General features: G+C 34.8%; 2 protein-coding genes across 5 annotated transcripts in view; both read left to right on the plus strand.

Annotated features, from left to right (window-relative positions):
- Positions 1-68,944, plus strand: part of TFPI (tissue factor pathway inhibitor) — a 124,045-nt gene extending 55,101 nt beyond the window's left edge. The window contains exons 2-8 of one of the 3 annotated variants that reach the window (XM_027865930.1): positions 12,117-12,239; positions 21,291-21,488; positions 44,295-44,333; positions 51,035-51,211; positions 53,914-54,009; positions 67,417-67,596; positions 68,302-68,944. In XM_027865930.1, the coding sequence (XP_027721731.1) occupies positions 12,119-12,239; positions 21,291-21,488; positions 44,295-44,333; positions 51,035-51,211; positions 53,914-54,009; positions 67,417-67,596; positions 68,302-68,405 (915 nt within the window). In that variant the 5' untranslated portion in view covers positions 12,117-12,118 and the 3' untranslated portion in view covers positions 68,406-68,944. Of the gene's footprint in view, positions 1-12,116; positions 12,240-21,290; positions 21,489-44,294; positions 44,334-51,034; positions 51,212-53,913; positions 54,010-56,868; positions 57,085-63,813; positions 63,839-66,248; positions 66,982-67,416; positions 67,597-68,301 lie in introns of those variants that run through there. The other 2 variants (XM_027865933.1, XM_027865931.1) reach the window with 2 other exon arrangements.
- A 24,060-nt stretch (positions 68,945-93,004) lies between these two features.
- CALCRL (calcitonin receptor like receptor) lies at positions 93,005-219,404 on the plus strand. 2 transcript variants are annotated; one of them, XM_027865882.1, is made up of 15 exons: positions 93,005-93,248; positions 167,172-167,256; positions 167,431-167,552; positions 170,770-170,862; positions 172,807-172,948; positions 177,023-177,133; positions 177,316-177,428; positions 178,992-179,083; positions 199,141-199,267; positions 201,072-201,225; positions 204,094-204,154; positions 204,241-204,307; positions 209,341-209,559; positions 211,664-211,705; positions 217,225-219,404. In XM_027865882.1, exons 4-15 carry the CDS (start codon positions 170,809-170,811, stop codon positions 217,438-217,440), a joined length of 1,398 nt encoding a protein of 465 aa, XP_027721683.1. In that variant the 5' UTR covers positions 93,005-93,248; positions 167,172-167,256; positions 167,431-167,552; positions 170,770-170,808; the 3' UTR covers positions 217,441-219,404. The 2 variants fall into 2 exon arrangements, with proteins under 2 accessions (XP_027721683.1, XP_027721684.1); XM_027865883.1 differs by having other exon boundaries at positions 167,431-167,548.
- Positions 219,405-246,948: the final 27,544 nt, after the last annotated feature.

A 246,948-nucleotide genomic window follows, 5' to 3' on the forward strand; every position in this document is an offset into this window, starting at 1 on the left:
ATTTTTAATATTCTTTTAAAAATTGAGCTACAATTTTCCCCCTTCTTTCTATTCCTCCCCACCTACTGAGAAAGCAAGCAATATATGTTATGCAAGTGAAATTATGCAATACATAGATCCATATAAGCTATTAAACAAAAAAGCAAGAAAAATAAAGTTTAAAAAAACTATACTTCAATTTACACTCAGAGCTCATCAATTCTTTCTCTTGAGGTGGACAGTATTTTTCATCATGAGTCCTTAGGACTTTTCTTGGATCACACAATATTGCCATTACTGTATATAATAAACTTCTGGTTCTACTCCCTTTACTTTGCATTAATTCATATAGGTCTTTCAATGTTTTTTTTTTCCCTAAAGCCATCACCCTTGTCATTTCCCATAGCTCAATAGTAATCCATCATAATCATATGCCACAACTTCTTCAGCCATTCCCCGTTGTAAGGGAAACTGAGGAGATCCTCCCCAGCCCCTCGCATGACTGCCTCCTGACCTGACATAAGGAATGTAATTTAAAGTTAGTATGTGTGACAGGGAGCACAAAGGGAATGGAACATCAAAGAATAAACAAATTATGTTACTTGGGCAGAACAACTCTTATCTCAAGAAATACATGTGTGTCCAAGGATCTGGCCTATGCTTGGACACATACATAAAATATAGGCATCTGGAGCTCTAGCCAAGCTCCCTCTTTGTTCTAAGGCTTTTTCCCCATGGTTTACATAGATATAAAAAGGGCCACTTGAGAAAGGGACCTTTGGAGGTCTTCGTTTCAGAGATGGGGATGCCCACCTCTGTAGGTTTTCTCAATCAGGACCTTGGTAGTGGTTTCTCTTCAAGTCTCCCCATTAGGGATGGAACTCACCTGATTTAGTGACTTATCTTCTTTCTTTGTCTATTTATATCCTTTCTTTGTTCTATGTTGATTGATTAAATCGTATGCATATGTACATTATTTTAGTTCCTACTTCTCTATTGCCTTAAGCATTATCAAATAAACTCAATTACTTGTTAAATTAGTATCCAGCTTGTCTTTGTACCTTAAGATCTAAACCTAAAGTAAGAGTACTGCGCAGTCCATAATCCCCTTTCCATTACACCCATCCTCTTAATTTCCTCTTCTTTGCCACCACAAAAAAGAGTTGCTATGAACATTTGTGTACATATAGGTCCTTTTCCTTTTTTTTCTTCAAAAATGTCTTTGTGATACATACTACTAGTTGTATTGCTAGGTGAAAGGGAATAAGCTAAATACACACACACACACACACACACACACACACATTCTTCCCTCTTTGAACCTATTCTGATGAGAGTGAGGATCAAGCATTGCCTACCACCCCTCCATCTTTCCCTCCACTATTAAAGCTCTTCCTTGTGCACTTCTTTTATGTGAGATCATTTACCCCATTCTGCCTCTCCCTTTCTCCTTCTCCTGCTGTATCCCTCTTTCTCACCTTCATTTTTTTTTGAGATCTTCTCTACATAATTGACTCACACCTGTACATTTTGTCTATGTAGGCTGCTTCTAACTGTCCTAATAATGATAAAGTTCTTAGGAACTATATGTATTATCTTTTCATATAGGAATGCAAATGGTTTAATTTTATTAATTCTCTTATGATTTCTCTTTTATGTTTACCTTTTTATGCTTCTCTTGAATCTTCTGTTTGAATGCCAAATTTTCTGTTCATCTAGGCTCTTTCCATTACAAATGCTTGAAAGTCCTTTATTTCATTAAGCTTCCTTGTTCCCCCTAAAGGATTATACTGAGTTTTCCTGGGGAGGTTATTCTTGGTGGTAATACTATCTACCTTGACTTTCAGAATATCATACCCAAAGCCCTCTGCTCCTTTACTGTGGAAACTACTAAATATTTTGTGTTCCTGAATGACTGCATGATATTTGAATTGTTTCTTTCTGCTTGCTTGCAATATTTTCTCCTTGACCTGGGAGCTCTGGAATTGGGCTATAATATTATTGGGAGTTTTCATTTTAGGATACTTTTCAGGAGGTGATCAGTGGATTCTTTCAATTTTTATTTTACCTACTAAATCAAAGATATTGAACCAGTTTTCCTTTATACATCCCCCCTTTTTTTTGTTTTAGACATTTGGGGTTAAGTGACTTGCCCAGGGACACACAGCCAGTAAGTGTCAAGTGTTTGGTCTGAGGTCAGATTTGAACTCAGGTCCTCCTGACTTCAGGGCCAGTGCTCTATTCACTGCGCCACCTAGCTGCCCCTATACATCCTTGAAATGTGATGTTTAGGCTCTTCTTTTTATCATGACTTTCAAATAGTCCAATAATTCTTTAATTATCTGTCCTTGATTTATTTCCTAGGTCAGTTTTTTTTCTGATAAGATATTTCAAATTTTCTTTTTTTATTTCTTTAGACTTTATTTTATTGTTTCTTTTGTTATATATGTCAAAATTTTTATTAATCCATTCTTTTGAATATTTTTAACATGTGTTTTTAAAACTTTGGGTTACAAATTTTCTCCCTTCTTCCCTCCCCACCCACCCTCATTGAAAATGTAAGCAACTCAATACAGGTTATAAATGTGTAGTCATGCAAAACACTTCCATAGTAGTCATGTTGTGAAAAACTAAGTATATTTCCCTTCATCTTATCCTACCCCCCATTTATTCTATTCTCTCTTTTGACCCTGTCCCTCCTCAGAAGTGCTTGCTTCTGATTATCCTCTCCCCCAATCTGCCCTCCCCTCTATCATCCCCCCTGCTCTCTTGTCCCCTTCCCCCCTTATTTTCCTGTAGGGTAAGATAGATTTCCATACTCAATTGTGTATGTTATTCCCTCCTTAAGCCAAATCCTATGAGAATAAGATTCACTCATTCCCTCTCACCTTCCCCCATTTCCCCTCCAGAAAGAAACCTTTTCTTGTCTGTTTCATGTGAGATAATTTACCCCATTCTACCCCTCCCTTTCTCCTTCTCCCAGTATAATCCTGTCTTACCCTTTAATTTTATTTTCCAGATATCACCTCTTCATCTTCAACTCACCCTGTGCCCTCTATCTATCTACATACATATAATTTTTTCCCTCCCATTACCCTAATACTAACAAAGGACTCATGAGTTACAAATATCATCTTTCCATGCAGGAATGTAAATAGTTCAACCTTAATAAGTTTCTTATGATTTCTCTTTCCTGTTTACCTCTTCACTTGAGTCTTGTATTTGAAAGCCAAATTTTCTATTCAACTCTGGTCTTTTCATCAAGAATGCTTGAAAGTCCTCTATTTCACTGAATGACCATTTTTTTATCCTGAAGGATTATACTTGGTTTTGCTGGGTAAAGATTCTTGGTTGTAATCCTATCTTCTTTACCCTCCTGAATATTATATTCCATGCCCTGCAGTCCCTTAATGTACAAGCTGCTAAATCTTGTGTTATCCTGATTGTGTTTCCACAATACTTGAATTGTTTCTTTCTGGCTGCTTGCAATATTTTCTCCTTGACCTGGAAACTCTGGAATTTGGGTACAATATTCCTAGGAGTTTTCCTTTGGGAATCTCTTTCAGGAAGTGATTGGTGGATTCTTTCCATTTCTATTTTGCCCTCTGATTCTAAAATAATAGGGCAGTTTTCCTTGATAATTTCTTGAAAGATGATGTCTAGGCTCTTTTTTTTTGATCATGGCTTTCAGATAGTCCAATAATTTTTAAATTCTCTCTCCTGGATCTATTTTCCAGGTCAGTTGTTTTTCCAATGAGATATTTCACATTCTCTTCTATTTCTGAATGTAGGAGCTTTGACTTTGTTGTCTTCTTCTTGTTGTATGTTTTGATCTTCTTTGTAACCAAAGTAAGATAATATAGGCTGACTTTTTTTTTGTGCTGCTTGCTCATGATCCCAGCCAACTACTTGAGTTATAAACTCTTTGTCAAGCCAGGGGTCTATTTCCAATATGGAGAATGTACTGTCCCAAGCTTCAGGGGTTTTGTGCAGCTCTTTTCAGAGATACTTCTAGGGACCTGTAAATTGTCAGTTCTTCCAAGGTGGTATGATAAGGGGCGAGGTGTTTACTTCTTTCCTGTCCTGTGCTCTGGTCTATGAGTAACCATAAGCACTTTCTTCTGTCTTGGAACTATGAGGAGGATTTCCTCTCTACCACCACTACAAGCTCTACCATGCCAGCACTCCACCTCACCCTGGAACCGCCATCCAGATCTGTGACCCAGATCCAAGCATGAGCAAAGCAAGAGAATCCTGCACCAGCAGAGAGATCCCTGCAATCCCCCTCTGTTCAGCCACTCAATTCCCCCTCAGTTTGTGGAGAAAGCTCAGGAGGTAGCCACCACCCTAGGGCAGTGCTCAGGGAATGGAGCTGGGACCCATGCTTCTTTCTCACCACAGACAGACTTTTCCCACTGACCTTCTAAGTTGTCTTTGGTGTTTGTGGGATGAGAAGTCTGGAAACTGCCACAGCTGCCCATGATCCAGTCCTCTGAGACCTGCTCCAGGTTTGCTGCAGCCTGTGAGCCCATGCCAAACTGGGCTCCTCTCCCAACCTTTCCAATCAACCATCCAGGTTGTCTTAGGCTGGAAATTTGTTTCACTTTGTCTTTTGTGGGCTGCTTCAGAATTTGTTTAGAGTCATTTTTTATAGGTATTTGGAGGGGTTTGAGGGAGAGCTCAAGCAGGTCACTGCTTTTATTCCACCATCTTGACTCAGCTATTTTATTGTTTCTTGATGTCCCATGCAGTCATTAGCTTCACTTACCCAGTTCTAATTTTTAAGGAATTATTTTCTTCAGTGAGCTTTTGTACTTATCTTTTCAATTTGGCCAATTCTACTTTTTAAAGAATTTTTTTCTTCAGGAAATTTTTGTGCTTCTTTTACCAGTAGATCAATTCTGTTTTCTTTTTTAATTGTTATTTTCTCCAGTATTTTTATGCCTCTTTTACCAAGTTTTTCATAATTTTCTTGTATGACTAATTATTTTCCCAATTTTTATTCTGCCACTCTTGTCTCTTTAACTCTTCCAAAAATTCTTATTTACCTTGTGTCCAATTAGCATTTACTTTGAAGGGTTTTTTTTTTCAGCCAAAGACAAGGTTTATTAGAACACTCGTCATATTGGGCAGACTCTTAAGGAGTATGAATGTTAGTGAACTATTGGCTAGATTTTAAGAATCTAAGCATCTTAATGGAGATAGGGTGGACCTTATATATAGGAAGACTGTGGGAGGGACTAGGAATGGCCAAGTAGTTTGGGACTGGAGGAGGAGTCTAAGGAGGATCTGGATGGGAGTGGCCAGTAAGCTGGGGTGAACAGAACTCTTAGGACCTGGACCATGTGGCCAAGGAAGAATGGAGCCTAGCTAGGATTAAAGGTGGGAAATGACTGGGGGCCATAGGGAGGTGTAACAGAATTAGGAGATTGGGTGTAGCCACAATGAAAGGCCAATTGATAGCCTCAGGAGAAAGTTAGAGATTTGGCCATGTGGGCAAGTCCAGGGTTTTTCCTTTTTGGGGTCTAGATCCCATCCTCATCATTCCCCCTCAAACAAATGGGACCCAAATTCTTTTAGTGTAAGGGGTGAAGGTCTCAGCTTCTGAAACTGCTTCCTGCTTGCAAGGAGCATAGAGCTGTCCCTGCCTTGAGGGGGTCCCAAAGAGGAGGTTGACTGGAACCAAGCACAGGCTTTATCCAGAGAACAATGGGGGGAAATTGACTGGTACCCGTGGTTTGCTACCAACTGTAGGTGAATGAGCTGTAGTCTGGAAGACATAAATCTGAGAGAAAAGACTACAGGGCCCAAATGACAGAATAAAACATCCTTAACTGATTGAATTCAGATAATTCAGTTTTCTAACCATGCTGTATGAAATTCAGCTCATAGCCAGACTTAGGAATAGCCAGGTGGGTAATGTTCTCTTTCAAAGGAACATAATGGAGAAACTGAGCCAGGAGGATCCCATCTTAGACTGAGGCTAAAATTGTCCTCTCAGCTTTTCCCAATGCTGACTTCCCACCAGTATCACATTCTGAGTAGCTTGTGGCATGTCTCAGATGCTGAATTATTGATTTATTGATGGATTATTATGACCCATTAGACAACTCAAAATAAAATCATGAGCTTTTTTTTTTACCTCAAACAGCAAATTTCACTAATCACAGTTTAGGAAAAACTTTCCCAGGATTTACATCTCAAATTTAAATTTGTCCTGGTGTAAAAAGTCAATCATTAGAGAGTATTCCTACATACTTGCAAATTCTCAGCAAGACAAAACCCAAACAAGCTTTTTGGCTAGTTTACACATTAAAATAATAACTAACAGTAGCCAAATTATTTTAGTGGTAACCAAATTATGAAAAATTGCTTGAGATAACTGATAGAAAAAGTTCACCAATTTGAAACTTGAAACAAATCTATTACCAATCAGGTGACTTCAGTTTTGTTAAATTCATTTCCAAATTACACAGAGAATCAACATCTCATTATTAACAGTTAAAACTACAACTTTAAAAACATGTACTTACTCAAGTTCAGAGGCTAGCTTTTTTACCTTGAGCAGGATGTGCTGAACCTGGGTGATGCTTCCAGGCAAAGGTTGCCCTAGCACCCAGGGACATTGCCAGAGGGGCCCACACTGTAGCTGCTGCCCCTCCCCTTTCCTTCCTTTCCCAGGTGGGGGAGGGTGAAATCAAAGGTGAGGGGTAAAGAGTGAAACTCTCTTCCCCTATGACAGGGATTAACAGATACCCTCTTGACTCAAGGGAAGGGAGTGGGAGAAAGGAGTGACCATGGTTGCAAGGAGGAGTTTCAAAACTCTTAAATGATCAATAACAAAACCTCCAGAATCTGCCAAGATATTTTTAGCTGTTCTGACTTTCCCCTGTAACTTCCATGAAGGAGGATTTGGGGATATAGAGGGTAGTAAGTAAGCCTCAAAGAACCAAAAAGCAACTTCAGTTTTCCCCAATTCCCTAGTGCCAAGGGTATTAAGAGAATTGGGCATACACTTCCCCATAGGGTGTCTGTCCTTGTCCTCTATGCTGCGGAATATATACCCAGGTCCATGGCCTCAAACCTACCCAGTGGACCACAAGCCTGAAAGTGTCAGGCCAAGTGCGAGACAGCCTCATAACTGTCTCCCAGAAAAGCACCTCCAAGCCTTGGTGCTTGGAGAGTGACCCCAACTGCAGAGCGAGAAAGGAGGTACAGGGGGAGGAAGGCTTACATACCTTCCAGTCTTGGCTGGAGAAGAACTTGAGGTTAGGCAGTTTCCCCATACAGGCCACCAAAATGAGGGGTTTAGGGGTGCTGGGACCCCAAAATCACAACACACTTGTCCTGCCCAAAATAATTCAATCCAAGCCTTCTTTCAGCCAAAGACAAGATTTATTAGAACATCTGTCATATTGGGCTGACTCTTAAGGGGTCTGAATGTTAGTAAGCTATTGGCTAGATTATAAGAATCTAAGCCCTTTGAAGGTTTTTTGGTAGATGTTTTCACACTGTTGTCTTCTAAGTTTGTGTCTTGGTCTTCCCTGCCATTGTAGTAGCTTTTTATGGTTAATTTTTTTCTTGTTGTTTGCTCATTTTTCCAGCCTATTTCTTAATTTTGACCTTTATGTTAAAGTTGGGTTCTGCTCACCTGGGGTTGGTCAGGTACTGTCCCAAGCTTTAGGTCTTTTTGTGTTACTGTTTTCAAAGCTAGTTCTGGAGTTTAAAAGTTTTAGATGTTTCCATGGTGGTTTGATCCAGGGAGAGATGTGGTCTCCTGTTCTCCTGGTCTATGCTCTGGTCTTTACCCAGAAAGGTCCCCTGATCTCCTATAGCTACAAGTGCTAATATTCCTCTCTGCCTTTGAACTGTGACAAGGCCCCCTGCTCCCTTGTGCTGCCAAACTTAAGCCATGCCTCATAAATGCTTATGGTCAATAAAGTTGCCAATCAGTGTCAGCTGCCGGCAAAGTGTCCCCTATTATCATTTTTGGTTTTTGTTTTTTTTGATTGGGGAATGGGGGTTAAGTGACTTGCCCAGGGTCACACAGCTAGTAAGTGTTACATGTCTGAGACTAGATTTGAACTGAGGTCCTCCTGAATCTATGGCCGGTGCTCTATCTGCTGTACCACCTAGCTGCCCCTCCTATTATAATTTTTTCAAGAAGCATATTTTTTCTGAACCCCCTTACCATCTCTGGGCTGAGAGCTCCTAAAGCTGCTGCTACAACTGCCTTAGCTACCTCTAAGGCCTGCCTCTTGTGCTGCTACCACATGTTCTTTGGGCCAGCCCACATCCTGGTGTCACAGATCTCTCTTGCTGACCTTTTAAGTTGTCTAAGGTGAGAAAAACATCTCACCGTGATCTTTTCTTGGCTCTGCCACTCCAAAACTCAATTTGAGGCATTATTTTAAAGTGTTTTGAACACAAGCATTGAGAGAGACTGATGGGGTTCCTGCCTCTAATCTACCATTTAGGATCTAATGTGGGAATTCTTTTCAAGTGAAGAAGCTGTAGCTATCTATAGCCACATGAGAAAAGAAAAAAAAGTTCCAAATCAGTATAAATTAGAGAAATGCAAATTAAAGCAATTCAAAAGATTCTACCTCATTCTCATAAGATTGGTAAAGATGACAAAAAAAAAGGAAAATGAAAATTTTAAAAGAGCTATGGGAAAATAAGCATATTTATATATTGTTAGTAAATCTATGAATTGGTACAACCATTCTGGAAAGCAATTAGATTTAAAATACAAAAAAGTTACTAAATAGTGCATCTTCTATCACCCAGCTATACCATGATTAGGTCTGTTTTCAAAAGAGAAAGAAGTAGTAAAAGGTTCTATTATATAAAAAAAATTCATGGCAACTTTGTGGTAATAGGAAAAAAAATGGGAAACTAAGAGGTGCCCATCAATTGAAAAATATCTGAGTAAATTGTGGTATATGAATGTGATTAAATAGTTACTGTGCCATAAGAAATGAGAAAATTGATGATTCCAAAGAACCATGAAAGGACTTATATGAACTGATGCAGATTTAAGAAAGCAGTACAAGAAACAGCATTTTGTATCAATATAATAAAAATTAACAATTTCAAAGATTTCAATAAACTGATAAAGAAAGAATGAAATGAGAATTAGAACAATTTATATAAATCAACAAGAGTGTAAAAATAACTTTGAAAGCTGTAAGAACTATGATCAATGGCATGATCATCCATAATTCTAGAGCAGTGATAGTGAAGCATGCCACTTACTTCCTGAGAGGTGATAGATTTCATCTGGGTAAAAGAAATCTATTTGTGTATAAAGTCAGTGAGAGAATTTTTTTTTTTGTTTTACTATGCATATTAGTTACAAGGGATTTGTTTATTTCTTTTCTGTTTTTTTCCTCCCTCCAGTACAGTGGAAGGAACTCTGACATGCCAAAAGAGATTTTTCTTCTTTAAAAAACAATAAAATACAGAGTTTTGGGGAGGAACGCTACAAGCATGGAATATTACATGCACTTTCATATAAGGTCATTGTATACTGTGAGTTTTACTTAATTGTTTATCTTTGTAAACAAGTAAAACTAATATTACAAGAAACTTCTCACAGAGTGGGGATAATCTGTAAATATGCATAAAAACAAAATATGGCAACAAAAAAATTTAAAGAGAGTTTAAGAGAAGACAAGAGAGGAAATGAGAGATTAAGCAAATGGATTCAGTTTTTTTATTTTTTTGGTGAAGTAAGAGATAAGTTTTTCAGCTGAGAGGGTGAGGAAGAGTACTCCCTGAAAACCTGAAAGAGGAGGAATGAAAATTTTTGGAAGAATTAGTGTGGTGAGTGGCATAGTGAATTAATTACGGAGGTGCAAAACGATTACCTTGCTGAGGTGAGGACCCAGCTGAGAAAGTGATATACTTTGCATTTTCTTATTTGCATAGGGGTTGAATCCCTATAACCTTCTCCAGTTAAAAAGTAAGCTTTTCAAAGTCAAGGAATGTTATTATTATTTTTTTTAATCTTTCTATCCCTAGTGTCTGGTTGACCAGCACTGAGGGAACAAGGTCCTTACCTAATGCCTATACAGTGAAATCATATGACCAATCTCTATCCCAATCCCTAGAATCTATTGAAGTGTTGTGCACATAGTAGTATTTTTTAAATGTTGGATTTAAATAAAAGCCAGAGCTTTACTCTGTCTCTTGACTCCATGTTTCCCACTGTATCAGACTGACTTCCATTGATCCTAAACTAAAATACATAGAATCCCCCTCTCTTCGTATGGTATCTAAAATAGAAAAAGCAACTGGACACTTGCTGATTTCTAGGGCTAATGTTTGCTACTGTTTATTTGGGGAAGCTAAGTGGAAAGAGTACCAGGCCTGGAGTCAGTAAGACTTATAACCCTCTTTCCCTTAGTTTCCTCTTCTAGAACATGAGCTGGGAAAGGAAATGGTAATCCCCTTCATCATCTCTGCCAAGAAAACCCCACGTGGGTCATAGAGTCAGACATGACTGAAAACAACTGAACAGCAACAACAACAAAATGTTTATTTAGTTGTTTCTCTGAAGCAAAAGTTTTCAGGCAAATCTTTCAAAATATCACTGCCACTGTTACTTACCTAGAAAATGGGAAGACTTGCACTGACCCTTTCTCTATGAGGAATAAAACATTCATAGAATTAATGTTATCTGATGAAACTTATCAAAGGAAAAGTGTAACTATTGTTTTCATTCATATGCATGGCCAGGATCACTACATTGAAGTATATTGAAGTCTAAATATGCATAGACAAAGATGAAGGGCAAACTATCTAAATTGCTCTAGATGAAGTATCTGCTTCAACTTGTAAAAGCTGTAAACTTGTAAAATGCTTCCATTCTCTTCCCTTCCTGACTATAATAGAACTGCTAGCTGAAGATAGTCCTGTGCTCCCCAATATCCTTCACCTGTGTACCTCCTCCACATTAAACCTCCTTTGTCCTAACCTTGAATCAAAGAAGAATCTAATTTTTTTCTACTTAAACATGTTTCCCTTATTTCTGAATTTTATTTTTCAATGAAATTAAAGCAGCCAGTGCCCCATTTTGAAGCTTAAATCTGCATTTCATTGCAGCATTGAGGTGACAGCTTGTCACCTGGCATCATCTTCACAGGGAAACTGGTTTAAATAAGACAACTCAAGAAGCTGCATGAGATAACTGCTGAAAGGGTGCTGGTCAGAATTCTAGGCAATTTCCTTTGGTGGTATGCTGCATGTCAGTCACTTTATAGAAAGCAGGATTAGGAAACGGGAAATAGAAGCAGAGCAAATAAAAAAAGAATGAGAAAATGAATGTCTAGAGGTTGGAAAAACTGAGAAGACTGACTTGAAAATGAGAGTCCACTTTAAAATAATGAAAAAAATAACTTGATGATTAGAGGAAAGAGAGAAAGAAATAGAAAAATTTAGGTTAAATAGAAAAAAATTAAAGATAATATAAAATGTAACAGGGAAAATAGAAAATGTTTGAAGTGAGATATGGGTAATTAGTATGCACTCCATTTTCTCTGCTTTATTGGCAGCTGAAAAATATTAACTATTTTTTTATTGATCCACAGGGAATAATCAACCCAAGAAATAGCAAAACATGCAAAAAAGACTTAGCTGAATTCAAATGATCATGATTTCATCAGACTTCAGTATTATGGGCTGTCAGAAGCATTGTTATAGAAGGGTCAATAGACAAGAATTCTAGGAAACTGGTTTCTAGTTCATCTTTGCCGACAACTACCTTATGACCTTAGAAAAACAAAACAAAAAACAAAAGACAAAGCAATCTTCATCTTTCTGAGCCTCAGTTTCTCAACTGTAAAATGAGAAGGTTGGACTAAGTGATCACTGAGGACCTTTCCCAGACTTCTTGATTACTAGAAGCATTGTATATTCATCATATAATGAAGTCGAATATATGTTTACATTGCATTTTTGATGTATATGTAAAAGAAAACTGAAATGCTTGGCTAAAATTATGTATGCAAGTATATTTGATTGAAGGTTAAATGCTTGGCTAAATCATGTATATAAGTATATTTGATTGAAGGTTGTAGACTTATAAACTATTAAATTTTTTATTGACAAAATATATATAAAATATGTTTCAGAAATGATCACCAAGACGAAGAAAGGGCGCGTGCTTGTGGTTGCAATCTTCTTACTGCTGAGCCATGCTCCTTGGCCTCTGGATGCTAACTCTGAAGACGAGGAAGAACAAGGAGACGTTTTAGGTAAAATTTTGCCTATTTTAAGTTATTTAATTTTTTTTCTTATCAAGTTCTAACCAAATATTTACTTTTATTTAGTGCCTTCCAATCCACTGCAGTAGCAATCATATTCTAGTTAATTTTACTCATATACAAGGTATAAAGAAAATGACTTTGTCCCAATGATCTACTGCAATGAAGAAATTTCCTTTATGGGATTTACCAATAAGCCAGGAGCAATCCAGGGGAATTCAAATAAAGATTGCTTTAGTCTGAGTCTGTGGAAATCTAACAGCCCTGTATTGGTCCTGTCATGACCTTCCATTAGGGCAGCTAGGTAGTGCAGTAGATAAGAGGACCTGGAGTCAGGAAGATGAGTCTTCCTGAGTTCAAATCTGACCTCAGACACTTACCAGCTGTGTGACCTGAGCAAATCACTTAACCTTGTTTGCTTCGGTTCATCATCTATAAAATGAGCTGGAGAAGGGAATGGCAAACTACTCTAGTATCATTGCCAAGAAAACCCCAAATACGGTTATAAAAGTTGGACACAGCTGAATGACTGAACATAGTACGGACAATAGAATGTGATAGTCTTAATAAGAGACAACATAGTAGAGTATTGGGCTTGGAGACTAGATGACTTCAGTAAGGTTCACATCCTATCTAGTCCTACAATCCTGAGCAAATCATGGGATCTCTAAGTACTTCTGAGTAATTTAATCTCTATGTGCCTCAGGGAATTTTCTAGGACATATCTACTAATTAGTTATCTATAGAACCCTAGTGATAAGTCATTGATATTTACATGACTCTCCTCACTGGGGAAGAGAATGATTATCTGGACCTCTATGCCTGGACTGGGTTATCCAGAGCTTGTGAAGCAGAGTTTCTCTTTTTTCTTCTGGGTTCTGACTTCCTTTGCTTCTTCCAAGAGTCTTTCTCTTCTTTTAGGGCCCTTTCTCTGAGAAGAGCTTGTTACTACCTCATGTGCCCTGTCTTGCAGCAGAAGTCAGAAGCAAATCAGAAGCTTTCTTCTCCCAAACTCTCCTTTAGGTAGGCCCAAAGTTGAGAACTAATTCTTTCCACTAATGAGGAGAATTATTCAAATTCCATAGTTTGCACCCAGAGTTAAGTATATGCATACAGAAGGCAAGGGAGAAGTAGAGATAGTAATGATGAGAAGGAAATGTGACAGGCTTTGTGCAAAGAGCAGGGAATTTTGAGCGAAAGGACCTAATTTCAAATCTCAGTCTTTCATTCTGCTGTGTGACTTTGGAGCAAGTCACTAAAGCTTCAGATTCCCCTCAGTAATATGAAAGAATTTCCCTAAATGATCTCTAATGTTCTAACTCTAGATTCTATATTGATCAAAGAGTATGTTTTAACTTTAGGATATAAATTAGTCAGCAAGACACTGTGCTAGACACTAGGAATATGAAGAAAAATGAAACAACCATAGACAAGGAGTGGTGACTGACAAAAGATAAAGGCTGATAAGGTTAACCAAGTGTACCTGTATTTATTTCTATTTTAAAAAAGAAATTTGTACCAAACATATTCTCTATCACCTTACTTTAAGCCACTTTACTACTTTTTTATAAATAGATTTTTCGGGGGGGGCAATAAAAAGGAGTAGAAACCTCAGGGTTAATCTGTTGAGTATAGTTAAACTTGTCCATGGTTTATAATCCTCTGGTAAAACCACATGCTTGTGGTACTATACTACCACCTCGTGGCTATACACCAAAATAGCAGGTCCAAATAACAATATTAATGTGGCAAAAATTAATTTGGATGTCACAAACCTTATAAAAAGAAAAAAAAAGGAAATCAAACAATTACCACTAAATATCACTCAGCATTTTCTTTTGAACTTCTCTAATGAGATTATGTATTATTGTATATTTTAGTAATCTGTATATGTTATCATATTTACTTCCTAAAGTGAAAGTTATATACAGGCAAAAAATGTTTCTTCTACAAATCCATACCTTGACCTCTAGGACCTAGCTCAATGTTTTACACCCAACTTGTTCTAAGGCACTAGCACAATGCCTTGAATAGTATAGGGGCTGGGATCAGCTAGATGGCTCAGTGGATAGAGCAGCTGCCCTGGAGTCAGGAAGACCCGAGTTTAAATCCAGCATTAGACACTTGACACTTACTAGCGGTGTGACCCTGGGCAAGTCACCTAACCCCATTGACTAGCAGGGGCAGGGCGGGGAGAAGTATAGGGGCTTAATAGATATCTTTTTAAATTTTTATTCAAATGCCAAAGATAAAAACCTATTGTTTAACACTGAAAAATACATATATACATAATTGATTTGTAAACATTTTTCTGTTAAAATGTTTGACAAAATTTAGGATAAAAAAGTTACAGTATTAGGTAGCAGAAAAGGGAAAGGAAGGGAGAGTCAGCTGGCATATGGTATAGGAAAAAAAATCTTTATATAATACGTTAGGTTGGTCTTGTTGAATCTACAAAGAACCTTGGGAGCATTTTCGGTTTTTGCTTTGTTTTTGTTTTTGTTTTTTGTAGGCAAAAACCATATAATTCATATATACCTAAGAATATGAGGAACCTTATGAGTTGATATTGCCATGTATATATATATATATAGATAGATAGATTGAGACACTTTTGTAGATATAATTATTTTATTCAAAAATCTTTGTAGTATAAAATTATTAGAAAATAATACATTCAGAGATAGAGTGGACTAGAAAAGTCGTAACGTCTAAACTCTTCATTTCACAAAGAAAGGAACTGAGACCAATAGAGTTTGAAAGACTTGCTTAAGTTTCCACCATATAAGGCAGAGTCCTCTAGTTCTAGGTCTGGAGAAAACATTGCAATATGCTACATTTCCTATCTGAGTCTCAGAAAGGACTATGCTAATAGTCTTCCACAAACACTGATTATGGATACAAATTTCTATTTGCTGGATTTTTGTCTTGGACTTTAAATTGAGTCTTATTATTCTATAATCCTTCTCTTTAAATAGCTGTTAAATCATAAATGGAGTGTGCAAATCTTTGGCCTGTAAAGCTTCCAGGCATGTGTGGATAGGAAGTATTCATTTAAACTGCAGCAAATGAAAGGGGAAAGTAGCTCTGTGTCAATTGCCAGCTGCTTTGCCATATTGACAATATTTATCTAAACAATATAGTTACAAGAACCATCTAAAAGCTCCGGGGCACTTACTTTATTTACTCACTTCAGAAAGATATACAACTTCAAAAAAATAATAATATAAAACCCAAGGAAACTTTAGGAAAATAAGTTTACATTTATTTTGAAGTAACTTTACAGCTAAGAGGACCTTTTTTTTTTTTGCCTATTCCAGAGAATGTTTTAATAGTGACAGGGTCATCCCTCTTGCTAAAATGATTGTATTTTCTATAATTAGTGTCAATGTGTGTTTCCTATACAGGTACACGTGTTCACATGGGTCTATCTATGCATGGTTCAGAGGAAGGCTCGAATAGATATCGCTAGAGTCTCATCCACCTACCCTGTTCCAAGGGAGACTTTGATTCCTATCCACTCCCCTTCTCCCACCAATATTGTTAGTCCAGAGGAAATAAATTTTAGATTCAAGCTACTCTCCTGAATGCTATCCCTTAACATGGAAGGAGTGTCCCACGATAGAGATCCAAAGTATTGACTCCCATTCCATGCCAGTTGCACGAAAACTATCACACATTGTAAATAGCATATGCACCCACTTATCCAAACTGATAACAAAGATAAATCAGAGAAGTTATAAATGTTAAGCTGTACCAGATAATACACAAAATAAATAAGGTTTCCCACTTGACTCAAGATATCTCAACTCTACCAAAACAGTGAGGAAGAGTGTGCCAGATTTCACCCAAGGAGAAATTACCTGAAATCTCTAGCAATGTAAGCTAGGGATGAGGATATGATTGGAGTGCCATATCCTCTACATGTAAGCTTCTTCCTAAAGTCTTTCACTCCCTTCAAGTACCTGCCCTAAAGTGATACTGGAACTATATACTTCCTCTCTGGAAGCTATAAACTAGAAGAAACAAGACTCCTCTTTTTCCAAGCTTATGCCAACTCCACCCTTCACTCAGGCACAGAGCACTGAGTAATTCTCTGTCAATTAGAGTCCTATGCAAATAGTTTTGAGCCTCAGGTTACACTGGAAACAGTGTAGTTATTCAGAAAACAAATATATAATTTTATACCTGAAACAAATGTCTATTTTCTAAAGCTAAAGGAATTATTTATTTTAAAATCAAACTCTTCCAGTTTCATGGTATCCTTTAACAATACAAATTAGTTTCTTTTTTCTGAATTCTCTTGGACTTTACAAGGCATTGAATTGTTTGGTTACTTTTTACTTATTCTTCTAAATATTTGTCCCCAAAATTCAAAATAAGATTGGATAATCACAAAAATAATGAAGAAAGGAAGGAAGATTATTTTAATGATGAGAAAATTTTAAAAAAATCTGAAATTGGATGATGATGAGTAATAGAAAAATTATGCAGAATTAGCTATTGAATAGATATATGGTGCCCAGATATGGGGTGGTCAACTTATAATCAAACATTTCTACCTGTCTTTAACCAATGTTACTGATGCTTATTAAAAATTATTTAAACTTGCATATTGTTTTAAGAGACTCCTACTATCATCAGCTTAGACTGAAACCATACATAAGTAGAAAAACTATTCAGCTTTGACCATAAGTATTCATTGCTTAGCTTCCAGCCATGTTGGAAATGAGTTGTCTAATTTACAGAATCATTTAAATGTCCTTTTGAAAAGAGCACATCAGAGATGATGATAATAATAATTGATACATACACATAATTTTAAAGTTTCAAAATGTTTTACATCTACTATCTCATTTTATACACATGGAAAACCTGGGAGGTGGGTACTATAGGTATTATTATAATTTTACAGGTGAGGAAATAGGTCATAGAAGTTAAGTGATACCCATTGTCACATAGCTGGCAAGTATCAGAGGCAGGTCTTGAATCCAAGATCTGACTCCAAGACCTCTGTGCACTCTTTCACACCTTGCTATTTCTATGATTTTAGTGAAATGTTTTAAATATCTTATGCAACTATCATAAATATTGTGGAAATAATGTAGCTCAGAAGTTATTTTCCCTCCATTTTATGAGAGATTCAATTTGGTAGAATGATGTCACAAAATTTGGAAAAGAATCAGGCAACTAAAGAGAATGCATTGGAATTCTACAGGAAGGAACAGTCTGACCAATTTTTGAAGAATATGAGGAATGCAAACTAATGGTTTATAAAACCCATATTTATGATTATTGTAAGTCAAATTTTCTCCTTGTCTTTCTATTCTCATAATAATGTTTGACATCTAAAATAGAGAAATATCAAATACAGTATAATGGACCATCTGTACTAGGTATCTGTTGTTTTCATGTAAAGGAATGATACTTAATATAATAAAAGTCATACTCACATGTCTAGGGTTCCAAAACAAAGATGGATCAATCATCTTTCCACTGGTAGACCTCTCCAATTCATAAGTAACCCCTACTATCAACTCCTGTTGCTCCAGGGATACCGTATTTTGGCCTTTCCAGACCTTTAAACATTTCAGAACTCACAAGGCATTCTTGGATACATCTGCCATGTGGTATTGACCTGAGCTCATTAAAGAATAAACAAGTACTGCAAAGTCATCCAGAGCCACCAGCCCAAATGACTGAGGGGTTACTATGATCCAAGGTAAAGAAGGACTGACTTTCTCTACCTCTTACTGGCATCATATCATGCTACCTGTGGCCCCATTCAGGAGCTATCTCTCTCCTCTTAAAAAAATTCACTGAGTTATTAATTCTGGTTCAACAGCCAATTAGGAGGGCTCTTCCCTATTTCCCCTGGCTATAAGTAAGCTTCCGAAGCTCCCACATGTATGGCTACCATATATATTGGACTCTATCATCTACAATAAATTCCACATCATTTTTCTATAACTAATTCTGATCAACTTTCAGATATCCTTTGCTATTTTTCATCATTCTTTAAATCTTTATCAGTAGGACACAGTGCTTAAACTTCCCCCCACACTAGTCCTAGCTCTTTTCTTTGAAGAAGTTGAGAATATCTATCAAACATTCAGAGAAATTGAAAGATCACCTCAGGTCAGATCCATATTAAATCACAAATCCTACTCTGTTACTTAAAAAAAGTCTTGTTTAAAAGTAAATTTTGTGTGGGCATTTTAATATTTTTAAACTTCTATTCATAGCCTTTTGTACCCAGTCAAAACAAATGACTATATAATAGAATAAATGGCAACTATGTCTTGTTTGGTATTATTAATGTAATGAGTTTTTATTTTATAGAAAAATGTTGCCCTCCAGAGGGCAATTTGATCTTTCATTTCATAATGTTTCATAATTCTGGTTTCTAGCTAATTCTAAAATATCATTCAACTAATCACATCTTCATCTGTGCAATGATTTTAGGAGAAAGTTGTTGTTATAAATTGGAAGTAAAAGATTGCAATTTTCAGTGACTAGAATTCTTTCCTTCCTGATTGATACAAATATAATACAGGATGATTTTCCTAATACCTTATTAATGAAAATATTTTCAATTATCAGTTCAAATCATCAATTATTTATTAATTCCCCCCACAGCCACTTCTCATGACATGCTTATCTGTTTTAGCGATAATATATCATTGCACAGGATGCTCTCAGAAAAACCTGGAATAACTTAGATGAACTGTTGCAAAGTGAAATGAGCAAAACCAGGAGACCATTTTATGCAGTAATAGTGATATTTTATGATGATCAATTATGAATGATTTAGATATTTTCAGCAACACAATGATCCAAGACAATTCTGAAGGACTTATAATGAAAAATTCTATCCATATCCAGAGAAAGAAATGATGGAGTCTGAATACAGATAAAAGCATTCTTTTCCTTTTTCAAATCTGTTTTCTTTCACAACATGACTAACATGGACATATATTTTGTATGACAGCTCATGTATAACTTATGTCAAATTGCTTGTCTTCTCAATAACAGAGGAAGGGAGAGAGCAAGATTTTAGGACTCAAAAAAAATTTAAATGAATGTTAAAATTGCTTTTACATGTAATTGGGGAAAATAAATATTAAATGTTAATAATATTTTATTTTTTGAATTATATGGAAAGATAATTTTCAACATTCCTTCTTTGAAAGATTTTGAGTTCCATATTTTTCTCCTTCCTTCTGCCCTCCCCAATATGGCAAGCAATCTGATATAGGTTACACACGTACAATCATGTAAAACATATTTCCACATTAGTCATGTTGTGAAAGAAGAAACAGAACAAAAGGAAAAAAAAGACACACAAAAAATGAAAATAGTATGCTTCAATTTGCATTCAGACTCTGTCAGTTTTTTCTCTGGATTTGGATAGCATTTTCCATCATGGGTCTTTTGGAATTGCCTCAGATCATTGTATTGCTGAGAAAAACTAAGTCAGTCATAGTTGATCATCACAAAATGTTACTGTGTACAATGTTCTCCTGGTTCTCCTCACTTTGTTCTTGCTATGTTTTCTTAAAAAGTGACTCAAAGCCTACTGCCTTCTGAAAGGCTTCTCTCTTCTCCAGCCCCCACTTCCACCTTAGTCATGACCTTCCGCTTTAGACTTTTGTTATTTATTGAGTAATACTTGGGTATGACAGATATCTGGGATAATGTCTTCCTACTAGATTGTAAGCCCAGTGAGGGCAGGGGATAGTGTCTTACTGAGAAATGCAAATTGGGAATTCTACTTGATCAATATCATCAGGCTTGATTTTTAGCTGAGGCCTGCTATGAATTAATAAGCTTAGGTAAATTAGCTTGTATTAGTAATTTGTTAGCATTTGACTTCCCCAATCTGGTAAGCCTAAGTGGATTCTTTTGTAAGATTCCCCTTTTCAGTGTGAGTTAAAGTTCCCCTTTTTATATGAGTTAATTCCTCCTTTGGACTCATGGAAAATCACCAACTTTCCACATGATGCTAAACTCCAATACTGGTGTTGTGACTAACCAGCTGAACAACAAGCTTTTGAAGTGCCCAATCAATCAGAGAAAAGAGGTGTTCCATACTAACAGATTGTCCAACTTTCACATTCCTGATTCCCAGAAATAGGTTCTATGTTACTAACCTCTTTCCAGTCACACAGCCCCTATTCTTGTCCTTGTTCAAGATGCTAAGATGCCTTAGCCGACCTTGTGGCAAATGGATACAACTTGTGATTAGCACCCTCTGTCCCAACCATCCAGGCATCAGTAACACCTATGTTACCCAAGTTTTATCATATGCCTCAATTCCTCTTTGTGGACTATAAGAAAGCTCTGTGAAGTCTCCCTGGAGGTCCTTTGTTACCAAAGAGCCTCAGACCCCATTTATTGGCAATTACCAGCCTTGCTAATAAGCAGCTAGGTGGCATCATATGCACAGAGTGCTGCGCCTGGAGTCTAAGGAAGACCTTAGTTCAAAATTGGCCTCAGATGCCTAGCAGCTGTGTGACCCTGGGCAAGTCACCTTACCCTACCTATCTCAGTTTCCTCATCTATAAAATGAGCTGGAAAAGGAAATGGAAAACTATTCCAGTATTTTTGCCAAGAAAACCCCAATGAAGTCACAAAGAGTTGGGCATAACTGAACAACAATCTCGCTAATAAATGGAATGTGCTTGGTTTCTTTTTACTACAGATTTCAATTGCCACAATGTCTGAGCTTAGGACCTGCCACAGTGCATAGCAGAGAGTTCTATAGCCAAGAGGGGCTGTTGATTTATAGAATAGAGTCTGTTGACAGGACCTACTCTAAGAAGATACCTCCATTGTTCTGTATTCTAGAGACAGGAGTTAAGGGTGAAGGGAAGGATTAGAGGCCACTGGCTTTTAGGTCAAATGAGATAATTACATATTAAATTTTTAAAAATAACACAAATATAAAGTTTACAAAAGTCACTACAAGTTAATGGGAAAATGTTGCCAAACAAAATTTCATGCTGTTATTTTATTTTCTCCCTTCATTCCTTCTTCTAGAGATGTATTTACCACCACCAAAACTTCTACGTTCAAGTTGTGCCTACAAAGCTGATGAAGGACCATGTAAAGCCATGCTCAAGAGGTTTTTCTACAATATTTACACTCAACACTGTGAAGAATTTGTATATGGAGGATGTGAAGGCAATGAAAACCGATTTGAAAGTCTGGAAGACTGCCAGAAACAGTGTTTAGCAGGTGAGTTCCTTGAAAAATCTATCATTGGCTAACAGGATCATAGATTTATGGGCAAAAGGGAATGTAGAAATAGTGAGACCAACCTATTCATTTTATAGATAATTCCTGATACTCTAAGAATCTTTATAATAATTCAGGTTAACTTCCAATCATGTACTTTTTCTATAGCTGCCCATGAAAGGGGAAAAGCAAATAGGCATTAATATAACATTTTTATTACTGATACACTAATAATGATGCTCTCAACAAAGGCTCCTTTATTTTGGAATGAATGGGGAAATTTAATTTATTGTGTTAAATATTTTGCCTAAAACATTATGCCAACAAAAGCAGGGGTGTGCTGAACTATCAAACATTCCTGGCACTGTGTAACCTGACTTGAGATCATACATAGTATGGATGACTCCCATGCTACCACAGGCATTTTGCTGGCAGCCAAAAAAGGGGCCCTTACATTTCCATTCTAGGACCTTTAGAAGATATCCTTTAAGACAATCTTAGAAGATGGGAAGCTGGAGAATGAACAGTCCATGAATTAAGAAAAAAATTCTTAGAGATTTGCAGAGGGAGATCTTCTATCCCCTGTGATTGGGAAGATGATTTTATGAGAACCGAATGGACGTGAATATTTCATTTTACATAGATCATATTTTTTTCTCCCTTCCACATAATGGAAATAGGAAATGCCACTAATTAATATTATTCAGCTTAAACTTTATGTCAGATATTGTCAGTGCCTGTTATGGATTTCATGGTTAAACCAGTCACTTTCTACTTCATTCAGATTTCCATACCAAGGTACATTTCTATATCAAAATGAACATTTCTTTAGTCTTCATAACCTTGGCTAGATGCCTATCTCATTCTTTACACATTTCTATTTTAGTGTTTTCATTTAGCAGCCTACTTCTTTTCCATAAATCTGTCTCATTCTGGCATAAAGCACTTTCTCTCCCTAACTTTGCCATTACACAAAAATACATTTGTTTTTCCTTTGGACTTAATACAAATATTGTAATTTAGGTAATCATTGGTGGTACCCACATAACTCTTTGTGAATCACCACAAATAAACCACCATTAAAATTTAAGAATACTTATACCTCCTCATTTAATTCAATTCAACTGAATACCACAAGTGTGTATTAAGCACCTGCTATGTGCTAGGCACTAGGAATCCAAAGATAAAAGAAAATATTTCTGACCCTAATGGAGCTTATGATTCTTTGAAAGAAGCAGCATACAAAGTATATAGAAAAATATACAGTGTAATTTCTGTGGGGAGGGCATAGGGCTAATATGATGGGCAGTTTGATAACAATAGCACACAGACTCTAGAGGGCACAATGGAAGGGCATAGAAGAGTACAATAGGAACAATGGAAGGGTAGGGCTTCATGACTAGATGTGAGGGTACAGGAATTAGTGGTCAGAAAAGGAAGATTTTATTTAGTTAGCCATAGCTCAAAATCACAAGGATTCTCAGTGGAATAATAGAGAAATAGATTATGATGTCTTTACCAAGGAAAGGGTAATATATATTTGATTATTAATCCTTATCAGTGACTGAAGGTAAATGGGGAGAGGCATACAAAGAGTTGGAAGAGCAGGTATCTAGTCCCTGTTCCTACCTGATAGTTAAGGCCAGGGTTGGTAGAATCCTGGGAGCCAAGTTGGTTACAAAAGGGCGAAGCATGCTTGAGGGATTTGCCCCTAGCAAGGTCAGCTCTGACCCAACTTTCTCCAATGTTGAGTAGATCATCTTTCCTAGGTTGGTATGGACATAAAGTGGTTCATTTTATCTAAGATCCTTCAAACATTCTCATCTTGTACAAATGTTTATATCTTCCACATACTAGGGCAATATTACAGGCTAAAACAAACCTCTCAGAAAAAGAAGTATGTGTTATATTGATGGTCAGGGTGTTAAAAAATCTCTAGAGATAAAATAACTCTAGAAAAATCACATGGGAATTAAGCACTTAGGATATAAAATGTGTTTTTTTCCCTTTCCCACTGTGGCCATCCAAACAAGTTATAGTTCTGAAAAAATAAATTTATGTAATATTCACATAATGTAAATTATCATCAAAGCAAGGGATATATTGTTGTTACATCTTCCTATCGCTAGCATCTTTCATAGAATAGATATTTAACAAATGCTTTTGGATTAGATGGGATGGTAATTCTTCTGAAATTACAATTTATATTTACATCTGTTTCTTGCCCTGGCTCATAAGTATCTTTCATCAGGAATACACATTATCCCTATTAACATTACAGTGAACCTTATTACTAAATGAGCACAAAGGGAATATTTTTTCTGCTCACCCTTCCTTTTCCATGACAGAAAGCTTGAAAGGAGTGATACATATGTCAAAACAATGTAAACATTATTCTATACACAATAAATGTGAATATCTAAGATAAATAAGCTTTTGTTTTTTTTAACTATGACTCCCCTCAAAACATTTCATCTTCTTTGTATTGTCTTATCTATGCTGATATTACAATATTTCTTTTAATGATGAATAAATATTGAATTGGATTTTCCAATATTCTATAAATTTCTCACACAAAAGGCATGTCTGCAGTATGCAGTCACCCAGAAAAATGCTGAAAAAGTTGATTAAGTATATAGATATTTGATGCTCAGCTGAAAATTCTGTATGTATTTGGCCATCAAATATAAAATATGTAGCTTCATTTCAGGGTTCTTTTCTCTTTTTCTCTCTATGTACTTTGCTCTTTGCTGATTTAATTCCCCGTCCATCCCTCTCCCTTCCTAATTGTTGAATTATCATCTCTACAAAGATAATGCATGAATCCAAATAGCCTATTCTAATTTATCTTTCAAATTCCTTAGCCTACTGCCTAAAACTCTCCTTAATCTTTCTCTAATCTACCTTTCCAGACAGTTTTTTTATTATTTCTCTTCATACACTTCAGCAAAATTGAACTTTTAATGTTCCTGAACTCAGCTTGCCATCTCCAGAGGGGTTGTGTGCATTCATCCACTCACATAAGCCTAAACTGTATTCTTTCCTCATCTTGATTTCTCAAAATCCTATATTTTTTCCAAGGATCAACTTAGGTGCCACCTCTTTTGTGAGACTTTCACTTATCTCCAGTTCACCCTCAGATATGATCAAATATCATTAAATCACTTTGTTTGATCTTTTTTACCACCTTCAAGCCTTACCCAGTATGATTTTTTTCTCCTGTGTATTTGTCTTCCTCAACCCACTCCCCTTTCTACTATAAGCTACTTGAGGAGCGGAACAATTTTTTTTTCTTAATTCTATTGGTTTGGTTTTTATGTATAGATTATTGCAACTTCATGGTTGGTCTCTTGCAATAAAGTAAAATAAATTAAGCAAAACTAATAATACCCTCAAAGTGAATGCTACATTCCACATCTGTAGCACTCCCATTTCTCTATTTTAACAGAAACCCATGTATATATGTATATATATATATATATGTATATATATGTATGTATATATGTATATATATATATATATAGATATATAAAATACATATTAGATTGTTGTTGTTGTTGTTATTGTTATTGTCTAGTTGTGTCTGACTCTTCAAGACACCATGGACCATAACACACCATTATTGTTCCATAGGTTTTTCTTGGCAACGATACTGGGATGAATGGTTTGCCATTTCCTTCTCTTGGTTTAAGGCAAACAGAGGTTAAATGATCTGTCTGGGGTCACATAGCTAGTAAATGTCTGAGGCTAGCTTTTAACTTAGGTCTTCCTGACTCCAGGCCCAGCACTCTATACACAAAGCCATCTAGTTTCCTCCACATATTACATACATACAACCAAAATACATAATATGTAATCCATCCATTCATATACACATATGTTATACATACGTATATTGCACACACATTTAAACTTATTTCTTTCAATGGTAACACAATTCTTTGGTAGAAGTTAAGAGTTTTATTTTCCTAAAATATATTTGAATCTGTGTGATACCTCCCCACGCAATATTTCGTTTTCCTGTCTAGACAACCTCAGTGTGTTCTCTTCCTGCCCATTATCTGGAGGGGCTTATTTTCCTTCCTCAATTGTTAGAAGGAGCTACTTTTTCCAAATTACATAGTTTTTCAATTTTCTTTAGCTTTGAAGAATAAAAACCAAAGTGAGTAGATTATTATTGCAACTCTTTTACTGCCCTGTTTTCCTTTCTTGGTATAGAGGGAATTTAGAATATTGGAGATGCTTATGAACTATTCAGCAATGGTGTTCTGATTTCACTATCGCTCCCCCACCATGACAGTGCATAAATGACAACAGACCGTTTGCTAGTCAATATAAGTATGAATCATCACTTTTTCTAGGATACACCTTAAACACCAATTCTGTTCCTTTAACTATTTTGGGAGAGGGGGGAGACTGGACTTGTGATTGCTTTGGTGTAAAAACTCTTGGTAAGAAAGTTCTCTTGACCAATGCAGAGCAGCAACCATTATTCTAAGACTACAGTCTTAGATAGTTGACCTGGAAGAGCAGAGAGGTTAAATTATTTAGTCATGGTCACACAGCTACTATGTAACAGAGATAATACATTTGCCCAGGTCTTTCTAACTCCAACCTAGCCTCCTGTTTACTGCCCAGCATTTCTCAAAGTGTGTTCCTTGGGCACCTTTGCTTTACTCTGCCTTTATTAGAGGTTCTCAAGTTTATGCCTATTTAAAAAAAATAATTTCTGGCTCTTCATTTTAGAAAAATAGTTGCCATGTGGAGGAAAGGTCAATTTATTGCTGTGTTTTACTATTAGAGTTTTATAATTTGTTGTTTTTTTTTTAAACAGGAATAAATGTTGTATTTTGTAAAAGTCTTTTTCTGAATATATTGATAAAATCACATGATTGTTCTTGTCATAATTAATATGATCTATTATGTTGGTAGTTTTCCTAATTTCATTCCTGGTATAAATCCAACATGGTCATAGTATATAACCTTTTTGGATATGTTTCTGTAGGGTCTTTGCTAAGAATTTATTTTAAATATTTCATGTCATTTTTCTTTAGGAACATTGTTCTATAGGTTTCTCGTTCTGTTTTGAGTTTACGTGGTTGAGGTATCAAGACTGTATTGGTATGATAGAAGGAATTTCATAATATACCTTCTTTTCCTATTTTTTGCATACTTCATGTAAAATTGGAAATTCTTATTCTTTGAATGTTTTATGGAATGTGGTGGTAGTGAATTCAATCTGATCTGATCCCTTGTTTTTTTTTTTCTGCTTTGGGAGTTATTTTATGGCTTCAACTGTTTTGCCTTATATTTGGGCTGTTTATATTATCTATTTTTGTCCTGCTAATTTGACTATTATATATTTTTTAAAATATTTATTTCATTTAAGTTATTGATGGTATTGGAACATAATTGAGTAAAATATTTTCTAATACTTTGTTTCTTCATTTACTGTGAATGCCTTTTCATTTTTGACAATTCTTAATCATTTTCCCATTTATTTTTTTTCTAGCTCTTTTTTTTTAATCATAGCTTTCAGGTAGTCCAATAATTTTAAAATTATCTCCCCTGGAACTATTTTCCAAATCAAATGTTTTTCCAATGAGATAGTTCCCATGGTCTTCTTTTTTTCATTCTTTTGGTTTTGTTTTATTGTTTCTTGATTTCTCATAAAGTCATTTGTGTCCATTTGCTCAATTTTAATTTTTAAGAAATTATTTTTTCAGTGAGCTTTTGTACCTCTTTTTCTATTTGGCCAATTCTACTTTTTAAGGAGTTTTATTCTTTGGTGAATTTTTGTGTGTCTTCCTCCAATTGGCCAATTCTGCTTTTTAAGGCATTCTTCTCCTTGTTGGCTTTTTGTAATTCTTTTGCCATTTGGCCTGGCTTTTTTTTTTTTAGGTATTCTTTTCTTCATTATTTTTGTATGTCGCAAGCTGTTGACTCATTTTTTTCATGATTTTCTTTTGCATCACTCATTTCTCTTTCCAATTTTTTCCTCTACCTCTCTTACTTGATATTCAAAAGTCCTTTTCGAGCTTTTTCATGTCCTGAGACCAATTCATATTTTTTTTCTTAGAGACTTTGGATGTAGGAGTTATGATTTTGTTATCTTCTTCTGAGTGTGGGTTTTGATCTTCCTTGTCACCATAGTAACTTTCTGTGGTCAGATTTTTTTCTGTTGTTTGCTCATTTTCCCAGACTATTTCTTGACTTTTAACTCTTTGTTAGAGTATGGCTCTGCTTTCAGTGTGGAACCCACACTGTCCTGAGCTTCAGGGGTTTTGTGCAGCTATTTTCAGAGATACTTTTAGGGACATGTAAATTTTCAACTCTTCCAAAGTGGTATGATCTAGCAAGGAAAAGTGTTTACTACTCTACTGGCATGTGCTCTGGTCTGTGAACAACCATAAGTACTCTTTTCTTTCCAGGAACCATAGTGAAGGTCCCTGCTCCACTGCATGTGCAAGTTTTGCTGTAGTAGTACTCCTTCTCATCCTGGGACTAACTGTGATCCAGGTTCAAGTATAGGCAAAGCAGCAGAGTCCTGCAACAGATTCCTGTAATGTCCTTCTGATCAGTTTTTCAACCCCCTTACTATCTGTGGGCTGAGTGCTCTGAAAGCAGCTACTGCTACTGCTGATTCAGTAGCTCCCAAGACCTGCTCCTGTTTTTCTTAGGCTGGGTCTTTGCTGAGGCTAGTTCCATGCTGGTGAGACCTGCACTGGACTGTGCTTCACTGTCATCCAGGAACAACAGACCTTTACTGCTGACCTTCTAAGTTGTCTTTGGCTGGAAAATTATTTCACCCCATCCTTTTGTGGGTTCTGCTGCTCCAGGAATTATTTTATGGCATTATTTAAAGATGTTCTGTAAGATTTGTGGGAGAGCTCAGGCAAGGATCTTGGCTCTACCTTCCCCCCATTTTATCTTTTTTTTAAAATAGCTCAGTTTTATTTATTAATATGGGTTTTTTGTTTGAATTTTGTTATCTTCTTTACCTTTCAGAAGGAATTTGGTTAGATTTTTTTCATTTTCTTATTTTCATATATAGTTTGTATAACACTGAAACTAAGTATTATTTTAGAAATTGATAGAATTTGATGGCAAATTGATTTTGTTACTTTCCCCCTTTTCCCCTTTCCCCCAAAGTTTTATTTTTGACTTTTTCAATTGTATTTGTTAATTCAATGTTATTTCATTTTTCATTTTATATTTTATCTTATGCTTTGACTTTCAGAATTTTTCCCTCTTCATTTCCTGTTGAGTTAAATGTATATCTACACCAAATCCTTTGTGTATTTGTGTTTGTGTTTTTTATCATCCTTTGAACAATTCAGATGAAAGGGGAGTGATGACCACTCTGCCAACCCCTCCCACCTTATTTGTACATTCTTCTACTTGTGTACCCCAATTATGTGAGATATATTCCCGTGTTCTTCCTCTCCCTCTCTATTCATTTCCCTCTCCCTTTCCTTTTTTTTTTTTTCTTTCAGGATCATTTAAAAAACACATAAAATCATTCTGAGGTCCTCAATCTTCTTTACCTTCTTCCATTACCTCTGACATGATTAGGGTTCTAAAGAGAAACTTGAGTCATTTCCTGCATTAGGAAATAAGTCAACAAGCTTTTACTAAGCACTTAGTATGTTCCAAGAAATGTGCTAAGTACTGATAATACAAATAAAAGTAGAAGTACAAACCTTGTCTTCAAGGAGATTAAATTCTAAAGAAGGGAGAAAATACATGAAAGGAAATACCTTTCCAAGGCATGATGGTAGAGAAAGTCCTGAGAATTAGAAGTATAGCCTGGAGAGAAATGAAGACATAGATAATCTAGGCTTTTTTTTTTTTTTTTAAAACTGGAGGTTCTGGGTGGAACCAGCTTATTGGAGGAAAAGGCTTCAAGAGCAAAGGGTACTTCCAATGTGATAATTTCAGTCATAATGAATTTCCAGGGTGAAGAGGTTTCTATGGCACGGTAAAGAAAATCTAGAGAGTCAGCTATATAGCCTAGCTTGTTAGGATATTAACACTTCATCCTTGTATATTCCTTCATATTCACTCACTTTTATTCACCTTTTTATATTTCTTTTGACCCCTTTGTTTTTATTTCAAAGTTTCTAATCAGCTCTGGCCTACTCACTGGGAATGCTTGAAAGACCTCTATTTCATTAAAGATCTGTTTTTTCGCCATAAAATTAAACTCAATTTTGCTTGGTAAGTAATTCTTGGATGTACCTATACCTGTTATCTTGTGGAATATTATATTCCATGTTACCTACTTGCAACCTTAAAACATTTTGAAATCATCCTCAAGTCTTGGATGTCTAAGGTGACTATTGATATTACTTTCTTCTCACCTGAGTGAAAAATGTCATGAGGAGTTTCAAACACTCTCTGATGTGTGACTAGTGGAAAATTTCCTCTTTTTGTATCCACAGCACTTAGCACAGTGTCTTTCACATAGTAAATGCTTAATAAATGTTTACTAACTATTGAGCATTATTGACTATGTATGAGCAACTCAGGCAAAGAATATTCATTTAGCTGAATCATATTTTATTAAATTTTGAATGACCTAAAGGTGTCTTCTTATGTTCCACTAATGAATATAGAATATTAAGGGAATGATCTTTACCAGACCCAGTCTAAAACACCACTCTTTTATAATGGCAGCTGCTAAATTTTGTATTATCCTGACTACGGTTCCTTGGTACTTAAACTTTCATTCTGCATACTTGTAGCATTTTTTACCTTTTATCTGGAGTTTTCATTTGGGAATTTCTTTCAGTTGAGGACTAATGGCTTCTATCTATTTTCATTTTGTACTCTTGTTTGAATAGGTCTATAGCTTTCTTTCATGATTTTATTGAAATATAGTGTCCAGGCTTTTTTTTTTAATGGTATTTAGATTGATTCTTAAATCATCTTTCCTTGATCTATTTTCCCTGTTTTTAATATAATGTATCTTACATTTTCTACTATCATTTCAGACTTTTGACTTCATTTTAATATTACTTGTCTCATGATATCATTGAGTTCTTTTTAGTCTATTCTTCTTTTCAAGATATTACTTGGACATGGCTTTGAACCTATTGTGCTAAGCTGCTAATTCTAGTTCTAATTATTTACCCCAAAACTTTTGTTTCTTTTCCAGTCTTTTCCTCTAACGCTCTCATTTCATTTAAAACTTTAAAAAAATTCTTGCTTCATTTTTTTCTAAGAATTGTAATTGACATTATAGGCATATTATTATTTTTTTCTGGGTATCTTCCTTTATTTAATTGTCAGATTGGGACTTTGTGTTATGACAAGGCTTCGAATTCTTCCAGAAGGTATTCTGGAGCTTTATATGTTTTTTTTTTTCCTTTACTATCTAATTACCTGACAATATGTTCTGTGGGAATTGACTGCTATGTTCTTTAATATTGCAGAGGGGGACCAGGTCAGGGAACTATAAAGTCTCAGTGCACACTGCACACTAAGTGGCCTGATCTACGGAATTGTCTGATCCCTGCTTTCCTGGACTCTCCAGGCTCTAGACCCTAATTCAGGTCTAAGCAATACATCTGCAGGCTTGACTCTAGGTATAGCTCCAGCAAACAATTGCAGCTGCATCCTCTGTCTCTAAGCTGTAAGGCTCTGCAGTTTCAGAGCAACAGAGATATATGTTTACCCTTTTTCTTGAAGCCCCTGTCATGGTTATTGTCTACTAGGTCAAGTTCTAGATCCTGCTCTGGGGTGAGAGCAAAAGAACTGCTGGCCCACTCCTGTTCCACAGTTTCTACCCTTGTCATTTCTCAGTGGGATAAATCATGTCCTTTGACTAGGAAAAAATTATCCTCTATGATTTCTCTTTAGTTTCCCTGATCATTATTTCATCAGTTGCTCTCCTTGTGGAAGTAGTTGTGGGTTAAAGTGGGTTTTAGGGCTTCCTCCTATTTTACCATCTTTTTTGGACTATAAGGCCCTTTTAGCAAAACAACAGCATCATGCTCTTTCAGTGATACCACACTACCGTAAGCCTGGAATCTACAGTTATTCAGGTTGTTTCTCTGGGCTCCAGCCCAAGAAAGTGGTAGATGACAATGTAGTTGTCTCTAAGGAATTTTCCCTCCTTCAAATTGTAGATGGCACCAAAGAGCAAGTCAGACACATCTAGCCACTTCTTTGATCATAGAGGATTCTGCCTTCCTCTGATCAGCTCCCAGTAGCAATGCCTCTTAACCCCCTTACCCCAAATATACACCCTACCTCATTCCAGTTCTGCCTCAGTCACTGTTCTTATTCTGTCAGAATTCCTTCCTTCCTTTCTTCCTACCTCCTTTTCTTTCTCTTTCTTTCTTACCTTCTTTCTTTTGCTCTCTGTTTTCTCTTTTCTTTTTCCTTTCTCTCTCCTGTTCATGACTTCTCAATTGGATTCTGTTCCTCAGTCAGCTTCTACTTACTCTGTTGTTTCAAAGTAGTACCTCCTGCTGTGAAGTGACTCACCATTGCCTCATGAGAAGAAACTGAAAATCCATATAGCTTTCAGATATGCCATGATTATTACACAATAGTCCCCAAATCTCCCTCCAAAATGTTTTTGATGCAGAATTTCTCAGCTACCATTTCTAAAGTTGTGAAAACAATAATAAATTAGCTGCTGGGAAACAATTTACTGCAACCATTTCTAACATTAATCAGTTCCTTTCCTTTGTATTGCTTTTAAATAAGTCCTTTTTGGACTTTTATCTAAATGCCTGTTTTTCAGATCCTCCTAACTGCTTCAAGTTGCTTTTCTCTACCATCTATGGTACAGTCTTTTCTTCTGCCACTTACAGTAAATAAAATGCCCACAAAAATAGTATCTTATGTAGTATCTATATGCAGTATATAGTATCTATATGTACTATAATATAGTATAAATAGTATCTATATATGGTAGTATAGTATATAGTATCCATCTACGGATAGTATCTTATACAAACATTAAAAATAGATTTTACAATTTTGTAACTTTTCTTTCTGAGAAATTCATGTTATATTATAGAATTATCAGCTAACTTTCCACTAAATACATAATTAAAAATTAAGTGACCACTGTTGCAAAGATCAGCTTAGTGTGGGCTAAGTAAATGGGGTGTTACAAATATGTTAGAATTTTATTCATCTTTTAAATAAAAAGAAACATGGTACAATTACATTCACATGTTCACTAACATATTACATGTGGTCCTGAAGAGAACTCTAATTTTTCCTTTGATTTAAACAAATTATGATGGACTCACCAATTTTTCTTTTGATCCACAGAATCCAATTCCCAAGCTGGATTCTGTCAAGCAGATGTAATAAAAATAGCTTAGACAATTATTTCAGTAGCTTCCAGATGCGAAAAACAAATCCATTCAAAACACAGACTGTAGTTCAACTGAGGAGAACATAAAAGTCTTGCTGAGAATCATACACAAGGCCATACAAAAGAGCACCTAATTTCTTGGTCCAGGAAAACTACAACCAAGATGTGGGACCACAGACCTATCACATTTCCTTCCTACACTGTCTCAAGCTACCCTGTTGATCTTCTTAACCATATTGTTCTGAATGTATATGAATTCTGAGAACTGACCGAAATATTTCAAAGTTGTTCACTTCCCCTCAAAAAAGAGCAAGTTGAAGAAAATGCAACACTTTGAAAATGAACTATTTTATTATGGTTTGGTCTTAACACAAATACAAGTTATTCTAAATGAGGGTTGTGCTGTGGTGTTCAGTACAATGAGAGTACGGGACTTTCTGTTCCATTTATGAACATCTGCTGCTTTGCTGTTAGTGCAGGTGCAAATGCTATCCAAGACAGGGCCAGGAATCTCAAAATAAGGCTTCACTCTCTACCAGAAACATTTGGCTTTTTTGTTTGTTTCTTTGTTTGGTCTGGACCTACCTGTAATTTCGTTGGTATGGAAATTCCTTCCACCATAGATTTGGGACTTTTCTACAACTTACAGTCTTAAAAAGTTGCCTGAGACAAAGAAAAGTGAAGTGACTTTACTCTTGGAACACTATTAGTATGCACCACAGACAGGTCTTGAACTTGTCTTTGCTACTCCAAAGCTGACTCTCTTTTTACTATACTGGCTATCGGCCTTTACTTTTTGCTTAGGAGTACAAAAATATAAATGCATGTCATTTGGTTAAAAGATGTGGACCAGGAGACATCACAAAACTTCAAATCAGATCTCCATCCTGTCCTTTAAAATGTTTTTAAACAGAGTTTATTGGAAAAAGGTACTGAAAAATGATCTCAAGTTTTATTAAGGGAGAAAAAAAGAGTATGCCATTTAATCCTTCAGTTTTAATAGCAGGCTTTAAAGTTTTATTTGGTTTGAGAAAACCAGTGAGAAACATTGTCTGTGGGACAAAACACTTTTTTTTTTAAATGGTATCAACTCAGAGAAATAATTCTAAAACTGCTATCATTGGATAGATATAATTACAAAATTTGTGTAGATGTTGAATAATAAACGTGGTTAATACTAGCACAAATCAGCCAACTGTTGCTTTTGCCTCGTAACTTCATACATTGATATTGTCACACTTATTATTATTTTACTTTAAATAGATTACATTGATACCCTAGCAGGATTACTCAATTGAAAGCATGTTTACTGGCATATAATGAGAAGGAGAAAGGTGTCTGGAAAATGCTGGTGAAGGGTTAGAGATCATTCCTATACCATTTATGCATGCTTCATTGCATTTAGTTTGGTAGCATCTTTAAATTTTTTTAAATGTTAGGATATTCTGTGGAGGAATTACCTACCAGTTATAATGTTAAATAACAAAATAAGATCTACTTTAATGAGATATGGCTTAATATAAAGTCAATTTCCAAGCTGCTGTGCTTAAAAAATTTTAGCAGTGGTAGACTGGTAAATGCTTAACAATTTGCTCTCTTATTTTTCAAGTGTACACACCACACTTTCAAATTTAATCTGCATCATTGACATTTTTCCCATCACATTCTTGAGTTTAGACAATCAACAAAACAAGCCCTAATTTGTAGAATTTAGTAATGTCTGACATGTAAACAGCCACACTGAAAATTTGACAATCAGCTCTTGAGTTGGTTTGAAGTGATTTTAACATCTTCCCGGTTAAGTCTCAATTTTTGTCAACAACAATTTCTCCACTACTGTCCACTTATAGTGAGGTGTACTGGCAATATCATGGATATAGATTTTTGTGTTCAAGAGCTGGTTCTTTTAACTGTAGCTTTTAGCCATACATAAGTCATTTAAATCTATCTGGTTCTCAGCTTCCCCATGTGCAGTGGTATGGTACTATATTGTTCAATTGTTTCAGGGATGTTTGAATTTCTGTGACCCCATTATGGGATTTTCTTGGAAAATATAGTGGAGTGGCTTGCCATTTCCTTCTCCAGTTCATTTTATAGATTAGGAGCTGAGGCAATTAGATTAAGTGACTTACCTAGGGTCACACAGCTAGTAAATGTCTGAGGCCAGATTTGAACTCATGAAGATGAATCTTCCTGATTCTATGCCACCTATTTATTCCCCAACAACAACTACAACAATGTGGTGGTGTGATCCTCTGTTAAGTAATCAGGTAATTGGTGCTTCATCATTCTCTTACTCTGCCCAGCTCTTGTGATAGTAGAGCTATTCTCCTTAATCTCCAATATTTCTAGGCCATTTCCTTAGCTCCTGACCTTTAGGAGGGGTTTTGGTCTGAAACCAAGCTTGGAGAAAAGGGGAAACAAAATAGTAACCAGTCCCAACCCCTGTTGAGTAATTCATTACCTACCTAGGGGAATTCTAGTATAAATCTTCTCTTTCCTTACTGGGAAATGAATTGATAACAAATCAATAATTCTCTTTTTCAGCTCAGAAATTTCAAGGTTATAGGTCACTGAAAAAAATGCTTCAGTTTTAAGTATGTCTCTCAGATGAAGTACTCCCTAAAATATTCCTTTTCTACCTTCAAGCAATGAAATGCATACAGTATCAGCAGAGATGTTAAGCGCTTTGTGCCTTGAGACAAAATAAATAGAAGGTAAACAAACTCTTTATGGAAAAAAAAGGTTTAATGATATATCAATCATTTCATTGACAAACATTTATTAAACACTTACTATGTGCCAGGAACTTGTTAAGCTGTGGGGATACAAAAAGAGACAAAACACAGTTCCTGCCCTCAGGATTTTACAATCCAAAGGGAGAGACGGCATGCAGATGAATATTTACACAGCAGTATATATACAAGATAAATAGGAAATAATTCACAGAGGGAAGACACTAGAATTAAAAGTGGTTGAGGAAGACTTCAGGTAGAAAGTGGGATCTTAGTTGAGACTTAAATGAAGCCAGGGAGGCCAGTAGTCAGAGTGGAGGAGAGACACCATTCCAAGCATGGGGAATGGAACAGCTAGAGAAAATGCCAAATGATGGAGTACCTTGTTTATGGAACAGCCAGGAGGCCAGTGCACCGGATCAAAGAGAACCTGTCAAAGAGTAAGGTATAAGAAGATTGTAAAGGTAGGAAAGGGCTGCATTATAAAAGCCTTTGAATGCCAAACAGAGTTTTTATTTGATTCTGAGAATCACTGGAGTTTATCAAATTGGGGGAGGCAGGGAGGGATTATGACATGATAAGACCTGAATTTGAGGAAAAAAATCACTTTAGTGGCTAAATAAAGGATGGATTAGGGTGAGTAGAGATTTGAGATAGGCAGACCAAGCAGAAGGCTATTACAGTAATCCAGGTTTGAGGTGATGAGGGTCTGCATTAGAGGGATAGCACTGTCACAGGAGAGAAAGGGGCACATATGAGTGATATTGCAAAGGTGAAATTAACAAGCCTTGTCAACAGATATGGGGCCGGGGGCAAGAGGGATAGTGAGTAATCCAGGATTACTACTAGGTTGCAAGCATGAGAGGATGGTGTTGCCCCCTACAGTAATAGGGGAAGTAAGGGTAGGGGATCAGGATGAGGAAAGACGGGTTATGTTTTGGACATATTGAATTCAAGATGTCTAGTTGACATCAAGTTCAAGATGTCTGAAAGATGGTTGGAGAGGCAAGATTGGAGGTCAGTAGAGAAACTGGAGCAGGATAAGTAGATTTGAGGGCCATTTCTATGGTAATCAAATCCACGGGGAGCTGATGAGATCACCAGCTGAAGTAGTACAAAGGGAGAAGAGAAGAGGGCCCAGGACAGAAACCTGAGGGACGTGTACAGTTAGAAAGTATGATCTGGAATAACATCCAGCAAAGAAGACAGAAAAGGAATAGTCAGATAGGTAAGATGAGAACCAGGATAGAGTAGTGTTCAAAAAAATCTAGAGATAAGAGAGTATCAAGGAGGACAGGGAAGGGAGGGAGGGAGAAAAAGAGAGAGGGAGAGAGAGAGAGAGAGAGAGAGAGAGAGAGAGAGAGAGAGAGAGAGAGAGAGAGAGAGAGAGAGATCAATAGCATCAAAAATTACAGAGAATGAAAATTGAGGAAAAAGCCATTGGATCTGGCAATTAAGAGATCATTAGCAATTTTTAAGAGAGCAGTTATGGTGGAGTCATGAAGTTAGAAGCGAGATTATAAAGGATTAAGAAAACAGTGAAGGAAAAAGTTGGGGCACCTATACTATGTGGCCTTTTCAAGGAATTTAGCAACAAAGGGAAGAAGAGCTATAGGATGATAAGAATGGAAGGATCAAGTGAGGGTTTTGTTTTTTGTTGTTAGGTTTTTCAGGATGGGGAGCTATGGACATGTCTGTAGAAAGAAGAAAGAGATTTAAAATAAGTGAAAGAGTTTAAATGACAAAGGGAACATTCTGTCGAAGGAGACAGGAATGGAGTGGGATCATTTAAACAGGTAGAAGGATTAGCCTTATTAAGGAGTATGGCCACTTCATCATATGAGACAGGGGTAAAGGAGAAGAAAGTGAGAGAAGGTGATAGGAGATGAAGAAAAGGGAAGAAGAGGGAGTTCATGGTGAATGGCCTCAATTTTTTTTTCTGTTAAGTATAAGGCAAGGTTCTTAGCTGAGAGAGTGGGGTGAGGGGGAGCCATGGGACTTTTGCGGAGGGATGAAAAGGTTTGAAAGAACCACTATGGAGAGTGGGCTAATGAGTTGATAAGGGAAATATAGTAGCATTGCCTAGCAGCAGTGAGGGCCCAGTTGAGGTTACATAACTTAAAATGTAAGACCTAGTCAGAATGGTTGCATAATTTTTTCCACCTTCATTCAGCAGCATGTGAGTAAGTGATCCAAGGCTGAGGCTTAGCTGTTATCAGTGATATGATAAGAGAGGTAGATATTCAAGAGAGGAGGATTGTGTAGAGTTGAATTGGTTAACCAAAAGATCAAGGTAGGGAAAAAAGAAGAGAGTGATTAGGGCTAGGGACACGTACTGGAGAGAAGGGAGGGTTCAAAATCACAGTGCAACAGAGATGTGTTTTCTAATGGAAGACAAAGAAAGAGGTGAAGAGCCAGTAGATTATGGAGGGGCAAGGGGATTTCAGAATTCATGAACATAGAGGTGGTACATTTCTGGTGATGGCAAGGTTAAGGGTATACCATCTTTGTGAGTGGTGGAGGTTGGATAGAGGTGTAGCTCATGGGAAGTGGGTAGCTTGAGGAATTTTATGGGTAGAGTATTTGAGGGAGAATCAGTATGTATGTTGAAATCCCCTGAAACTAGGGCAGGATTTAAGGAGGAGATAAAATTTGTAACCTAGGAATCAAACTCATGGAGAAGGAGTGACTTGGGAGTGTAGAAAACAGCTGCCAGTACTTTTATTGGGTGATAGATATGAGTAGCATAAACCTCAGAGGAAGAGAGGATGCTGAGTGTTAGGGGAGGAAAGTGGAAGTCACAGTGGGAAGTAGGAGTATCTAATACCCCCTCCTCAACCAGTGAGCTAAAAAGAATGAGTGAAGGCACAGCCAGTACTGGAGAGAGTTGCCAGGGAGACTGTCTTCAGGGAGAAGCCAATTTTTAGTAAGAGCTGGTAGAAGGAAGATGGTGGAGTACAGGCAGCAACCCAGTTGAACTCTCTCAGTATTCCCCTCTAAACAACTCTAGAGCAACTTCTCAAAACCAGTTTTGGAGTGGCAGAGCCAATAAGGTCAGAGTGATATATTTTTCCAGCCTAAGACAACTTAGAAGGTTAGCAGGAGAGGTCTGGGACACTGGGGTGGGTACTGGCCCAGAGCATAGCACTGCAGCAAGAGGGGCCAGAGAAGTAGGTATGGCAGATATTATTCTGCCCACATTACATACAGTACTGTTTTAGTGCTGCCCAGTAGATGGAAATATTGTAGGTGTCTGGCTGTAGCACTCTGGTGGGAGTCTCCCAGCAATTTCCCTTGATTGATTCCACCTGGGCAATGTACTCTGAACTTGTAACTGAAGGGACAAAGTAGTCCCTCCCATCCTAATGGATTGTGGGAAGGGGGAATTGAGAAGCAGGTGGAAATAGGGCCCCAGGAATAATAGAGAAGCTAAGTAAGCTTTTATAAACAGAAGCTGAAAGCAGTAGAAGTAGATTGTCAGCCAGGACTGTAAAACAAAGGCTGTGAGCACAAGACATGGGGAGATAGACATTATATCAAACTTCCCTTCATCTTACATATTTTCCTCTCCTACTCCTTCTACTCACTAGCTTTTTTAAAAAATATAAATTTTTCACTTATTTATTTTTTAACATCCTTTTCTTTTTAAAGTTTGAGTTACAAAATCTCTTCCTCTCCAACTGACTGAGAAGGCAAGCAGCGGGATATTGAATACAAATGTGAAATCATACAAAACCTATTTCCATTCTAGAGAGACAGAGACAGAGACTTCTGGGAGTCAAGACAGTGTGAAAGCAATAAATCACCTGAACTCTCCCAAATTCACCTCCAACAACTATAAAATAGTGTCTCAAAATGAATTCTGTAAAGGCAAAACCAGCAAAAAGATAGATTGAAACAATTTTCCAGTCCAAGACAACTTGATAAGTCAGTAAGAAAAGTCTATCTTACATTGGTGAAAGGGAAGCACAGTCCAGGGCAGGCAGTGTCCCGGAAAGTCAGCAGCAGGCATTGCCTCAACAAGCCAGTGGGAGACACTGAGTCCCAACCTAGGTCCAGTGACTGAGGCGACAATGAATGCAGCTCCAGACCCCCCCCCCAACCCCCAGCCATGGCAACAGGCAAGGAACCTCCTTAGCCTCAGCACAGTGCAGGTGAAAGGCCTGGACCCTTGCAAACTCTGCACAACAACAGGCTAGTAGCCAGGGCTTATAGTCCCTGGCACAAGAAGCTTGGAACAATGCTCCCTCAACCCTAAGAGAAGAGCCCAACTTTTTTATTTTTATTTTTTTGATAATTTTTTTCATTTTAAACTTAAATACAAAATGAGAAAAGAAAATTAAAAAAAAAAAACATTGCCCTGTACACAGCAGGGCATAAGAGAAGATTCAACATAAAACAAATTTCCATTTCAAGAAAACCTGTATCATAAATAATACACATTGTTTTCAAAGATTCCCAGTTTTTCTTTGTTTCTTTGTTGGTTTTCTTTTGTTCTCTGCTGTACACTTTTTATTTTATTTTTTCCCTCTCCCTACTCCCTACCTTAAAGGCTAAAATTAAGTATGATAGATATCTTTTTTTGCAGTTCTTTTTTTAAAATTAATTTATTTTGAATTATCAACAATCACTTTCATAAGCTTTTGAGTTTTAAATTTTTCTCCTCCTCCCTCCCCACCTCCCTACTCAAGACGGCCGCACAATCTGATATAAGCTATACATATACATTCCTATTAAACATATTTTACATTAGTGATGTTGTAAGTAAGAATTAGAACCAATAGGAGGAACCACTAGAAAGAGGAAACAAAACACAACAGAAGAAAAAGAGCAAATAGTATACTTCAATCTGCATTCAGACTCCATAGTTCTTTCTTCTTTGTGAATAGCATTTTCCATCACGAGGCCTTTGGAAATGTCTTAGATCCTTGTATTGCTAGGAAGGGTTAAGTCTATCAATATTAGCCATTGCACAAAGTGGCTGTTACTGTGTACAACGTTCTCCTGGTTCTGCTCACTTCACTCAGCAGCATGATAGATATCTTAAGCAATCCTTATTGTAGCTCCGTGATATTTAAATTGCATTTTTTTCCTTATTGCTTCCAATATTTTCTTCTTCACCTAGAAGCTTCAAAACTTGGCTACAATATTCCTGTGAGTTTTCCTCTTAGGATCTTTCAGGTGGTGATAAGTGGATTTTTTCTATTTCTATTTTGCCTTCTTGTTCTAGATCTTCAGATTTATTTTCCTTGATAATTTCTTGTAATACTATATCAAGATTCTTTTTTTAAATCATAATTTTCAGGTAGTCTATTCTTATTTCTCCCTGATCTGCTCTCCAGATTAGGTGTTTTCTGATAAGATGTTTCCTTTCCTTTTTTATTTTTTCATTCTTTTGATTTTGTTTTATAATTTCTTGGTGTGTTAGAATGTCATTAACTTCCCCTTGCCCAATTCTAATTTCCAAGGAATTATTTTCTTCCTTAAGTTTTGGATTCTCTATTTCTAGTTGATTGACTTTCTTTTTATAATTTTCTTGATTTTCTTGGATTACTTATTTTTTTTCTAATTTTTCCTTGATCTCTCTTATTTGATTTTTAAAGTCCTTTTTAAGTTCTTCCAAGAAATCTTTTTGTGCTTAGGACCATTTGACATTTCTCATTGAAAAAGGAATGGCTTTTTTAGCACCATTATCTTCCTCTAAATATGAACCCAGATCTCTATCCCCATAGTAACTATCTATGGTTGGGTTCTTTTTCCTTTACTTACTCATTTTTATTTATTTATCTTTTGTTTTATTAATTTTTTTAGCAGCTATTAGTGTAATCATGTTGTAGTTATGAGGTATGGGGAATGATGCCCAAAGCCTCAGGTCCTTCTTATGTTATTTTCTAAGGTCTATCTTAGGGCTGAACCTTGAACTCTCCTCTCCATTCCTAAGCCACAGCTAGGGCCCCCAGTCACACTATCCCACAAATGATTTTGCTCCCTGTAGTCCTTCAGGTGGCTGCAAACTACAGCTGTCCTCTCTGGCCCAGAACTGAAACTAGGGACTCTACTCTCCTGCAAATGTCCATAGCCAACAGTATCCCTACCCCATACTACTGCACTCACTAGATATGTGCTAGTTCCTTCTTCCTACAGCCATAGTCTGGGATAGGTCTGGTCAGCACAGCTATGCTTAGAAGCCCTCTACAATGGATTGAAAAAGTAAGACAGCCCTTGGTCTTAAGAAACTCTCATTCTAATGGAGGAGACAATATATATGGAAAGTTAAAACTACAAGTCCCTTGTGGTCCTGAGCTTATACTAAAAAAGCAGTTGTTAATATCTCTTCTTTAATGCCATTTAATGACATGATAAAGTCATATCAGTTTCTGATGTTGCACCATTTAACAGAGCAAAGGACAGTGGTAGCAAGAACATTTTTTTTTCTAGGTCTTCAATAGATGTAGGTGCAGTACCTACAGAAACAGTTTCCAGGCTGCATTTTTGCCAGGGTTGCTTTCTAGGCTAATGGCTGCTGGCATTAAACTGAAAGTTTCATGATTTCAAAGCATCTTGGGTTCAGGACACTAAACTGTCTCCATCAGAAGTTGAGGGTAAATGGTGGTCAAGGTGTCGGTGGTGGTTTAAGTTACCTGGTGCATGCTGCCTCCCATCTCTCTCTCAGGGTACTTTGCTGCTTCAGCTATGCTGGCCTGCCCTTTGTGTGGTTGCGTTAGCAGTTGGTGGGGATGCTGGCCCCTTTTTTTCTACTGAAGTTGCTTTCTTGGATGATAGCTGAAAGTATGGGCTAGAAGGTATGATACCACTCCCAAGACTTCTATGCTTATCAGCTTATGGGTGTCACTCAGCTGTTGCTGGTAGTGATAAGAAAAGTAAGCTCCTCCTTCATAATTATTTCTCCTCTCAATGATGGCTGTGGGGCTGGGATGGAAGCAAGTCAGGTGGTTTGGTGGGTATTGATAATTCCCAAGACTCTTAGGTTCAGGATCCTGGGCTATCTTCAGCAGGGTATGAAGGGAGATGGTGATATAGATGGTCATTATGTTCAAAGTGGTAGTGGTGGTCTGATTTGCCTGGCATATGTTGTCTCCTGCCTTTCCTATTTCTTTAAATAGGCTGGCTTCCCATTGATGCTATGTGATTCCTTTCAAACTACATATATGAAAAAAATTGAATGCTGAAACTACAATCAATGAATCAGTATGGGGAACAAACGTAACAGGAATAGGTTGGAACCAAAACTTTAGAATTATTTCTTGTTTAAACACTCTTTGGGATTTGCAACCTCAGAGACATCTTGAACTCTTGCTCAAATATGTTATGTTTCAGAATAAACAACACATATTTCTAAGAACTATATCCTTTTGTTTCAAATCTTATGCATTTTCAATGAATATTTAAATATGAAACTGATATCTTGCCAATGCTTTAGTCCCTGTATTCCTTTATCACCAAAGTAGCTTAAACTGTTTAGCTTGTTTGAAGTTCATTCATATCCTTAAACAAATTTCACTTATTAAAGTTAAATAAAATTGATAGAGGCAGACTGCAACAGTGGAGAGTGTGTTGGGTTTTTATTCAGAAAGACCTAGGTTCAAACCCCAATTATGACACTTATTAACATATTGAGCAAATCACTTTTGAGGACTTCTCTCCTTTTCTTTCTTTAGAATCAAAAAAATCATTTTATGGATTGTTTCAACAAAAGCTTCCCTTTATAAAACAAATTATTCAAAAAGAATGTCAATTGATGATTCCCAACCCTTCTTTGAGGAAGTAATTAGCATATTTTGATAATAATTTGAAGTTCAAATTCTGTTTTCTCAGGTATAAATAAGGTCTAAAAGAGAGTAAATTATATATTGTTTCTTCTTAACAAGAATTCCACTTGTAGGGGCTCTTAATCTGGAGTCCATAAACTTTTAAACATACATACAAGCATGCATGCACAAATACATATATACATACATATATGTATATGTATGTATATATATACATATATGATAAGTAAATGTAATTGGTTACCTTTGTGATCATATTTACTTTATTTTATCTATTTAAAAATTATTCCAAGAAGAGGGGATATAGGCTTCATCAGACCACGACCAAGGTGGTACCACAACCCCAAATAAGAACCCCTACATTATTGAGAGGATAAAGGCTTTTAATTAACTTCATTTATGTTTAAAATTCAGTATTGTCTAGAGAGATGGCACAAACTATACAGGAGCAAAAGGACATAGCAAGCCTTACAATTTTGTATAGGTGAATGGAAAAGTCATTTAGTCTAGAATCCAAGAATTGAGTCCCAATTTCACTTTTGTCAATAACTAGTTGAGTAAACTTTGGTGAGTCATTTAATCTTTAAGACATAACAATCTTTATGACAAAACAAGTTGTATTAGACAAGATCTCATTTCTCTTCCAGTTCTAAGAATCTTGGTTCATATGCAACTATTTGGGTGTGTTCTAGTTTAGCTCTGTGCCCTTAGGTAGTCACTTTAATCACAAGCAATCTCCAAGCATTAATTTCTAACTTGCTTTTTTTTTTAAATGGCTCTGTCTACCTCATTAGCCTGTAATGAGGATAAAATGAGAGGACAATATTGAAACATAAACAATAAACTAACCTACAAATGTAAGGTATTAAATTATTTAAAATTAAGAAATAGTAATATATTTGCATTACATCATAATTTATACATTTGCTTTATTTTGTAGAATACCCATGGAGGCCTACAAAGACACAATTTCTACAAGGTAAATTAACTTTTTTGGCTTATTAAAATGGTTTACATAGAAAACTGCTTTTCTGATTTTCCCTTTAAAAAAGAAGCTAATTGTTATTCCAAGTGGCATTTGACCTTGAAATGAAGGCAGAATTCTAAATTTAAACTAGTGCAAGGCATTTGATTACAAATTTTAAAAAGAAAATAAAGGCTTAGAACAGATCTGACTTCAAATTCTTCCTCAAGAATCTATAAGTTGTTTGTGTTGTTGTTCAGTCATATCTGACTTTCTGTGATTCCATGTAGGGCTTTCTTGACCAAGATTCTGGAGTTGTTTGCCATTTCCTTCTTCAGCTCATTTCACAGATGAGGAACTGAGGCAAAAAGGATTAAGTGATTTGACCAGGGTCACATAGCTAACAAGTGTCTGTGGCCAGATCCAAATTCAGGAAGATGAGTCTTCCTGGTTCCCAGTTCAGTGCTCCATCCATTGTAACACCTAGTTGAACCAGGTATATGGCCTTGAAGAAAACACTTAATATCTCTGAGCCTAAGTTTTCTCATCTGTAAAACGAGGATACTAATCATGCCTTTAGTAGTTTCTTTCATAGAGTTGGCAGAAGGATCAATTAAGATCATTTATGTAAGTACTTTGTAAATTGTCAAGCACCATGAGAATGCTAGCTATTGTCTACCCCTACCTGATAAACTACAATGTCTCATTGTTATCTCCAGGATCAAATATAAAGCATAAAGTTTAAGGTGACCTTTAAAAGTTTACAACTTTCCTCCTTCATACCTTTATTATTTTATTACATCTCACTCACCTTTAAATATTCTGTAATCCAGTGATGCTGGGATCCTTGCCCTTCATGTAACATGGCACTCTATCTCCCAACTCAGGTCATTTTCTGTGCCTGTTTCTCCTGCCTGGAATCTTCTCATTCTATATCTCTGATTCCCGGCTTCCTTAGTTTCCTTTTTAAGAGCTTTAAAAGATAGAGGATGTTACATTTCACCTTGGGGAGTAATAGGGGGCTGCTACAGTTGATTAAATTGTGAAGCGTGATCAGACTTGCACTTTAGAAAGATCATTTTGACAGTCAAGGGGAGTCTGGATGAACTAGAAAGAGACTAGAGGCCAAAAGACCAACCAATAGGCTATTGCAGTAATCTAGTTATGAGGCAATCAGGAATTACAGCAGGGTGGTAGCTGCATTAGATGAGTAAGGAGGACATTTGGGAAAGTAATTATGAAGAATATGGCAATTTGTTGTATGTGAGAGGACTGGAAGGGTGGCAAGAGTCACTATTTGAGGATGACAGCTAATTTGTGAGCCTCAATGACAACAGGGTGGTGATACCCTCAATAATAATAGGGGAATGAATTTCAGCTGTCCCTGGATATAAACTTAGAATAGAGAAAAATCCTGCTAATAATGGGGAAATAAGAAAGAAAGGGGGTTGGGAACTGAAAAATTGTTCAATTTGGGACATATTAAGTTTAATATATCTATGAGGAGAAATAGAGTTAGAGAGAGCATGCCAGCTGAAATCTCCCAACTCTCTCCTCCAAACAACTTTAAAATAATGCATCAAATCAAATTCTGGAACAGCAGAACCAGCAAAAGGTCAGGGTGAAATATTTTATTTCTTAGTCCAAGACTACTTAGGTCAGAAGAAGAGATCTGTGACACTGGGTTGGGGACTGTCCTGAAGAGCAGTGTAGCAGCAACACCAGCTGTAGTTCTTGGAGGCTGCAGCAAGCAATAGCATGGAACTCTTACCATCCAGAGATGGTAAAAGGATTGGACCTTTGTTCATAAAGAGATTACAGGGGACCCCTGTATAGCCACTGGGTACAGGACTGGGTGCACCTTAGCAACTCATTACCCAGTTCCAGATAGCAGTTCCAGGGTAGAGAAGAGTACTTTCAGTAACAAAGGAGCAAGGGCCTTACTCCCAGTTACAGGTTGGAGAGAGCAGAGGGCCTAGTTCTGGTAGCAGAGGAAGGTTTGCTAGTACTTGCGGTCCAAGAAAGCAGGGACCTTTTGTTTTCACTTGCTGGGGAAACAGCAGGGCAAAAAAGCCTGAAGCTTGGGATAGCTCTTCTTCCCTCCCCGGACTCTAACATAAAGTTCAAAGTAAAGAAATAGGCTAAAAAAATAAAAAGGAAAAGGAGATCGGATTACAGTCAAGAATAACCTACCCAGCAAAAGTAAATATACTTTTTCAGGGGAAAAAATGGACACAATGAAATAGAGTCTTTCAAGAATTCCTAACGAAAAGAATCCAACAATTACTATTTATGAGAAACATACTTGAAAAAGAAAGACACACACAGTCTTAAAATAAGAGGTTGGAGCAGAATCTATTATACTTCAGATGAAGTAAAACAGGCAGGAATCACAATCTCAAATACAGCCAAAGTAAAAATAAATCTAGTTAAAAAAGATAATCAGGGAAACTACATTTTGGTAAAAGGCACCATAATTAATGAAGTTATCTATATTAAACATATATGCACCAAATGGTATGGCATCCAAATTCTTAAAGGAATAGTTAAATGAGTTATAGGAAGAATTAGAGAGTAAAATTACTAGTGGTGGTTGCAACTTATTCCTCTCAGAACTAGATAAATCTAACCATAAACTAAATAGGAAAGAAGTTAAAATGAAGGGAATTTTAGAAAATTTAAGTATGATAGACCTCTGGAGAAAAATAAATAGGAATAGAAAAAAATATACCTATTTCTCAGCCATACATGGCACCTTGACAGAAAGTGACAATGTATTAAGGCATAAAAATATCACAAATTTATAAAAGCAGAAATATTAAATGTACTCTTTTCTAACCATAATACAATAAAAAATCAATAAAAGGCTATAGGAGAGAATAAAATTAATTGGAAACTAAATAATCTAATTTTAAAGAATGAGTGGGTCAAAGAGCAAATCATAGAAACAATAAAAATTTCAATAAAGAGAATGGCAACAGAGTCAATAAAGCAAAATTTGTCAAATGCAGTCAATGCAGGACTTAGAGGGAATTTTATGTCTAAACACGTACATCAGTAAAAGAGAGAAAAAGATCATCAAATAATTGGGCATGCAACTAAAAAGAAAACTAGAAAAAAGAACAAATTTAAATCTCTCTATTAAAAGACAACATAGAAATCCTGAAAATCAAAGGAGATATTAATAAAATTGATAGCACAAAAACTCCATTGGACTAATAATCTATAAGATAGTTCAGGGCTGAGGACCCTATAGGTCCTAAAGTGTGGCCCTTTGACTGAATCCGAACTTCACAACAAATCCCCATTTAATCTGTAAAACTTAAACTCAATCAAAAGGCTGCACTCAAGGATCTAGAAGGCCACATGTGGCTTCGAGGCCTCAGGTTCCCCACCATTGAGCTAGTTTTATTAAAAAAAACAGTAAAAATATAAACCATTGCTTAATTTGATTTTTACAAAAGAAAGCCAAATTACCAGTATCAAAAATGAAAAGTGAACAACTAATGAAGATAAAATTAAAGTAATTATTAGGAGCTATTTTGCCTAATTAATGCCAATAAAACTAATACCCTAAGTGAAATGAATGAAAATTTACCATAATATATTGCACATATTAACAGAAGAAGAACTAGAATACTTAAATAACCCTAACTTAAAAATCTCCAGGAACAGATGGATTTAAAAGTGAATTCTACCAAATATTTAAAGAGCAATTAATTCTAAGAATATGTAAGTTATTTGAAAAAAATAGGTAAAGAAGGAATGCTACTAATTTCCTTGTATGAAAGAATTATAATTTTGATACATAAAACAGGGATAGCAAAAATAGATGAAAAAATGGTACATCAATTTTTCCAATAAATATTGATGGAGAAATTTTAAATTAAATACTGGAAAGTAGACTACAGTAATATGCTACAAAGATCATATATTATGACCAGATGGGATTTGTACCAGCAATGCAGGATTGGTTCAATATTAGGAAAACTATAAGTATATTCAATTCAATCAATTACAAAAACAACAAAAACCATATGATCATATCAATAAATGCAGAAAAAACTTCACAAAATACAAAGCCTATTCCTATTAAAATCACTTAAAATAGAAATAAATAAAATAAGTAGTATCTATTTATGCCAAAAGCAATCATTATGTATAATTAAGATAATCTAGAAACCTTCCCAATAAGATCCGGGGGTGAAACAAGCACGTCCACCATCACCATCATCATTCAATATCGTACTACAAATGCTATCTATAGCAATAAGACAAAAAAAAAAAAAGAAAAGAAATTGAAGGAATAAGCACCTGCAATGGGGTAACAAAACTATTGCTCTTTGCAGATGATACCATCAGGTATACTGAGAGAACCCTAGAGAATCAGCTAAAAAACTAATCAAAATAATTAACAACTTTAGTAAAGCTACAGAATATAAAATAAACCCACATAAAACATCAGTATTTCTACATATTGCCCCAAAAATAGTAGAAAGAGATAGAACAAGAAATTCCATTTAAAATAACTACAGGCCATATAAATTCTTTGGAGTCTACTAGGCAATACACATCAAGTAACTCTAGGAACACAATAAAAAACACTTTTCACATAAAGACAAATCTAAACAATTGGAGAAATATTAATTGCTTATGTATAGAGCAAATCAATATAACAAAAATGACAATTATACCTAAATTAATTTACTTATTTGGTGCCATATTAATTAAACTACCAAATAATTATTTTGTAGAGATAAAAAAAAAAAACAATAATTCATCTGGAAAAGCAAAAGTTCAAGAATATCAAGGGAATCAAAAAAAAATGTGAAGGAAGATGAATAGCAGTACCAGATTTCAAACTATGTTACAAGGAAAAAGCAGAAGAATAAGGAAAAGATAAAGGAAGAAAGAGAGGAAGAGAAGAAAGATGGAAAGAAATGAAGACAGAAAAGAAAGAAGGGGAAGAAGAGAAAGATAGAAATAAATGTATACAGAAAGAATTGATGCAATTATATGGTGACTGAAACTAAAGATACCTTCAGTCAGATAATTCTTTCAGTATCCCATTCATTCTGTGTTGAGATAAACAAAGTCAAAAATTCAGATTCCTTGACTACTGTTTTGATAACCAGCGGACCTGCCTGGTTTGGATAACAAAATTGACACCACTGCAATTTAATTATTGCTCAGTACCTCAGGGAAACTCTGCTGTCCCTACAATCCTGTGCTTCTACCTGGGGCTCAGTCAGGTATGAGGACAGTACAGGTTATATATATATATATATATATATGTGTGTGTGTGTGTGTGTGTGTATGTATATATATACATATATATATATACCTGGCATAGTCAGGTATCAGATTTTATCTGATAAATGCAGTTATGGGAACTCCTTCCTATTCTGACTCATTCATTCCCTCCATAGTGTTCTTGATAAATATCAGACACACTAGTGTTTCATGAGCAGCAAAACTCCTCCCACTTTATCCTTTCCATTGCAGACTGCTATTAATGCTCTAACACAAACCAGCATTCTAAGTATCTTCACAAACTATCAAAGTTATAATGGAAAAGGAGTTACTGAGTCATGCACTCAGTAATATCTCCCAAGGAAAAACCTGCCTATATTTTCTTCCCTGTCTCTACCTTAACATGCCATATCTTAAGAATAAGTTTCATGTTATAAAAATCTGGTAAAATGCTGCTAGACTAATGGGAAAAAGGATGGCATAAAAATAGAGTTCAAGAATAGAGTGTGAAGGGGGGTCAATCAGCCAGATAATTTTTCATCTGTAACTTCTTCCATCAACATATTCTCTTCTACCAATGTTAGGAAATTACATGGCAGAATATCCAATACCTATGTCAATATAACCCTAAATAATTTGTTTCTTAAATCAATTTACATTTTTTTAGGACAAAGACAAATTGATTTGATATAACAAGTTTGAAACTGGCCACATTGGCAATCTAAATACATATATAAATGGGTGTTCTGAATAACTACACATATGTAATATATATGTGTCAATATGTACACATATGACCATATATAGAGCTACATATGCACATGTGTATATATGGATACATGACCATTTGTTTGTGTCTGTGTATGTTTATATATTACATATGGAAAAAAACTTAGAGAAAGTGATAGAGATACAGTTGAAACAGTAATGTAGTCAGAAGACCTGGCTTTGGATTTGAATACTCATTCCTTTGCCACTTACTTCCAGCATGATCTTGAACACATCATTTCTCTTCCTTGGGCTTTAGGACATTCATCTATAAATTGAGAGGGTTGGAATAGATCAGATCTATGGGGGCCACTACAGGTCTTAATCTACAGTTCCTTCACTTTACAGATGCAGAAATTAAAGCCCAGAGGTGCTAACAATCCAGGTTACACAGCTACTTTGGTAATTGCTAAAATTGGAAACCAGGTTATCTGATGCCTTATCCAATGTTGTTCTACATTTGGCCTATAAATCTGAGGGTGTTACCCCAAAAGAAAGAATCATTTCAAGTTCACTAGAATCAGAATTCAGACTTAAATATGGAAAGTTAAATTATATTTTCAACTCTGAAATTTTATTATTTTTACTACAAACTTCTTATAGTTTGAAATGTTCTTGCTCTTTTGAATCCTAACTCAAAACTAGTGATGTTATAAATAAATCCAATGCTTTTATTATCATCATCGTTATTCTAGAAAAGCCTGAAATCTGCTTTTTGGAACAAGATTCTGGAATTTGTCGAGGATTACTTCCCAGGTATTTCTATAATAATCAATCAAAACAGTGTGAACCTTTCAAGTATGGCGGGTGCCTAGGCAATGCCAACAACTTTGAATCTTTGGAAGAATGCAAGAATCTCTGTGAGGATGGATGTAAGTTGATTTTATATTTTGCTATATTTTATTTTTAAATATATTGACAGCATCTTGCATAAATCAAAAACAATTTTATAAGACTCCCATTTCTTGTCTACCTACACCAATATATTTGGGCCAAAGCTTATCTTGAACAAATTAGGCCCTATCAACAAATCTTCAGTGGATCCATATTACTTTTAGGAGAAAATACAAACTCTTCATTCTGGTATTTAAAAATCTCAATAATTTGACTCCCACTTACCTTTCCAGTCTAATTTCATATTACTTTATTTCACACACTGTTTATTCCAGTCAAAGTAGGCTGATATTTATTCCTTATTTGTATCATTATAACTTCTGCCTCCAAGTCCCCATGTCTCCCTCCTTATCTTTACCATTTAAAATTCCTAGCTTCTTTCCAAGGACAATGCAGGTACCACTTCCAATAAAAGATCTCTTTCTCTCTTTAACCCACATCTGATGTGAGTATGGTTCTCTCTAAAAATCCCTCCCTTATCCTCTCCCCTGTACCTATCCCCTTAGCCTTTTATTTGGTTTCTGAACTTCGAAGACTTTCATACCATTCTAGATATATGTGTACTATTCCATCTATAACCCATTCCCAATTAGAACAGGGTTCCAGAACTAGAAGCCCCCCCACCCCCATCTAGTTCTTCTGTGTTAGTTCTTCCTCTCACACCTCATCCATATAAGATAATTACTCTTTTTACCTTTACCTAAACAGTTTTACTTTTTAAAATCACATCATACTCAGGCCTACTCCAGTCTTTCTTTCAAACTACCCAATAATTAATAACAATCTTAGACATACATTTTACATTTCCTCATATAAAAAGTAAACTGTCTGTCCTTATTGAGTTTTTTGTAATTAGTTTTTGATGTGTACCTTATATTTCTCTTGGATCTTGTATGTCAAATTTTCTATTAAGTTTAGGGGTTTTTTTGTAACAAAATCCTGAAAGTCTGGCAACTCATTGAATATCTTTTTTTTTTCCCCATTCAGGATTATGCTTAACTTTGCTAGGTATGATATTTTTGGCTATAACCCCAGTTCTTTTGCTTTTCAATATTTAGTGTTCCAAGACCTGCAGTTTTTTAGTGTCACCACTGCTAGATCTTGTCTGATTATAATTATGGCTCTGCCATATTTGAGTTTTGTTGTTTTTTTTTTTCTTGTTGCCCATAATACTTTCTCCTTGAGCTGGGGGTTTCAAAATTTCTCATAGGATCTCTTTCAGGAGGTGATTGGTGGATTTTTTTTTCTATTTCTACTGCCCCCTCTTGTTCTTTTTTTTTTAATTTTTCCTCAATCTATCTCAATTGATTTTTAAAGTCTTTTTAGGTTCTTCTATGAATTCTTTTTTGGCATGTGACCATTTGATGTTACTCTTTGGGGTAGAAGAGGCTTTTTTTGCTTCACTATCCTCCTCTGAAGACAAACCCCAGTTTTCTCTATTCCTATGGTAACTTTCTATAGTTGGGTTCTTTCCCTTTTGCCTGCTCATTTATTTTTTAATTTGTAGCAGTTTATTATTGTAATCACTTCTAGTCATGGGGTGTGGAGATGGTGCCTCTGGCCTCAGATTCTTCTTCAGTACTCCCCTCTGTCTTGGAACTGAAACCAAGAACTCTGAACTCCTATAAGTGCCCACAGCCAGCAGCATCCCTGCTCCCATACTTCTGCACTCACCAGGTGTGTGCTGATTCCTTCTTGCCCAGGCCACATTTCAGCAGTATAGCTAGGCCTGTAGTCCCTTGTCACCATAGGTTCCCTCAATCTTCCCCCACTCAGACATTCAACTCCCTACACTGACTGGGAGGTGAAAATTCCTGTGGATGGGGCAGAGGCTACCACCCAACCCAGCTAGCCCCAGGGCTTTCCACTTAGAGTTTCAATGGAACTAACTTGGAGGTGTTTACACTTCACTAGAACCAAACCTTAGTCTTAGGATTTTTCTCCAGATCTCCAACTGTCCCAAAAGAACTACTGTTCTGCCCCCACTCTTGTTTATTTTTACTGCTCTACATTTGCCCTGAAGCACTATTTTGTCTTCTTTGTGGGGGAAATCTGGAGAATTTGGAATTTTCTGACCTACTTCATTTTCCCAGAATCTTCCAAAAGGTCTTTCTTAATACCCCCAATTGTCTCACTTTTTCTTGAAATCAATTTGCATAAGTTTTTATATACTTTATTTTCACTTAACTATGAATGTTTTTTCCCCTACATAAACTGTAAACTCTTTGAGCTTATGTAGTGTAGTATGTGTGTCCTTGTATACAAACACCTAGTACAGTATACTATATAAAATAACTGCTTATTAAATATTTGTTAAATTGTCCCTATGATATTTGTAGTGTATATTTACAGGTTACTGATAATTATTGAGTCAGATGAAACTACATAAAACTGTGTTAACAAGAAGTTTATAATACAGGGTCATCAATTTTAGAGGTAGAAAGAACCTAGAAGGTCAACTAGTTAACTAGTCCTCATTTACCCATAAAGTAACTCAGTCACAGAAAATTTTAGTGATTTGCCCTGAGATCTAAATAAAGAAGTTTTCAAGCAAAAAAAAAAAAAAAAAAACACACCTGGATATTTACTTCTCATTACTGCTATGAATTTCTTATTTTATACTTATGTTAATAGGCTGAAATGATGAATAACCTTTTATTCATGTGTGGAATTTTCCTAGTGGATACAGTGCAAATAGATCATGGTGAAAAAATAGCTGTTCCAGAAAACAATAACTCCTCAACAACCAAGCCAACTGAAGTTCGAAAACTTTTTGGTAAGCATCTACTGCTGAGTTTTTTGCTAGTACCAGAAATTATAAAAGTAAAAAGATTTTAAAATAAAATCATAGATGGCTAAGGAAATTGCTTTCAATGACTACATGTAATTATTCATATCCTCCAAATAACCTGGCATATGGTGCCTTTCACTAAAGTAAGGACTTAATATTTGTTGAAACTGTTAATGTAAATTGAATTTTAGATTAGAGCAATTCTTTCATTTTCTTGCTGATTGGATTATAAAACTCTATTTTTAATTGTGTATTGGTGCTTCTAAATCAATGTTTTCCTCCCTAAATGATTCTATCCCTTTTAAAAAATATTCGCAATAAAATTGGGGGATTATGATATTTTCATCCCCTTTAACCTCCCTTGATTGGAAAAAAAATGAATTATCTACCTGTGATGAATCTTTTGGTATACTTTTGTTTCTTACCTTTTACTTTGGGGCAACATCTTCACTAACTAGATGCAAAAAGGACAGGAAGCTATGCTCCACCCTGAAAAGGAGTAGAAAACAAGAGAAGAAAACAAATGGAAAGGCCTTGTCTTTTTTTTTTCCTTCTTACTTGGACTCTGAACTATTTAGACCTATGCCAGCAAATTGTCATTCCTTAGTAATAAATAATTCATGGTTTAATACTAGAAAATAAAGGATGCTTTCCACATAGGTATATGGTCATTACCAATAGGTTAGACATGTCTCAGTTTAGAATATAGAACTTTTTGACTAAATATTAAAGCAGATCTTTAAGTCATACCCTGGCATTCAACACATTAGGCAATATATTAATCCTTTATCTAAGGTATTTTGCTATTTTGTTTCTCAGGGAATAATAATTTATCCCATGAGGATAAATTAGATAACGTTCTTCTTGAAATGACTCCCAAAAGTATTAAACACCTAGAAAAAAAATTTAAATACTTTTTACTTCATTGTGGTAAAGTCAAGGAAGGAGAACTTTTAAGTCTTTCCTTGAGGTGCAACAGTATAAAGTATTTTAAACATTATCAGAATATATTCATAGCTAATTTGTTGAAAATACTTTTTCATTGGCCTAAGATTTTGGATTCTATCATTGGTAAAATTCTCTAATGTATCAAATTTAAATCAGCAACAGCAACAACAACATACTTTTCTTGCTAGGTAGCCCACAAGACAAAAAACTATGTGAAAAGCCTATTTATTTCTACAGAAATGGAAGACTGATGCTTTTCCCTGTAGGATTTATAGGGTTCCTATTTTAATGGTCTATGTAAATTACACCAAATATTGTTCTCTACTCTCCCTTTTGGGCTAAGAAACATTTGATCAGCACACTCAGTAAGGAAATAAGAAAGAACATGAGCTATGCTCTCCTAATCCCTTCTTCCCAAGCCCATCCCTGTAGTTGTTTCCTTGCCTAGCGAGACAACAGGATAGCCAGGTAGTCTATGCAACTATATTTGTTTTGGGGGAAGAGAGGGAGGTTGTATGTGTGCATGCATTTTGGGTTCTTTTTTTTTTTCTGTACAGGATGTGAGAGGGAAACATTCTGAAATCATTTCCCCAAACATAGATTGGTTGCAACAAAAAGTACAAAATGAGAAGTCTTATAACTATGCCATAGCAGGCCCTTCCTTTCAGTATTCCAGCATATAACTTTTTTTTTATGTCTGTATAGTAGTAACACCATGCCTGTGTATGCAAACGAAATAGATTTTTTTACCATTAGTGAAATAGATAACTATTCTCACCATTCGGACCAACCCATAGAAAAGTTATCATATGTATAAGGCCATGTGTTCTCAAAGAAAAATCAGCCTTCACTGATCTTACAATATCTGTGTAATAGCAAATAATAGCAAAACTTTAGATCAAAGTAAGAGGGTACTTTTGCCACTTAAATGATTTAATTAGCTATGGAGAATATGGTTATGTAGAGCTTTCATTTAATTTTGAAATTAGGAATAGTATTTTAACCATATTTTATTATTCCCTACTTACATGTTCGTCAACAATACTACTGTGCTGCTAATCACACATTCTTGATATCTTTAGATACTATTTTGTTGTGTCTCTATCCTTAAACTCTATTCCCAGCTGCTCCCCCCACATTTTTTTTTGCTTCCTCCTGAATGCTTCCAAACTTGCTTCCTTTAAATTCCTACTTTCATTGCTCTAATTCATACCTTCATTATTCTCATACTTGGATTGCTACATTAGTATTCTGGCTGACCTCCTTAACTTTAATTTTTCTCTTTCCAGTTCATCTTGGACATTGCTATATAAATGATCATAAACACTGCTTTCATTTAGCCATCCTTCTTCTAAAAATCCTTCAATGACACCCTATTATCTAGTGCATTACGAAAAAAGGTCTTTGCCTGTCTTTCAAGTTGCTCTATAACCTTATAACAAACTTTATTTCTATTTTCCAAAAACCACCTGCCATCCAGTCCCTTCACAAATTTATGAACACCATGTTCGTTACTATCTCCATACCTTAAATCATGCTATTACAATCAAGTGAAATGTCTTTCTCTGACTATTCTCAATTCAAATACTCACCATCCTTGCAATATATAATTTCAAGCCTACTTCTTCCATGAAATCTTCCTTCACTGCTGCCACTCTCGCTATTTCTCTCTCATCTGATCTTTTATAAAATGAATAATTTGTACCTCATTAACTACTGTGTAATCATATAATATCTTGTTTTTACTTGCTACTCTTTTCATGGTTGTTAATTTTGTTGCCCCAATTGGACTGAGAGCTCCTTCAGGGCAGAAACATCTTTTTTTTTTTTTAAGTATATCCTCTGCATTTACCGAGCAGGCATTCAGCAAATCTTGATTGATTTTGTGATTCACAGTTAAAATAAAGACATCAAATGATGGTTGGAAGAACGCTGATCACTTTTACCAAGTCTTTCTGATGACCTTCTGCAGTTGCATACAATTATTCTTCTTAGGAATCATATAAAATCATAGAGTTTGAAGGGACCTAAATGGATAGAAATCCCTCTACTCTATCCAATACAAGACCTTCTCTGGAACGTCCTCATGCTGCCTCTTCTTGAGCATCTTCATTGAAAGGGAAGTAACTACCTCATGAGGAACTCAATTAAATTGCAGACATTTCTACTCAATAGAACAATTGGGTTGTAGTTTATGGACACACAAAAGTCCATGTTTTCAGTACTTTCTTTGTTCTTAATAGAGTAAAGTTAATGTATTTCTAGTATTATCTCATTAATAAAGTTTGGATATTTGCTAATATATTAATATATTTCATTCATTTGTGTCCCATATTAGCCAAGCATATACCCTGAATTAACAATGATTCTGTGAAACTAGATAGTGCTGGGACTGGATATTTATAAAGATTATTTGAATAACTGCAATGTATCTATGGTGGGAGAAGTATTTGGAGTAAAAGGACATGCAATCTGGTTTTGGATCTGATACTTATTAGCCATATAACTAAATATATATGGCTTTATGCTTTTAAATTTTGGTTTATCCATCTTGACAATGAGGGTAATAAAACCTGCATCATCTGCCTTAAGGGGTAGTCATAAGCAAAGTATTTTGTAAGGCTGAAAGTACTTTATAATAATTATTGCAAGAAAAATAACTAACATTTATATAACATAGCACTTTAAGGTTTGCAAAGTACATTACAAATATTTTCTCATTTGATCCTCACAACAATCCGGTGAGAGAGCAGTGATTATTACACCTATTTTGCAGATGAAGAAATAACCGAGTTGAGAAAGGTTAAGTAACTTGCCCAGGGCACAAAATAAGAGTCTGAAGTTTGAACACAGGCCTTCCTGACTTTGAGTCCATTGCTCTCTTTATACATCAAACTGCCTTTATATATAAACTATATATCTATGTATTTCTAAATATCTATATATGGTGTTTAACTATTGATATTTTTGTTATTTTTGCTATTAAGAAATTAAGAAGAATGTCTGATACAAATAATTTGGAAATAAATTAATTGGGAAGTGATCTAATTCAGAAATTGTTATAGCATACACTTCAATGAAAATATATGCTGTTTCTATGTATATATCCATAGATATTCATTCAAAATCCATGTATGAAATAGCATATTATTGTTCTAGCCTTCCCTCCTCAAATCTTCGCAATCTTGGCTTATACCTTATCATGTAAGTGAAACTGCTGTCTTCAAAGTTCCCAATGATTTCTTAATTGCCAGATGTAATGGTCTTTTCTCAACTTTCATCCTTCATAATCTATCCACCACATTTGACACCGGTGATTTATCTCTTCTTCCTGGATACTCTTTCTTCTCTGAGTTTTTATGACACTACTTGGTTCTTCTCATACCTCTCTGATCACTCCTCAGTCTCCTTTGCTGGCTTATTATCTCTGATGATTAAAAAAAATCCAAGAAATATAGTTTCTAGGTAATTTAATCATTTTATTAATAAGGTCAGCATGTTATTAATAAAAAGGTGGTCAGTTGGCCATCTCTTTTAGACCAAAGACCCCTAATAGTGGTGGGATTACAGTTTATATGTCCTTTGAAGAGTAGGTGTTTCTGAAGAGTGGTAATCAACTATGATTGGTTAATACAATGGGTGATGGGCTATATTAATATGAGGGTCTTGGGGTACATGACCTGTGTTACCAAATCTTGGTCAAAGAGACATCAATTTCCATATCACCCGTCTGACAAAAAGGAGGATTCACATTTTCCCAGAACTGTCTGAGCATACACAATGAGCAGGAATACATCCATTAGCCCAAACTTAGAATTTCTTTTACTGTCTGATTAGATCTTGGCCTGGGTAAATCTCTAAAAGAAAGAAACCACACTGGTTGAGCTCTGGGTGAGGAAGTAGAAAAGGGGGAAAACCTTGGCCCTAATACAATAATTAGCTATTAAATGCAAAAGAGAAATATTCATTTATCACACATCTGTATTATATGCCCCTTTCACTGTGGATTTGCCCCAAATTAGGCCTTCTTCTCTTTTCCCTCTACACTTTGGGAAAACTCACCAGCTTTCATGGATTTAATTATCATCTCCATGCAGATGAGTCATAATTCTGTGTATCCAGTCAAATCTGTCCCCTGAGCTTAATTCTTTAATTATCCAGCTATGTTGGACATTACAAAATGGATTTCCTGGAGATATGTCAAACTCAACATGTCCAAAAGCTTTTGTCTTTCCCCAAAACCTTTACATCTTTTAAATTTCCCCATTTCTGTTGAAGACACCAACATCATTCCAGCCTCTCTGGTTCACAACTTCAGCATAGTCCTCCACTCCTTATACTACCTCACCCCGTGTCTTCAACCAAGTCACAAAGTTTGCAATTTCTACCTATACAGCATTTATCACATCTAACGCTTTCTCTCTAATCTCACAGCCAATATCTAAGTTTAGGCTGCTAGGTGCCACAGTTGATAGAAGACTGGAATTGGAATCAGGAAGAAAGACCTGAATGTGAATGCTGTCTTAGATACTTACTGACTGTATGACCTTGGATGAGTTATTTAACCTCTCAGCCTTAGTTTCTTCATCTTTAAAATGATGATGATAAGAATAATCATCTACTTCTCAGAGTGATTGTGAAAATCAAATGAAATGAATAAATGAAAGAAAGATTGAAGTATTTTTAAGCACTTGCTTTGTACAAAGCACAGTGCTAAGCACTGGAGATACAAGTAGAAAAATAAGTCATTTCCTGGTCTCAGGATTTCACATTATCATAGGGGTTTGTGAAACTCAAAATACAATAAAAATGCTAGGTATTATTCAGGCTGTCATTACCTTTTGCCTATATTATTACAAAGTATTATTTAAACTGCTCTTCTTGTCCCAAGCCTTGAACTACTCCATCAACATTGCTTCACACTGCTGTCAAATTAATCTTCCTTAAGTGGAAATCTAACCATTTGCCTCTCCTATTCAATCAACTTCAATTGTCTTATTGCCTCAAGAATAAAATATAAACTCCTTTGTCTGGCTTTTAAAGCCCTTCATGAACTTTATTCAACCTATCTTTCTAGGCTTTACCAATATCACTTCATCTCCCACCCTCTGCAAACTAACCAAACTGACTGTGTGTCTTCTCATAAAAGATACCCTACTTCCTTTGTATTGGTCATCCCACTTGCCCAGAGTACTTTCCTTTCTTATTCTACTTCATAGCATCCTTTCTTCTTTTAAGATGCAGCAACAGCAAAGGCTTCTGCATAAAGCCTTCCCTGGTCCCTCCCCCTAACTGCTAGTGACTTCCCTCTCAAATTATCATGTGTTTAACAACTTTGTATTTGTGTGTATATATACCCATACACACACACACACACACACACACACACACACACACACACACACAAATAAATTCTATTGGTGAAGACTGCAAATAATATACATATATTTATATCTATATATATGTGCATATTTTTATATATATACATATGTATATATTAACCTGTATACATGTATATATGTATGAATGTAATATAATCTATGTTTTATATACATGTATGTAGATATATTACACACATGTATGTTTCTAAACACAAATACATACAAAGCAGTTAAATATAGAAATATAGAAATAATATTGAAATACACATACAAATAATACATAATGAAATGATTGCGTGTACTGTATCATATAATTATGTACATAATATATGAACACTTGATATATATATATATATACATACACACATATATAGCTATACATATATAAGTATATATGTATTTGTTGTCTTCAATAGAATGTAAACTCTTTTATGATCGGAGTTATTTCATTACTTGTGCTTGTATCTTCAGTGCCTACCACAGTGTCTGGCATAAAATAGGTACTTAATAAATGCTTGTTCATTGATTGATCAATTCAAGTGTCCACTGATTGATAATAGGCATAATTGGCCAATGTCCTTTTCTAGTCATATATAATTTATTCTGAGAGAAATATTTCTATCTGGGTATGCTAACTAGTTCTCAAGTGTATTTGGAGGGAAATGTATCTATGTGTATGTGTTTGTATACCAAAATCAACTAATGTTCTTAGCAAGGAAAAATAATTCCAAAAGTCATGAATTTTCCTTCTGTTTATATTTGTATTAAACATGACAGTTGTAAGATCCTCAATTTTAATCATGCTTTTACTCAAATAGTATTATTTTTCTTTGTGTGAACTATCTAATATGAAATGTAAGCCCAATTTCATTTCCTAAGGATCCTAATTGAGAAGTAAAGTGATGAAATGGATGGAAAGGAATGCTGGGCAAGGGAAATCAGGAAGATCTGACATTGACACTACTAGCTAAGTGACACTGAACAATTCACTTAGTCCCTTAGTGTCCAAGCCATCTCTATATGTTTCAGAGAAGTTGCCGGTTGTGTTGGTAGAGTAAATTATACATTGGAAGTGCTGTAAACTGGCAAAATCATAGGTCTAGCCCCCCCCCAAAAAAAACAACCTCCAAAACTCAAAAGATAATCAATTTTTAGAAGTTTGTAAATAAATAAACTAACAGACTAGAGATATTATTTGCTAATTCTTCCCTACTGCAAATGTTAACCATTATTTTGGTCATCATAACCCTTACTATCATCATTTATAAAACTTCCTAAGATCCACTATAAAAGTAGACTTCAATGTTTTTTTTTTCTAAATTAACAGGAACCCCCCCAAAAAATATTTTTTTCAATTCTGTACCAAAAGATAACATTACTGTGTGCTTCATTGCCATCCACTGAAGTAGATACAGAAATTTGGAACCTTAGCTGTGTCTCTATAGGTGAGGCTGGAGTCCTGGCGTCAAAGCAGATTGGAAAGCTTTCTCACCATCACTCAACAAAGCTGTCCTGCTGAGCATGAAACAGGGGAATAATTTCCAGCTGAAAGAAAGTCATCAACTCTCCAAAAGGAAGCTGTCCTCTGAATTGATTTTTTTTTTTAGCACTTAAAGAAGTCCAGAAAAAATGTTAATTTTCACCTTTGGATATGGAACATTTTGTAGGTGTTCTATTCTATTCATAGACAGCAGAGAAAAGCTATTTTTCTGTCATATGAGGAAGAAAACATTTGTCATGATTTTGAAAATTTCTGCCTTGAGGTTTTGTTTTGTTTTATTTTGTTTTCTCCATATAATTTCCTTAGGACTATCATGGTTTGAAGATAGTTCATAAATAATTATATTGGTTAGGAATGCTATTCCACCATTCTCTCCATTTGTCAGAATCCTGATTATCTTATCAGTAAGGCTGTTTCATACCATAGGCTCAGATCCCCAAACTTGTTCAGATACCCAGATTCTCTATTCCCTAGTTGGGTTTAAATATTCTCTCCTCAGTGAGAAAGAATTCCTACAGGCCTAATTTGTGACAGTTTTCCAAAGGCTTGAGACTTAGCAAACTGCTCAAAGCTTCATCTCCATTCTAGCTTAGTGCTTCAAGAGGTACCGAAATGAGTCCCTCAGAATATTTCCCCATTCTCTGCTGACTTACCAAGCAAAATTGTGGCTTTCTGATTTAGTGTGCTTGGCAAATCATCTAAATATAAAGTATTACTATTATTATTTTATCAAATGATAATTGGGATAATATTTTCCAGAAAATAATAATAATAATAATAATAATAATAATAATAAATTGTTCCTGAATAAACTAACTTAAGTTTCCCCATTCTACATCCTTTGACAAACCAATTTTTCTGGGAAGATGGAAAAAAGCAAGAATAATGTAGCAACATATTTATTGAATGATATCTAAATCAAGTCAACTACTTCACTATTTCTTAAATCAAAGTTGATGTGATTTACATTACTTTTTGTGATACTAAATTTAGGTCAGTACAATTAAAAGATTAAACTTTTATTTAAAGTTAAAATAACTAGAGTAACAGCAGATAGAGATAGAGCCATGGTGTCAGAATAACCTGAATTATAATTCCTGCTTTTGATATATACTGGCTCTGGGCCTAGGCAAGTCACTTTACCTCTTGGTGTCCCAGGAAGATCCATGAGATTTTAAATTTTGGAGTGCTGTTCTATATTGGTACAGAGTATCTCCTCATTGGGAGTCCCCTTTTCTAATGAAATCATAGGATGCCATCATTTCCTCCTCCTCCTCCTCTTCCTCCCCCTTCTCCTCCTCTTCCTCCTCCTCTTCCTCCTCCTCCTCCTCCTCCTCCTTCTTCTTCTTCTTCTTCTTCTTCTTCTTCTTCTTCTTCTTCTTCTATAGTACTACTACTTCTGCTACCATCACCACCACCACTACTATTATTTCTACTGCAACTATTATTATTACTACTACTTCTGTTGTTAACTACTATTACAAAATTATAGAGTGGGCATTAAGGACATAAAAAACCTCCTACATAATTGAACTGAGTTTTGAATATTGTGTTCTGGCTGTTTATTTTTGTTAGATCATAGAAGTTACAGTTGGTAAAATGGTTCCACATCTACAGTTTTCAAGCTTTGTTATATTATGAGCTGCTAGAAACTAGGAACCATCTTGTACTTGTCTAATTTTCCTTGGTCCCTAGCACTATGCTCTATTTGTCAGACCTTAGAAATGTTGATTGAATTTGTTGATCTTTATCAACAAAGTTTCTTCAGAGACAAGTTAATGATCATGATGTCATCCTAAAGACAGTAAGCCATTTGGCTTTGTGTATTTCCTTGGGGAACAAAGCAACACCAGGTTAGTGTCTTTTTATTGTATGTTCAGATTCCACTAAATGTTAAAAAAGAAACCAAATTCACACTTATGTGGGATTTAAAGACTTTTCTGTTTTCTTTTTTTATAGATACTATAGTGTTGATATTAAAGAGGTAAGTTCATGTGTTCCTCTAGAACCAAACATTTAGCAAGAAAAAAAAAAAACATAGTTCCTCACAGACAAATAAAAAAACAGCATTTCATGTCTAACGAGTTATTCTTAGGAAATCACTGACACTCCTCTATAAAGCTCATAAGATTATTTAATCTTTAAATTATCTAAAAGAACCTCTTAATGGGATTCTACTAATATAGTCATAATATATAAGTGTGTGGGACTTATTTGGGGGTTGATGTTGGTAGTAATTAGATGATAGCTCTTACAGTATAAAGCGTATCATGTTATAGATTTGGACAAGAAGTTAGGTGGCCTAGATGATAGTCTTAGATCTGGAGTCAGAAAGACCTGAGGTCTATTCCTAACTTACTAGCTATGCCACTTCACCTTTGTTTGCCTCAGTTTTCTCATCTATAGCAAGAGGTTAATAATAGCACCTATCTCATAGGGTTGTTATGAGGAACAAATGAGATAATGTGTACAAAGCACTTTGCAAATCTTAAAGTGTCTTCCACACACACTTTAGTCATATTCTCATTATGACTACATTAGTGATACTAAATAATAGCCCCTATCAGATGGTAAAAGGAGAATTCTATTGATCTCTGGTACTTTGGGGAATTTCCAAGGTGGTAGATGTTCACTGTGTCTATAGGTAATATGACTTGCTTCTCTAACCAACACTGATAAGATGAAATGGATATTGGCTACCTCTGCCTCTGGTCCCATTGATATCCTGTCTTACCCTTCCTTGCTCAGAACTGAAAGGAATAGAAGTAGATAGAACAAGAGAAAACCAGTAGTTCCATTTCCCCACTAAATTCACCAGCTGCCTTGGTATTAGGACTATATAAATAAGATGAAATAACAATTTGTTTTCAATATCTGTTTCTACTGGTGTTTTTAAACAAAGGATTTACCAATAGTAGGGCACAGATGCCAAGGTCCTAGTCTCATAAAAGGCAGACACCTAGATTTCAAACTGGCCAATGATAAGAGAGCTTTGATCCTAATCAGCCTGTTGAATTATTTGCAAAACAAATCTGTAGAGAACCTAGATAGGTTCCAAGATATTGTCCTTCCAATTGAAGGCAATTTGGTTCTACCTTTCCTTAGTGGAAAGATCACTGACTTTTCCAAATGTGGGTTTAAGTCCTACCTCTGTGACCTTGGACAAGTTAGCTAGTCTGCCCAGGCATTAAGTTTGTCATATTTAAAGTGATGGGGTCACCTCTATTGCAAAATGAGGAAACAGTGTAGAACTTAAGGCAGAAGACCATCTTATATTAGAAGAGTTGGGGGATTGGTTTTCAAAGGCTATATTAAGGGATCACAAGCTCTGACAAGCCCTAGGCCCAGTGATATACCATGTCTCTCTTGATTTAAGATCAAACCCAACCAAGTTCATAGTGGTGATTATTTTTTATCCCACAGAAACTTATCACAGAACTCATTAAGGTAGGGACAGATTGTGACCCACATTAGTGGAAAGAGTATGTATACCAAAACAATTATAGATCCTTGAAGCATATATTGATCTTATAAATAAGAGGTGATAAAGAACTTATGGGATAGATGCATAATTATGTTTATTTTAATTAGAAATTTATGCTGCCAAAAAATCCCATAACTTTTCTCACGATTCACTATCTTATTGTTTCCCAATATGAAGAGGTGCAAATGGAACTGCACAATCTCAAATTGTTTCTTAATTAAACTCATGAGTGCATTTTAATCTCAGATTCTATAGATTTCAAATACAACTTGAGATTCCTTCTATATTAAAACTGAATGACTTTGGTCTAATGTAATAGTAATTTGGTAATAATTTCCCCCTATTTCTGCCCACAGAATAATTTTCCTCATTTTTATTTAACATTTCCCAGAAGAGCATAGGAGTACATAATAAATTAGCTTTTATATCAGAACATCTAGCATTTCCTATCAATACATTTTAGAGCAAAAATGGTACAAAAAGATAGTTGGATGAGGTTCAGCATAATAGTAAAGTGCTATAGTTGGAATTAAGAACAAGTATTCATACACTGTGATACTTACGAGCTGTGTGACTGGTGAACTCCACTAAAATTTCTGAACCTTGTTTTTCTCACCTGTGAAATGGAGATAGATGGTAGCACGTACCTCACAGAGTTATTTTGAGGATCAAGTAAATTATACAAGGTCCCAAAGTCTTGGTGCACTAATAACTTAAAACTGTACTAAGATTTTTGGATACTGAATGTGTATTGTGTTTTGCAAATAAATGTTTTGCGTATCTTAAAGCTATATCAAAATTACTCCTATCATGATTATTAAAAACACTATAGATTGTTATAAAGGGAAGATTGGGAAACCTTTGCAAGTCCATTTCAGAATTGTCTCATTTTGTTTCTTTTCTCTTACAGCCTAATCCCTTGAGGTTTTCTCCCCATCAGGCAGCCTCTTGCTTTCTGAACCTCTTTGGCTATTGGATCCTCAAGTTCTATGTCCCATCATCACTGACAACTTGACAAACCCTCTTCATTTGCATTTTCTATGCTGTAGCTCACCCATGGGGAGACCTCTGAAATTTCCCCACCTTCCATCCTGTCTGTGCAACTTTTTTCCTTCACTCTTGATGGATATTTTTGTTCTCTTCAGAGAAAGCACATATTTCCTCTCAGGGAAAGACTTTTTCAAGAGATTTAACTGCTTTTGTTAAACTGAGACTCATTCCCCTACTCATGGAGTAAGGGTATCTCTGTTTTACCTTTTGGAGTATTTTCTCTTCTGATTCTGAAGAAGGTCCATGTTCCTTCACAGACCCAGGAGTTCTGATGGCAGCAGCTTTGGCATTGCCTTCTCTTCTGCCAAACATGTAACCATTATCCAGATCTGAGACTTCAGTTCCTTTCTGCTTTATGTGAAAACGCTATCAGCAAGGCTAATAATCTTTTCAGTATGTCTTGCTTTGAAGACTGAAAAGGCAAATCTCATTGCATATTACTCGTTGCTTATTTTTGCAATCCTCATGCACCATTCAAAATTTTCTTAAACAGATTAAAATGTTTGTGGCATACCATGAATACAGATTTTAGTCATTATTCTGAGTCTTCCTGTTTTGAACATTAGGAAAATACTTCAGTTCTGTATATCAACCAATGCTTTTGTGAATGAGAAAGAACAAGGATAGTGATTTTTCACTAACTTCTCACATTTTGTTGTGTGATCGATCTTTAATAAATAATTTTAGTGGTGGCTTATGTTAATATTTGCTAGTTTTTTTGTCTAGGAAGTATAATCGTAGTACTATATTTTATAATTTTAATTTCTATTGTATGTTCTTGAAATGAAAAGCCTTGTTTTAAAGAACACTTTGAGTTTGAAGCATTTATATGGATGTCTAATGGATTTTAATGTGCTAAAATGCAGTTCATCTCTCAACTGTAAATAATTCTTTTTAGGTTTTTCACAGACATTCTATAAGAAAGTCTACAAGAAAAATGTGATGTTTAAATAAATTTATTGTAATGTGAAGATATGAGCATGATTACATGTTATATCATTCTAACAATTTTTTTTTAATATTCTTAGAATTCTATGGCCCTTCTTGGTGTCTGACTCCTGCAGATAGAGGACTTTGCAGGGCCAATGAGAAAAGATTTTATTTTAATTCTGCTATTGGAAAATGTCGTTCTTTTAACTACAGTGGATGTGGTGGGAATGAAAACAATTTCACTTCTAAAAAATCATGTCTCAGGACTTGTAAGAAAGGTATGAAAATCCCTCTCTAAAATAAATTGCATATGTCCAAAGAATTAAACATATAAGTATATTTTAAATAAGAAAGCTGACCAAGAACTAAACTTCTTTATATTATTACATAAATAGACATAACCTAATACAAAAGTAAAAGCTTTATTCTTTTTTTAAAGCTACTTTCCATCCTATTCCTAGCTAAGGAAATATCTGTCATGACTAATTGGAATAATTGTCCCATAAAGATCACATGAGTATGTGTGGAAAAACATGGAGCTTACAAATGATAATCTGTTGTTTTAAATGGTTTTCTAATAGTTTCTGGCTTTTAAAAATTTAAGTTAAAACAAATATACCAAAGGTTATTTTTTTCTTTCTTAAATTTGCTGAAAATATGCATTCATTTCTCTCTGAAGAAGAAAGTATAAAAGTCAGTAGAACTTTCTCTCATCTCTATAGCATGTTATGTTTATTTAATTCAGAACAATGACTTTAAAGTCCTTTTCGTCTGTATGTAGATGCAGCAAGTGGTAGCCATACCGCTTTGAAATCCAGTTATCCATCCCCAATAATAATAATAATATATAATTATTTATTTTAATACTTAACCATTAATAATAGATAATTAGATAACTCATCCATTGACATGTAGTTAATACTTTAACTTAAAGTTGATAAGCCTTATATAACCAATATTATTTATTTTTGTCCTTCCTATAGGTTTCAGTAGACGAGCTAAAGGTGGATTAATCAAAACTAAGAGAAAAAGAAAGAAACAGCCAATGAGGATAATATATGAAGAAATCATTTTTGAAAATATGTAGCTTCCTTACAAAATTACATGAAATTCAAGGCAATCCACCACATGAGATTTTGCCTGCAAAATGTAGAATGGATGGCAATTTAGATAAATTACCTAAAGGATTAATTCCTTGATTAGAGTCTAGAAATTTATTTTTTAATCACATCTCAGTAAATGACTTTATGAAATGTATATTGTTTATCTAGGAATAGTATAACCTTATTTTTCATCAACGTAACATGTGTCCTCTTCCCTATTTGATCAGCTCAGTGATTCAGGGGATAATTAACCAGGTTTCATCACCCTGTTATTTCACTTTTCATACTCTACTCTTCTTGCACATATATATGCATTTATGCATATATATATATTACTAATTCACACATCATTACCATATTACTGTGTATCTCAATAAGTAAAATTCAAAGTGATCTATGTTCTATTTTATTAACAATCCATTTATGGAACAGTTTTCAGCTATTAGGCATCATTTTTTTTTTTTGGTTAGGCAATGGGGTTAAGTGACTTGCCCATGATCACACAGCTAGTAAGTTTTATTTGTCTGAGGCCGAATTTGAACTCAGCTTCTCCTGAATCCAGGGCCCGTGCTCTATCCACTGTGCCACCTAGCTGCCCCAAGAAAACATCTACTACTCTCCCTGTTAGCCTTTTATTGGGTTAAGGTTTCTGATATCAAGCAACAAGAATTAAGATTTTTTGAGATCTAAATTTTGCTATCAAACAATTGCCTTTTATTCTTTACCCCAAGAGATTAGCCAGCTGTCTTATACATTTGAACAGAGCCAGTGGTGATAAATTTTACCAAATGTATTTTTCAATTTTAGTTCAATTATTTTTTAAAAAAAGAATCAAGATCCCTGTGTAATTTTCAATTTTAGTTCAACTTTTTAAAAAAGGAATCAACATCCAAAATTATTTTTATTGAAGCTGTGTCAAGGCACAGAACTAATCTGAACATTAATATTTAATATTTAAATCTGCATGAATTCACCAAATGGAACAAGTCAATCAAAATGGTAGATTCCATTCTCCATGTCAACATAGTCATAGGCAAAATCAGATATTTGCTGAAAGAGGATGGGATTAAAATTTTAAAAATGTTATATTTATATTTAAATTTTTTGGTTCTATGTAATTAAATTTTATTTATGCCATCAACATTTCATGTCCCTGTTGACATTCATTCATTGAGTCCTATAGGTCATGCAAAAATATTTCATTTTATTTACATTAGGTATATTAATGTTGCAGCTAACAACTACCAACAGTGGATAACAAATTTCACAATTTCCTATATTTCTTCTTTCACTCTCACAACTCTACCTCTATACAAATGGCTTCCAAATCAACATCTCTAGGACTTATTATTTTCCTATTCTTCACTGAAATTTTTCAGTCAGATATTTTGAGTTGTATTATTATTACCATAACTGAACATTTTTGCAATCAATCTCCTCATTTTCCTCCAAAATGATTCCACATTTTAATTTCTTCCTTGCTGTTTATGGTATAATCATTCTTACAGTCACCTAGGCTTAACACAATAATCAACTATTGCTTTCTCTTCCCTCGTATTGAATTGATCGTTTATTCTTGCCTCTTCTTCATTAGTAATGTTCTTTGTATCTGTCTTTTCCTTTCTAATCCCATTGACAATTTATTCGTGCCCATGTCATCTTATTCATCCTCTGACAGCCTCACAATTGGCCTCCTTTGATTAGACTATTGCTAATACACTATGCATACCACTACCACAGTAATATTTCTAAAATGTCACTTTCACTATGCTACTCCTCTGCCCAAAATTTTTCAGTGGATTGCACATCTCAGAGGAAAAGGGCCCAAAGGCCCAGTATCCTAAGTCTTCCATAGTTTAGCTCAAGTCACATTTTCTAACATTTTTTTCTTAGTCCTATCTACATGAACCAGCAACTCCAGTTAAAAAATAAACAAATAAACCTGCTCTACACAACTCTAAAATAAGGTTTGAATGCTCAAATTTCTTTGTCTTTGGTCACATAATTCCTGTAATCCACAATATTCTCTCCTTTCCTTTGCATTTACTAGAATTATTGCTATCCTTTTAGGCCCAGCTCAAGCTCATCATCTGAGCCTTCTTGCATAAGTTTATTGACCTCATTCATATAGTACTAATCATCTGTACTGCTCACATCTTACAATAATGTACCCATATATTTCATATTTCATAGATATGAGAGGGAGAGAGAGAGAGAAGGTGGAATTGGAATTGATACTTCTTTGTATCACACATAGTTCTAGAACAGTCATTTACATATAGATTTTTTTAATTCCTCAAAGTTTTGCTTACATTTTAGTTGCAAAAGACAATTCATCTATGTGCCTAAGACATCATTCCTTCATTTAAGAAATCAGCGAATAAAATGATTAAGTTGGCCGAGGTTTCTTTAAAATTAGAAAGATTTGAAGTTCAAACTTGATTGCAGAATTTGAAGACATTGCCACTTACTAATGAACATTAATGACTACAATGAAAAAAAATTCCGCATAAAACAAATGACCAGCCTACAAAACAGAAAATAGAAATGGAAAATACATATTATTCTTCATTAGTTGTCCTTCATAATTTCAGCAATTAATTTGTCTTCAACTATATGAGGTGAGGAAGTAGTGTGATCCAGAATTCTACTTCTGGAATCAAAGAATCTGGGTTTAAATTCTGCCTCTGACACTGACTTTGAGACCTTGGGCTAGTCAATTTACCTCTGGGAGCCTCAGTTTCTGTGCTACCTAGCTGCCCCAAATAGACACTTTTATAGACTCAGTGATATCCTCAGTTTCTTAATGAGGTTGTTGGACTGAAGCCTACTCAAGATCTTTGTGCATGTATGTTATATGTACAAATATATGTACATTGCAATGATTCACTGTGCTCAGATTTCCACCACTGTGTTTTCATTCTAGTATTTTTCCAAAATTGTCTAGTTTTGTTGTTTTATTTTATATTATCTAAATAAATTTAACTGTGAATTACTAAAGGTTATAGCATTTAAACTGGATATTGATTTGCATGTTCTGCATTCACCTCTTTCATTAAATAAAATGTGACAGTCTTTTATTTACACATAAGAAATAAAATATATTAATCTGTAAACAGTTTCCCTTTTCTGTTTAGTCCATAATAAAAATAAATCAATATATCTTAAAGTTTTGCAGCTAAGAGACAGAAATCCTGAAATAAAACAAAAAAAATTCCCTTATTCACCCAGAGTTTTTTCTTGCCCCCAAAGGAAATCTTTTTTATTTCTTTTTGCATGTACTTGTATTCAAGTAAAATACTTTCCAATATTTTAAATTCAATTTTATAGAGTTTCATTATAAAGGATAATGATACCTTTTCCCCATTGAAATATAATTAATTATGCTATAACATTGAAAGTTACTCAATTTGATTAAATAAAAGAAATTTACTTGGGGCAGCTAGGTGGAGTGGTGGCTAAAGCACTGACCCTGAAGTCAGGAGGACCTGAGTTCAAATCCGGCCTCGGACCAAACACTTGACACTTACTAGCTGTGTGACCCTGGGCAAGTCACTTAACCCCAGTTGCCATAAATAAATAAAGGGTATTTACATGGGTCTGATGCAATGAATGTAACTGGAGTTTTAGAGTATTATTAATTTAATTTTTACAATTCCCAATACTTATTCTAGAGAATCAGCTATCCTAAGTGAACTCAGGTCCTCCTGACTTCAGGAATTTGGAACTTTATTTAGGTATGATTGGAGCAGTGCATAGTTGAACCAGTATTTCCTTCAGACCAATTCTCCCAATGTGGGAGTTGGAAAAATCAGCAGCATCATTCACTATGTATTCCCATTAAATCAAGAATTTCACTATGTCATATTTTTCATGTAATTGGAAAGATTCTATGCAAAATTCCACAGTATAAATATTAAAAATTCAAATAACTTGAGAGATAGGATATTGATATGGAGGTAAAGGACTATTTTTCCTTAAAATAGAAAACATATCTTTTACCTATAGAATATCAAAGAAGTAATATCTCATAAATTCTTCTTATAATGGGAAAATCAACAAAAATCACAATTCTCCCACTGGGGGGGGGGGGGGAGGCATCCCAAACTCAGAGTGGGAGAGAGAGCTATGAGACCACACAATATTTAGAAAGAAGCCACAATGCCAATATCAAAAGCAATTAATATTGTTGCTAAAAGAGTAGGGATTTTGTTTTAGGTACATTAAAGTTAGAATGAAATAAGATATGTTATTTGTTAGTATACTTTCATATAATTCACATCATTTCAGAGTTGGAAGAGACTTCAGAGATCATATCATTCAGTTATGATCAGACTAAGAATCCCTTAAACTATGTCTCTAGCAAGTAGATATCTAGCCTTCACTTGAAAAACATTAGTGGAAGGGAACCCACTATCTCCCAAAGCTGTTCAATCAGTTGCTTTATATCTATAATTGTTAAAATATTCATCCCTATATCAAATCCATATCTGCCCTTCAACTTTCACTCATTAATCTGAGTTTAACATTAAAGAGGCAACCAAATGATTACTCTCTAATATATACCTGCCATTGGCTTATTTGAATATATCCCTTCAAGTCTTCTCCAAGCCAACATCCCACTTTTTAAAAATGATTCCTTCACTTTTCTAGTCCCCTCACTATCCTAGTTTTTTCCCACTGGATACACTCTGATTTGTCAATTCTTTTCTTAAAATGTGACAACCCAAACTGAACACAATGCAGAATAACAATCTCAAATTTGGAAGATGCCTGAAAAATTACCTAGACCCATACAAACCTAGATATAAATAACCTATAAAACATATTGGATACATTCTAGTCTAGCCTTGCTTGAATACCTTTAATAAAATAGAATCTATTACCTATACTAGTCCATGTCACTTTTTTGTTAATTTTAATTATGAGGAAGTTTTCCCTTTTACAAAGCTCAAATTTGCATCTTAGTAAGTTTAATTCATTGTTTCCTCTTCTGCCATTAGGAGTCAAGTAGGATGAGTCTAATCACTCTTTGAAAGGATAGTCCTTCAAACAAATTAAAACTATCACGCACCCCACCTCCCTCCATACCCAAGTCATCTTTTCTTCAAGCTAAACATTCCCATTTTCTTTAATTTACCCTCATATAATTTAACCTTGAGCCTTGACACAATCCCTTTTGTCTTCTATTGTAGTAAAAATAAGGACAATCCAAGGCAGTCCACATACCCTGTTGATTTCCATGTAAAATAATATGAATTTGAAAAATGAACCCAGCATTATAGGTATACACCACTATGGTGAATTTATGGGAGATTTTAGATAAAGGTAAACCAGATTGATGAATCAGGGTGGGGTTATAATCTGCACCATTGGAGAATAAATTATTTAATGAAATAATAGATACACTGGAATATTAGAGTAGTATCAAATAAATTAAGAAAAAAGAGGGCTTCTAGAAAAGGGGAAGTGACTATTATTATTGTGGACAGAGGCAAAGGAGTCCGTCATGAGAAATGGGATGAAAAATACAAGAGCAAAGAAAGAGAAAGGGAAATTGACAGAGAAAACCTTAGAACAGAGGTAAAGAATGCAATCAAGAGAACATATAGTGGGATTAGACTTGGCAAAGAAAAGAATGTTTACTTGGGCAAGAAGAAAAATTAATTAAGAAGAGCAATGTTAAACTATTTTAATCTAGGTGTTCTGAAATAATTTAGTAAAAGGGAAAGTGGGGTCTCCTTCAGAATTTGAGGGGTGTAGATTGTTTCAGAAACTTGCAAAAGGTTAAAAAATTGTCTCTCAATAGACATTATAAGGAAGGTAAGAGGAAGCAGGAAACATACAAATAAAATTATTGTCCATCTAACTCCAAAGGGAGACCCAACTAGAGTTAGATAGTGTAAAGTATGCTAAAGTTTGGATAATTTTATGATTCTTCAGCACTGCTCAGAGCTCAGGGACTTAGAGAATGGAAATATTAAGGTGTTTATGCAGAATCTCAGGAAATTCAGGAAAGGGAGGGAGTTTAGACAATATGAGCATGTGAAACAGGAAGGTATTGATTGATTTCAATAATAACAAGAGTTCAACAGATTGTAAGTTATAAGAGCATGTTTAATAGCAGTGAGGGAATGGAAGATCTGTAAGAGTATGAATTCATGAACAGTAAATTGAACAGTGTACCACCTACCAACCTGACTAGAGTCATCAGTGTGAATATTGGAATAATAAATGAAGACAGAATGAAATTGAAACACAGAGGAGAATTGTAATAGAGTCAAGAAAGAAGGTGGGTCAATTGATGATGGGAACAAAGATGGACATGGTATCAGTCCATGGCATCCATGGACTTCAAAAAGGAAACAGCTAAATGATAATGGCAGTGAAATAGTAAGGAAATAGCAATAGGGAGCTAGGATTTTGTTGCTCTCTTCTACTATTCTTTTTGTGAGACAAAATGGGACAAGTGGAGTGTATTCTATAGGAGAGCATTTCTAGGGAGACAAAGTCATCAAGGGAAAGTCAGGTTTCAAAAACCTTTGAGGAATTGCCAAAAGTATAGGAAGAGAAGAGGAGAAAATAAATTGTCAAACATTTCCTGATATCTACTGATTACTTTCCTGATTTACCTGTGTCAAAAAACAGACTACAGGGGCAGCTAGGTGGTGCAGTGGAATAGAGCTCCAGCCTTGGAGTTAAGAGGACCTGAATTCAAATCCAGCCTCAGACATTTGACACTTACTAGCTGTGTGACCCTGGGCAAGTCACTTAATCCCATTGCCTAGCCCCCCTCCCCCTCAAAAAAAAGCAGGGCAGATTGTCATCTTTAAATGACTGATGATTATACATGTGTTATATTCCTTATGTCACTACCAAATTTCCCCCACCCCAAATCTTGGAAGTTTTAATGAGCATACCAAAAGCTGCTATAACATTTATACCTGGTTCCTCATATCTGAAACAGAGTTTTTAAATGCCTTATACAGTTGTGACTAATTCAAATTCCAAACATATTTTTCTTCCAACCATTTAATTCTTACAGTTTACAATCTTATTCATCTGGAAAGAAATCAATCCATGTGTTTCTGATTATCACTTAAATCAAGGCATTCTATACTCAGGAAAGTTTAAGACTATGTCAAATTTAGTGCTCTTCTCTAAAAACAGTTTGTCAGGTTTCATCAAAAACAAATGAGTTATCCCTCCCTAAGCTTCAGAAAAATCTAAGAGAAAGATAAGCAAATGGGAAAAAAATTGAACAAATTACTGGAGCAACTAAAGCTAAAAATTTATGACATCTTCTAAACGGATTTGTCAAAGATATACATATCTTTCAGTGCCAAAAGGAACTTTTATAGGAATTGACCACATATTATGGCACATAGATATTACAAAGTTATAGAAAGGAAGAAATAGAAAAGACATAAGTTATAGGCCTTAACACAGTGAAAGTAGTCATCAACTCAGGGACCCTGAACAAAAGACACAGACCTAAATGGAGAATTAATAAAAAAAAAATCCTAAATAATGAATGAGTCACAGAATAAATCATAGAAAAACTGATAATTATATGAAAGAAAAATCTTGTTGAAACTATAAAACAAAATTTCTGGGATGCAGCTAAAACAGTCCTCAGGGACTGCATATCTGTGTGCATATGCATGTATATGTGTATGTATATATATGTATGTATGTATATATATACACATATACATATATATGTATTCCTACAGACTTACAGTAACAATTCAAAAAGAGGGTTAATTGACTGAATAGATTTTTTTAATTAGAAAGTCAAAGAAGTCAAACTAAAATAGGCACAAAAAGAGAATATACTAAAAATTTCAGAAGAAACAGATAAAATGCAAGCCTCCCTGAGGTATTAAAAAATAATAAAATTATAAGTGAATTAATTGAAAAGATTTAAAGAACTGAAAAAAACTTTTAGGCAATCTGATTAAAGAAGGCAGAAAATCAAATCAGCGAAGTAGCAAACAAACAAGGTGAAATCTCAACAAAACTGAGAAATAAAAAAAATTATGAGAATATATATTCAATTATATTGTAACAAAATGAATACACAAAAGGAATAGAGGAACATTTTTGAAAATATAAGTATCCAAGCCTAATCTCCTAAAAATATAATTCCCTATAAAGGAATTACCAAAGATAGGTGGGAAGGAGACTCCTGCTCCTGAAATACTTAAAGGATAATTTTATCTGATATTTAAAAAGCATTTAGTACCAATACAACACAAATTATTCTCAAAATTAAGAAATAATTCACCTGACCAGATGGATTGTGTAAGACAAGTATAGTCCTAATATTTAAACCAAGGAAGAATCAAACATAGGAGAACTATAGATCAATAGCACCAATAAATATTGATTTTAAAAATTTTAAGTAAAATCCTATAAAACTACAGCTCTTCAACTATGAAATCATTCATTATGAATGAGATGGATTTATACAAGGAATACAAAGATGGTTCAACATTAGAAAAAATCAGCATAATTAACTGCATTAAAAACAAAAATAATTAAACCATATGAATATCTTGATAGATGTAGAAAAAGCCTTCGACAATGTAAAAATTTTCATTTATATATGCCAATATATTAAACCATAGAAAGTGTAATCACACAGGAACCTTTTCTTAATATCATAAAAAGTACCTATCTAAAACCGAAAGCAAATATCATATGCTACAGGGATATATGAAAGTCTTTCCCAGTAAATAGCGCAGCAAGAACACACACTCTCCCCATTATTATTTGATTATGTTCTAGAATGCAAACAATAGCAATAAGACATAAAAAAGAAATTAAAAGCATAAAGATAGATAGAGGAGATAAAACTATTCTTATTTGCTTATGATGTGATTGTTTACTTAGCAAATCCCAAATACTTATCAAATCAGCAAAGATACTAATTAAGACAATAGATGTAATGAAGTGGCAGCCTCCAAAATTAACTCGAAAAAATGAACAGCATTTCCATACAATAACAGTATCCAAGATGCAATAAGAGTCAAGTCCCATTACAAATAACTAGAAAATCATAAAGTGTCTTAGTATCACTCTGCACAAAATACTTGAATAAATTTAATTAAGAAATGCTTCTTCAAGAAATAAAGAAAATTTTAAATAACTGTAAGAGTAATCAGTGATCATGGCTATGCCAAGTCAATATAATAAAGAGGGCAGTAGTATAAAACTTTAATTTATACTTCTATTGAAATAAATCAGTTTATCAGGAAGATATTTTATAGAAATTGATGAAATTCACTTTTGGAAAATAAAAGTTATGTGATTTCACTTTCAGACCTCAAAATATTTTATAAAGCAGAAATCATCAAAACAATATGGCATTGGTTTAAAAATATAGATCATTGAAAGAATTAGATTAAGAAGAAATCGAGATAAACTAGAAAAAAAATATTTAAGAAATAACTCCCTATTTGAGAAGAAAAATTGCTAGGAAAATTGGAAAGCAGTTTGGAGGAAATATGACTTAGATCAGCACCTTACACCATATTCCACAATATATTCTTCATGAATATGTGGCCTTAATATTAAAGACCCCACATTATAAAGAATTTATAAGCTAAATAGATCATATACCTTTCATATCTATGGGTATGAAATGCATTCTTAACTAAAGGATAGAACCAATTACAAATTTTAGGTAATTTTAATTATATGGAACTGAAAGTTTTTGCAAAAACAAAATGCATTTAACAGATGAAATAAAGTGGTCAATGAGAAAAAAAATACCTTTATTAAATTTCTCTAATAGAGACATGGTGTCCAAGATGGATACGAAGATAGAGATTACATAGACACATATTTATATATTATATATCCAAATTTATAAATGCATATACATGTACATATGTACCTGTGTATATATACATATATTGTGTGCATATGTGTGTATGCATATATATACACACAAAAAAGAGTAGAAAGAGCATAACCTTATGTATATATATATATATACACACATATACACACAAATGCGTACATGCATACACACATCAATACATACGCACAATATGGTATCTATATGTATATATTTGTGTTTATATGCACATATATGTATTATGTGTGGGTGTACAAAACCAGAAGCCATTCCCCAATAAGTATGTAGTCAAAGGATATAAATAAATAGTTCTCACAAGAATTGTAAACTACTAAAAACTAGATGAAAGAATTCTCCAAATGACTAATAATAAGAAAATTGCAAATCAAGACAGCCCTGAAATTTGAACAGCAAAGATAACAAAGATGTGGATAATCTTTGTTGTAGGGTTTATGGGAAGATAGGCACACTAGTTCATTGCTGTTGGAACTGTGAATGAGATGTAAAGAAAAGTTTTTAATAAGAGATAACCTTATGACATAAATGAAATGAGAAAAATAGATAAAAGAATAAGAAAAGAAATGAGAGCTATGGAGGAGAGACTTGGAAAGAAAATTGATGACATAGCATAGGAGGTAGAAAACTTTACCCAAATAACAAAGTTCTTGAAAACTAAAGAGAACCAAGTAGAAGTTAAAAGTTACATAAATCAATGGGGAATATTAAAACAGTCAAATAATTTTAAAAATAGAAGAAAATTTAAGATATTTCATATAAAAACAACTGAGCTAGAAAGTAAATTAGGGAGAAACAATTTAAGAATCACTGATCTCCAAGAAAGTTATGACCCAAAAAGGCACCTAAATATAATGTATCAAGAAAATATTATAGAAAACTGACAGCACATATTAAAATAAAGAGAACAAAGTGAAAATTGAAAGAATCCACCTGTCATTTCCTGTATCATTCCAAGTTTTAGTATATGTGCTGCCAAAGTGAGCACCACCTATCATTTCCTGAAAGAAATGAAATGAAAACTCATAGCCAATATCCAGACCCCCCAGGTAAAAGAAAATATTGTAATTCCTTGGGTAAATGTTTGATGGTATACAAGAAATATAGAGTTTTTGTGTTTGTATACACACATACCTATTATCTATCTATCTATGTAATCTATCATACCTCTCAATCTACATTACCCCTTTGTAGTATTAGAAGTATGTATACATATATCACATGTATATGCACATATACCCATGTGAATTCCTACACATATGTATTGTAATACACATGTATATTTCTATGTGAATGCCCATGTATTTATGCTTTCAATGTACACTGTATATTTATATACATAAAGGCAATATGTATGTATAATTTGTATATATATATATACACACACACACATACATATACATGCATGCATGCCAATTATCTATTGGGCAACAGATTTTTTTATGTAATCAAAAGCCATTTCTCAATAAATATTTAGTAAAAGGATATAGAAGAGTCTTCTCAATAGGATTGAAAAACATTATCAAGATTATAAAATAATTCCCCAAAACACTAATAACACAAAAAATTAAAATCTACTACTGCTCTGCTTATTCTAAATTCCACCAGCCTCATTTTCTCACACTGGGTACCCTCTGCCAGAGTACCCCAGCTTTTCAGCTTTCTTTGTTTATTACCTTTCTTCATTAGATTGTAAGCTCCTTGAGGATAGGAGTTGTCTTTCTTTTTCTTATTTGTATTCCCAGTGCTTAGCAAAGTACTTAACACATAGTAGGCACTTAATAAATGTTCAACATATTGTATTGGGGCAGCTAGATGATAGAAGGCCTGGAGTGAGGAAGGTCTGAGTTCAAATCCAACCCATTTACCCATTTTCCCAATAATTTTTACTACATTAGGTTTGTTTGTGAAAACTTTTTCAATTTTACATAGTCAAAATTGTCCATTTTATCTTGTATGATTCCAGCACTAAATACAGTATCTGGTATAACACAGGCACTTAATAAATCGTTATTGATTGATTATTTTTATCATTTGTTTAGTCATGAATTCTTCTTCCTTTATAGATTCAAAAGTCAATTTCTTTTTTATTGCTCTAATTTGATTGCTTATTAATTTTGTCAGCAAAAATCTATTTTTTCTCCCCACCCAACACACCCTGCCTCTCAGTTGAGAAAGAAAGAAAAACATAACACTTCTTACAAATACGTATAGTCAAGCAAAATAGATTTCCACTCTAGACATGTAAAAAAATAAGTTTATTTTCTATTTTGAATCTAACACCTCACTACTAAGAATTATTTAGCATGCTTCACCATTAGTCCCACAGAATCATGGCTGGTCAATATGCTGAACAGAGTTTCTAAAAGTTTGACTACAATATTGCTGTCTTTGTATAAATTGCCCACTGTTTCTGCTCACTTCACTATTTACCAGTTCATACAATTCTTCTCAGGTTTCTCTTCAATCACTTTCTATCACTTTCACATACCATAACTTGTTCAACCCATCCCCACTTGATAAGCAGCACTTCATTTTCTAATTCATTGCTACTGCAAAAAGTTTCTACATCCTTAGAATTTGCTTTGCTTTAATTAATCCCTTCCTTAATTTGCCCTCTCCTATTTCCCTATTCTTTCTTCTTCCTATTTCCTCCTATTTCTCCATTGGCTAAAATGTATTTCTATAGCCAAATATGTGGGTATTCTTCCTTCATTTAAACGAGAATGAGATTCAAGTATCATGTGATTTACCTAACCCTTCCTCCATATTTTTATAGACTTCTACTTGTGTACTCCAATTATATGATATAATTGTCCCTTTTATCTTCCTTTCCCACCTCAATCCAATATATTTCTCTTCTCTCTTTCAATTCTTTTAACAACATTAAGATATAACAGAAGCATTCTCAGGCCTTCTGTCTAATTAGATTCTCTCGATGACTTCTGATTGTTCTAAGGTTTAGAGAGCACACATATCATTTCTCTATATTTCAATATAAGTAGTTTATCCTTATTTAGTTCCTTAACATTTTTCATTAATGTTTGCCATTTTATGTTTCTCTTGACTTCTGTTTTTGCATTTCAGAGTTGCTATGTAACTCTACTCTTGTAATGAGAACTGTCCAGAAGTCCTCCATTTGATTGAAGTTCTATTTGTTTTTCTCTTTTAGGATTATACTCTGTCATATAAGGTTTTTTGTTGTTGTAAGCCTATATCCTTTGACTCCTGGGATATTGCATTCTAAGTTCTCTGGACCTTTAGAGTGGTTAGTTTCCAAATTGTCCATGAATGTACTGTGACTCCTTTCTGAGTATAGTGATTTTTCTTTGACCTGAAAGTTCCAAATTTTATCTATAATGTTCTTGGGAGTTATTTTGTGGTTTTCTTCAGGAAGTGACCAGTGGATTTTCTTCTGTTTTATATTCCTTTCTCATTCTAAGCATCTAGGCTCTTTTGGTTACGGTTTTTAGGTAGTCCAATTATACTTAATTTTTTTTCTCCTCTATTTTCCAGGTCAGTTGGTTTTGCTATGAAATACTCTACATTTTCTTCTATTTTTCAGACCCTTGATTTTATTTAGATATTTCTCTTTGTTTCATGAAGTCATTAATTTTGATTTGGCCTATTCTAATGTTCTTGGAGTATGTTACACATGCAAGATTTTCTTCCTCTTGTGCCAAACTGTTAGTTCCTTTTCTAATTCTTTCTTCCATACCTTTCATTTCTTTCCCATTTTTCCTCTAGTGATTTCATTTCATTTATATAAACATTTTAAAACTCTTTTTTAAATTATTTCTTCATTTCTTCCAGGAAGAGTTGAAATTGAATTTGTGTTCAAGCTGTGCTCTTCTTTGAGGGTTTGTTTATAAATGTATTGGTGTGATTCTATCCTTCTCAAATCTATCCTTGAGCATCTCTGTCATCACAATAGCTTTTTTATGGTAGGATTCTATTTTTTGTTTGCGCATTCTTCCAGCCCATTTCCTAACTTTTGACTTTATATTAGGATCAGGTTGTGTGTACTTGTAGAGTGAATGCTTGGGCAATTTTGTTGCTATTTTTGGAGGGTATTGGGCATTGTGTTATTCCAAGATCTCAGGGACAGGTCAGGCTGGGGACCTACAATCTTTCAGTTTGCCCAAAATAGTCTAATCCAATTACTGACACATGGTGTGAGCTCTTGTTGCCTACCGAGGCTTGGGTCTGATCAATGGGCCTGTGGGCTTTCCTCCTTTTTAATAGACTGCTACAGACCTCTACCATTATCAGTAGACTGGAATACTCTGTTTCTTCAGAGTGACTGAATTGTAGGCTTCCCTTTTACTGGGATTACTGCCTTGCCTATTTCTCTTTAGCTTCAAAGTAGGATAGAAGTTAGAAGGGGACCATGTTCCACTCTTGGAGACAAAGCCACAAGGCTACTATTTGGCTCCGAATTTGTTCCTCACTCACTATACAGCCTAAGATCTCTTAGAAAAAATAAGAAAGACTCCAAACCAAATGAATTATATAACCCAGTATTTAGTAAAACTGAAAACCTAAATTACTTAGGGAAAATTTTGATATTTGGCAAGAACTGCAGAACTGCAAGGAAAACTGTAAAGCAATCTGGAAGAAGCTAGTTTTAGGCATACATTTTATACCACACACCAAAATAAGCTTTAAAAATGAGTAAATGATTATGCAACTTAATATTAAAGGAAGAGAGACAGAGACAGAGACAGAGACAGAGACAGAGTGAGAGTGAACCAAATAAAGTATGTGGCTAGGGCAGAGGAGATAAAGTTGATTCTTTAAAAAACAAAACAAAACAAAACAAAAAACAAGAGAAAAACTGATAGATCTACAGTTACATAAAAGTAAAACTTTTTGCATGAACAAAATCAATGCAAATTATATAAAAAGTGGAGAGAGAAAAAAATCTTTGTATCAAATATGACAGGTGTAGTTCAAGCAGCATTTTCAAAAATTGGGTTTGAAAAAAAACCAGCCTGATAGATAGTTTACTGGTTTGGGAATTACAAAGTTCAAATCCTACATCTGATATTTACTAATTGCACGTCCAAGGGTTCTTCCTTAATCCAAAACTAGGACAAAAAATTACCTGTAGCCCTTACCTATCTCATAGTTTTAAGAGGATCAAATGGGATAGCTTTGCAAACTATAATGTGCTACATAAAAAGTCATTGTTAAATATCTAGGATCCATAAAGAATTACATGTATCCCCTGTTTTAAGCAGTTGGGTCTATAGGTGCTTTGGATTAGTATTAGTAATAATAGTTAACATTTATATAGCACCTACTATCTTCTAAGAGCTTTACAATTATTATCTCATTTGATCCTCAGAACAACATTGGGAGGTAGGTGCTATTATTATCCCCATTTTACAGTTGAGAGAAACTGAAGTAACCAAGAGTTAAGTGACTTGTCCAAGGTCATACAGCCAGTAAATGTCTGAGGCTGGATTTGAACTGCAGTCTATCTTGAATTCAAATCCAGCATTCTATCCACAGTCCTACCTAGCTGCCCACATTCAACTATTGAATCAATAAATAAGGATGGGTACATAAATACAACAAATTAGCTGATGTTTTTCTGATGTACTAGAGCAGCCCACAATAGTGACCAACTAAAATCACATCCTTTGTAGGAAGCCTTTTCCAAACCCTCTTAATTCCAGTGCCTTTCCTCTGTTAATTATTTCCAATTTTTCCTGTATACAGCATGCTTTGTATATATTTGTTTGCATGTTGTTTCCCTCATTAAATGTAAGCTCCTTGAGGGCAGGGTCTGTCTTTTGCCTCTTTTTGCATCCTTAGCCCTTAGCATATCACCTGGCACAGAGTAGACATTTAATGAATGTTTATTGATTGATTGGTGATAAATAGGAGAATAATTCTTTCTGAGTTTTTTTTGAGCTACATATAAGATAGCATCTTGGGAAAAATTTTTTGGAAAGTTTCTAGAGAGATTTAAAGACATCTCTACCAGACAGATCAGCCTGTAATTAGGGGGTAATAAAATATTTCCCATTTTAGTGCTGGGGTAGACCACATTTGGGGTCCATTTTAAAGAAACTATGTCTAGCAAGTTACTTAGGGTAAATTATTTGGCAAGGATTACCCCACACACTCACTTAGAAAAGGTTTTGGGAAAAAATGATGATATTGGAATAACCAGCTTTTTTTTTTAAACAAAAAAAGTCATCAAATTAACTCAGCAGTGAGTATCAAAAAATCCCCTTATGCTTGATCTTTTCTACTAAACTGACTGCATTTTTTTTGACTGGATTAACAAGATGTTTGGACATTGTATATAAACAGCCTTTTGACACAAATGTGGCCAAGGTAGTCTTATCTTTCAGAGTTTATAATCTCAGAGACAAATGGACAGAAAGACATAGAAACAAAGACAGACAGAGACGGGGAGAGACAGAGAAGAGGAGAGAGACACAGAAAGACAAACAGATAAAGAAAATGAGACAAAGAGTCATAGACACACAGAGAGGCAGAGATGGGGTAGGAAGGAGGGAGAATGGAGAGAGACAGAGAGAGAGAGAGAGACAGAGACAGAGACAGAGAGAGACAGAGAGAGACAGTGACAGAGAAAGAGAGAGAGAGACAGAGACAGAGAGAAAGAGAGAGTTCTTAAGCACTGTTTTATTGTTTTCTAAATGGTTGTTTCTTAGTGCTTATCCTCAAGGATTTGCACATTCAAAGTCTAGTGGTCATGTGGATCAGAATGAAATCTTGAGGATGAAAAGAATACAACTTCCATTTCTTATTCATGCTAGAGAAGAGGCTTTGTTGAAAGTCAAAACATGTTTCACACTAGATGGCAGCATAAGACTACTCATATCTAATACTACAACGTGTGCTATAAAGGTCTGTGACTGGTGACTGAAATGGAAGAATTTTATGCATTCATACTTAAACAATGATTAATTATGACATGCATCTATGTTTGTGTAACCATCTCACCTTGTTATATAGCATATACTTTTTGTATAAAATATGTGAATTTATATTAAACACAAAAATATCAGTATACTTTTTTAATACCTTGTAATTTTTTTGCAAACAGATGATTTCAGTTTAAAATAGTCTTATAATTTAAAAACAAGCTAATCATACATGGCCTTTTCATATTCTGACATAATTAATTTACTATTTAGTAATTACATTTCAAATGTTCATTTATATACAACCTAACATAATTATACAATTGAAATATTTCCTTCTGTGAAATTAATATTTATAGAATTATGGAATTCTAGAGCTGAAAGGGACCTTAGAAATCTTCTACTCCACTATCTGCTAAATATCATAGATAGCACCAAAACTAAAATTAGACATTCTGTGTTTAAATCCTCATGCTTTTATCTAGAATCACACCATGAATTTAGAAATGGAAGAGTAACATTATTTGTAAGACCTTGAACAACTCACTTCACAACCTGAACTTCAGTTTCCTATAAAGTGAAGGGAATGGACTAGATGAGCTCACCAGCCCCTTCCAGCTCTAAATATAAGAGTCACGAGTGAAACCATCCTATACCCTAGGAATTTTGTTTTTGTTTTTTGGCAAGGCGATCAGGGTTGAGTGACTTTCCCAGGTTACACAGCTAATGTCAAGTATCAAGAAACCAGATTTGAACTCAGGTCCTCCTGCCTCCAGGAGAAGTGTTCTTTCCACTCTGCTGCCTAGCTGCCTCTAACCTTGGAATTTTAGCATGACCTCAACTTCTCTGATCCCAGTTCTGGTGTTATTCATGATAATCAGCAACTAAAAAATTAATTTCACAGTACACAATCCGGATATCTTAAGTATATAAAATAATTACATAATAGGCAAGGACATCCAAAAATTAAACCATCCTATCCAAAAAGACTACATTTAGATCACCACAGAAAGAAGAGCAAATATTTTTTAAAAACAGCTTTGAGGGACAGGAATGCTAACACTTTGCCATATAAGACCACATCATTGTCTTAGAATATCTGTGCTCAGGACAATCATTTTATAGCCAACATTGCTCTCTTACGCAAATATGAAGCTTTTCATCACATGTAGAGCTTTTCTATTAGGACTGGAAATATCTCATTTTCACATGTCCACACCATTTAGATTGGCCCTACTCTTATTGAACATAATTGTCACTTCCTGTTCTAGCCACAGTCACTCTCCTTCTAGACCTACCCGACTATGGGAATGTACTTGGCTTCCTGTAACAAATACCCTGAGTTCCCATACAGACACAAGTTCCCATCAGAATTGAACAAAAGATGATTGAAGGTATAGGCAGATTGTGGTCACTTTGTTTTAAGTCTCTTGTTGAATTTTCTTTGAGCACTGGCAGATTTCTTTAGGCCTTGGTTAGAAGGAACAATCTAATTTGCATCATGGATGCAAATTATCACCCTGCTACATATGTTATAAAAGCAGTATTTTCTTCAGAAATACAATAGAATTATGAATGGATGATTTAAAGTTAAACATTTTTACCTTTGAATATTTTTAGAAAGATACTAAATATCTTTAAAGGGACATTTTGATTCCCATTTGGATGATTGCTAGATTATGTACTTAGATTGAAAAGGTGGCTCATTTAGCTAAACAATTAGCTGAATACTCTAAAAGGACAGTCTAAGTTTCAGTAGTCCTGCAGTTGAATAAAAACTTTCCCATAGACTGTCAATCTGAGCTTCAGAGGAATAACTTGAAAGGAACCAAATACTTGGGTAAAAATTTTAAGGCCCTTTAAGTAAACTAATTCATTCAGCAAGGAAATAAAAGAAGAATTTCAAGCATTTTGTTTCTGTAAATAGTACTGCTATATTTAAAAAAATAAAATCATATTATTTTGTTGAGTTAGCAAAATTTTTCTAGTATGTAAGTTATGATTATTTGTGGAAGAGAATTTTAGAAAATGGCATGCAATTTAATAGATGTGGGGAACTCCCAGTTTGGAAGCTCCCTTCACCAATACAGATAGACAACTGATCTGTAACTTGTTGTCACTTGTCACACAGTACTTGTAAAACAGATAATTCATTGATGGCAGCATTGTGAACTATATATAGTATTGTAGAATGTAAGCTCCTTGAGGGTAGAACTGTTTAATTATTGTCTTCATATCCCCAACATTGAGAATAGCATCTCACTCATGAGAAATGTTTAATTAATGTTTATTAAATTGAATTCAATTAATGTTCTTTTTTTTCTTTTTAGGCAATTGGGGTAAAGTGACTTGCCCAGGGCCACACAGCTAGTAAGTGTCAAGTATTTGGTCTGAGGCTGGATTTGAATTCAGCTCCTCCTGACTTCAGGGCCAGTGCTCTATCCACTGCACCATCCAGCTGCCCTGAATTCAATTAATGTTATATCAATGCAATACCAGAACAACTCCTATATTCAGTAAATTCAGTGGTGAAAGAAATTGTCATACAAAGTACTGTTCTTGAGTTCAACCCCATATGACTGAGCACTAGTCAAAGAGAAATCTAGCATAATTTCTTGCAAATATTCTTTAAGTATTCTCATGGTACTTACTAATCTATTCATGGTACCATAATACCATATAGTATTTCTAATACCATATAGTTCTTTCTCTAAGGACATGATTTTGCATTGCTGTCCATATATTAAAATGTTGTTTCTGACTAAATGCTTAACACTGTGAGCAACTGTAGCAGAGAAAACCACTCTGTATGGTGAGGCTCTTTCCATAAGAATCATCACTCTCATCTGAATAGAAAGCTTCTCTTGAGTATGATGCATGGTTAGATATGTATATGCATATTCACACCTGAAAGAACTGGTATATGATTGACCATGTATTCCACATGAAATACACATGCATATATTTCATAAAATCAGATGTGCACATATATGACTATATATGTCATTTAACCTCTTTCAGCCTCAGTTTCCTCATTTGTGAAATGGAAATAATAATGGTACCTACTTCATAAGTTGTGAGGGTCAAATGAGGTTAAAAAATAAAGAAATCTGGAAACCTTAAAGTACTACATAAAATTAGCTTATCAGTATTATTATTATTATTAAACACACCTGACTGAAGAAAATACATGCTATATTAAAAAAGGCGCTAAGCTTAGAGTCAGGAAACTCAGTTTCAGAGTTTGACTCTGAAGTAAACTAGTTATATGACCCCAAACAAATTAATTAATCTTTCTGAACTTAATTTCTTCATAGATAACATAGTATAATAATAAAAATCACTATCATTTATATAACAATTTTAAAGTTTGTAAAATTATATATATATATATATATATATATGAAATTTCACTTGATCCTCCCAAAACCCTATAAGGTATGTGCTAGTATCTATATTTTACTGATGGGAACACTGGGGCAGAGAGAGGTTAAATTACTGACCCAAGGTCACAGATCTACTAAGTGTCTGAGACAAGATTTGAATTCAGGTCTTCCTGACTCCAAGTACGGTATGCTCTATCCACTGTACCTTTTAATTGTCTCTAATAATTACTTATGTTAAACGCCTTTCAGGGTGGTTGTGGAAAAAGTATTTTGTAAATTTCATAATGCTCTACAAATGTAAATATCACTAGGTTTGCAGTTCTGATTGTTACTTGCACCCCTGGCAACTGCATCATCACTCATGGCTAGTCATATGCCTTTTCTCTTTCAGGAGTCATCCCTTCTCTTAATGATATCTTACATTTCAATTTCTATTCAGTTTTTTGTTTATACCTGGAGCTCAGTGTGTCCTTAAAGAATTTTTTTGTCTGTTTTGTTCAAATAATTTTGTAGCCCCAAATCAGAAATCCTGCTGGAATCTAATTTCTATATATGTGGCTCCTTAACAAAACCATGTCACAGACAATGCTGCTTTGTTGCTGATAGTGGAAAGTGTGCAAGAGCCTGGTTATTAGGTTCACTTTTTTGACATTCAGCAGACTTGTAGATGGCATTTAGAAAATTCTTCATGAATCTGAATGAAATGTCATTTCCATCTCCAAAATCTATCTGTCAACTTTTATGATTGTAGGTCCTTACCAACAAATAGAAAACCAAACTAGATCGCTCCTTAGGATTTTACTATTAGAGAACTAATGTAAGATATAGGCAGGGTTGTGCTGGAACCAGCTCATATTGGCTTGCAAGAGCCAATTGTTAAATTTTCACTGTGAGTGTTTGCACACTGGAAATTGCAAATGCTACAAACCAAGCATGATTTACTGTTTTGTGGATTGCCTAGACTTAAGAAAGTCATAAAGAAAATGTTAATAAATAGTGTAAAGGATTTAAAACTAGTTACCTTATACACCAATCATACAATAAATAACATGTTTCAAAGCGAAGATCATAAAGGCAAAATTTCTCTGGCTCTGTTTATAAAGCATAGTCTGGAGTATACATGTATTATCAGAATTCATATGGAGCTGGAGTTGAATTACAGAATCAGTACAGGGGAATGTTGCTAATCTTTCTCATTGTTCACTTCTGAATAATATTTGAGTTAGGCACTGGTTTGTTTTCTCCCCCTTCTGGAAATTCTTTAAATTGTAGAGTGTGTGTGTGTGTGTGTGTGTGTGTGTGTGTGTGTTTTCCTGGAGATCCAGTTGTTCAGTCTTTACTAGCACCCTCTTGGGTGTAGAGGAAAAAGCCACCAGAAGACCTAGGTTTCAATGGGTGTTCCATTATTACTCTCTCTGTAAGGTGTATTACTTTACCTCTTTGAAGCCCATTTTCCATCTCTCTAAAAATGGAGATGAGAATCTCTGCCAACCTCATATGCAAGTTTTTTTTAATCAAATGAGACTTTGTGAAAGCATTTTATAAACTGTATAGTATCCTCCACCCCAAAAGATCTTTTTTACATGACACCTTTCCATTATTTATTTCCTTCTTCGTGTCCAGCAAGAAATGCTACTTTTATTCAATTTTCCATTCCATGGATGCAAAGAATGTCAAAGGCAGAAGAAATTTTTGAAATCATTTAGTCCAATTGCTTCTTTTTATAGAGGAATAGGGAGTCATGAGAAGTTAAAAAATTTCCTCAGTGGAAGCTGGAATGAGAACCCATATCTTTGGATCCCATGATTTTTTTTTTACCCCAATCCAAAATTCTTCCCAATTCTATGTGTAAAGTCTAGCCAACAGTTAAGTCCCATGGCCACTCCTTGTGGAGTCTGTAGCTATATCCTCTTCACTCTAGAGTTTGAAAGGCTTCTTGTATCAGTGAGAAGTTGATTAGCCTGCTGTGGTTGTTCCCTAGCAGACAAATGGAGAATAGCAGAACTAAGCATTTGTTCCTAAATACCACATTCTTAAAAAAAAAAATTCCCCTTTAAAATATATGCTATTTTTCAATACTCAAACTTTATGTAATTCAGTTTCTAACAGCTATCTCTTCCATTACTTAAAATTTTTAGGGATCACTGCATGCTCTACTTCCCACATGTACTTCCTTTTATATATTTAGTTCCATTAAGATGAATTCTGTGTGTGTGTGTGTGTGTGTGTGTGTCTGTGTGTGTTTGTGTGTGTGTGTATGAATCAACTTGGGTCAAAAGATCATAAGATTTGGAGCTACTGTTGATGTTGTACAAGATTCATTTCAGGTCCTTGTATATAGATTCATGGAGATCCTTTAGCAATTCAGTTCTTCATGATTTATGTGCAGCGGCTGATGTTTCACAGGATGCCATATATCTAAGACACATGGCATTTAAAACTCTTGAATTGTTCCTTAATTTGGAAGGATCACCTAGTCCTCAATTCCTGCAATCTCAAATTACATTAGGACAAATCTACCATCCTACCTCTTAAAATGACTTTTTATTCATCAGAATAATAGAATATTAGTTATAGCTCAAGGGGAACTTTTGAAGTTTTCTAGTCCAGTCACTTTTATTATATAAAGACTAAGAAATGAAAAAAAGAAAAACTAAGGCTCAAGAAGTTCAAATTATTTTCAAGTTCTAATAATTATAATGACATGAATGTTCTGAGACACAGATTTAACACACTTTCCATTTATAGCCACATTTTTTTCTGGAACTTTTCAATGTTTACAAAATATCTGGGAAAATTGTTTTACTTTTTGATAAAGCTTTTTTTAAAGATCTGCATAAGAAAATCTAGATAATTGACTCAAATGTTAAAAATATGAGATTCATATCAAAGGAATATTTTCTTTAGGCAAAATTAGATACTTTAATTTTAAAATATATTAATAAGTCATTGATATACTATGGTAGGTGTAGAATCTATCAATAAAGAAAAATGGTGGTCTAATAAGTTAGATACTTTGTGAAAGTGGATCTTTTCCTCAAAAATTTATTTTTTTAAAACTTTTTTTTTTCAGGCCACAACATTTCATACATTAATCAAATATTTATATGTATGCAGTTATCAAATTTTAGAGTCTAGGTGGCCATAATTAGGTTTAGGCTGAATCCATATGACGCCAACAACTTCAGTGAAAATGGAAAAACCTTAGGAATCATCTAAATATTCTGGCTACAAAAATCTTAGTCAACCCAATTGGAAATACGTGGATGACTGATTGACTTTTTCGTTTTTCACCTGCATGCTTGGTAGAAAGTCACATAAACAAAGCCTGAATTAAAAGTGAGGGAAAAAAAAATAAAAGTTCTCTACCACTTGCCCTCCTTTCATTTTGTTCTGATTTATTTAATTGTAAGTTTAAGCAACATGACATTTTTATTTATAATTTATTTATAGAAGGTGGTGATGTATTAATTCAAACATAGAGCTACTGATAACTACAGATTTCCCAGATTCCCTGGGCCTAGCTTCACATTTTCTCTAGCTAAAGATTTCCATGTAGGCTCAGACTGTGGAAAATGTAAGCCATCTGTAACACTTCGACACAAAGATCCATAAGGTCAGGGGCTGACCTTATGGTCATCCGCGTATACCCCATGCAGTTAGGAAACTGCCCCAACACCTGTGAGTACTCAGTAACTGCTTGTTAACTGACTGATAAATTTATTTGGAGTTTTTAGAAAGACAGGCAGTCTTTTATTTGCAAACTATCCTTCCTCTAAATTATTTAAAACTAGTTCCTTTTAAACTAGTCGTAAATACATAAAATGTTTCAAAGGGAAGATCATAAAGGCAAAATTTCTCTGGCTTTCTCTATAAAACATGATCTGGGACATGCATGTATTATCAGAATTCATATAGACTGGAGTCAGATTACAGAATTAGTATAGAGGAATGCAGCTAATCTTTCTCATTGTTCACTTCTGAGTAAAATCTGAGTTGAGGCATTGATTTGTTTTCTCCTCCTTCTGGAAACTCTTTAAAGTGTTGCATGTCCCATTGTGAGTGTTCATATTGATAGGCACCCCAAACCCACATGCCTAATTCAGCTCCTTTAAATAGAGTATTATTTTCAGATCAACTTCATTCAAGTCACTGATTTATCTGTTTGACAAGTCCTAACAGAATACAGGGAAGATGCAAGCCAGACAGTCTTTACTGGTAACAATGTATTCATGACTTTAGGAACTGTTTCTGCTCAGGCAGCTTCTTGGTCCTGCCTGAGAAGAGAGGAGCACAGCTTTCCTGGGGTGTGCTATTTGAGCAAGAAAGTAATCTAACACTAAATGCAGGCGGGGTCAGAGTGATGTAACAGGAAGCTCTGATGTTTCCCTTCTGCTGCTGATCACTTACAGTCTGACAACACTTCCAATTCTACTCAGAACAAGCCCTCTCTCCACAGTAGAGCAGTGTAACCTCTTCCATTAAGATCAGGCTCTGATAACTGGATTACACCCAGCCTGCAGGATCAAATTGCAAGTCTTTTGCTGTTCCCCCACCTTGCCTGAGGGGGAGAATCTCTTTTGCAGACTCTCAGAAAAATCAAATTGCATCTAAGACTATTTTTTAAAAAAAATTCCTCAGGAACTGTGCTGGGTGAGTACATATTAAAACATATCTAAGTGCTATAAATGATACTGTCATCTGACTTGAGATTGTTTCGTGGGCTTTAGTTATGACAATAGGAGAAGCTGTAAATATTCTTATTTATGTGTGTATGTTAGATAAGCTAGAGAGCGCAACAGCAAAAGCAGAAATCTTGTTAACTACTATATACTCTTATAATTTAGACTTGTATTTCAGATTTGGGTGGGGGGAGCAAGAAATAAAAGTTGAATGACTTGAAAGGAGCTCTTGTGGGAATAGATTCTCCAGAACTAGCTATGGGTTATGCTCTATTTTCTTATAGTCCTAATATTTAAGAAAAAAAAGTTTTATTCTTGCCAGCTGGAAAACATTAAAACAATTGTTTCAGAAAATAAGGTCTCTAAACTCTCTCAGAACAATTGGGACTCTTAGGAAAGAGGAAGAATAAATGAAAAACTCTACTGGCTCTTCACTCCTAAGGTCTCACTGGCACTGTTATTGAACAGGCAATTAAGGGCAAAAACACTAACTTTCCATTGATCATGCTTGTTTCTTCTTGCAGTTCACCTCAATTCATATATATCTTCTTAATCAATTCTAATATTTTTGATTTTGTGTGTTTTCAAACTATTCCTTTACAAAACTCCAAATATTTGCATTAAACTAGATTATAGAGTAGGATTCTAGATGGAAAGTCATTATTGAAAGGTTGAAAAATGGGCCAGGAGAGAATGTAATTTAAGCTCTGAAGATATGTACATTTTTATTTTTAATGTTACTTCATAGCAAATGCAGTATTTTTTCCTGTTGTGCTACTTGTAGTCTGCTGACTTAATTATTTCTCTGTTCATGTGTTTTGAGAGGATGTTGAGGGAAATGGAAGCATAGGGATATCCAAAAAAAGAAATATATATAAATATAAAAAGGGAGGTACCATGGATAGTAAGAATTTAAATAAGTACATGTAGAATAACTACTAGATCCATATTCACTGCTTGTTGTGGTAAGAATTATATTTTGAGTGAATTAATGATCGTTCAGGCAAGACAAATTATCCTAATGAATTCAACAATTTAATACTCATGTAATTGGTAAGTAAAGAGAGTTCTTAGATTGTTAAATACTATTATTTTAGGAAAATTAGATATCAAAGTTGTGCTTGATTGATGTTGAAGATGCCATTACTGATCAAGATGGGTTTTGCTTTCAATGACATGTCTTTTCTGTTGTTGTGTTTTGCTTCCATTATGGACATCCTGGACTTAATCACCCATAATTTTAACACATTACAAGGGACTACTTTCTCAACCGGTGTAACTCCCTGGCAGTTTTGCCCTGGGTATTCAATACCACAGATGCTTCTAACTAACTTTTCATAAGAGTACAGCTACATGATTCTCTTGCTATTAATTTTCATATTACTTATATTTAGAATCTTTGGCCAGGAGAGGTACACAAATGGGAAAAAAATAGCAGGAGACGGGAATTCTTGGTTACTTTTGAAAGCCTGTTGAAGTTTGGCATGGGGATTAGGAAGGGCATAGTTGAAATCATACATGTTTTAGTTTTGGTTTTGCTTAGAATAGATGTTAAAAATGTTTTATTTCTAATGATACTTAAAGATTATATCCTTCTCTTTGGGAAGTTGTATTTAACCAAATATTTCACATTACAACAATAAAGAGTGAAGACATGGACTAAAAAATGACAAATACGTAATTAATTGTTGGGAGGGGGGAAAGTAATTATCCAATATTGTTTTCACTAAATATCTTAAATTGAAATGACTTATAAATTTGATCTCTAAAAATAACTGCACAAAAAGAACCAAACACTACTTACCTTCTAGAGCTAAAGACTGAAGCAAGAGTTAAAATACCGTGGACCACACACATATGCATGTATACACACACACACACACACAACTTTAAAATTGTTTCCTTTAGAAATCAATAGCTTGCATGAATCCATCCATGATTGTGGTGCTGAGGTAATTATTTTACTTTCTCAAATATATTTGTTCCTGATTCTGTCTCCCCCCATTGACTGCATGGAGTCATCATGTATGCCTAAGCCATGTACAATGAAATGGGAAATTAAGGCAATGTAATGATATGGACAGTTTAAGCCAAAAAAACTTTCATCTAAAATATTTAAGCTATTACATAAAAATATATTATTGAGATAATTGCTCAAATTTCCCTTCATTTTCCAATATATTTCTTGACTTGTGAAAATGTTGGGATTTATTTATTCTATTTCTCAGCCATACTATGCTGTTAAGAACTAGTGATGCTAAGTAAAATGCAGAAGATAAAAAATACATTATTTTGTCCCCATTAAATTATTTGAATTGATTTTGGAGTAACAGAAAATGATATAAAATTGAATTGGAAAATGTAATCTGTAATCTATAATTTCAAAAAACATCCTTTATTTAACTAGCCCAGATTTCTGGTCCCAATATGTCCATCTTTAGAGCATATTCACTTTGCAGTTTTCCTAATAAAGATTCCTCAGCTTTTGTTAAAGTATATTAAAGGTTACCAAAGTTCTAGAATAATATTATTCACCATTTTGTAATAATTTCACTTGAGCAAATAAATTTAATATTAAATTTTGAAGGGTTGTGTCATTATTCTCAAAATGAGTAAACTTTTCAGTGAAAATAGAAATCTATATTTAATAGCAAATTTGATATATATATATATCCCATATTATTGTCACATTATTTACTAAATAAACAAAAATTTAGAGTGTCTACTGGATTTACCGTTTTGCTATAAAAAATGTCAAGGATAGAGAGTTAAAGTTTGATCATAATTCGGTCTTTAAGAATGTTCCTAGGACTTAATTGGAAATTTACCAAAAGTAGCTTTGAAGGAAACAAAGTGACATAGGCAATAAACTAAACGACTGGTTCCAATTCAGTGTTTATTATTTAATTCATTTTGGCAAATTAATTTGCTTCCTGGGGAATACAGTGACCATTGTGTAAATGTAAATGTATTTTAAGCAGCTTGGGAAAGAATTGGTGATACTTACTGAAAGCATGCAGTTGGTACCTTTTCATATATTAGCTAAGAAAGGCAAGCCAATAGACTGTTGATGTGTCTAAAATCTTGAATTTAATTTTTCACATGACCACAATTTTCTAAAGATTTTAAGGTAAAAAAAAATTTGATTTTCTAGGAAATTGTTTTGAGTTAGTGCATTTTGAAGATATTTGCACGCACTAGTTTTATCCTTTATCTAATCTTTGTTTAGGAGACCAAGAAACTCCCCTGCCAGTTAAGATAAACTGTTCCATTATAAACTGGTATGAAAGCTTCTCTTAGTGACCAAAGGTGGTTATTCCCTTGCTGGTATTACAAAACCAGAAGCAAATTTTCAGTGAATATTAAAAAGTGAAGAATCTGTGCAGTACTCTTCCTCAAGTCTGGTATCAGTCTCTTAAAGTACCTAAAATTTTGTCCTAGAAAAGCTCTCATTGTTACCTTACTAGGTCTCTGCTATTCCATGATATGCAGAAATAACCTATCTCCTTTAGTGCTATTTTCTTGGCTTAATATTTAAAAGTATTCTACTGAAAATTAGAAAGCAAAAATCACCAGAAATAAGCTATATCTATATACATATGAAAGTATAGTTGAAAAGTTATCCATATAATTAATTAAAAGTGAAAACCTATGTCTATGATCCCCCCCCAACTCTTTCCTTAATGGCAATATTTAGGCTCATTTTATCTATATTTTTTCCTCATCTCTGCATTTGTTTGCCTTGCTGTGTTTGAATGTGGTATGATGTGGTGGTGGTGGTGGTGGTATGTGTGTTTGTGTGGTTTTAATGGTTATTTAGGAATGTAATTGAGAATTTAATAGGACTTCATGTAACTAAAATTAAAATGGTCCTTTAGGTCCTAGAAGAATATGATGTTCATATTAATGATATCAATCTCTGTCTTATAAGTGTAAGCAGTTTGAAATATTAAAAATATTTTTAGTCTACTACAACTATGATATGAAATAGTTCTTAATATAGATCTATATCTCCAAATATAGAAACATACATTCATACATAAAATATCTATGTATACAAAATGTATACAGATATAGACTATATAAATATATGAATCTATAGTTATAAGTCCATATATAAATCTTTATAGATTTGATCTGTTTCTATAAAAACAGATTCATATATATTTAGACACATGATATAGAAATAACATTACATACAAATTATTATCTCTTTGTGCTCAGAATGATGAAAGTCATTTTAAAAAGCACCTTATGTTCACTGCATTTGTGCAAAGCATTTAAGATTTTTAAGGAGCTCTGTAAATACTTTTGCCAGCTTTTTGTAAAATTTCTGAAGCAATGATAGTCACAAACAAAAAGGAATAACTTTCTGTCACCTTAAGGAAAACATTTGTTGTATTGTTGTTGCATGTATGGAAAAAGAATACTTAATGAACCAACATTTTCCACTTTTGTACATGACCCAAGAAGTGATCTCAGGGCAGGTATATGCGAACCTAACCTTAGGTCTATGGGTCAGAGAATCTGATGGAATTATAAACATGTGTCATTGCTTTAGTGCACGAAATGGTGTCCTAAGGAGCAGAAAGAGTAAATGCAATTGCCAGAAATTCATAAATCATTCCCAGAGAGGAGTTTATATAGTTGGGCAGTTAACACGCATACTTTAGCCTCTGTTTCTATCATTTAAATACAGCCTAAGTACCTGAGATAACCAAATAGTTGGTTCACATATTCTACTAATAACTCTTAGGTGCTCATTTAAAGTAGAATCTTTATTAGCTATACAAGATGGAAAATTGAAACAACAATCCAGGTAATTCTGGTTCAAATAAGGGACAAGACTTCTCTCAACAGGATATACTAGCTTTTAATATTTTCTGTAGAAATTATCTTTGAATGTGAAGTGCCTTTGCCAGCAAAGTTCTTGACTTTGAATCCCCCAGCATCTAGCACATTGCCTTACACATAGTAGATACTTAGTAAGTGCTTGTTAGATTGTTGTTGGACTGAAGATTAACACCCTCCATAATTAATCCTTCTAAAGGCAATCTTCATAAGCAGTAGAGTTTCCATCTTTTTCTAACTCTTCCTATTGTATTTTCACAATTAAAAGAAACATCCAGATAGATATTCAAGGTGAGAAGTGGGGACTTTAGAAACGAAGTCAAGAATTATCCAATCCTTTTAAAATGGAGAAGCAGTTCTTGTTGAAGGCAAAGGGATAAACTAAATTGCCTCCTAGGTACCATGTCTACAATCCATGTCAAAATCTATTCAGAATTCACTGGGATATCTACAGTATTTTAAGTAAGCTAGTCAAAATCATTGCCTTTCAAACATTGTTTAGGGTGAGGAATGATACTGAATTTCTTCTGGCTTCATTTCATCTAGCAAATTGTCACTTAGTAGCTTACAAAGTGATTTGTTTGATAATAATTTTACTTAATCATCTTGCCAGTTAATAGGACAGAGGAGCTGTCAGGATGATAGATACAGTGGTCCTTTTGGAGTTAATGCTGGGTTTAGGACTGCCTTCTTCAGTGACATTTGTTCTTGGTTGTTTTTTTTTTCAATCCTCTTGGAGGTAGGGACCCAGTGTACTTGGGGTCATCCTCCATATCTCTTGGCATTTCCTGGAGCTCACTATAGCACATGAATGGTTCATCAGCTCTCCCCATGATTTCTGTGGGGCACTTTTAGATAGGAAAATTGACATAAACAACAAATTTTAGCCTACTCTCTACCCCTGCAAATATTTAGTAAAGAATTAACTTTGCCCCCTCCAATTTTGTAAAAAACTCAAAAATCCCTCCAAAGTCCTTCATAGTACTATTTTAAATTTATAACTTTTCTAATTGCAAGAGTGAATAAAAAGTTTATTTTCATAAGGCAAGATTATTTAAGGCATAAGTTGGTGTGAAATTAGAAATGAAAAACCTGGAGGGACTGCATGGAACAGTATGCTGGCAAGTATAGCCTTTCAATCTTTTGAAAGAGTTAAAGGAAATTCCCTAGGTGTGTAACTTATGACTAAAAAGATCCAGTGGGGGGAGAGCCAAAACATTTTATTTAGTGTGAATATAAAATGGAACTCAGTGTGGCACAAGTTTATAAGAGATGTTGGAGTTTTACAGCTGGGCAAACCCTTGTTTTAATGACAGATTGTTAACACCTACTTTGAGCTCTATGATTAAGTGATATTTTGAAGTGCATTTTCTTTCCAGGAGTAAGTATTTGAGATAATGTGTTTGGAAGGGAACCAATTCTATAAAAGCAATATTACCTTAGTATATCACAGTAAAGTTATGAGATTGAGGTAACTATAATGAAAATGATAAAATTTGTTTTTAAACAAAGAATATTCTATCTTATGTTAGCTGGCTTATTTGGAGAAATGATGCAATTGACTAGAAATATTTGATTTCACAAGGTAACTATTCTTTAAAGGAATTCAAAATACTCACAAAGTATATATATATATGTATATATATATGTATATATGTATATATATGTATATATATGTATATATATATATATATATTTCCTATTTTTATTCTGATCCTTTTACATATCACTGTAGAACCCCTGACTGCAGAAAATACAGTACTATGTTTTGAAAGTCCTATTATGGAAAAAAGAAATATGCTCATGTGTGTATGTTTACATCTGCATATATGCACATACATAGAGTTTATAAGCAGACAAAACATTTAAAACAATTGGGTAGAAAACTCAGACTAAAATATAACCAGAGAAAATCTCAATGGCTGGGGGTTGAGAGACCTCATAATACAGTACTCAGATTTCATTATTTTTAGATGATAGAGTATAGCTTGTTATTGTAATGTGATAGAGTATTTTCCTAGAAAATTTGAAACATCCTTGTCAAGATAAGAGAATGATGATGCAGGTGGTGAACATTTGGAAATGTAAAACTTTAAATTTTAATGGATTGCTTTACTTATTGATTTTATTTATATTCCATAAGAATAACTTCCATACTTGGATAATAATGTACTACCGTTGACTTTTAAAATGAAGGATCTGGGTTCCAGTCCTGACTGATATCTACTAGCTATGAAAACCTAAGTTAATTACTTTGGTATTTTGGGAGTCTTAGTTTCCTCATCTGTAAATGCAAGAGTTGCACTAGGCATTGTCGAAGTCCCCTTGCAGCTCCTAAACTTGTGTGATTAGAACCAATATAGAATCCTTTGGGATTCTATTCAATAGGAAAAAATAATCCCAAAACTCTTCCTCATAGGTCCCATTTTCTATTATTTTAATAATCTTAACAATTCCCTCTAAATATTCATCAGATCAGTTTCTCAAAAATGTTTTAGATGAATGAATTAATCAAATTCTGATTGATTCAGACCACTCAAAGATATACTTGCCCAGTTTATGCGTGGTTTATTTCTCGAACATATGAAAACATGATCATTATTATCTTCTTTTACAACAGCACTATATTTCTAGTGCAGATAGTGCTCAAATATCCTTCTCTGTTTATGCCCAGCTAGTACTTCCACATTCACCTTCTCTATTGTATTAGGTGCTTTTTACCTTGTCTGTGAGTGCGTGCATGCGTGCATGCATATGTGTGTGTGTGTGTGTGTGTGTGTGTGTGTGTGTGTGTGAGAGAGAGAGAGAGACAGACCTGGACTCCTTTAACTATCCAGTTAAGTCTATGAATCCTTCTCAGAATTTTTAAATGCATAAAATTAAATACATAGGATTATAAATAAACCAATTATGTTGAAATAAGTTTTGTTTTGTTTATACTATTCACATTCATAAAATCTACCTACAGACCCATGGGTTAAAAACTTCTGTTTTTGACTACCAGGAAGCACAAATTTGTCAACTTTTAGGCTTTCCCATCCCCTATTCAAAATGATCCTACCTATGTATTCATACACCTAGGTCTCCTGATTTATTAAGAACCGGAGTTGATATGCAGATGACCTTAGTGAAAGTACTATAGCAGTTAACAACATGTTTATTTCAGAATTTAAATTGGACAGCTTTGATCTTACCTAAAAATGAATGTTACCTATTAAAAATTAAATTCAGCTTTTCCTCACTCAGGGGCTGGCTGTCTAGCTAGGCACAATACTGGTCACAAACCTTGTGAAGTAGGCACTAACAGTAACTCCATGACCATTTTAGGGGAGACTAAAAATCAGAGAGGATAAGTGTTTTGCTCAAATAAATGTAGGGGGTAGGATTTGAACACACATTTTACTTACTCCTAGTTCAGTGCTTTTTCCATTATACTACACTTCTATGTCTTCAATTTATCCTCTACTTTACTTGGCACAGTCTTTCTTAATGCTGTTAAGAGGCAGAAGAATAATTTAATCAGGTCCCACTGAGTAGCTAGCTAATATATACATAGCACTTTTATTTATTATTAACAAAGTGATGAACATATAGAAGCTCATTTGATCCTCACAACCACTCTGTGAGGTAGGTGCTACTATTATCCCCATTTTACAGAGAGGGTAACTGAGGCTAAGAGACGTTAAGTGTCATGCCCAAGGTTGCATAGCTAGTATCTGAGGCAGGTTTGGAGCTTCAGTCTTCCTTACTCCAAGTCCAACACTGCACTACACTGCCTAGCTGGTGTTGTGTATGACTTTGCCAAAACTAAACTTTGAATTGTTCTTTTCATACCTTTTTGAGTTTATAACTTTTCTGAAAACTTTATCTGAGGCAGAGCAATTATTTAGCTTCCTTTGTAGATATTGTTAAAAATATTGATGGAATTTAAATTTTTGGTTGAAATAAGGATCTGGAATTATCTATGGATTTGCTTTAATTATGACATATATACTTTTCCCCATTTCTATGGAAAATTGAACATTAGTTTTCCTTGATATGTGATATAGATGTCTCTATACAGTAGCCATCTGAAGTTGAAATGCAAGGATCAGTATAAGAAAAATTGTTCAGTCCTAATAAGAAAATATTTGCAATGCTAATTACCATTGCATTATATTTAGACCAGATTGTTATATCTTCTCTCTAATATTTAAGAAATGCAAAAACACATTTACATTTCTTAAATATTAGAGAGAAGTGATATAAAATCTCTTAATAATATGTGACAACAATATCTTAATATATTTACATTTCTTATACATATGTAAATATGTTATCATATAAATACCCTTTCAATAGTAGAATCATGATTATGGTTTCAGTGAATTCTAAGAAGTGACCTTTCAAAATAGGGTAAGTGAGAAGGTTACTCACTAATTTAACATAGATTGTAGAAGCCTTCCCCTACACAGCAGAACAATGGCTTAAATTGGCAGAGAATACTTGTTGAAACTGGCCGACTTGCCGACTCTTTACTCCTTACAAAAACTTTAAGTCCATTCTTATTGCCTTTCTGGACTAAATTGCTAAGGGGTCTACAGACATAAAAAGAATGTACTTGTGACCTATGAAAGTTATTAAGCCAATTTAAAAAAAAAGTGTTCATGCAGCATAATACAAATTGAACTGCTTTGTCATTAAAACCACTCAATGTGATAAGTTACATATTTGCCCCATTATAATTTACCAAGTTGCTTGGTATGCATTCATCAAAGAATACAGAACTTCTGAAAGTAATTAAATATAGTACTTAAATACAGAAGCAGGCTGATAGATTATCAACTATTAACAGCATTTTTTTATGGTCACATATTTAATTAATTTATTTATTTATATATTTATGTTTTTGTTTATTTATTTATTTCTGTGAGGCAATTGGGGTTAAGTGACTTGCCCAGGGTCAAACTGCTAGTAAGTGTCAAGTGTCTGGGCTGAGACTAGATTTGAATTCAGGTCCTCCTGACTCCAGGCCCGGTGCGCTATCCACTGTGCCACTTACCTGCCCCTTTTTGTCATCTACTCTTTTTTCTTTCTCTCATTCTGCTTTTGTTGTTGTTGTTGTTGTTGCTAGCCAATGGGGTTAAGTGACTTGCCCAGGGTCACACAGCTAGTAAGTATCAAGCATCTGAGGTCAGATTTGAACTCAGGTCCTCCTGACTACAGGGCCAGTGCTCTATCCATTGTGCCATCTAGCTGCCCCAAAGTCATATATTTTAAAAATGCCTTTTGTCTAGTAAAATGAGAAAAGAAGTTTAAGTAAGAAAATTTTCTTTATAAATTCAGAATTCATTCATGGATCTCATCACAATATATTCACTGCTATCAATCACAGTAAACCGTTAAATGATCGCTCTTTTTTGTCCCTAAGTAATTTTAAAAACTGAAATCCTAATATGGAAGAAAGAACATGAGTTATAGGAATAGGAATCAGGAGATTTAACTTCTATTTTAGTCTCTGCCACTAAGTTGTGTAGTCTCAGATAAGTAATTTTATCTCCTGGGGCTTGGTTCTCTCATCTTTAAAATGAGAGGGTTGAACATTATTGTTAATGTTATTAAATGTTAATGTTAAAAACGTAGGCTAACCAACCTTGTTCAAATGTTCACTACACTTGGATTCAGGGGGAGCCTGAAGAGCCTGAACATCATGTGACTATGCCTTCTCTTCTTCCTCCTCCTCCTCTTCCTCCTCCTCTTTTTCTGTGGCAGCAGCAGCAGGCATGAGCAGAAATCCTGCTAGCATTTATGTGTGTATGGGGGTTAAGCTGGTTTGGGAAATGTCTGTTTTCTTAATATGTCCATAATCATCATTTCTTCATAATTTCTGAAAGGATATTTTGAATATGTATTTCCTGTTAGTATGCAAATAACTGAATTAGAGGTTTTCTTTCCCACAAGTAGTCTACAGTGCAGTAGAGTAGTATTTTTTCCCTCATAAAAAGTACATAAGATGATACAATTGCTTTTTCACTATATTTAATATACCTAGGGATGTAGTTAATTAAGTCTTATTATTTAGAATGTATGTTCACCCTATTGGGGAAGTTACAAAAAGTAAATATTTTAATTCTGTAATAAATAAATAAATAAAATGAGACGGTTGAAGAGGCATCATGATACAGCAACAAGAACAGGTCTTAGAGAAAGGAGGACCTGGGTTCAAGTCCCATTTCTGACCTATACTTGCTATGTGACCAGTACATCAATTAGTCAGTTTGTTTCTCCAATCCCCTTTCTAAGACTGTAAATAATAGAGAAGGTGTGGATCTGGGTGGATAGAGTGTTTCTTTTCTAGATGCTCTCTATACCAATGATGTCACAAGTCTAGTGAAAAACATTTGTGGAATTACAAAAGATGATTTTTAACATCTTTTCCAGCTTTAATATTCTACAAATTTCTCCACTGAAAACATTCATTAGATTTAAGATCTCTTTAATTTATAATCCTTTTCTCTTTAAAAATAGAACACATTCTAACTTATTAAGAAATATCCTCCTTCTTAACCCAGAGATATATTTAGGTATTTTTCTTCCCAAAGAGAAGTGCTGAGGTAGGGCATTGTCCTCATATCATCCTTAATCTCAAAACTGGCCATAATATTTGAAAAGAGGAAGTGGAAAGAGGAAGCATGTAAAACTGTCCTATGCTCTATTAATGGAGCTACCATATATATTTTTTTTCTAATATAAATGAAAGAATTATAATCATGAGCAACAAATGTATTTGAGTAAAATAGCCGATAATTTGTCCAAAATAAACAGTGTCCAACTTGAACTATTCACATGCCCTCCTCTATCTACTTGCCTTCCTTCTAACCTTCTCTCACCCCAAATATTCTGGCTTCTGTCAAAATGGAAAATTACCAAGAGTCATGTACTGTAAATAAAACTATTATTATATAAACTTAAATTATATAAATAATAAACATTAAATCCCTTAAAAGGGCTTCTCAACATTTAAATTATTTTTCCCAAAATACATGGTAGTGCTTAGTCTACATTTGAATTATTTCTGGCATGTTGGTACTCAGAAATACTACCACTGTAGTTGGCTTCCTAAAAAAAAAAACAAAAAAAAAACCTAGTATGTATTCCCTAAACAACCTAGCTCAGAAACATTGGCACTTTCTGGTTTATTTTACCCAAATAGCTTTGGGGGAAAAAAAAAGAAAAGTAGGCATATTTCAATTCTGGAATAGCTGGGAAATATGTGAAAGACAGTACTTATGGAAATGTTACAAAATTGAAAAATCTGATTTTTCCTAAAGGAGTTGACGAGTATTTCATATTTAAGAAAGACCACTTAGAGTGCAGAGGCCTCTTTTCTTAGAGTAATAAAATCTCAACATTAAAAGAGACCTCTGGAGTCATTTAGTTTAACCTGTACCTCAATAAGAATCCTTTTTACAACATTCCTGACAAATGTTCATCCAACCTCTACTTAGAGCCTTCAAGTAAGGAGAAACTTGCCACTTTCTGGGTCAGTCCATTCCAATTTTGTCAGTTGTTTTGGTCTTGTCCAACTTTTCATGACCCCATTTGAGGTTTTCTTGGCAAAGATAGTGTGGTGATTTGCTATTTCCTTCTCCAACTCATTTTACAGATGAGGAAACTAAGGCAAAAGGGTTAAGTGACTTGCCCAGGGTCACCCAGCTAGTAAGTGTTTGAGGCCAGATTTAAACTCAGGAATATGAGTATTCCTGATGACAAGTCCAGTCCTTTATCCATTTAGCCACCTGGCTGCCCTTATTCCAAATTTACATACATCTAATTATTAATATTTTTTTCTTATAGCAAACATAACTTTACCTCTTTCCATTGCTCCTAGTTCTGCCTTATGCGACCAGATTAAATAAGTGTAGTCTGTCTTCTACTTGATAATCTTTTGAATAATTGAATACAGCTATAATATCCCCCAAAAATCTCTTCTCCAGGTTGAACATCTTCAGTTGTTTCAACTGATTCTTATTGGGCAAGATCTCAAATATCACTTTAGTAGCCTCTGTCTGATGACCTCTACCATATCAATATGTCTCCTAAAATGTAAAGACAAGCCTGAAAATAATACTTCAAATGTGGTCTGACCAGGCCAGTGAGGATTATGCCTGTGTTTGCCCTAGGCTGGGTTCGTTTGGATTAGTACCAAGTGAGATGAATTTGTACTTCCTGTTACTGTTTCAATGCTTAGAAAAAAATTTGCACTAACGTTTTTATATTCACTCTTTTCTAAATACAAGTGTATTGGCATATATAGGTAAAAATATTTACTGCCCTGAAATAGACTCACTGTCCATACATAAATTGATCCTTCCAATATTCTCCATATATATCTTCTATGATCTGAAAAGAGTTATTTCCCTGAGATAAACTTTACCCATGCTTTTTTTCCACAGAATAGATATTTTGAAAAAAAGATGAAATTTTAATACAAAGAACTTTTATCACTCTTTAGAAAGAAAATCATTAATATCTGGGCAGTAGTTTCTACATAGGAAGTAGGAATTGATATCCTTTTTAAAATTATGTTTGATTATCATACCTTATTACAAGAGGCTACAGACCTAAAATCACAGGATACAATTCCTAATCATCTATTGATGAAAATGCACATGCCACTTTTCCATTCTCTTGTTATGTATTATCATTACTAACAGAATTAATGACATTTAAAATTCCATGAATTGGCTTGACTACACATCATTTTACATTCACATTTACATTTACATTTACACATCATTTACATTTACATTCAGCCTGCTAGCTGAGTAAAATTGGAAATAATACTTCATTGTTCTGAAGATATGTTTTCTGTTTTTCTAATTTTAAGGCATTAAAAAAGCTGTATTTTAAAATTTTGTAACTTTAGAGGAAATAAAAGAAATCACAAACCATTATATTTTAGGAATCCAGAGAGTTTGAAACCAAGAGCACAAACATTTGACAGTATTAATTTACCAACATATGGATGTAACCATCTTTCCCAGATAGTTCAAACCTTCCACTGGGAATCTGAGAATCAAAATTCCATTCACAGACTTCTGTGACTGCCTAGAAAAAAATTCATTCCACATAATATCACATAACTTTGCATATCTTACTACTAGTTTGTTACATTTTCTCTTCACTGAAGCAGAAACTGAGGCATAGTGTTTCCATGTGATTTAGCATGCTTTCTTTGAGTGTCTTCCCTGGGTGTTATAGCATAGAGACCATCAGTCCTCCTGGTAATGTCTACAGATCTCAGGTATCTAGTCAAGGAGTTAGTCATCAAGCATTTATTAAACACCATGTGCAAGGCATGTTCTAGGCACTGTGTGCTAGGCTCTGAACATACAAATATATAAAAAAAGAAAGAGTCTGTGCCCTCAAGGGGCTTACATCCTAATGAGAGAAGAATACATTAAAGGGAGCTGAAAATCTGAGTATGGGGGCAGTCTAGAGAGGCAGAAGCAGAACCAGGAAAGGAATGAACAAAGGCTGGCCTGAGCCCCGCCCCAAAATGAAGGCCCCAGGACTAACTCACCGATAGGAGTTACAGACACAGAGAGTTGTTCCAGGGTGAAAATGTCACAAGTGCTGAGGGAAGTTCCAAGATGAGTGGGTAGCAAAGGCATGGTAATGAAATCTGGAGACTTGGAATCAGAACCAAGAGAGGAATGTTTAAAGGCACTAGCAATAATTTATAATAATAACAACAATCAGCACAACAACATTTGTTTATCAGTTTAAAGTTGGCAAATGTTGTACATGGTATCACGTTTGATCCTCACAACAACCCTGTGAATAACTATTATCATTATCTTTGGTTTACAAATGAGACAACTGAGTCTTAAAGAAGTAAATTGACTTGCTCAGTGTCATGTAGCTAATATCTTATGCAAGTTTTCGAACTCTAGTCTTCCTGATTCCAAATACAGTGCTCTACTGTGTCACTTAGCTCACTAATCTTTATAAGTCTCCTTACTCTACCAAGGGCTTGGAGACACATGCACATCAAATGTCTGAAACAGTCTAGAATATGGCACAGCTATCTGAGATAAACGTGTTAGATATATCTAATAACAATTCTGAGTTACACAGAATTCAAGTATTCATTTTGTTTGGTTGGTGCATAATTAATCATTTGTCCACTTGGTTGACATATATGAGAGTTCACCAACAATGACATTTTATTTAATTTTTACCATAATTCTCCTATGGCTTGGCTGGGAAATGCTATAAAATGACTAACCTCATCAACACTCCAATAAAACAAAGCTAGGTTTCAAGTTAGATTGGTCCATTTTAAAGCCCACCTCATCGCCACTTTCAAATATAGTAGATTTTCAGGGTTTTTAAGGGTTCTGGCTGAGCAGCAAATTGTTACAGGAAATGAATTAAACATCTTTAAAAACCAGATGTTTCCAATTTGTCACTAGATTCATGACATTTCTGAATGCTTTGGTATTTATTATATCATATATGCCTATAGTGTTAAAGGAGGACCAACCATTTCCTTTCTTGCTACATCTTTTAGCTCTGAATTGAAGGAATTTGTTTCTTAGTTACATGAACACATGATAATGGTGGTAACGAATCCATATTTATCCTTTTGATAACGATTACACCCTCCTGAATATCAACCACAGTTCTGAAATTTCTCCTATACCTCTTGATATTGATAAGGTTGGGTCTTTTTGTTTTGTTTTTCTTGTTCAACCACTGTTTTATTTTTGTTTTTGTGTTTTGTTTTAATAATCTATTTATTTATTTATTTTGTTTTCAAAATTCACTTCTATAAGATTTTGAGTTCTGAATTTCTTCCCATCTCTCCCCTCCTCCCATCCCAAGATGGCATGTAAATTGATATAGGCTCAACATATACATTCATATTAAACCTATTTTCACATTAGTCACATTGTAAAGAAGAGTTAGAACCAATGGGAGAAATCAAAAGAGAGAGAGAGAGAGCGCAAATAGTATGCTTTGATCTGCATTCAGACTCCATAGTTCTTTTTCTGGATATGGACAACATTTTCTATCATGAATGGAGTTGTCTTAGATCCTTGCATTGTTAAGAAGAGATAAGTCTATCAAAGTCAGTCATCACACAATATGGCTGTTACTGTGTGCAATATTCTAGTTCTGTTGATTTCAGTTAGCATCAGTTCTGGGACATCTTTCTAGTCTGTTTGTTTTTTTTTTTTCTGACATCTGCCTGATCATCATTTGTTATGGCACAATAGTATTCCATTACATTCATATACCACAACTTGTTCAACCATTCCCCAATTGATGGGCATCCCCTCAATTTCCAGTTCTTTGTCACCACAAAAAGAGCTGCTATAATATATTTGTACATGTGGCTCCTTTTCCCATTTGTATGATCTCTTTGGGACACAGACCTAGAAGTGGTATTGCTGGGTCAAACGGTATGCATAGTTTTATAGCTCTTTGGGTATAGTTCCAAATTACTCTCCAGAATGGTTGGATCATTACACAACTCCACCAAGAATGCAATAGTGTTCCAATTTTCCCACATCTTCTCCAGAATTTATCATTTTCCTGTTTTGTCATGTTAGCCAATCTGATGGGTGTGATGTGGTACCTCAGAGTTGTTTTAATTTGCATTTCTCTAATCAATAGTGATTTAGAGCATTTTATATGATTATGATAAATTTAATTTCTTCCTCTGAAAACTGCCTGCTCATATCCCTTGACCATTTATCAATTGGGGAATGACTTATGTTCTTATAAATTTGACTCAGTTCTCCATATATTTTAGAAATGAGGCCTTTATCACTGGTTGTAAAACTTCTTTCCCAGCTTTCTGCTTCCCTCCTAATCTTGCTTGCATTGACTTTGTGCAAAACTTTTCACTTTAACATAATTAAAATTATCCATTTTGCATGAGGTAATGTTTTCTATCTTTTGTTTAGTCATAAATTCTTCTGTTCTCCATAAATCTGACAGGTAAACTATTAGATTTACATCAATAGGTCAGATGATGGTGGAGGGATTGTGCAGGGTATGGAGGCAGAACAAATGGTAAATCTTGGAGGAGTTAGCAATCAATGACAGGACAGATAATAAGGCCTAACGGTCCTGCATCTCACCAGAAGGAAAAAGAGCAGATAACTCTCAGCTCATTTAAGCCTTGTTTTCCCAATTTGCTTATAGTATCAGCCTTTATATCTAAATTGTATATCATTTTGACTTTATTTTGGTATATGGTATAAGATGTTTGTCCATGCCTAGTTTCTGCCATACTATTTTCTAGTTTTCCCAGCAGTTTTTGTCAAATAGTGAGTTCTTATCCCAGAAGCTGGAGTCTTTGGGTTTATGGAACAGTAAATTACTATAGTCATTGACTACTGTGGCTTGTGTACCTAACCTATTCCACTGACCCAGCATTCTATTTCTTAGTCAGTACCAAGCAGTTTTGATGATTGCTGCTTTATAATACAATTTAAGATCTGGTATGGCTAGGCCACCTTCCTTTGCATTTCTTTTCATTAATTCTCTTGATATAAAGGTTTCTTAGGAAACCTTTGTTCTTCCAGATGAATTTTGTTATTATTTTTTCTAGCTCATAAAATATTTTTTGGGAATTTGATTGGTATGGAACTGAATAAGTAAATTAACTTAGGTAGAATTGTCATTTTTATTATATTAATCGTCCTACTCATGAGCAACTGATATTTTTCCAATTATTTAGATCTGACTTTATTTGTGTGAAAAGTGTTTTGTAATTGCGTTCATATAGTTCCTTGGTTTGTTCTGGCAGGTAGACATCCAAATATTTTATAATGTCGACATTAACTTTAAGTGGAATTTCTCTTCCTATCTCTTGCTTTGGGGCTTTGTTAATAATATATAGAAATGCCAATGATTTATGTGGGTTTATTTTATACCCTGCAACTTTGCTAAAGTTGTTTCTTATTTCAAATAGTTTTTTTTACTTGATTCTTTAGGATTCTCTAAGTGTATCATTCAACCACTGTTGTTTACACATACTGGAATCATGGGGTTTAGAGCTAGAATGCCACCATTAGAGATGCCCTCCCTTCCTTTTTTTTTTTATTTGCCTGATGTCCCAGTCTTGGAAAGCCCAAGACTTCTCTGGGCTTTTTGAGTTACACACAGGGTTTAAATGAGATAAGAGTTACCTTCTCTTTTTCCTTTTGGTGAAATGCAGGACCGTTAGGCCTTATCATCTGCCCTATCATTGATTGATAAAGTCCTCCAAAACTTACCATTTGCTCTTCTTCCATGGTCTGCACATTCCCTTCACCATCATCTGACCTACTGATGTAAATCTAAGGACTTGTTGGACTCCCAACCTTTCACCCATAGAAATCACAGGATTCTCCATCTCCCCTGTAGTTGAACTTTTTCTTGTGTATTGTCTCCCCCTATTACAACATGAACTCCTTGAAAGCAGGAACTTTTGGCTTTTTTCTATTTGTATTCCTATCATTTAGCACCTGGCTTGGCACAAAGGGTTTAATAAGTGCTTTTTTATTCATTTGTCATCCAACTAAGCCTCTTTATTTTATTAATGGATACACAAGTAAAGAGATGGGAAGATTCTTGCTCATAGTCACATAGGGAATAAGTAGCAGAGTTAAGATTCCAACCTCTGGTTCTAAAGTTAGTAGTTTTTTCCGCTATGCTATAGTGTACTTAATGTTTATTGAACCATTTCTTTGTGTTTCTAGTTTGGGAAAACTGCATCATAACAATAAAGAAAAATACAGTTTATTTTTACTTCTTCAAAATTTCTTGCTTTGACATTATGGAAACATACTGTCTTTTAGAAATAAATATCAGATTCAATATATCCAATGGAGATCTACTTCCCTAATGTTTCATATTTTTTTTTCTTCATCAACATTTTGATTTTCTTCCTTAAGTTTAATGTAAGTTATTTCTCCCAAATTTATCTGCCACAGAAACCATACTGTTCTTCCTCAAGTGTGTTTCTTTTATGTGCTTTCAGGGTTTGCTTCTAGTGTGGTTGATTTATGTTTTGTTGGCCGATGGCTTTGGGGAGTGCCACTTAAAGAAAAATAGCTCATTCTTTTGGTTTCACTGTAAACTTTTAAAGAGTCTCTTTTTGGCCCTATGTTATTTACATTTTACTTTCTTCCTAAAGAAATTCACTATATGCTAAATGCACAGTATGTTAATTTATGCACAGAATATATAAGATTTAAAAGGCATAAAAAATTCTTTAAGAGAGAACTCTTTGTAGATAGATATATAATCAAACAAGCATTTATTAAGTATTATGTCTAATACAGTCCACTTCTAGCACTGTGCAAGGTGCTGGAGATCTTCTACAAATACTCTGAAGCAGCTAACAAGCCTTTATGTCATTAAGACTTTCCCTTTAAAACATATTTTAAAAATGTCAAACACTCCTCATTAAGTGAATGCCAAGAACAATCAGTGTGTTAAGTAATATAGTACTGGAGCTGGAGAACTATTTTAAACTCTTAATCAAACATTTACTTGTTCGCAACCTGATTTTTTTTCTAATATTCAACTTAATTAATTTCATACCCTGACAAAATGTCACAGCTCATAATAATTTTCTAGGGTTTAAAAAAGAAATATAATGGGTATTTGAAGTTAGTTTCAGGAAAAAAAAAAGGTGATTTTTTTTTTTTGCATAATCCTTACCTAAACACAAACTCCTCTTAAGATTATTCTCTGGGCCACAAACAATTATATTTTTATTTTCTGCCTTCAAAAAAGTTGGAATTAAACAGATAAAAAAATGATTTAAACTTTTCCAGCCATAACGGGAACTGATGTCCCTGAATATATATATGTGTATATGTATAATGTGTATATATATATGTATATACATATATATATATATATATATATACACATACACATATATATATTCAGGGACATCAGTTTCCATATACTTTGAAACTTCTCAATATACATTAATAATAATAATTTGATGATGATGCTAATTTATCAACTTCCTTAATAGTGTACATAACATTATAATAAATTGCAAGATAGTTTTTTAACCCAGTAGTGTCTATCTGAACACCATTACAAATGAGAAGAAAGACATAATCGAAATTTATAAAGTGAGAGAGTATGGGAAAGTAAAAAGAGTGTTGGATCTGGAATTGAAGGAACAAGATTTGAATCCTTGGGCAAGTCACTGAACCTCTTTGACCTTTAGTTTTCTCTTATGCAAAATGAGATAGTTGAGTGAGGAAGGAAATAAGCATTTATTAAGTGCCTATTACGGATTAGGCACTGTGATAAGTGCTTTACAAATATTTTTTTTTTCATTTGGTCCTCACAACAATCCTGGGAAGCTATTCTTATCCCCATTTTATAGATGAAGAAACTAAGGCTGAGAAATGTTGAGTGACTTGTCCACATCCACACAGCTAATAAGTGTCTGAGGTCAGATTTAAACTCTGGTCTTCCTGTCACCAGGCTCAATGCTCTTACCACTGCACCACCTAGCTGCCTCATAGACTTATCTCTGTGGTCCCTTCTAACGCTATGATGCTATGCTTTTAAATTATGCTGTTGTCTCACCTGATTTCACAAACCCTTTACAGTGTTTTCAATCTCTGTGTACTATTTCTCAATATAATCAGTAGATAAGAACCATGATTTCAAAGTGGTAATGAACAGCTAATTTTTAAAGAAAAGAATAAGGGAATGACAAAAACAAAATCTTCAATAATGCAGATGATCAATCTGTTATTAAAAAGGGAAAAATTACTCTGGTACTTTCCAGCATCCCACTATTGACTTCAGCTTAGTGCCTTACATCAGCTCCATTGTGAGATATAGTACTCACTGGATTCAGAGTCTTAAGTACAAAACCTGGACTTTGCACATAAGACAGCTCGTGTATGTGACCTTGGGCAAGTCATTTAACTTCCCTGGGCCATAGTTTCTCCAATTACAAGGAGAAAATTTTGAAGCAGATATGGACTCTCAGATCCTCTCAAACTCTTAATCTATTATCCAGAGAGAATGTCATTGGGTCGACTTTCAAATGTGTTTGTGTCATAGAACCTTCTGGCAATGTGGTTTAAACCTAATGACCCCCTCTCAGAATAATATTTTAAATTATTAAATATATATTACAAAGCAAAATAATTATATCAAAATATAGTTATCAATATCAATCTTTCAATGAGATAATCATTGATAAAATCAACGATATGATAGCATAATATGTTATCAATACATATCTCTGTATCTCTAGCTAGCTAGCTGTTATCTCTCATCTGTCTTACAAGTTCATGGATTGCAGGTTACAGAACTCTGAATGTAATGTTTTTATCCCACCCTCTAACAGGGTACAATTCACCTGCTTCTGTTCTTCCAGAAGCTAGTTTCTGAAAACTATTTGTGTTTGTTTGTTTACGTTAGGAAACAAAATGGATTAAAGTAATTAAATTGCATTTGATCATTGAGTTCTAGAAATTTCTGGCACTGACTACAGAAAGAACTGCCTACCTCGGTGTAGATGCTGCAGAAGTTCACATGAATCATGGTTGTATTAGGAACATGCAACGGAGGGGCCCGAGGGGAATCTGGGAAAGAGGACTTGACAATGAGCAAAACGTCTTAATACTCCAAAGTACCTGTGACACTGGCATGTGTGAGAAGCAGACACCATTCTTTTGCTTAGTTCAAACCTTTCCTTTTGCTGGCATCAAACCTTGAACCCCTTGACTCTAAACTGCACCTGGTTGGTTCCCCCTTAACCTTTTTGGAACTCCAGGTTGATCCTGTTTTTGTTTCACACACTGCCTCTGATTTCTGCATCTCCAGCTTCTCAATTTAGCTCATTTTCTTTGAACTGTTCACTTCTCTCTGCACTGCTCTCTTTTTTCCCACTCTCCAAGTTGGAAGGGGGATCAAAGGAAAATAGCAAAGCAGTTTGATTTGGTTGAAGGGAGATTTGGGTTCAAATCTTGCCTCAGACAAATCGTGTGATGGTGTTTAACCTCTTTGTAACACAGTATGTGAAAGTATTGGACTTGGACTAAGGAAGGCCTGAGTTCAGATCCTGCCTCAGAAACTTATTAGCTGTGTCATCCTGGGGAAGTCACTCAACTTATCTTAGTCTCAGTTTCCTCATGTGTAAAATGGAGATAACAATAGAACCTACTTCATAGGACTATGAGGTTCAAATAAAATAACACATTTGTACCACTTTGCAAAGCTTAATGTGCTATGTAAATGCTGGCTTTTTCATTTTTAATAACAAATTTATGAATCATAATGATATAAAATTAGTTATATATCATATAATAAGAATTGTTAAACCATTATATATTGTATCATAATAAATAATATTATATAGAATTATATAGAATGCATTATACTTAAAACTATAATTCATTATAATTATCTTCTGTTTCCTAATTTGCAAAATCGGGATAATTATAGCACTTACCTCCCAGTGAGGGTCAAGTGAGATAATACGTGTAATACGTTTTTTAAATCTTAAAGTGCTAAGCAAATTTTATTTTATAATCAATCAGCACTGATCTGAGTTAACCTGTACAACCCCCCCCAAAAACCCAAAACAAAAGACATAAACACACACACACACACACACACACACACACACACACACCAAAATTACTGAGTTGTGTTCATATCTTCTTTGTTTTTTGAGAAGAAATGATAAGGGTGATGGTTTCCCTAATACCATTTAATCCCTAATAGGGCCATACATTTACAACTAGGAGTTTCCTTAGATGTCAATCTCCTCATCTTACAAGAGGGAAACTGAGGTGAAGAAGGTGAAATATCCTGCATAAAATCCCACAAGTAGTAAATGGTAGGAAGTAGATTTGAACCGAGTTCCCATATTTTTAATGGTCTCTAGGAACTACAGTGGCAGTAGAAGGTGAAATTAATTAGAAACTATCTCTTCAAGAGTTTGCTCTCACAGGGCTCTCAATGCATCTGGCTTATATGAGTGAGATATATTTGTATGTAGACACATTTATGTATGTACATACATGTATAAACATGTATATATGTCAACACAAACAAGTTTATGTATAGGAAGGAAGAAGTTATTTTTCTATGCTTTATGTTCAGAGAGGACAGCAGAAAAGAAAATGTCCTTAAATTCCAATATGTGTTCCATCAGACAGGTCATTGACTATGAAAGGGAATTGAATGTTAGTGTGGGTTATAAAATCTCCTTTCTTGTATATCTTAAATAAAATGATGAAGAGCCAGAATTTTGGATAATTGAGGTATAGCTAGGTCTAAACGTCTGTGGAGCAACTAAGCTATCTGAGATTCTTTCCAACTCTGAGATGGTATAGATTTGAGCAGACTACTTCCTCCAGCTTCTGTCTATTTTGTCTTTTATTAACATGACCACATGCTTGCCAGATGTGAAAGAAGAAAAAAAAAGGAGTGTAATACCTATGGGGATGGTGAGTTCTGCTGGGAATACAATATGCTCTGCATTATTTCAGTTCATAGTAATCATAAAGATAGCTGATATTCACATAGTGCTTTCCATAAATCACCTCCTTCCCTCTCCCCAGTAAGCTGTGATACAGCACATCTATTCTATGACCATGTAAAGATAAGGAAACTGAAGCACTGAGGTGAATGACTTGCTCAACATTAGACAGCTTCTAAATGGCAGAACTAAGCTTCAAACCTGGTTCCTAAGTCCAAATTCAGTGCTTTTTCCACTAAGCCATGGATGCCTTATATCACCATGAACCATTACCTAAAATAACAATTGCCAGACTTCTATCCTTTCATTTATAGGACCACAGAAGGCTATCTCTTTTAGTCCTTTGATTCATAATGTATCTTTTTTTTTTACCAATCTCCTTACTCTACAGTGTCATTCATTTGAGGATCCCAAAGATCTGAATATTGTGTCTATTTTAATACTTTCCAAAGATAATGAATCCAATTGGTAGAGTCCATGACAAGTTGACTGTTGCATGAAATGTCTAGAATGTTTTTGGTTCTCCTGATGATAAGATAACTTGGGTCAAAATTAAGCCATTATAAAGCATTTTAAATGGTTTAAACTTAGACATAGATTTGTTTAACTTTTGTTTCAAAAGAGATACAGTACCCACATAGGTTTAAAACAAAACTCTAGCTAAACCAAACAAACGAAGAGCCATTAATAAACTACCTAATGTATAGTGCTTTGAAGCCATGTTTTCCATTTGTGGGAGAAATGTAAAATAAGTAAAGCATTTTATCATTATTGGGGTGTTAACATAAGACAGTTGGTGGTGAAGTGGATAAAGCAATGGACCTCTCGTCAATAAGACCTGTGTTCAAATCTTGCCTCAGACATATACTGATTGTGTGACTGTGGCAAATCTCTTCTGTTTGTCTCACTTTCCTCAACTGTAAGATGGGAATAAAGACAGAAGCTAATTAGAAAGGTGGTTGTGAGGATCAAATGAGATAATAATTATAGAAAGCATTTAGCATAGTGGCTGGTACACAGTAGGTACTAATACATATTATTCCCATCCCTTCCCCCTATTAATCCAACTCTTCATGATAGGTATTTTCAGGATAATATCTTTCATTGGAAGATACCTGAGTATTAGAAATGACTCATCAATTTCCTTATTATCCCTGTAAATATCATTAACTTGGATATCAAGAGGAATATAAATATTTACAGAATGAGTGTGATCAGGAGCTTTCATAGGATGTAATAGGATTCTAAGAGATAGATAGGAAGGGGTGTGTTTCAGAAATCGGGGACACCCTGTGCAAAGGAATAGAGATGGGAGTTAGAGTCTCATTGACCAGCACATTGCATGCATGAAGGAAAACAATATGTAATTAACCTAGAAAAGTTGTCTGAAAAGTTGCAAAAGACTTTGAATACTAACTAGAGAACTTTATACTCTAGTCTAGAACTAATTGGGGGCCATTGTGTTATTTTGACCAGGGGAGTGGATTTGCATGGTCAGGACAATATCAATTTAATAGCGTTGTGGAGGATGGATTGGAGAGGGTGTAGATGAGTCAGAAATAACAATTAAGAGCTATTGTAATGATTTCTTTTTTGTTTATTTTTTGTTTGTTTGTTTGTTTTAGGCAATTGGGGTTACGTGACTTGCCTAGGGTCCCACAGCTAGTAAGTGTCAAGTGTTTGGTCTGAGGCTGGATTTGAACTCAGGTACTCCTGACTTCAGGGCAGGTGTTCTATCCACTGTGCCACCTAGCTGACCCCAAGAGCTGTTGTAATAGTTCAGAAGTGATGATGAAAGGACATTAGGCCACAAACTTGGGTGATAGCCACATAAGAGAGATAAGGGGATGGATTTCAAACTATGTGAGGAGGTAAAATTATTGATCTTGAAACTGGAAATAGGTATGAGAGAGAATAAAAAGTTAATGAGGATAAATGAAGTTTCAGCTTTTGGTGACAAGTTATAGGGAGAGTCAATAGAAATGGAAAGTTAAGAATACATTATGGATAGGTTTGAAAAATGTATTTAAGATGCTTATGTGACATCAAGTGGAAAATGTCCAGTAGGCAATAAGTTATGGGAGACTGAAGCTCAGAATTCTAGGGATTGATTTAAAGGTTGGGGAGTCATTTGCTATGAACCCATCACTGAGAGAGTATAGAAAGGAGGATTCCTACAAAAAAGTTATTAATACCAGGTTAGAGATTAAAGAACAAAGGCAGTTGATGATGAAGATTAACAATACACTAAAATCTTTACACAAATTATTGCATTTGATCTTTTCAACAATCCTGGGAGATGGATATAATTATTATCCCCACTTTATAGGTGAAGGAACAGGATTATGTGACTTGCCCAGAATAACAAAGCTAGGGTCTGACACAAGGTTTGAATTCAGATCTTCCTGATTCCAAGTCTGTATTTCTACTGTATATCCTAAAGTTTAAAAAAAATAACCTGGATGAAAATCCTGCCCTTGGTATTTTAAAAATTGTTTTTAGTGTTACTTTTTTACTTCACTATAATTATCCTCACTATCTATGCCCTGCCAGAGAGCCTTTCTTATAAGAAATAGTATTTTTAAATACAAAAAAGAAGGGAAAAGCCAGCCTCATTGCCCAATACATCTAAAAAGTCTGAAAATATGTGCTATGTATGGCTTCTGTGGATCTCTTACCTCTTCATTTGAACCATGCTTATTTTTTATATAATTTTGCAACATTCACTTTTTTATTTAAAAAATTATTATTTTGACACTTTTTCCTAATTTTGAGTTCCAAATTTTCTCCCATTTAGCACCTTCCCCACTCATTGAGAAGTCAAACAATTTATCAATTATATATGGTGAAATATTCCAAAATATATTTCCATATTAGACATGTTGAAAAAAACAAGAAAAATAAAGTAGAAAAAAGATACTTCAATTTGCACTCAAAATTCTTCAATTCTCATTCTGAAAATGGATGCCATTTTTCATCATGAGTCCCTTGGAATTGTATTGGATCATTGTATTGATGAGAATAGCTAAGTTTTTCACAGTTGATCAGCTTTACAACATTGCTGTTACAGTGTTCAGTGTTCTACTGGTTTTGTTTACTTGACTTTGCATCAATTCATATAGGTCTTTACAGGTTTTCTAAAACATCCCTCTCATCATTTCTTATAGCACAATAATACTCCAACATAATCAAGTAGACCACAACTTCTTCAACCATTCTCCAGTTGATGAGTATGTCCTTGACTTCCAATTCTTTGCTGCCACAAAGAGCTGCTATAAATATTTATGTATGTACAGATCATTTTCAATTTTCTTTGATCTCTTTGAAGTATACACCTAGTAGCGGTATTGCTGGGTCAAAGGATAAAAACAGTTTTATACCCCTCTGGACGTAGTTCCAAGTTGTTTTCCAGAATAGTTGGATTAGTTCATAATTCTACCAACAGTGCATTAGTGTCCTAATTTTTCCTACATCCTCTCCAGCATTTATCATTTTCATCATAAGTGTAAGGTGGTACCTCAATGTTGTTTTAATTTTATTTCTTTAATCGAGTGATTTAGAACATTTTTTTCATATGATTATAGATAACATTTATCAATCAGGGAATGTCTTTTATTTTTATAAATTTAATTTACTTCCCTATATATTTGAGAAATGAGGCATTTATCAGAGAAACTTGATGTAAAAATTTGATATTATTTAATTACTTCATATCATTATGATGCCTTTTAGCAAGATATAATTTCCCTGATTATCTCTTTTAGATTTTTTTTTGCTTTTGCTTTGTCTGAGATCATGATTGCTATCCCTGCATTTTTTACCTCAGCTGAAGCATAATAGATTCTGTTTCAGCCCCTTATTTTAACTCAGTGTGTGTCTGTCCTTTTCAAGTGTATTTTTTGTAAAGGACACATTGTTGGTTACTGTTTTCTAATCCATTCTGCTACTTCTGTTTAATGCACAATAGCATCCCTTTTGTAATGATGATGACTAACTACAGATTTCCCTTCATCCCATTTTCTTCTATTTCTTCATCTCTTTTTACCCTGTCCCTCCTCAAAAGTCTATTTTGCTTCTGAACATTGCTTCTCTTAATCTACCTTCTCTTTTATCACCCCACCCCTTTCTCTTATCACCTTTCTCTCCTACTTGCCTGTTAAGATAGGTTTCTGTACCTCATTGAGTGTGTGTGTGTGTGTGTGTCTGTCTGTCTGTCTGTCTATTCTTCCTTCTTTGACCCAATTCAGATAAGAGTGAGGTTCAAGTATGGCCCACCATTCCCTTCCAATTCCCCCTCCACTGTACAAGTTCTACCTTGTACATTTCTTTTACAAGAGATAATTTTCCCCATTCTTTCCCTTTCTTCTTTCTCCCAGTGCATCCCTCTTTCTCATTGCTTAATTTTTTTTTGAGATCGTCCCATCATAATCAACTTGTAGCATTGCCCTCTGTCTATGTATATTCTAATGGCCCTAATAATGATAAAGTTCTTAGAAATTACATGTATCATCTTCCATCAGAATGTAAACAGTTTAGCCTTATTAAGTCCCTTATGATTTCTCTTTCATCTTTACCTTTTTATAATTCTCTTGAATCTTGTACTTGAATGTCACATTTTCTCTTCAACTATAGAAGTGATCAATGAATGTTTTCAAATTCTATTTTACCCTCTGTTTCTAAGATATCAGGGAAGTTATCCTTTGTAATTTCTTGAAATATGATATCTAGGTTCTTTCTATGATTATGGCTTTCAGGAAGTACAACAGTTCATAAATTATCTATCCTCAATTTATTTTCCAGGTCAGTTGTTTTTCCAATGAGATATTTTATACTTCTCTTTTTCCCCATTCTTTTAATTTTGTTTTATTTGCTATCTCATGGAATCATTAGCTTCCAGTTGCTTAATTCTAAAGAATTAATTTTTTTGTGAGTGTTTGTAACTTTTTCCCCATTTGGTCAATTCTACTTTTTAAGGAGTTCTTTTCTTCAGTGAATTTTTTGCACTTCTATTACCGTTTGGCCAATTCTGTTTGTTAAAGTGCTATTTTCTTCAGTATTGTTTGTGCCTCTTTTACCAAGCTGTTAACTCTCTTTTCATAATTCTCTTGCATCATTCCCATTTCTTTTTCCAGTTTTCCTCCACCACTTTTATGTCTTTCTTTAACTCTTCAAGGAATTCATGTTGGGGTTGTACCTAATTTGTTTTTTTTTTCATTGGGGCTTTGCTTTTAGTTACTTTCACATTTGCTTCTTGATCTTACCTGCCACTAATAATAGCTTTTATGGTCATGTGCTTTTTTTTGTTCATTTTTCCAGCCTGTTTCTTGACTTTGAACTTTATGTTAAAGTGGACCTCTGCTCACCTAGGGGTGAAGCAACAGTGTCTCAAGCTTCAGAATTTTTCATGCTGTTGTTTTCAGAGCTAGTTTTGGGAGTTTAAAAGTTTTTTGTTTCCAAAGTGGTCTGATCCAGTGGAGGTGTGGTCACTGTTCTTCTGGTCTGTATTCTGATCTTTAACTAGGAAAGGTCCCTATTCCTTTGTAGCTATAAGTGCTAGCTTTCATTTTTGGTATGGGAACTGTGACCAGAGCCTCTGCTCCCTTGTGACTGACCACAAGCATTCCTCTCCACCCTTAAACTGTGACCCAGAACTGTGTATGGGTGATGGAGTTGTCAAACAGCACCAGGTCCTACTCTCAATGTCAGTGTAGAGTCCCCTGCCACCTCTTTCTGACCAGCTGTCCAATTCCTTTACAACCTTTGGGCTAAGAGCTGCTGCTGCTGCTGTGGCAGCCACCTCCAACACCCACAGCAGGTGTTGCTGCCATGTCAGTTTTGGGCTGGCCTTTACCCCAGTGTCATATACCTCTCCTTCTGACATCTTAAGTTGTCTTAGGCTAGAAAAAAATGTTTTAGCTTGGCTTTTTATTGATTAAGTTGCTCCAGAATTCAATTGACACATTATTTTAAAGTTATTTGGAAAGGAATATTGGGAGATTCGGTGAGCTTTCTGCTTCTACTCCTCAATCTTGGCTCCTCTAAAATTAACTTTTTCTAGAACCAAAAGGTAAAATAGAAATTAAAAGTCTCCACTAATCACCTCCTGAAAGAGATCCCCAAAGGAAAACTCCTAGGAATATTGTAGCCAAATTCCAGAGTTCCCAGGTCAAGGAGAAAATATTGCAAGCAGCCAGAAAGAAACAATTCAAGTAGTGGAAACACTATCAGGATAACATAAAATTTAGCAGCTTCTACTTTTAGGGACTGGAGGGCTTGGAATCATATTCTGGAGGTCAAAGAACTAGAATTAAAACCAAGAATCATTATCCAGCAAAACTGAGTATAATCCTTTAGGGGAAAAAATGGGTATTGAGTCAAATAGAGAACTTTCAAGCATTTTTTTGTGAGGCAATTGGGGTTAAATGACTTGCCTAGAGTCACACAGCTAGTGAGTATTATGTATCTGAGGTCAAATTTGAACTTGGGTCCTCCTGACTCCAGGGCTATTGCTCTATCCACTGCATCACCTAGCTGCCCCAATTTTCAAGCATTCTTGATGAAAAGAAAGAAGAAGAAGAGAAAGAGAAAGGGAGAGGTAGAATAGGGTAAATTATCTCACATAAAAAAGAGAAGAAAAAGCTTTTACAATGGAGGGGAAGATGGAAGAGATGAGAGGGAATGAGTGAATCTTGCTCTCATAAGATTTGGCTTAAGGAGGGAATAACATACACACTCAATTAGGTATGGCAATCTATCTTACCCTACAGGAAAATAAGAGGGAAAGGGATAAGAAAGGGGATGATGATAGAAAGGAGGGCAGATTGGGGGAGGGGTAATCAGAATCAAACAATTTTGAGGAGGGCCAGGGTCAGAGGAGAGAATACAATAAATGAGGTTTGGGATAGGATAAAGGGAAATACAGTTAGTTTTTCACAACATGGAAAGTATGGAAATGTTTTTGCATGACTACACTTGTATAACCTGTATCAAGTTGCTTGCCTTCTCAATGAGGGTGGTTGGGAAGGTAGGAATGGAGAGAATTTAGAGCCCAAAGTTTTCAAAACAAATGTTAAAAATTGTTTTTACATGCAACTGGGAAATAAGATATATAGTCAATGTGGTATAGAAATCTATCCTGCCCTACAAAAAAATAAAAGGGGAAGGAGATGGGGGGGTTATAGAAGGGAGGGCAGATCAGGGGAAGGGATATTCAGAATGCGTGCTGTCTTGGCATGGGGGGAGGGGAGAGATGGGGAGAAAATTTGGAACTCAAAATATTATGGAAGTGAATGTTGAAAACTAAAAATAAATTAATTAATTAAAAAAAAAAACCTGCACGTTCCCCACCCCTGGCTAAGTCATTCACAGTTCATCATTGTACAATATTGTTGTTACTATGTACAGTGACCTCCTTGGCTTTGTTCAGTTCACTTTGCATCAGTTCATTAAAGTCTTCCCAGGTTTTTCTAAAAGCATCCTGCTCATCATTTCTTAAAGCACATTAGTATTACATCACAATCATGTGCCACAACTTATTAAGCCATTCCCCAATTGATGGGCATTCCTTCACTTTCCAATTATTTGGTACCACAAAAAGAGCTGCTATAAATATTTGTATACACATTTCCTTTTTCTTTGATCTCTTTGTGGTATTGCTGGGTCAAAGGGTAAGCACAGTTTTATAGCCCTTTGGCATAATTCCAAATTGCTCTCCAAAATGGTTGGATCAGTTTACAACTCCACAAAGAGTGAATGCATTAGTCTCCCAATTTTTCCATATCCCCTTTAACATTTGTCATTTTTCTTTTCTGTCATATTAGCCAATCTGATGGGTATGGGTGTCAGGTGATACCTCAGAGTTGTTTTAATTTGCATTGCTCTAATCAGTAGTGATTTAGAGCATTTCTAAAATATGACAATAGATTGCCTTGATTTCCTCTGCTGAGAACTGTTCATATCCTTTGACCATCTAAGGCATTCTTTCAAATTATTCTGAAAATTCATTTGACCCACAAGAATATAACATAGCTGTAGAAATTCCATGGCCTATATCTAATCGTTGAGCTTCTTTCTTTTCCTAGTTATTCCTATCTCCTTCTCCTGCTTGCCATATTAATAGACTAAGAAGAGATGATGCACATACAGCTTGTGGGCAACACACTCATCTCTCCTACAAACATAAATGACCTTTTGTCTCCCTTTCAAAAGATCGCAGGAGAAAGTATCATTTCTTAATCTTTTACGTCTCATTCGTTACTAAGCTTGGTGTAATGCAGATAGTATGACGTCAATAAATAGTATACAAATGCAGTCCTGCTAGTCTGATGAAGCTATATCTCCAGTATTGTTTAGTGTACTTCATAAATTTTTATGCCAGATTATTAGCCCTTTAAAGAATCCTAAACCATGTAGTCACTTTCAGCAGAAAAGAACTACGTGAGACTATTCGCATGAAATATAAATCACTGTCAATGACATGTAGAATTTTATTGTTTAAAGAATTAGGACAAAATCTGGAAGAGGTTTAAAGTGTCTTTATCTCACTATGTCATTGTGTTTTTAAAACTGTGTCTAAGAAAGGATCATTTAATTTTAGAAAAGAATACCAAGAGGCTTAGCAGTTTCTAATTCATATCTAATATCTTTTCTAGCATTAAAATAGTTAACATTGCTATGACTTCTGTGACCATAATTAGAAGTTAAAGAGGAAGTTAACACCCTTCTTCATGCTATTGTTTAATTTTTCCCACAAAGAATTAATAAATCATTCATTTATCAATGGCTTTTGGAAAGGGCTATCAAGCAGAAGGTCCATAAATATCTGATTCTTCAATGAAAGTTTAGATAATGTAGAACACTCCAAAGGTGATTTTAATCTGAGATTTCATGGCTACTTGTGAACTGATTCAAAGCATCAAAGTTTTCTATTTTGAAATGGGTGTTGGGGATGATCTTTCACTTTGAATTTCAGATATTGTTAACTATTAAATGTTAAAGGAAACAACATACTGTAGCACAAGAAGAGGGCATAGGGCTGGCTGTGTTCTCCTCTATACCCTCCCTGAAGGCTTGGTCCATTGGGCAGATCTAGGAATACTGGGCAGTAGAGAGGCAGGTATCCTGACTTTTTTAATAGAGGGGAGAGGGAAGGGAAGAAAGATACACTTCTCTTACAATTCAAGGTGTTTAGGAATGGAATTAGCAATCTGGGCAGATAATGAGCACCCTATCACTAGAAATGAAGGCTCAATGACCATGTGTTGTCGATTCTGTACAGAGGATACCTGCTTGGGACTAGAGGGGTCCTTCCTATCCTCTGAAGTCCCTTCCATCTCTTGAGATTCTGTAATTCTCTGCAGAGTGCTATCTGGGGAAGTCATAAGCTCCCTATACCTGGCCATGTTCAAGTTCAGGATGAATACCAGTTGTCAGGGATGCTATAGATTGTATGCAGTAAACTGGATTTCCTCAGAGGTCCTTTCCACTTCTAGTGAATGAGTAGAATTGGCTGCCCCTAGAGTTTGGAGGGATCTACTTTTAAGAATGCTCTATTAAGAAAATCAACAAATAAAGACATCTATAGCAGTGATAATAATAATAATAATAATAATAATAATAATAATAACAGTAGCAATAATGATGATAATAAATATCCTGCCCTTTATATACAGAGATTAAGCTGTTTATTCCCATTTAATTATATTGCTTGAGTTATTTTTTTCTAGGAATAGGATAAATTTGTAATGAAGCTCCGTTAACCTACCTGATTATTGTTCCTAAGAAAGCTTTGAAAGACAGATGTGTGAAATCAGTCACATTTAGTTGTCATAGAACAAAAGGAAGCTAAGCAATCTGTAAAGAAATAGAATGTGGGACTTTGACCTCATTAGCACCTTGCTTTCCTACTTATCTAACTAATGAACTAGAAACTTACCATTTAGCCACCTTTATTGCTGAGAGATTGAGTTTGCACCTCTATGCCCTGGAGATCTGGCTGTCCCATTAGGTTTCACATTCTATTGATCAACATTTACTATTTGCATACACACAAAAAAGAGGTGGAAGAAATTTTAGATATCGTCTAGGCCAGCCTTCTCACTCTCATGCCCAGACACATGAAGTTCCTCACGGAGGTTATATAGGAATATCAGAGCATAAAACTCAATGTCCAATTAACTTGATTGTTTCTTCAACTATATCATAAAGCCTTTCTTGCTTTCTCTCCTCTGTCTCCCTCTCGCATATATGTGTATATATATGTACATATACACATATATACACACATACATATATACACATAAACACATATATGTATATATGTATATGTATATATATGCATGTATGTGTATGTATGTGTATGTATGTGTATATATATATATACACACACACACACACACATGCATAGCCTCTAGAAAACATTTAAGGCCTTTACACTATTGTCACCATATGACAAAAGCATTTTGGACTCCTGACCTTCTACATTGTTCTATTTCCTATATTATTTTACTTATTATTCCACAACATCATAACATCCCTTTCTTGTTTCCACTCTCATGTGAGAAAGCATTCATTTTCCCCTTTTTAATATCTTTTTAACTTTATCCTCCTTACCCACCACTTATCTTCCTATCTCCATTGTTGGTGTACTTTTGTAAACCAAATTCATATTTTTAAAAAGTAAAAACCATACACCCATCCATTAGAACTGTGCACACAATGATTCCTCTGCAGTGAGAAGAGCACTGGACTTGAAGCCAAAAGATCTGGATTCCAATATTGCTTCTGGAAAGTCCTTAATTAGGTGAAAATGAGCATTATTTAACTTCTGCGCCTCAGTTTGGATTTTATTTTTATATGTCAAACAAGGACAACACAAATCCTATGCCTGTCCATAACCTTTTCAAGGGAATTTTAAGTGGGATGGAGGGTGGGAAAGGCTCATCTGGTTATTTCAATAAATTTGGTCTTTACTATCTTTAGTAAGACCTGCAATCCTGGTGAATCTTTTGGAGAGGGGAAGTAGTAAGATAGTAATAGCTGACATGTACATAGCACTTTAGGGTTTACAAAGGCACTCAACACATTTTATGTCTTTTGATCTTTAAAACAAGCTTGAGATGTGGGGGCTAATTGAAGCTAATGACATCCAGTTAAAAGGTGTCTGAGGCAAGATTAGAACTCGATTCTTCCTAACTACAAGTTCAGTGCTCCATCCAATGGGCCATCTAGCTAATTTGTGACTCATATATGCAATCATACTCATATACAGATTCAAGCTATTAAGTTTATAGAGCTTGAATTATTATTATTTTTTCCTTTAGATATCCAGAATTGCACAGGCACCTGGGATGAGTCATCTTTGGCTAGGCAGTTCCTGCTATGGAGAGACTCTCCTCTTAGATAAAATTTCTTTGTGCAGGGTGGAGGGTAAAAAAAAGGACAGTGTTGATGAGAGTTTTCTAAAAAAAAAATGTAGAAGGTACTGAAGCCCAAAGATGTTGGATATCCTCCCAAGTTACAAAGTAAACAATAATTGCAGAGCTAGGTTTTGAACCCAGGTCCTCTGATTCCAAATTGAGTATCCTTTCCACCATAACACTTTCTAGCCAATGTTGATAATAAGAAAAATAAAGTCAATCATATGAATGTCTTGTCTCCATGATGCTCACCATCTAGATGCTAAGAACAAAGCATAGGAGAGATTTCCAAATGTCCAGATGTTTGGCAATGAGGAGGTAAGACATCTGGAAGAACAACTAATTTTTCACTTCCCAACTGCATGTTTCGGTTTCATGTAGACACAACCTTAAAATAAAAAAAATAAAATAAAAACAGAGCGGATCCACAGACTTGCTTGGGTTAACTAATTGTTGGCAGATCTATTTGCCAACGTTGTTGAGTCATGGTCTTATTTCCCCTATAAAACAAGGGTCTGTTTCTCATTGGCAGCAATTCTTCAGCATCAGCATTTTGGATGCTACAAGTATTTGCTCTTGGTTTTCCTTTGTTTTATTATATCCAACCATGGTCTGAGAGAACAAAGGACCTAGACCCCAAGCAGGAAGTGCTTTGTAAAAATACAGTGAATGAGTGTCCTTCCTATAGAAGCCACTCCCTTTGTTTCTTAATTTGTCGTAGACATTTCTCCAAATAATTTCAGTGCAAATTAGTCATTTTTGACAGGAGTCAGGAAATGGCATATGTTTTTGTTTGTGTGTGAAAAAAAATGGAGAAAAATATGTATATAAAAAAACCTGGCCCAGTGTAGGGGGTGTAAGGATAGGTAAGAAGAAATGGAAATAGTAGCAAGTCACATTCTGCTATGTAACAAGAGCAAGAACTGAAGGGTAAAATGGTGTTAAGTAGACTATCAATGAGAACTCTATAGCTAATATAGTGAAGTAAAACAGAGTGGGAGGACACTAGGGAAATGATGCAAGGCAATTGCATTATGGTAAATACTTTAAAGAACAATCAATGAGAAGAAAATCAGATTCAGGTGACTGATTACACTCATGGAGATGACTGAAGTCTTCCCTGGACTCATAGAAAGTTTTGATTTATCCAAATAAACACTTGAGACCCTTGCTACTATTTTGTATCCTTCAGGAAGAGGAAAGATTGTGAAAATTGATACGGTCCTTGAGAGGCCACCAGATAGGGTAGAAAAAGAATCCGGAAGTCTACAAAAGGCCTTGGGAAATATAAATAAAGTTGAATGGAACAATAGTAAATTATCATAGTGTGACATGATGAGACTTTTTTTTTGAATGGGGAATTCCTATATAATGAGAAGATAAACAAGCAGTGACCACTGGAATTCAACATAGGGGAAATATCCCCTTCCCTGATATTTGGCCAAGACTACATGGAGAAATGGAAAGAGTACTGAATTTGTAAGTAGTAGTAGTAGTAGTAGCAGTAGTAGTAGTAGTAGGAGGAGGAGGAGGAGGAGGAGGAGAGAGAGAGTCTATGTTTACAAATATTTCTAATTGGTTATATTTGGTTGCGTTAGAGAAAAATGGATATTAGTTCTCTTTGAAATTTTGAATTTGTGAAATTTTGTACACATGCCAACAAACATGCCCAGTCAAGTTGAATGATTGAATGTTCATCTTCCGTTCTCCATGCTTGGTACAAATGTTATCTGGCAATCGACCTGTGTACAAAAGGGTCGCTTTCTCTGAAGCTTCTTCTATAATGACAGTTTTAAAAAAAGATATATGATTTTGTTTTGTTTCCTTTTTTAATGATTTTAAGAGTGGGTTGGCTTTTATCACTAAAATTAACATTTCAAAGCCAATTGTTAATGACCACCCCATAGGCCCCTATTTTTACCTTTTTTCTTTTTAACCTTTTGATTCTTTTATTTTAGCTGTCAGCTTTTGTGTGCCATTAGGAAAGTTAGTTTTGTGTCAGAACAAATAAATTCCATTTCCAAACACCTGACAGAGCTGGATTTGCCGTATCACAGGCCTAGTCTATGTGAAATGTTTCACAAATTTTAAAATGTCATACAAATGTCAGTTATAATATTTACCATCATTATGTGCCTTGCAGAGGCAGCTACAGCTAATTCAATGGATAGAGTGCCAGGTGAGGCACCAGAAAGTCAGGAGTTCAAATTTGATCTCAAACATTTACTAGCTGTGTGAGCTTGGACAAGTCATTTCACCTCTGCCTGTCTCAGATTCCTCAACTGTAAAATGGAGATAATAACAGCCCCTCCCTCACAGGATTGTTAGGAGGATCCAAGAAATAGCTGTAAAAAGCGCTTAGCACAGTGCTTGGCACATAGTAGGTTCTATATAAATGTTTATTCTCTTCCCTTCTCTCCCTTATTATGAGGGATAGAAAGCACACCTCAGATTTAATGACATCAGGAACTCCCAAGTGAGGAAGCTTCCCCTTGGGTAGGGTAGCAACTCCTCTGAAACTTATATTCTAAAAGAGTTGTCTAGAGCTCTAAGAGGTTACACAGGTTACCCAGGGTCACACAGTCAGCATGTGTAAGAGACAGGATCTGAATCCAGGTCTTCTTGGTTCTGAAAACAATCATCTATTCTTTGATCTCTGCTGCCTATCTATTGCTATAACCATTCTTTTCTAAAACATGACACCCAGGGGACAGCTAGGTGGTTCAGTGGATAGAGCACTGGCCTTGGAGTCCAGAAGAATTATCTTCCTGAGTTCAAATCTGGCCTCAGACACATAACACTCACTAGCTGTATTACTCTGGGCAAGTCACTTAACCCCAATTGCCTCACAAAAATGAATAAATAAATGAAATGAAATGAAATAAAACATTGATGACCAGAATTGAAATTATATGCACATATGAATAAAATTAAAAGAAAAATTATTCAAACCCATATTTTATTTTCAATTCCAGTACATGCACCATAGATGTTAGAGACTCTTCTGGTTAATACTTGCAACATTCTTTATTCACATTAAAATATAATTACAAATGATCTGAGATTGTTTAGTCATTATGCTAAAGATAACTGTGTTTGCTGATTAATTTGATTATTCTTTAGTTTATTCTCTACTTTTTCCAAAGCTATGGGATAATAAATTATCCCCAGTCCTATTTCTAACACTGGGTTGAAAGTTCTAAAAAAACACATATGTATATATGTGTGTGTATACATATATATAGGTATGTATATGTATGTAAATAGATATAAAAACATGAATTCCAATCAATAATTTTATATCCTGACAAAGTACCCTATAATCTAATTTCCATTACAAGACTGAATAATTGAAGTAGAGTTTGTAGTTGTTCAGTCCTTCAATTGTGTCCAACTCTTCATTACCCCATTTGAGGTTTTCTTGGAAAAGATACTGGAGTGGTTTTCCATTTCTTTCTCCAGCTCATTTTACAGATGAGGAAACTGAGGCAGACAGGGTTGCTGTGATTTGCCCAGGGCCACACAGCTAATAAGTGTGCGAAGCCAGATTTGAACCCGAGAAGATGATTTTTCTTGACTCCAGGCCCAACACTCTTCAATGTGCCACCTGAAGTAGGGTAGATTTTTCTCAAACAAAAGATGTAATCTCATCACATAAACATACAAACAATTTAGTTAATTATCCTTTACAACAACCTTTTGAGATTGGCAATAAAGCATTTAAATAATTTTCTTCAAGGTACTGATTCATTTCAGTATAGTAATTCATATTCTTTTAGTGGAATTGAGATTGTAGACGAATGGAATTTCTAAAGAGGAATATTTAGAAAAGTACTTCATTAAATATATTGCTGCTGATATTGTTCACTGGGAGGGAACTGAAAGGAATATGCTTAGTTTGAACATAATGAGAAAAAGAAAGTGTGTTTGTTAGCAAATATTAAGTTATAAAGAGTAAAACAACTTTTTTTGTGTCTATATACTAATACAATTGGCTGAGGTTAAACATAGGTTTCCATCAAAGAATATTATTATTTTTTATTCTAATCAGTTTTAAAGTCAGATTTCTTTTAGAATATTTTAGGAGAGTCAATAAATATGATTTTAGATTAGAAATAGTCATTTGTTTCCTGTATGAGCCACTAACAATATTGTAAATTCAATTGAGGTTTTGTTGTTTGAGTTTATTGCTTTTGTTGGGGATATAGTCATTCCAAATCTTTATGGTCATTTGTCATTATGAAATATTTTAAGAGCATAATTTTTCATTTATTAAATGTTTACTTGAATATGAACACTTCTGATAAACATAATGTCCCCTTAGATATAGCATATTCCCTATAATTATGGCACAATTTTAGAGACAATATAGAGTTCATCCTTCCTAATGTCATAGTCTATAGCATCCAAGGGTACCTGAAATGCCCACTATTTGAGCTACTTCTTTAGACTGAGGCACAAAATCCAGAAGGCCTCTGTTAATATACATATTACCTGGAAAAATTAACATGTTAACATAGAAGAACTCAGTATCATGAATTAGTTTATTAAATTAGTTAGCTGTTACTTATTTGAAATCTGGGCATTCAGGGAATATAACCTAAACCAGGTTAAATTCTGGTATGAATAAGTTTTGACTGGAAAGCTAGTTGTCACTGTAGTGGAAGTCAGAAATACCTGAGTACAAATCAGGTCACTTAACTAGCTGAGTGACTCTGGGAAAGTCACTTAATCTCTGCCTGTCTTAATTTCCCCAAATGTAAAATGGAAATAATTATAGCACCTATCTCTAAGCATTGTTTTTCTTATCTCAAATGAAATATTTGTTAAGCAGTTAGTATACAACAAATATGGAAAAGGCCAGAGAAAACAGGATGGGGTCATGCAGCTAAAGGGCATGTTTGAGGAGAGGTGGGGTTATAAACCATGGGAGTATTAACAACAACAACAACAACAACAATAACAACAACAACAACAACAACAACAATAACAAAGCATTTATTAAGTGATTTATACGTGCTACACTAAGTGCTAACTGCTTGAACAGGGGTAGGGGAGATAATCTTTGCCCCCAAGGAGCTTCCATTCTAACAGATAGAATGGACATTTAGAGACATATAATATAGATAGGTAGCAGTAGTATATTAACAACAATAGATGGTAATTAAGCCAAACTATATAACTCACATTTTTGGCTGCTTCAATTTATGTATATATAATACATGTTCATGAAATTTAACCTTTTATTAAATTTTAGACCACTTAATCTATAGTGCATTCTCATTTATTTTGTGTATGTATTATATAGAGAGAGGGACAGAGAGATAGAGGGCTTTCAATTTTTCAAAGTCATTCATATACATCATCTCACTGATTTCCACAACTCTGTAAGATAGTGCTATTATCCCTATTTTACAGATTAGAAAATTGAATCTGAGAGAGGTTAAATGACTTACCCAGGGACACACAGCCAGTAAGTAGCTGAGGTGAAATTTGAACTAAGAACTAACTTATAGTTAGCTATACCATTACCCCCTCCCTAAATACATACATGCATGCGTACATACATACACACATATACACATACACATTCATGTAAATGTATATATCTATAAACATATGTACATTTGTATGTATATGTATATATAGAAAATATACACATATATGGAACTGATTAGAATTTTTTCCTGTAGAACCAATATTAATGTATGGATATAATCAGCTACTTTTTTCTGTGTGTGTGAGAACAAGTACTTTAGGGTACTAATATTGGTTCCTCCGAAGAACTTCACATTTCTAATTTGAAATACAATTGAAATACACACAGTTAAAATTATCCTACACGCAATTATTAAGTATAATGATTAAGCTAAACTCAAGGGAAAATGTTCTTTCCCATAATTAAATTTTCACTGATTAATCTAATTAAATAGTGAATTAGCAGATGCAAATTACATACTTATAGCACATATTTGGTATGCACATACTCTTCTGAAAACTATTTAATCTGTTATAACCTTCTATCTTGAATGTGTAAGCATGAACAAAGAGTAACTTTCCTCTAATTCACATGAACTTTAAAATCATTTATGAATATAAGAGAGGGAGTTTCTCTCCTACCTCTAATAAGGTAATCACAGAAAGCCTAGAGTTGTAATCAGGTTAAGGAAGGGTCCATTCTCCACCTCAACTGATGTAGTGAAAGAAAAGCCAGAATTTAATTACAAGCAAAAACTAGGTATTAACTAATTTTCCTATAATCTTACAATACTGTGTGAATAATTTGTTAAAGAAATTTCTTTGAGAGGATGATAGAGTCTTGGTGACAAATGACACCACACAGGAAACATTTTGAGATTGGCTAAGGGAATCAGTCATGCCCTTTGGACCTATATTTTTTAAATGTAAATTAAAAATGAGAAAAGTCCGGCAAGTTATTCATCAGTTGAAGCATCTAGAGTTGGCATTGCATAGTGAGGGAGGGAAGAAAGGACTTTCTCTCTCTCTCCCCTCCCCTTACCTCCGTCTGTCCCATCTCCCCTTTACCATCTACCAAAGATATGGTAGAAGGGGAGCTGGGGGTAGGTGGGAAGAGAGGGATCACACAGCTAGTACTGTTACTAAGTTTCAGGTCTCCTTGACTGTAAGGACAGCCTTCTAGTTGTCAGTCATGACAATGTATCTAGCTGAGAGGAGAGACAGGCACGCAATGACAGACATGGATACAGAGAGACATTCTCTTAAAAGAGGAAATAGCTTCAAGGAGTATGAGCCCTCACAGCAGAAAAATGAGCTAGCAACAGAATCAAGAAAAGAACAGACCCAGGCAGCCCAGCTGAGTAATCTACCCAGCAAAGATACCACATCTGAAGAGGGTGGGGTGAGTACTTTACAGAAAGAGAAAGGCCTTCTAGGACATGGAGTAACAGGAGTTGTGAATCACCCTTTGCCACACCTGTATTCTGAATGGATGCCAGATCATCTCTGGAGCTTTGGAGATAAAATACTTACTCCTCTGTTTGGCATTTAAAATAATTCACAATCTTGCTCTAGTCTCTAGCTTTTCTTTCCAGGATGATTACATTTATTTGCTCTCACAGATTCTAAACTCCAGCTAAACTGGCCTATTTATTGTTACCCTAACAAGACATTCCATCCTCTGCCTCCAGGACTTGAAAAAGGCTTGCCCCCATACCTGCAATGCTCTCCCTCTGTAGCTCTGTCACTTGGAATCCCCAAGTTCGTTCCTCAGTTTAAATATGACTGTCTTTGGAAAACGTTTCCTGATTCTGACAGTTGTTAGTATCCCTCTCCCCATTGCTTTATATTAACTTATCTGTGATCAAGTTGTGCCTTCTCTAACCATTCCCCCCGGCTCCCCTTTCCCCAGTAGATTATAAATTCCCTGAAGACCTGGATAGTTTCTCTTTTGTATGTGTATCTCCAGAGCAGAATACATTGCCAGGTACATGTAAGGTGCTTAATAAATACCTGTTCATTGATGACAAATAGTTTTACATGATGGAAAGACACTTAAGTTCTCTTTAAATTATGTAGTCCATCTACTTTTAAATGTTATGAAATTAAAAAAAAAAAAATATACTTGTCCATCTGTTCCTCTACCTAATTTTGAATTATTTTAGTTGGACATTTCTGATTAGCACCTCAAGGAATTTCAGAATATTTTATGGAGACGCCTATCTTTATGTGTAGCTTATTTGTAGTATAATTTCCTGCTCAGGTTAAATATTTCACTGGTATAGAAGCACTAATTAATCTGTGTGCTCCAAATTGTTAAAAAAAAATGCATTGCTTAACTGACCTAGGAAAATTGATTTCATTTTATATTAAGTTAGTTGTAGTGAAGAGGAATAGAAGTTTCTCTATGAAAATTACTTTTAATTATGTAAAAAAATGGATATAGCTCCATCTACATAGGAGGTCTTGGTATGTCCCTGTAGCCTCAGGGATTACTCTATTCCGGGCAGGGGTGGTTCGACATAAGAGAAGAAACATGTAAGTTCTTGTAGGGTGTTCTTGACATAGTTGACAAACTAACATTCTGAGATCCACTGATAATAGTGACAATTCAGGCTCCCATGGTTTTTTTCAAGGTGAATTTGCAAAAGGTTTTGAAAACATTAGCTCAATATTTTCACAATACCACTGCGTATCAGTCATAGGCAATAATGGGTTATGAATGGCATCATTAGAAGGGATAACCATTTTGACTGGATCATGGATCCATTTGAATATTTTCGAGACCTAGAGAAGAGTATCTGCCTACCCAAGGTTGCTAATTAGTAAAGGCTAGATTGAAAATCATTTTTCTTATTCCGTCTTCTGATCCACTTCCTACACACACACTTCCATTTTCTTGTCCCTACTTCCAGTCATTACTTCCTTTCTGCTTTGCAACTTTGCAACCTGCAGTTGTCTCACCAGCCTCATAATAATCTGTACTCCTAAAGTGTTTGCTCATGTTATTGCCTCAAGAATTTAATGAGACTCCCAATTAAGCCGTATGTGCTCCTTGTTGACTTCCTTTTGGCAGCACCCTACAGGAACCCTCGCCCAGTTTCAACACATTTTTATATTCATCTTTATCCTGAGCTAAACAGTAGCTGGAACAAAGTCCTAGGGTTACATGTATAAGCTAGAATCACTGACAGATTGTGTTTCTCCATTCAATGAAAGCTCTTCTCCCCACGTTTTCACTCGAGTCCCTTCACTTTTGTTTGCATACTGTTTAGTTTAGGCATCCAACTCTGCATTATTCTCTACTAAGAAAAACTCTCTTCTCTCCCTCCCTGTTTCCCTCTTTTTCTCCCTCTCTCTCTCCTCCTCTCCCTTCCACTTTCCTCTCCCTTTCCCCCCTTTTCTCTTCTCCTCTCCCTGTTCTCTGTCTGTCTCTGTCTGTCTGTCTGTCTCTCCCCCTCCCCACCCACCCCCAATTTATAAGAACAGGGTAGCTATCTTTCAAGTATTTGAAAAAAGATTGTCATGTGAATGAGGGACTAGGATTCTGCTTGGTCCCAGAGGGCAGACTTAACAGCACTGAATGGAAGTTGCGAACTTGGTCCTGGTGTAAGGAAAACTTTCTAATAATTAAAGCTCTACAAAAGTGGAGTGGGCTACCTGAGGAGCAAGTGGGCTTCCCATAACTAGATGTCGTTAACTGAATGACAATATGTAGAGAATTTTGTGACAGTGATACTTATCTTTGAATCCAGATTAAATCTAGACCTGAAGTCCCTTCCAAATTTGAGATTCTATGATTTTGTGACTTCTCCTTTCTTTTACTTTCTTATACAGTAGATAGTATAATAGTTGATGAGCTAAGTGGATACTAAATTTTATCTAGTGTGGACAAGAAAAAGTAACTTGTTTCAAAATTTCCTCAAAAAATGACCCAGTTCTAGCTATAAATCAGAAAGTGAAAATATAATCCTTTCTGCCAGACCTCACAAAATGTGATTCTAATACATTATCTGTCAGTGGTGTATTGGGCACAAAGCAATATGCTAGGCACCATGGGCTTTGTATGAATTACATTCAGTTACTGTCCTGAGATATCTCCTATTTATTAGAGGGATATGAGGGATTAAACCAGATATCAATGAATAAAAACCACACATTATAAAATATATTTTGTATGTACATACATGTATTTTATGTGTATACACACATGCACAGAGAAAGACAGAAAGGTATATAAGTCAGAGCATATTGCTCTAATGTCCTTTTTATAGACTGTTCTCCTAATTTCAACTTCTGTGTCAAGTTTCAGGATCATATTTCATAGGATCACATATTTAGAGCAGAAAGGGATCTCTGATAGTATCTAATACAATTACCTCAATTTATAGAATACAGAAATGAAGTTTTTTCGCTCAAATTCTGAATGTTGCCATGGAAATCTCTCATGGAACTGAGTCAGGATGGCAGTTCTTACTAAAGAGAATCAAGTCAAATTTGCTAAACCAACCAGACAACCTGTTTTTTCCCAACCTTAGAAGTACCCTGAAAAAGGTTATGGAAAAAGGATTCTATGTGTTGTCTTAGACAAATTATGATTCATTGTTATTGTGTTCATATTGTGAACGACCAGAGAAAGTCTATATGTACCCAAGAATTGATTGGTGCTTGGATTTACTAATTTGGACCTTCATCACACACACGCACACACACACACACACACACACACGCACGCATTTTTTTTTTTTTGGTGAGGCAATGGGATGAAGTGACTTGTCCAGGGTCATACAGCTTGTGAGTGTCAAGTGTCTGAGATCAGATTTAAACTCAAGTGTTCCTGAATTCAGAGCCAATGCTCTATCCACTGCACCATCTAGTTATCCCTTACATATTTTCTTCAGTAAAGAAGATACTAGTAAATTGAATTGTGATAAACTGTTGATAGGCTAACATCTTTGCACTCTGAGAATGTACAAAGTCCTGGAACATAAACAATTACAATTTATAAAATGAAATCCTAACTAGAAAGTGCTGAGGAATTCCCAGTTGTATTGCTATTAAGGAAGTTTATTGGATAAGCCTATTACTTTATATCATTTTAATGGATCTAGATATTCATATTAAATTGCTGCAAAGTCATTAAAATATTACACTATTTCTCAGGCATTTCAAACCTTGACAGCAGGAAATTATAAGATTCAATCCCTAAGAAGCATATTAACTCCTTGAAGGAAGAGACTGTCATCTGTTTTTGACTTTGTATTCCCAGACCTTTTCATTAATATGTATTATGATACTTAAGAGATGTATGTGGAATTGAATTGAATTATAAATTCATAGATTTAAAACTGCAAAAGAACTTGGAGGTCATCTCCTGCAATTCCTCTTCTTAAGTACTAAAAGACTGAGGCCCCATGGCCTTTAAATGTGAATTATCCAAGTTATATAGGTCATAACTAGCAAAAAATTGATTCAAACCCAGATCCTCAGACTCCAAATCCAGAGTTTCTTTCATTACATCACCCTTTGTTCTTAATGGCTTTTGTATGGTATGTAGGAATTGATCAATATTCCAAAATTCTTCTTCTCTTAAGCTCCCAAATCACTAAATTTGTAGTAATCTATGTTGCCATTTCTTCTTTTATAACATCATTTTCTCTGGTTGCATAGTTACCACCCTGTTCTAGACTTTCATTACCTCTTTCCTAGACTGTTATAGTAGTCTCCTGATTGGTCTCTTTGACTCACATTTCTCCCCTCTCCAATCCATCCTCCACATAACTACCAAAGAGATTTTCCTAAAGCACAAGCTTGTACTCATTTATTTAAAAATCTTCAAGTCCTAGCTTAAGTATACATTTTCACTTTTATAGATTATTCTCATTAACACACATCATGGTATAGCCAAATTGACAAATATTCCTCATTCATGGCATTCCATATCTCATCTCCTTGTCTTTGCACTGTGTGTACCTAGGCCTGAACTTCACTCCTTCCATAACCCTGCCTCTTAGAATTACTGCTTTCCTTATTAATAGTCAAGATAACTAGTAATAGCTAACACTCATAACACTTTAAGCTTTATAAAAGGTATTATTAAGGAGTTGTTTGGCAGAAGGAGAAGATGGGATGGTCTTAAGGTGGGAAAGAGGAATGGACAGAGTTCTGCACTAATATCTTCATTGAGTGTGAAGAAAGCAAGGAAGGTCTCCCACATATTGTGTGAATTCGGGCAAAGGTTTGGGAGGATCTGGACCATAGCTAGAGAGGATGGGTTGCAACCTGCATAATTGGAAAGAAATGCTGAATGGATGAGATCACAGATCCCATCCGATAATTGTCTTATTTGATCATTTGTTTCTTTCAAGGCTCAACCCAAGTGTTACCTTTGGCATGATGATTTCCCCATCCCACCCTACCCAATTATCTCACATCTATATTATATATACCTATCTGATGGGAGAGACAACACTGAAATAACTATGTACAAACAAGATATATACAGGATAAATTAGAGAAAATCTCAAAGGTAAGGGACAAGCATTAAGGGAGGCATTGAAATGATTCTTGCAGAAGGTGTGACTTTAATTGAGACTGAAGGAAGGCAGGGAATCCAGAAGGTAGAGATGAGGAGGAAAGCATTCCAGGCATTTGGGACAGTCAGTGAAAATGCCCAGAGCCCATAGAAGGAATGTCGTTTTTGATGAACAGCCAGAAATCCTAATCCAATTACACAATGCCTGCTATATAGCACATAACAAGTGCTTGTTCATTATCAATCTCACCTCATCACTTTACAAATGGGGTGTGAAGGAGGAGCAGAATTTAAACTGAGAAAGGCTGAGACTTGGTACAGTCACATAACTAATTTATGGCAAAAGCAAAGATCTGAATATTAATCCAGTGTTCCTTTCCTTTATATCATAATGCTTAAACTCACATTAAAAAGCAAACATTTACTTAGACTCAAGTGTTTTTGCTAAACACTTGATCAGAGAAATAAAAATGAGTAGCCTAAAATTTTCTCCTAGTTCCAATCTGTCTTAAGACAATTGAGAATCCTCAATTTTTAGATTTACTCAATTGCTTGCCGATTTCCAAGCACAGATAGAGATAAGAATACAGGAAAATAGAATTTTGTGACCAGTCAAAAGCACCTTGATTAGCTAGCCACTAACTAAATATTTCAGTTGATCATTTACCTCTGCATGACAGAAAGTAGTTTAAAAAATGCATTTCTTCAGAATATTTGCCATCTTGCTAAGCTTGAAAATTTAGAAACCACCCACTATATTCATATGCATTAGTCTGCACCTCTCTAAATTGGCATCTTGCCCTTGTGTAGACAAAAAAAAACCTTGGACTTTTTAATAGAAGACATATAATTCTAAAAGAAAGGAAAGGAAGGTTGAAAACAAAGAGCTTATTATAGAGGATGGGTCAATTGTTAACACTAAACACAAATCACATGTTTACTATCAAATGGGTGATTTGAAATTTCCTCCAACTTCCTTGCCTTTTTGATACATGGAGTTACAGTGAATGCATTCTTTTAAATTAAATGAGAACATTTTCACTTCTCTTTAATTGTATGAAACATCTTCCACTGTAGGTCTTCCTGATTCCAGAAGAATATTTATATAAGCATTTTCCTTTTTTATTTTGTTCATTACTTTTATCTTTTCTGAAAAATAAGATCTCTGCTTAGCCAGTCTCTGAAATTGATGCATATTGAATTGAGTTTTCATTTGCTTACTGGGAAATCAGGACACACTGACAGTATCTCTTGTCCAATTCTGAAAAAAATTGTGTTTTGAGGTTTTTGTAAGTTTAGTTCCTACTTAAATACCAAATAAGTTAAAGTAGGCTTTCAATGGTATGCTACCTATAAGAAGAGAGTAGCACTGAGACTTCAAATGGTTACATTTCTTTCTTGTTTTATCATTCAAAGATGATTTTGTATTCAGGTATGAGACAGAGTAGAGTCGTGTAGAGGAAGTGGAAAAGTATTCTTAGACACAAAGGACTGTTAATTAGGCTTCTGGGCATGAGTACAGATGTAATGCAATAGACTTTCCCATTGTCATACCCTAAGCATTAGATTTTAATAAAGCTTGTGGGGAAAAGGCAGCTTTCTTCCCATGGGTTAAATATGGGACTATTTGATATTACAGTTTCTGCAGATAACCAAATATTTGCTTTACAGTGCTCCCAGTTTAAATGTAGTACTTTCCATCCCTCCTGCTGGGTGAAAAACAATTAGTGATCTTCCATATTAAAAATTAGAGGGTAGTTCTTCTGCCTAATCACACAGATAAACAACCTAGGATCAGGTCCCAACCATGCATTAGGGCACATCACATTTGAGTTATGAGCAACCTTTTAGAGCAGCCCTAAGCAGGGGGCATCATAATGCCTATTGAATGAATGCCAAGGGCCTTCTCACTTAGGATGAGAAGGTAGAGAATGGTCCCCATATAAATAATGTTAAAATTGGGAACTAATCCTATAGACAGGTCAGTTTTCTCTCTATAGTGACATGGGAAAAAACATAGTCCTGAATGTTCAAAGTCATACATGATGTTAAAGAAATTACATGTAATATACTGCTCTGAGTTAAGTATTACCATGTAAGTGGTGGCATAGTGGATAGAAGGCTGGCCTTGGAGTTGATCCTATCTTGGATAAACACTAGCTGTATAATCAAGAGCAGTCACTTAGTCTATCAGTGTTTCAGGCAGCACTCTAAGACTATAAATTATAGCCAAGATACCAATTTGCATCAGGAGTCAGAATTTCTACATAGGGAGTTCCCTATACTGATGAAATCAAGTCCACAATAACCCAACCATCCTCTATGCCCCAATAGTCCTACCAAAAAAATTAAGTGATATTTTTATTCTAATGAATATTTGCACACTGTCCTTCCAGTGCTACCTTAAAAATTTTAAGCATCATTCATCTCCATGAGTTTATTTAGATTGTTTTCCTTACCCATGAGGCCTTCCCTTTCTTCCACACATGTGAACATCTTCATTCTTTACTGACCAGCCCAGATCCCACCTCCCCCATTATGCCTTTCTTGACAGCTCCATCTTCCATAAGATCCTAAAGATAAGAAAGAGATAGTTTCTCAGTCCAACTTGTAATCATGTGTATACCTCCTAACCTACTTTTAGACTACAAACTTCTTGAGGGCAGGGATTTTGCCATTTTTAATTTTTTTATATCTTCAGGGCCTAAGATACTGCCTTGAATATAAAAAGTACTTATGCTTGCTGAATGAATAAGTAAATTAATATCCTTTATGCTGAACCTTCATAATCTATATTTCAATTTTTTGATATTTCAGAGTACATATGATCTCCTGGATATGGGTAATCACATAGTGGTACAGATTGCTATTCATCTGTGTCTTCTTGTACTTGGACAATGTAATCCTTGTCCATGACCTCCTATAATTCCTCCAAAGAGTATTGATAAAATACTCTGAACTTCTCTCTCTGGGTCTTTTAAGAACCTGTTGGTACCAACTCAATATTCTAGCTGAGTAGATAATCTCTCACAATCCACCTGCTTCCTTTTCTACCACAGAGTTTAGCACTCACTTCTACATTGGGTTGGTCTGGTTACCCCAAAATGATTGTAGACTCCTTGAAAGCAGAGATCACATTTATCTCATAGCATCTAGCAGAGTAGATGTTCAATGAATATATGTTGGTGGACCACTACTTATAATTGCCATATTAACCCACAAATGAGAGGTATTTTTGTGTACATGTATGTATATTTGGAAGCAACTGGGCCAAGGATCACACAGCTAGTAAGTGTCTGAGGCCAGATTTGAATTCAGGTTCTGACTCCAGGGCCAGTGCTCTATCCATTGTACCATGTAGCGTGGCCCCTTTTAGGTTATATTTTAAGACAACCAGAGTTTCTAGTTTCTTTCAAAAATAGAATCACTCATAAGTCATACAGTTTTACTTCAATTCATCAAATATCCATTACTCAACTATCATGTGCAAGACGCTATGCTAAGAGCTGGGGTTACTTTAGCTAAAAAAGGAAACATTTGCTGACTTTGCAAAGCACATTCACTTGGGAGTTACAATCCCACATTTGTTAAATGCAGTTTAAATCCTAAATAGTTCAAGGTAGGGTAAAAAATATGGTCGTAGAAAATTTTTGATTAAATCATTCAGATAGTCTAAGTTTCTTAGCATCTAAATATATATTTCTATATAGATGTTTAGACATCTGTATCATGATAAAAATATGTTGCAATATTTAGACACTTCTTGGTTTGCTTGCCTTAGTATTTAAAAACTTTTTTTTCCCTAGCACACAATTTTGATGCTTTTGATATTTGCATGTCTCAACTTAGGAAGTACAAATGAGGAATACTGTTAACTATGATTTGCAACCTCAAAAGCAAATACAAATTTGATTTAAGTAAATAAAGTTGATATCTTTTTCATGTCAACCTTTTTCTCTAATATTTACTTATTTATTCATCGTATAGTCATCTGTTGTTCATGTCTAAGAAAAATGTCCTTGTTTTTATGATATCAATCACAGACCGATGGCAGTTTAGAAATAAGATGCTAATTCATAGAAAGGAATTTAAGGCTTTATTGACACCACAATATAATTTGGTAATTTTAATTTGGGGGGCTTGCATGGAAATTCTGTGTTCTTCAAAGGTTTATATAAGTAATAACCCAGACTGACTTACTAAGGAATTAGGCCATATTTATGTATGCATATATAAAATACATGCATATATATATATACATGATACACTTATATACATTTACATGTATGTGTGTGTGTACTTGATACACATACACACAATCTTAAAATCTTAGTATTCACCAAATTTACTTTGTTTGGGGATGGGGGAGAACAAGAGGTAGGAAGGTATGATTCAGGGAATTCCTGTCATTTAATGAGGTTTTTCAGTGAATCAGAAATAAAGTAACTTTTTCTTAAAAAGATCCACTAGAAGTGACATGTTATTATATATTTTTTTCGCAGGGAAGTCTGATGCTTTTATCATTCCTGAGAAAAAAGCATCAATTAGAGAAATTTGAATAAAAAACAACTGAGGTGGTCACAAGAGGTGATACAATTTACAATATACAAAGAATATACTGGAGAGAAAAAAAACAATAACTTCAAATATTCCACCAAAAGTAAACCCCCATGGATTCTGAATGGATTTAAATTAACTTCTCCTTTATGTTTTAATGCTGATTCCAGAAAAACACAACTTTCAGTTTTGATACATAAGATGAATACAGAATATGATGAAAATTAGAAAAGGACTGTAACAATTTATTGTTAATTTTTAATGGTTAAGATACATATTTTTATCATTTTGCTAGTTCTTATTTGCATATATACAAATATTATGAGATGTAATTTTATTCAGTTCAACCAGCGTTTATCATTAAATACCAACTTTTAAAAATTCATCTTCCAATCAGAAGTGTGGCCATTAGTAATATTTTTTATAGAAAAAACATCACAAGGAACTTTTGAGAGACAAAGAATCGGTGAATTTTAGAACCCAGTACATTGGAAACTTAAAATTATGCTCAAAATCCTTATTACCATTATTCTCTAACTTTTAAATAATGACCAGCTTAAGTTTGGTGATAAATTAAACTTTATACCTTTAGGGGCTTATGGTCTAGGCTGACATTTAGATAAATAATTTTTTACTGTGAAGAACTTTAGTTATTCTCTCTGCCTGTTCACATTTTTACCCATCCATCCACTACAAAGACTTAGAACTTTCCACTGGATTCGTTTTCTAGAGGCAGGTGGTGAAAGCAGCAATTCTGGATGACAGAATTCATTTCCTCATCTATTCCTATAAACCTCAGTGATAGCAAGAACAAAGGAGAGCAATTTTAAAGCAGAATACTGCTTCTTTCTTTTTCTCTTTTTTCTCTTTATGCCCTTTCTTCTGTTAGGTATTCTCAGAGGCAGCATGCAGATTGTTATTATCCAGAGAACCTCACTTACCCCTGCCCTAGAAGCTCACATGTGGTTTTGTTGCCACAGTACAACCACAAAGGATCTATCACTTCATTTTTTACTTCATCATCTCCTTTCAGTGATAGTCACTTTTATTACTTCTAGGAAAAGAGGGGAAAAAAACTTTGGACTGAGGTAATGTTTCTCATTGGAAATAGAGAATGAACTATTATGACTGTTCTTTGAGAAGAGAATACAATAGTACATGGAAGTAGGCTGAAAGTTACAACTGTCCTAAAGGACAACGTACTGTAGTTGTTTGTTTGCCACTAGAAGTTGACTTGCTACCTACTTAGGGAAACATTAAAATCTGGAAGTTCTATTTCTTCTCTAGTAGTGTTTAGACTGTACCAAAATAATCCTGAGTACTATGTTTCCTTTTCAAGATAGGTCATCACTGTGTTCAGTAAAAACTTGTGTATAATTATTAAAATGAGAGGACATTATTTGAAACCTGTAACTCTTTGGAAGGCAGCTACTCCCCATCCCTGTCTTTTCAGGTTAGTCTGTAGTCCAAAGAAAATTCATTGTCTTCAAAGATAAGGGATGAAAAAACATCATGTTAGGAAAATGTATTATTAATTCCTGTCAAAAACTATGTCAAACATGACAGTGCATTCCTTCTTAAAGAAATCTTGGTCTAGCCAAAGTTTAGAATTAGGAAAAAATGGTGCTTGGCATAAAGATTTAACAGGAAAGAAAGCTATTTTTGAAGTCATTTGGGAACATGTTTTTGAAACAGGAAAAAACATACAATTGAGTTGATAATAGCACTCTGTAAAGGTTAGAACCACTAAAATGGATATGCCATCTTTTTTTCACAGGGAACGTGTTGTCCTCAAAGTGCAGTTCTCATTTAAGTACTACATGATGCAGCCAGAAACTTCTTCCTGAGAATTCTTTTTTTTTTGCACTGGAAAAATCTATTTTTAAACCATAGGCTAGACTTACTCACTGGAGTAAATAATTAAAAATAAATCCTATTTGGCATGTGCAAAATCAAAATAGTTCACAAAATGCATCAACAGATAGCATGCTTACTTCCTCAAGATAGTGATCCAACTTTGTCTCTCACTTCTCTCCAAATGCAACCCTCTATACTACCGGAGTAGTCACATATTATCTCATACTCATTCCCACAGCTTAGCTTGAATGGTGACCATGTCTTACAATTTGATCCCCTCTTTTCTGCCAATTCAAATTGCATATTTCATTCAAAACCCACTTTGACCCTCCCTCATGAAGTTGCTCCAACTTGCTTATTTACTTGCCTATCTAAATTATGTGAATTGTTCTCTAGTTGACTAATATCTATACAGTATATTTCTATCCAACTAGCTAGCATTCTAAGTCTCAAGGGTCAGGACCATATGATAATTTTTTTTAAATGTCTTTGTATTAAAAAGCTGGGAATACAACTTTAAAAATGTGTGTTAATTGACTAATACAAATACATGTCAAGGAGAGATGTGAACAATAGTAATTTCAGGTGTCCTGTATAATATCTAATCGAAAGCACTATCTGTATGTACTAATGTGTACATACATACATACATGCGTACATAATACATACATCTGCACAGCCTACTAGTTTTTTTTCCTTCCTTGAACAATAACTCTAAAATGGGGAATAATAGGCTGTGTTATTTTAATCATAAATGAGAATTTCCAAAAATGCATAAAGTGCCCTCATTCCATTTTTTTCTTCTTTTGTTTATTATAGTAGTTTTTCTTTTTCCAGCACTTATAAATAACTTAAAAGTATTACATATGAGACAGAAATCACAACCATATTTGTGAATGAATTGTTACTTCTTCCTCTTGGCACCCAGGAAAATGCAATGCTATAGACTGTCAAAAGAAGCAAAATATTTTGTAAAGGCTGCTTAGGAATAAATTCCAAAATTTTGGAAGAGTGTAACTAGGCATTTGTTTTATTTTGTTTTTGCTGAACCTGTTTAACAAGGATTTTTTTAAAAGTGAAATTGATAAGAGAAAGAGGGAGGAGATAGAAGGGAGGGCATATTAGGGGAAAGGATATTCAGAATGCACGCTGTCTTGGGGTTGGGGAGGGAAGAGATGGGGAGAAAATTTGGAACTCAAAATCTTGTGGAAGTGAATGTTGAAAACCAAAAATAAATAAATTAACGAATCTTAAAAGTGAAATTGAGTTCTTACAGGAAATAAAATAATCTTTAACCAAAAAATGAGCAGCAGATCATTGGAGATAACTTTAAGAAAATCAACTGATTCCTATGATTTAATACATTTTTGCCAAGGTCAAATGTAAATCTGATTTCAGCTTAAATACATAACATGAAACAGTGCATTGAGTTGGAAGAATGAGTGCATTATATATGCAGGTCAGTATGACAATTGTATGGTGTCCATAGGGAAATGTAGAATTTTAAGGTGTTCAAAAAACAAGACAGGTTCTTTGACAATCAAATCTACCTTTAAAGGGGGAATATTAGTTGGCATCGGATAAATGAATATTCAATTTAATTTTAATAAACTTTCATTAAGGACCTATTATGTAAAGCATCCTGCTTGACATTACTAAACATAAACATACAAAAACATTTTCTATCTTCACAGGGCTTACATTTTACTGTTGGCATACAATATGCCTACAGATAAATAAATACAAAGCAATATGGAGAGGGCCAGAACTCTAAAAACGTTGGGAAAAAGGAAGTCAGGGCAGGAAAGGCTTCTTGTAAACGTACCACCGGAGCTGAGCCTGGAACAAAATTAGGGACTTAAAGAAGCAAAGGTAAGAAAGGAGTAGATTTTGAAGTTTGGAAGGAGCTGGTGACTGGAATGCAGAATAGGTAAAGAGGAATAATAGGAAATTACTATAAAAAGGTAGGTTAGAGTCCAGTTGTTGAAGATTTTAACTATTAGGCTAAGAAGTTTGTATTTTACCTTAAAGGTAATATTGATCTATTGAAGATGTTTGAGTAAGGGAGTGATATTGTCAGACTAGTGTCTTAGGAATATCAATTTGACAATTTTGTAAGGGCTGAATTTAAGCAGAGAGAGATGTGAAGTGGGGAGACCAATTATTTCTATAGTCCTGGAGAGGTGTAATGAGGGCTAGTTTAGGCAGAAAGAAGGAGATAAAATGAAGTAATGCTGTGAAGGTGGAATTAAGAAAACTTGTCAGCAAACTGACTATGAGAGCCAAGGGAGGCGATGGTCAAGGATAACTCTGAAGTTGTAAATCTGGGTGACTAGAAGGATGATAATGTCCTCAATAAAACTAGTGAAATTAGAAGGCAGCATAGGTTTTGGGAGTATAAATTGCCTTGGATTTTTTTTTTAAATGGGCAAAATGAAAAAAAAATAATTTCCCCCTTCAATTCCCAGAAACATCTCTTTTTTGAGTTTTCTTTTTGAGCTGACTATGATCATCTCCTTTACAAAGGAATTACTCTTATGTATTATTGTTCTGTGGAGATGACAGTAAAAAGTACAGCATTAAACAGGTTTGACAAAGCTCAAAAGGCTTAGGATATGGACCCGGTGTTAGATCTTTCATTTTCCTAGTTAAATTCATAGATGATTATGATGATGATGACAATGACTGATATTGACATATTGCTTTAAATTATCTCATTTGATTTTTACAACAATTGTCCTGAAACAGGTGTTATTATCACCCCCATTTTACAGATGAGGAAATTGAGACTAAGAAAGAGCAAGTTATGTGCCCAGAGTCAGGGTCAGAAGTAAAATCCAGACCCTGGTTTTCCTGTTGGCAGGTGTCATATCCACTACATCAACTAGCACCCTAATGCTTATCACTATACAGCCAGCTCCCAGATGATGACATTTTTAAAGCTATGTCAACTCAAGAAGGCAAACCACAAAAAGATGAAGATGAATTCAAAAATTAAAATAATTACTGCACTAATGAAACCAGTGATTTTCTTTTAAGTTGTAAAGTTTTAACCTCAGGAATCTATGCTATAACTTATAGCCTTTTTTAAGATTCTAGTAATTCTACTTAGCAATTCCCATTTTGCTCTAAGGTGAAGGTGAATCAATTAATTACATCCCTTTAGAATTCAAATCTATCTGATGCTCAAAAGATGTTGTGGTCCAAGGCTTAAAATAAGCTTTGACAATGCATGCATATTGCTGGTGGTTGGGGGGAGGGTTCACTGGAGGGAATATAGGAACAAGTTCTAATGCTACTGGGTTGTGTGTGTGGGATTTGTCTTTCATTCTCAAAGAGGACCATGACATCAGGGAGATGAAGACATGACTTGCAATTGGCTTTGATTTGAGTGAGGGAGAGCCATGCAAAGTCACCAGCCTCACTTTCTCCTCCAGAGCCATCTGGGTCGAGTGGCCAGATATCAGTCAGGACAACTGGAGATGACCCAGCAAGCTAAATAGGAAATCATTAAAGAAGATGGGATTTTAGTTTAAATAAGACTAAGAGGAAGCTGAGGAAGCCAGTAGGCAGAGATGAGGAGGGAAAGCCTTCTAGTCATGAAGCTAGTAGATAAAATACCCAGAACTGAGAGATGGAGTATTAAAAAGATGGCTAGTGTAATCAATCAATTTATGAAACCACATAAATAGAAGTCAATACCCTCTGCATAATATTAGAGCAAGGAGAAAAAAGCGTTCAAAATGGACTAAGCTGAACTAAGGAATCAGCTAACTTCTAAACTTTAAGTTAGATACAACAAAAGCCTATATCTATCTTTTATAAGTAATCAACTACAAGTACTCCTTAACTTAAGATTTTTTACATAACAATAGTGAGTAAAGACAGGAGCTGGCTCCACCTAGTTCCCTAAAAAGTAAGGGGTTTCCCTCACCCCTATATTACTTTCTTACCATGATCTAGGTGAGCGCCAAGTAATTTAAAGGGTGATCCAACACACTCGTTTTGAAGCTGATGAAATTGAAGACACAGGTTAATAATTTGCTTAACGTCACAAAGCAAGCTAGTGGCAGAGTTACAACTAGAAACTTGACTTCTAATTTCAACATTCTCTCCATTATATCACGTTAGCATGTTAGCATTTTATAATGGCACACCCTTAATATTAATCTGTGTATTCTACTCAGAAATTATCTGAGGCCTCTCACTACCCAATCTGGTTAAAACTCAAAATCTATTATCACACACATGCCCATACACGCACACACACATACACATACACACAAATAGAAAAATGTTGTACTCCATCCAGTAACTCATTCATTGAAAATATTTAACAAAAGCATACAGCAACATGACAAAGGAATTTGGACATTCTTTTGGCATTCTGTGTGGTAGAAGAAATGAACTTTTACACAATCAAGTCTATTTCCAGTTTTGTATGTTGGGAAGCTTTAAAGCCCATAGTCTAGATTAAGTGGAGCTATGTTTAGTTTCTGCATTACACTGAGCAATGAATTCTTTCCACATTAGATCCTATGAAGAGATAGAGTTCAATAGCTGAAGTTTCAAAGGGTGTTTTCAGGTTCCCTCCCACATTTTGCTAATTGGACCCAGGCTTGGCCACTTGCCTCATTCAAATAAAAGGAAAGTGACCAACAGCACCGGAAATTGGATAATTATGCCCACAATGGGAAAATTGCTCCTAAGGTTAACCATTCAGGAGTGCCAAGTGAAATCCAAACTTTTATCTTGAAATTATATCTCTTTAATAGCTATTCATTTTCTCAACTGAGAACATTTATTAGATAAGCACGTAAGCAAACCAGGAATATGTTCTTTCCAGAGCAGTGTTGGAAAAGCTGATTTTAGTCAACCTGTCAAGCTATAGAGTTTAGGGAGTTTTATATTTAATTGGATTAGACCATTTTGATGTTTGATTTCAGAAGAATGTGTATTTTATCTTTATAACAGAGAGATCCCAAGAAATTCACTATCAGCAGTTAATTATGAAGAAATGGTACCAGAAAATTATAGTTATGATAATCTGAAAATCGTTGAAGAGAGGAGTTTTGTAATTTTCGATTCAGTTAAATTCAATAGATACTGGATAGCACAGAGGATTTGTAGAAAGATCTGAGGCCAAGTCTGGCTCTGCCATTTAATAGGGTTATGCCATTATGAATCATTTTTACTTTCTCAGTCTAAATTTTCTCATATGCAAAATGTGGATGGCAATAATTGTACCAGCATCCAAGAGGTTACTATGAAGCTCATATAAAAAATTCTATTAAAAAGCTCTGTGACCATGTTTAAAGCTATGTTTTCTGTGTCCTTGATTGTTATACTGGACCACATTGATCCCTCATTATTTGATTGATGGAATACAGTAAATGGATGGCACCAGGCTAGAGATAGGTATAACAAACTCCTTAGAAGATAGAATAAGCATTTGAAATAGCATTAGTAAATGGAATAATTGGTTTTAAAATATCATGTGGTCCAATAAAAAAGGAATGATTGCACAAACCTGGCAGAAGACGCTCTAGTAGTTATATCTGATAATTCCTCAATAGTGATTCTACAATGCAACTCTGTACTTCTAAAAGGCTAAACCAATCCTCAGATACATAACTGAGGGAGGATTACTCACAAACCACGAGCTAACCCATCTATCGTATGCAGCATTAGTCAAACCATCCCTAAAAACTGGGTTCCAACACTAAGTGGGTCTGTGAAGAATTCAAGTGTTATTAGAAGACACCTTCAAAGATAATAGAAAGGTTAAATAACTAATAAAAGGAAAGGATTAGATCAAAAAGACTGATAATGTATAGTGTACAAAAATTATGAAGTAGGAGTTTTTCTCTCTACTGAATAAAAAAAATATGAAAAAAGGATATATAGGCTAGTTATGTGGAAGACTTTCCTATCAGAAAGGCCCCTTTTCCCCCAGTGGTGATTATGTAAGTTTAAAAACAGGATGCATGCTTATCTATATAAGATGGTGAGGTCCTATATGAAGTGAAAAAGGTGTATCACCTATGTGGTAACAGTTTGGCTCCCTAAAGGTACACGCCCCACACCCACACACTTATCATATCTTCAGTGTTGATCAGTGCTGTCAAACTTAAATAAAAAAGGCCAGTAATCCATATGTAAAGATTCCTCTGAGTTTCATATTGACTTAGTTTTAAAATGTAATCTTACCTTTTTTATTGTATTTTAATTTATTTTGTTAAATATTTCCCAATTACATTTTGATCTTATTTAAGCTGTACTTGGGCATGTTATGGGCCATGTGTTTGACATCTGTGATATAGAGGATTCCAGGGGAGGAAACCTGTACCATAACCAATATCTGAAACAATCATAACAAATTCACAAGTGTTTACTAAGCCCTACGTGTCAGGCACTAGAACCAGGGGTGGGGAACCCATGGCCTCAAGGCCACATGTGGCCTTCTAGGTCCTCAAGTGTAGCCTTTTGACTAAGTCCAAGTTTTATACAGCAAATCCTTTTATTAAGGGGATTTGTTCTCTCAAGTTTGGATTCAGTCAAAGGGCCACACTTGAGGACCTAGGAGGCCACATGTGGCCTCAAGGCTGCAGGTTCCCCACCCCGATGACTAACTTCTTTTTAATTATTTTTTGTACATTGGTCCCAGTTCCTACGCTGCACATTCTTTATTTGTTGTTTTTGTTTACTTATTTCCTTATATTATTATTATTATAACATGAATCAGTTTTAAGGTCTACTTTTTTTGTATAAATTTCAGTTTAAGGCAATACTGAGAGGAAAGATTATAACTAATTCAACAAAAACCCCTATCAAAGACAGCAAAAGGTAAAGCAAATGAAATAGTGCACAATAGTTTAAAAGTCTTACTAAACAACAGAATGAAATCTGTAATACATAAATTAAAAACTTATGTATTTGAATTAAAATAAATACTAAGTTTTCATATTGTCTATTATACATTTGTGTAATAATAAATAGAAACTCCTGGCAGAACAGATCATAGAATGGGCTTAATGTAGAAAAGACCTGTGTGCAAGCCCTACTTCTACAACATACTGATTATTTAACTGGGGGCAAGTTATATAACCTCTCAGTGACCCCAGACAACTCTCTAAAAGCATAAGCTGCCAAAAGATTGATGCACTGCTTTGGTACAGAGGGTTTCCTCTCCTGGAATCCTCTACATCACAGATGTCAAACACATGACCCATAACAACCCCAAGTACAGCCTGAATAAGATTAAAATGTCATTGGAAATATTTAACAAAATAAATTAAAATACAATTAACAAGGTAAGATTACATTTTAAAACTAAGTTAATATGATGGGGCAGCTAGGTGGTGCAGTGGATAGAGCTCTGGCCTTGGAGTCAGGAGGACCTGAGTTCAAATCTGGCCTCAGACACTTAACACTTACTAGCTGTGTGACTCTGGGCAAGTCACCAAAAAAAAAATGTATGTCTTCTTCTGAAGCTAAGTAGATTATTAGTGGCAGCTAGGTTGCACAGTGGATAGAGCACCAGCCCTGAAGTCAAGAGGACCTGAGTTCAAATCTGGCCTCAGACCAAACATTTAACACTTTTTAGCTGTGTTAACCTGGGCAAGTCACTTAACCCTAATTGCCAAAAAAAAAAAAACCCAAAACCAAACCAAAACAAAACAAAACAAAACAAAAAACTAAGTCAATATGAAACTCAGAGGGATCTTTATATATGGATTACTGGTTCCCTTTTTTATTTGACTTTGACATCACTGATGGACACTGAAGACATGACAAGTGTGTGGGTGTGGGGAATGTACCTTTAGGGAGCCAAACTATTTCCAAATGGTTGATACACTTTCTCACTTCACATAGGACCGCACCATTTTATATAGATAAGCATGCATCCTGTTTTTAGACTTATACAATCACCACTGGGGGAAAAAAGGGGCCTGCTGATAGGAAAGTCTTCCACATAACTAGCCTATATATCCCTTTTTTCTATTTTTTTTCCTCAGTGGAGAAAGAGACCTTCATATGGAGCCAAGACCTTCTTCCTCCCGCAGTTTTTGGTTACTAGACTTTGATAAGCTGACAGTTCTTCAAGGGGAACCCCTTTCAGACTTGCCTGGTACTAATGCCTTTCCTTAGGGAACAGAAATATCCATCTAGATTCACACACCTGGTTTCTAGTTCCACATTCTCCTACACTTGGGCTGTGTCAGTGTCTCCAAAGGCAGCTAGGGATTACCGTGGGATAGATCACTGGTCTTGGAGTCATGAAGTCCTGAGATGAAATCCAGCCTTATGCAGGTTCTTTTATTATCTCCATTTTACAACTAAGGAAACTGAGGCAGGGGTTAAATGATTTGCCAGGGTCACACAGCTACTAAGTGTGTATAAGAATGCTATGAGAATCAAATGAAATAATATTTTTATGTCCTGGGCAAGTCATTTAACCCTGTTTGCCACAGTTTCCTCATCTGTAAAATGATCTAGAGAAGGAAATGCAAACCACTCTAGAATCTTTCCCAAGAAAATCCCAATTGGAGTGACAGAGAGTCAGACATGACTGAAAAGACTGAACAACAACTAGTACATAGTAGAGACTTAATAAATGCTTATTTCTTTTCCTAAAAGGGGAGGAGGAAAGAAAGTGAGGGAGAGAGACAGAGAGAGACAGAAAGGAAGGAAAGTAGGAAGAAAGAAAGATAGAAAGAAAGAAAATCATGGCATTTTAGATGGCTATAAAGTGTGCCTGGACAGAATTAAAATCATTTTTTCTCTCAAATATAACAAAACTATTTTTGTAAAATTAACACATAAAAGTTAGCCTGCATCATGTATCTATTCATAGTAGTATTAAAGCCTATCACCTGATGAAATTGTGGGATACAATTATGGAATGTGTGAAACTGTTGGTGTCCAGTCAGAATATACTAACATGAAGAGCTCTCTCTTAACTTGCTCTTTATAGAATGGGGAAGATTGAGGAGGGAAAAAAAAAATTCATTCCCGTCAACAGTCTTTTAAAGCCTAAAAAGTAAAGAATAAGACTGGGGATGTTTTCACTATTCAAAGTGTTGACTTTTCTACCTTTCTTTGAGCTCTGTATAACAGAGGAAAAAAGAGGCAACCATTTGAAATAAAGAACACAATTAAAATTTGTCATTTTAATAAAGTGAGAATTTAAATGTAGCCAAAGTAAAGTTTGATATAACAAAATATTTGTTGTATTAAATAAAAAATAAATGCTCCTAAAGGTGAATTTTTCCTCAAAATGATACACAATTTATTGTGTTACATCTCATAAAATGCCTTTAGCTCTAAAGATATAGACTTGTAAGGAATTGACTTATGGCCCAAGGTGAAACATGAGAACTGGGGTAGAAATAAAATACTAGTTAACTGGGTCATTTAAAAAAAAGGAAATGTCTTCTGTGCTCAGGAAAAGGAAGGGTAGACCCAATGGGGAAAAAAAATCTCTGTGAGGGCTGGAAACCACTAATCATCTATGAAAATCAGGAAAAAGTTGGTTGGACTGATGATCATCAAAGCCTGAGGGCCTATAAAAGGATAATTTACTTTGAGAAAAGGAAAACAAAATGATCCTAACAAGGAAAACTTCCTAAACCTGGGGTCCAGGTACATTTGGTGATTCCTAAGTGAGAGATCTATTTAAAAGTCAAGAAACAAGATTTTAAGAAATTATAAGCTTTGGGAATGAAGAAGCAGGTTAGTAAGTGACAAGAATGCATTTTGATATGTGTGATGATCAACATTTTGGTGTTTATGTAACTACAGAGAACTATAATTTTAATGTATATTAAAGCAGTGTATCTGCTGATTATATACCATTATTATCTCTGAATCTGTGTGCTACAAAATTTTCTTCACATATTAAATTCTTGACTAAGGACAATGGCAGAACAGGTCAAATGCTACTGTGCTTTATGGATTACTGAACCCTGAATTATTATAATGGTTTCATAGTTACAGTGAAGTTTAAAAACGTAAGATATTATCCAACTTTCATCATTTTATATCATCAAAATAGCATATTATTCTTTAATCCTGGGGTTCCATTTTAAGAGTAAAGAGAAATTTCAAAACAAGCTTTGTCATGCCCTATTTTTATATCAAATAAAGCTTAACTGCAACCTTACTAAGACAGGAATTTTTAAAAACCCTGCTATTTTATGCTATTTGAGGAAACAAAACTATAATAATGGTTATATGATTCATGAGGCTGACATGTAGCAAGATAAAATGACAATAAGTATTACAACTACTGATGTGGCTCAAAAGATTTCACTTTGGGGAGCAAAGGAAGGTTTTACCTTATTAAGATGTCAGTTTCTTGGCTAAGCCAATTCAGCTGAGGACACTGAGTACCCCAATTGGATAGCATCAATGCTTTGACTTTAGTCTGTCTCATTATTACCTAAATTTCACCCCAAGATTCAATTGTAGCTTCTGAATTTTACAAAGTGCCCTCTGAAGCCTTGCTGTGAATAGATAATAATTTAACCAGATTTGAAAGAATTAACAATGGAGTATTTAAGGGATAGTCAAGGGATAGCAAATAAATTCATGCACAAACATGGAACAAACTGAAAATGGAAGGAAAAAAGTGCAAAATGATGCAATTAGAGGCTGCATGTTAGAAGGCAATGAACCAGGAAACCAGGAGCCTGAGAAGCAGATAGGAATGAAAATTACTATTTCTCCACTGGCAATATTTTGAAGTAATTTCTCCTCAATTTTGACATGCTGAGAACAAATAACGTACCACAATGTAGTCCCTCCCTACTAACTCCTTGGGGTCAGAGAATTTCTAGACAAAAAGGGAAAATTATTTCAAGCCTGCCATTGGGCTCCCATGGCTGCTAGTGGAAGAGTTTTATGAAGCTCAACATCAAAAGCAGACAGAACAGAACTTGTGCCAGGAACAGTATTGACAGCCAGCGAATAGGTGGGAGAATTTCTATGTGTATGTTTGCTGCTCTACTTTCAACATATCCCAACCCTTTCTTTGTAAGTAGTGCATAACCTAGACAATGCAAAGGTAAGATCCCTTACTTAGCAACCTTTCTTCCAATTATTGCACAACAGAGATAGAGAGGCATGGGGCAAATAGGTGGTACAGTAGATAAGAGTGTGGGCCTGGAGTCAGGAAGACCTGAGTTCAAATTCAGCCTCAGACACTAGCTCTGTGACCCTGGGCAAGTCATTTAACCCTGTTTGCCTCAGTTTCCTCATCTACAAAATGAGTTGGAGAAGGAAATGGCCAACCACTTCATTGTCTGCCAAGAAAGGCCCAAATGGGGTCAGGAAGAGTCAAATATGACTGAAATAACTAAACAACAACAACTACTAAAGGGGTAGAGAGAAAAGGTAGTTTAATTCCATAGATAATTTTTTAGTGGATAAGGGAAACAGCATTAACAAATATTTGACAGATTGCGTAGAACAAGTTTTACCACTATTTTTCTTTTTAAAAGTATTTATTTTTAACATTTAAAAAATTAAGTTTTAAATGATCTCCTTTCCTTGAGCCCCACCTCAATCCACTGAAAAGGCAAACAATGTAAGTTATGCATATGAAATAATTCAAAACTATTTCCTTATTAGCCATGTTGCAAAAAAGTAAGAAAAAGTAGTGTGAAAATCATACTTTAATTTATACTTAGAGTTCATCAGTTTTCTCACTAGAGATGGATAACATTTTTCATTGAGTGCTTTGGAATTGTCTTTTATCATTACATTGATCACAGTAGCTAAATCTTTCACTGATGATCATCATTACAACATTGCTATTACTGTGTGCAATGATCTCCTAGTTCTGTTCACTTCACTTTGCATCGGTTCATATAGGTCTTCTTATGGTTTTTCTAAAATTAATCCCTCACCATTTCCTATAGCTCTGCCTCACTTAAATCCAATTCATGCACAAATCAAGACATCAACCTTGTGATGTCATTCATCCTCTTTGAGAATGAAGGATGAACAATTCCATCACGATCATGTACCACAACTTCAGCCATTCCCTAATTGATGGCTGTCACTTCAATTTCCAACTCTTTGTCACCACAAAAAGGGCTACTATAAATATTTTTGTACACATAGGTCCTTTCCCATTTTCTTCAGTCTATTTGGCGTGCAGACCCAATAGTGGTAATGTTGGGTCAAAGGGTATGCACAGTTTTATAACCCTTTGGGCATAGTTCTTAATTGATCTCTGTAATGGTTGGATCAGTTCACAGCTTCACCAATAATTAGCAATACTTTCAAGGGTGATTTTAAAATACTAAAAGAAGTAGTTTATTAAATATTTCTTTAAAACTTAAATGAGAAATAGAGGCTGGCCTTGGCATGAGGAAGATCTTGGTTCAAGTCTTACCATTGATATAAAATACCAAGGCAACTAAGACTATAAATTGTAGAGAAGCTAATTACCTGCTTTACAAAGGACATTTTCTCATCTGAAAGTCTGTTCATCAATGCACTCACATAGAAATAGGTCCAGTCTCTATTCCTATTCTTTTACAAGTGTCACCCGTGGCCTGAGGAGAGGGACAGAAGGGACATTATGGCCTTGACTCTGTTCTCAGATAAACTCAGATTTAGTCCATGGAGAGCCTGTCCCTAAAGAGATGGGAGTCAGATTTTATACTTCCTTTCTGTTAGTTATCTTTCTTTTTCTATGTGTCTCTCCCTCTTTTTCTCTCTTCCAGTCTCTCCCTGTCCCTCCTCTTTCTCCTCCTCTCACTTTCCTTCTCCCTCATTATGCTTCTAGCCCAGAGGAGAAATCCAGAAATCTCTGAAATAAAGCTTAGATATGGCTCATGTCTAAGGTCTACCACAGAAGTGATTAATAGCATTCCTTTAAGTGAAGGTACTAAATGTAAAAAAGTAGATATCAGATTTAGGATAGCTGTGAATTTACTTCAATGAAAAAGAAATGCTTAAGATACCAAAGACTCAAAAGTATGCAGTGACAAATACTTAAAATGTGACACAATAACCCATCACTTCTTATCCTCTCCTGGTAGATAAAGACAACTTTGTTGGACTGACTGAGCAGGTATTTCACTTTTACTTTAGATCTTTACTAGCTAAGAAACTCTCAGGAGCAGAACTCCGGGAACACTGGATGCAGCTTTGATTTTAGCCCTTCTGCTGTATAATCCTCTGGGTGGTGGTTCTCTCCTGCTCTGAGAAATTGCTACAGAAATCACCTCCTGATTGGCTATCATAAACTCCTGACCTTCCAAACTCATGAGGTTGCTGTGCAGGCTAGAATATCCATCTTTCAAGATTGCTGTTCAGCAACTCATGGTCAAGGAAAGAAACACAAAACAGAAGCAGATGCCAGGTCTGTTAAGTTCAGTCTCAAGCATTCTTATATAGTTAATCAATCAATAAACATTTATTAAGCATCTACTAAGTGCAAGACACTGTGCTAAGTGCTGGGGATACAAAAAGTCTCTTCCCTCAAGGAGCTTATATTTTAATGGAGGAAGATAATAAGCACATTTTCTTTCTGTGCTATTGCTGCCAGGATAGAAATGGGAAAAATGGGGAGAAATCTTTTTTTTTTCCTTGCTGAAAGTCAAAGGCAGATTTGATGTTGGCTGTCTCCCAACACAGAACCTTACTCCAACAAAAGCAGAAATCATCTCTCCTTGTTCCTAATAATCCAGCAAATGTGTCCCTCACAAGCTCAAGCACTTATTCTCTTTGACATAGTACCTCCCCCTCCCCACTTCTTATGAGTTACAATGGATCAACCAACCATCACTTGAACTTGAACTTATTAGATCAACAAGCAACAAAGGACAGCTGATTACAAACCATTTAGCAACATACCGGAGCACATGCGGCTTATTTGAAGGGCTCATGCATGGGCTCATCCCCAGGCCCATATTCCATGTGTTGGAGCCTGTTTTATGTTGCTGATTTCCAAGGATTTTTTTATTATAGAAATAACTGTTAGATAATTATGTAAATTAGGATATTAAGAGATCAGTTTATGGACAAATATTTTAAAATGGCCTTTAAATCCTGGGCAGTAATTTGTTTTCCAACCTTGGGCAAATCAGTTCAACTTCTTGGTCTCTTTCCTTATTAAGAACATGAAAAAGGGGCAGCTAGGTGGCACAGTGGATAAAGCACTGACCCTGGAGTCAGGAGGACCTGAGTTCAAATTAGACCTCGGACACATAACACTCATTAGCTGTGTGACTGTGGGCAAGTCACTTAACTCCAATTGCCTCACCCAAAAAAAAGAAAATGGAAAGGATGAATTAGACAATCTCTAATGTCTGTCAGTTGTAACATATTATGATTCATAGGAATTCCCCAATTATGTCTTACAAACCACTTTTATATTTATTTTAAATTAAGCCCATGTGCATATTAAGGGAAATTTAATTCTCATGTTTCAAAGTCACATATGAAGAGTTCATCATAGCATTGTTTGGAAGAACTATTTGTTGTCTAAATAGGTTTATAGTTTCTTGTTGTTGTTGTTGTTGTTGTTGTTTTTAGTTTTCAACATTTACTTCCACAAGATTTTGAGTTCCAAATTTTCAACGCATCTTGCCCATCCCCCCAGCCCAAGATGGCATGCATTCTGAATACCCCTTCCCCTAGTCTGTTTTCCCTTCTATCTCCCCCCCCCTTCCCCTTCTATTTTCCTGTATGGCAGGTTAGATTTCATACCCCATTTCCTGTATTTCTTATTTCCCAGTTGCATGTAAAAACATTTTTTAAACATGTGTTTTTAAAACTTTGGGTTCCAAATTTTCTCCCTTCCTCCCTCCCCACCCACCCTCATTGAAAAGGCAAGCTATACATGTGCAGTTATGCAAAAAACTTCCATAGTAGACATGCTGTGAAGAACTAACTCTATTTCCCTTAATTCTATCCCAAACCCCCTTTATTCTATTCTTTCTTTTGAGCCCGTCCCTCCTCAGAAGTATTTGCTTCTGATTACCCCTTTTCCCAATCTGCCCTCCTCTCTATCATCCCCCTACTCTCTTGTCCCCTTCCCCTCCTATTTTCCTGTAGGGTAAGATAGATTTCCGTACTCCATTGTGTATGTTATTCCCTCCTTAAGTCAAATCCTATGAGAACAAGATTCAGTCATTCCCTCTCACCTTCCCTGTTTCCCCTCCACTGTAAGTATAATTTTTTATTTTTTTGTGAGATAATTTACCCCATTCTACCTTTCCCTTTCTCCTTCTCCTAGTATAATCCTCTCTTATCCCTTAATTTTATTCTCCAGATATGACCCTTTCATCTTCAATTCACCCTGTGCCCTCTATCTATCTATCTATTTATCTATCTATCTATCTTTCTATATACGGACATATAATTTTTTCCCTCCAACTACCCTAGTACTGACAAAGGTCTCATGAGTTACAAATATCATCTTTCCATGTAGGAATGTAAACATTTCAACCTTAATAAGTCTCTTATGATTTCTCTTTCCTGTTTACCTTTTCATGTTCCACTTGAGTCTTGTATTGGAAAGTCAAATTTTCTATTCAGCTCTGGTCTTTTCATCAAGAATGCTTGAAAGTTCTCTATTTGACTGAATGACCATTTTTTCCCTTGAAGAATTATACTCAGTTTTGCTGAGTACGTGATTCTTGGTTGTAATCCTATCTCCTTTGCCCTCTGGAATATTATATTCTAAGCCCTGAGGTCCCTTAATGTAGAAGCTGCTAAATCTTGTGTTATCCTGATTGTGTTTCCACAATACTTGAATGGTTTCTTTCTGGCTGCTTGTAATATTTTCTCCTTGACCTGGGAGCTCTGGAATTTGGCTACAATATTCCTAGGAGTTTTCCTTTGGGGATCTCTTTTAGGTGGTGACCGGTAGATTCTTTCAATTTCTATTTTGCCCTCTGGTTCTAAAATATCAGGACAGTTTTCCTTGATAATTTTTTGAAAGATGCTGTCTAGGCTCTTTTTTTGATCATGACTTTCAGATAGTCCAATAATTTTTAAATTCTCTCTTGTGGATCTATTTTCCAAGTCAGTTGTTTTTCCAATGAGATATTTCACATTGTTTTCTAATTTTTCATTCTTTTGAATTTGTTTTACAGTGTCTTGATTTCTCATAAAGTCACTAGTTTCCAATTGCTCTATTCTAATTTTTAGGGAAGTATTTTTTTCACTAATCTTTTGGACTTCCTTTTGCATTTGTCCAATTTTGCTCTGTAGGGCATTCTTTTCTTCATTGGCTTTTTGGACCTCTTTTGCCATTTGGGTTAGGCTATTTTTTATGGTGTTATTTTCTTCAGTATTTTTTTGGGTCTCCTTTAGCAAGTTGTTAACTTGCTTTTCATGATTTTCTTGCATCACTCTCATTTCTCTTCCCAGTTTTTCCTCTACTTCTCTTACTTGCTTCTCAAAATCCCTTTTGAGGTCTTCCAAGGCCTGGGACTGATTCATGTTTTTCTTGGAAGTTTTGGATGTAGGAGCTTTGACTTTGTTTTCTTGTTCTGGTTGTATGTTTTGATCTTCTTTGTCACCAAAGTAAGATAATATTGTCTGACTCTTTTTGTGCTGCTTGCTCATGATCCCAACCAATTACTTGAGTTTTAAACACTTTGTTAAGGTAAGAATCTGCTTCCAGTGTGGAGAATGTACTGTCCCAAGCTTTGGGGGTTTGCACAGCTGTTTTCAGAGATACTTCCAGGGACCTGAAAAGTGTCAGTTCTTCCAAGGTGCTATGATTCGGGGAGAGATGTTTCCTCTCTACCGCCACAACAAGCTCCACCAGGTCAGCGCTCTTTCTTGCCCCAGGACCGCCCCTCAGAACTGTGACTCAGATCCTAGCACGGGCAAAGCAAGAGATTTCTTCCTCAGCTCTGGCAAAGAGATCCTTGCAATCCCCTTCTGATCAGGCTCAGAAGCCAGCCGTTGCCCCGAGGGCACGCTTTGGACTTGAGGCTGAGACCTAGCTTCTTCTCTCACCGCAGTCACAGACTTTTCCCACTAACCTTCTAAGTTGTCTTTGGCATTCATGGGTTGAGAAGTCTGGAAAGTGCCACAGCTGCCCGCGATTCAGTCCTCTGAGGCCTGCTTCAGGCTCACTGCGGCCTACACACCCACGCCAAACTGCACTCCTCTCCCTGCCTGGCGCAATATACCTTTCCCATCAGCCATCCAGGTTGTCTTGGGCTGGAAATTTGTTTTACTCTGTTTTTTTGTGAGTTCTGCTGCTTTAGAATTTGTTTAGAGCCATTTTTTATAGGTATTTGGAGGGGTTTGGGGGAGAGCTCTAGCAAGTCACTGCTTTCCCTCCGCCATCTTGTTTCTGCCCCTTGTGTCGTTCTTTTTCTAAAGATTAAAAAATTATAAATTGAAACTGAAATTTCAAAATTGAAAAATAAAAAAAGCTCAGAATGCAGAATGAAAGAATTTTTTTTTATATAGCCAATGTGGAAATTTGCTTTCATTGATTTTACATGTTTGAAATTTTTTAGTTATGTTCTCAATTAGGGCAGGGTGGGACAGGAGAGAGAGAAGGTAGATCCTGGCTGATAAAAGTAAATAAAACCTAAAAACAAAAGTAAAAATAGACTGGAGTTAGGTTGTAAAAAATTTCAAATGCCATATTTAGAAGTTTTGTATTTTATCTAAATGGTAATGGAAAACTAGTAAAACTTCTTGAACAAGGGTATGACATGATCAGACTTGTACTTCAGGAATAAAAATTTGGGATCAAAATGGAAAAAGAGTTGAAGACAGGGAAATTTAAGGTAGGCAAATCAGTTAGGACACCTTTGAAATAATTTTTTCAGGTCGGAAATGATAAGGGTATGAATGAAGAGAATGGGACAGACATATGAGATGTTGAGAAATTAGAATCAACAAGATTTAGCAATGAATAAGAAAGAGGAGTGAGAATGAGGTATGAATGATAACTTCTAGGTCTTGAATTTGGTTGGAGTATAAGAATAGCATTGCCCTGTATAAGAATAGGGAATTTGGGAGATGTGCTAGATTTGGGGAATAGGAGGTATGGGTGATAATAAAGAGTTCTGTTTTGAAAGTGTTTCTTTTGATATGCCTAAGGCCCATCAGTTAATAAGAGATGCAGGACTTGATCTCAAGAGATATATGAAGACTGGATATGTATATTTTGGAGTGCTTTGCAGAGAGAAAATCCCCGCTATCTTATATCATCTATGTCAATTGTACTAGAGCTACTGATTGATTGTTAGTCATAAGTGATATTTATACTTAAGAGTTCATGCTCTTGAAATGGCATCTGAATCATCAGATAAAGTTAAATTTTGCCCAATTTTCATGCTAAATATTTTATCATGTGTCTTTGAAACGTGTTAAGAATACTGATGCTCAACTACTCAGTATGCTCACTCTTCACAGTCATTTTGGGTAAACGGAAATTTACAGTAAACCTTATTTTTCTTTATCAGACATTAAAAAAGTAAATGTAACCAATAGACATGAACCATATTTTACTCTTGGAGTTGATGTCTTTTAAAAAGTTGATAAATTTGAACAGGTTCAGGATATAGTTGTAACAGGCTATATCAAGTGCCTCAAATAAAATCTGAAGGCAACATAGGGATTTAAGTATATTCAAGAGGTATTAGGGGTACTGGGAAGGTTCTGGCATGACTTAGATAAAGACACTTCACTATCCTTCACAATAAACCAACTGAAATCCTATTTATCTGTTGAGATCTTCTAATATCATCTCTTCAACGATGACTTACCCTGATTTCCTCAGAAAAAAGTTTTTACTTCCTTGGCTTTAATTATTCCCGTCAGATTAATATCTCCCTCCTCAAATATTTCATAGCATCATATCTTGCATTATAGTTATCTGTTTGTATGTCAGCTTCCTTATTAGAATATGAGCTTCTGTGTTGTTTGTGTGAATCTCCTATTATGCCCTATAAATAGTAGGAGACACACTGTGCAATGACTAACTTTGATAGATTTAGCTCTTCTCAGCAATGCAAGGATCTAAGACATATCCAAAAGTCTCAAGACAGAAAATATTATCCACTTTCAGAGAAATAACTGTGGAGTTTGAATGCAGGTGGAAGCATAGTATTTGCTCTTTTTTTCTTCTGTTTTGTTTTGTTTCTCCTCTTTTGTGGTTCCTCCTATTGGTTCTAATTCTTCTTTACAACATGACTAATGTGAAAATGTTTAATGGGAATGTATATGTAGAGCCTTTGTCAGATTGCGTGCTGTTTTGGGGAGGGAGATGGATAGGAAGGGGGAAAATTTAAAACTCAAAAGCTTATGGAAGTGAATGTTGAAAACTAAAAATAAATTAATTTTTTTAAATAATAGGAGCTTATTAAATGCTAAATGAATTAAACTGTAAAATAGAAACTTCTGAATTATTTTTGAAATACGTAATGAAGATTAAAATGTCTGATGCCCTTCAGTGTTAATAACTATAGCTACAGCTCATCAGTAAAGTCTGATTGGGGTAAGAGTAAAGGCCTAGTGAAGAAAACAAATCTATGCAGAAAACAATTAAAAATATTATCAGACCAGATATTATAGCCAGCAGTCAAGTCCATTGCTAAAGGCTATGAGTGTCAATCAATGAGACAAGTTGGGTCAAACAAACATTGGGAATTCGAAGGGCTGAGATGGTTTCTGAAGAGCATGTACATTTAGAGCTACCTAGATATGGTCTGGCCTGCTTTGGGAAGTGGTGGGTTCTTTCTCACTAGAAGAATATAGGAATATGGATTTCAAGTTTAAAGGGACCCCAGCAGCTATAAAGTCCAACCTCTCATTTTACAAAGAAGGAACTAGGCCTATGCAGTTTAAGTGACAAGTAGTAAATTGAAGAACCAGGATTAAAATTCAGGTCCCTTGACTCAAAATCCAGCTTTCTTTTGGCCTCACCATCTTGCTTGGTAGAGGTCATCAAGCAGAGACTGGATGAACGTTGATTAGGCATATATTAAAGGGGATTCTTCTCAAGGAACAAATTAGATTTAACAGCCTCTATTGCCCCATATATAACTGGGAATTGATGATTCTGAATATGTGATGAAAGAACAAATGATTTTCCCAAGTTTACACATAATAAATGTCAGAGCCAGAGGTAGAAACTCAGGTTTTCTGGCTAAAAATTCTGCATTCTTCCTACCATATCTTATATCTAGCATAGTAATTATGAATGGTAGGGATTGATGAGTCTGAAGATTAGGAGTGGGGGTTAGAGTTTAAATTTAGTGATTGAGGGTAATAACCAGCTCAAGAGTTTAAATTGGAATCATGATTTGTTAGATTATATGAGATGAATTCTTATCCATAAATCTCATTCTGCAGAATTAAAATTTTCTTCTGAAACAACATCTAATACTATATAGAAATCAGATGTTAGTACTATGACAAAAAGACACTGAGGTCACATGGAAAAATTAAAATTAGAAGGAAGTTTTAAAGTTCAACAGCTATTACCAATAACCATATATTTATATTTTGTTCTGGCTATAAGCTCTTCATGAAAATAAAGCTGATAGATTAAAATAGCATAGCAATATTTACCATAATCTATTAATATTCTGATGATAATAGTAAAATAATGATAAAAACTAACCTTTATGTACTACTTAAAATTTTCAAAATATTTTTACAGATATTATCTCATTTTAGGTCATGACTATTGGTTAAAAATAAATCTTCAAGGCAGCTTCAAACAGACCCTGAGGGAAAATATGGTTTGAGCCTGGAGACAACTGTAAGTATGAGCAAACTAAATCATTCCAGAGTAAAATATAATCTAAAGTAACATCAGTCTATTAAAATACTCTATTACAAAAATGTCACTTTACTATATTCTCCTGGAAAGCATGTGTTTGGTTTTTGTTGTATTATTTTTACATTTTAATACAATGTTTCCTGACTCTTTTAGGTTAGCTCAATCCCTTTAATTTTTATATTGAGTATCAAAAAATATTGCTGGCAGAAGAGAAAGAAAAAAAAGATTTGTCATTTGGACCGTTACCAGCATTAGAAGACAAGGACCTCCAGTGGGTTGGTGACATTGTTTCTCTTCATTAATATTGTGTTGTTATTATAAGAGGTGAAGAAATGTATATGTAGAGCCTTTATCAGATTGCATACTGTTTTGGGGAGGGAGGTGGATATTAAGAGTACCAAAAAATACTGCTGATAGAAGAGAAAGAAAAAAAAAAGATTTGTCATTTGGACATACGCATATTTGGGAAGTGGTGGGTATACATGTGGAAAAACAATTTGAACACTATTAACTGCATGTTCTACTAACACTATCCCCATAGCAACACTAATGACAGGTTTCGTGGTAAGAATTGACTTGATTTTCATAGCTCAATGGCTAAGATTTGTCTTTAGCAGATATTTTCCCCAGAGAACATTTCTCATTTTCCTTATTGTACATATATATTGGCTCAATTGAAGTGTCATTTCCTAGGCCAGGAGTGGGGAACCTGTGGCCTCGAGGCCACATTGTAGCTTCTAGGTCCTTGTGTGCAGCCTTTTGATTGAGTTAAATTTTAACAGAACAAATCCTTTTACTGAGGGGAATTGTTCTGTGACGTTTGGATTCAGTCACAGGGCTGCACTTGAGGACCTAGAGGGCCACATGAGGCCTTGAGGCCACAGGTTCCCCACCCATGTCCTAGGCAAAACCTTCCTTAGTTCCTGTGCTTATTAATATTCACTTCTTCCTCAGTTTATCATGTATTTACTTATCTGTAAATGCTGAATCTTCCCTATAGGATGTAAAGTCTTGCCAAGTCAGTGACTTTGTTTTGTTTTGTTTTGCTTTGTGTCCTCAACATTTATCAGAGCAACTTGAGAATTATAGCATTTAATAAATGTTTGTTATATTGAATTCAATATATACATATGCTAAATATAGAAAAGTATAAATACCAGATATTTACACGTTGATAGAAGGATCCATGATCTCTTTGACTGGGATACTTAATGCAGAGAATTCAAACTGTTTAGGTTTTCTAATCCCCTGAAATTCTTGTCTATTTTTAAACAAGTCTTTACTAAGTACTAGGTACTGTGCTAAGCACTGGAAGGAGAAAGAAAGAAAAAGAAACAAAGAAACAAAGAAAAAGAGAAAGAAAGGAAGGAGGGAAGGAAGGATTGATTTTGTAGGAGCAGATAATTCTTTTAGTGTTAGACATGTAGGGATAGATGTCATTTTTACAAATTCTCCATATAGGATTTAACCAACACATGGGAGGTCTTCCTTTAGTTCCTTTGAGCTTTTGTGAGAAAAACATTTGTAGCAATGATTTCCATTTTCTCTCCTTCATTCTCACTACATGACAGACCCAGTTGTCCATGCACTTAACAATATATTTTATGAGGCAGTTCAGTGGCACAGTGGAAGAATGCTGGGCCTAGAGTCAACAAGACCTAAGTTTAAATCTGACCCCTGACACTTAATATACGTGTAATCCTGGACAAATTACTTAATATATATGTAATCCTGGACAAGTTACTAGTTTGCCTCAGTTTTCTCAACTGCAAAATGAGGATAGTAACAGTACATACTTCATGGGTTTGTTTTGAGGATTAATGAGATAAGTTTTGGAAAATGCTTAGCACAGTGCCTGACAAATAGCAAACACTATATGAATGTATAAGTCCCCCCTCCCTATGCTACTTCTCTGCCCTTAATAATAGGTTCTAGACTACATATGCCCAACACTATTTCCATTGTCCTTCGGATCACTCATAATTGGGATACTTCTGAGATCAAATTATTTTGTGATTTGCACCCTCTAGGAGAATAATTCTGTTGTTGTTTTTAATGGACCCTTTATCCAAGAAATAGATCAGACCATTTGAAAGCACTAAATAATTTCCCAAATGTGATCCTAATAGATTCTGACATCTCCTTACTGTCTATCTAAAATAATCTACCCTAATGATATGTACTAAAGATTAATTCATTGAGTTCCCACTAACTGTGATTATCCTAATAATGTACATTTTTCTTCCACTTGATCTTATGTGAATATCGGTCAAAAATTCATAACTCGTAAAAATACTGAAACAAAATATATTACTATGTTTGTTGACCTAATTCATAGAGAAGTCAGTCAACAAACATTTATTAAGTGGTTACTATGTGCCAGGCATTGTGCTAAGTACTGGGGATACGAGAGGCAAAGATAGTCCCTGTCCTTGAGAAGTTCACAATCCAGTAGGGGAGGCAAAAATCGAACAAATATGTAAAAACAGGTCATGTATAGGGTAAATCAGAAATCAAAAAAGAGAGAAGGCATTAGAATTAGTGAAACTGGGAAAGGCTTCCTGTAGAAGATGATAGTTGGTAGAGATAAGAAGGGACGGCCAGAAAAATGCCTGGAGCCAATAGAGAGGGAGATATTGAAAATAAGCAGTAGAATGGGGTACCATGGGTGGGGCAGTCTACTGGAGGAAACAGAGTGGAATTGGGATCCCTTATGCAGGTAAAGGGGTTAATGTTGGTAAAGAGAAAGGTCGTCATATTAGCATCATCATGTGATACAAGAGTGAGAGTGGTAGAAGGCATATAAGTGAAATGAAATGGAGAAGAGAGGGGAGAAGAAGTTCATGGTTCATTTCCTGGTTATGCAGGCCTTGGATAATTCCTGTATATGTCAGTCTAGATGATGAGTGGACAATAGTTCATAGGGAAAATAATTTAAGTAATTTATTTACCTAAACTACTGAGGTGTCAGCAAATTAAATTCAATACCTTCTACTGAAAAGATATAGAAAAAAATCCATGTAGAGTGTTCACTGACAAAATTTTTGTGTTCTTAAGTGCATGTAAAATGTTTATGTTGATAGTTCAACTGAAATAAAGTATTTAATTTTCAAATCAAAGAAGTTTAATGATAATCATGTTATTATAAAGAGAAAAATGTAATGTAGAAGAATTAAGACAAGAATATTTCCTGATCTATAAGCAAATACAGGGCATAGAAGAGTAATTACGGGGCAAGATGGTATGTCCTGAATTAATTCTGTTTAATATTAATATCTTTGTTTCTTGAACATAAATGCTTTTGTTATTTAAACATATAAATACAATTATTAATTTGTATCTACATTTGTACTTTTGCCATCCTTAAAAGTAAAATGCACATTTGTATGTGGATATACTCAAACACACACATATATTTATATAACATAAATTGAGCATTTAAAATTTTATATTCAATATTGACATCACATTCTTTTAATTTCTTTGTTACAGAAGGATCTCATTTTATATGACATTTTAAAGTCAATTTTAATGATGGAAAAAAGGGGAATCCTGGTGTTTCTAATTCTCTTCACTGTTTTTAAGGTAACATTTTCATAACTCAATTCCATATTTGTGTTTAGTTTCATGGTGCTAGTAAAAGAAATGAACGGTGCTCCAGATGCCCTGTTGTACAGAGACATTTTGTATAACTTAGTTTGATTCAGTGCATGAATAATTGGTTGAAATCATAGTATCTCATTAGCACTGTGCTAGCTTCTGTGGAAGGTATTAGAAACAAAAACAACAAAAAAGCTAAAAACTGACACCCTCAGGAACATTATATAGCAATTTGTCAGAATCTAAAAAAAATAAGTTAAATTAAGCACCTGTATATTATCTTAACAACCTTTGCTTTTTTTTTTTTCAACGATTGCCGGGCTATAGCATCAAATATGAGTTTTCACAATGATTAATTGACCTAGCTTGTAAGATAGGACAATCTATTCAAATTTCTCCTTTCATTCTTGACCTCATGTTCACATCAGATTGCCACCTTTTGATTTGTTTTAAAAGTTTATTTTCTGTGGTTTTTGTTTTGTTTAAATTCACAGTTGCTTTGTTATCTTAAGGTATTCACCGCTATTCCTCCTGCAAGCAAATCAGTGGCCAACCTTTTATTTGCTTAGAGACATTGGAAAAGTACATAATAGACAAAGATATAATCTGCCTCAATATTAGCAATGGAGTTATGCTATAGTGTTTCTAAGACAACTCTCTCCCCCCCCCCAAAAAAGAAAGAAACTGTCTGTCCTAGTTGCTTATATTGATGGACAAGCTCAATAGGTTGTGCATCTAAATTAGGCCTGCACAACCTGTGGCCCGCAGGCCACTTACTTGTGGCATACCAAAGAATTTCTGGGTAGGAAAACATCCTTTGTATGTAGAGGAAATCCTTTGCCCTGCAGACTGCTTACAGCTTCAAGCCACCGGTTGCAGCAGGCCTGATCTAAATGCTAATGAAATCACAGGTCAAGTTCCCATACTTATCTGCATAAATATTTGTATCAATCCCTCCAGTAAAAGTTCTTTACCTTAGTATGGAGGTTACACTGGTTTCCAAAATATTATTCTATAGCATAATATAAATATAAGCTCTAGCAGACCCCATCAGGTTGGAAAAGCTTCAAAAGAGTTATTACATCTCTCTCATCTGAGGGTCACCTTCATAGGGATCATCACTAAGCTGACCCTAGAGTGGTCATTGTATTTTTAGCCCATATAACTCTCAAAGAACAAAAGCCAATATCTGAAATGTTTATCAGCATCATTAGAGGGAATGCCGAAACTAATTAAGTGATTAAAGTGTTGATATTGATGAACATATAGTGAGAGGCAGCATAGCAGAATGAGTAAGAGGGAAGGCAGGGAAGTCAGAAAAATTAACCAGAAAAGCTACTTCTGACACTTATTGGCTTTAGTGACCTTGGGCAAGTAATTTAATCTACTAGTACCCCCACACCCCTGACAATGATGTAAGAATATGAATTTTACAGCAAATGTTGTTATGTAATTAACGTACAATGTAATGTAATATACAATGTAATGTACAAATAGTTAATAATAATAAACAATAATAACAAAATTTAAGGTTCACAAAATGCTTTACAAATACAATTATATTTTATCCTCACAACAATCCTAGCAGCTAGATGCTTTTATATCTCCATTTTACTGATTAGTAAAATTAAGTAGACAGAGGTTTAAGAGATTGACCAGGGTCACACAGTTAGTAAGTGTTTCAGGTCAGATTTGAACTCAGGTCATCCTCACTCTAGGTGAAATGTTCTATACACTGTACCACCTAGGAGCTCCCCTCCAGAAGATTTCTCTGACAGTGAAATCAAAGGTCAAGTTGATAGAACAAAACAGAAATATGTGCAGTGCAAACATATATAATAGTATACATTCCAAATATAATGACAGCATCCTACATTAACAAAGGTCTATGGTAGAAACTGTTTATGAAGTTTCTTCTTTGATTTTTAGCCTTTGGTCATGGCTGAACCAGAAGGAGGACAGAATTTTTCTGGAGAACCAACTCAGTTGGGTGTTACTCGAAATAAGATTATGACAGCCCAGTATGAGTGCTACCAAAAAATCATGCAAGAACCTATTCACAGGACAGAAGGTAAACATCTTCATTTTACAATGAGAAATTGTGGAGTAATATTAATATTTTAAGTTCTTGAAAAAGAAATGTTGAGTCTAATTTTTTTCAATTTTTCTGGTATATTTGCAAGTTTATTTACTTACAAAGATTGTTTATGTTTCTAATATATAATCTCATTATTTCAGTAGATAATTTATTTCACTTACATGGGTCTTCCCTCCAGTGGAGCAAACTATGGCCTATCCACATCTTCTTACCCTTTTGGCCTTTTGTCAGTCCTCCATAAAGCTTCCTCTGGAACTCTTAACTTGCCATGAATCCCAAGACAACCCTGACTATGCACCTCACAATTTAAAAAAAAAAATTGTGAAAAACAGAAAATATTCCACCTGTCTCTAGGGATATGCTGGGAAATGTGGGCTCTCCAAAAATACACAGCATACTTTTAAGTTAAATCTGCATTATATTTTCTCCATAACTTTATTAAATCTAGATAATCAACAACTACAGCAACAAAAATAAATAAATCAATCCCCAGTTTTCAATGTTTGCTGATTTCTAGGTTATAGATTTTCATACTGAAAATTTAAGAATAAGCCATTGAGAGGCTATTTGAGCTGGCTGCTGCAGATCCCTACCTACATCCTTTTAACAGTCAATTTCCTTAGAAAGAGAGTACAACTATGAGATGCTCTGTAACTATGTCAGGACTGTTTTCTGGCATAAGATCACATACTTAAGAGGTAGAAAGAACCTTAAAAATTATCTAGCAGATCCTTAATTTTATACAGCAGTAAAATTGAGCTTCAAAGATGTTAAATGTCATGTCCAAGTTCCCACATATAGGTAATAAAAAATAGAGATAGGTTTCACCACACTAGGCTTTTGATTGCTACATGGAATTTTTCTGTGCTATGATATAATTGCCTCCTACAATATATAAAATATAAATCCAGTCTTCCCAAAGGACAAAAAAACTGTGACAAGAAAATAAGTTAATAGTGACTTATTTAGAACTATTCTTTAAAATTATTCTGGATTTCAGCCACCAGGATTTCTCCTGATATTCATAGAAAGCTAGACTATATGACTTTCTTCTTAAAATATCAAGAGCTGTTTATTCTTGGACTTAAACCTAACATCAACTGGAAAAATAATTTGCTTAAAGTTTGTTGCTATATTTGCTCTTAGGTCCTCCTCTACCTCTTGGAAAATATTTTGGAAAATTAATGGTACTTCATATTGCAACATACTCCGAAATTAGTCCCCCAATGCCACTGACCATCTGGGTCCTTAGAGTTGCTAAGCTGCTACTTTTTCTCTAAGAGTTCCCCTGAGGGACTGGGGTGGTGATGGTGTATTTCTAACATTTATTTCACATTTCTAATACTTTATCTTATGCTTTCCCTCCCCTCATTACTAAGGATATCAATTAGCCAAATTTCATTAGCTTTTAGAGAGGAATATTTACTGAGGCTGTATAGTGAGAAGAGCTGGTACAAAACACCCCTCACCCCAAACTTTTTTTTAAACCCCAAACTTTTTGATACACTGTCCTACCAATACACATAAAATCCAGAAGAAAATGAACTCATACTTAGAGACTCTGTGACAAAGAATAACTTACAGCTACTGGAATTCCTTTTAATGGAACCCTCAAGATATTCCCTAGGCATGGTTTGACTTTTCTCTCCTTGTAGAGGTTTGGATCTGCCTTTTCTCACCATGTCTAATATATCCTTGGTTCCTGATGCATACCCTCTCCCAAGACCCTTTTACTTTGGGAATGCTGCTAGTATGCTGATGAAAACGTCCCAAATTTCTCTTTTTTAAGTTTATAAAATCCTCCTCTGACCAAGATGGGGCCAGGGGTGGATGGGTTCAGGAGACAGAGATCAAGGCAGAGGTTGAGTCCAGGTGTCTTCTCCTCCTCTTCCTCCACAATTATTTTCTTCTCAGGATCATGGCTGTATGGTTTTCACCATACATTTTAAATCCTTGAGTCCCAAAAGGATCTACTGTTTTATAAATGACCCATAGCATATGACCAAGTTTTCTCAATCAAGCTGAAAACACTCTATGTATAACATTACCCCAGTTCATCCAATGTATTTCAAGGAAGTTTAAATTGTTTTTGAAAAAAAAATTTTTTTTCACTTAGTCTACAACCTATGATTAATTGCTATCTAGGCCTTGTACACAATTAGTTCATACTTCAGTTGATTTTTTCCCCTCATCTGACAAAGATATCAGGACATAGTATGTTGTCATTTATTTTAAATTGGATGGGGTTGGGGCAGCTAGGTGGTGCAGTGGATAGAGCACCAGCCCTAAAGTCAGGAGGACCTGAGTTCAAATCCAGCCTCAGACCAAACACTTGACACTTGACTAGCTGTGTGACCCTGGGCAAGTCACTAAACCCCAATCGCCTAAAGAAAAACAAACAAACAGACAAACAAAAACTGTATGGGGTGATTTAATTAAATGATTCAATCAACCCTACCCTTGTGCTATCAACCACAAGGAACAAATTCTCTCATTTGGGGGTAAACAAAAGCCATAACTATTTTTTTATTGGATAGTTTTCAAAAGGACTTTTAAGGTTAACTAGAAGAAATTATTATAAGAAACAAATACATTGCTAATATAATTGTAATTCAATTTACGGATTTTTTCTCTTCCCCATTGTCTACAAACATCATTATGAATATAAATGTTTGGCAATCAATTATTATTTGCTGACTCATGTTTTTGCAATAAAATAATTATACCAATTTTAATTATATAATTATAATCATATTATTAACATCATAATATATCAATGTGGACATCACAGCTTCATAGATTTCAAACTGGAGGGAACTTTAGAGATCATCTACTCCAACCTCCTCATTTTAGAGTTGAGGAAACAAATTCCAAAAAAAATTCCTTGTCCGGTAGTATAATTGACTTAAAAAGATATTTATTTTACATGTGATAGAATGAAAAATGCAATGTAGCATACTGATTTTCTTAAGAAAAACGTTACCTCTCTAAACCCAGTTAGCAAAAGCAGATACATTTGTAGTTGCAAAGTCCAATTGTATTTCAAAAATCACAAGTTAGTATAAGCCAATAATTGAATGTATTAAAGAAAGTCATGAAGACCAAAGTTTTACTAAATAAACAAGGTAATCTTGAGGAGACAAAGCTGAGATTAGGAACAATTTCTATACTCATAAGCCCTTTCCAGTCCCTCCTACTTAGAAATGTTTTGAATAAGTGTCCTAAATTAATCCAAAATTAAGCTATTGCTACTAAATGAAAGCACTCATTCAGACACATACACACACACACACACACACACACACACACACACCCCTATATGTATGTACGTATATGCATACCTGTATATTTTATATGATGGAATTGAATAACTCATCAGATTAAAACTATAGAAGTATCAAAGAAGGAGAGTATTGGTTTGTGTTATAAGCAGAGTGTAGGTTTTATTCTTACATTTTCTCTATTCACCTGGCAATCTTTACCCACAGTTCTTCATTTAGTAACCTTTCCTGTAGGCTCAAATATAATATAAAATACTAACATGTACATATATTTATATATACATATACATATATATGTTGATGCTAACCAGCAAAGTATCTAAACCCTGAGAAAAATTATTGGGTTTTATTATTTTAAAGCATAAATTAAAATTTTACATTTCAAAATCTCTTATTTCTATATTATAAATACCTGAGGAATAACAGAGTCAAAGCCTGTTGAAATACAGACAAAATGAGGATGATTTTAAGGTGGCTGTCTTTATTTTCTGTTTCTGGTCTTCAGTGTACTTCAACATCAGCATTAACTAAGGAATTGGTGCATGACACCATGAGAGTTTGTATTATGAATCATGATTAGAACCACAGAAAAGATACTTATTGAATCTTGAGTCAGAGAGCTCATGTTCAAATCCTACTAACTATTCTTACTCTTTGTGACTTTAGGCAAGTCATTTTATTCCTCTGAGCCTGTTTGGACTAGATAACCTTAAGATTCTTTGTAGCTTCAGTTCTGTGATCACCATTTGTCTACTTAATTCCTTAGGACCTTACTGCAATAGGACCTGGGATGGCTGGCTGTGTTGGAATGATGTTGCTGCAGGGACTGAATCAATGCAACATTGTCCTGACTATTTTCAGGATTTTGACCCTTCTGGTAAAAAAATAAATAAATAAATAAAATATTTGTTATCTGTCTATAATGCTGTCTTTATATATGTTCATTTGTGTGTGCATATACATAGAAAAGTACATGAGATAAATTTCCTATATGAATTTTCTATACTCTATTGAAGAAAAAGACTGCTTCATTATGGTTTTCATTTGTTTCATTCACAGAAAAAGTTACAAAAATATGTGACCCAAATGGAAACTGGTTTAAACACCCAGAGAGTAACAGGACCTGGACAAATTATACTCGATGTAATATCCATACCCACTTGAAAGTACAGGTATATAATACACAGACACATTACTATTCAGTATGAGTTCAACTATAGCAACATGTTGGTTCTTCAGTTCCATGTTCCCATGTGTGATGTGTTTGCAATCTCCTTCAGCACCCCCCTTTTAAGAAAAATTTTTTTCATAAGCAGAGCATATCTTCATATTCATATCGTTTTTTATTTCTATCAAAAAGTGTGTGTAGGTGGAGAATGTAGAAGGACAATAACAAAGAAAGACCTTGAAAAAAGAATTATTGAATTTTCAAGTAAGGAGATGGTCTTTCTCAAGGAATGACAGTGTATGCTATATTTTATACATTTGAAGAGAAAAAACAGCTTGAGGGAAAAGAGATTCAATGAAGACTGGGTTCTTACTTTCTCATGGTTTTTAGTCTGTTGATCCCAGAGAGCAAAGCCAAGAGTAATAGTAGAAGTTGCAAAGAGTCAAATCTAGGCTCTCCATTGATGTAAACGTCCGGACTATTATAACTGTCCAAAAGCAAAATCGGTTTCCTGGAGAAGTGGTGGGGTTCCCTACTTTGGAAGTCTTCAAAGAGAGGTTGAATGGCCACTTCTTAGCTATGTTATCATAAGGATCCCTTTCATGCATGCGTTGAGCTAGAAGGCCATTGAGGTCCCTTCCAGATCTTAAATTTTGTGATTTTGTGAATGTGAGGTAGACTTTGCAAATTGGTGTTGAAGTGAATTTTTGTAGATATTCAGAAAGCCTGTGTTTATTGTAGAGGTGGATGTATAATTTATTGTCAGTGGGCCATATCTGTGGTCATGTTCAATGAAAAAAGAAAAGAAATAAAAAGCATTGTACATGCTACTCCCCTTGCTCCTCATCTCTGCCTCTTACAATCCTTCATGTCCTTTAAGGTTCAGCTCATGTGCTACCCTTTACTAGAAGCTTTTCTTCCCTTCCTCCTCCTTAAATTGCCATGTATATACTTATCTATATACCCATCATATCCTAATAGAATGCAAGCTTCTTGAGGGCAGTAACTGATTATCATTTTGACTTTGTTTCTCTGATACTTAGCTCACTGCTTTGTATACAGCAGGCAATTTACAAATACTTTTGGTATTGAATAATGGGGGAAAAGTCTTACAGAAAATTCTTAATTATTTTCTGACATTAGATCAATGGAATTGTGTCTGTTTAATGTATAAAAAAGTTTTATAAACACATGAAACTTTTGACACTGTGAATTCATCATGTGGAAAAAGGAATGTGATTCTGTATAAATATTGATAAATAGAGCATAATACAAACCTCTACAATTATGTAGAGGTTAACTATTACTGCAGGTATAAAATGTCAATATATTACCACATAGCAAAAAAATGTATTTGCTTCTCACAGGATTGCTATGAGATTAACAGAATTCATAAGTATCCAGGGGCTATAAGATTATCTACTTTGTATTTTATATTAATTTCATCAATTAAATTAGAATTTGCATGCATGTAACAGATACTTTTAGCATTGGATCTTTCCCAGAACACTTTAACTTGAACTATAATTTCTTTCTGCTTTTTGCATGTTTTTCCCCAAAATTACAGACGGCATTGAATTTGTTTTATCTTACCATCATTGGACACGGATTATCTATTGCATCACTGTTGATTTCTCTTGGAATATTCTTTTATTTCAAGTAAGTAAAGATGTATCCTGTGTGTATACTTAAGGGCATTATGGTCATTCTCTGTTGAGATATGATTGTGCTATGCATGTATGCAAAAATAGAAAATGTATAGATATTTAAATGCTGCCAAAAGAGAAGAAAATAATGTTCTTATAACATTTGAAGTTCAGAATAACTCGTGGGTGATGCTGATAGAATTCCTCAAGAGACCAAGTGTGATGAGGAGTAAATTAATAACCTTTTAAATAAATTTCATTTTTGTCATCAAAAACATGCCAGATAATTTTAGTTTTGTCTGTGCTTTCAATTACTTTAGTTTAGTTTTTTGTTTTGGCTTTTTTCAGAACTTTACTTTGCTAGGCCACAGACTTTTCAACTATATTTTCTTCTTAGAGCATGACTGAACAGAGCAATACCTAAATAACAGGATTCATGGAGAGTGACAGTGGCAACATATTATACTTTGTATGTGGTGACCTTTCTGACTGTATGTAGCATTTCCATGGTATAAGCAGACTTACTATTAGTGACGATTTTAAGGAATGTTTGACTAAAGAAACATTTATTAAGTGCTTACTATGTGCCAAGCACCATGTAGAGAAATCGAAAAATTGAAACGGTTCTTACTTTCAAGGAGGTCATATACTAATTGGGTTAGACAACACATAAAAGAAAGTTCAACATCAGGGCAGAGAGAATGACCCAGAGATCCTATGGGTGCAGCAGCAAGGCCTAGACATCATTAGGGTACATCAATGTATCAGATAATTACGTACCAGGGGTCTGGAGGACACAAAGTCAAGGCAAATTATAAGGTCCTGAGCAGTTTAGAAATCCTTGGTTTTCTCAATTTTATCTAGAATATTCTGTCTTTCCTCCTTCTATTCCCTTTTTTGGCCTTTCTATTCTTAATCTTTAACAGCTTCAGCAAATTATCTGGTGAACCAAGAGACTGGTTTTCTAGTTCTGACTGCCACTTACTAGCAAATATAGCCCTCAGAAACACACTTCCACCCTCTGGCACTGAGTTTTCAATCTAGAAAATGTAAGGTTTAGGCTAGATGATTTCTAAGTCCCTTCTAGCTACAAAATTCTCTAAGTCTATAAGTTTAACAGTCTATAGACAGAGAAAAATGTGCTGGAAAATATGATTCAGGAATAAAGAATTAGAGAGGACAAAGACTTAGACTACATAAAAGCCTCATGCCAATATGTCATGAATACTTTGTTTTAAAAATTTAGGAGGCTAGGGACATGGAAAGCACCAAGTTGTATCAGAAAAACTAAAACTGATTATATTTCAATAGAAAGCAAACTACTCATTCTAATGTGGGAATTATTCCTGGATCAATTTTCTATGTACACATAAACAACCTAAAGCAAATGTTAAAATTTATAGAAAAGTAGAACTAATAGAATGAATAAAATATACAACATGTAATAAAAATAATTTGAACTTGATCTGTTTAAACAGCTTCATAACAAATAGGTAATAGATAGAAACAAGGTCACAGACCCCAATGTCCAAAAAAAAAAAGAAAACAATGAATTGACCAGTAAAAATCATTTGCTTCAAAAAAAATCCTAAAATGAGAGGAAATTCACCAGAAAGAATAGAGAGCTAGCCTCAAAGTTTCAAGTCCTGTCTTCCAAATACTTTCAGATATGACCTCTGGGAAAAATCACGTAATCTCTTAGTACCTTAGAAAACTAAGAGAAGGTATTGGTCTGCATTGACAGAGGAATTTCCTCAACTGGCTCTCCCACACAAATGAAAGAACAAATTTTATCACACAATCAGAAACGCACATATAACACTTGTTTGCAACACCCTATGGAAAAGGACATTGGGAGATTGTGATCACTGTTGCATCATAAAACAAGAAGTCATCACAAGGACATATAAGGATGACACTGGGAGGGTAGCAAACAGAAACAAGATGAAAAGAGCTGTAAAGGTTTTTATAACAATCTCTTTTCACCATCAGCACACAGTGGCATACCACAATTAGCCTTGTGTAGCCTGATTTGGAAGTTATTAAAATATCGATTTGTACTGTACTTCAGAATACTCAAAAATGTTTATTCTATTCCATTTTTGGGTCAGACTAGCTCAATAGTCTTACTATTTTAAAATATTGTCCCAACAACCATGTTATTTCAAATAGTTACATGAGAGAAATGGATTCTATTACTTCTACATATAGTAGGAGAGCTGGATGGCACAGTGGATAGAGCAGTACCAAGTCAGAAGTCAGGAAGACCTGAATTCAAATCAGGTCTCAGACACTTAGTACTTCTGTGACCATGCAGAAGTCACTTAAACTCTGTTTGTCTCAGTTTCCTCATCTGTAAAATGTAGATAATGATAGCACCTGCCTTTCAGGATTATTGTGAGGATCAAGTGAGATAATAATTGTAAAGAACTTAGCACAGGGCATAGCACTTATTAAATACCATACAAATTCTTCTATTTTATTGAATTTTATTTTTTTGGATATTTATTTTATTTTATTGAAATTTTATATGTCCTACTCACAGAAAATACTAGTCAATTTGTTGAGAAACTTCTTTTTCCTCTAAATAAATTGAACTTTTAAAAAATAACAATCCCCAATGACTTGATCATCTATTTAAAAGGAATGGAAAGTGTCCCACATTCTGAATTTCTCTAAAATAATTTCCTAAAGAAAATCTTCAGGAAGGTTTATCATGACATTTCCAGTTTTGTTAACTAAATACAGCATGCAATAGAACTGACTAAAGTTTCCAAAATGTTCAGGGATTGGAAAAGAATAAGAGAATTCAAATCACTAAAGAAAATCGAATTCTCTCTATACCTTTAGGTACTTTAATGTGATGCAATTGTGTAAAACCTCTAGTTTATGTTGCTTTATTCTAATAAAAATGAATTTACATTTGAAAATATAAACCCCTTTGTTTCAGAAGAGCAAGAGACCTAAATATGGCAGAATGAATTTCTCTAGAATTCTCGAGCACGTCACAAATCATATACTGCTTTATATGATCTAATTTGAACTCCTTTACTTAACCACTGCATTTTAAAAACTATTTTATTTAACAGACTTTTAGAAAAATAACAAAGGGTTTCGAGAGGAAAAAGCAATTACAGACACTTACATAGCATGAAAGAACCATTGCTTCAGGACTTTAAATCAACTCATTCAGTCATGCTTAAAATAGCTTAAGTTTGATCTTTGTAACCAAGAATGAAAAAAAAAAACAAATATTTTCTTTAAAAAGGTAACAGGTAAGATATTGCATTTATTAAACAAACAAATCCAATGTTTTATGAAACAGATAATCCCATGTGGTGCATGTGAAAGGTCCTCTTGAAAGAATGTATAGGTTAATGCATTAATGTTAACCTTGAAGAAGCTTTCTAGTTGTATCACAAGAGTCTGTCCTTAGTCTAGTCCCTTTCGCCATGTTTACCAGTGACTTGGATGGAGACATAAAAAGCATGCCTATCACATTTGCAGATGACTGAAAGCTGAAAAGGATCATTAATTACTAAAATTATTTTTTTGTTCAGTCGTTTTTCAGTCATGTCTGACCCTCTGTGACCCCATTTGAGATTTTCTTGTCAAAGATCCTGGAGTGGTTTGTCATTTCCTTCTTTAGCTCATTTTACAGATAAGGAAACTGAGGAAAATAGGGTTAAGTGACTTACCCAAGGTCACACAGCTATGTCTGGGGTCAGATTTGAGCTCAGGAAGGTAAGTCTTCCTGACTGTAAGCCCAGCACTCTATCCACTGTGTCACTTAGCTGCCCCTACATTTAACACCTAAAATGATGAGCCTAAATTAAAAAAAGAAAAAAAAATACAGTAATGTCCTGCTTTTTGGTAGAAGACATCAACTTTATAAGAATAAGGGAGATATAGTTTATCTTTTTTTTTTTTTTTTTTGCGAGGCAGTGGGGTGGAGTGATTTGCCCAGGGTCACACAGCTAGTAAGTGTCAAGTGTCTGAGGCTAGATTTGGGAGATATAGTTTAACAGCAATTCACAATAATCATTTGAGTACACTTCAAGCTCAATGACTCCAAAGTTTTATATGGCAGACAAGACCAAAAAAAAAAAAGGAATGAAAACTTAGACCAAGGGAGATAATGTTTTTCTTACACTCCTCACTGTTGAGAGCACATTTAGAGTATTGTGTTCAGTTTTGGACTACGCTGTATGAAACCAACATCGTTGGTTGGTTATACATTCAGAAAAGGGTCATCAGGATGCCAAAGTGTCTTCACACAATGTTTTATGAGGAGCCATTGAAGGAACGTTGATTGTTTAGCCTAGAGAAGAGAAGGCAGAGAAAACATAAGAGTTATTTTTAAGTACTTGAAGGGGAAGACTAGATTATCTTGATTTTCTCTAGAGTGAAGAATTAGTACAAGTGGGTAGAATTCACAGGAAGAAAGATTGTGGCCTAGAATGAGTAAGATTTCATAATGAGAATGGAATGGAATGATTTGAGAGGTAATGAAATATTTATCATATGTTTAATCACAAACTATGTGCTTCCAGTTCTGGATAATTGTCTCTTACATTGGATTTAAAGGATAAATTAATCTATCTATAGATTTTTTTTCAGGCAACTAGGTGGCGTAATGGCTATATAGCTACAGACCTGGAGTCAGGAAGACTCATATTTGTGAGTTCAAATCTGGCCTCAGACACTTGCTGTTTGATCCTGGACAAGTCACTAACCCTGTATGCCTCAGTTCCTCATCCGTAAAATGAACTGGAAAAGGAAAGGGCAAACCACTTCAGTATCTTTGCCAATACGGCCCCCAATGGAGGTCACAAAGAGTCAGGCATGACTGAGCAAAAGCTACTTAGGGGGCAGCTAGGTGACACAGTGGATAGAGCACCACTCTGGAGTCAGGAGGACCTGAGTTCAAATCTAGCCTCAGACACTTGACATTTATTACCTGTGTGACCCTGGGCAAGTCACTTAACCCCTTTTGCATTGCCAAAAAAAAGTTGCTTAGGGTTAGACCTTTTTGTGATTCTGTAAAATATTTTTATTCCCTTAATGAACGCAGTAAACTGAATAAATACCACAAATAATATAATTAGCTCACAACTTCTATGGTGAGTTGTAATTTTATATTAATGTAACAAGGATGAACCCCATAAATAAAAGGGTTACAGAGGGTCTGGAGTTGCTCACTCTTATTTCTAACCTTCTACTTTACTCTCATATTTAATTTTATAATTCTGAACCCTGGGATAATCCAAGGATATATTTATATATTTCTCATTAAAGAACATTTAATTAATATTGCAATATATCTCTCATTTGGTCAACTAAACTTACAGACCCCATTTCAACAAATGTTATTTTTAATAAACTGGAGAAATCTCATTTCCCAGTAGTGGTAAGTTAGATATCTTTATATATTTAAAACATTAATCTAGTACAAGTAAGCAGATGCCAAAATTACTAGACATATAATTTATTAATAATAAGATAAATAATAAAACCAGAAAATACTTTAAAATAGTTTATCCTTGAAAAAGATCACAGTGAGGGTAACCTCAAACCTTGATAATAAGTACAGTTGACATCTTTTTTACTCCTGAGAATAGTTCCATACTAATTTAGTTCGCTCTGGATAACTAAAACTTCATCAGGGGAATACCCTTCTTCCTCTTCACAAGAAAAAGGAGGGTACAAAAGATTTATGAAGACAGTATCTCCAACATTATTCTCACTGTTTCCTCCAGTCTCTTTAGTTTCTCTTCAGGCATCATTCTTAACTCTCTCTCCAGACTTATTCATCTTAAAATGTTCTTTGTGTTTCTTCATAAAATAAGCTATGATAGGTCTAACTTGAAAGCATTTTCTCCTTACTTTTTTTTCTGTTTTCAAAATAGTTTATCTCATAGGTCTCCATGGATTAAAATTAAACTTATACACCCTCCATGACAATAGAGGGAGAAATACTTCTTAGAATAAATTACAATTGTAACTCTTTTAGTTTTGTTTTGTTTTTTTTTTCTCCTTAAAGATACAGCTAATTTCTGTAGAAGAGAGGCTTTGGAAATGGGTCATACTATGAATTAACTTGGTAAATAATTAGCATAGTAAAAAAAATAATGGATGAGTTTAATGTTGTTTTCAAAGCAGCTTTCAGGGACAGAGAAAAAAAATCTTGCTTCAATATATTTAAATATATATTTAAGAAGATTTATTTCAAAGCTAGAAAACTTTTTTTTCTACTACCACCTGATGTGTAGCTCCCTTTCTGAAACGTTAGATTTAATACGTCATGTAATACATTACTTTGAAAAAATCTTAAAATTTGTATATTTTTTCCTTGGTTGTAATTGATGGTGAACGTCATTGTGGTTTTGTGAGTATAAGACAAATGGGTACAGTCATAAAGGAGATGTGGACCAAGATACAACTAATTCTGTAACTGTGCACATCACCATTTTGAGTATCAGTGTACTCATATATAAATTGGGGATGATTACGCACACACTACTGTAAGGAAAGCAATTTCAAATCTCCCCCCCCCCCAAAAAAAATACAGAAGTGTGAATTATCATAATCACTAGCTAGTAAGTACATTTGGGTAAACATACGGAAAGCCATTTGTAAGAGCAGCATTTTCTGGTAGCGAGAGTTTGTTTACTTGTTTCTTCCAAAACTTTTCCTTATTTGCTGACTTGCCCAAACAGCTAGCACATGAACTTGTAAGCAAATAAATAACATCAAACCTCTCCCCTTCCACCACCCTCCTCACATTGTTTTTCTTCAATTTACAAATTTGGAGAGGGGCACTTTTAAAAAATCTCAAACCAAGAGAACATCACGTTTTAAAACAAATGCATCTCTTCTTCAATTCTAAGTTTTCCCTGAATATGTTATGGAAAACATTATACATATCCCTTGGGGCCCAGTGCTCTGCTCCAGCTACACAGGCAAAAGGCATTGAAGCCAGCAGGAGTCTTGCCAACATGAGGAATATGGATCTTGGCCCCTAAATGGGAGAATAATAAAGGTTGTGAACTAATTACATTGTCTCTGCTGATGGTTCAATTGCTCATTCTGTTTACCGCATTAAAATAATAAGAATCTTTCCATGGTGATTTTGGCAGCTCCTGCAGCAGGTTTTACCTGATAGGTCTTTTTAAAAGACCACAGCACCATGCTGATCCTTTCATACAAGCATGCATATGCACACATTCATTTATTCATTCAAAAGACATTCATTAAACATTAGTTATATGGAGTATTCTCTCTCTCTCTCTCTCTCTCTCTCTCTCTCTCTCTCTCTCTCTCTCTCTCTCTCTCTCTCTCTCCCCTCCCTTTCCTCTCAACATTATCACCAGTATAGTCATTGACCAGAGAATGATAGAATTGTAGGGGACTTTGAAAATTATATTATTTAACCCTATTGTTTTACTGCTGAGGAAACTGAGATCCAGAAAGATCACAAGATCAAAAGATTATAGATTTAGCACTGTAAGGAACTTCAGAATTTATCTAACTTACTCCTTTCATTTTGTAAGTGAGAAAACTTAGGCAGTGAAAAGTTTAGTGATTTGCGCAGTTACACAGGCAATGAATACCACAGCCAAGATTTTAACCCTGGGTCTTTGACTCCAAATTAAATGCCTTCTCAGGGACTTGCTTTGTCCAAAAATTCCACAAAACCCCAATAGAATCTGGGCCTTCTCACTTCAAGTGTAGGGCTATTTTCATTGTTTCAATAACATTTTCTGAATTCTGTTATTCTGTGAATAAGATTTTTTTAAATGGCATAGAGAAACAAATGTGTTTTTTTATTCCAATAATGATAAAATAATAGGTAAAAAAATAATTCATGCAATTAGGATCATTTAGTCCTTTGCTTGTCTATAAGAAATCCTAAGTCATCTACCATAATTGATTTTCCAGGTCTACAAATTGTTTTTTACAACCTTTTTGTCATCATATCCATCAAAGGCATTTATTATCAAGGGTGGTGAATAATATCTGTACCTAGAACTGTGAGATTTTCTATAAAACAGTTAAGTCCCATGTTCCATAGTTTAACTCCATAGCAAATATAAGAAATAGCTACTTTATAGAATCTATCTATATACCAAATATAGAGAATAGTTTTACTATTAATAACCACCAACCAATCCCCACCCCAAGAGAAACTACAATATGTGCATCTCAAACACCTTAAAAATTAGGAAAATTTATTCCATTCAATAAATGGAATGATTCATTATTGAGCAATTAATGAATTTTGTTCAATAAATACTGCAGAAATTTTTAAAAAATAAACTAGATTTCTATATTGTAATCAGTTAAAAGTAGACATAAAGGCTAGAGAGGAGGGATAAAAACTGGAGTAAAATAATAGGAGGAAGAGAAACAGAAAAACTTCAGTGTTTGCCATGTACTAAAAGGGAAAGAACTCTATTTCTTTTCAGGATTACTTTCCAATTCTGTTTTAAAAGTCATGTATTTTCAGCCAAATTGACATTGCTTTGACATGTAATCATAATAAGGTAGCATGGTGTAGCAGACATGGCACCAGACTTGGGATTTTGAAGACCTGGGTTCACATTCTATCTCATGTACTTACTGTGTGACTCTGAACAACACTGAAACCCTCTATATCCCTCTCTGAATAATCCCACTTCCTTTTTCTCAATTATACATTTCCTGTATGATTTTCTTTGTATCAGTTTGTATCATTTTGTAGAAATCATTGTTAAAATATCAAACTATAAATGCCCACAGATCTTTCCAATGCATTCCTTTTTTAATCATCATCCATTATTATTATCTCATCCACCTTGAGCTTTGGACTCCTCCCTTCTTTGATCTTCCTCTTCAATCAAGGATAGTTTTAAAAGTATTTTTTATTCATCAGTGACATGTTTATTCTTAGCTTTTAATACTCTTGACACTATTCTTTTTTGGGGGGGGGGGGGGGGGTCTAGGCAATGGAGTTAAATGATTTGCCCATGGTCATCCAGCTAGTAAGTATCAAGTGTCTGAGACCTAATTGGAACTCAGGTCCTCCTGACTCCAGGGCTAGTTCTCTATCCACTGCGCCACCTAGCTGCCCCGCCTGACACTATTATTACAAAAAAAAAATCTCTTTTTTTATTCTTCCTAGATTTCCTGCCTTGGTTCCATCCTTGATACTTAATTTCAACAAATCAATAGATTGTCTTTTGTAATACAGATTACAAACCATTCCTGTCTTCTCATCCTTTGTGATTTTTGCCCATATCTTCCCATATAAATCCTCCATAAAGGATGTCTCATTTATTGTAAGCTTTTTTGTGGGGCACATTTCATGTGTAGCTATGCAGCATTCAGGTTGCTTATTTTCCCTCACCCTAAATACATGACCAATTAACTTGTTTTCTACTCACACATAATTCCTGGGTAACATTTCTTACACCAATTCTTGTGCACATGTCATTTCTGGCAATATGTTAGAAGGTACTTATACCATGAATAAGTCCAGTATTCTGTCCAGTATTCAAAACAAGATCTTGAATCTTATATAGTGTCCTTCTTTACTAGTAGAATGATAGTGTTGAAGAAATGGAATTTTATATGAAGCAGCTATTGTTGATTATTTAATAATGATAAGTTATCTATGCAGCCCTTTAAAAAATCCTGGGAATAAGTAGATTAATTTTTTGGTTGGCTCTAGTTAGACACTGAAAAATAATGTTTAAGCAATTTTATTTTTGTGATTTCTAAGTAGGTTTGTAGATTCCTGAAGAACTGGCTGAGAAAATGAAATACATCTTGAGTTATAAGACCTGATTTCAAATCGTAATTCTTCCATTGATTTCCTGTGTGATTTTGGCCAAATCACTTAACATCTCTGCATCTTAGCTCATAAGCAAAATGAATGGGTTGGAATAAATTAACAGCACTACAGATGGACAACAATTTAGGCCTATTATTTAATAGGAAGAGTGTTGCTTTGGGGAAGTAAAGCAGTTTAAAAAATCCCAATTAGCTCCTGTAATTAAAGCACCTTCTTTTCAACATAAATGTTCTGCCAGTAGTACATCATGTGATGAATTTTACAACATCATGATCTCTAAGAAATTCAAGTTTTAGATGACTTAAAAAGTTATTGTGTGTGCAAGTGAAAATCAGTATATTTCTGGTGATGACATAGAAGCAAGATGCAAACTTTACATCACTCTATAAATGCTAATTATTGTTGTCATTTTTACAAGGAGCATAAAGGCAAATATCAAAGAAATATTTTATCAGAAATGGAGAGAGGCTACTCAGATGGATAGTAGAATACAGACTAGATATAGATGACATCTATATCTATCTATCTATCTATCTATCCATCTATCTACCTATCTGTCTATTTATATATCTATCTACACAAGTAGAGAGACAGACAATCTAGAATTCCTGGCTGTGTGGGTATTGGGTCATTGGGTCATTGAGTATCTCTTCCAAGGAGGATCTATGGAAGATCATGAAGATGAATTGTGCAGCATGAGATGACATCACAAATAGATTCTGATCTGTATCACTGGAGGGAATATCCACCATTGATAAGATCCCAAATCTATTGAAGTAACAATGCATTAAAATAATAGAGAAAGTATTGAAAAAGTGAATAATCTCAAGACACTTCCAACTCAATACTCTACAAACCTGTTTTCTCATCCAATTTTCACTAATGGGGTTTTCATTCCATTCCACAGTAAAAGGTAAATTGAAGTACAAATAAAATGGTTATTTGATCAAGGCAAAAATGAAATTTAGAATGGCTTAATCATCATCCAAATTACTCCACTTTTAAGTTAGTTTGGGTACTCACAGAAATGCAACCTACATCCTACATTCCAACAATCCTCTAAATTTTTTCTACTCTAAATTCACTTCACTCCTCTTATTACTGCAAAGTTCTATTGTGTGGGACAGCAACTCTAAGACAATTAAACTTAGAGACTTCTCAAGGAAGCAAAAAAAAAAAGTTACTTTTTATTACAATATCGCGAGAAGAGGTTTCTGCTCCCCCAGTTCACTACCAGCACCAAAGAGGTGAGACACAAAGGACAAGGCGAAATTATATACCATATCCGAACAAGTCTCCCACCCACCACTGTCCCTTAATTCCCATTGGTTGGGAGGCAGGTCTCACATTCTAAGCACGAAAATCTCCCCTGGAGACAAAGAACAAGGAAACAGGGCATAACCAGTCAAAATGTGTATGTCCTTATTTGGCAAACTTAATACTGATATGGCAGTAAAGTGGGGGCCAGATTCCATAGGATGAGTAATTTTCAGGAAAACAAAACTTAGGCCTGTTGGTTTTTTTCTTTGTTCTTTGGAGCCTGCTTCCAGTTTCGAGACAGTCTCTCCCTCATCACCCTGAGAAGTCTTCACAAAGTCTATAACCCACTCAATCCCCCTTCTTATTTCATACTGTCTGAAGACTTCTCACACCATTGTCGATATAGTTCATCAACCAGCTTGTCACCTTCTTTTATACTATCATACCACACCCCCATTTTCATAGTCCTTGTTTCCCTATCATTATTCCCCAGATTTGATGAAACCTCCTCCCTTAAAACCCTTAATTTAACAGATTCAGAATAAGCCACATCACTGTGGAAAGTCTCATTGGTACTTTCAATCATCATCTTTATATTGCTAGAGCCTGCCCTCTGAACTCCCACTGTGGGTCCTACTGGGATAACCTTTAGTGAGATTATCAATTGTTGTACTAGTTCCTTATCCTACAGCAGTTAATATTCTAACCATCCCTTTAATTAATTATCTATCTCAGAGTTCTCTGCCAACTCCTCAGCTAAAAGTGGTTAAACCTTGCAATGCCTTAATGATGGTTCTATCTGGGGCTGTGCTATTGAGCAACATTTCATCAGGGGATTTTTGGGGACCCAAAATAATATGGGAGAAAGTGAACTACACATTGACAAATTAAAAAGGGGGCAGTCCCCTTATTAAGCACAGATACAGAGACCCAAAAGTAATGATAAATTGTCCATTTGAAGCTTCAGAAGTCTCTTCTCATACAACTGTCTGGCATTCTGGACATCATCTGGTGAAGTTCTCTGGTCCAAGTGCTGTTCAAATAGTGTCCAGCAGACTCTCCTCCTGCAGAGATCCTCCTTCTTGTGTCCTCTCTCCTACAAAATTGATCTTAACACAATTTTAAATTATCTTTCCAATAATCAGGGCAAATAATGAAAGTTAACTCAACCCCCATATCTCCACTATTACAAGGTCAAAATTGGAACCTTGGCCAATTGCCATATTTTAAGAAACTCTAATTAGAAAAATTAGAACCTAGCCTTACACTCTGAATTACTTCTAGTTTCATATCTTACATTAGTTCATTATTCATTCCTAATCGTATTCCCTATAAGGAGGATGAGATTCCACTAAGGAATTAGTAACGCACTCCAATATACAGTAGTTAATTTAAAACCAGTACATATCAAATACTAAACTAAATACCCAACTTCTGGTCATGTACAAATAAATAATCCTTAATTAAAATGGATGCTTCTTTCAAGGCATTTAAAAGATAAGTCATAAGTTATTCCTCTTTTAACATTAATTGTAACAAACTGAGACAACTTTAACATTTACCAAGTATTAACTAAATAACAGAATGATATCCTACTTCCACAATCTCTTGGCTAATTATCCCCTAATGATGGGGTATGGATCCAAGCCAAGACCTTTGCCCCTGGCTGAAAAACCTGGGCTGACCTCCTTAAGGAGGAACCCTTGTGCTGTGACCCTGGAGTCCCAGCACCCCCAACCTCTAGACCTTATCATAACCATTATGAAAAATTAAAGGATCCCGACTTATACAGGAATATGCTAGTAATAGATGTTAGGACTGAATACTTAATTTTGAAATTCTAGGCCAAATAACTCAATCTTATACTTACATTTTCCTGTAGCCTCAGATGTTCCAGCATCAATCTATTGTTTAATAGATTCAATATTTATGCTTATGACTGTAGGAATTTGCCATGAAAGAACGTAACTAAAGTAAGGGAACAATGCTTCACAAGAGTCATGTTAACTCCAGGCAGAAGTTACATATATATGACCAACTGCATTGAGCCAGGTTTAAAGTCTGCCAGGTGCCATAGTGGGGAAATTGAGTCAGGAGAATCCTACCTCAGCCATGCAGAAAAGTCGTTCTTCCGACTTACCCATGAGAACACCCTCTTGCAGCTCACAAAGCTCTTTGCAGGTTGCTGACGTCATGGGTCAATAGCTCACTCAGTTCCTTGTTAACCATACCTGGAGTTATACTCAGAATAATAGTTCATTAACAGTCCCCACGTTCTTAGATAGCAAATTCCCCTTATCTGTGCTTTCAGATGGGAATATAGTTTAATTCGGGAACATCTCCAAAGTGAGCTCGAAGTAGTTTGCATAACTTCTTACACATGTTCTGATTCCTAATAATGTCCTGAGTAAAACAAAGTTTCCATTAAGATCATAAGTTGCTATTCTAAATAAATTTGCCTCTCTGTTTCTCAAGCTCATTTATTCCTTTCTAACCATTCTTAATCTGAAAGAATGGGACACTTTTAGGACTTGAATCCTATACATATGATAAGTTCAAACAGTAATTTTAACTATTGCTAGGCCATGGAATGAATTCAGATCAAAACAGTAAGATCTTTCCTACTTACAGCTTATGTGCTTTAGTATTAATCACTAGTCTTAGATCTCTAATGCTGCTTCCATTGAGACTATTTCTCTAAAAGCACCCAATTAAGTCCAGTCCACGGGCACAACAAGCCCAGGAATGAAACTCTTAAGTTCGTAGTAGGTTTGGACATAATTTTCTTACAAATAGAAATTTAGTAAGCCCTCTAAAAGAATATCAAAGATTTTATCAAAACATTTTTTATGAAAGTATCTCCCTTTCTCAAAAACAGCTTTCAATTTCCTAATTACCCTAAAATTCCTAATTACCTAAATTATCTAGTCAAAAGGTGCCTGTAAGAATTATGAGATTTTACAAGATCTCTCTTTTGCATAATTACCAAGTTTTTTACACACACACACAAATATTTCTACCAGTGCTTGACTTAACAATAACTCCAAATAGCTTAGTTAACAATTTTAAACTTCATAAGTGAAAGCCAGATAATCCTAGCTAAAACTTCCCTTTAAACATAGACAAAACTTGGAAGTTCTCATTTCTTAAATTACAATACTTAAAAGGAAATGTTACAAAACAGGACCATATAGAATGCCCAACAGCCTCGATTCATTCCTTTTTCTCTTTTCTCTGAAGGCACAATTAATTTAACAACATTCTAGATTATAAAAGAAATTGCCCTTCCAGCAACATAACTAATACAATTGCTTACCAGATTACATCATATAAGAAAATTCAGAACTATGAAAATAGTATATTAAAAACTTGAAACAGACTCAATAAAAACCTTTCTTTCTGAACCCTTTCACCTGGTCCAACAGCCTCCAGAGGCCATTCCCACCCCTATAGACTGGCTTTTTTTCCTATTATCTATGCTAGCCCATCATTGTCTTTTTACTGATCTTTAGCCTAAAGAAGGCCTGGATAGAAAAAAATATATATAGATATATATATCTATATATATTTTAATTTCTAATTGAGGCTCTGATATGAGAGAATACCTCATTAATTCCAAATCAATACATATCAATAAGGTTTTCACAATAAAATATGTTTGTGCCACAGGGCACACATTATAGAGTTATTTCCATAATTATAATAAACTTTGAAACAACCCATTATCAATTTAGATGAATGCACTCCCAAGTCACTTTGTACAGAAAATCATTCATCTCATCATTAATATGTTGAGACTATAACTTTAAACCACCATACATTTTTATAATAGTCAAGATTTTAAATAAAATCTGCTATCATAGTCTTATAACCAAATACACCTCACGAGGTATTTAACAGTTTTCAAATTATCTCATCTTTATCAGTAAAAGACCCACTGCAGGTCAAGAGTTACCTTAACACCATTTTGACCTCATAATGGTCCCTTAGATTTTACAATCTAAGAGTTTTAGAAATACAATACAATTTAGAAATACAGTATTAACTCAAACAATAAACTTCAGATAACATCAATTGCATTTTCATATTATCGCATATAGAAATGATCACTCTCATTACTCTTATTACACTTTTAACTTTTAACATTAACTAATAACGCCACACTTCATAACAACCATTATTATTATTATTGTTATTATTTTATAGAATTGTAGACATAAATCCAATCAGATCTGAATTTACAATCACTAATGATAAACATTTAAAAACATTTTTGTTTTAAATCCAATACTCTTGGCCCTTTAAAAGGAAATATTTTCCACAAATTTATATATTCCCTTAAAAAGACACATGGTGACAATTCCTGCTGTAAATTCTCCTTTTCTTTCCTGCTTCCTTAAAGGAACTAAGAAAAAGTCCCCAGTCCTTTTAGCAGCTTATCAGATAGTCACCCACCTGAGAATCTAGAGTTCCAATAAGTAATTGAACAGCCCAATTTATGTAACAATATCCAATCACAATGAGCTGCAAAATTTTCATTTTCAATTCTTCTACTCAAAACAGAGTCAAACTTCCTCACATTTTTTAAACTCCTTTTCTTTCCTGCCTTTCCTTTCACGTTCAAAACTTGGCCAGAGTTAGAACTTAAAGAGAGAGAGAATTTTCTCTCATCTCTCCCATCCACCCGCTTCTCTGAAGCTACTGTAATTAGGGAGGGAGAGGGGGAGAGAAAGAAAGAAAACATTTTTTCAAGCAATAAATCCAGCCACATTCTTCCTTGGTATCTGGCTGCAAAGGGTGTCAGATTGCTTCTAAACCTGCGATTTTTTTTTTAGAGTAAAGTCTGGCCTGAAACCATATGAAAAGCAATCCAACACAATTTTAAAAGAGGGAGTATGGCAAAAATGAATAGAGGGCCAGCCATGGAGTCAGGAAGAACTTTGTTAAAATCTTATCTCTGACACTGAATAGTTATAACCTAATTATTTAGGCCTTTTTTGTACTAGTGGAGGCACTTGGGGTTAAGTGACTTGCCCAGAGTCACATGGCCAGTCAGTATCTGAGGCCGGGTTTAGGTCTTCATTACTCCAGTCCACTGCACTACCTAGTGCCCCTCCAGCTAATTCTTTAAGATTCCACTTTAAAGACTAGCAGCCTATCTGTGACAGTGGAGAGTGTATTCACACTCAGAATCACATACAGTGAAATCACAAAAAAAGTTATGGTCATAAACATTAATTAGTCTAATACATTGTTGAAAATATAGAATAAGTCATCTTACTGTTTCTGAAGCTTAGCTGTAATGCCATATTGATATCAGAGGTGGTAAAACCTCTGAAGCATTCTATAATTTTCAGTCAGGCATAGTTATACAACCATTTTAACTAACTACATTTGATTTGTCCAAAAGAAAACCATAGAAGGACCAGTTTGTTAATGGTTTTGCCACCACAAAATAGCTAAAGGATTCATTTTGTCAAAATCTTTCACCTAGACAGTTTTTATGAAAAGATATATCCAGAGAGCAAAACATGGAAAGAGTCCAGACCCACAGACCACATTTTCTATTCGGTGGTTATGCTAAGACATAGAAGGAAATTATTAAATTTAAAGGATGCAAAGAGAGTCCTTTCTTCAAACACTCTCATGAAATACGTGCATAAATTCTGCTTAATATATTGATTCAAATTAAGAGCATTTGAGGATTCTAAGAAATGAAGTACAGGTTTCAGATGAGGTTAAATTAGATGCAGGTTGAAGCCTTTTACAAATATATTTTAAGCTTTGGTTTAAACAAATTAGTGTATTTACCAGTCACTTAACTTTAATCTAGTTTGTACCAATTTACTAACTGTTAATGAATGCACTTATTAGGAAACAATAGGCATTGCTAGACAATCTGGGCCATTTGTACAATTAGTAATTGATACAAACCATATGACAGAATGACAGATACTCATCTGTTTAGAATCTTCTGGGATGTAGTAATGCCCGAAGATAGGGATTAGAATAGATTAAAGCAACAGGTTGACAGACAAGACGCTGGGTCTTTAATTACATAATACAAAGTGAGCCCATTTGACAATTACCCAATTTGTTACATCAAATTGCAACAATGAAACTGGAAAATTCGGTCACCAGTGCATAAGCTTGGGGCTTGCCATCCATTTTAATCATCAACAAAAATGAAAGTAACTCAATGGTTCCTTGAACTTTCAGTTTTTCCTTGTGTAGATATAACCAATCAACAAACAAGTATGTATTAAGCTCCAACTCTGCACAGCACTTTGCCTAGGAGCTGAGAACACAAGTGCCAACAAGTGCATATCATATTTATGTACACACACACACATATACAACATAAAGTTAGACACACATATATAGTTAGCTTTATGCTTTATGTTTTTTATATGAATTGTATATGCATACATACACAAAATAGTCATATACAACATAGTTTGGGAGGAAGGGCACTAGAAGTTGGAGTAATCAGAAAGACTTCATTCAGAAGATAGTGCTTGGGCTGCATTTGATAGAAAAAAAAAGGGACTCTGAGGAGGAGGTAAAGGGTGAACTCACTTCAGGCATATGGCACAGCCTGTATAAAGGCACAAAGAAAGGAGATGGAGTGTCTTGAGTGAAGGATAAAAAGACCAATCTCCCTTCCATTTCTGCTATCAGATGATTCCAAGGGCCATGGTTTTTTTTTTTTTTTTTGGTTGTTTGTTTTTGTTTTTGTTTTTTTGCTGGATTTCATTTAAATGATCCTATCTTAATGGGATTTCATCCTATCGTTAGAAAGATACTCAAGGGGTCAACTGTGTCATAATAACAGCATGATGCAACCGTTTTGGCCTTAGGTTAATCAAACAGGAGGCAAGACTGCCTAACACCTAACCTCACTGAGATCCACTATCACCACTCCTCTTCTGCTAACTCTTTTAGCAACACACACACACACACACACACACACACACAATTATGCAGTTTTTGTGTGTGCTTGTAAATAATGAAATTGTTGCAATTAACTGTCTCCTTTGGCAGGAATGCTCCCAGCAGCAACCAGTTCAATAACTTTTCTGCAGAGATTCTTTGGGATAAGGGAGCTTAATGAGAAAGATGGGGAGCAAGGGGAAAAACAGAGCTACAGAGATAATCCAATGCTAAAATGCTTTGTAGAAACCAGGACAGATAAGATTCAGGTTGTCACTGTCTTCTCCAGAGTCTCTAAACCTGTTCTGCCTTGCTTCAATAATCTTTCTAAACAGTCTTCTCTGCTGCTCTCTTTAGTTAAAAAAAATTGCCATAATTGGGCTTGCTCAGGAGTCACTGAATAGTTCAGATCAGAAATAGATCATAAAATGCAATGCTGTGTATATTTATGTAGGTTGAAGCAATGGGTCAGAAAATAGAAGGTATGTACAGATTTAAATTCTGTTACTAAGAATGTGTCCATATGCAGTGGCCTATTGCTAATAGAACAATTTGTGTCCCTCATATAGACATAGACTGAATGCAAGACAAACAAGTCTTAATTCGTGAACTTCATGGCACATCTGTGTCATACTTATCTATCATAATAGGAAAATATGGATTATGGAAGAATTATTTAAGTGTATATATTTCCATTTACAGTAGCCTATTCATAAAACAGTTGGCAGCTTCATATATATGTAAACTGGGTGCAAGGCAAATAAATCTTAGGGGAAAGTCTCATGACACATTTTTATCATAATTGTCTTTCATAAGAAAATTATAGATTATAGAAAATTTTGTTAAAGTTGTAAGCAATCCTAAAATAATTTGACAAGATCATTATATGATTGAAATTTTGCTTATGTATGTCTTTTGACTTGCTGCTTCATAATATAGCTTGTTAGAGACAGAAGAAATTGTAGATCTTATATACTTTAAGCACCCTCACTTTACAATGTGGAATTCAAAGGTCATTTAAGGGGATATGACTTGCTGATCATTGCAGAACTGGGATTTGAACTCAGGTCTTTCAGCTTCAAGTCTAACATGCTGCCCACTATATCATGATACTTCTAAATGGCTAAAAAAATGATCATATCACTGGTGTGTTAGTGTTTGGGTGTCACATGGTACCCAAAGACATCTTCTTCTTCATGCTCATTAGAATAAATAAGAAAATCACTTTTTTTCTGGGTTAAGACCCTATATTGAATTTCCCAAACATCACTTCACTTATTAACTTAAAACAGGAGATTTTATAAGACAATGCATTGAAAATGGTCACTGGGTATCTATTTTAACAGCATCTATGATTGAGATTTTGGCATTTTCCTCTATAAATGCAGAGTGAAGCAGCAGAAAATACTACCATTTTCGCTTATGAATCATTAACATAGTTTAAAAAAAAGCAGGGAACTTCTTTTGTTGTTGTTCAGTCATGTCTGATTCTTTTTAACCCCATTTGGGTTTTCTTGGCGAAGATAATGGAGTGGAATGTCAGGAAGATATAGGAATGTCCTTCCTCTCTCTCTCTCTCTCTCTCTATTATATATGAATGTGTATGTGTGGATTCCTATTTCATTTTTCTCTGTGTAGAAGGATATCAGATTTTGACTTGCTTTATAGTATTTTCAGAGAGGTTTTTTTTTTCCTTTAAACATCTAAGGATGAATTTTAAATATTTGATTTTAGGATCATACATCTAGAGTTGGAAGGTACCTTTAAGGCCATCTAGCCAAACCTTCTTGTTTTATAGATGAGGAAACAGGCTTTTTAAGTGAGCATCTCACTGAACCTAAAGAGTTTAGTGAAGTTGTGCAAGGTCACACAAGTAATAGGTATCAGAGACAGGATGTGAACTTTGTCCTTTGACTCCAGAATCTGTACTGTTTCCAATGTACCGCACTTCCTCTTTGAAAGTGTTCTGTTAATAAGAATTACAGTACAAAAGAATTTGAATAAAATAACCATATCATGTATTTTTTTTTCTCATGATTTAGGAGTTTGAGCTGCCAGCGGATCACTCTGCATAAGAATTTGTTCTTCTCTTTTGTTTGTAATTCTATTGTCACAATCATCTGGCTAACTGCTGTGGCCAACAACCAGGCATTAGTTGCAACCAATCCTGTAAGTAAGATTTGAGTGTTTTATTTATGGGGGAAATTATGTGTGTGTACACACACAGCTAATTGTATACTTACATTTAAATTTGTGTACATTTGAAAAGCTAAGGTACAGAGAATATCTGTATTTACCTTGCAGTATGTTTATTATATGTATGTATGAATGTGTACTTGAAAATAAAGTTGAATATTGAGATAAGTATTTAAAATAGTCAAATGGAAAAAACACCATTATCTCAATTATCTGAATATTTTAATGAGTTAGGTAATTCATTTTACAGGCATAGCTACTACTTTAGATTTGAGAATTATGACGTTATTTTTATATCACATCAAACACCAAAGAGAGCCCGTGAAGTGTATTAGACCGAGGAAGAGCCTCAGAGTCAGGACAACCTGGGTTTAGTTCTAGCCTCTGTGCTATATGACACATTTTTAGAATAAATCAAGCAATTCTCTTAAGTCTACAAGTTACAGATTTGCATTGGTGAATAGACTTTCCATACAAGAAGTTGACTAAAGAAATGAAAATTTTTTTTCCTGGAGTCATGGAGTACATTAGAAGCTCTATCTGCATATTAACAAATTGTCTATGATCTATTTATTTAAAAAAAAAAAACTTAAGCCATTCTTTGACATGTTGATATGATATCCTACTATAGAAAGAAATGTTTATCTCTTCAATATTTTCAGTTTCATATGAGTATAGCCACACTCAATTCTAGAAAAAATGGAACATGTTTATGTTATTTAATTTTGTTATTCTAACAACTTTGTACAGATCAAGTTAATCATCATGATCAACTGATAATTATTAGATATTCTTTTAAAATCCCCTCAATGATGTATCTTTCAAAACATGAAAACAGATATTTAAGTATCAATATGAAATAGGGATAGGGACTTGAATTTTTATTTAATTGGTACAGAAAAGTTGCTTAGAGCACTGAGAGGTTAAATGACTTATCCAAGGTCACATAGCAAGGATAACACATAGTTAGGACTTGAATTCAAATCTTTCTAGTTCTGATCTCAGCTCTCTATCCACTAGATCATAATGCCTCTCAACATTAATATTATTAAATTTAATTTTAAAATATAATATATTTATATGTAACATAGAGCTATAACTGAATCAGTTGTGAAACACTAGGGAATGGGGATTCCATTCTTGTATCTTAGTAGTGAATATGAACCTAGTGACAGACCACACAGCTGTCATCTGAGGATTAATTTAGCTGAGTCTATAGAAGATTGTTACCTATTTGGACACCAAAAAGTTCTGAGACTAGCAATTCATAAAATCTTCCACTAGACAAGTTGGTGATCTGAGTTTATATAGGCTCTGCTCATGAGAATGAAATAATAAATCCTATAACTATATGATAATATAATTAAAATGTTCTATTTTTTCAAATATATACATATATGCATATGTGTGTACTATAATATACATATGTAGTACTTAATATAAGTACCATACTAAGTATTAATATAAGTGCTAAATACTTATGTGGTACTTAGAATAATATTTAATAATATAGTAAATACTCCATGTGTTTTAGTATTAATATATGTGCTATATATGAGTACTATAGTACATAACATACATACATACATAAAAACAATATACTACATAAGAAAGTTAGTGGATTAGTACATGTTACAATCTTGAATCTGGAATTAGAAAATCCTTGATATACATGGAAATAAATATGTAATTTTCAGTTCCTATACACATGTCTAAATTTTAATTAATAAATAAGTATATAACTATTATAATTAATTAATAGATTTTTTTTACACAGGTGAGTTGCAAAATATCCCAGTTTATTCACCTTTATCTGTTGGGATGCAATTATTTTTGGATGCTTTGTGAAGGAATTTATCTACATACACTGATTGTAGTGGCTGTGTTTGCAGAAAAGCAACACCTGCTGTGGTATTATCTTCTTGGCTGGGGTAGGTACCAATGTCCACATATGCACATTTTCCTATTTACATCCCACACTGTGCATTCTTTTGTCAGTATGCTTAACATTATATTTATACATGTATTAGGAAAATTATTCAGATGTGTTTCTCTTGGTTTATAGTGGAAATAAAAACACTTTGACTTAGACACCAAATCATGCAATCTCAATGTTAGAAGGGAACTCAGAGGGCATCTAGTTTTATTGCTATTGTTGTTGTTGGGTTGTTTCAGTCTTGTCTGATTCTTTGTGACTGCCTTAGGGGTTTTCTTGGCAGATACTGGATCTGTTTGCCATTTCTTTCTCCAGATCATTTCACAGATGAGGAAACCGAGGCAAACAAGATTAAGTGATTTGCCCAGTCTGGCTATTACTTTTACTAGCTAATTAGCTATTACTAACTAATATGGCTAGTAAGTATCTGAGGCCAGATTTGAACTTAGGAAGAGAAGTCTTCCTGACTTCAGGCTTGACACTATCCTCTGAGCTACCTAGTTTAAACCATATCAAAATTGTCTCTTGTTACTGTTTTTCTTACACAGTTAGAAAACAGTGGATAATGGACTTTTTTTTTTATCACAATGTGGGTGTATTGGTTTACCTTTGCCAAATTAAAGATTGTTAGTTTGCAGAACCAAGAAACTATTTTTATTTAAAAAAAATGTTTTGTGTTGTATAAAACATTAAAGAGTGCTCATTTTCTTTGGCATTGCAATAAAATAAAAAGAACATTAGTCTATAAATCAGGATACCTGAGTTCTAGTTCCCCTCCTGCTGACTAGTTGGTGAACTTGGACAAGTCACATGACCTTTAGGGGAATGTTTCCATATCTGTAAAATGAGGAAGGAGAAAGCTGGACTAAATAAACTCAAAGGTTCCTCTCCACATAGTAGCTCATGTTAAATGCTTGTTCAGTGGAATCCTAACTCTAATTTCTATTATCTGAGTCAATATATGTTTGTTTTTGGAAATCTTAAGTAATTCTTTGAATGGGAGCAACAAAGTTGAAAAAGAATCGAGGAAAACAAATATGTATTACTCCTAAATTCCTCTTACTCTATATTACTAGAACACAAAAATATAGTGCTGTCATAGTTTAAAAGTAGGAATAATAATTAGAATACTTTACAATATTGATACCACTAATCCTGAGAGAGTTAAATTGCTTTGCGTAACTACCCTACAAAGCATAATATCAGCTTGAATATTATTTGTATAAGATCTTTAGCAACTTTTGTGATTTGAATCATATTCGTTTTAGAGTTATTGTGATAACAAAATGAGATACAGTTTGCAAAGTACTTTGCAAACCTTAAAGTGCTATATAAATGCCAGCTATTATTAAGGGTATCCCCAAAGTCTTACTGCAGTTTTAAAGATTTAATAGTTATTAGGTAAATATAATAATATGTATGCAATTAAATTAGGTAAATAATCTATGCAACCTTAAGCAAACTACTCCAGTGGTGGAAAAGTGAATAAATGAACCAACTATCTGAAATGTATTGCGTTCTTTCTTCAGGCAAATTATATTAGGCAATATTGGTGATACCAACAGTTATACAAGATGTCCCAAAAGTATTAGTGCTGTTTTAAGGATTTAAATATTGTCACATTAAGATAAAATCTATTATTTAAAGAAAAGTTTTTCAACTTCCTTTTGTATTTTGGCTTCCTCCATTAGATTGAAAGCTCCTCGAGGGCAGAGATACTCTCTTTATATTTGCATCTTCAACTCTTAGCATAGTGCCTAGCACATAATGGGTACATAATAAATGATTGTTGTGTGATTGCCTTAGATTTATGATGATATTATAAGCTCCTTGAGGACAGAATTTATGCTTCATAATTCCCTGTATTCCACTCACAACAATAATGAAGGTGCTCAGTACTTCAAAGAGGCATGGAGTGGGGGGAAGCCTCTGCCTCCTTCTAAGGCAGAGCCCAACCACCCAATTCCTATGGGGGACAATTTCAGGAGTTACTGTGGCAGAAATAGTCCCTCATCAGCAACTTTCTTGCCATGAATACTCATGGCAATTTAAGGTTTGCAAAGTACTTAACAAAGTATGTCTCATTTTGTCATTGCAATAACTCTTAGGAAGTTAGAGTAATTATCTTTTTAGATGAAGAATCTGAGGATCAGGTTAAGTGACAATCCCTGATTATTTCTAGTTAAGCATAAATGACAGAATTTTAATCTCTGTTACTCTTGATACCAAGGCCAAGGTTCTTTCCACTACATGATCATTTTACTGTCAAAGCAAAACCACTATTGGACTATAACAGACTATAGTGGATTGTTCTTTTCTTACAACCTCAACAGACTAGGGAGAGGCGTTAGCCTTATCCCTCAAGACCAGCATTACAAGACAGTCTAAACCATACTCTATTTTTTTATTATTTGGAGCAATCTAAATTATTTTGGGTGCCTTGGACATAATGGCAAAATTTGCATTTTGTATTTAAGGCTTCTTGATTTAATGATGGTAAAGTTCATTTTGATTCTTAGTTAAAAATTTAAAAACTACTACATCAAATGAATGGGGTGAGGAGGAAGGCAGAGAAGGTACTGATGGGAGGGCATAATGGAGAAGTCAGTCAGAGAAGTCCCAAAGTAGAGCAGCCAGGTGATGTATGAGATATCTGAGCTGGGCTAAGACACAAGAAAACCACTTCCATAAGACAGTGTGGTAGAAGTATCAAATTATTGACTGGTAAGGACAGCAGACGCTCAACAAATATCATTTGTATTCCTTTAGCACTTTCTGTAATTTAGCCTTGCCTTGAAGAAATATCCACTTAAAAGGTAAATAAAGGTGAAAAGTCATTTCTTTCCTTCTTTTATCTTGACAGGATTCCCACTGATACCTGCCTGTTTACATGCTATTGCAAGAAGTTTATACTACAATGACAAGTAAGGCAATGTTTCTTTCAGATTTTTACTACAGATGTACAAAAATGAATCTTTAGTACTCATTTCTCTGCCTTTTTTCCCCCTAGCTGCTGGATCAGTTCTGATACTCATCTCTTATACATCATTCATGGTCCAATTTGTGCGGCTTTATTGGTATGTTTTTTTTTTAGCATGTCTTATTTTTATTCTCAATTTAATTGACTCAATTGTCTACTCTTTATATCACATTCCTAGATACTTACAGTGTAATATTCTAAAGAAAGCTAGTTCTCCAGTATTTTTATAAAATGATGTTTATATTCAATGAAATTATTCTTTAATTTAGCATTATAGCATTCAATAAGTAAACAACCTTTTAAAAAGCAGTTTCCTAACTGGACATTTATATGTGGGAAAGAAATTTGGTTATATGTTATACTCTTTTTTCATTTTATAAAGTACCTCAAGTTCCTACAGTTCATGTGTAATTAACATTTTATCTAGATATCACAGAAGGAAATGTAATCATAGGTAATAAAAGCATTACTTGTATTCAAAGAGATACAGAGTTTCACATAATGAAAAACATTGAGTATTTAGATAGCAAAATCTGAAAAATCCCTGAAAGATTTCTTCTATAGAGATTTAATAACACTTAACAAGGGGGCATGCGTTAAAATCAATTGCATTTTTTTAAAAAAATTAAGGGAATAACATCATTAATCCATGAGCAAAAAAAAAAGATGCAGCATGATAACCTTCATAACTAAATAATACTATTTCATATTTTACATACTTTTTAATGTTTATAAATCCCTTTTCTCATAACAGCTCTACAAGTTAGAAAGGATAAGAATTACTATCCTGAGTTTACATATGAGAAGTCACAGAGTCACAGAGAGGTTCAGTGACTTGCCCAGGGTCACACATCTAGTCAGTACTGGAGCTAGAATTCAAATCCAAGCCACTGACTCCAAATTCAGTTCTCACTTTCTACTACACCATGATGCCATAATAATCATATAAGTGTAGGTATATACACACATATACATATATACACATGTGTATACACATATAACACATGTGTGGTATGTGCATACATATAGTATACACACATATATATGTATCTCACAAGTAGGCAAAGATGGATAGGGTACTGTATATAAGGGATCTCAGAAGTCGTCTAATCCATCCTCCTAATTTTCCAGATAGAGAAACTGAAGACCAGAGAGGTAAAATGACTTGCTCAAGGTCACAAGGTTGTTATATGTTAAGTCATTCAATTCATACTTATTAAGTACTATTATGTGCACAGTAGATACTGAGCAGAATAAAAAAGAAATCTGAGGCATAGTCCTTGGCTTTTAAGAGCTTGCAAAATAGCTAGAGACACAAGACACACAGTTAACAATGCAATAGGTAAAAATACAAAGTGAAGTATTTGGTTAAAGACTAAAGTCAGTAGTTAAGGTAATTAACATAACTATTAATGCCACTAGCTTTATTGGAGGTTGAAAGATAACTTTCTTCCTCAGTCCCAAATACACACAAACAGCCTTGTTCCAGATAACAAATACACATACAACTGCTCCATCAGGTGTGGGAATTTGGACATGTTACTTAACTCTTCCATGCCTCAGTTTCCTCAACTATAAAAAGGAGAAAATAATAACACCAACTTCACAGGGTTGTTGTGAGAATCAAATGAGACAGTGTGTGTTTGTGTGTGTGTGTGTGTGTGTGTATGTGTATAAAGTACTTTGCAAACCATAAAGCAGTATATAAATTTGATGATGATGATGATGATGTTTACAGAAAAAGACTAATTCTTATTTATCTTTACCAAGGCAATGAAAACAGTCCTCCCCAGCTTGAAGGAAATAATCTTTTGTTACTGTACCTATAGGCTACTCAGTTTATCAGCTTATAAGTCTGCCTTTCCTATGCATCTAACTTTCCTAGGCATGGCTTCTTGACTATTTCCCTAGGATAATTGTTCCATATATATGAAATTTACTTATTTATCCATGATGTACCTGACATTAAAATGGGGAGATTTTCTGATAAGTGAAAGCAAAAAAGTATACTTTGCTTTGTTTACTGAAAAAGGCGTATATACAATAAAGATGAAAGATGATTCATTTTTTTTGTAATTATGTGAGTGAAGATTTCACTGTTCAGGCAGTTAACCTGCCAGTTCAGATTTTTCACACCCCACTGAACATGGCCTGATTTTTCATACCAAAGGAATGCAATATTATACTAATGGGGGAAAATGGACCTGAAAACGTTTTGAAGGACAAGGTGATTTTAAGGAATTCTTTTTGTGGCAGAGAATATTATCACTTAATTATGTTGAGTTTCAAACTCCAAAGTCTATGAAGTAGAGCAGATATAAATTTTGAATAATGAAAAAATATGACAAGGTAATACAATTATGTACAAGTGCTTTTCTGAGACTGTTTTCTTCAAGGGAAGGAAATAATTTAGGAATGTAAAAGGGAAATATGGCAGAAGGGTAATGGGGCTGGAGAGTGGAACTAGGATGGAGGAAAATCTTGATTCAAATTAGGCCTCTGACACATACTGACGATATAATGCCAAGTAAGTCATTCGGTCTCTCAGTATCCCAGGCGACTGGGATATGTAAGACTCCATGTTTCAGAATGGTTGCAGATCTGTATTAGTGGAGGGAATCTCACATGAGAGCTTCTAATACCAGTAAAACAATAGTTTCCTTCAAGTGTAGTTGTGCATCAGGGTGGGGGAAGGTGTTCCTTTAAGTGAAAAAAAAAAGTTCCATCCCATATCCTTGTTATAAGGTTCTGACTGGAGAGGTCAAAAATATATTTTGGTTAGATGAACTGATTTTCACTATGGTAGAAAATTATGTGGGAGCTTCCTTTTTCCTATTCAAAATATAGAAAAGTTTAAAAATGTTATATGAATAATTCATGTTTCAAATACCACATTGCTTTCTACTTTTTGCATGAGAAATTCACCTATCTTACAATATAAAAAATATCACTGTAAAGGTTATTTATTTTCCATCTGTTCCTACTGTTCTGTCAACTTTTATCTTCCACTAGTTTTGTGCTCAAATGTATGTTTATTTCAATGCATTTTTTGATAATTACATTTCCCACTTCTAGTTTCTTCACTTTTTTAAATAGAAATTCTTTTATAGGACAACAGAGTGAATTTACTCGACATCTTTAAATTGATGTTACATAGAGATTGTCAGGGGAACTATTGTCCAATTAAATCTAGCACATTGATGTATAAGTTAGAAGAAAATGCTTATTCTATTTTCAAGATTAGTTTACATAATAAACCTGTCTGTTACCCCTCTCTATAATCCCATATTCTTTTAAAAAATCTTAACTGCAACCCAATAAGATTTTTCCCCCTTCACAGAGTAGCAACAGAAATTACCATATTTCTACCATTGTTTTAATAAAGGACATTAGCTAAGACACTTACATAAAATACTCCATCTTTATTGTTCTACATTTGTTTATTTTTAAGTTGATATGTGAGATCACTTTGTCTTCTATCCTTTATTGGTGGGTAATATTTTCCACTGAGTTAAAAAACAAAGTTAGCTGCAGTATATGTTTAGAGAAGGTAATAAATTGAAAATGGTGAGATAGCAATTCATATAATAATATACTCAATTCTTACAGTTCTCTTAAGGACTCTTTCTACTTTTGTCTTTAGTAGTAATATGCCTTTATTTATAAGCATACGACTTTTCATGATGAAATTTCTACTGAGGCCTATTGTTTATTTGTGCTATCTTAAGTTCCATGGGGATAGAGGGACTATTTTTTATGCCTCTTCTCTTTTCACAGTGTCTTTTTTTAAACTAGCAAATTTCAACGATAAGAAGTGTCATCCTCTCAGTTCCATCTTTTGTAAAATTAGGCATTTGGACTGAATGACCTGTATGATCCTATGAATCTACGCTTGTATAGATTTTTAAAATTTCTGAAGCAGAAATTTATAGTTCTAAAAATATAATAGGACTCACTATACAGTACATATTTAATACTTCAGAAAGTCCATAATTTCATTATTTCATTGGTGTAAGTAATAATTATGGCTATGATTTATATAGTACTTTAAAGTTTAGAAAGCACTTTATATGTTATCTTACATGCTCTATCTTGCAGCCTCTCATTTCTTAATAAATTGTTTATATAAAATTTCTATAAAAAACTATAAAATTTCTGTTTCTTCATAGCAACCTACTGATATCATCAACACAAATATTATTATCCCATTTTTCAGATAAGGATATTGATCAAGATGTTGATCAGCCAATGGTCATATAGACAATGAGTTTATGAGGCAGAATTTAAGCCCAGACTATGTAATGCCAAGTTTAACACTCTGTGCATTATCATTCTATGTCTCATATAGTTTTTCCCCATGTTACATAAAACATTACCACGGTGTTTTCCAAATTACTGTATGGATTTGCATATGCTCATGTGTTTATATATTGTGTTTTTGGATGCAAACAATTGATTGGGCCTTTAATACTGGTATTGGGAATACTTGATCAGTGATTTATGGAAGATGTTAGAAATAATCAAGAGGGAGTTGGATTGGGAGTGAAAATAGAGAAAAGTAAATGAATACAGGAAGAGAGAACCAGAATCTTTTAGTAGGGGAGATGTGGGGCAAATTACATAATGCTAGGAGAAATTGCCTTAATAGCTGCTCATTAGCACTGTTGATTAAACCTTGCTCGATATGTACGAGATGTATTTCTTGTTAAAAGGACTTTTTTGACACCCAGTAAAGTTAGATTTGTATGGTTTGACCCGAATATGCCCCAAGGTTTTGGGTTTCAGATGACTGCAGGATCTACAAGCACACAATAGAAAAGAATCTTAAAATAAAGCATGAAAAATACTGAAATTTAAAAGAAAATCTCCAGATGTTTGCATTCTACCAGAATTTCATGTTCCTTTAAAATCATTCATCCTTTCTTGTTAATGGATTTTTAGTTTATATATTCAGGTCATGGCATGGAACCCTTGGACCCAACACATTCTCATTTATTGGGGCAATAAAGTATGCATAATTTATTAGATCCATGGTCCTCCACATGTAAAATCAGTTTAGTGTGAGCTAAGAAATGATACATGTATGATGCTGTAGGTAACATAACAAAACTTCATTTTTTGCCCTTCTAGGTGAACCTCTTCTTCCTGTTGAACATTGTGCGTGTCCTCATCACCAAATTAAAAGTCACTCACCAAGCAGAGTCAAATTTGTACATGAAAGCAGTAAGAGCAACCCTCATTCTTGTACCACTGCTTGGAATTGAATTTGTACTAATTCCTTGGAGACCAGGAGGACTAATTGCTGAAGAAATATATGACTATATCATGCACATCCTCATGCATTACCAGGTACAAGATCATTGGGGGATTTGTTAGTGTCTCCTTTATATAACAGTTCAGTGTAATTGCTGATCCATACCATGCAGTCTTCATTCATTTTCGGTATTTTGCCTTCTATGAAAACGTATATTTGAGCATGGCCTCTTTTTTCCAATTCTTTTCTTTTCCTCAGCAGTATTGTTGTTATCATTTTGCCCCTTTTTGTTGTGGAATACCATTTCTGCAAAATAGAGAAGAGATCAAACTCACCCTGCCCCTTCCCACATTGTATCCTTGGTTTAGGAGTTCAATGAAAAGATTCCTTATTCACTAGAAACTCTGACAAAATTCTTTGCCACCTAGAAGTCATGTAGAACAGAACTGTGTTGGGAAGGGGGATGAGTATGAGGATACCACCTCATTTTCAAGGGAATGCCTATAGGCTATCTAGACTCCCACAGCCCAAACCATACATAGGCCTATTCAGAACCTTCAACTGGGACTTTCATATGTATCAGATTTCCATAATCTAGTGACACTAAAGGGGAGTAAAACAATAGGAGGAATTACCTCTCCTATATGATTTACCTTAATCTATTCACTACCTAAGTTTAAGAAGAGGCTCATTGATATATGTAAAAATAATCCTGTTTGGGGATTGGAGACTATTCTATAGCTTTCACATTATTTATTTATTTTTGGCAGAAAGAGTAGCAAAGATAGACAGAGCTTTATCTAGCTTATATCACCAGAAGTGGACAGAATTACCTTGGGAAGTCTGCTTTTAAAGCATTTAAAATATTGCCTCACTTTTTGCATGACTGACCGTGTACCTCCAGTGTCCTGAGTTGACCTTGGGTTCTCATAAAATACACCAGGAAAAAACAAGCTCTGGCAGGTTTTTCCTGGGTAGAAATGGATCATGTGCTGTCTCAGGGACTTCACCAACTTTAGAAAGACCTATTCTCAGAAGGTTGGCCAGGAGATTTTGAATTATTTTGACCACAGCAACTTTTGAAGACAATTTATTAAGAAATGAGAGGCTGCAAGATAGAGCATGTAAGATAACATATAAAGTGCTTTCTAAACTTTAAAGTACTATATAAATCATAGCCATAATTATTACTTACACCAATGAAATAATGAAATTATGGACTTTCTGAAGTATTAAATATGTACTGTATAGTGAGTCCTATTATATTTTTAGAACTATAAGCTATTATATATATATATAAGTTCTCTCAATTCCATGTTAAAACATTTTTAACATTTGCGTTTTTTAAAGTTTTGAGTTCCAAATTCTATCCCTTCCCTTTTCTTCCCCTCCCCCCTCCCTGAGATGACAAGCAATCAGAAATACATTATACATGTGCAATTATGTAAAACATTTCCATATTAGTCATTTTGTACAAGAAGACTCAAATAAAAGAAAAATAATGAAAGAAAGAAAGTGAAAAATAGTGTGCTTCAGTCTGTATTTGAACAATATAGTTTCTTTCTCTGGAGGTGGATAGTATGCTTCATCATTAGTCCTTTGGGATTGTCTTGGATCATTGTATTGTTGAGAATAGCTAAGTCATTCACAATTCTTCATCATGCAGTATTGCTGTTACCATATATAATGTTTTCATGGTTCTGTTCGCTTCACTTTGCATCAGTTCATGTAGGTCTTTCCAGTTTTTTTTCTGGAATCATCCTGATTGTCATTTCTTAAAGCACAATAATATTCCATTACAATCATATATCACAGCTTGTTTAGTCATTCCCCAATTGATGGGCATCCCTTCAATTTCCAATTCTTAGCCACTACAAATATTTTTGTACCACCTGCTATATTTCCAATTCAATTTGATTAGGACTTCATTTATGTGTGTGTGTGTGTGTATATAGATAGATAGATAGAAAGATAGATAGATAGATATAGATATATATACACACATACATACACACATATACACATATATACATATATGTATATATACATATATACACATATGTATATATACACATATACATATATCTTACACTAAAAAAATTCCCATTTGTATATTTTAATGTATTATATATTTTGTTTCATAATTCTTTGATTTTATTGTTAATGAAATAAAGTGAACTATTTTTTTTTATTTTACAGGGTCTTTTGGTCTCCACAATTTTCTGCTTTTTTAATGGTGAGGTACAGTATCCACAATTTCTAGTATTCACTTTCATTTTTTTTATATAATGAATACAATCACATATTCCATGAATTTGGATAAATTTGTGTATGTATGTGTATATGTGTGTGTGTGTACCTTTATTTTCACTAACTTTTGGGTCCATAAAGCAAAAAAAAAAAAGATTAAGAACCTATACTTTAAAAAATTAATTGGGCAGCACAAATATAAATTCTGAAACAGCAAACATTTCAATTAAATGAGAAATCATTACCATTTATTTTGAACCACTTTCCTGTCAGTCAAAAATTTTAGAGGAAGCATCATGTTGTTTTAAAGAAATGAAGAAAAAAGTGTTCTTGCAAAAAAAAGTGAAGGACCTTACACTGGGATAGCCAAGAGATCTAGAAGCACATAAATGACTTATTTGCTTGCCTTCCCCTGAAAACAAACCACTTGAGTCATACCACAAGAGAGACCACCTTCTCCTAGACATGAGAGAGAAGAGGACAGGAACTAGGTGTTGTTTTCATTCTAGTCTAAAAGAAATACACAGGGAAAGTTGCGTATGCTATTTACATAGTTGCAACTATCCTTATGCTTCTCTACTTATAGCAAGAGTAGATATGCTAGCAACATGGATGTTGATGGTCCAGAAAGGCACAGGCAAATTCCAATTTTTGAGACCCCTAGCCACATAGAAAAAAAAATCAGCAAATATTTATTATGTGTCTAGTACTATTCTAGGTGCTGGAGATACAAAGATAAAAAATGGTGGGAGGAATCTCTTCTCTCACAGGGGGAGGTGATATGTATAAATATGTATGTCTGTAAAATATATAATAAATAATTGTGTAAAAAGAGGCTATTAGCTGAGGGAATGAGGAAAGACACCACATAGTAATTGCCACAAGCAAGGCTGCAAAGACAAGAGACAAAGGGGAGGAGGGAGTAGATGCCAAATATAGGACATAGCCGATGCGAAGGGACAGAATTGGGATATGGAATGTTGTGAGGAACATCAAGAAGATCAGTTTGGGTGGACAGTAGATTGTGTGGAGAGAAATCATATAAAATGAACCTGGAAAGATAAATTGTGTCTAGATTATGAAAAGCTATGTATTCCAAACAAGAGAGTCTGTATTTCATCCTAGACTGAATGGGGAGCAACTGGAATTTATTGAGTAGTAAAAAGACAACACACACTTTACATACACACACATACATGTAACCCTCATATACACACATAAAACACACATATACCTATATACATACAACATAACCCACCATATACACATGTGTATGCATATGTGACTTGTATACATATGGGGCTATGTTATATGTATATACATATGAAAATTATGCTGTATGTGTTTTATATATGTATATGTGTATATATATATATATGAAGGTTATATACTTATGTGTCAGGGTTGTGATTCATACGCATGTGTGTGCATGTGTTTATTATGTATGTACTTTCTTTTGAAGGTTAAAAGAGCGCAAAAGGGACATAAGAGCTGTCAAACTTAATACTCTCCTGATACATCACATCAGATCAATTGGCTCTATGTAGTTTCTTATATGCAGAGGCAGCAGAGTAGTCAAAACCCATAAGTCTGAGTAGTAAATGAGAAGGGCAGACACAGAATATGATTGGGAAGAACAGGAGTTATTCTTCATTTTTTAACAAAGTTGAAATCGTGTTTATTAAATATTCATAGGAGCTGTTGAAAGTAAAGGTAACAAGGGTACTGGATTGTCAGAGATCATGACTGAAGATAATCAGACAGATTAGAAAGCTCATATATAACATGTAAAAATACACAAAACCAAGAAATCCAAATAAACAATACTACCAGGATGCAAACATTTATTTCTTGTGTTTTTATATAATGAAATATTAGAGATATAGTTGTGTGACCATCACCTTTTTAGTCTAGGTAGTCTTTTCATTTTGTCCAAAACACAATCAACACAATTGCTGGTAAAATAAAATGTTTGTAGGCTATATATATGATACCACCAATCATTATATCTACTCACACATTAGAAAATATTTTTGAATGTTGATGACTACAAATACCAAATTGCTTCATTTTGTGTCTAATACCAAGGAATATATTAAAGATAAATATATTAACACAACCTCACCCAAATCCTCTAAGGCTTTACCTATATACAAAAAAAGAAAGAAAACAAAAATTCAATGACGTTCCAGCATGTCCTAAATAAATTTAGCCATTGGAAATTCCAATACCACATGAATCTTTGAGCGAAGCTGCTGGCACAACCTTCAATTCTTCACATCTCACAAATCTGTCCCCTTAATCTCCACAGATAAAAATCCACATTTGTGCATGAGTCACTCCTAATCTTGATGACCTCTTTGCTTCTTAGCTTTCTCCTGTAACATGAAGGCATAACTGCCAAATTCATTTTCTGCTGTTATGATCGTGTCATTCCTCCACATTAAAAAAACCCTTGTTTGGTCCCTTTTGCTTTCCATCTTAGAGTCTGCTTAGAGTTAGCTCAATAGCTCTTTACCTTTTATAAACTTCCTTCTTCCTATCTATTTATCTATCTATCTACCTATCTATCTACCTACCTATCTATCTCATAGGTAAGCTCTTCTCCATCTCTCTTTCCTTCCTCCTTTCCTTTTCTTCTCCTTCTCCCTCCCCTATTCTCTCTCCCATACCTGTAATTTCATTCTACTGAGTAAATTCCCTGTACCACTGTACCAAAGTAAGTCAGCAACTTAGATTTTTACAGAATTAGCAGAGGGCACTGAAATGTTAAATTACTTGCCAAAAGTAATTAAAATCAAATAGGAACTATGTTTTAATCTGGTTCAGGATGTATTCCCTTGTTTAACATCTTTGCTCTAAATATTTCCAATTTAGATTGATTTTTCTTCCTGAGGTCAACTCTATAACATCTATCTGATATATTTCTGAAAAATCAATCAACAAGCAAGTATTAAACATCTGCTATATGCCATTTAATGTTAGGGCAATAGGAATACAATGACAAAAAATGAAATGGTCCTAGCCTTCAAGAATTTGCATTCTGTTAAGAAAAAAGCAAAAACAAAAGGCAAACATGCAAACATATAAGGTGATTCATAAATACAGTATATAATTCTGCTTACTTTGAACTTATATCAAAGTTCTCAAAAGTTGTTCCTAGGTGCCAATAAAAAACAAATACAAAGAAATGAAGATAGAAACAAGCAGTCCAATAAAGTTGCTTTTATTCATTCAGAGAAATGGCAAAAAATAATTGTTGAATTGTTGAAATATCTGAATAATTCTTCCAATGTACACTGGACTTAATATGGGATATTTTAAATGAATAAATAAAATACCTTATATGTTTAGACTAAAGCACTAAGAGACACTGTATTTGGTCTTTGCTTGCCAAATTTCCAGCTTTAATTTTTAAATTATGTTTAATTTCAATATTTAATTTGGAGAATATTTTCTGGTAATATGTACAAGAATACATTTCCAAACAAAGAAGAACAATATTCTCATGGTGAGAGAATTTACCGCAGAGTCAAGAGGATATGATTTCAAGTACCACCCCTGCTACACACTGGTTGTAAAGCCTAAAACAAATCATTCATCTTCTTGGTACAGACAGGAAATTCTCAGACTAAATGCTGCAGACCAGTTCCTGATATTCATTTGTAAGCATTTCCTCAGTTGGAATTCCCTACACCTCTGAAATCAGAGTTCTGGCTCCCATGATATTATAGTGAATGTTGCAAAAATATTGAATCAATATGTGAATCATTCTTTAGATGTCATGCCTATCACAGCAATTTTAAATGGAAATAAATTATTTTATTCTGAAGTCATAATAGTTTCCTAGCACTTATTTTTATCATTTGGCTCCATAGTAATCAGGATAAAAGTATGAAGCTATTAAATTTTGTAATAAAACTTTCAGAACAATGATAATCATACATTTAACCACCTAGTTTTTTTTCTAATAAGGCTTCAACCATTTGAATATTTAAAATCATCTTTATAATTTTTTTTCACATAGGTGCTTGACAGCCCATAGTGCTATGTCTAAAGTAGATGCCAACATATACTTGTTTACATGTTGAAAAATAAAAGTTAAAAGGACTGTCTAAATAGTTATTACATATATTTCCAGTGCAAGTCTACCAGCAACATCATGTGTAATAAGCAAAAAGGAACAACTCCATTTGAATACTCTTATGATGATTTCACCAGCTCCTATAGTTCTAATTATCATCTCTTTCGCAGGACTCCCAGTTCTACATATACAACCAGTTATCCCTCCTGATTTCCAGTTTCATATCACTTTGTGGGTCTATCTTTTGAGAATTTCCAACTGAATGTTTCCATAGACATCTCAGTTTTGATGTGTCCAAAAGAGGGGGTCATCATCTTTTCCCCAAACCTATCCTTCTTCTGAACTTCCCTATTACTGTTGAGGGGAACTACCATTTTTCCAGTCACCCATGTTTACAATTTCAGATTCATCCTCTGATTTTTACTTTTGCTCACTGTCCCTCCTCCTATTTCTAATCACTTACCAAGTCTTTTCAGTTCTTATCCTCCAAAACATCCTTATCATCTTTCCCTTTCTCTCTGCTCTCACAGACACCACTCTATCTCTGGCCTCACCATCTGGACTATTACAACAGGCATCTAATGATCTTCCTTCCTCACATCTCTCCCCTCTCAGAATCATCTTCCACACAGCTGCCAAAGAGATGTTCCTAGAAGTCTGGCATGCCCCTGCTCAAAAAGCTTAAGTGAATCCATATTCACTTATTTTCCATATTATTTCATATTAGGATAAAATATGTCTCTCTATTTGGAACTTAATACCCCTCTATAATTTGGCACCACCAACCTTTCCAGTGTTATTACCCATTACTTTCTCTAGCCTAGCTAAATTGCCCTGCTTGTTCTTCTTCTCACAGAACCTTTCAAATCCTATCTTTGTAAAGACATCCCTTGAATGTCTTCCCATGCTTGGAATACACTCCCATCTCACTTCTATCTCTTAGAATACACCTATGTTCTTTAAAAAAATCCCTCAGATCAAGTTCTAGTTACTGCATGAAGTTTTTCTTAATTTTCTGAGTACAAGTGTTCCACCAAAAGAAGTTAACCTTCTTACTTTTAAAAATAATTATAAACTGTATTCTCCCAGAAGGTAACAGACATTTATTAAGTACGTAGAATACACCAGGTTTTCTGCTAAGCTCTTTACCAAACATATATGTCATTCTTCCCCTGATTAAATGTGAGCTCCTTTAGGGCACAAACTGTTTTGTTTTTTGTATTTGTATCTCCAGTACCTAGCAGATAATAAGCATTTAGTAAATATTTTTGCATTGATTTTACAAAAATTAGATTATATTCTGAATGCAGTGCACTTCAACACATAATGCTCAATGTGTTACCTTTAAAAATAAAAAGAATATCCATCAACAATATCATAATCCTTTCTTTATTTTTCTTTCCTCCTCCTTTGTCTGAATGTTTAGGTTCAAGCAGTTTTGAGAAGACATTGGAATCAATATAGAATTCAATTTGGGAGCAGCTTTTCCAATTCAGATGCCCTTCGCACAGCTTCTTATACCGTGTCTTCTATCAGTGATGTTCATGGCTACACTAATGAGCTTGGTAGTGAACAGTTAAATGGAAAAAGCTTCCATGACATGGAAAATGTGGTTCTGAAAACAGAAAATTTCTATGCTTGATTACAGAGGAATTACAAACTTTATTACCAATTTTGCACCCTTATTACTGAAGGAATTATATTCATGACTCTATGGCCAGAAGATTTCTAGCTAACATGGACTTGTTTCTCTTGAGTGCCACAAAAATAGCCCATAAGTACATTAGCATATGTTGGTAAGAGTACATACATGCACATTAAGCTTGAGTCTACCCTTCAGGTCTGGGAGACTGTTCACCATGTATATATCCTCCCTGTCACGGAGGGCAGAAGAGCGTCTCTGGTGCATCAGTTTGATGCATCAGCAAATAGTCTGATCCCTTCCTACAACTGCACAGTGGTCAGAAGAGGAGCTAGTACTTACGCTGCCAGTTGCTCCCATCCCCAGAAAAATCAACAGAGCAGAACTGCTATGCTCACTTGCTGACTCACCTTAGCCCCACTCTGGACCATGTTCCCTTGAGATGGCATGTTATGCACAGGACTGGCAATGTGCACAGGACGGGGCTGCAGAGCATTTATTGCAGCAAGCAGAGTATGTGACTTAATTGTAGACCCTTTTTCCTCTCTCACAAACTAGGTGGAGTGAGTCCGGTCAATAGAAAGTATATGTAAACAGAAACTTTTACTCTTGAGTTTCTACTATGTAGACAGTCATCAGCTCATTCTGTATGGTGAACTTTGATGAAGGATTTCTTAATTTCTGTGGAGTCTATATAAAGCCTTTGTTGTGAAAGTGATGTCATATTTTCAAGAACCTAGCTTGTAAATAATTTTAATGCATTTTTGTCCATAAACTTAGATAGCTTGATGGTATATGCAGGTTAATTTTTAATGCAAGAAGTGCCATGGCTGATTATGCTAAAAAATAAGAGTCTGGAGTACCTATACTAGGCCAACTCATTTAGGAATATCATAGAAACACAACTAGATGCCAGCATCAGAATTTTGATGATGAGGGAAAGAAAAAAATTTATAGTGTAAAATAAAAATATTCTTCACAAAGCAAAACTCCAATCAAGTGGAAAACCTTAGAATGAGGTTGGCATATTTGGGGGGCATTTTCTTTTAAAAGTTATGCCTAAGTAATGAGTGTTCTATATATGTTTATTCTATTTTAATTACAAATTAATATCTTAACCCTGAAAAGTGACAGAAAAAATGAATAATTTTAGGTCTGTTAAATACTGTCTTGCTAAGATATTTTATACATTTATGAATTTCATATTCATGGACCACGGCATTCTAGTGAATTTGGTTATGCTGAAAAAATAATACAAAATTTTAAAAAGTATTCCATCTAAAGAAATGAATAATACAATTTGTGTATCGTTTCAAATGCTTTGTTTTCTGAACAAAAAGAATATTTTGAATATAATTTGAGTTAAAGTACAACAAATAAAAAAAGTATATATTAGTAGGGAACTACAGTTCACAGAAAACCTACTAGAGTATTAAGATGAAGTGAAAGACTTACCCCAAAACTGATATACCTCCTGTGTAACAGAACATTGGCTTCACTAAAGCAAACTCCTGGTTGATCATCAGAGGAATCAAAATATGTCTTCTTCAGAACACTTTACTGGTAAATGGATATTTGAACGAGAATTATTTGGTGTGATTGAGAAGTATACACAGTTGTTAAAATGTAATAGCATATGACTAATTATTTGGCTATTATGGTGCTTACCAGTATTCATAATTTCTTAGTCTTCAGTTGTTTCTGAATACAGAAGGGTTTTTGTTACAATTATTATTGTTGTTGTTTTTAAATGCTCTAGGAAAATTTTCTGGTCAGTGAAAATGAAACAAGTTAGATAAATGAACTGGCTAGTAAATGTATGAATTATAAATTATCCAGATGTTGTGACTATGCTAATACCAAGTTGCATGGAATTGACAGTAGATATCAGATAAATAATGATAGGCTGTTCTGACCTTCCAACTGGTTAAAGCACATTAAAATGGTTTTCTGTTTTTGTTTAACTCATTTGTGTTCAAAGCCTTTTCTACAGAAGCAGATTCAAATTCTGGAACTGCCATGCTCATTTGTAAAAATATATTTTAATGTCAGATCTATTTATGTGTACTACCTAGCTATCCTGCCATAACAGATCTTTAAATGACTACAGAAAATGTTCTATTTTCAAAGAGTATTCTATTCTAAATACAGCATTATGAGAGCATTCTATTAATTATTGATCTTTTATCAGTATCCTTAGATCAGAATCTCATGCTGATTCACTTTTTGGCCAGTTTTTTTTTCCTTTTATAAACATTTTTGCATCATTTTCATGTGTAATCAAGCCACTGAAGTTAGTTTATTTTTGTGCACTTATCTTCTTAGATGTTATGTTTCTAAATGTTAGATTTCTGTTCTGGCGTTTAAGAACTTCATATCTTATTCAATTAGAATTGTATGATGAAAGGTAAAACAAGGCTTTTATTTTTTATTTCCTCCCTCCCAAAAAAAATCCCGCAAAAAATGAAAAAGTTTTTGTATCTATGCAGTACATATTCAAATCATATATATGTTTATAATATATATATATATGATATGGATAAGGCACTGCTATTTTTACACTACTATCTAGTAAATATTACAAAAGATAATCCCTTCCCCCCAAATTAATGATGTGGATTTTCTTTTTAAGAATTAATTTACTAGTATTTTATTTCATTAAATATTTGTGCTGGACCTTAGCATTCATTCAAATACAAACTATGTACATAGAATTAATAGTAGTTATAGCATTGTATTTATTGCTTCAAATAATGAAAATGTGAACTTTTTTTTTCTATTTTCACCATCCTTTAAAAATCATTATTTCTTTCAACCATTAAGAAAGAGTTGAGGTATTCTGAACAATAAAAATTTTTAAAAATATTTTATGCTTATTTAAGATTTTGTTGGGTACTCAAAACATTTCGAAGTCAGAGCTATGTTTTGATCAGATATTCAGATAGTGATAAACATACTTATTCAGTTTGTGATTTATTTCCTTTTTGTCCATGTAAAGTTTCCCATGATTCAAAGCCAAATCTATTACTTGATTTTTATAGAATCTCCGTACAGTCTCTCATTTTAAAAGAAATCAAACTAAAACATCAAACTCAATCTAACAAGCATTTAAGATTCTATGTGAAAAGTATTGATGGGTAGCTTGGCCTTGAATATTGGCAATGGGCAGGTGAGTCACTTAAATTCCCACTGTGCCAGGCAACTAAAACTACTATATAAATTGCAGAAAAGTTTTATATCTTCATTGGTAGAGGAAATTTCCTTACCAGGAGTTACCTACAGCAATGAATTTGTCTTTGAATGAAAAAAATAAAGTATGAAACATTGTCCTAGGCACTAAAGGAACAAAGACAAAAAAGAAATCCTGAGTGATATATGTGTGTATATGCGTGTGTGTGTGTGTGTGTGTAAAATATATACAATATAAATATAAGCATAAATTCCCTTGTAAAATTTGAAAACACTAACATAACATATACAAAGAAGGTTAATTTAAAGGACTAGAGAGAGAGAGATAGAAAATAGGAGAATGGAAAGAGGGAGAAAGAGGAAGAAAGGAAATGGAGAAGTTCCTTTGAGAACATGGGAAGACATATCTGGAAGCAGGCTATGCAGAGAAAATATGATAGTTATAACATAAACCAAAAGCGTTTGGACAGCATTTTTTTCCAGGTATTTTAAAGGTTTTAAAAGTCTCTTACTATATTCCAAATTTTGATCATCTTCAGCATGGATACATTTGGTAAATATTGGTAGAGTACAAAAGTGAGTTAAAATATTTAATTCTGTGACTCATGGATACGATGATTCAGATTATCTTTCTCATTTTAACAGGGAAGATACATAACAAGGGGTGTTATCTTTTATCCCAACACCAACAATAAAGTAAAAGTTGACATAGTATCAGAGATATATAAACCTGGAAGGAACCTCTGAGGTCAGCTCCCCCAATTCCCTCATTTTGTTATTGTTGTTCAGCCATGTCTGATTCTTTGTGACCCCATTTGGGTTTTTTTGTTGTTTTTGGCAAGGATGTTGGAGTGGCTTGCCGTTTCCTTCTCAAGCTCATTTTATACATGAGGAACTGAGGTAAATGGGGTTAAGTGACTTGCCCAGGATCACACAGCTAGTAAGTGTCTGAGATCAAATTTGAACCCAGGAAGATGAGTCTTCCTGATTCCAGGCCCAACACTCTATCCACTGAGCCATCTAGTTGCCCCATTTTACAAGTAAGTATACTGAAGTCCAGAAGGGTCCATTTATTTGCCTAAGGCCGCAGAGTTAGTCAAGATCAGATAGGATTTTCTCCTAGGTTCTATGATTTCAGTGCCATGACTCTTCCTTATTTTACTGTGCCAATGTCCCTCCGGAAAGTTTATACCTATTAATTTCACAAATCCTTTAGTTTCTGTTAAAGAGATCTAATATTTTAGGACAAATTTCCATTTAAGGATTTCTATGCAGCTAAATTATTATCTCCAGAGTAACTTGGTATTGTATTGTTCTGTTATTTCTATATTCATTAGAGTGAAATCAAATCAAGAGATGTCTTCATTCTCATGTTATGTGTTAAAGAGAATTTTTTTCAGTTCGGTTTCAATAGTCTATATTTGCCATCAATAATATTTCTTTTATACAACAGATCCTAAGAAACTTCTGAAAAAACTTGACTCCTTTCTAAGATATTTGCAATTATTATATAGATAGAGACTTAATCACCAAAACCACAGCTATAAACTTCTATAAAATCTAAACCACTGACTAAAAATGAAAACAACCAAAAAGGTCTAACATAAGAATATAGGCTGTTATTTTCCCGATTTGCCTAAAATAAACTCTGAACATAGCTCATAATCTTACTCATAAGGTCACTGCTTAATCCTTCCTGGTCTCTTCAGAAGCAGTATCCCCCACTCTCCTTCACATACACTGAAGGATCCATAGCTTAATGACCCTGCTTCTGATTCTACAAAATAATAACTATCCCCTTGCATCACTGACCCTGTGAAACCCATCAGTTCTCTGTGCCTCCCTCTCTTGCACATCCAGTTCTAGATAGAGATATTCAAGGTAGCTGGTGGGAGGATATCCCTCAGAGTTTCCCCTTTCCAAAGAGTCTGCATTTTTTTTTAAATCAGGCTTTAGACTCTACATACCACTTATACATAGATAACTGCATTTGAAACTTCCCACCAAGTTAACATTAATGCAATAATAATTATTCTTTGGTTCCAGTCATTCAACCATCCTGAATTAACCTGTGAGGACCGGCCTATTGCTAGGCCATAGATGACAAAAATGACTCCATGTTTGACCCACCTATTTACTGAGAATTTCCTGTGTATCCAACAACCAGCTTGGTCAGCTACATTTACAATTATTAACACAAAGTTAGCAAACTATCAGTTAAGCAAATTTCTAATCCAGATATGCAAGGTTAACAAATTTTCTTAATCATAATGTCTTTGTGGTTGATAATGGCAGGGCTGGGAGGAGGGGTGGTGGGGTTGGAATCTATAGACTAGCCCACCCACTGATTGGTGGCTCCTAAGATCCCTCCCCCACTCAGTCCCTATTAATCTGCCCAGCAACAACAAATATAAGGGCAGAAATACAGTAGATCTGTCAGCCGGATTGGCGTACATATCCCAACCATGCTTGAGCTGCATACTTGCATACTTGTGAATAATAAACTGCCTGACTTGATCTTTTGAGTACTTGTGTTCCTATTTCTTACTTCTCCACAAACTCTCTACTAACTTTATTGTCATACATCCAAAATCTCTCTGACTGGTTCCAAGGGTGGCATGAGAGATTTTGTTTAATGTTTTGCCAAAATTTAGGTATACCTTTGGGATAGGAATTGGACCTGTGAATTCATTGATATAGAGTATTATAGGATGAGGAAACTTATCAATGCAGGTTGGCACCCTCTCTGCAACTTACAGTGTTAAGAGAGTTGTGTAGAACACTGAGAAATTAAGGTATATGTTCATGGTCTTATAAACTAGTATGCCCCGATAGTGGATCTTGAATATAGGTTTTCCTGGCTCTGTGGCCAGATCTCTATCCTTTATATTATGCTTTTGTTTTTATTTTTTTCCTCTCCTGGACCTCCTCCAAGTATCTCTCAGACACTTCTATTGTAGCTCCCTAAATGATAAGATATGAATTCACTCTTCTACCCTATTCTACATCTCAAAACCTTTTGAAATCTTCCCTCATTCTCTCCACTCCAATGCAGATTAATGTTGCCCAGCTCCAGACCAAGATTATCCTTTTCCATCCCTGCAGGCAGATTTTCCCCATTATCCTTCCTTCTGTCATCTTTAATATCTTAATCTACTAACTCATTCAACTAAACTTATATAAACATATCTAAATTGTTCCCATCCTTAACCCTCACTTAACCCTACCATCCTATATCTCTATTCATTTTCAAAACTTGGGGGGGGGGGGGTTGAAGGAGTGAACACTCATTGCCTGTACTTCATCTCTTTCATTTCTCAACCACTTTCATTCTGACTTCTGAACTCATGTCTCGACTGAATCTTATGTCTTCATCACCAAATACAATAAACTCTTCTCAATTCTTATCCATCTTGACCTCTGTGAAGTATTTGACATTTTTTTTTACCACCACGTCTTACTGAATACTCTTTCCTCTTTGGTTTTGTTTTTCTTTCCTATCTGCCTGAATGCTTCAATTTCCGCATGCATATTTCACCTCTCACTTTTGATGTGCCCAAGGCTCTGTCCTGGGTTATCTTCTTTCTATGAATCTCTAATAACCTCTTCAGCTTCCACGGATTAAACTACCACCTTTGTGAAGATGATTCACAGATCTATATAAGAGCCCTAGTCTCTCCTGAGATTCAGTCCAAACCAACCACATTGCTGTTGACATTTCCAACTCAATGCCCCCTAGGGATCTCAAATGCAACATGTCAAAAACAAAAAACAAACAAACAAAAAACACCTCATTATCTTTTCCCCAAAATTCACACTTCTTTTGAGTTTTTCTATTTCTGCCAAGGGTACCAACATTCTTTTAGTCACCAAGGTGACTTCCTCAACTCTTCACTTTGTCACCTCAGATATACAATCATTTGGCAATTCTTATGAATTCTACCTCTGCATTTCTTTCACAGATTTCCTTCTCTCCACTTACATATTCATCAACCTAGTTCAGACTATCATTCCCTATCATCTGGACTATTACATTAGCCTCCTAATTGCTCTTTGTCTTAAATCTCTCCCCTCTCTAATCCATTCTCATGGCTCCCAAAATGATTGCCCCAAAGCACAAGTCAGACCATTTCATTGCCTACTTAAACCCTAGTGGCTCCCTATTATGTTTGATATGCCAAAAAGAAAATTAAACGATACCTGAAAACACAAATCTTGTGTTATTGGGGGGAATACAACATACACAAAAGTAGATAAATGCAATGTAGTTGGGGGGGGAGTTAGAGAATTACCAAGATGAGACATTTATCCATCTTGAGTCCTGCAATCATTGTTTTCAGTAACCTGGGACGTTGTTTATCCAGACCAAGACCTAATCACATTGAGGATGGCTACCGTTAGTGATCTTTGAATATTAATATACAAGCCCTCATCACCTCATGGTTGGATTATTGCAGTAGCCTGCTGATGGGTCTGTTTGACTCAAGTCTCTCCCTGTTCCAATCCATCCTCCATTCAACCACAAAAGTGATTTTTCAGTGCAAGTCTAATCATGTCACTCCTTACTCAATAAACTCCAGTGGCTTCCTGTTGCCTTCAGAATTAAATACAATCATAATAAAGCTGCCTTTCTAGTCTTCTTATGCTTTATTCCCTGCCATATACTCTTAAATGTAGCAACACCATCCTAGAGGTAAAACAGTTGTTAGGTCATTGAGAAACCCAATATACAAAGTATCTGAAAGAGTTGAAAATAACAAAGGTGTGGAACAATCTCAGACTTTGTTAATATTATAAAAAGTGGCTGAGACATTAAAAGCTAGTATGTATATGTCTGACTTTGATCTATGCAAAATCATTACTCACAAATTGAGGGCATCCTCAGTGAGGGTATTATTAGTAGGAAGTATATAAGTTTTGCAAGTGTTATTTAAAGATGGACCACTTCTTTATCATCTCACAATTAACTGAAGGCATAGCAGTGGATAGAGTGCCAGGCCTAGAGTCAAGAAGACCTGAATTCGAATCCGACCTCAGATATTTACTAGTTATGTGACCCTGAGTAAGTCAATTAATTCTGCTTCAGCTTCCTCATCTGTAAAATGAGCTGGAGAAGAAAATGTCAGACAACTCCAGTATCTTTCCAAAAAAACACCCAAAGGGTTCACAAATAGTTGGACATGACTATAACAGCTGAATAATAACAACATAGAGAATATAAAATTATCTTGTGCTTAAAGCTTGTTGATTATTTCAAAAATGCATTTGATTAGGTACAACAAGCTCTTTTGCATCAAGGTTCTCCCTCTTCATGAACAGTTTAACCCTAATAGGTATAATTATCACCTCTGTACAGATAACTCCTAAAACTATACCACCAATCCTAATCTCACCTCTAAACATCAGTCCCACAATACCAGTTGGACATTTACAATGTAGGTAGAGCCTACAATTCACATTCAACCTCAAATTCAGTATGTCATCAAGGTGAAACTTTTCCCTCAAAACCACTCCTCACTCAAATTTACCAATTTGAGATCACAGGCATTTTTTTAAGAAACCCAAGTTCACAACCTCAGAATTATCTTGACTCTTCCCTATTGTTTACTCCCCACTATACCATCTCAGTTACTATGCTTTGTGTATTCTAGCTTCAAAAGATTGACCCCAATCTTTCTACTCATGGGACCACCATCCTATCTCATTCCTCTAAGTTGCTCCATGCCAAGATAATGAGCCTCCTAATTGTTCTCTGTACTTTCATTCTCCATGCTCTCTAATTCATCCTCCCCAAAGCTGCCAAAATTATCCTCCTAAAATGTAGGTTTGATGATGTAATTTCCCTGCTCAAAAGTCTTCAATAGTTCCTTATGGACTATAGAATAAAATGCACACTTCTCAGACTGGCACTGAAAGACTTATAATCTGACCCCAGATGACCTTCCCAGTATTATTTTACTTCTCTTTCACAAAGTCCACCTTACAGTCAGACTAGTCTGTCTCCAGTTCTTGACTAGCTGTCTGCTTGCCCTATTCTTTCTCCTTGATTCTACATTTTGGAAAACCAAACTTCCTTCAAGTCTCATTTCATGTCATTCTTATGTAAAACTTGTCCTGATGCTCTTGTCAGTAGTTTCTTCCCTCCTCTAGCTATCCTGTATTTATTCAGTTATTTACATACTCTATGTCCTAGAAGGAAGCAAGTTCCTTGAGGGCAGGGACTAAGATTCCTTGTTGCCTTATGTGGAAATTTAGAGAATCCTCCCCAAATGTTCAAATGGACTATGGTAGAGCATTCCAAGCTCCTATTGGTGTGATCAGCCATGGTTGGAGGCATTGTAACTTAACTCTAACATAGGGATGTCATTTTGGTCCTCTTCCAGAAGGAAGGACAACAACCAATCAACCTATCCCCAGCCACAGGAGGTAATTTATGCATATTTGTTGAATTAAATTGGTCTCTGTAAAATTTGAAGACATGATCCTGTCTTTTTTGAATTCTTTGAAATGTTCTCTCTCAAAATCTACAATGTGTGACATATTATGCTAGCCGTTCTCCTTACCTGCAGCAAACTTTAAGAAAGAGTGATCATGGTCATTTTTCCTACTTTCCTATCATTTTTTATTTGCCAACCAGTTCTTTCTTGTTGGTAAGACTTAGGTACAACATAACAATTCCCCTCAAAGGTACCTTTGCAAGAATTAAATCATCAAAAAATGCATTCTGGGAAGATGCAGAGCAGGTCAGAAATTTCCAGGCTCTCCATATTTCCTGCACACATAGACAGAAAATCAACATGAATTGAATGCAGAGTAGCAAAAATAAAGGGGTAAAGCAATCGTTCTCCTAGGGCATCTTGAGAGGACCTCAGAGAGGACACCAGGGGCTGAGGTTTGGTCTGATTGAAATGTGAAGAACTCTAGGTAAACCTCACTGAATCAACAAAATGGGTCCTGAAGGAAGCAGACTAGGCCTCGACAAATTTCACCTCAGGAACTTTTACCTCACTAACTTTAAAGAACAGCAGATGGTTGAGTGGGGGAAGATTAAAAGACCCCCTGCTATTTCCAGATGTTAGGCCTAGTGGTGCTAACCAGACTTGACCCCTAGCTGTGACTGTGGGCAAGGAGAAGCAAGAACAAGCCCTGTGAATGTGGTACCCCAGGAAGCAAGAACATTTTCAGGACAGTGTGGCTGGGGCTTAGGAGAGGAAGAGAAGAATCCCTGGGTTTGAGTCCCCAGACAGAATTCAGAAAACAACAGTAAGGAGGACCTAAGGTCTAGGGTAACATTGCTCACAATTTTGGGAGTAAAATTTTATAATATTAGGTAATATTAAGCAGCTAAAAATAAAATAAACAAATTAAAAATAAAAATGAGTGAGCAAAGGAAAAAGAACTTGAACACTGAAAGCTACTTTGGTATAAAAGAAGATCTGGATTCATATTTAAAGAATGAGAGTGAGGTTAAAAAAAAAAGCTGCTCCTGACCTAAAGAGTAACATCAAATGGTCACAAACCCAAAAAGAAACCTTGGAGGAACTTAAAAAGGAATTCAAAAATCAAATAAGAGAGAATGAGGAAAAATTAGAAAAAAATAAAAACAATTCAAGAAAATTATGAAAAGAAAGTTAACTAATTGGAAAAAAAAGATACAAAATCATAAGGAAGAAATTATTTTAAAAATTCAAAAATTAGAGAGATCAAGGAACAATTAGAAAAAAAAGTAGTGCAAGAAAATTATGAAAAGAAAGTTAATCAATTGGAAAAGGAAAAACAACATCTCTCTCTCTCTTTTGCAAGGTAATTGGGGTTAAGTGACTTGCCCAGGGTCACAGAGCTAATAAGTGTCAATTGTATGGTCTGAGACCAGAGTTGAACTTCGGTCCTTCTGACTCCAGGGCTGGTGCTTTATCCACTGCACCACCTAGCTACCCTGAGAAATAACATCTTAAGGAATAAAATGACTCCTTGAAAACTAGAATTGGGCAAATGGAATCAAATGATGTTACAAAACACCAAGATATAACAAAACTCAAAAAAAAACCCCAGAATCTGAAATATCTCATTAGAAAAACAACTGATCTAGAGAACAGATCAAAGAGAGACAATATAAGAATTGTTAGACTACCTGATAGTTAAGATCATAAAAAAAATCTAAATACAATATTATAAGAAATTATTTAGGAAAATTGCCCTGAAACTCTAGAACAAGAAGGTAAAGTCGAAATAGAAAGAATCCACTGATCACCACCTGAAAGAGATTCTAGGAAGAAAACTTACAGGAATGTCATAGCCAAGTTTCAAAATTCTTAGGTTAAAGAGAAATTATTGCAAGCAATAAGAAAAAAAAATAAATACTATGGGAAAACAATCAGGATTTCACAAGATCTAGCAACTTCTACACTAAAAGACCATAGGCCTTGGAAATTTGTATTTCAAAAAGCAAAGGAACTGGGGTTGAATCCAAGAATAACTTATCCAGCAATCTTGTGTGTAACCTTGAATTAAAAAACTAATGGATATTTGATTAACTGAAAGACTTCCAGGTATTTGTAATGAAAATACCAGAACTCAATGGAAAATTTGATGTAAAAGATCCAGAAGAAATATAAGGAAATCATTAAAGACTAATTAGGAGGCAATGATTAAGGCCAAACTGTTTACTTATGATATATGAAAGTTATTAATATTAGTAATTGTTAGTTATTATTACTAGTAATGATGGGATTGGGATCTAGACCCCCAAAAGGAAAAACCCTGGACTTTCCCACTTGGCCAAATCTCTGGCATTCTCCTGAGGCTATAATCCCATCAACTGGCTTTTCATTGTGGCTACAGCTAATCTCCCCCTTTGCCATGAGGTCCAGGTCCCAGGAGTTCTGTTCACCCCAGCTTACTGGCCACTCCTAGGTCCCTCCCATAGTCTTTCTGTATATAAGGTCCATCTTGTCTCCTTAAAATGCTGGGATTCTTATAATCTAGCCATTGGTCAGATACATATAATCTAGCCAATAGCTTACTAATGTTTAGAGTCCTTAAGAGTCTGCCAAATATGATGGATGTTCTAATAAACTTTGTCTTTGACTGAAAGAAGGCTTGGGTCGAATTCTTTTGGGCAGGACCTGCATTTTGTGATTTTGGGGTCCCAGCACCCCTAAACCTCTAAACTGCATCAGTAATAGTATTCTTAAAGCTATCATCATTAATAAGGCAGTTTGAAAGAAAGATTTGGGCTGAATTGTGTAAGATGAGGTGATTCTAAAAAGTAAAATTGGGTAGTGATAGGGTTGAGATCTGAACCCCAGAAAGGAAAAACCCTGGACTTTCCCACATGGCCAAATCTCTGGCATTTGATTTAGGCTATAATCCCATCAACTGGCCTTTCATTGTGGCTACACCCAATCTCCCAATTCTGTTACCCTTAATCTAGCCTAGCTAGATTCTTTCGGGCAGGATCCGTATATTGTGATTTTGGGGAATCATCAGGAAAAGGTTAAAAGAATTTTTTTTCCACAAAAATGGGGTGTAAAAGGAAGTACTAATATAGAGGAAGAAGGTGGGGGGTGGAGGGCTGGTAATATTGGAACCTAACTCTTCTCTGGGATGTAGAGGAAATAACATACATCTGAAGAGGTTTAGAAGTCTTCGGAACTTCTAGAGAGGAGAGAAAACTGGGGTTTAGTGTGGGAAATGGACTTTTAGAAGGGTATTATAGATTAAGATTAAGAGGGTAGGGTGAATAGATAAGGGAGGGAGTAACTAAAGTAAGGAATAAGAGAGTAAGGAAAGAATATAAGGTAACAGGGATAGGGTGAAAAGAGCCTGAGAAGGAAGATAGTGAGTAAAAATAAGATGGAGGCAAATGAAATATTTGAAAGAAATAGCAAGTTGTGCATAGTAGATTTGCAGTTTCATGGACAATCATCTTTTTTATTGTATTATGGTATGGAAATGCTTATTTTATTCCATAAATTTAAAATAAAATTTAGAAAAACATGGAGGGAAATTCACAAATAGTAATTATAACTTAGAATGTGAATTAGAAAAAATAATTATAAAATTCATTTGGAAAAATAAAAAGTAAAGATTATCAAAGGAAATAATGAAAAAATATAAAAAAAGGAGATTTAGCAGTACTAGATCTTAAACTGTATTACTAGGCAATAATTATAAACAACTATCTGGTACTGGCTAAAAAATAGGAAGGCATATCAATGAAATAGAGTAGACTACAATTCTCAGGAGCAAAATTATAACAAAAATAATAATCTTGTATTTGACAAGTGTAAAGACTTAAGATTTGGAGATTAGAATCCATTATTTCATAAAAAAATTGTTGGGGACACTAGAAAGCAGTATGGCAGAAACTGGGCATAGACAAACATCTTACACCCTTTAACAAGCTAAGGCCAAAATGGATACATGACCTAGATATAAAAAGAGATTTTTACAAGAAAATTAGAAGAACATAGCACATATTACTTACCAGGCTTATGGATAGGTGAACAATTTATTAATAAACAAGAGATAAACAGCAAGGTAAGGTGTAAAATGGATAATTTTATTACAGTAAATTAAAAACTTTTTGTACAAATAAAACAAATGTAGCCAAGATCAGGAGGAAAGCACAAAACTGGGGGCAATTTCTGTAGACAGTTTATCAGATAAAGGTCTCATATCTAAAATATAAAAAAACTTTGTTAAATCCATAAGAATAAAATTCATTCCCTAATTGATAAATGATCAAAGGATATGAATAGGCAACTATCCAATGAAAAAAGCAAAGCACTTTATAATCATATAAAACAGCTCTAAATCATTATTGATTAGAGAAATGCAAATTAAAACAACCTTGAGATATTATTTTACACTTACCAGATTGTTTAAAATGATAGAAAGGGAAAGTGATAAATGTTAGAAGGGATATGGAAAAATGGGAACACTGATTCATTGTTGGTGAAATTGTGAATTGATTCAACCATTTTGGATAGCAATTTTTAATTATGCCCAAAGAGTTATTAAACTACCTATACCCTTTGATCCAGCAATTCCTCTACTTGGTTGACTTCTGAAGATAATTAGGGAAAAAGAAAAAGAACCTCTATGTTAAAGAATTGGAGATTGCAGGAATGCCAATCAACTGGAGAATGGCTGAACAAATTGTGGTATATGATTGTAATGGAATACTACTGTACTATAAGAAATTATAAGCTCAATAATTAAAAAATGGAAAGACACAAAATAATGAAGAACAAAATGAGCAGAATCAAGACAACGGCAAATAGAATAGTATATAGTAACAGTAATATTTTTTTAAGAACAACTTAAGAGTGAATAAGTTATTTTTACTATTATAAATACTCAACTACAAAGAACATATGAAAAAAGATGCTATCTGCATCCAGAGAAAGAACTGATAAGCAGAAGTATGTATAGAATATATATATGTGTGTATATATATACACACACACACACACACATATATTTGTGTCCAATGGTAGCCATCTCTAAGGCAGGGATGGAAGAAGTGAAGAAAAAAATCAATTTACATGATAATTTTGTTGTATATGTGAAAGGAATAGCAAGTTGTGCATAGTAGATTTACAGTTTCATATGCAATCATCTTTTTATTCTACTGTTATGAAAATGCTTGTTTTATTCCATAAATTAAAAACAAAATTTAAAAAAAGAATTAAATCATCATTAACACAAGTCAAGAATACATCAACTCCTCTGTTTTTCAAAAACAGTTCCAACAGATGTCAACATAGCAGAAGTCCCTCATCACTTCAATATTTTGCTCCATGCCAGGTTTGTGATGTGTTTCTTAAACTCATCATCTATTTTTTCAGATGTCCTGTAATATGCCACCCTCTCCTAATAACTGACATTTTAAAGCTCTTAATGATTCATAAACACTTTACATACATTCTTTTATTTGATGATCACTTTTATAGAAAAGGAAACTAAAGATGTTTCAGGTTAAGTGACTGGACCATCTTTATATTTCTAGTAAGCACCACAAGCAGGATTTGAACCCAGGTTTCTCCTGACTCCATGTCCAGAAGATTTTCCATTATGTTATGTTTTTGTTCTTATTTCTTTTTCCATGCATTTTCTCCAAATGTTCTCCCCTATGCTTCCCTCTTATGGTGTAGATTTTCACATGTTTTGATTTTGTTAATACACAGTAGCTTCCCACTATCTCTCTTATCTAACTATTCTTTTTGGATGAGGTTCTCTTTCCATAGCCATATTACAGGAAAATGTAATTTGTTCCTTTGTTTTAACATCCCTAGTTTATCTTTTTTGTTCCTCAGATTTCATGTCGGTGTACATAAAATATAGAGCCATGGATTTTTATCATTCCCATGAATGACTAGCATTTATCCTCTGTAATACCTGCTGCTCTGTGGCATATGGTTTGGCATTAATTTTTGTTGTTCAGATTTGAAAATCTACAACTAAATAGCTTTTAACAGTCTTTATTATTCATCCTGGTCCAAAAACATATGGCTTCTATATCTTAAGCCATTAGTCAGACATCTAAATCCTATTTCCAGACTCCATCTTCTCAACTAGCTGATAACTTCCCCAATCCCTCTTTCTCTTCTGAAGTCTCTACCTCCAATTGGCCACAGTCACAAAAGCAGGGCTTACACTTCTAAGGTCTTCAGTTTCTTGCTGATTACTTTGTTTAGTAACCCCTAGTTGTATTTTCTAGGTTCTTTCCGGCAGTATCATTTGTCTCCATGTGAATCATCAGAAATTGATACTATTAACCTGATTTGACAATACTCAGGCAGCTAACCTATGATACACACCTCAAGGAGATGACATTCTCTTTTGTTCATATCTGGTTAATATGAGTCTGCCTCAATACATCCCTTTACCAGGGAATTGACAACCACCACATTTTTTCTTCCCTCTCTGAACTGTAATGGATGTCCTTTCTCCCTGTGATACCTTTGGATTCTCCTCAACATTCTTCAAGAAGTAAGTAGCTCCTTCCTCCTATAAGAATAACTATATGTGTGCATGTATTACTTGCCATTGGCAGGAATACAAATATAGTATATTTTTTGCAGATCATTAGAAATTTCCTTTAGTCTCTATACTAGCTGGATCTGAAATTCAATTCTAATCTGAAAACCAATTCTAAATCACTCTTGTTCTTATCTCATGAGTAAATTGTGTGATCATTGTTGCTTGTGTGTTTGTCATGCCTCACATTGTGGGACTCAGTTGCCAGCTGGATCCTAAATAACATTTTGCCTGTAATGGGCTTTCACACCTTTTCTCAGGAGTTTTCCAGATCTTCCTCATTAAATAATGTTGTTTGTTTTGAAAAGTGATTCAAATATCCCTACCAAATTCCTAATGTGAAGAGAAGGGACCCTCAGCTGCTATTTGTGAGGTCTCATGATGTACTTCTAGTCATTTCTTCCCTCTTCTCTGCTTTCCCTACTGTTTAGACTTTAGTAACCTTCTATTCTGGCTAGCCTCTTTGCTACCTCAGCATCTTTCTCATACAGGGAATAATGATTTCACAAAATTCCCACATGAAAGTAATTTTTTTTTTTACTGTAAGAGTTTTACTGACTCACTGCAGAACACTTGGAGAACAATTATTGGCCACATTTGGCCTTTACACAAGCTAGATAGCGGGAAAATCAGCATAGCTTATATTGAAACTGGTTGAATACTCACATTTTGTGCCAGTAAAAAATACACTTTTATGTAATTCTTCTGAAGTATTTTTACATTTATTTTGTCTCCAAACTTTTTTGATGTTCTATATTGCATAATTGCATGATAAATTTCCAGTAAGAATAACTACCTTAAGTTAGTACCTCTGAATTTGAAATGTGATACTCATGAAGGTTTCTAAAAACTAGAAGTGGGATTATGTTGTCCAATGTGACAGTTTTTAGAAAAATAATATTAATGAACATCAGGACAACAGTCAGAGAAAAGGGCAACAAGGCTTAGAATCAGCAGAAGCCTGTGCAAGCATGAATTGCTTGCTGCAATTTTTCTTCGAGTGTTTCCATCCTATTGTAGCTTCGTAGAAAGCTATGGAAGTTTTAATTTCAGGAACTGCTAAGATAGTGTAGTTTTCACTGCTGGAAATATGTTAGAACAATGTGCACACTAATCACCTAAATTCTTAAACTGAATTGTACTTTCCTTTCCTTTCTCTTCCTCACTCATGTCCAATCCATTGCCAAGATTTATTGACTACAACACATCATATACTTCTCCTACTGCAACTGCCCTAGTCAAAACTCTTACAGTCACCTAGACTATTATTATATCCACTTCAATGATCTCCCTGCTACCAGTCTCTCCCCCTTTACAATCCATCCTGCACACAACTTGTGAAAATAATCTTCCTAAGACAGAGCTACGACAACATCACTCTTCAAAATTTTCGATGACTTCCTATTGCTTATATCATAAACTAAGTCCTTCCTCTATCATTTAAAGACCTCCACAGTCTGGTACCAACATACATTTTCCAGATTTATTTCACAATACTTCCCTTCATGGACTCTATATTTGGGTCAAACTGGAATACTCATTTTTCCTCAGAACTTGACAAGTCATCTGCATCCTCCGTGCTTTCACACAATAGAGGCATTTACTCCTCCTCTCCTAATCTTTATTTTTTTTTAAAAAGATTATAGCTCAGTACCACCTTGTCCTTGAAGTCTTCCTTGTTTCCCCAAAGGGAATGTTCTCTCCCTATCAAATAGTCTTAGTATTTTGTCTCCTTTGCTCCCATAACTTCCTACCTTTATATATATATACACACACATATATATACACATACATACATACATACATATATACACACACACATATACACATATATGTATATGTATGTATATGTATATATATGGAGTACATGTTGTATTGCCCCTCACCCCCCACATTCAGTGGAATATAAGTTCTTTGAAGTCAGGTATGTCAATTAATCTAGAATCTTGAATGTGATAGTCATTACAGAAACTTTTGTCAAATTACAGGTTTTGATTTTTGTTTTGTTTTGTCTGTTTTTCTATGCAGTAAGAGGTTTGTGATTCTTGTGCATAGTAATGTTAATAACTACACAGCATAAAATGTAAATTTAATCAATGGTGGGCTATTTATCCTGCTAAAGTGAAGGATTTTTTTGGTTGAAGGAAAACATCTGGATTGGCAAAAAAAGAGGATTTGCTTTCCTCTCCAAACAAGGCAGTTGCTTCTTTTTGCTCTCAAAAGCTCCAAGAGGAGAATTGGATGGAATGATGCACTGAGTAGGCTTTGAGTTTAGCCTGCTGCATATATTTCACAATGATTTTACAAGTAAATTTGGCCTAGTTTCTTATAAGGTGAGTTGCTGTGTATTCTACTGTCCATTGAGAATATGTCATTTAGTTTCCATTATTCATATTAGAACCCTTTCCACAGTTGTTAGTGAGAAGTTGGAATTGTTTTGAAACAATATATTTTTTTCTACTACAGTACCAGAATAACAGTCCATCAGCGATTTCCTCTTCTAATTTTGTTTTCAATATGCTCTATGCTTCTGAGATAAGAAGTAAAAGTAATATAAATCAGATTGGTGGTCTAAATATGCACAAATTAATGAGGGCAAATATTTCCATAACATATTTTACCTTATAAAATAACTTAATTTCTTATGATATAGATCCATCTCAGTTCAAATGCATGTACTAATTCAATGAAAACCTTAATACTCTGTTGTATACACACATTTTCCCACTTAGTTATAATGTCCTACATAGATTTTATTTTTTATCTCTAATGATATAATGCAGGTTAAACTCTATCCAACTCCAGATGAGCAGATCTGTACCAAATTCCATTTCAGATGGGGAAAGGAGGCAACTAAAGATAACTAACAGATAAATTTGTGTCTAATCCAACTCATCTTGCAATAAAAAAAAAATTTCTTTATCTAGTATGCCAAATGTCACTTTTGCATCCAATTTTTGGGTTAACTCAATGAGAACATAATACTAAGGTTTTTTTTTCTCATTCTTTCTTTAGCTGAACACTTAATTATAGCATAAATACTTTAATAAATCAATGATTTCATTGATATAGGTATTGGCACATTCCACAGATGTGCTAGCATACTGAACCTTCCATCTCCTGCGGGGCAGTGTGTCCCTTAAAGCAAGGCTACTAGGGGTTAGGCTAGGAATCTTCAATCTGTTCAGGGAGCCTATCACTTTCTGCTGCTGCTTTATATTGAGCCACCTCAGGTGAGAAAACCTCAGACTGCAGGTGTGCTAGTACCCTGAACCTTCTATCTCTTGATCAACACAGTATAGTCCCTCAGGAAAGGCTGCTTGGGGGCCAGGATGGGCATCTTAAAACTGCCTCAAAGAAATCATTTCCATGTCTACTAGCACAAGGCATCTTCTACCTCTTGCTGTCAATTCAGTAACCAAACTGGGATGTGGAGAACCTCTGATCAAAGAACAGCTCTCCTTTTGGCTTCAGACCTCCCATATCCTGCTATGCCTGCCACTTGAGGGTAGAGGAGTGGTCCCTCCAATCAGTGATGAACATTCTCACATCTGATCATACCCTTCACATCCCAGGGACTTTAAATTCCCATAGATCATCATCCAAACACCATTCACACGCCCTATCACCCAATTACACTATCACCCAATTCTTCTTTCCCATCCTCCTCAACCCTCCCACCCCAAAGTTCCATCCTAACTCCAAACTCCCTTCCACTGTATGCTCTGGAATGCCTGCTCCATAGACAAAAACCCTCCCTTCATTTTAAATCTATTCCTCTCCCACTCCTTCCATCTACTAGCTCTTACTAAAACCTGGCTTTTTCCTTATGACATAGTCTCCCTGGCCACCCTTTCCAGTACCAGCTCTACCTTCACTCATTCTCCTCAGCTCATTGGTCATGGCAGGGGAGTTGGAATATTCCTTGATTCCCATTGTCACTTTCAGGTTCTTCCTTTTCTTCCATCACTCAGTAACCTCTCTTCCTTTGAGATTCATGCTGTTCATATCTGCTATGGCATCAAAATCTTGCTAGTTGTTGTTTATAGATCCCCAAGTCACTACCCTTGTTTCTGCAATGAGTTTGATACTTGACTTACAATTTTTCTCTCCTCCTCAATTCCTGCCCTCATCCTAGGGGATTTCAACATAAATAATGATTCTCTCTCAAATATTTTAGCCACTCAGTTCCTTAACCTGCTTACCTCCTATAAGCTACTTTCCACCTCACCTTGTTCACAAAGATGGTTATACCCTTGGTCTTGCTATCACCCACAAATGTACCACTTTCATGTTCGAGAATTCTGAAATCCCTCCGTCTGATCATAAGTTACTGACTTTTCACCTCCCCCTCTACTTTCCCTTATATCACCCTACTCTTCATTCATACCATGACCTCCAATCCCTTGACCCTTCAATTCTTTCCCAGGTCATCTCCCTTGTACTAACCACTCTCTTCTCTTCTTTCTATCTTAACTCCCTCATCAGCCAATTCAACTCTACACTGTCTTCCTCTTCTACCCTCCAGCTCTACTTATTGTATCATAAATTATATCCATTCAAGCATCAGCTTTGGATCACTCTCACCATTCATCAACTTCATGCCTATGCAAAGGGTGGAGAAGACAATGCAACTGTTCTGAGTGAGTCTACTACAAATTTATGTTACCTAACCTCAAATGAGCCCTCATTGCTGCTAGGTAATCCTATTATTTCTCTTCAGAGCAGCTCTTTGAAATCTTTTTATCCTTCCTTAAACCTCCTATGGTTCCCCTGACACCTCTTTCAATTGAGAGTCTTTTCTCATATTTTACAGAAAAAAAAATTGAGACCATTTATGTCCTCTCTCTTCTTCCCTCTTCCTTATCTCCTATCACTCAGGTTCCTTCTGCCACCTTTTCCTTCTTCACCTCTGTTTCACATGATCAAGTAGGCTTACTCTTCACCAAGATTAATCTCTCTACTTGTTTGAGTGTTCTGATTCCATCCTATCTCCTCCAACAGATCACTAGTTCTGTCATCCCCATTCTTTCATTTATTTTCAATTTTTCTGTCTTTCTTTCTCTCTCTGTCACTCTCTGTCTCTCTCTACTGTTTGATTTCCTACTGCTTTCAGACATGCCCATGTCTTCTTTATCATGAAAAAAATCCTCACGTGATCCTTATAACCTTGCTAATTTTCATCCTATAATCTCTTCTGCCCTTTGTTGCTAAACTCCTTGAAAAGGCCATATGCTATAGGTGCCTCTACTCTCTCTCCTCCTACTCTCTTAGTAACCCCTCATAATTTAGCCTCTGACTTCATCATTCCACCACAACTTCTCTCTTGAAAATTACTAGTGATCTCTTATTGGCCAAAACCAATAGCTATTTCTGTAACCTCATACTACTCTACCTCTCTTCAACCTTTGATATTGTTGATCGCTCTCTCATCTTTGACACTCTCTTCTCTCTAGGTTTTTAGGATATCACCATCTCCTTGTTTTCCAACTACCTATTTGACCACTTCTTTTCTATCAGCTTTTCTGAATCCTCCTTCAGATCATGTCTTCTAACCCTAGGTATCCCTTGGGGTATTATCCTGGGCTCTCTTCTCTTTTTCCTCTATGCTACTTCACTTGATAATCTCATCAGCTCCCATAGATTTAATTACCATCTCTATGACAATGATTCTCAAATCTGCCTTTCCTGCCCCAATCTCTCTGCTTACCTTCAATCTCATATCTCCAACTGACTTTCAGACATCTTAAACAGGATGTCTAGTAAACATCTTAAACTCAATATATTCAAAACAAAATTTACTAAATTTCCCTTCAAAATCTCACCACCCCCTAATTTACCTATTAGTTTAATGGGCAACACCAATATCCCAAACCCTCAGGCTCACAACCTAGGAATCCTCCTGGATTCCTCAGTAATTCTCACCTCCATATCCAAGCTGTTGCCAAGGCTTGACAATTTTGCCTTTGCAAGATCTCTCAAATATACCCCCTTTTCTCTTCTGACACTGCCACCACTCTAGTGTGGGCCCTTATCACCACGTGCCTTGGTCATTGCACAGCCTACTAGTGGGTCTGCCTGTTTTAGTCCCTCCCCACTCTAATCTATTCTCAATTTAGTCTCTAAAGTGATTTTCCTAAAATTCAGATTCTATCATGTCATTCCCTTATACTCAATAAACTCAACTACTCAATAAACTCCAGTGGCTTCCTACTGCTTCTAGTAGCAAATATAAAATGCTTTGTTTAGCACTTAAAGCCCTTCATAACCAAGCCCCCTCCTACCTTTCCATTTTTCTTACACCTTAATCACTAACATATACTCTTCAATATACTAACATTGGTTTTCTTACTGTCCCACAAATACAACAGTCCATGTCTAGGCACTATACATTTTCTCTGGCTCTCCTCCATGCCTGGAATTCTCTCTTTCCTTTTCTCTGACTATTGTGCTCCCTGGCTTCCTTTAAGTCCCACCTAAAATCTTGCCTTCTCTAATTCTTTTTAATTCCAGTGCTTTGCCTTTTTAAAATTATTTCATAATTAATGCATATAGCATATAGCTTGTTTTGTATATATCTGTTTGCATGTTGTCTTCCTCATCAGATTGTGAGTCCTTGAAAGAAGGGACTGTCTTTACTTCTTTTTCTATCCCCAGTACTTAGCACAGTGCCTGGCACATGAATGTTTATTGATTGATAGATTGTGTGATACTTATTCATAGTTTCCTATAATCCTCTACAGCAAATCCACCTAATGCAATAGAAATAGTTTTCTTGTTTTTAAAATTATTTTTATTTTGTTAAATATTTCCCAATTATATGTTAAAAATTAACACATCTTAAAAAGATTTGAGTTAATTTGTGGTCTTATAAATTTGATTCATTTCTCTGCATATTTTAGAAACGAGACCTTTATTAGAGAGACTTGCTGTAAATTTTTTTTCAGTTTCCTCTTTTTCTTCTATTTTTGGCTGTATTTGCTTTGCTTATGTTAAAGCTATTTAATTTCATGTAATCTAAAACCAAAAATATTTGAGTTTCAAAATCCCCTCCCTATCTCCCACCTTTTCCCCCCTTTTTGAGAAGGCAAATTATTTGACATAGATTATATCACATGTATAATCTACATGTGAAGTCATGTGAAACACTGCCATATTGTTGTTTGTCCTTTGTTCTCAAAGAGAACCATAACATCAGGAAGGTGATGTCATGACTTGCAAGTGAACTGGATTTAAGTGAGGGAGGGCTGTGCAAAGTTACCAGCTGTACTTTCTCCTCCAGAGCCTTCTGGGTCCAGTGGCAAGCTATAGATCAGGACAACTGGAGAAGGCCCCAGTTGCAGTGGGAGACTTTGGCTTTTTGAAGCTAAGGTCTTTCCCAGGTCTCAGTTTGTCTGAGGCAATGCCCATTCAGTGATTGAGGCTAGGTAGCAAATGGAAAAGAATGGCCTCTTTTACCTAGTCAAAAAAAATCAATCTGGGAGGGCAAGACCTTCAGGGTTTCTGGCCAAAACAGAAACAATTGCTATTTACACTTACTCTGAGACGTCTGAGCCCAAACAATAGCAGATGAGGCTTGGGCTGGGACCAATTGTTGGCCAATCAAAGAAAGTCAGAGTGATTTGGGTTTAAGGTCTCATCCTTAAAAAAAAACTAAATCTAGCTGATAAAACCCAAGGTATCTCGTGAGGTTTCAGAGATCAAAATTTATATTCCTTTGGGCAGAGCATCCATAGATAAAGGTAGGTTCTCTCTTGTTTGTCAGTCATCCTCAAAGAAGACCATGATATTAGGAAGGAAATGTCATACTTGCAAATGAATTGGATTTAAATCAGTTAGCACCATGCAAAGTCACCAGCCTCACTCTTTCCTCTGGAGTCATCTGGGTCCAGTGGCAAAATATAGATCAGGACAACTGAAGATGGCCCTGGATGCAGTGAGAGATATTGGTCTTTTGAAGCTAGGCAGTTTGGTGGCTCAGTGGGTAGAGTGTCAGGCCTGGAGTTAGGAAGGCTCCACTTAGTGAGGTCAAATCTGTCCTCAGACACTTACTATCTGTGTGACCCTGGGCATGTCACTTAATGCTATTTGCCTCGGCTCCTCATCTGTCAAATGAGCTGGAGAAGGAAATAGGAAACCACTCCAAAGGAAATAGCAAAATTTGCCAAGAAAACCCCAGATGTGGTCACAAAGACTGAGACATGACTGAAAAGCAATTGAACAATGACAACCACAAAGTAAACTAAGTGGTTAGTCAACTCCTTTCATTACCATATTAGCCAGGTGGTGAAAGAAAAGACAAACAAAATAGAGTAAAAATGAAGAAAGTTTAAAAAAAAAAAGGATGCTTCACTCTGCATTCAGAGTTCATCAGTTTTTATTTTTTTTATTTTATTTATTTAGGCAATTGGGGTTAAGTGACTTGCCCAGGGTCACATGGCTAGTAAGTGTCAAGTGTTCGGTCTGAGGCCAGATTTGAACTCAGGTCCTCCTGACTTCAGGGCCAGTGCTTTATCCACTGCACCACCTTGTTGTCCCATTTTTTTTTCATTTTTTTTAATGAAAAGAAAATTTTTTTTCATCAGTTTTCTTACTGGAGGTGGATAGCACCTTTCATCATGGATCCTTTGGAATTGTCTTGGACCCAATATCTTGATCAGAGTAGCTAAATCGTTCACAGTTGATCATCCTTACAATATTGCTGTTATTATGTAAAATGTTTACCTGGTTCTGCTCACTTCACTTTGTATCAATTTGTATAAGTCTTTCTAGGTTTTTCTGAAGTTAGCCCACTCATGATTTCTTACAGTACAATAGTATTGCATTACAATCATATGTCACAACTTGTTCAGCCATTCCTTAATGGATGGGTATCTCCTCAATTTCCAATTCTTTACCACCACAAAAAGAAATGCTATAAATATTTTTGTACAGATAGGTCCTTTTCCTTTATCTTGCATATCTTTGGGATACAGTCCTAGTAGTGGTATTGCTGAATCAAATGGTATGCATAGATTTATAGCTGTTTGGCTATAGTTCCAAATTATTCTCCAAAATGGTCGGACTAATTCACAACCCCACAACTAGTAAATGTGGCCCAATTTTTCTGTATCCCCTCAAACATTTGTCATTTTCCTTTTCTGTTTTGTTAGCCAATCTGATAGGTGTGAGGTGATATTTCAGAGTTGTTTTAATTTGCATATTTCTAATAAATAGTCATTTAAAGCATTTTTATGTAACTATTAATAGCTTTGATTCTTCTGAAAACAGCCTTTTCTTATCATTTGACCACTTATCATTTGGGGAATAATTTATAATCTCACAAATTTGATTCATTTATCTATATATTTGAGAAATGAGACCTTTGTTAGAGAAACTTGCTGTAACATTATTTTTTTAATCGTTTCTTCTTTTTCTTCTATTTTTGGCTGCATTAGCTTTGCTTGTGCAAAAGTTATTTAATTTCATGTAATCTAAATGATCTGTTTTTCTTCACATAATCTTCTCTCTCTTGTTTGGTGTTAAACTCTTCATTTATCCATAGATCTGACAGGTATCTTTTTCCATGTTTCCTTAATTTTCTTATGATATCATCCTTTACATCTAAATCATTTATCCATTTTGACCATAAATTGAATATAGTGTGAGATGTTGGTCTATACCTATTTCTACCAAAATGCTTTCCAGGTTTTCCACAATTTTTGACAAATGGTAAGTTTCTACCCCAAAAGTTTGGATCTTTGGGCTTGTCAAACACTAGATTACTATGGTCATTTATTGCTGTGTATTGTGTCCATACAAGTCTTTCCAGGCTTTTCTGAAGTCTGTCTGCTTATCATTTCTTATAGCACAATAGTATTATTACTGATATTACACTGACCCACCACCCTATATCTTAGTTTATATCAGATTGTTTTGAGGATTATCTGGAACTGCTAGGTCACCTTCCTTAACTTTTTTTTTCATTAATTCCACTAACATTCTTGACCTTATGGTTTTTTAGGTGAATTTTGATACTACTTTTTCTAGCTCTATAAAATAACTCTTTGTTTTATTTGCATTTCTCTAATCAATAGTGATTTAGAGCATTTCTTTTCATGTGACAATAGATGGCTTTAATTTCTTCATCTGAGAACTGCCTGTTCATATCCTTTGACCATTTAGCAATTGAGGAATGACTTGTATTCTTATAAAGTTGACTTAATTCTTTATATATTTTAGAAATTAGACACTTATCAGAGATACTGGTTGTAAAAATTCTTTTCCAGTTTTCTACTTTCCTCCTAATCTCGGTTTCATTGGCTTTGTTTGTGCAAAAACTTTTCAATTTAATGTAATCAAAATTATCCATTTTGCATTTCATAATGTTCTGTTTGGTCATGAATTCTTCTGTTCTCCATAAATCTCTAAGGTAACATATCACACCTATCAGATTGGCCAAGATGACAAAACAGGAAAATGATAAATGTTGGAGAAGATATGCAAAAATTAGAACACTAATGCATTGTTGGTGGAGTTGTGAAATGATCCAACCATTTTGGAGAGTTTGTGACTATGCTCAAAGGGCCATAAAAATGTGCATACCCTTTGACCTAGCAATAGCACTTCTAGGGCTGTATCCCAATGAGATCATGAAAATGGGAAAGGGACACACATGTACAAAGATATTTATAGCAGCTCTTTTTGTGGTGGTCAAGAATTGGAAATTGAGGGGATGCCCATTAATTGGGGAATGGCTGAACAAGTTGTGGTATATGAATGTAATGGAATACTATTGTGGAATAAGAAATGATGAGCAGGCAGACTTTAGAAAAAACCTGGAAAGACTTGTATGGACTGATGCTGAGTGAAGTGAGCAGAACTGAGAGAATGTTGTACACAGTAACAGTCACATTGTGCAAAGACTAACTTTGATAGACTTAGCCCTTCTCAGCAATGCAAAGACCTAAGATATCTCCAAAAGTCTCAAGATGGAAAATGCTATCCACATCCAAAGAAAGAACTATGGAGTTTGAATGCAGATAGAAGCATATTATTTGCTATTTTTTTTCTGTTTTGTTTTGTTTCCTCTTTCTGACAACTCCTCCTATTGGCTCTAATTTCTATGTATACAATAATATCATCTGCAAAGAGTTATAGTTTTGTTTCTTCCTTGTCTATTTTTATTCCTTCCATGTCTTTTTCTTGTATTGCTATAGCTAGAAATTTTAGCACAATATTGAATAATAGATGATAATGGAAATCTTCATTTCACTCCTGATCTTATTAGGAAGGGTTCAAGTTTATCTCCATTATAGATAAGGTTTGCTCTTGGTTTTAGGCAGACACTATTTATCATTTTAAAAAATGTTCTATTAATTCCTATGCTTTCTAGTATTTTAATAGGAATATTAATATAATATTTAATAGAATGAGTTTTGTATTTTGTCAAAGGTCTTTTTCTGTAGCTATTGATATAATCATATGATTTTTGGTGATTTTGTTATTGGTGTAGTCAATTATGGTTATTTTTTCCTAACATTGAAACAGCTCTGCAGTCCTGGTTTAGATTCCACCTGTTTATAGTGTATGATCTTCGTGACTTATTGTTGTAATCTTTTTGCTAATATTTATTTAAATTTTTTGCATTAATATTCATTAAGGAAATTGGTCTATAGATTTCTTTCACTGTTTTTGCTCTCCACAGTTTAGTATTAAAGCCATATTTGTGTCATAAAAGGAATTTGGTAGGATTTCTTCTTTGTCTATTTTTTTTCCCAAATAGTTTATATAGTATTGGGATTTACTGTTCCTTAAATGTTTACTAGAATTAACTTATAAATCCATCTGGTCCTGGGGATTTTTTGCTTAAAAAGCTCATTGATGGTTTGTTCAATTTCTTTTTCTATGATAAGGTTATTTAATTGTTCTATTTCCTCTTCTGTTAATCTGGACAATTTATATTTTTTGTAAATATTCATTTGTTTCACTTAGATTGTCAGTTTTATTGACTAGAATTGGGCAAAATAACTCCTACTAATTGCTTTAATTTCATCCTCATTGGTGGTGGTATAGATACCCCTTTCCACTTCAGATATGAGTATGATTTTAAAAATCCTATTAATACATGATTTATCTATTTCATTTTTTATAAGACTAACTCCTAGTTTTATTTATTAATTCAATGGTTTGCTTACTTTCAGTTTTATTAATCTTTCCTTTGATTTTCAGGATTTCCATTTTAGTGTTTAATTGGGAATTTTAAATTTATTCTTTTCCTAGTTTTTTAGTTGCACACCCAATTCATGAATTGCTCTTCTCTCTTTTATTTATTTATATATTAAGAGATTAAAAAAACATTTCTTTTAAGTAGTGTTTTGCATGCATCTCACAAATTTAGAATGTTGTCTTTGTTGTCATATTCTTTCATGAATTACTGATTATTTCTAGGATTTGCTCTTTGACCCACTCAATTTTTAGGATTAGATTATTTAGTTTCCAGGTAACATTTAATCTATGCTTTCATGGCCCTTTTTTCAATATAATTTTTTTCTTGCATTATAGTCTGAAAAGGATGCATCTAATATTTCTGGTTTTTTGTATTTGGTTGTGAGATTTTTATGCCCTAGTGCATGGTAACTTTTTTGTGAAGATGTTATGTATAGTTGAGAAAAAGATACACTCCTTTATATTCCCATTCAGTTTTCTGAAGAAGTCTAACTTATCTAACTTTTCTAACATTCTGTTAATCTCCTTGATTTAATTTTTATTGATTTTATGGTTAGATTTATCTAGTTCTGAGAGGAGAAAGTTGAGGTCTTCCACTAGTATGGTTTTACTTCCTATTTCCTCCTATAATTCATTTAGCCTTTTCTTTAATAGTTTGAATGCTATGCCATTTGGTGCATATATGTTTAGTGTTGATATTACTTCATTGTCTATAGTTCCTTTTAGCAAGATGTTGTCTCTCTACTTTTGGCTTTTTTTAAAAATTAGGTCTATTATTGCTTTTGCTTTGTCTGAGATCGTGATTGCTATCCCTGCCTTATTAACTTTAGCTGAAGCATAATAAATTCTGCTTCAGCCCCTTATTTTAACTCAGTTCATGTTTCCCTATTTTAAGTGTGTTCTTTGTAATTCATATATTGTTGGATTCTGTTTTCAAATTCATTCTGCTATCCAGTTCCAGTGAGGTCATCCCATTCACATTCATGGTTTTGACTACTAAATATGCATTTCTTTTGTTTCTCTCTCTCTCTCTCTCTCTCTCTCTCTCTCTCTCTCTCTCTCTCT

The sequence above is a fragment of the Vombatus ursinus genome, unplaced genomic scaffold, assembly GCF_900497805.2.
Source record: "Vombatus ursinus unplaced genomic scaffold, bare-nosed wombat genome assembly UNPS02014779.1, whole genome shotgun sequence".
Taxonomy (NCBI): Eukaryota; Metazoa; Chordata; class Mammalia; order Diprotodontia; family Vombatidae; genus Vombatus; species Vombatus ursinus.

What these genes read in the sequence shown, in the direction of transcription:
- CALCRL (XM_027865882.1), top strand. Translation starts at nt 170,809, where the DNA reads ATGATGGAAAAAAGGGGAATCCTGGTGTTTCTAATTCTCTTCACTGTT. An exon ending in ACCTATTCACAGGACAGAAG is followed by an intron (nt 172,949 to 177,022) that starts GTAAACATCTTC and finishes TTAATTCCTTAG; the next exon opens with GACCTTACTGCAATAGGACC. An exon ending in ACATCCTCATGCATTACCAG is followed by an intron (nt 209,560 to 211,663) that starts GTACAAGATCAT and finishes TTTATTTTACAG; the next exon opens with GGTCTTTTGGTCTCCACAAT.